A 288,358-nucleotide genomic window follows, 5' to 3' on the forward strand; every position below is an offset into this window, starting at 1 on the left:
AGCTGGTGTTCCATACAGATTTCTGCTGGAGACTGGATGTAATGAGTTAATCAGAACTCAGGTGGTGGGGGGGAGTGGCTTCTGCAGAGTCTGGGGCAGGAAAAGGGGAGCTGGAGGGACCCTGTGCCTTGCGACCTCCCCATTTTAACCTTAAGTTTTAAGAAGTGTGGTGGAGCCGGATTCAGTCTGCTGGGTGACAGGGTCAGTGGGGTGCAGAGAGACCCAAAAGCAGCCTTTGGGAAGGTGGGGGTGGGGGGAGCTTGACACTTGACTCCGGCCTCCTGGCCTGGGTTGGACCCAGGACCCTGAGACAGAGCATACACATTCTGGGGAGTCACCCCTCCAGTCATCAGTTCCCTGAGGAACCAGAAATTACTCTTCTTGGTTTGAAGTCACTTGGAAAGGAGGGGGCATGTGAGTGGGGAGGAGGAGACTGACCCTCTTCCCACCTCCAGTCTGCGAGGTTCCAGGCTCCCCCTGCTCCACGGAGACCTGCCCGCCAGTCCTTTGAAGGCTCAGAGCCCCGACTCGGGTGGTGCCCCTGTCTGGGAGCCATGGAGCCGGTCTGCCGGGTCAGCAGAGGCATGTGGCCAGTGCCCCGAGAGCTGCCATGTGGACACGGCGGTTGGCCACAGAAGGCCTCGGCTGTCCTGAGCTCAGATCTCGGCTGCCGGCCACTGAGGTGGTGGCTTCTGCAGCTGGGTCAGCGTGTCTGGCTTCTCAATGGATTCCAGCTGCTGCTTCTTCGCCCGCTTGAGCTTGGCAGGGTTTCGAATCACTTGGACGATCTTTGCCTCCCGCTCCTCCTCCAGGCGGCGTTTCAAGTTCTCCCTGCAGCGACGCTCCTTCTCCTCCTCCAGGTGCTGGGAAGGTCCTTGGCCAGCTTCCTCTCCTGCCTGTCTTTCATCTTTTGCTGCCGGGATGTGCGCAGGGGCTTGTCCTGAACCATCTGGGAGAACCTCTTCTTTGAGCGGTCCTTCCACACCCGCCCCAGACTTGCACTTCCCCTTTGGGATTATAGGAACCTCCTCCTCCTTCGGCTTCTTGGACGCAGGGGTCTGGGCAGAAGAACTTTTTCACTTCTGTGGCGTGAGGCCTTCTCTTGCCGGCTGCCCGGCTGGAGCTAGCTTGCTCTGCTCCTACTGATCCCGTTGGTAGACGGGCAACTGGGGTGTCAGCTCCTGTAGTGGCTTCGACGGCTCAGGACCCAGAGATGCTGACCAACGTAAGGCTCTAGTGATCCTGAGCCTGGCTGCAACTGATATCGGGGGACCCCAGGATAGGCTCCTCCTTATTCTTGTGCAATTCCAAGTCTGCTTCATCTTGGTCCTGGGAGAACTTGGGTGACTCCTCACTTGGCTTTGACTGAAGTTGGTGGAATTCAGGACTTGACTTCTGCTGGCTTTGGGGCAACTCCAGGCCTGGATCTCCCTGACCCTGGGGGGAACCTGAGTCTGGTTCCAGCTGCTTTCAAGGGGACCCCAAGCCTGGCCCCTCCTGTAGACTGGGTGATCCCAGGCTTGTCTCTGACTGATTGATTGGGCTCACTCATTTCTTCTGCATTCGACCAGAACGCCACAAGGGCCTGTCTGGCCCACAGAACTGAGGTGGGGTTCTCGGGAGATTCAGTCTTTACATCTTCCAGCCTTAGGCTGCGCCTAAGCAGCATAGCCATTATTTTCAAATCCAAGCCCACCTGCATGTGAAGGTTCTTATGGCCAGATCACCTCCCAAAGGTTCCACCTCCAAATACCATCATCACCTTGGAGATTAGGATTTCAACATATGAACTTTGTGGGGACATATCTATTTGGAACCATAGCAACTGGCTTCCAGTGAATCAAAGAGCTGATGTCCCCAGAACAGCCCAGTTTAGGAGGAGAGCCTTCGTGTATAACTTTAACATTAAATGAGGTGGAAAACCTGGGCGACAATCCTGAAGGACACAGGCATTCTGAGACCTTGGCCAGGAGACTTGAAGTTCCCTCATTCTTGTGCCAGGGCGTGGCCCCAGCCTCCCTGAGGTCTGTTTCTCAGGCCAAGAAGCAGCAGCTGCTGAGGGTGGACTGGACACGAATTCCTATGTATGCCTATGTGTTCCCTGCATTCCAGAAGGACTAGGACCAGGATCCTCCTCAGTGCTTTCAGGCATCCCTGCTAAGCCTTTCTGCAAGTTTTTGGCCTCCCGCACTCAAGCCAGTCCAGCTCCAAGCTGCCTATCTCCCTCTGGGTACATCTTCCACTTCAGCTCTGCCATGGCCCACATCCACCGCATCCTTGATCTTTCTTAAACACTGAGGGTCAGACAGCTCCCCCTGGTATGTGTTGGCACCTTGACAGGTTTCAGGCAACTCACTCAAGTCTTTTGCCTTTGATCAGAGACTACACACCTTTCATCTTAGATTCACAGAAAGCAACAGTAGACTCAGATGAATTTGACTGTTTTTCTGCATCTGTACAGATCGATGGGACCATGTGTATTTTACCTTGGACAAGCCTGAAAACAGTAATAACAGAAATACATTTTTCACTGTCCCTTTGCCTCTCTTTGAAAGTGGAGGACAGATCAACAACAAGGTCCTCCTGTGTAGCACAGGGAACTATATGCAATATCCTGTGATAAACCATCATGGAAAAGAATATTAAAAAAAGAATATGTATGTATTCATATAACTGAATCACTTTACTGCACAGCAGAAATTAACACAACATTGTAAATCAACTATATCTTCCCAGGTGGCTCTAGTGGTAAAGAGCCCACCTGCCAATGCAAGAGACATAAGAGATGCAGGTTTGATCCCTGGTTTGGGAAGATATCCCTGGAGAAGGGAATGGCAATCCACTCCAGTATTCTTGCATGGAGAATCCCATGGACAGAAGAGCCAGGCAGGCTACAGTCCATAGGGTCACAAAGAATCAGACATGATGGAAGTGACTTAGCAAGTACGAAAATAAACTATACTTCAATTAAAAATATCAGTTAAAATGAAATAAAGAATAAAATTGAGGACATCAAACAAAATAGACTAAAAATATCACACATATAAATAATGTTGGAAATAGGAACAAGTGATTTATAAAATGAAAGTGATAAGACATCTATGACCACCTTTTTTGCCAATAAATTAAAAAATAGAAGAAATTGAAAAAAAGTGGAGGGGAGCCCAGTTTTCACTGAGTTGTCATTCCCAACAGAGACTCTATCCTCTGTGCTATGTCAGCAATTGAGAGATTTTCTACCTGTGAGAAGAGTCTTGAGAGTCCCTTGGACTGCAAGAAGATCAAACCAGCCAATCCTAAAGGAAATCAACCCTGAATAGTCATTGAAAGGACTGATGCTGAAGATGAAGCTCCAATACTTTGGCCACCTGATGCAAAGAGCTGACTTGTTAGAGAAGACCTTGATGCTGGGAAAGATTGAAGGCAGGAGGAGAAGGGGACGACAGAAGATGAGATGGTTGGATGGCATCACTGACTTAATGCACATGAGTTTGAGCAAGCTCCAGGAGATGGTGAAGGACAGGGAAGCCTGGCATGCTGCAGTCCATGGGGTGGCAAAGAGCTGAACACAAGTGAGCAACTGAACAACAGCAACAAGTGCCTGTGACAATAGTGTCACCTCTCATCCCTCCAGTGGCTGGCCTTTCCTAGGGCTCTTATTACTGAGCTGGATCCCGCCAAGGCCCAACCACTTTCACATGGGCCTCCCTAGTCCCGGTCATGGTCACTATCACCCAGAGGGCAAGTGTTGGGTCAAAAATTCCTCAAGGGATGGTTTCCCCCTTGTGTTATGGCTGCCTCCCAAAGCACTCTGACTCGGGCTCTTCTCAACCCTCGTGAATGACTGTGTGTCCGTGGCCAAAACCTCTGCCAATATGGGGCTGACTTTCCTTTCCCCTTCTGCTCTCAAGAACCAGGAATAAGGACTTCCCTGGTGGTACAGTGGATAAGAATCTGCCTGCCAGTGTAGCGGACATGGGTTGATGCCTTGTCTGGGAAGATCCCACATGCCTCAGAGCAACTCAGCCAGTGCGTCACAACTACTGAGTCCACCCTCTAGAGCCCAGAAACCTCAACTACTGAGCCCGTGTGCCATGTGACAGCCCACGTGACAACCACTGAAGTCCAGGCACCCTAGAGCCCGTGTGCTGCAACAAGAGAAGCCACCGCAGTGAGAAGCCTGAGCACGGAAACTAGAGAGTAGCCCCTGCTTGCTGCAACTAAAGAAAGCCTGCGTACAGCAACAAAGACCCAGTGCAACCAAAAATAAATAAAAAGAAGTTAAGTAAAGACTCTGTAATCTTTGAAAAAGAAAAAAAAAAACAACAAATCTGGAATAAACTTGGGTCTACTCTTAACCAAAGAGCCATTTTTCAGAGACATTCAGAGAGTGGAAGGGCTCATTGTTCTACAACCAACTGTGGTCTTCTGTCTGTGGGGTCAGTCCACCCTGACCCCACAACACCCCCCAGTTCCCCAGGCTAAACAACTCTTGGTTTCCTACATATACTTAGAGTCTGAGCACTTTAGATAGGTGGCTCTCTGGGCTCTTGGGTCTCTGTGAGCCTGGATGCTTGCTACATAAAGGAAAAAAGCAGATCGAAAACTTCGTGCCAGGTGAGTGAAATGCTCAGTGTGTAGCTTCACTGGAAGACACCCATTGGCCCCTCCTTTAGAATCTGTTGGGACATTTTAATTTTGTATGGTGCCTTCCTGGACTTTTGACGACCACAAGAGAATCCCTGGCTGTCCACGCAGTGGTGTGGCTAGGATATCCATGACAAATGGGTGCCTAAATCTTATCATGGCCACCCTCGAAAATATCCAAGAACATGGGATATGTGGGACCTGGTCTGTGAGGTGCTCTCTTCTTCATTCCAAGAAGAGGTAACTGGCTGATGTGGGGGCACCCTGCCTAACGTGTTCACCATTCAATTCTCTCTCCTCCCTCACAGCCTTCAGAGTCCTAAGCCCAACCTCCACAATGGGCTCAGCTCTCCCATATGCACAAAGACACCCTGCCATCTCACTTCCCTGGTGGCTCAGTGGTAAAGAATCTGCCTGCAATGCAGGAGACTCAGGTTTGATCCCTGGGTTGGGAAGATTCCCTTAGAGGAGGAAATGGCAACCCACTCCAGTATTCTTGCCTGGAGAATTTCATGGAGAGAGGAGCCTGGTGGGCTACAGTCCACTGGGTCTCACAGAGCCAGAAATGACTGAGTGATTAATGCTTTAACTTTCAGCTTGTTTAAAACTCTGACTCCTTGGGAGTTCCCTGGTGGTCCAGTGGTTAAGACTTTGCCTTCCAATGCAGTGGGTGAGGGTTTGATCCCTGGTCAGGGAGCTAAGATCCCACATACCTCTTGGGCAGAAAACTAAAACATGCAACAGAAGCAATATAGAAGAAACAAATTCAATAAAGACTTTACAAATGGTCCACATCAAAAAATCTTTAAAAATAAAAAGCAAAAAAACTCTAACTCCTTAACCAATGACCACACAAGTGTTTCCCTAGGATGCAAAGTTGGGAATGCCTCTCGGATGGATGATTGGATGTCCATTCACCTTCCAAAGACCCCCCACCCTTTCCGTGGACCCCCTCTCAGATCTCTCTCACTCAGATATGCTCCTGGAAAAGAACCAGATCTGCCCACTTCTATGAAGTCACATAGAGGGAGGGTCAAGTAGGAAATCTATTGAAGGGGAGAAAAAGCAGCCACCAGATGTGACAATGGGCAGTGCTATGGATGCCAGCCATGTCCCAGGTGCCCCCAACACAATATTCCTTGTGTGGTCTCTCAGGACGGAGCTCCATTCATGACATTTCTTCTCAGATGATAGTAATGGGCATTCTTTGAGTCACTGGCCTCAATGGTCTCAGAATCTCCTTCAGCCTCCAGGCTCAGGACTCAAAGTGGTTGGATTCCTACTATAGAATTTAAAGACTCTTTCATTCAATACTAAATAAATATCTGTGAAGCCCTGTGAAACTTCCATACGTGACCTGACCAGACCACAGTGGCCATCTCTGCCCCTTGCCATCTGTACACTGAAGGGCCATGTGTCTAATTCCCTAGACTTCCTGATAAAGAATCTGCTTGCCAGTGTAGGAGATACCAGAGATATGGGTTTAATCCCTGGGTTGGGAAGATCTGCTGGAGGAGGAAACGGCAACCCACCCCAATATTCTTGCCTTGAAAATCCTATGGGCAGGAGCCTGGCGGGCTGCAGTCCATGGGATCACAAGAGTCAGACACAATTGAGCACACACATACTGCACCAGGGACTTTGCCTTCCCAGGCACTGCCAGCTCCTGCCCCACACAACCGTCAGTATCATCACTCAAGTTTCCCCAGTTCATTACGATATTTCTCAGCCCAGTGCTAAGTGGAAATGAATGTGAGCTTAGACACCAGGAACCTTAGACAGCAGAGGGACAGAGAGCAGTCAGAAAATATGATCCTATGACAGAACCCTAAGAGTCTCACAGAAGTAGCTCACTGGACCCTGCTCTCGAGCCTGTTCCTGTGTTCCCCTATGGTGGAGACTGGGGTTTCCTCTTTGGGAGCCATCCACAGCCTCCTGTTGGAAACCCTGACCCACAGGGTCTGGGCCCTGTTTCAATCATTTGTAAGCACTACCAACCCTTGTGCATAACTTTGGGTTCGAAGTTGTTCTCTCACACATCAGAGCTCGTGACTCAGTTTCCTCCTGTATTTGGACAAGAGGAAATTATTATCCACTTGACAAGAGAGTTTCACACTGAATAGACAGAGGTTCTGACTCTGGCACTGGGCTTTAGGAACTCCCCCAGGACTGAGCAGTAGGAGTGAAATTCATGAGCTTTTCTTGCACCTGCTACCCTGATCTTGCAGTCTGAGATTGTAGCAGATGGTTGTAGCATTGATACCTGAAAAAGCAATCTATTCTCATCCCCTCCCTGACTTCACAATCTCAAGCCCCATGAGATCTTTATGACTGACAGACCCTGCATAAGATCCTGCCAGTTCTCTGGCAACAAGCTGCCTCTTAAATCAAGGAGATGGGACTCTTGTGCTGTGGCAGCATCTGCTAGTGCTTCACCACAGTTGTCTCTTTCTTCTGAGTCCAACCTTAGATTTTGTTTCCTAACCTCTTTGAAAGTCGTATGGAAAGTTCTATACCACAATCAGATCTGGCCCCCAAACCCTCTCATTTGGTCCTCAGTTGTTCCCTCCCCCGATTCACCCTCACTGAGCTGGAGATGATCGTGGCTATTTGCCGAATCATAGATGGGAGAGCAGCTCCCGAGTGATCGCATAGAGCAGAGCCGCCCTTGGGCCAGACGCGACTTGCCTGGTAAATGGGTACAAAGTAAGCATCCTGACTCTGAGCCATTCTCATCTGGCGGTCTGCTTGTTACGGCAGTTTAGCTTACCTTAAGAAAAATTTTTAAAAATCTCTTTTTCTTAGTTTTGTACCTAGAGATGGCCCAGGCCCACTTCTCAGGCTTCTGGCCTCACTCCTGAGAGCTCTGAAAAAAATGGCAGCCTTCTGAACCTCTGATGAAAAATCCTATTGTTGGAGATATATTCACTGATGACGATCACTAGCCCTCTTGGGTCATTAGTCTATGGCAACTGCTTCCTTTGCTAGAGGTCTAGAATACTCAGGGACTGGGTTAGCTGGTTGGCCCCCTTCCTTCCTGTCTCACTGGCATGTGTTCTAGCATTGTTCTCTTCTCTCCAGGCTTCCACAAAGGAGTAAGAGAGAGCTGGGGAACAAGGAAACATTTAAATATTTAGTGGATATTTCCATGGATACTGGAGTAAGAAATTATGAATTTTGTTAGCCAGGATAATAGGATTGGTGTTAAGAAGGAAAAAAATCTCTTAGGTTTAAATATATGTAATGAAGTATTTGGGGCTTCCCAGGTGGCTCAGTGGTAAAGAATCCACCTGCCAATGCAGGAGATGGACCTGGGTTGGGAAGACTCCCCTGGAAAAGGGAATGGCACCCCATTCCAGTAGAATACTGGACAATCCCATGGACAGAGGAGCCTGGCGGGCTACAGTTCCTGGGGTCACTGAGTCAGACACAACTGAGCACTCAGCACCACACCGAGGTACTTAGGGAATAAACATTCTAATGTCCAGAATTTCCTTTAAAATACTTTAACAGAAAATCAGATGAGACAAATGTGACAGAATGTAACTGTTACACGTAAGGAATGGATGTGCAGGTGTTCATCATACAATTTTCCCTACATGTCAGTATGTTTGAAAATTCTACTAATAAAAATGAAATGTAAAATCAAAAGTTTTCATTTCTGGGAAACAGTCCTCAAATTGAAGACTTCCTGGCACAATTAAGGACACAGCAAACTACTGTGTCCCTCTCCCTCCTCCCCCTGATGATGCTGACTTTGCCCTTCCCAAGCTCATTCAAGCACAGGGAACTATAGTCAATATCTTCTAATAACTTATAATGAAAAATAATTTCAAAAATAATGTATGTTTATATGTATAACTGAATCACCTTGCTGTGCACCTGAAACATTGCGAGTCAACTATACTTTAATAAAAAATATATATATTAAGAAAAAAAAAGTTCACACTAGGTAAAAGGCAGCACGTGGGTCCCCCTCAAAGCCTGTGCACCTGACTCAGCTCTTCCTGCCAACTCCCTGACTTCAGATACATGACTTTGGAAGCACACATTCCTGGCGGTGATCACCCCTGCCCTCGGCACTGGATCAGTTGGACTGGCCACCCACCCCCATACCACCTGACATTGCCATGACTTTGGAAACCTCTCACTCCTAAATCAGCTGTCCCACACATTTTATTCTGGATCCTGAACTGGTGGAGAGATGCAGAGTGCAGAGTGTTAGTGGCTCAGTCGTGTCCGACTCTTTGTGACCCCATGGACTGGGGCCCACTAGGCTCCTCTGTCCATTCAGTTTTCCAGGTAAGAATACTGGAGTGGGTAGCCATTCCCTTCTCCAGGGGATATTCCTGACCCAGGGATTGAACTCAGATCTCTTGCAATGCAAGCAGATATCTTTACCATCTGAGCCACCAGGGAAGCCTGAACTGGTAGAGTTGTATGGCCTAAGCACACACTTCCTAGAAGCCTCCCAAATGCATGCACACCATCCCTGTAAGCTTCACAATTCCTCTAGCAGGATAGAGTCTTATCATCTCTTTTACCAAAAGTATCAAAGACCGAATGGGAAAAATGTGGGAGAGCTTCGAGCACAAGGACAGAAAGGGGACACCAGATATGAGGTCAAGGATATCCAAACCTTTGCCAGCTCTTGCGGCCACTATGGAGCCTATTCTTGTCCCAAGTGTGCTGACCACCAGTCACTCTAATTGGTCCCAAGGACACAACTCTAGGCCTCTTGACTTTTGCATGCTGTTTCTCAGCTTCTTCTTTCTTGCCTGAGAGCAGGACCTGTCCCTGGCTCAGACGTGCTGACCACTTTTGGGTGCCCTGCTGCTACGTTCCCAGTCTTAGTTCCAAAAATCTGCTACAGCAACTTCATCACACATTGTTGGTGTTTAACAACAGCTTGGAAGCTGCTTTAAAAAAAAAAAAAAAAAAGAGCCCAAAACACTCACTCAGAGATCCTTGCTCAGATCCTGCCAGGTTTTGTCATTGTGCATTTGTGTCTCTACCTGCACCAAGATGCTGTACAGTGAAGGTGATGGGCAATGAGAGGCAGCAGCCTGAGTTCTGCCTCCCTTACCACCTCCCGTGAGGTCCTTCTGAAGCAGGCAGGGCTGCTGGAGCCTCAGTGAGGTGGAAGATCGCAGATGGAGAGGTACTTCCTGAGCCCTCAGGAAGGCTCAGTCCTTCTGACAAACTCTGTTAGCTTTTGAGAAATATTTGAACTCTTGACTGGCAAACACACACACTCATTTTTCTTTGGACCTGAATGGGGTTACTTTGTGTAGCTTGAACTTTATTGTTATTTTTTAAATATTTATTTATTTACCTGCACTGGGTCTTAGTTGCAGCATGTGAGATCTAGTTCCCTGATCAAGGATCGAACCTGCATCCCCTGCACTGGGAGCACAGAATCTTAGTTACTGAACTAGGGAAGTCTCTGAACTTGTTTTTGTTGACATCAATTTGGGGGACGTCTCATCTCAGATTAATTTCCCCATTCACTGGGAATGTTCCCCTTTCTAGGGATCAAGTCCCTGCCCCTCACATTGGTGCCCTGAGGCTCTCGTGTATTCATCCAAAGGTAAGTGATCTAAACCCGTCTTATCTCTGTGCTTCCTAAGGAGTTTTCAACTGATGATGGCAAGAGGGGAGTATTTTCTCCATTGTGAGGGAAAGGCAGGCATTCTCAGGCCACTGCCATGTCAGAGAGGCTACTCCATGGGAGGAAGCAATGAATCCAGCCCTCAGAGAAAAGCAGAGTCAGAGTGCTGACAGTCTTTGAGTCCTTCTGGTTTTCTCCATGTTCCAGGGGCAGCTAGGGTCTTCCTATGGTTGTAGAGGATGCCCCAATAACTGGTCTAATATTTTTATTTGAGCATGAGCTGGTTGGAGTTTGGTTTCTATGGCTTGCAGTCAGAACCTTTTTGCTTTCCCTATTTATTAATGTTTATTATAGAGAGGGCTTCAGGAAAATATTTATATGATGAATCAAAATCATGGGCTGCTGCCATGATTGTGTACCACTTAAGATATAGGGTTGGCCACAAACTTCCTTCCAGTTTTCATATGGAAAAACCCAGAAGAACTTTTTGGCCAACCCAATCCATTCAGAGTATGTGTTCTATTCTAATGTAATTTTGCTGTGAATTCCGAAGAAAGTGAAAGAGGAGAGTGAAAACGTTGGCTTAAAGCTCAACATTCAGAAAACTAAGATCATGGCATCCAGTCCCATCACTTCATGGCAAATAGATGGGGAAACAGTGGCTGACTTTATTTTTCTGGGCTCCAAAGTCACTGCAGATGGTGACTGCAGCCATGAAATTAAAAGACGCTTACTCCTTGGAAGGAAAGTTATGACCAACCTAGATAGCATATTAAAAATCAGAGACATTACTTTGTCAACAAAGGTCCATCTAGTCAAGGCTATTGTTTTTCCAGGGGTCACATATGGATGTGAGAGTTGGACTATAAAGAAAGCTGAGCAGCAAAGAATTGATGCTTTTGAACTGTGGTGTTGGAGAAGACTCTTAAGAGTCCCTTGGACTGCAAGGAGATCCAATCAGTCCATCCTAAAGGAGATCAGTCCTGGGTGTTCATTGATAGGACTGATTTTGAAGCTGAAACTCCAATACTTTGGCCACCTGATGCGAAGAGCTGACTCATTTGAAAAGACCCTGATGCTGGGAAAGATTGAGGGCAGGAGGAGAAGGGGATGACAGAGGATGAGATGGTTGGATGGCATCACCAACTCAATGGACGTGGGTTTGGGTGAACTCCTGGAGTTGGTGATGGACAGAGAGGCCTGGCGTGCTGTGGTTCATGGGGTCGCAAAGAGTTGGACACAACTGAGCGACTGAACTGAACCTACAAGGCTAGGAGATAACTTATACTTCGTTGTGGCTGCCTGGGTTTAATCACTGAGGGAGTAGGTAGGTTTTCAGATAAGACATGAGAACTGAGAAATCAGACCTTAAAGTGATGTATCTTTTGGAACTTCGCTTTTTGCTGTCAGGACTTCAAATAACCCAGGAGTCCACATTAGAACATTTTGTTTATATTGTAAACACACACACACACACACACACACACATATAAGTATTGTTTGGTGAAATTTTTCTTTTGATTAAATACATGCATATGTGTATATTTAATATATGTAAATTCATGCATATACATAGTCAAAAGAAAATTTCACAAAACAATACTTAAATGTGTGATCTAGGGCATACTCTATTTTTTATTCCATTTCTGTACAAAATGTTTCTAAAATTGATCTTAGAACTCAGCAGTTCTCAAACTTTTGGGTCTCGGGGCTTCTTTATATTCTTACATTTTGAGGACACCAGAGACTGTGTTTATGTGCATTACAGCTATTGATGTTTATTGTATTAGAAACGAAGGATGAGAGGTTTTTAAATACAAGAATATCCAAGCTCATATCCAATTACCTGACAGAGCAATGGCATAACTGTTTGGCCTTCAATCTCTGGAAAATGCCACCATACACTTGCAAATGAGATCATAGTATGATGAGAATGGTTTTGACTTCTAGAATTCCCTGAAGGATTCTCAGGAACACCAGGTTGCCTGGACCACACTTTGAAAATTTCTGTACTCAGACTTGAAAAACATGAATCTAGAAAAAGCCCAGGCTGATTATGGACAAATGGAACCAAAAAAAATCAAATTAGCTACATTTCCTTCTCCATGTTTCCCTCTTGTTCTTCTCAAGTGAGGAAAGTATTACGGTTAATTCCTCAACAATGATTTTGCATCAGATAGTTAATCTAAGCCGATCCATGCACAGAACTCCCCTAGCAACAGGTCCACGGACAAATCGTATGTCCTAAGTTGGCTCCAACAGACTAAAGAGAATTTAAATTCCACGATTGAGAGAGAGGTTTTCTCTCTCTTTGGATGTGAACAAGGAATGCTACTGGCAAAATACAGTGCTTACAAATGTTATTGCAAATAGAGTGGGGATATGAGAAAAAAAAAATAAAAACCAACCAGGGAGTTTGACAACACTGAGCTAATTACATTGTGCCTGGGGCCTCCTTTACCTCCAGTGGGCTTTGCAGCTCTGAGAAAACACATTTCCTTATTGTTAGAGTTGGGGATTTCAGTTACTTGCAGCAGAAAAGATATTGACACACTGAGATTTTCAGGACGTCTTCTTAAATATCCCATCCTGCACTTTGCTGGTTACAGAGTATTTTAAAGGGCATGTTGTGTGTGACTCTACCTAGCACAGAACCAGCAAGTTGGTAGTTTGGATAATTAGATGCAGTTGATCAGGGGACAGGAGCTAGGGTTTCAAGGACTGACTGCCCCCTTCTTATACATATTCTTTTATTTATAGCTTTGTGGCAAGAAAAGTTGCATTAATGCAGACACTCTTCTCTTTGTTGATTTCATCATTCATTTTATAAATATCTATTTATGTGATTTGCTCAGATGTGGCTTTTTCACACACCCATCCTAGCCTCCGGCACACCACATTGTAAGCATCGATCTATCCAACTAGACTGAGCTCCTTGAGGGCAGGGATTCAGTTTTACTCATTTTATAGACCCTAGGACTCTTCATTGACTGATATGAAAGAGGTTCACAATTTATGTCTGTTGAAAGAATAAATCAATGATAATGAAACGTGCTCTTTTAAAACAGAGGTCAGCAAACTCCTGACCATGGACCAAGTCTGCAATGTGGCCTACTATTCTATGGTCCAATAGCTAAGGATATTCTTTATTTTTTAAATGGCTAAAAATTCAGGCCTACTATTCTATGGTCCAATAGCTAAGGATATTCTTTATTTTTTAAATGGCTAAAAATTCAAAACGAGAGCAATATTTGTAATTTATTACACGATATTCAATTTTTCACTGGCCTAAAGTTTTATTGGAACATATTGATGGTCATTCATTTACACATTCTTTACAACAGCAGAGATGAGTCATCATGACAAAGACCAATGGTCCAACAGAGATTAAAATATTTATAGAAAAAGTTTGCCAACCTGTTGAGGTGGCAAGAATACACAGAAGAACTGTACAAAAAAGATCTTCATGACCCAGATAATCACGATGGTGTGACCACTCCCCTAGAGCCAGACATCCTGGAATGTCAAGTCAAGTGGGCCTTAGAAAGCATCACTACGAACAAAGCTAGTGGAGGTGATGGAATCCCAGTTGAGCTATTTCAAATCCTGAACGATGATGCTGTCAAAGTGCTGCACTCAATATGCCAGAAAATTTGGAAAACTCAGCAGTGGCCACAGGACTGGAAAAGCTCAGTTTTCATTTCAACGCCTAAGAAAGGCAATGCCAAAGAATGCTCAAACTACCGCACAATTGCACTCATCTCACACGCTAGTAAAGTAATGCTCAAAATTCTCCAAGCCAGGCTTCAGCAGTACATGAACCATGAACTTCCAGAAGTTCAAGCTGGTTTTAGAAAAGGCAGAGGAATCAGAGGTCAAATTTCCAACATCTGTTGGATCATTGAAAAAGCAAGAGAGTTCCAGAAAAACATCTATTTCTGCTTTATTGACTATGCCAAAGCCTTTGACTGTGTGGATCACAATCAACTGTGGAAAATTCTGAAAGAGATGGGAATACCAGACCACCTGACCTGCCTCTTGAGAAACCTATATGCAGGTCAGGGAGCAACAGTTTGAACTGGACATGGAACAACAGACTGGTTCCAAATAGGAAAAGGAGTACATCAAGGCTGTATATTGTCACCCTTCTTTCTGGGCATGTGGCTGTCTGATATTTTCCAGTCCCCTTTGGGCTTCTGTGTGGACACAGGACTGATTTCTGACCAGCAGAATTTGGGTAAACGTGATGTAAGCCTCTTTCAACCCAACACCCCTCTTGCCTTCAATGCTCCATTTTTCTTCTGCTGACTGAATGGAGAAGATTCCGAGGACCCTTAGAGGAGAGTTGCCTGACCAGGAATACTCACACTGGACTCTGGTGGGACCTCAGTCTGTCTTGTACACGCTCCCACATTTGGGCAGTTGTTAACTCTGTGCAAATGGTTGAATCCATTCTGCCTATAAACAGAGAACTGAAAATATGTGACCAGTTACTGTGACTTAAGAAATAGAGACATAGAGGTAGAGAACAAATGTATGGATACAACGGGGGAAAGGGGTAGGGTTGGAGGAATTTGGAGATTGAGATTAACACATACACTATTGATACTATGTATAAAATAGATAACTGACGAGACCTATTGTATAGCACAGGGAATTCTACTTAATGCACTGTGGTGGCCTGAATGCAAAGGCAGTCCAAGAAACAGGAGATATATGTATACATATAGCTGATTCACTTTGCTATACAGTAAAAACTAACACATTATGAAGCAACTATACCCTAATGAAAACTAATTAGAAAAAAGAATAATCCTGCCAAAGAGGGTCTTTCAAATTCAAACTAGGCCTCTCCTAACATTCAAAAGTACCACTGATGGGAAAATGGTTTTCTTTGTTATGATTAACTCAAGACAAAGGTAGTGACAGGGTACTGCCAATTACCCACTGGTTAAGAACTTTGGTGATACTCGTTGGTCTGAAATAGCTCAAAATTTTAACCTGGTCATTTAACCTGGTCATTTGCAGATGAAGCAGGAAAAATCATACACACGGCCCTAACATAATGATCAGACAATAACCTACAAAATCTTTTTCTTTATAATCCTTGGTTGAGAACAAATCTCTTAGGTTATTTTACATGATCTCTTCTTGTTAGACAAGATGGATCTTCTCGAAGAGCAGGGAAACTGACTTCAGAAATTCCATTGCTCTTGTGGTTTAGACATATTACCCTGTGGGGATGGAGAGAGGCCAATGAGCATCTTCTACAAACTATTTTAAGTGAAAGTTGCTCAGTCATGTCTGACTCTTTGCGACCCCATGGACTACACAGTCCATGGAATTCTCCAGGCCAGAATACTGGAGTGAATAGCTTTGCCCTTCTCCAGGGGATCTTCTCAACCCAGGAATCGAACCCAGGTCTCCCGCATTGCAGACTATTTTGCGTTGGCCAAAGACTTCTGTAAGATGGATATGAAAAAACTGAATGAACTTTTTGGTTAACCCAATGACTCCTCAAAAACAACCAACAAGAGTTTTCACCAATGAAGCTGGACCTGGTCAAATTCTTTCTTCCTTGAATGAAAGATAATAGTATTCAGTAATCCAAGCTGTTCAGTACTCTTAAGTTCTGATCATTTAGATCTTGGCACACTAAAAAAAAAAAAAAGATATTTAATAAAAGGAAGTCAAATCAGACAATAATAGAATATCTCACACCAAAATGACATCAAATGTTTTTTATTGAACAAAAAAGATAGAACATGGAAATTGAATTCACTGAGCAAAAGCAGCTCACCAGATGAAGCTGCTATATTGTGTGCTAAATAATCTTACGAACTGAGTATACAGAATACATATAATATGTAAGTTATCGCAACAGCAAAGGAGAAGGTGTAGAATACAGTTTTGGAGGGAAAAATCTGGTCAAATGACAAATTTAGTTGCTCAAAATTTCTAGCCCTCGTCCACCTAAATTCAGTATGATTCTACATATGTGCATTCAGTATGTGCATACTGAATTCCCATTTTAACTGAAGCTGCTTTTTGGAAGAAATTTAAAAGTATTTATTTTTTTGCATTAATTTGACATTCTAGTCAATTTTTTAAAATTTCCTTTTTGACATATATGTGTGCATGTATTTTTACACACTTAAAAACCCCCAAACCCTTGTTTACAAGTTGAGGGGTCATGCTGTTCTTTTAAAATTAAGATTGGTGAATTTCAATGATTATTTCTCCTGTGCATCTAAGAAATTGGATGTGTTTTCAATGCACCCCCACAGACAGGAGGGCTGACAGATATGTCAAAAATACTTTATGGAAAGAGGCAGGTAGCTCATGCGAGTTGGCAACCTTTTGTCTGGTGTCTCCTGTTGGAACTAGCTGTCTCCCTTTAACATCTCACAGTCAAAGATGAAAGGAAAACTTTTTACTTTGAAGCCTAGTTAGCACAGTTGCACACTTACTATAATCCACCTTTTAACTTGGTTTTTTGGGCTTTTCTAATGTAAGATGACAAACACCTTACACCCAGTACACAGCATCAAAAAGTACTGAAGAAACATCTTATAGACAATACTTTTTTTTTCTTGTATGTTAAATATCAGCTTCTATGGGATATATTTCCAGAATGGTTTGTTACCACTTTATAAACACTCGAAGCCAAACAAACAGCACAAAGAACATCAATGTCTTTTTTTCCAATATTTGTATCAATTACTGGAGGATAATCCTAACATACACTACTTAAGGGGAGGGGGCAAAAGAAGAGGATTCATGACACACTGCAAAGATAGGACTACAGCATCTTAGTTGCAGGGACGATCTTATGGTGCAGAAAGAGGGGACTCTCTAGAAGGTGATGGTGTGGTTTCTTCAGGTGGAAAAACCGTGAGTGTGCAAGCTCGGATGCCACCCAGGGATTCTGGGAGATCAAATACCTTATGCCATTCATCTTTATCTGGATCATATTTCTGCACGATCTCTACCATACAACGATTATTCCACGAATACCCACCAACCACGTAGATTTTATTTTCAAAGACAGCGACCCCAACATCACTCTGCCCTCTTAACATAGCAGCAATTGGGGTCCACTGGTCAAGGATCGGTGAGTAGTATTCACAGCTTAGGACGTCGTCATAATCACTGGTTCCTCTGAAGTGATTGCCGCCGATGACGTAGAGCCTTTCTCCCACAGTGCACATGCAATGCAGACCTCTGACAGTGGTCATTGGCGCCTTCTGGATCCATTTGTCAGTATCAGGGTCAAAGCACATGAGCTCCTTTTGGAAAGTGTCATGAGTAATTCCTCCTAAAGAATGAAAATTATTGGTGGGAGGTAAACAGATTAATATGAAAATGCAAAAGTTAATAGAAGGCTCTCTGTCACAGATAATTAACTTCTAGCCACATATTATGACATTTTAGAGTTTATCAAGTGTGTTCTTATACATGTCTGCCCGCTATAACAACTTTCTTTGGATTAAAAATAAAGAAAATAATATTTTCCTCTCCTTAAAGAACAAAAGTGTAGCTTATATTATTGTAATGACTTTCTCAGAGACCCAAGGGATTTAAGAGGCTTTACAGAACGAAAATATATTTTGGCTACTTTTCAAGTTGAGTTTACAGTAAATCCCATCTACAAAGCATCATTCACTCCTGCTGCTCTTTAAATGCTAGGTGTTCCCTTCCTCATTTGTCAGTTAAGAATGGCCACTCTAGTTCTCGAGTTAGGATTTTGACTATGAATTGAAATAAATAACAATGCTTTGGAAAAGTCAAAAGTGTTATGCAACTATACAGGCTTACATGAATATTCAGAACTGTTTTTGTAGACCTGTCCTCTCTTAAAAATTTAAAGAATTAGAATGCTGAATATACCTGGAATTTTGTATGTACAGTGATTTGTTGCTGATCTATTGAGTCCATAACATCTATAAAACATATTTTTAGATCATATTTCAATCAGTCTGTACAATGAAAATATCAAACTATGTGTTTGCAGATTAGGGAGAAAACTAAACTAAGCTTCAGCCACATCATTCAAAGCTCTACTATCTGGGGGCCAGATGGCCATCACTAGGTTGTTGGTTTTTTTCTTCTTTTCTATATTTTCTTCTGTACTTCACTGAGTTCCCAGCAAACAAAACAGTGCTGTTTGGTTTGAAAATCAGCTGTGGCTTCCAGCCTACTCTTGACTGGGAAGGTCATTTGTGTAATATATGCTAGTTATGCCAAATCACCACTAGAACAATTCGAATGTCATTTTTTCCCACCAGAGAAATTGCAGCTCTCATTATAATAGCATAGCAGCCACACACATAAAATAGGTAGATGGTGTAAATCATTGATTAGTGGAACATATCATTTCCTGGAAAGCTCTTTCAATATAAGACGTCCCATAGTTTGCTCATAAATTTCACACCAGAAACCTGCCAATCACACACTAAAGGCCTTTCACTGATCCTTCTTGATTACAGATTTCATTAAGGCAGCGTTCAGAGACTCAGACCACAAACATCACCTTAATGCCTTTGTTCTCTAATAATGTAGCTGCTGGCTTGGCACTGGCCGACCTTCAAAAGAGGGAAAATTGTCAGAGGTAGACTCTGTCAGGGCCAAATGGCAAGAACCTATCAGAGTCAAATCCAAATACTGGAAGTGAACATAACATTAAAATAGGACTCATTTCTACATTCTACATAAGGATGATTTGAACACTAACAGTTTGTGTTACTGTAACACTGAGCCAACTGTAGTCTTTTCAGAATTTTTTATTAGAAAAATATATGTGAATGTGGCCGAAATACAGGTAATCAACACAGAATTATTTATGCAATGACACCACAGTAGAACCCAATATAATACTCAGGACAAGAGAAACATGTTATGGGTTGCACTGAATTAGGTCTTCCCTCGTGGCTAGGTCAGTAAAGAGTTTGCCTGCAATGCGGGAGACCTGGGTTCAATTCCTGGGTCGGGAAGATCCCCTGGAGAAGGAAATGGCAACCCACTCCAGTATTTTTGCCTGGAGAATTCCATGGACAGAGGAGCCTGGTGGGCTACAGTCCACGGGGTCACAAAGAATCAGACGACTGAGTGACTAGCACAAATGAGAAAATGAATATTATTATGCATTATATGTATATTGGAAGCAAGTTTTGTGCACAGTAGAGCTCACATGTTATATAATGATATATTTCCTCATGGAGTTTAGCCGAATTCTAAACAGAAATGAATTAATGCTTGTTATAGAGACTATGAATGGTGGTTATTAGAGTATTAGACTGTGGACTAAGGGGGCTGAAAGGCACGTTGGAGAAGCTGAAAACTTACCAATTTCTTCTAAGTATTACAGTAGGATTGGCTGGCTGCTAGTCTTATAAAATTTTATAATACCAAAGGCTGCTGCTGCTAAGTCACTTCAGTCGTGTCCAACTCTGTGCGACCCCATAGACGGCAGCCCACCAGGCTCCCCCATCCCTGGGACTCTTCAGGCAAGAACACTGGAGTGGGTTGCCACTTCCTTCTCCAATGTGTGAAAGTGAAGTTGCTCAGTCGTGTCCAACTCTTAGCAATGCCATGGACTGCAGCCTACCAGGCTCCTCCGCCCATGGGATTTTTCATTACATACAAATGTACACAAAAATACATTCTAAAACCTACAACTATATTTTGATTATCCATTTCCTGGATTATTAACACTATATGGAAAGATGGCAACATAGTAAAAATCTATGTATTATATGAATTGCATTTGCAATTATTTACCTGATATATACATTACGCCTCCATACACAGTTCCAGCATGGCCATAGTGGGGCTCACTCATTTTGGCAACATAGGTCCATTCGTTTGTTCTCGGATTGTAACATTCTACTGTAGCTGTTGTTTAAAAAATAAAAAAGAAGAATGAATGGATTTTAAAATATGATTTATAATTTCAAATTTAGCAATAAATTATTTTTCCCTTAGGTGGAACAATAATAATATCCTCATAACTGAAATATTTCTATTTAGGTATGAGATATTCTTGGGGGTCAGATATTAATTATTGAGATTTTGCAATTAATATGAATTGTTAATATATTGAGACATGTTATATCAGACTATTTAATGTAATAATATAACACACTTCTGTCACTGCAGAAATCACTAGACTTTCTTTTCTTCTAGGATCTTGTTCCATCTTTAAAATTTGATACTTCTCCCATTTCTTTGCTCTAAATATGTGGGAAGAAAAGATGAAAAAAATTACAAGGAAGAAAAACACTTTGATTCTATATGATACACCATATAGGAAACAAAGGTTAACAGATACGAAGCAAAAGTTTAAGCTGATAATGAAATTACGCACACTGCCTGGTGTATGTTTTGATGCCTATTGTTTATTTCATACCAAGACTACAAAATTGACACAGACAATAATTTTTCAGTATTTATACATTAAAGCCAATAGTTTACCACTGCAGCCAGTACTGCTCTAACTTGAAGATGACTGGCAGCATAATAAAATTTTTATTAGGGGTACTTCCTCTCAGCAATAAATTTTCATCCTTAACACAGAGTATTTGAGAAGTGACCTCAACTTATTTAACTATCAATCTGTTATAACATCAAGACTAGAACCAATGACAGTCTAGACAGATAAAAAATGTAATCTTTTTTAAAAGGCAGAATAGGGATGTTAGGAGGTCTCTGATCAACAGCACAAAATTAGGATTGACTTGAAAAGTTTATACTTTTTATTGCAGATGCTGCCACTTGTTAATCCAACTGCTTGTCTCCACTAACCCTGCTTGTTTCTTACTAAGAGAATCACAACACTGCTCAGGAAAGCACTGTGCCAAACTCAAAATAAAATTCAAATCTGCAGGTTCCTGCAGGTCCTGTGAAGCTGGAATTGATGGCATGACATATTTGTAGGCAATGGAATGCAAGTAGGAGGATACAGAGTGGGGCTATTTGATCAAGTCACTGGAATAAAACTTGGCTGCTGCTGCTGCTGCTGCTGCTGCTGCTGCTGCTGCTGCTAAGTCACTTCAGTTGTGTCCGACTCTGTGCGACCCCACAGACAGCAGTCCACCAGGCTCCCCCATCCCTGGGATTCTCCAGGCAAGAACACTGGAGTGGGTTGCCATTTCCTTCTCCAATGTATGAAAGTGAAAAGTGAAAATGAAGTCGCTCAGTCGTGTCCGACTCTTAGCGACCCCATGGACTGCAGCCTACCAGGCTTCTCCATCCATGGATTTTCCAGGAAGGAGTACTGGAGTGGGATGCCATGCAGCAAAATGCAACCCTAATTGATAAGTCATCTTTTGAACAAGTTTTCCTATTTAAAAAATAATACTACTGTGAGAACAGGCAAAACTAGAGACAGATTGAAGAGATTAATTTTCTCTTTTCAATAATTTCATCAAATTCACTAAACAAACTATTTACTTCTCCTCTAACAAAACCTATATTATACCACTTCTTATATCCCATTACTGATTTCCTTTTCTACTTTAGTTTTGAATTTTCAGTCTTATTTCAAAGGTTTTTACTATTTTTTTTTTTTTTAATCTCTTGTTAGTTTTGTTCATTGCTTTGGGCTTGGAACCTTACCAACTCTATTTTTTCTAAATCTTTTCATCAGGTAGCAACATTCTACAAAATCTTTCCCCAAAATAAGGACTACTGCCACAATGAATGACAAGCTAAAACTGCTCTAATACTGTTTGTGATTATTTTCAATCACTGGATGTCTTCTTGAGTGTTCAGTTCCATTTGCCGTCAGCATGGCTTTCACCTAACTGACAAACAAAATCCTACTGAATGTATATCAGTAGCACCCTCTTTACACTTATAGTGGATCTACTACATTGACTGGCATCAGCAAAGTAGTTAATAGTAGGGTTTTATTTGATAAAGGAATATAGTCCAATCACACATCCTTTCAGTAAAAGGGTTTTAATGACTTCTGGACATCATCTTTTCCATCTATTTGATGTCAAAGGATAGGTTTTATTATAGTTTCATGCTTTTCTTAATGAATTCTCTCTTGAACTTTGAAATTTCTAGACTGTTACAGTCTTTTCTAATGTCTAATTCAATCTATTTTGAAGTAGTTTCCATTAGTTTGCTCTTATTTTTTAAAGGAGAGCTAGAAGTTGAATAGCTATTCACTCTTCATGATTATTAAAATCTTCCTACGTAGAAAGATAATGCTATTCTTCTATCAGTGAGTTAACTGCATTTTTTTTTGGGTAATGGGGGTTATAAGAATCCATCTATACTTTCTCATATAGGAGCCCTTTAAGGGTAAGATGGTTATTAAGCACCAATAACACAACAAGTATATAATAGTTCATCATCCCTAAATTGCCTTAGTCTCTGTGGGGTCTCTGGGCCCTGATGCGTACAAGGTATGTTTGAGCCCTCTGAGCACCTCTGGCAGGTATGGGGTTTGATTCTAAATGCAATTTTGCCCCTCCTACTGTCTTGCTGGGGCTTCTCCTTTGTTCAGACTTAAATTGAAGACAGTAGGGAAAACCACTAGAGCATTCAGGTATGACCTAAATCAAATCCGTTACGATTATACAGTGGAAGTGACAAACAGATTCAAGGGATTAGATCTGATAAACAGAATGCCTGAAGAACTATGGATGGAGGTTCGTGACATTGTACAGGAGGCGGTGATCAAGACCATCCCCAAGAAAAATAAATGCAAAGGCAAAATGGTTGTCTGAGGAGGCCTTATAAGTAGCTATGAAAAGAAGAGAAGCAAAACTTAAAGGAGAAAAGGAAAGATATACCCATCTGAATGCAGAGTTTCAAACAATAGAGAGATAAGAAAGCCTTCCTCAGTGATCAGTGCAAAGAAATAGAGCGAAACAACAGAATGGGAAAGACAAGAGATCTCCTCAAGAAAATTAGAGTTACCAAGGGAACTTTTCATGCAAAGATAGGCACAATAAAGGACAGAAATAGTATAGACCTAACAGAAGCAGTGGAGAAGGCAATGGCACCCCACTCCAGTACTTTTGCCTAGAAAATCCCATGGATGGAGGAGCCTGGTAGGCTGCAATCCATGGGGTCATTAGAGTCAGACATGACTGAACGACTTCACTTTCACTTTTCACTTTCATGCATTGGAGAAGGAAATGGCAACCCACTCCAGTGTTCTTGCCTGGAGAATCCCAGGGATGGGGAAGCCTGGTGGGCTGCCATCTCTGGGGTCGCACAGAGTCACACACAACTGAAGCAACTTAGTAGCAGCAGCAACAGAAGCAGAAGATATTAGGAAGAGGTGGCAAGAATACACAGAAGAACTGTACAGAAAAGGTCTTCATGACTCAGATAATCACAATGGTGTGATCACTCACCTAGAGCCAGACATCCTGGAATGTGAAGTCAAGTGGGCCTTAGGAAGCATCACTAAGAACAAAGCTAATGGAGGTGATGAAATTCCAGTTGAGCTATTTCAAGTCCTAAAAGATGATGCTGTGAAAGTCCAGCAATCTGGACTTTATGCCAGCAAATCTGGAAAACTCAGCAGTGGCCACAGGACTGGAAAAGGTCAGTTTTCATTGGAACCCCTAAGAAAGGCAATGCCAAAGAATGCTCAAACTACTGCACAACTGCACTCATCTCACACACTAGCAAAGTAATGCTCAAAATTCTCCAAGCCAGGCTTCAACAGTACGTTAAGCGAGAACTTTCAGATGTTCAAGCTGGATTTAGAAAAGGCAGAGGAAACAGAGATCAAATTGCCAACATCTGTTGGATCAAAAAAGCAAGAGAGTTCCAGAAAAACATCTACTTCTGCTTTATTAACTATTCCAAAGCCTTTGATTGTGTGGACCAGAACAAACTGTGGAAAATTCTGAAAGAGATGGGAATACCAGACCACCTGACCTGCCTCTTGAGAAATCTGTATGCAGGTCAAGAAGCACCAGTTAGAACTGGACATGGAACAACAGACTGGTTCCAAATTGGGAAAGGAGTACGTCAAGGCTGTATATTGTCACCCTGCTTATTTAACTTATATGCAGAGTACATCATGAGAAATGCTGGGCTGGATGAAGCACAAACTGGAATCAAGATTGCTGGGAGAAATATCAATAACCTCGGATATGCAGATGACACCACCTTTATTGCAGAAGTGAATAACTAAAGAGCCTCTTGATGAAAGCGAAAGAGGAGAGTGAAAAAGTTGGCTTAAAGCTCAACATTCAGAAAACTAAGATCACAGCATCCAATCCCATCACTTCATGGGAAATAGATGGGGAGACAGTGGAAACAGTGGCTGGCTTTATTTTTATGGGCTCCAAAATCACTGCAGATGGCGACTGCAGCTATGAAATTAAAAGACGCTTACTCCTTGGACGGAAAGTTATGACCAACCTAGACAGCATATTAAAAAGCAGAGACATTACTTTGCCAACAAAGGTCTGTCTACTCAAGGTTATGGTTTTTCCAGTCGTCATGTATGGATGTGAGAGTTGGACTATAAAGAAAGCTGAGCCCTGAAGAACTGATGCTTTTGAACTGAGGTTTTGGAGAAGACTCTTGAGCGTCCCTTGGACAACAAGGAAATCCAACCAGTCCATTCTAAAGGAAATCAGTCCTGAATATTCATTGGAAGGACTGATGCTGAAGCTGAAACTCCAATACTTTGGCCACCTCATGTGAAGAGTTGACTCACTGGAAAAGACCCTGATGCTGGGAAAGATTGGGCGGGAGGAGAAGGGGATGACAGAGGATGAAATGGTTGGATGGCATCACTGGCTTGAGTTTAAGTAAACATGAGTTTGAGTAAACATGAGCTTGAGTAAACTCCAGGAGTTGGTGATGGACAGGGAGGCCTGGCGTGCTACAGTCCATGGGATCACAAAGAGTCGGACACGACTGAGTGACTAAACTGAACTGATCCCTAAATTTGTCTTCTTCCAGCTAGATAACCCATCTCCTTTAGCTTTTCCCATCTTTTAATCCTTATTGTCAACCTTTGGCTTTCTCCAGGTAGGATTGTTATTGTCATTAGTAAAATCAATATATTGTTTTAAAATAGAATACATGTAATTAACAAGTATATATTTATATCCTTATTTCTATTTTCCATATTTACAAAGCAACAAGATGTTAGTATCAACCACATTGACGGGGGAGGCAACAAGAGATGAGCAAGCAAGGAGCTGGAGCCACAGAGCAGTGAGTCCATCACAGTCTATGACAGGTGGGAATGGTAATGAGGTAATTGGGAAAATCTAGAACAGGGAAGGTCAGGCAAACTACAACCTTAAGCCAAATCCAGTATGTCATCTGCTTTTGTATGTCCCACAAGATAGAAACACAAATTGCTTTCACATTTTTAAATAGCTGGAAAAAAAATCAAAGAAAAATATTTTGTGTAATATGAAAATTATATGGGATTCAAATTTCTGTGTTCATATATAAAGCTTTATTGGAACACAACCTCACTCATTTGTTTATAAACAAACTGTCTAAAGTTGCTTTCACAACACAATGGCAGAGCCGATTAGTTGTGACAGAGATCCTATAGCCTGGAAAATCAAGAAGATTTCCTTCCTGGCACTGTACTGTGTATTCTAGAGAATCATCTTCAGTAGTCTGGTGGCCTGGTATGTAAATTAGAGATCCTCTCTAATTTAAGAAATTCAGTTAGGTTGGCTGTTTCACGTATCTCAGGGACTCTGATATTCTCAGGTGATTACACTGGAGTTCAGAATTTACCTGTTCTTTGAGATTAGGAAAGAGATTAGTCCTGAAGAAAATTATTTGCATAATGAGGGCTCTCAGAAAGTGGGGATGGTCTCTAGAATCCTAGAGTGCCAGTTAGTAATATGTCACTTAATAAAGAAACTGCAAATCTATTAAGGGATATGGAGGTATCTGATAAATTTCAGTACTTTTATTGTATATTTATTTGGAAAAATTTAACAAAGGGTTACTTCATTATTTGGAACTTTGACTTATTAATATTAAACTGCAGTGAAAGATACCTGAGCTGTCACATTTCTCCTCAATACAGAAAACTTCAATGAAAGATTGATTTCTTATATGATGCAATTTTGAAAGATACCAGAAATAACTGACTCCTTTTTCTCTTAAGTGACAGCTACTCTAAGCTTTCCCCAGTTTCCCATTGTTTCCAATGTCAAAAGAAAGTAGCATTTCTAAGGAATTATATTTTAGCAATAAATCAGGCTCTAACACACAAACACTATTATTATTGTTTGATGGACTATGGGCTTGGGTCCATACACTCCATGGAAAGATTTTAAAAGGGCAAATCCACTTAAATGATCTAAAATGTCTTGTAGATGCTGCCACTGTCTTCTTTTCATCATTATACAGAGGCAGTGATTATTGTGTATATAAAGAATAAATGATGTACTGATACTAATGAACCGGTTAAACTGTGAAATGATTTACCTGTCAATCCATTTTTCCTGACACCCATTCCTATCCCCTTCTCTATTTATACTGACATATGAATATGTCAACATAATCAGTTAAGGTGGGAATATTAAGTTATTACAACAGATGTTAGAGTGGAGTGGAGGGAGGGGGTTTCCATTAAAAACCATTTACAGAGCAGGATTGAAGGCAAAAGGAGAAGGGGGCAGCAGAGGATGAGATGGTTGGATGGCATCACTGACTCAATGGACATGAGCAAGCTCTGGGAGATGATGAAAGACAGGGAAGCCTGACATGCTGCAGTCCATGGGGTTGCAAAGAGTCGAACACGACTGAACAACAACTGAACAACAACAACGGAGCAGGAGAGCACACTGATAATGTTTCTCTGGACGGGTTACACTGGGTTTGCTCACCTCAACAATACAGAATGTGACGAGTTGTGTCTGTCTACTTCTTACTTCTACGTGGGTATAAAATAGGGGGAACTCAAAGGTGTGGGGTGAGTCAGAAAAAAAAATATGAAGCTTCTTGCTCCTTAGTTTTATGTAATGGCTCTTTTGGGCCTGAAGATTCTCCTGGAATCAAGACTCTCAACTGAAGTGTACTTAATAAGTCAATCACATGATTTTTTAAAAAAAACTTCCCATATATTTTAACTTAAAATATGTACCATAGGGACTTCCCTGGTCATCCAGAGGATAAGCCTCTGCATTCCCAATGCAGGAGTCATGGATTTAATCCCTGGTCAGGGAACCAAGATTTTATATACTGTGTGGCACAGCCAAAAACAATTAAAACAATATGTAACACAGAATGGATTTGCTGGGTATGCTAATTTTAAGGGAAGCAATCCTTTTCTACAAAAGTTTAGTCACTTCTAGATTCTAGGAGATAATTTCTTCAAAGGAAAAGAAATACTAAGTAGTTGGCCTCAATGGAATTATAGTTCTCTTTTGATAATGAGGGTTTGTATCCACAGTATAATCATACATCCCTTTATGAAAATGCAGTTGCCTCTTCTGCTTATTTTAAGATACCATAAATTTAAAAGAGTATAATAACATGTAAATAATGTGTGTGGGTTAACTGAGGAAAGGACAGCTCTACATGAAGGGTATTCATGTGTCAAGTGCTTTTAGAAGTCTGATTATTAAAATACACTGGAAAACCTGTCTGCTTCATGATTCTGAAAGCTAGTCCAACAATCTGGGAAGTCTGGCCTTAGAAGAAATATCATTGTGACGACAAGGGAAAAAAAAAAAAAAAACATGGGTAGAAAACATCAGTAACATTAAGACCATGTCACTAACAAGAAAGAGCTTGATAAGCTGAAAAGGATAAGAGCTGAGAGCAGATCTTTTTATCTCCAACAAATAGCTTATTTTCAAATCCACTAGACCACAGAGGATGAGATGTTTGGATGGCATCACCAACTCAATGGACATGAGTTTGGGTAAACTCTGGGAGTTGGTGATGGACAGGGAGGCCTGGAGTGCTGTGCTTCATGGGGTCACAAAGAGTCGGACACAACTGAGTGACTGAACTGAACTGAGATCACCTTCTACTTTTTAGAATACTGAAGAAAAAGATTATGATAATTACTCTGAATTTATCCAGAGCCAATGCCAATATCTCAAACTTCCCCAGGTTTATGGAGCCTAGAATACTGGTCAACTCCAAGGACTCTATTTAGAATAGAGAATAAAGGAAGATGGGTGAAGAAAAGACCAAACGATGGTAATGACAGATATGTAAAACCTGATATAAAATGAGATCTTCCTGACTTCTTTTTGGACAGCTACCTTATTCCAATTTTATCTAAAATAACAAAATTAGTGTTAATTTACATAGCCAAAGTATTGGTCTCTGTTATTGATCTAAGATCAGTGACTGATTTTAGATTAGGAAGACCAAGAAGGGACCGTCAAATAATCAAGTTTACCAGCTCAGTTTACATGAGAATGAGTTTTGAGACTAATAGTTATATATAATACTCATGGTAAATAAAATCTGGATAATATTGAACTTTAAACATTTAGTAGATAAAGAAAATCATCTTACTGTGTGGCCTAGGATAGGTAACAGATTACATAAAAGGACCAACTATAGAAGTCAGTGCCCTGTAAGGAAGGGTTTTAACCTGTTCACTGAAATATTCTGTGGGCTTTTAAAAATGTAAAATGAGGAAACATGTCAAAGTTCTGTCCAAGATTCCATTAGAATTTAAATTAGCAGAATATGCTTTTCAGTTAAACCTTTACGATGAAAACCATGGATATTGCACCAGTAAAATATTCTGCCACATATTGATATATTTGTAGTGTGGCCAACAATATAGGCTCAGATAGTCTCTGACATTTTCTAAGAAAAACAGTTTAAAATAAATTTCTGGCAACATTTGTTGGTGTTTGATGTTATAAAACTGCTTATTTTATGATCTGACTAGAATCTGGGGGTAAAGAAATTAGTCTTTGTGCTTAATAGACATACACACACTTACGCAGTTCACCAGCTGCATTTCGTCCACCAACTGCATACAGGTATCCTTTGAGGGCACTGAGGTGGAAGAAGGTGCGCTTTTCATTTAGAGATGCAACTTGCATCCACTTATTGTATCGTGGATCAAATCTGAAGACTGTATCAACTGCCGTTTTTCCTTTTGTGTCATAATTGCTCTGTCCTCCAACGACGTAGAGGAAATTTCCAATGACGGCAATGCCATGCTGGTACCTTGGGGCATCCATGGGGGCTAAGGACTTCCACTCATGGGCCTTTTCATCATACATGCGCAATTCCTTGCTGACAACCAGCTGCTGCCTCAGCACTCCTCCTAGTGTAACCAAATGAGTGGTGTCAGACCGAATGGCAGTCCTGTCTGACTGCATCACTGGCTGCATATATGGCATCATTTGATAATTGCTGGCTTCCAAAAGGAGATTCACACACGTATTGTCAGTTCTCATGAAATCCACTGTTTGCACGTAATTAATGAGCTCCTGCGGTGTCATCAGTGGAAATCGTATGTTCTTCATTAACTTTGCAGCAAAGTCCATCCGAGGCTCTTCCAGGCGTAGCCAGCGACAGGTAGCCTTAAAGAGCTCAAGTTCAGTGCAATGCTTAAGGCTATTACTGGAAAGCACGAAGGCAAGACGTTCAAAAGGGAGTTTCAAGAACTCCCCAGTGCTCAGCAACGCAGGAAAATTCTTCAAGACGAAACTGTTAACATATTTATCCACTTCTGTCAGATTGTAGGTATTGGCAATCCGCCCAACTTCAACACAATTGTCTAAAGTGACCTATTAAGCCAATCCAAAAAAGAATAATAATTAAAACCCAACTACTTTCATGGCACTCATACCTGGATATATAAATACCTGCTCTAGAATAAGAGTAAATGTGCTTTTTACTGTCCATATAGATGAAAATTAAGATTCTTTTCTCCATATATTAACTATTTAAAGAGAATTCACAAACCACACTTACCTAATCCAATAGAAAGGAGACTAAAAGAAAATGCTTGTTCAGAGTCAGTAGATGGAAAGTTACTCTAAGAAACAATGGTATAACTTGACTATGCCAACATAATTATTTTCTTTCCTCAAAAATGTGTCCTCACCACTACCCTGCAAATACTAAGAAAGTTCTGGCCAGATGGAAGTTCTGCAAAAATAGAAAGCAATTCTATAATGAATCATCTCAATTCACTTTTCAGTCATGATTCTTAAAAGCAACTCAGCTAGCAGATCCACAAACAGAAAAGCTCTAGTACCTGATCCCTATATTTCTTTCATGTCAACAGGCATCATCATTCATCACTATCATTCATTTTGATTCCTTCAAAAGTTATTGCTTATAGTGAAGATAATTTAATAGGGCCATTATTCCTAGGGTGAATTTATTTTCCATATTATTTATGTAGAAATAGAATCAAGGAAATCACTTTCTTGAGGAATGGAATGGGTGTTTTTGTATCAAATTATTCATGTAGTTTAGTTTCCAGTAAGTATGCTGATGGCTGGCACCACAGTTTTCCTTAGCTACCCTCTTACTCTCATCATACTCCAGCTCTGCCTGGAGTCCCCGTTAGCCCCTCAAATCTCCCCAGCACAGAGTAAAATAAAGCAAAACCAGAAGTCATGAAAAGGAGAGAAGCTATGGAGAGGCCCATCTTTGGCAGGAAGTCTTTTCAATGTTCTAAGGGCTAATTAGTCAAAAGTGAAAATTAGGAAAATCAAATCAGCAAATATGTAAAGCATAAATCACAAAAACAAGCCTGCCATACAAATCTCTTTGTAATTGTATGTGTGTGTGTGTGTGTATGTACAAACACAGAGACAAGTCACAGGCAAAGGACTCACTGGATTTTTTTGCTTAATTTTGTCAGGGTGTGTGTTCACAAATGTCACATAAAGCTCACTGATGCCCCTGTATTGTTAACCGACTGGCAGATGGATAAGAGAAAATTGGCTAATCCTTCTATCATCTTGTTATTGAAAAGCTGAAATGAGATGAAAATCATGACTCCTCTGCATAAAGTCACAGCCGAGTTATGACATAATACCACTGAAAGTTTGAAGGCCAACACATACACACACATGTTGCTATTTTCATAGATAATTACTCAAGAAGAATTTGAACTCTTTTAGGCACTGATTTGCTGCACAAAAATCAACAATTTAAAATTGTTATTATACTTAGTACCTATGTATTTTAAAATACCGAAAATAAATTGTAACACAGGAGGACTAGGAAAAATAAATGAACAACTTATGGGCCTTTTCAAACACACAGTTTAATACTATTCGATAACTTGGTTAATAAAAAGTACACTTTAATCCACTTTTAGGGGTGGCAGGTTGGTGTCTGACACAATTTTAAAGTTGTGTAAATAAAATTACAATTAATACCTCATTGCCCAAATCACCCCAGGTGGAAGGAATTCCTGTTTGGGGTAATAGACCTACTTTATGGGGTAAGACATAGTCCTTCCCCAAAAGCAAAAGTAATTTTCATTTTTGAAGATGTTTGCTAATATGGATAAGCAAACATTGATGAAAGCACAAATATATTTCCTGAGTACGCAGATTCTTATCATCACTGATATGATTGATTACAAATAAAAAAATTAAAACAACCAAGACTATATTTTAAATGGGCAAAATAATAGCATTGGCTGTTAGTCACCAAAATTAATTCTAAATTTATAGCATATATAATGGAAGGACTGATGCTAAAGCTGAAACTCCAATACTTTGGCCACCTCATGCGAAGAGCTGACTCATTGGAAAATACTCTGATGCTGGGAGGGATTGGGGGCAGGAGGAGAAGGGGACAGACGACAGAGGATGAGATGCCTGGATGGCGTCACTGACTCGATGGACATGAGTTTGAGTGAACTCTGGGAGTTGGTGATGGACAGGGAGGCCTGGCGTGCTGTGATTCATGGGGTCGCAAAGAGTCAGACACGACTGAGTGACTGAACTGGAACTGGAATATAAACCGAGATTAAAGATTAGAAACCAATCTGTGTAATTCAGAACTGGGATCAAGATATTCAGTTCCTTCCTCTTTTCCTTCTTCAGTATCATTCAATAAGGAAACAGTTTTTAAAACAAGAGGATAAAAAAAAACTACCTTGTATTTAAGGGCATTTTGAAAATCCCTTCTATATATCAGATATACAGATTCTCAGGAATGGGAAAACCTTGACAGATTGCCTAGCTAATATAGCTAGCTGCCTACTCTTTCCTTTAAAAAATGACCACCAGAGAATGGTATTTCATAACCTTCTGAACAGTCATCTTCTTGATACAAGGACTAAGTATTTTTTATAGCTCATGTACCACAGCTACCACACTGTGGGTATATAACAAAGGTTAAATGCCATGATTATCAGCAATTTAAACATTAAAGATGTGATGATAGATACAACTAAAAACAGAATATCTGCTGAATTAACACAGCAGATTACTAGAGTCTTATTAATTTTAAAATGAGACTCAGATAAGAAAACATGTAACAGGAAATTAATTTTTATGAAGTACATGCAATCAAAGCTAAAAAATTTGGGGAACACGTGTATACCTGTAGCAGATTCATGTTGATGTATGGAAAAACCAATACAATATTGTAAAGTTAAAAAATAAAATAAAATTAAAAAAAATTAATTGTAGACCATAGGGACTGTAGAAGCACAGTGTAGAATAACAGTTAATATAAGCAGATCAAAAATGATGGAATAACAGTAAACAAGTTTTGGAAAAATACAAGATTATTCAATTATAGCTCATTGTAATCCATTCTCAGTCATGATTTTTAAAAGTGTTTCAGCTAGCATAGTCCCAAACATTTAACCTTAGACATTACAAAATAATGAATATGTACAGTAACATAATATATACTGCAATTCAGGTACATAATACATTTCAAAACTGTAAAATATGAATTTAAAGCTTATTAAAAAATACATCATAAGCAGAAAGAACTCTAATTTCATCTGAATACATACCCTGGCCAAAATTCCAAAGAAGAGTCATTAAAGAAGTTAAGCCAGGTAATTATATTAGAGTTTTAAAGGATAGAGAAGCAAAAAAGGACAAAATTTCCCAACTTCTTATGAGAACCAACAGCGTTATTTTAAAAAACAATCAAGTACACATTTAAGTTTCCTTGATATAATTTATAAATTATTCTACTGATTACAGTAGAACCTTCATGGTCATCCTAAAGGCAGTTCTAAGCATCATGATTTTCAATTTTCATTAGCATACTGGTACTCATTGCTGCAATATTAAGTTGTCCAAATCACACCTGATGTACCTAATGCTGTGATTAACATAATTTGATATTTTAATGACAGGTTTCATCAGTAATCTGTGATGTTACGTTGTTGAAGTTCAGTGTCTTATACAAATAAATTTCCATTTAGAAAAAAAAAAGCAAATGACTATCTGCTTTTCGTCCTCTCAAGGGAAGAGCAAACACTAAGAAATTCACTGGTAAATCTGGGCAGTGGGGTGGTGCTCTTCAGACATTCAGTGTACCAAATTCTCCTTGGTGCTATCTGGTTTATTAAAATAACACCCTGACCTCAAGTACAACCAATGCAAAGAGAGAAAGCACGTTCACAGAAAACGACTGGGAAGCAGTCAAACAAGCTACTTTGAGGGATACAGTACATAACAGGTATCTTCTCCCAAGCTTCCTTCCACAGATGAGAATATCACAGGACACAAGAAAGGGGCCTTTGGGTAAGAAGAACAAAGGGATGATAAGAAAACTAAAACCTTTCTCTCCCGGTCTTATTTCTCTTCAGATGATTGACACCATTTGAGGTGAATTTTGAGGGTGTGTCCAGCTTGGCGAATCCTATTTTCTTATTCCTTTGCACTTTGAATGCACTTGCCCTGGTGGATGCAATAGTTATCATAATGGTTTTTGGGGGGATGAGTTGGTTTAGGCCCAGGCTGAGTGAGACTCTTCTTTCCCTACAGAATCCCGGATAGGCAAGAATGGGCTGATTAAAGTTATATGCAGGGATGATATTTAGAATATTCGAGTACCAACTAATCAGAACAGATACTCAACCATAAACAACTGGTATCTGGGTACTACTTGCTGAGTATCAGCCTTGACAAGAAGAAAAACAAGACTGGTTTAATGGGGAGAGAAACAGTTTTGATTCATTTTAAAATTACCCATGAATTTTTTTCTCTAATTTGCACTGAGCTTCCCCCAAAGCAAAAACATTACCTGGAAAGACATGTTAATTAAGCTTAATGGGTAAATCCAGTCTTTATGAAAGAAAGAATGTCAAATGCATGTACTATACAGGAAATCCTTACATCAAAAAGAACATTCTTTCCCAAAAAGAACATTCCTCAAAAAGACATCCTTGCTACTGCTATGGTCACATAATAGCAAAAGAAGCTATCTTTTCCAATAACTTTCTCTGATTCCCTTCATTGTTCCCTTAGAGAATTCCTTTGTTCTCCAACAAATGTGCCTCTCTTGTTTTCTACTGTCTCCCACTTTTCATGACCCCAGTCACCTCAATAATTTCTGTACATTGCACTGTGAGCTCCCCAACCCGATCAGTGACAATAAATGTACAGGTGGAACCAATGATAGACCTGTATCAAGAAAAAAAATAAACACTTAAAAAAATGAGTTTAAAGAAAGTACACTGAGTCTAAAGCACAGAGAAGTTTCATTCTCTGATTAGATATGCTTTTATGTAAAAAGAAAATGATTTCTTGCTCACCTTCATCCTGCTGTTTACTCTGTATAACTGTAAACTTAAATTTCAATTTTTTCCAGTTCAATTGCAAATTGTTCTATTTCAGTAACCTGACATTAAATTGGGTTTTACAGGCTAGCCTGTAATCCTCCATAATAGTAATACCGTGGGGAAAATGCTAGATGGTACAATTTCCAAACAGCAAACAAATGATAAAAAATTTGACTACAACTTGTTTTTAAATCAGGGGACTGCCACATGGAATTTAGCATGCTGTAGTTATGCAATGTCATAAGGACAAAAGCTAATGTAATTTTTGTAGGTATGTAACAAAACAAAGGTAATTTTTTATTATGTCCATGATAAATGATAATATTTTTAGTTTTACAGAAAATTTTACCAACTCTGCATTATATCCTTCACTGTCATCCTTTTGTTTTCTTTTCATAGTCCTCTTTTTCTATAACTACCAAGAAAATAGCATAGCAAGAACAAAATTAGGGTCTATAGGTCTTATAGCCCCTAATACTAGTTACAACCCTAAAAGAAAAGTATTGCTGCAAAGAAGGCAAAGGTCAGAGCGCAAGGTTCTTGTTCTGCTGAGCGTGATGCTCCCTTACAGAGAATGGATGGCTAACCGACCAAAGGCAAATGTGGCTTTATCACTGTATTTGGGGTTTGGCGGTATTTTTAGCAATACAGAGTTGTTCGTTTTATTGGAGTCTAGTTGATTTACAATGTTGTGTTACTTTCTGTTGTACAGCAAAGTGAATCAGTTATACATGTACATATATCCACTGTTTTAGATTCTATTCCCATATCGGTTATTACAAAGTATTGAGTAGAGTTCCCTGTGCTAGACAGTAGGTTCTTATTATTTATTTATGTGTAGTAGTATGTATATGCCAATTACTATCGTATTTAAAATTATCATTCAAAATTAACATATAAAGGTTTTGTGGATGACATGCTGATTCATCTTCTATATACCACTGCTCCTCTTCATCCACACAAGTGGTTAAGAACAGATAGAAAAGAATTGTGTTCAAAGCTAACTTTTCTTTCCAGAAATTCAAACCCAGGAAGTGTTTTGGTTATACGAACTATAATCACACTATATCATTAAGAACACAAATCTATTTCCTCAATACAGTTGGGTTAAGTACATGGTTGCAAAATTGTTATATTTTTAAATTATCTATAATAACTGAGCCTGTGGGAAAATGGAAAACATATTTACCTTTGAAAAATATTTATATTATCTTGACACTTTCAGTTCTTATAAATAGGAAAGGCACCCAGGGCTACTGTTTTTCCTGATTTACTTGATTGCTGAGAAAGGGATAATAGAGTAAAGCCTAAATATTTAACTAAGATATGGAATGCATGAAAGAAGGATAAAGGAAAAGTTAGATTTTATATAATCCGTAAACTAATAACCCACCAACTTTTCTCAAAAATTACCATGGATTCTGAGAAGGAAGATTTCCAATGTAAAATCACATAGACATATCCTAAGCAAACAAGATGAAAGATAAGAAAATAGTATGGTACTAAGAAAAAGCTCATAGGCAAGAATGTTTTAAAATGGGAGTAAGCTACACTAAAAGTAAGCTTTGTCAGGGACATGTCTCTTCTCCTTTAGAAATGGGCTTTAGTATCTCTGCAGAGATACTCGAAATGAAGATTATAATCTTTAAGACAATATTAAGTGTTTATAAAAATAAAGACATTTTCCAAAGGGTAAAAACATACAGTTATAATAAATGCTTCAAGGAAGTTAAGGAACCAACATTCTAATTACAGGAAATTTGCTATGATGTCATCTTGAAATAAATGTGCTTTAAATAGACTTATCCAGAACAAACTTATTTTCTAATATTGTTATTTTGAGAAATGCATATTTTTATAACTTAAGAAATCAGCTTTACCCAGTTTGGTTCTTTTCATTCAGACTAAGGAACTGATCACAACCAGCATCTCAAGTGATAGGTACTGAACTTGAATAACAGACAATGGGTACTAGGTCAACAGTGTCTGTAGCTACTCATTAGTTTCAAGGAAATCATGACACTGTACCTAGTTTGCCTCAGGACAGCCACATGTTGCTAAGATCAGTGTAAATAAAGGTTAAGAGTTTATAAATGGAAGTATTAAGTACTATTAATTAAGGGTCTCAACCAAAATGAGGCACTATCCAAAGCAAGTGGGTGACTATAAGGAAGTTCAGTGTCTGGTGGTTGTATGTGTCCTCTATTATCTATTAAAATATGCTGTAAACGACTTAGTAGGTGATGTGTTGCCATGGAATCAAAAAGATTTACACATAGGTGTTAGTTCTTCTCAAGATCTAGGTCCCATATTTAAAGGAAGAAAAAAATGACTTGAGTATATCTTAAAAGACTTCTAGAACCTCAGATGACTTTCCCATAGAACTCCATTTAAAAAACCTGCTTGTATAAAATCATTAAGCAGAATAAAACTGGATTACAATATATAACATTATCAAACATGCTAAGGATTTTATTGCTATCAAACCCTTATTACTGTCTAATGTCACTGGATGACACAGAAGGCTTTTTTAAATGGTTCTATTTTGTAAAAATGCACCTGCACTGTTTTCTCCTGAACCTGCTTCCAAACCATACAGTAGATGACATCTCTCTCTAAAGGCCAGTTAGTTTCAGGCCACAATACTATTCATCACAGGAAAAGATTTGATTTGAAAATGTCTTACCCCAGATATGAGAAAAACTTTGCAGAAGTCCAAAACCGGCAGAATCTGTAGAAAACTGGCAGCTTCCAGTGTGTCTTGAAGGTTGTCCATATTAAGAGAAAGCTTTGCAGTGTAAATGAAGTCAATAATTTTCCTTAAACCGACTTTGCTCACGCCATGAAGCTTAATGCACATTAAATCTTGTTCTTTCATCCCACCTTAAATAAAGACACTCAATTAAATGAAGGTGGATAATTTAATTAAGGTCAAACTCACTTCTGTTGCTAATTAGATGCAATAAAATCAGGGAAAATTTTATTCTGTGTAAGCATTAGTATCTGAGTCAAGCTTCTGCATATTTTACAGTTAAAAGAGAGTACTTAAAAAGGAATATCTCTATACTAATGGAGGTGGTATATGATGCAAGTGCCTCCAAAATGTTCTCCTGGCACTTCAGATCTTTTGACGGATTAGAGATTGTACTAGTGACATTGTATTAGTCTCTGATGGCCCATTCAGATATGTGTCTGGAAAAGCAAAGCTATGAAAGAAAGGTAGACAGAGGTATAAAAAGGGTGTATCCATTTTCCAAGTTAGAAAAGCACCACCCACCCACACACATACTGGGTATCTATTCTTTTTAAACTCTTCTTGTAAAGACACGGAACAAAAGCACTGAATCTTCCTCTAGCAATGAAAAGATTTAAACACTTATTTTTCTTATTGTTTTAATATGAAAGTAGAGTTTAGAAGGCAAGCTACCTGTGAACATAGCCTTGAAGTAATCACTAGCAGAGGCCATCATGACTCTGTGCACAGGGAAGGCATCATCTGTGTCCCCTGGCATCAGGGTCACGTCACAGAGCAATCCTTCAAGTCGGAGCTGGTCAAATCCCTACAAGAAGAACATGAGATAAGCCACTCATCAAGGTAAAATGGGAACACAAATTTCTGTGTGCTAAAATTCTCTTGACATATTAATGTCTGTGGAACATAAAGCCAGTAGAATAATGACTCAGAAGACAAAAAACTGAACAGCTTACTTGATATGTGACAATAAAGAACAAATAAGGAAAAGAGCATATATGTTCACTTATTTATACAACCATTGGCTTTTATTATTCTGAAAAAAACTACCATGTACACTTTCATTTTCCCATGTGCAGAATTAGGGTGTTACACTACCATTCCTTTCCATAATAATATATTTTATAATATATAGTTCTTTTATTCTTGGTTTTCACTTGCTTATTTTTGTTGTTTGAAAAAAGAAAGGTCCAGAACATCTGTGCTAACTGCAAAATAGGAGTTACTTTCTGCCAACCAGATTATTCCACCTCTTACAAAACAAGGAACTGTGTTAGACATCCTTATATTCAGTATTTGATACTAGTATTTGATATACTTGCTCCTGCTTGATCAATTATCTTTCAAGTTTTAAATTTAATTATCTCTGGAAAAAAGTGCCCAGGGAGCTCCAACGTGAGACATAATTGTCCCCAAATGCTTAAAGTTTAGTGGAGAATTAATAGGCTGACACCCACAGTTCAGAGGAGAGACAGGGCTCTGCTGATAAGAATGCCTGTTGATTAGCTCCACCACCCACTCCTTGAAGAGCCCAACCAATGATAAGCAGGCAGCTGTTCCCTTGGTCTACTCTGGGAAGAATGAAACACTGTAAGATTATAATAGGCTGGTGAAATGCATAAAAAGATGATAATATACAATTTAACAATGAAGCTCAAAATGAAAATTTTTCAAGATGGAGTCTGTAGTTTCAAAAATGGAAATGTACTCTTATAAAAAATCATGAAGATACTCATACAAATTACTTTCAAATAATATAACAAAAACTACCAGCAGAATTATTCTATCCCCTTCATATTTTAATGACCCCACATAAAACTTTTATTTAAAGTTGTGATTCACAGATTTAAGAAGCAGAAGGCACAACATACTGAAGAATGCAGTTTCAGAAATATCGATCCTGCACATATGTGTAAGATAAATCTTAGTCTAAACATCTTCTCATCACAATTTTTAAATGGCTTTCTAAAGAAAATGCTTGAATCTACAGAACTAGAACTTCAAAGAGATAATATGATCCAGCCACTTTCTCTCTGGAGAGAGATATAAATATTTTAATTCTAAAAATATTTATACATTATACATACACTTTGGAACAGGATTATGTATCATATTTTTTGCTCTCCAACAGTGATTGACATATGTTTTTGCTCACAAATATCAACTCTTTCACAAATATCCCCTTTCCATTGTAAATGCAAACATTCTCCCCCAATGCCCCCTCAATATTTTCCATTGCTAAATCATCTCCCATCCCTGTTATTTAGAAAAGTAGAGGTTAAAAAGAGATGTCCATTTTAGGGAAATATTTACATGCAGAAGGTAAAAAGTGGTGAAAATTCACATATAGTGTGTGAACTATTGCAACTTAATTGCAATTAAGTTTAAGTGGATCGCCTTTTAAACATAAATGAGCATATGAGCACTGGAAAGTCCTAAATGCAACCACTGGGGCTAAAACAGAAGAGGAGGGAACCATCAGGTAGAAGACTAGGATGTCTGAATTCCCCAGTGCTTGGCACACCATGGGGACTTCACAAATGTTCAGCAAATGCTTGAACAAACAAGCCAGACTTTACCCAGATGCCATAACTTGGTATTAAAAAAAAAAAAATCAACATGTAGAACCTGAATTTTGTAACAAGCTAACTAGAAACAAAGAACTTTATTTGTGAACCTACTCTCAATGATAAAATGAATTGGACCTATAGTTCTCACTTGTGGTAAACTATAAAGGTTAAGATGAGAGAAGAGGAACTGAATCAGGGTTTAGGCTGAAAAGTTTGGCTTCCAAGGGCTTGGCTTTTTTCTCCTTCAGATAAATTTCAGATTTCAAAAATTTAAATATATCCTTGTGATAAAAATACAGAAGGACATAAACTGAAAACCAAAAGTCCACCTCTTCTACTTACTGAGACTAACTACTGGTAACAGTTTAGTATATGTACTTCCAGGTCTCTTTCTATACATATACATAATCTACCTTTTGCTTGTATGCATACAGGATTTTTAAGAGTAGGATACTATATGTACTGTTATGCATTTTAAAAATTTACCTGAGCACATAACACAGACACCTCTGTGTCTCAATACACACAAATCTATTCTTTTTAGTGGATGCACAGAATTTCAAGAGTGTGGTTCAGTTCAGTTCAGTCACTCAGTCGTGTCCGAATCTTTACTACCCCATGAACTGCAGCACGCCAGGCCTCCCTGTCCATCACCAACTCCCGGAGTTCACTCAAACTCATGTCTATCGAGTCAGTGATGCCATCCAGCCATCTCATCCTCTGTTGTCCCCTTCTCCTCGTGCCCTCAATCCCTCCCAGCATCAGAGTCTTTTCCAATGAGTCAACTCTTTGGATGAGGTGGCCAAAGTATTGGAGTTTCAGCTTTAGCATCAGTCCTTCCAATGAACACCCAGGACTGATCTCCTTTAGAATGGACTGGTTGGATCTCCTTGCAGTCGAAGGGACTCTCAAGAGTCTTCTCCAACACTACAGTTCAAAAACATCAATTCTTCAGCGCTCAGGTTTCTTTATAGTCCAGCTCTCACATCCATACATGACCACTGGAAAAATCATAGCCTTCACTAGACGGACCTTTGTTGGCAAAGTAATGTCTCTGCTTTTTAATATGCTATCTAGGTTGGTCATAACTTTCCTTCCAAGGAGTAAGCATCTTTTCATTTCATGGCTGCAATCACTATCTGCAGTGATGTTGGAGCCCATGAAAATAAAGCCTGCCACTGTTTCCACTGTTTCCCAGTCTATTTGCCATGAAGTGATGGGACCAGATGCCATGATCTCAGTTTTCTGAATGTTGAGCTTTAAGCCAACTTTTTCACTCTCCTCTTTCACTTTCATCAAGAGGCTTTTTAGTTCTTCTTCACTTTCTGCCATAAGGGTGGTGTCATCTGCATATCTGAGGTTATTGATATTTCTCCTGGCAATCTTGATTCCAGCTTGTGCTTCTTCCAGCCCAGCATTTCTCATGGTGTACTCTGCATAGAAGTTAAATAAGCAGGGTGACAATATACAGCCTTAACGAACTCCTTTTCCTATTTGGAACCAGTCTGTTGTTCCATGTCCAGTTCTAACTGTTGCTCCCTGACCTGCATATAGGTTTCTCAAGAGGCAGGTCAGGTGGTCTGGTATTCCCACCTCTTCAGAATTTTCCACAGTTTATTGTGATCCACACAGTCAAAGGCTTTGGCATAGTCAATAAAGCAGAAATAGATGTTTTTTTGGAACTCTCTTGCTTTTTCCATGATCTAACAGATGTTGGCAATTTGATCTCTGGTTCCTCTGCCTTTTCTAAAACCAACTTGAACATCTGAAAATTCACGGTTCACGTATTGCTGAAGCCTGGCTTGGAGAATTTTGAGCATTACTTTACTAGCGTTTGAGATGAGTGCAATTGTGCCATAGTTTAAGCATTCTTTGGCATTGCCTTTCTTTGGGATTGGAATGAAAACTGACCTTTTCCAGTCCTGTGGCCACTGCTGAGTTTTCCAAATTTTCTGGCATGTTGAGTGCAACACTTTCACAGCATCATCTTTCAGGTTTGAAATAGCTCAACTGGAATTCCATCACTTCCACTAGCTTTGTTCGTAGTGATGCTTTCTAAGACCCACATTCCAGGATGTCTGGCTCTAAGTGAGTGCTCACACCATCATGATTATCTGGGTCGTGAAGCTCTTTTTTGTACAGTTCTCCTGTGTATTCTTGCCACCTCTTCTTAATATCTTCTGCTTCTGTTAGGTCCATACCATTTCTGTCCTTCATCGAGCCCATCTTTGCATGAAATGTTCCCTTGGTATCCAATTTTCTTGAAGAGATCTCTAGTCTTTCCCATTCTGTTGTTTTCCTCTATTTCTTTGCATTGATCGCTGAGGAAGGCTTTTTTATCTCTCCGTGCTATTCTTTGGAACTCTGCATTCAGATGCTTCTATCTTTCCTTTTCTCCTTTGCTTTTTGCTTCTCTTCTTTTCACAGCTATTTGTAAGGCCTCCTCAGATAGCCGTTTTGTTTTTTTGCATTTCTTTTCTATGGGGATGGTCTTGATCCGTGTCTCCTGTACAATGTCACGAACCTCTGTCCATAGTTCATCAGGCATAGACAGAGTGTCTATCAGATCTAGTCCCTTAAATCTGTTTCTCACTTCCACTGTATAATCATAAGGGATTTGATTTAGGTCATACCTGAATGGTCTAGTGCTTTCCCCTACTTTCTTCAATTTAAGTCTGAATTTGGCAATAAAGAGTTCATGATCTGAGCCACAGTCACCTCCCGGTCTTCTTTTTGCTGACTGTATAGAGCTTCTCCATCTTTGGCTGCAAAGATATAATCAATCTGATTTCGGTGTTGACCATCTGGTGATGTCCATGTGTAGAGTCTTCTCTTGTGTTGTTGGAAGAGGGTGTTTGCTCTGACCAGAGTGTTCTCTTGGCAGAACTCTATTAGCCATTGCCCTGCTTCATTCTGTATTCCAAGGCCAAATTTGCCTGTTACCCCAGGTGTTTCTTGGGGTGTGGGGCCAACCACAATTACTCATCCATTCCTCACTTGAGAGACTCAAATATCTCTCAACTTTTGCTATTACAAGCAATATTGCAATAAACTGCCTTGTACCTATACTTACTTATAAGTAGATCTGTGGGAGATATTTTTAGAAATGGAATTGCTGGTTTGAAGAATATATACTTTGAAAGTTTTAATAACTACAGGCAAGTTAAAGCATATGGTTTTATCTTGGAAGATTTACCATACCTTGGGTAATGTCAAAAAAAAGAGATGTCAAGATGTCCATTAGATGAGACTATGTACAGTATGTCACCTTTATTTTTATTCAGGAAATAACTTTTGAATTTTCTTCTCTAAGATGTATGTAGATAATATCTTTGAAAGGTAATCATGGCTTATTCAGTCAAAAGCAATGACTGTATCTAATCAGTTATTTTCTTCCCCACCTCAAAATCCAAAATCCTTCTTGGCTCATTTGCTGGCCCTCCTGCCTTTAAAATATTTCTACAAATATTTTATACTGGGAATTGAGTTACGTCAGTAGGTTTTGTTCCTACTACTGTAAAAAACAAATTTATTTATTTGACTGTGCCAAGTCTTCATTGCAGCATACAGGATCTTCAGTCTGTTGAGGCATGGGGACTCTTCGTTGTGCCATGTAGGATCTTAGTTCCCCAATCTAGGACTGAACCCAGGTCCCCTGCATTGGGAGCTCAGAGTCTTTGCCACTGGAACACCAGGAAAGTCCCTTTCCTGCTATTTATTGTTCTTTTTTTTCCCCTTTGAAAAAAGGCATGGCTAATGTTTCCTTTACCATTACCTGCATCATTTCTCATTTGGTCCATATTCCATCAAAACTGCTTGCTGAGATTTGCAGTCAATCCTCAAAATCTGGACAGTTCAGCTAAGACCCCAGGAGCTGTTTACCCTCTTCACAAATGTGATCATTTTGCTTCCTTTTGCACTCTTAAAAATGATCCTCTAAATATTCTTAGTATAATCTGGCAGCACCAAAGAAAGGAAGCTGAGGCTCCTAGACCACTTTTATCACATTCTGAGTATTTTCTATTCTAAGTTTAACTTATCTACCTTTGGCAAATTGCTTTTGAGAGGTTTTTGCATTTGTTTTCACTGCATGTAGTTTCCTAGTGTAATATATCTCATAACCTTTATTTTCAGATGCACAAATAGTCCCCCTATCCAATTCCATATTTGCTAACTTTATTCCTGATTATTGCTATCCTCATCCAAATAAGATCTATCAATTCGGATTGTTTTCATACAGATCTAAATGTCTTGTTTGCATGTTGTTATCTGTATTATCCCAGCTTCGTCTAAAGGGAAAAAGGCTAAAGTTCCTCTACAACATACTTTGTCGTACAGAAGTAGACAGTCATTTCTCTAAACAACTTTTATACTCTAATCTTGTGAAGAATGTACACTTAAAAGAAGCTGGGATCATTTTCTTTCACAATTCTCATCTGCCTTCTATATATCTACTTTTACTTTCACTCATACCAATTCAGTTCAGTCGCTCAGTCATGTCCGACTCTTTGCAACCCCATGAACCACAGCACGCCAGGCCTCCCTGTCCATCACCAACTCCCAGAGTGCACTCAGACTCACGTCCATCGAGTCAGTGATGCCATCCAGCCATCTCATCCTCTGTCGTCCCCTTCTCCTGCCCCCAATCCCTCCCAGCATCAGAGTCTTTTCCAATGAGTCAACTCTTCGCATGAGGTGGCCAAAGTACTGGAGTTTCAGCTTTAGCATCATTCCTTCCAAAGAAATCCCAGGGCTGATCTTCAGAATGGACTGGTTGGATCTCCTTGCAGTCCAAGGGACTCTCAAGAGTCTTCTCCAACACCACAGTTCAAAAGCATCAATTCTTTGGCACTCAGCTTTCTTCACAGTCCAAATCTCACATCAACACATGACCACAGGAAAAACCATAGCCTTGACTAGGCGGACCTTTGTTGGCAAAGTAATGTCTCTGCTTTTCAATACGCTATCTAGTTTCGACATAACTTTCCTTGTTTCCCCATCTATTTCCCATGAAGTGATGGGACCAGATGCCATGATCTTCGTTTTCTGAATGTTGAGCTTTAAGCCAACTTTTTCACTCTCTACTTTCACTTTTATCAAGAGGCTTTTTAGTTCCTCTTTACTTTCTGCCATAAGGGTGGTGTCATCTGCATATCTGAGGTTATATAGATTCATGAAAATACCTTGCATACTTAAAATCTGTCCTTTTATTATAAAATCATTTTCTCCCACCAAATCTGAACTTATTCCTCTAGCCAGAATTCTATAAACATTTTTGCCTATTTCCACATGCTAGTAGTCCATGATATACAGATACAGGTCTGTTTTATACAAAATTGCTCAAAATTTCCAATTAGTCTTTCAGAGTGTCTTTAAACTATTTCTAGTGCTTTAAACTCAACTTCTTTCTAGCTTAATCCTTTAGTTCTCTCTTTTCCTATTTCTTCTGGGCCTTGGGTTCTATTTATGAGGGCATTGTGGCCTGTTCTCTATTCCCCTTTCCCTCTTTTATAAACATCCTCATATCTTCTTTTTTAAAATCTCTTCTTCACATTCTTTTGGGGAAAAAATAAGCATTAAAAAAATGTTCTTTTAAAAAAAAGGATTTTCCTGGACTTGTGGACATGCTGTGGGTGGAGAGGAAAGGGTGGGATGAACTGAAATAGTTGCACTGACATATATGCACTACCATGTGTAAAATAGATAGCTAGTGGGAAGCTACTATATAGCACGGGAAGCTCAACTCCAGTCTCTGTGATGACTCAGAGGGGTGGGATGATCGGAGGGAGGCTCAAGGTGGGAGGATATCTGTATACATATAACTGATTCACTTCGTTGTACAGTAGAAACTAACACAACATTGTAAAGCAACTATAGTCCAAGTAAAAAAGAAATTAAAAAAATCAGAATATAAATATATAAATACAATGAATATATATGTATATATATTTTTTCTTCTCTGTAGTAAATTTACCTAACATATCAAAACTTCAAATACTATTAAACAGAGGGAGGTACATACCCTAAAGGACTGACATTTTTAAATGAGTTTGATAAACTTTTAAATGGTCACATTAAAACAGAGGAGGGTATGTGCTGATATTATACATCTATACTATAGAAACCTGATAAGTTACAAATAATGTATACTAAAAGTTGCTTGAATGTCAACAGCTTTCAAATTAAATATAATACTACTATGGGAAAATAGCTAGATTGATACTCTCAGGTATTAAAAAAAATAATCTGATAACCAAATCTCTACACTAAATTCTGCATTGGAAATAACTTACTAGCATAGTCTATCTAGCTTTGATCAGTATAATTTGGAAAAGGAAGGGGAATAAAAAGGAAATGCATCCTGAGAAGAGCAATAAAAATTAACATTAAATATGTTTTATGAACAAAGATTAAGGAACTAAAAGAAGAGAAGGTTGAGGAATACGTTTACTCCACTCTTTAAGTAAATGCAATATATTTGATCAAAGCAACACCACAGTCATGTTGCTCTGAGACATTATTCATTTCATTCAGAGGACAGAAAAGGAACAGATTAATTAAACTTTGTTCTCATAATATAACACTGCTTGGAGTTTAAAAACTGCTAATGGCTTTCTATCACTGCTTTATATCATTATATAAGACTTTAAAGATTAATCTGGCCCTAACTCAACTGTTTAGCCTTATTTTTCATTATTTCTCTAAGTACTCAGATAAACTAAATAGCTATATATATATATATATATATATATATGTATATGTGTTATATATACACACACCATAAAACTGAATTTTCACTGGTAAATAATACTCTACATTTAAGGAAGAAATAACACCAATTTTACAAAACCAGATCCAGAAAATTAAGAAGGAACATGTCCTAATTCATTCTACAAGGCCAGCATTATCCTACCAAAACCAAAGATAATCAAAGAAAACCACAATCAAAATTTCTCATGACCATAGATGAAAAAATTCCTAAAATTCTGGCAAGTCAAATTTAAAAATATATAAAAAGGTTAATACATTATGACCAAGTGGGGTTTATTCCTATAAGGCATGGCTGCTTTAGCATGCAAAAGTCAATTAATTTAATTCATATTATTAGTAGACTAAAAAAGAAAAATGATAAGATCATCTCAGTAGGTACAAAAAAAGCATTTGACAAAATCCAATATAGATTTATGATTTGAAATAAAAAAACAAAACTCTCAGCAGACTAGGAACAGAAAGAAATTTCCTCAAACCTATACACAGTCCATGGGGTTGCTAGGAGTCGGACACGACTGAGCGACTTCACTTTCACTTTTCACTTTCATGCACTGGAGAAGGAAATGGCAACCCACTCCAGTGCTTTGCCTGGAGAATCCCAGGGATGGCAGAGCCTGGTGGGCTGCCGTCTCTGGGGTCGCACAGAGTCGGACACAACTGAAGCGACTTAGCAGCAGCAGCAGCATACCTAACGTAACACTTAATGGTGAAAGAATGACTGCATGCCTCCCTACTATTAGGACAAAGCAAGAACATACACTCTAACCACTTCTATTCAACATTTTTCTGGAGTTTCTACCCAGTACAATAAGGCAAGTAAAAGAAATAAGAGGCATTAGACTGGAAAGGAAGAAAAAAACTATATTTACAGGCAAAATGGTTATCTATGTAGAAAATCCCACAAAATCCACAAAAAAACTTCTAGAACTATTAAGTCAGTTTTTCAAGGTCTCAAAACAGAAGATGAATAATCAGTAACAGTATTTTTATATCCTAGCAGCAAACAATCAGAAATTGAAATAATGTACTTGAGCATATTTAACTCTCAGTTGGTATGTGCTAGTCCTCTCTATCACTTGAAACATGCTAAATAACAAACAACAAAGAAACTCATTTGAAAACTCAAGGTAATAATACACTAAAGTGGTCTGAAAAGAAAGGTGGTAGACTCTCATCCAACTTATGTACTATAGATATACACTTAATTGGAAGTATCAAGATAACCTATTGTACCCTAACCTGAGTACCTGAAAAACTATCCCTAAGAAAAACTACATACTCAGTTTTCTATATTCTAGTTGACATTCAGGAAACTTAAATAAAGAAATAAAAGCATCATTTTAATAAAAACTTCAACAATCTGAATTATTTAAGTGCTTCTTTTATAAAATATAACATTCTAAAATCACTATCTTATGTTAATAATATATTTTATAGATTATCTTACGATCATAAAACTTTTAAATAAGGTATAGTTCATTAACATGACAACCAGCAACCCAAACTTTTACTTTAGGGTATGTATTTCATCAAGATTGCAGGGAGAAATATCAATAACCTCAGATATGCAGATGACACCACCCTTATGGCAGAAAGTGAAGAGGAACCAAAAAGCCTCTTGATGAGAGTGAAAGAGGAGAGTGAAAAAGTTGGCTTAAAGCTCAACATTCAGAAAACGAAGATCATGGCATCTGGTCCCATCACTTCATGGCAAATAGATGGGGAAACAGTGGAAACAGTGGCAGACTTTATTTTCTTGGGCTCCAAAATCACTGCAGATGGTGATTGCAGCCATGAAATTAAAAGACGCTTACTCCTTGGAAGGAAAGTTATGACCAGCCTAGATAGCACATTCAAAAGCAGAGACATTACTTTGCCAACAAGGGTCCATCTAGTCAGGGCTATGGTTTTTCCAGTAGTCATGTATGGATGTGAGAGTTGGACTGTGAAGAAAGCTGAGTGCTGAAGAATTGATGCTTTTGAACTGTGCTGCTGGAGAAGACTCTTGAGAGTCCCTTCGACTGCAAGGAGATCCAACCAGTCCATTCTGAAGATCAGTCCTGGGTGTTCTTTGGAAGGAATGATGCTAAAGCTGAAACTCCAGTACTTTGGCCACCTCATGCAAAGAGTTGACTCACTGGAAAAGACTCTGATGCTGGGAGGGATTGGGGGCAGGAGGAGAAGGGGACGACAGAGGATGAGATGGCTGGATGGCATCACCGACTCGATGGATGTGGGTTTGGGTGAACTCTGGGAGTTGGTGATGGACAGGGAGGCCTATCGTGCTGCGATTCATGGGGTCACAAAGAGTCGGACACGACTGAGTGACTGAACTGAACTGAAGTGAACTGAAGTATTTCATGAAGTTAGCCCACTGGAAAACAGCGCAAGTTAATTTAAGTTCTTGAGAAAACCCATTTCTTCAGCATTCTATTACATAGATAATAACTTGAGCTGATACAATCAAATCTTTCAGTGACTTTGCAACTAAAGTTGGATGAGAAAATAAATAGATAAAATGGAGGAGAGCAATCCGATAGGCACCGATCTTATTATGAAAAAATATTAATTAGCAGCCTAGACATCTGGAGGATAGAGGCATTTTCAAGCTTAATAGGCTTGAGTAAGCATATTCAACAATCAAGAAATGATATGTTTCCACCTAGATAACTATTCTACAATTAGTATACACTGACACTCCACTAGATGAAACATGATACTTTAGTTATGGCCTCCTTGTCCTAACAGGAGTGTTTCCAAAATGATATTGACTTTTCTCTCTCTGGTCCCACCCCCCATCCCTAGTTTGACAGAGAGGAAGAAGGGCGGGCAGGCATGAAGATACTCTGTGTAAATTCTGTGATTCTACTAAGAGCAAAATCTTTACAGTATCATTCATGCCAAATTATCTTTAAACCTTTAATACATGTTTTTATACTTATATTGAGTGAAAACAATATTTAAAGACATTATATTTAAAAACAGAACAGAGCTTAGAGTAAGATTAGAAAAAAATCCAAGTTTAAATTTAGAAAGCCTGTGTTCAAGTCTTAGTTTTTGTCTCAGTGGGTAAGTGAATTTGGGCAAGCTTTCTAACCTCCCTGAGCTTCAGTTTCCCAATCTATAAAATAGGGATAATAATTCTTGCCTTTTCTACCTGACAAAATTGCTTCAAGTATTAATGAGGCAAGTATATATGAAAGTGATTTATAAGTGTTATCCAAATTCATTTATTCCATAGCAATATCAATAAGAGCAATAAAAAGCATTGAATACTTCCTCTGTGTCAGGTACTGGGCTAGGGCCTTTATATGTATTTTCTTCCAATGATGATAATAATATTAATAATACATAACAATACTTATAATTTATTTACATTTATTAAGCATTTACCCTGTGCCCTATACTAGATCATAGGCAGACAGAGAAAACAAACTAGATTCTAGATCTTGCGGATCTCACTGGTAGGTGATACTGATGGGCTCAGAGAGTAAAAGAAGGAGCTATGAACTCTGCCTAGGTTACACAAATTCCAGCTTTAAACAGCATTGAAATTAGCTTTCAAAAGAACAGATCCATGGGGAGAAACTGTTTTCAGATGGTTCACTCTGCAGGATTACCCACTGTATAACTGTAGTGGGCAGAATGTGAGTTCAGCCCAAAACTGGAATTCCAGTTTTACAATTTACCATTTAAGATGGATTATTATGAATAAATAAGGGTTTACCAGACCAAAAAATGTTAAGTACTTAAGGTATTCCAGGGAGAAGGGATGAGTGCAAAGATACTTAAGTGTGAAAGAATAACGTATGTTTAGAGAATAATAAAAAATCAGAAGTCTTCCAGAAATTTGCCTTGTCTATCTGTCCCATTAACTCTACTAAGGTAAAGCAGTAGCAAAGATTACACAGTCGAATGGATAAAGAACTGAAGATTGGCAGAGTAGTTATGGAAGACCAACAAGGAACCACAAAACCGAAGATGCTGGGAGAAAATACTTGGAAATCATATATCTGCTGCTAGGAGATTTGTATCTAGAATATATAAAGAACTCCTACCACTGAATAATGAAAAGATTAATAACTCAACTAACAAATGGAGAACTGACCTGAAGAGACAGTTCTCCACAGGTGATATACAAATGGCCAGTGCAAAAGTGAAAAGATGCTCAATATCATCAGCACTCAGGAAAATACAAATCAAAACCATAAGATATCACTTCACACCTTCTAGTATGGCTATAATAAAAAAGACAGCTAACACATGTTGGGAAAAACATGAGGAAATTGGGATCCTTATACTATGCCAAAAGGAATTTAAAACACAGCCACTTGAGAAAACACTCTGGCAGTTGTTCAACAGATTAATCATACAATGATATATCACCCAGCAATTCCACTCTTGCTGCTGCTGCTGCTAAGTCGCTTCAGTCGTGTCTGACTGTGCGAGCCCATAGACAGCAGCCAACCGGGCTCTTAGGTATACACAAAAGATAAATGAAAACATGTTCATGCAGACACTTGTACATGAATGTTCATAGCATAATTATTCACAATAGCCCCAAAGTGGAAACAAACCAAATGTCCATAAATGGATGAGTGAATTTTTATAAAAGTGGTATATTCATAGAATGGAATATTATTTAGTTGTAAAAAAAAGAAGTACTGATGCATGCTACAGTGTGGGGGAACCTTGAAAACACCATTCTAAGTAAAAGAAACCAGTCACAAAAGACTACATGGTATATAATTCCATTTACGTGAAATATTCTGAATAGGCAAAACTATAGAGATATGTAGTAGACTAATGATTGTTACAGGTTAAGAAAGAGATTATGAGTAAATGGGGAATGACAGCTAATGGATAGAGGTGATAATACAGATAATAATGTTCTACAATGGACTGTGGTGATATTTGCCAAACCTTGCAAATATGCTAAACCCAACTGAATCGTACACTTTTTGAAAGGGATGAATTTTATGATAGGTGAATGACATCTCCCTAAAGCTGTTATTTTTAAAAGTGAAGGTGTTAGGAAGGGTATGATTTGATGAATCACCATCAGTTCAGTCCAGTTCAGTCGCTCAGTCGTGTCCGACTCTTTGCAACCCCATGAATCGCAGCACACCAGGCCTCCCTGTCCATCACCAACTCCCGGAGTTCACTGATGCCATCCAGCCATCTCATCCTCTGTCGTTCCCTCACCATAGGATGGGGTTTAAAAGATGTTAACAACCTGAGATAATAGCATGAAGCCAAAGGACGCAAATTTTCCATGAAAAATCACCAGAGTTGTAGCAGTAGTAAAGGAGTGAGGGAAGTGAAAAATCCTTGATTTCATCAATTATTACTTAAGCAAACCCTGGTTCTTACTTCAGTATAAGTATTTTGCACTGCTAACACAAATGAGAATCATGAATTCTCCTGGGATTTATTCAAGATTCTAGGAATCCAAGTGTATTAGGTATCAAAATTATTTCCAGGCACTTTCTTCAACAGCCTTGTTTCTTAGAGCCTATTTACTGGAAACAAATAATCTGCTAGAGCAGATCAAGCCAACCAGATGGGCACCTTATTTGGCACACCCATCACTTCTGATCAATGACATTTCCTCTGACACCTTCACTGTTTGGTTCAAACGGAAGGGAAATAAATGGATATTTATTATGCACCTTACTGTTCCAGGACTTGCTGCATTTAATCTTCACATCTACTACCCAGATTACAGATAAGGAAACTGGCCCAGAGAGTACAAAGACTTTCCCAAAGTCACATAACTAGCTGTAAGTGGTAAAACTCAGATTCTACTTTTTGCCTAAACTCATGTCCTTGCCACTACAGTTGTGCACTGGGGTATCCTTCAGAGTGAGACTTCTTTAAATAGTTTCTCCCCATGGATCTATTCCCCTGACAGCTACTTTCAATGCCTTTTGAAGCTGGAGCTTGTGCGATTACTAATTTTAAAACAATGATAACATTTACCCATTAAACACTTCTCTAGCTTGTTCCCTTGACAACCACACACCTAAGATTAGATACAAAAAAAAAAAAAAAAACCAGTCTGCTAGTACTTGGACTTAAAAATCTCAGTTAGTGAGAACACAATTTTTAATAGACTTTTAAAGACACCGTACAATGTTTTTCAATAGCAATATGGAATAGTACCACTACATTACCACATGAAAAAATCAGTTGAAGAAAGAACAAACTCTCGGGTTACTCTCACGTTTCCATTCCCATCACTAGCCTAGACCAACAAAGGCCGAGCTGGCTCCCACCTCGAGTGTTTTTGATTCAAAAACTCTGGGGTGGGCCACAATACTCAGTTTAACAAGCCCTCCTCCTTGTGATTCTGATATGGAATAAGATCTGAGGACTACTGTTCTAAATCTTTTTGACTATACTAGAGTGGCTTTCACTATTTGATATAAAGTAAATTTTTAAAATTAGCAGGACCACAAAAAATGGGCTTTAATCCATGACTATGGTCATGGATAGGGCAGAAGTATAGTGGAGTGGGTGAGTCTCTTTTTCTTTAGAGAAAGTACTTTAATGTAACCAAAAAACCTCTTCCTTTCATGTTTTTCCTGTTTGACCTCTCATTCTCCTCCTCCCATACTCTTGTAAAACCAACAGTTAAACCACTTACGTAGAACCTAAGATTCTGGGAGATGGGAAGCTTTTTTCCTTTCTGGCCCTCTCATTTCTATTGATGAATGAGGAACCATAAAATCCAGCTCCCGTCAGAAACTGAAACATGGGGAAAATGAGATTTCAATGAATCACAGATGGGAACTTGAAGAAAATTTAGAAATCTGCTTCCCGAGTCATATTTTTTTTTTTTTTATTCTTCCAATTTTATTTTATTTTTAAACTTTACATAATTGTATTAGTTTTGCCAAATATCAAAATGAATCCGCCACAGGTATACATGTGTTCCCCATCCCGAACCCTCCTCCCTCCTCCCTCCCCATACCATCCCTCTGGGCCATCCCAGTGCACCAGCCCCAAGCATCCAGCATCATGCATCGAACCTGGACTGGCAACTCGTTTCCTACATGATATTTTACGAGTCATATTTTAGAGATAAGAAAAATGAATCCCAGAGACATTAATTAGCCACATAGCAAGTACAAGCCTCCTTCTCTCATTAAGCTATATACTATACTATATACTGCTTGACCATGATGGTTCTTGGCCAATGATATGCATGAAATTCATCTGGGGAGATTTCTTTTACAAATATATTTAGAAGGATTTATTTTCCTTACCTTAGTAATCTGAGAAGATTGATATAATTTAACTATATCTAAAAGAAATTTATGGACATCGAGCATTATACTATATTCTCTAAGTCAGCAACACCCACAGAGGTCAAGGAGTGTCCACAGTACTCAGAAGTACTTGGACTGCCTATCCCTATGTTAAACAGCTCCATATCACACTTGTTGGTGTTCTTTTGGCTTTCTATTGTTTTTCTGTTCTTGCCTTTGATGTCAGTTATTACTTCTTGCATGTATCGGTGTGTTTGCCTCCAGAAGCCCTCAACCCTTCTCCTATATCCACAACTGTCAATGTGAGCTGAGACACCAAATAAATACAATCTCGAGAACTATGATAAAAGGTGACAGGAAAATAGGTTGTGAGTGAGGAACTAGAAAATTTAATGTGGGGGCTTTGTGATATTTACCCTCCTAAGACAACATGAAATTAAAAGATGCTTACTCCTTGGAAGAAAAGTTATGACCAACCTAGATAGCATATTCAAAAGCAGAGACGTTACTTTGCCAACAAAGGTCCGTCTAGTCAAGGCTATGGTTTTTCCTGTGGTCATGTATGGATGTGAGAGTTGGACTGTGAAGAAGGCTGAGCGCTGAAGAATTGATGCTTTTGAACTATAGTGTTGGAGAAGACTCTTGAGAGTCCCTTGGACTGCAAGGAGATCCAACCAGTCCATTCTGAAGGAGATCAGCCCTGGGATCTCTTTGGAAGGAATGATGCTAAAGCTGAAACTCCAGTACTTTGGCCACCTCATGCAAAGAGTTGACTCACTGGAAAAGACTCTGATGCTGGGAGGGATTGGGGGCAGGAGGAGAAGGGGACGACAGAGGATGAGATGGCTGGATGGCATCACTGACTCGATGGACGTGAGTCTGGGTGAACTCCGGGAGTTGGTGATGGACAGGGAGGCCTGGCGTGCTGCAATTCATGGGGTCGCAGAGAGTCAGACACGACTGAGCGACTGAACTGAACTGAAGACAAAATGAAAAGCCAACGTTGCCAGATACAACATTCTGTAAGAAAGTAGCATGAGAGCAAAATCTCCCTTACACAAATGAAATAAACAATGGATTCAGAATATCTTTTAACATCAGGAAGGCATATAATTTCCCCCTCAAGGTTTCTCCTCTGTTTACATTTTTTTTTTAATTAGTAAACTTTATTTTTTAAGAGCAGTTTTAGACTTCCCTGGTGGTCCAGCAGTCAAAATTCTGTGCTTCCAATGTGAGAGTGGTGCGGGTTTGATCCCTGGTCAAGGAACTAAGATCCCACATGCCATATCCCAGCACAGCCAATAAATAAAATAAAATAACTTTTACAAATTAAAAAATATAAGAGCAGTTTTAAGATCACAGCAAAAGTATACAGGGTTCCTGTCTACACACAGGCACAACATCTCCCACTAGTGACATCCCACACTATAAAAACCCTGGGTGGTTTTTGAAGCTATGTAAATAATGTAAAAGGGACAGTGAACTTACCTGTAACACCACAGAACTATGGGTATTGCTGGTAAAGATGCGTGTGGTTCCGGCCTTGGAAGACTGCAAATGGGAAGAGAGGCCCATTTCGCTGCTTCCAAGGGACAATTTCATGTGCTGGTCTTCCTCTTCCACTAGAGATCTGAAAAGGTTTTTAAATCAGAAGGAAAACCAAATGAAAACATGTCATATAATTCACAATAATGAGATGATTTAAAGAAACACTCATCGGATTATGTGCCAATCATCTGACTATGGAACACACATGAATGCTGTTGCATTGTATTTTAGGCTCATATCATTCTATATCACAAAAGAAATAGATATATATTTGTAAAAAGCCTTCTGAGATCAGAAGAGATAGATGAGAACTAAGAAATCAACCTAACAGCTGACTCAAAACTATAATTACAAAGGGTTTGTTTTTTTCAGTGCCAGAGTTTTTGCTCTGGGATTGTTTAGGTAGCAATACCATCAAATTGTATTATTTGCAGTTAAAATTTTTGGAATATCTACTTTTAGAAATAAAAATAATACTTGTCATTTATTGGACAATCACTGTGTATACTTGTCAAGAAATTTACACACATGATCTCATATAATTCTCAAAGCAATCCACTGCAATAATATTACTATCATCTCCTTTTTATTAAGGGGAGGGAAAATGAGCCACAGAAGGGTTAAAAATTATTTACCTAAGGTCACAAAATTAGTAAAGTGACTGGGCCAGGATCTGAATCTAAATATAGTCTGTTTCCAAATTTCAAAGATCCCATAAATAAAAAAAACAAAGATTAACTGTGATATACTATACATTACTTCCTCTCGTGTTACTGTAGTTCTAATTAACCCCAACTGAACAAACAGTTTTACACATGAGGGAATTCCCTGGTGGCCCAGTGGTTAAGACTCTGTGCTTTCACTGCTGAGAGCCCATGTTCGATCCCTGATTGGGAACTAAGATCCCACAAGCTGCAGAGCACAGCCAAATTTTTACACATGAAATAATTTCTTTTTCTTGAGAGTATCTCTCACCAAATAATCACTTGGGATTATTTAGCTAAATATCTTCAGCGTGGGCTTCCCTGATAGCTCAGTTGGTAAAGAATACATCTGCAATGCAAGAGACCTGAGTTTGATCCCTGGGTTTGGAAGATCCCCTGGAGAAGGGACAGGCTACCCGCTCCAATATTCTGGCCTGGAGAATTCCATGGACTGTATAGTCCATGGGGTTGCAAAGAGTGGGACCTGACTGAGCAACTTTCACTTTCACTTTCCTTCAGCTTTGTGGTTTTCCATCTTTCCAAACAAACAAATAATAAAAATAATAAGTGTATATATCACATTGGCAATTTTTCAGGGGCCATAAAAAGCATTAGAGAACCTGTAGTCAACAGATCAGTTAGTTTCACAGAGAAAATGGCAAAACAATAGTTATAAGGCTTCAGGTTACACTAAAAATTGACCACCATGTACAACCTTTCATTATTCCTCAGACTCGGGCAACTTCTGTTTCCTTAAGTATGTATTGCTTTGTTTCTGAATCACCTGCCTAAGAGTGGGAAGCCTGTGGCTCTGAACGGGTTTGTGCATTCATGATATAGACTGCTAAAATGGATATTAGGAAGGGAAGAAGGAAGAATGGATTTTCAAGTGCCAGAACTCTGTCTTTTTCCTATTTCTTTCTAACTTTCTGAAGGTTGAAGTATTGGTTTCTCTAACTCAGGTCTATCCAATACCATAAAGATTTCACCTTTCTCCCTATGATACCTATAGTCTACGTTGATCAGTTTTAACAGGAAAAAAAAGTTTTAAGACTATACTTTTAATAAAGTTTGTGCTTTCTGAATTCCAACACCAACCAAATGGCTTTAAATCCTGCAATAATTAGCAAAAATCTTGGCCTTCAGGGTGATGTCATTTCTTCTTAACAATATTAGAGCCATAGTATAACCAAAAAATGAATTAATAATATATAACTATGTTTTATTCAACTCTCATGGATATTTAATAAAGAAGAGGAAAATTTGAACAATATTTTAATAAGCATAAAAAATGAATATAGCTTTCCACTAGTTTCGGAAATAGCTTTTTAAAAGAATTAAATTATATACATGATATATAGCCTACACATACTCACAGATATTTTAACCAGTTTCTGCACACAGACATTTATAATTACAGAATCAAATGGAAAAGTGGCAAATAGAATGATGGTAACTGATATCCCTAACCAGAAAAATTCCATTCATCCAGGATTATTTTAATGGGACATTCAAGCAGAATGTTTCATTAGTTTCTGTATTCCCGACATAGAACCTGGCACATGAGAGGTTTAATATATCATCATTTCTATGGGTCAATCCAGAGACACTTATGTATCATGCAAAGCTTTAAAGGACCATCAATTTTCATTTTATAGAACCACAGATGTAAACAGGACAGGAGTAAAGCTGAAACTGCACTGCCCCTATGACACATCCTGGAAATTGCTTTTTTGGAATAAACTGCAAACAACCACTTGCTTCATGTCAGTGGTCTCTTGCTCCTAAAACTGAAAGGCAGAGTATGAAAACACAGTCCTTTCTTGGCAAGATAATATGTCTGGCTTTCTAACTAATTACTTCAAAAGCTAAAGAAGCCTTTACTAAAATCATCTTCTTCATGACTTTTTATCAACATCTTTTGACTTTTTAACATTCACAACACTCCCTATTATTTCTGCATCAGTAACGCCACATGTCATGTCAACCTCAGCAGATTCAATACTCCATCTCCTTTTCATTAAGTTTATTGACTGGATGTGAAGCGCATTGTTCTTCAGCATTGCAAGGAGGTGAAACCTCTCTGCAAACCCCAAGCCACAATTACATCAAACTATCCTTAAAGGAATGATTATCTGAGTAATTCTAAGAACAAATAACATTTTTTAATCTTATTTTTTTCAAGTTATATTGGTTAGAAGCAATACAGGGACTAGTGGCCCTCAGTGGAGGGAGGGGAATCAAGGGGATTTTTGCCTCCCATCACCCCACGCCCATGCTTGGCCGTGTCTGGGCACATTTTACATGGTCGCTAGGTGGAGGCGGGGGTTGCTCCTCTCATCTAGTTGGACACTATGAAACATCCTACATCACACAAGAAAGGTCTCCACATCAAAGTTGTACTCAGGCAAAAATTTCAAGAATGCCAAGGTTGAGAAACCCTGATAGACATAACCTCCTCAGGACAATTTTTCTGAAGAAATTTCATGTTCTAAATAACTTCTCAGTCTGAGAGTTAACTCCATGAGGTAATGCTACCAGTCAGAAACACAGTAGAATTATTAATTACCACTATCTCTTCTAAGGCTACCTAATAATAGAATATCTCTGCTCTCCTCCAGTCTATCAATCTGAAAAATCAACTGTTTATGGGAGATAAGTAGATAACAGCTTTGAAGTTAATAAGACAATTATGCTTCCTCGGTGGCGCTAGTGGTAAAGAACCTTCCTGCCAATGCAGGAGACATAAGAGACATAAGGAGACATGAGACGCTGGTTTGATCCCTGGGTCCAGAAGATCCCCTGGAGGAGGGTGTAGCAACCCATTCCAGTATTCTTGCCTCTTCCCATGGATAGAGGAGCCTAGAGGGCTATAGTCCATAGGGTCGCAAAGAGTCGGACACAACTGAAGCGACTTAGCATGCACACAGGCTTTTGTTCTTTGCAAACTCATAAGAATCATTCCTAACTCTGCTTAAAACAACTGTTATTTCGAGAGAAAGAAAACAATTGGTATTTGGATTCACTTTTACATGCCAATTTAGAATTAAGCTAACTCAGTCCAAATAGTCCCACTTCATCAAAACTGTTCAATTATTCATGGGTAAGATTGTGTTCATCAATTTTCTTTTGAAAAATTCAATCTTTTTCTTATAACGTCTATACATTACTACCACATCTTTCCCATCCACCCCACCACCACTGGACACATCTTATTTCCTAAACAATGACCAACCACAGAGCACAAAAGCAATCTTCCACAAAGTGTGCTTGAATCAGTCAACTGTACTTGCTCAAAGGGAACAATTACTTTTTTGAAGAGCATTAGGTAAAGAAGTACTGTTTGATCATCTTATTAAAAGCATTACAAAGGTGGTCAAACCAAACATACACAGACTACGGCATTTTTTGCACTCTTATTTGAAGACAAAGGAAATAGACAATCTAAGCAATTGTCACATGTTGGCAGGGTGACACTAACACTGCAATGCTGTCTCAAAGCCGTCCATATTTTAAAAAATTACCCCAAGGGAAACAGGTGTAAATGATATAAGGACACAATTCATAAATATATAGGTACAAATAATTAACAGATAGAAAATGCTCAACTCCAACCTCATTAGTATTCCAGAATATGCAAATTAAAGCAAACCTGTACACTTAAAGAGTAGAGAAGATATATTCTCAAAATTGCTAGTGCAAACACGTATTAAGCCCTTGTCATCTGCTTGGCACTGTTTATTCAATGGATTTTTTAATGAAAATTTAAAACTCATCAAATGTACAAATTCTTTTTTTTTTTCACACTGAACACCATGTCAGTGAAGGACTGTATATTACTGGTAGGTGGGCTAGAGCAAGAGTGGTCTGTCAATCTGGTTCAAATATGTTTTCAACAATGAATAACTCTAACAGTAGAGTTAACTGTTAGTAGAGCTAACAGTCTGGTAGATGTTCTGTGAAGAACCACGTACTTAGAATTCACAATAGCAGTCAGGTTTGTTGGTATGTCATATGGGAACAGGAAGAGTATCTCATATTTGCATCATTTGGCTCCAAAGCCTCAAATAGTCCTAGAACACTCATCAGTTTCAATAAAACATGCTGATAGGATATATGTAAGACCATCAGAACAGGTGTCAGGTTGTTCCTTGTTTTTATTTCTGAGGGAAAAAAATAAGTCAATCAGAGAAAAACTAGAAAGGTAGAAGTATATCAATGCTTTTCTTTCTTTAGTTCCCAGTTTCACAGCACTTCTTATTGCTTCTGACTATTACATTACAAAGTGATTAAGCCTAACAATGTATGTAATTCTAATAATGTAATAGCACTATAACAAAAGAACAGGGGTTTCTGAATTGGTGTCAAAAGTATTATTCAAATACTGCAATTTCCCAGAGTAATAATATCATTATAATTGAAAGTCAGTGCCATTGGGTTGGTGTGCAAGTACAGCAACAATAAGAAAACAAAAATAAAAGTCATGAATGGTATAACAACACAACAAGTCAGGTTGGTTCATCAAGGCACTGACTCATGCTTTCCACCACCCGTCCCCCAGAAAAATAAAATACATATTTCTCACACTCACAATTTAAAAAGAAAATCAAGAAAAAGGCTTTCTTCAAAGAAGAACTCCCCCGCCATTTGTTTTTCTGCTCTGAAACAGAGAACTGTCTGCTAGCAGCAGCATTTGCTAAATGAAACATTTCTTGTGATAAAGTTGCATTGGCAGGTGGGGGAAAAATTCAGCCACCTGTTCTCACACTCATTTGAATTTGAGTGCTAAATCCGTCAAGGTATTTCCTTCCCCCATAAGAAATAAATTAAAAACTTAAGACGGTATTAGTCATTTCCCATTGATTTTTCTATAGATTCAAAATATGCATTCTGCATTGAATTCTAAAGATATTAATAAGCTTCCTACCACAAAAATTTAGAACTCTCCTTCAGCACCCCATCAAAACCTGAATCACATGCATGCACACACACACTCAATGACATTAAGAAGAAAAAGAAAGTATTTTTAAAAATCAGAAATTTTCCAATTCATGAAGTAAGCTAATGTATATATAATAAACCTGGTATTCCCTTTAAAAGAAAAACCTTTAAAACCTAAAATATTTAAAGATATGTCCCAACTAAAATTATTATTTATGGTACCACTGCACAAGGAAGTTATAAACATCATAGCAATTCCTCTTAAGAAAGTATAAACTAATCACTATTTCAGAAACTATGGAGAATGTATCTTCTTAAGAAGACGCCTGCCTCAAAGAAGCCAAGAAAGATAAAGCTTTCGTTATTTGTATTTTTTAATGACATAAATACATTATTGTCAGGTTTCAATAAATCTGCTAATGGAAATCTTTAGCATAGATGATATAAAATAGCTGCTAAACTTTCCAAGGCTTTCTTTTCTGCTGTAGCAATACCAGAGCCCACAAAAGAGGAGAAAAAGTTCAAGGTGATAGCGTCAGACTCTAAAGTGATTTTCCAAAGTAAAGAAGTTTCTTTATATGCAAATGTATGTCACATTTAAAATAAAATCACACTAATAAATAACTGATGTCAGTTTTAACATACGAATAAGATCGTCTACCCAGCACCTGCTGTGTACTAGGCAGTGTGCCAAACATGTTCTCTGTGCTGCTTAATCCTCGTAACAATCCCATTTTAAAGACAGGAAACTGAAGCTCAGTGAGTTTAAGGCCTCATGATGAATCTGGTAACTGATTTGAACTTGAATCTGATTCCACAGCCCACATTATTCTCACCACACCAAGCCTAAAAAACAAAGAGCAGAGAGTATAGGCCATGAAGCCTCAAGATGGACATTCCAATGTTTAATTTATAGACATGAGGATCGTTCTGTTACAGGGAACCAATTTGTTGGCTGAATTAGTTCAGGCTAAAATTACTCACTTTTACCACTACCTCCATAACAACCATACCAATGTTAAAAACCTCTCCATGCCATTCTCCCAACACATCTGGGGTTGGGAGGGAGCATATCCTAGGATATAACTCAGATCAAATTTAGGAAGAACTCAACATTACTGATACGAATATCTAAAAGAACAGATTCTGAATTCCAAAGCCATCCAATAGCCATCACAGAAATAGCACTATGACACAGATGAGGGAATTGGGCTAAACAAATGGGATGACAAATGATATTCTACTCTAACTTGATGAAAGTAAATTATCCAAACCATAAAGCATTGGCATTGAATATCTCAGTCCTGTTCTTGAAGTGAAGTTGTGCAGTCGTGTCCTACTTTTTGCGACCCCATGGGCTGTAGCCCACCAGGCTCCTCAGTCCATGGGATTTTCCAGGCATGAATATTGGAGTAGGTTGCCATTTCCTTCCCCAGGGGATCTTCCCGACCCAGGGATCGAAACTGGGTCTCCGCATTGGAGGCAGATGCTTTACCATCTGAGCCACCAGGGCACTGTCAATTTAATGTTTGCTCCCTCTATATTTCAAAACTTAAGTCTTCCTTCATCTTTTAAAATCCATATATCAATTAAACTACATCAAGTCTCATGCACCTAGACTAGAAAATTCTACTGTTTGGAAGCTTGGTTTATATAAATTTCTCATCATATTTGGATGAAAGATATAGATAGAAAGTGAAAGTCGCTAAGCCGTGTCCGACTCTTTGCAACCCCATGGACTATACAGTCCATGGAACTCCCCTGGCCAGAATAGTGGAGTGGGTAGCCATTCCCTCCTCCAGGGGGTCCTCCCAACCCAGGGATCGAACCCAGGTCTCCCACACTGCAGGCGGATTCTTTACCAGTTGAGCCATCAGGGAAGCCCCAATGGGTAGTTAAATAAATAGATGGTAGATAGATGGATGGAGAAGGCAATGGCACCCAACTCTAGTCCTCTTGCCTGGAAAATCCCCTGGGTGGAGGAGCCTGGTAGGCTGCAGTCCATGGGGTCGCTAAGAGTCGGACATGACTGAGCAACTTGACTTTCACTTTTCACTTTCGTGCATTGGAGAAGGAAATGGCAACCCACTCCAGTGTTCTTGCCTGGAGAATCCCAGGGACGGGGGAGCCTGGTGGGCTGCTGTCTATGCGGTCGCACAGAGTCGGACACGACTGAAGTGACTTAGCAGCAGCAGCATCAGCAGACAGATGGATAGACAGACAGAAGTAGAAACAAAAAGAATAAGCAAAAGAATGAGTTCTACTTGAAACTAATGTAACATTGTAAATCAACCACACTACTTTTTAATAAATGAATTCTAAATGCCGATTCTGTATCTACTACCTAAAAAAGTGAAGTCTCAGTCAAAACTGCCCTGCCTTAAGAAGCCATATAAGGTGAGAGAGTACACAAGTGGTGCTGGTGGGAGGCAGACAGCAACATGGACATGCAGTTCAGGTGAACAGCACAGACTCCCACCACAGTCAACAGTTTCCTTCCCAGCACTCAGAAGAGAGAGTTACAACCCTCTAAAAGGATGCTCCCTACCCCACTACAGCCAGCACCAGCCCAGCTAGGAAGAAGTTGAGCTATACCTGAGGCCAGGAGCATGCCTTCTCCTTCTTCAATCCCCCAAAAAAGAAACTGGAACGAGAACTCTGACACCCCGGCCACCTTTCTATAAAGGAGCGTTTTGCTCCCAGAGGATTTATTAACCAAGGTGTCATTTTACTCCTATTATCTGTAACTCACTAACTTTGAAATTTGACTATGGTGCTACGGTGCGTTTCAAGGGAAAACCGTATTATTAAAGACTTGGGCTTTTACCTGCCTAAAATTTCAGTTTATGAAATATTCAAATATCCAAGTTATCCAATTTTAGAGTTTATTATAAAGGCAGATTCCACAAGCTCAAAACCAATTAGAAATCACTGAGACAAATCTCTCTGGGAACAGGAGGAATCATTAATCAAGTGGTAAAAATCCAATCCATTTCTGTCTTTTCTGAATTTCCTAGTTATATTCAACTTCATGAAGTCAATAATTCATGACCATGTCTTAAGGGAATGTTTATTTCTCTTTTAAAAGGAAACATGATAATAATAACAAAGAGTAAGACTTTCCAACCTAAAAGTAATAGCCAATTGCACTTCATGTTTTAAGAATTACAATTGGCAGCTCTATGAGTCCCACTGATTCTATCTTCAAAGACTATAATAAACGTAACAAATCTCATTCTTGATTTTGCAATGACCTAGAGGCACCCCTAATTATTTCAATGAATATATCAAATCAATCATTTAAATGTTTAATATGATTTCATCAAATCGATGTTTTATTATGACAGCCAATATTTTTAAGAGAAAAGAAGGTAATACAAAAAGAGAAATCAGAAGATAAAGTCTTAACCCCAAGAGTCTGGGAATCACACTAAGAATAGTTCTCCCAAGCCTGTCTCAGATATGAAGCTTAGAGAAGCAAAAAGTAATATTAGTACAACTTTTCATATTGGAATTATTTTCCATTTTGTACATATTTGCTTCACCATTAAAGTTTTTCTTTCGTTTTGTTGTTTATTTTTAGAATATTTATTTGGCTGCCCCAGGTCTTAGTTGTGGCACGTGGGAGGGACCTAGTTCCCTGACCAGGCATCGGACCCGGGTACTCTGCATTGGGAGTGCAGTCCTAGCCACTGGACCACCAGGGGAGTCCCCGTTTTTGTTTGTTTGTTTTTTGGTCGAGCCCTGCAGCATGTGGAATCATAGTTCCTCAAACAGGGATGGAATCCATCCCCTTTGTATTGGAAGCAAAGTCTTAACTACTGGACTACCAGGGAAGTCTCATCATTAAGGCTTTTTAAATTAAACTTTGCTATAAGACTTTGTTATCCATCTTGTACAATGCTTACCATAAAGAAACATAACCAGTTATTCCTGACCTTAAGTTCTTAGGTTGTTAGAAGATGAAAAAAACCTTATTGTCACAGCCCACTCACCTATCTACACATTCAAGCATATTCTAAGAGAAGAAATGCGGAAATGGCTTGATATTTCTCCTGAAATGCCATCCAGAACCTCCACTTGACTACAGTCCTAGAAAACTATTTTAACTAAGATCACTGTATTGGTCATCTGCATTCAACATCACAATGCAATTTCATGATCTAACTACAGACAGCTCTATTAATGTGAGTAACAAAAATTGCTCTATAAAAATACTTTCATAAGATTTTGTCCACTGTGCAGGAAGGAGTCTTTTGAATAAAGTATTTATGTACCATGACTATATTTGTTGACCCCAAATATTAAGTATTCTTAATAAAACTGGTAACGACTTCCTGGAAGGCAGACTGGTTATTTTTTTAAGAGAGTAGAAGCAAATTATAATTCATTGAGGAGTTTGCCACTTCGGGGGTAAGGTGTTTCTTTTTAGGAACATAATGGTCTCTGGCTTAAAGAGTTTGTGTTCTTGGGTGGAACTCAAAAAGGGTCAAGGCAGACCATATCCTTTAAGCAGTATGACCGTAGGCATCCAACACTCACATTTCCCAGTCAACTAAGTGGGAATTCTGAAATAGAAGCCAACTGGAGCATTTTCAGACCATGTGTGTATGTGTCTTGCTGAAGCAATCTATGAATTGTGAAGCTGTAATGAAGTACTGCCTCAAACTGTTTGTGACATATATAACTGAAGGATATTAAGCAAGAAAGAAGCATTCCCTTCCTTTCCTTCCTTCCATACTGTCCTTTAAACTAATGTTTCATACCCCAATTTATAATTTCTGACTCTCAAATTACAGGTGAGAAGGAGGTGAAGAATCACCAAGCAGATGAAGAGAACAGGGTCAAGGTGTCAAGTTTGCTCAGCTAGTTGGAAAATGCTAGCCTAAATGCTATTCCCCCTCAAATCACCCCGTCTATAACAAGCTATTTCTTGAAGCAATAATTCATTTTTAAATGTTCAAAAGCTAGTATTTTTATAGATCATGCTTTAAGGAGAAAATTGGCTTATTTAAAGATACTCTCAATGGAAAAATTTGACTACATAGTTCTTAATGATCATTCCTGGAAGCTTAGTCAGTCGGAAGAAAGTTTAGGAATCTCAAATGTATCTAGATGTCATGCATTCAAGAGAGACATAGATAGGATATTCTGGATTCTAAAAGTGTTATCATCAAAATATTTCAGTCATCTTTGACTCCTGGTTCTCTCCCATCTCCTATATCCAGGCAACCGACAAAGTACTACTAAGTGTCTCTCTAGTATGCATCTATCTTTCACCACCTCTCCACCCTCACTGTCCCTGCTACACTTTGGGTATCTATTACTTCTTCCTTGGATTTGGTTATTAACGTATTTGTTACAGTACAACTTCTTCACATACTGCGGCTGTATTTATAGCTCTGAAAGTCACTTCCTTGCTCAAAAGTATTCAATGACTCCGCTCTGCTTGCTGAACAAAAGTCAAATCTTACACTCTTGGATTCCAGGCTTTTTGGACTAGCCCTCTTTAACTAGTTGTACATTCTGGCAAATAATTCAAAGCAAATATATATTTAATGATTGAAAATAAAAATTAAATTTATTCACAAACTATCAATTGTTTTGCTTTAGAATATGTTGTTTTCATATGTTAGTAACTGCTATGCTGTTTTTTTCTATTGTTAACCAAGTAATGTATAAAAGCATTTATTTAAAATATTTCTGATAGAAGGGAAAGTTAGTTAATTTAAATTTAATATCTGCTGGGAGTTCCCAGATTTCCCAGTGGTTAGGACTCAGTGCCATGGCCCCAGGTTGAATCTCCAGTGGAGGAACTACAACCCCACGAGCCACGGAACACAGCCAAAAAAAATATATATATATCATCTGTTAAACCTTTACATTTGGTCTAGCCTCTTTAAGTATAAAACAATTCAGAACATAAGTAAATGTGCATGATTTTCTGAGTATTGATCTTAAGTTTATTTCTCCTAAAACCTAGTCAGATTTCTTTTTATCTTAGTCAGCCCTTTCTGTTTTCAAACTATACACAGAAAACACATTATCATTTAGGTGCAACCATACTAGTTTTAAAACATGAATTTGTCTAAAATACTTTTCCCCACCATGGTAAAGGACGTGTGAAAATAAGCCAAATAAATCTCAACTTTGCTGCCTTGGAAGATATCATAATCTTACTTTCTTTATCAGATTACAATTTGATGAACCATGACTAAAATATTCTAGCCACTGGTAAATTGCTTCTGCTAAAATTACTTTCAGTCTGTGCCAGCATCATGGTATTCATCAGTAAGCAAGGAGCAGAATCAGGATTTTGGATTAGCTCTTTTCATAGGAAAGATAGCTGTAACTTACTCTCTAATAAGACTGTAATATATTAGATTCCTCTATATATGAAATGAAGATATGCAACACACTTTTAAGTGAAATAATTTGCACAAGGCTACAGACCTAAAAATTACTCTCTCTGAATTCGTTCACCAACTCAACATTTGAACACAGGCCAGGCCCTGCACTAGGAGACAGGTATAAAAGAGCAGGTGGGATACTTGCTTGCAGAGATTACAGTAAAAGAGAGAATTACTTTGCAAAGGACTAAATGTTATAAAAATAATAATAAATTATCAACATTATCTACTAACAAATTCTACATTTCATAATTTATATAAGCTACAGTAACAAAACTAATTACATACTTGCTCCCTGGTACAGAAGTGTATCAGTTCATATTTAGCATATAAGCACCAAATTTAAAAAAAGTAAATAACATCAAATTTCCTTAGTTATTTTATTTGAAAGGATTATCCATCCCAGATCAGGCTGTCTGCAAGGCTGGATCAGCAGTCAAATAATATCCACTATGCAAAAATATAATCTGTAATTATAATTACAGGAAAGAAAGCCAAACGTATGATGATTGATGGTACATCACATGATTTGAAAAAAAGTCTCTAATTATATCTATATACTTCAGCAATATGCCTACAAAAGATATGCTAATGAGCCAGGTCACTGGTCTACTTAAGATGAAAATTTTGGTTCCAGTTCCATGAACCTTTGTTTAGCTGTGAATCATTCAGAAATGACTGCACACACACATCCTTTCAGGGAAAATACTCATAATGAATAAAATGACTTCAATTTGGTGATGCTAAGGCATTGTCTATTGGATAATCTACTTACAACCTAAAATATCCATATACTCTTCAAAACTGTATTTCAGATTTTTTAAAGAATGTTATTATTTTTTTAATATTTATTTACATGCCTGTGTGAGGACTTAGTTGCAGCATACAGGATCTCTGATCTTTGTTGTAGCATGTGGGATCTTTAATTGCAGCATGTGGGATCTAGTTCCCTGAACAAGGATCAAACCTGGCCCCCCGGCATTGGAGGCATCGAGTTTTAGCCACTGGACCACCAGGGGAGTCCCTCAAATATTCTGCAGGTCCACCGAAACTAAAGCTAGGTCAAACTGTGAGTTAATTAGGAAAACGGCTCAATGCAATACAAGAGAAAAATCTCTAGTATAATCACATCTATAAAGAGAAATCTAGTTGAGGTTTTTGTAGTAAACTGCTTTTTAACATTAATTTGTAATACAATTGATGAAACAGGATGAAGTAATAAAAAGGAAATATAAACTAAGACTGGGTTAAATCATCAAATACAAATGTATACAGATGGTGGAAAACTGACCAGACTTAAATATCACATTCTCTTTCTAGGTACAATGGTATGACAAAGAATGATTTCTAAGGTTCCTCCCAGCTCTTGGATTCAAAGAATCCTGAATAAGATACTTAGGCTCTTTTTAAGATGCCATGTTCTGATCTCATGGGTCAGTGAAAAGCACTATATTTTTAAAACCAACCAAACAAACAAAACCAAAGAGTGAAAATAGAAGATGTTACAGGGCAAGTTGTAAATGAGCAAAGGTCATTTAGAATTTGTAGAAATATCCTTAGTGAGAGACTTTCAAGTGGGGAAGAAGGAGGGGGAGGGAGCAAAGAAGGACACAGTGATGGCCAAGGCACTAGTTTAGCCCAGTTGCCAACAACAGATGAGCTCGCCACTCTAATACGTCATTCTTGTAATGTTTCATTTTCAAAATTTTATTGTTCTAAAATACCGTATTCATGGGACTTGGCAGTCTGGTGGTTAAGATTCCATTCTTCTAGGGCAGGGGGGCGTGGGTTTGATTCCCTGGTTGGGAAACTAAGAGCTCACATACCGAGAGAGCTGCCTGGCCAAAACAAACAAACAAAAAAATCCCCTGTGGTATTTAAAGCTTTTAAACCAAAATCTCAATCGAGTCCCTGCATCTTCCAATCTAATCACATGTGTCCTTAAAAGTGGAAGAGAAAGGCAGAAGAGGTAGGGTCAGAGAGAGATAGATGTGAAAAAGACTCTTGCCATTGCTGGCAATGAAGATGGAGGAAGGGAGCCAGAAGCCAAGGAATGCTGGCGGCCCCTAGAAACTGAGATCAACTATTGGATTACAGCCAGCAAGAAGATGGGGACCTTGGTGGTCGTACAGCTGCAAAGAACTGAACTCTGTCAGTGATCCAAATGAGCAGGAAATGCATGCTCCCCTAGAGAATCAGAAGCAAACACGGCCCTGCCATCACCTTGATTTTAGCCCAGTGTGCAACAGCTACAGCACTGTCAATGGCAGCTAATTACCAGGCGGGAAAAGGTGGGTGGCCAATGAAAGTAGAACAATACTTCAAAAGAAATAGGAAATAAGAGGCTAATGCTGGTATCATATCAGTTAAGTAAAGATTATTGCCCCACTACTTTCCTGTAATTTCACCCCTTGACTGTACCACAAAGTAGAGCTATCTTGTTCCTATACCACCATCCAATTCAAGAAAGTTTATCTCATCTGTCACACTTCTTTGTTCTTCGAATCCTAGTGAGATATTTCCTAATTAGGAGATGGCATGAAAGTAGCAAAACTCTATGAAAACAAAAAGGCATTAGAGAAGCCAAGATCATTGAAATCAAGACCTGCATTTGAATTCTCACTTCACCTCTTACTTGAAGTGTGACATTGAGCAAGTTAATTAACTTCTTGGAACCACCATGCCCATAGTGTAAAACAGGGAGAAGACTTACCTTTCTGGAGTATTTGGGAGGCAGCTGACAAAGTGCTTGGCTTTTTTTGTTGGTTTTTTTTTTTTTTTTTTTTACTGGAAAAGGAAGGACTTACTTCTTGCAACAAGTAGGGAGAACACCTGGAACCTTTCCCAAAGGAGTGTCTTCCCGGACAGCAAACTTTGGGAAGTTTTAACAAAATGCTTGTACTCTAATATTAGAACTCAATAAACTGTATTACATTTAACTATATTAAACCAGCACATTTTAAATACTGGAAATAAATACATTTCATATGAAATTTATAACATCTGTTATATAGGTAGATCAAGAGTTCTGAAAGTTGTTTTTATTCACATTGTTCTTATGGAAAGATATTTCATTTCTCCACTGAACCATATAAAAAGTATTGTACAACAAGTTGGCTATCTCCTGTCTTACCATACCATAAATGTGATAAAATTGGGTAAAAACAACATATACCCTAATCATAGTAAGTCATGCCAGTGAAAATATTTTACTATAGTAGGAAACATAATATAATTTTATTTTTCACTAAGATTACATCACATAGTCTGGGATCAAATTGCTGATGCTTTGTAAAGGTAAAAATAGATACACTTGTATGCTATAAAGCACCTAAGCCCTGTCCAACTTAAAGGATGGTACTTTGTTCTTCTTCTTTAAAAAGGTGACTCTCAAGTTTAAACGTAAATTACATCATTTTCCACCTTATGGAATATGCATTTCCTTTTTTGTTTACAAACTGGGGTATAACTGACATACATTATATTAGTTCCAGGTATACCACATAATGATTCAATATTTGTATATATTGTGAAATGATCACAATAGGAATATGCACTTTAAAATGTTATCTATATCCAATTCATATCTCCTCTGTTAGCCCAGACACATTTCTCCTCTGTAGTATTTTTACCATCATTAAATTATTATCATTACTGAAAGTATAGTAAACAAAAATGTTATTTAAACTTGTTTTGGTTTAGAATTTTCACAGCAGTAAAATAAATTAAGCAATTTAACTGTTTATAAATATAGGATGGAAGATAAAGAACAGTCATTTTGAATAACTGCAAGGACTATATCCATAATACCCAGCAGAGTTATTCCTAACACATACCAGGCAGTGAATAACTTCTGAATATCATAAACTCAATATACAGGTGATTGAAAAAGAACTGAGCTCTTTCAAAAGTAGATTGCTCAGTAACTTCTTTATGTACTGATTGCCCAAGAATCTCACATTTATACCACCTCATTCTCAGCCTTGAGGAAATAAAAGCAGTACACTGTGGTTGCTATTTCAATTTAAAATATCAGCATGTACAGTGCTTGTAATTCCTGACTTTTCACCAGAAGTAATAAAGCCATTAATACAAATAAAATACTTGCCTATCTCTTAGTTCTTTTTTTTTTCCTTCCCCCTAACTTGGCCCTATTTAGGTCTCATCTAAATATTCTAAATTTCAAGCAGAATGTCTAGAATTCTTATTAACTTCAGACTTCCCATGATGATAAAAGATCTGCATTTCCACCTCTCTTCCCTCTGGGGAAATGTTTTGAGCAGTACTTGGAGGTAACGTTCATTTATTTAGACATAAAATACAAGGAATCTAGATAAATTATTGACAAGTAACATTCTTGGAATTTTCTGAAAGCATCAGAAATACTAGCTTTCTGTCTTGCAAATTTCTTGTGTCTAATAATCTTCAGTTACATTAAATAATTTTTAAGAGATCTTTTTAAAGACACATACATGCTCAGTGCTCAGTCATGTCAGACCCTTTAGGACCCCATGGAGTGTAGCCCACTAGGCTCTTCTGTCCATGGGAGTTTACAGGCAAGATTACTGGAGTGGGCTGCCATTCTCTGCTCCAAGGGATCTTCCCAACCCAAGGATCAAACCTGAGTCTCTCACATCTCCTGCATTTGAGGCAGATTTTTTTTTACCACTGAGCAACTGGGGAAGCCCCCAAAAGACACATACAATGGGCCTAAAAACAAAATTTAAAAAAATATTTTAAGATACAAACAGTGGGCTTTAAAACTAAATTTTAATTTCATTTGCGCATGCCAGACTTTCTCAAAGTAGCCAAGAGAATAATTGCTGACCCACTGTAAACTCTGAAAAGAAGTTTGCAAACTCTGATTAACTATGGTTCAGGGTGAATGCTATGATTAAAAAATAATATAATCCCAGGCTCTTTGAGATAAGCATCATGCCTGTATGAAAGGAGAGAGGTGTCTTCCTTTAGTCAGACCACATGGGGAGCATCTCATTCAGATGAAGTAATCAATATCTTGTATAAAGACTAACATAAAAAACTGTTGGGTGAGGGACAACCAGCAGAGTGAAAAGTCTGGAAAACCTGTCACATGAGTAATGGTTAAAGAAAGAACATTTCCAGGCTTAAATGTTATGGAAAAAATAATATTTTTCTCCATAGCTCTAGAAGGCCACACTAGGAAGAGGAGATAAAAGATAGGAGGAATTGATTTTGCTCAGTGCAAGGAAGAGCTGTTCATGAATGAAAGGTGCTACCTTGGTGAGGTAGTGGGCTCTCTGTCACTGACAGCAATCAAGGAGAATGTGTATCAGCATCTTTCAGAGGTGTCACAGGAAGGATTCTTGCTTTAAAGGGGGTTTAGATTCTCTAAATGACATCTGAGGTCACTTTTATCTCAATGATTTGCCATTAGTAAGTCTTAAGCTAATCCTCCTGCAAGCTCAGACAATGGAAATTCTCAAGAAACATGCTACTAATACAAAAGTTACACATGAACATTACATTGCTCTGAGGTGTTATTTGTTATTTCTCCACATAATTTTATTAGATGGAGCATATGCAGTAAAAAAACAAACAGACACAAACAAAAGTTTCTGTATATGGTAATTGTGAAAATACTTAATTATTTTCTTTTCTAATTTGAGAATATCAATTTGGGAAGTATGTGGCTAGATAAAAAAGATTTCTATGGTTGTTTTATTTTAGAGGTTGTATTTTATTAAAAAAGACAATCTTAGGGGATAGAAAACATGTCAAATTTAGAAAATGCATATTTTAATTTTCTCTGTCCTGTGAGTCATCCACAAACAAAGAATATTTATATAGTATGAAAGAATCTAGAAAAATTATTGTCAAGTAAAGTACCATCTTTTCTAGGGAAATCTGGATACTGAATTTTAATGATAAAATGATAGAAAATGATTGCTATGAAAGTCAGTGTTACTGGTTATTTTACTCTAAAATATATTTATATAGTAAACAAAATAATTGTAAACAAGACACTAACTGAACACAAGTGCATTGGCTAAGAGAGGAAAAGTCTTATTCGCTAACACTCATTCTACACCCATTGTTTGGCTGGCTAGGATTCACTGTTACACTGTGCTGGTTAATTCTTACCCATTGTCTTCCTCCTTACTGCCACACCATTATTAGCAAGACTTAGTGCTTCTAAAGAAAAGATAAAAAGATCGCTAATGCTAATTCTGTTCTATTTCCGTGTGTCCTTGGAATCTAATAATACATTAACCCTATAACATCAGCCTGAAGGAACCATTGTTGTTTGAAAACAATGAATACCAAATACCAGAAAACCACTTAGAAGTGACTGCCCTTTCAGCTTTATTAATTTAGGCAAAATGACAGGTTAATTTATATGGTTCACACCTGTCAGGAGCAGAGTCTACTAATTCAGTTTACACCGACCAGGAGATCCTCCTTCAGGCTAAGGTTGAACTTCAACCTTCTGTTGAACAGAGTGGAACACAAACACATCACTCAGATTTCGAGCAAGACAGTCCCTTCAGAATTCCACCTGGATGGCACACCGCCCTTGCAAGTGTTCAAAACTGAAGCTGAAAGAAGACTATCTATCCAATAAAGACTAAGTAATATTTGGAAATCAAGCTATCTGGAAGCCAAAGGATTATTTTCCAGATAATTTCCCCAAATCTTTCATCTTTAAGGTACTCCACTTTACCGGAGTCATATTGTAACACAATTTGAAAAGCACTTTATACTATATAAAAAACTATTTCCTTCATATTATCAGAAACATAGTATTTATCGTCAATAAGTCTTGAAAATATGGAAAGGTTTTAATTCTCATTCAGGTTCTAAACAAGCAGAAAGCAAGCCAGCTTGGACTTTAAATCCACAAGGGGAAGAAGGGAGCTTTTCTGTTCAACGTTTGCAGTAAGTAAAACATTCTCTACGGTAGCTTTTACTAGTGGCTAACAGCATTGGCCTCTCAATAATGCCAATGCAAGAGTTCAAGTCAGCAGCACCTAAGCTGAGTTGAGAAAGAGACCAGGAGGAGCCTTTATATTTTCTCCATATTTGCTCCATTACTACAACACACTTTTACTACAAGCAAAACTATTTTATATTGAAATTTCAGTCTTTGAAAAAGTACCCAAGTCATCAATGAAAATCATGTAGTATGTATTTGACAAATCACAGTAAATAGTGATAAAGGTTTAAAAACCAATACTGATGCTACACAAGCAAATATACCAAAAGATGGTTATACTAACTGTGAAGAATTCTATATTCAAGATAGTAGTTTTAATGTTTATACATAATTTTACAGGTAAATTCTAAACATCACAGTCTATTAAAGAGTCAGAATTTAGCTACTTCAAATCAATGCAAAGACTTTAGACCTAAAAGACACAACTAACCATCTAATCTATAATCTGTGTTTGCCAGCCCAACCAATTCTGGAAGCAAACACAATGTTACTTGACCTAGTATTCTAAAGTAGTCTTTATAATTTCTGAGTGAAAACTCTGTGCAATTTAAATATCATTTATGTGTAGAAGTGTTATGGAATATAAGGAAACCCTGATGAGAACAACATGTTAAACATGGCATCTTTATTTCTGGTCCAGCAAGCAAATGAACAAGTTATTTAAAACACTGATTTAAACTCTCCAAGCTAGTCTTCTTTTCCTATATTTAATGTATTTTCTCTGTGTATATTTATATAATATTGTAACCTATTAATTTATTTATAAAAATAAGTTAAGGCCAATTTAATAATACAGACTGTCACAATACCAAAACAGTCCAGGCTAGCACTAGCTCCTCAAATACACTTTTCCATTCTACATATGTGTACTATCAATAATCAGAGCCAACATGCAAGATCTATATTTTCTGGCTTCTATCATCTAAATCAACTCACTCATATCATCAGGTCAAAGAGGTGAGGACGTGAAAGAAAGTGATTCATTAAAGATGCTGTATTAAGCTGTATCTGAGCTTGTGGCTAGTATGGATTGATAAAATATAAGTATATTTTAACCATCTCTAAAAACTCACAAGTCAGCTGCAATAGGGGCTGCATATTGGATCTTTTGGACAGTAAAACGCAGTAAGAATACTAGAATCCATTAGTAACTAGTAACCATTAGTAACCATAACCTACTGACTTTACTTTCCTCAGGTGTGTATGTTTTGTTGTGTTTTATTTTGATGATAAAGTTGCTTTTGGTAAATCTTTGGTCATTTCTTACCAGCTAAGATACATAAAGTCAATAGGCACATCTCATTTTCTCAAATTATTTGAAGGAGCGCCATTAACCTGTCACCTTCATTAATTTGCACTTTTAACAAATACAGCTTTAGAGAGACAAATAGAGCTGATTTTTTCCTTTTTTCTTTTAGAAACATAACTTAAATTTTTAACTTTATAGGAAACAGAATTTAACACCCAGACAGAATAACCTGAAGCATCTCTAAGAAGGAATATACAAAATAATCTGAAAATGAAATGAGAATGGGATTTAACTGAAATGTCATTTTCCCTCGTGTTCCTGGGAATTGCTTCTTTTGGACTGAGAGCACAAGCACACCTCTTCAGCACTTGAAAGCCTTTCAAAGAACCAGACAGATACCCCTGTGCATCCGTTCCTCATATAAAGCAAAAACTAAGTAATAAAATGGCAACTCACCAGATTTCTAAACACACAATAAACCTAAAAGCGGGAAGAATTTTCCACATCTGTCCTACTGAAAAATATTTTAAAGGGAACACTTACAGTAAGACAGACTTTCATTCGAAAGCTTTTCTCACACAATTAATTTTTTTTTAAGAAGTCCAGCTTTCCCTCACTCCTTCTCTATAAAAAAAAGATCACAGGCAATATTTTAATTTACTGTATCTCCTAGATTTTTTTTTAAAGCAACCCTGTGCGAATTTAGAAAGATTTTCAAAAATTCTAGAAAGACTTCACCTAAATATTTCAGTATATATTTACTTAAATTTCTAAAACAGACATTTGTATACTTTTCAACTCCATGTATATAAATAGCTACTCACAGAACTATAAATTTGCACAAATTCAAAACTTATACTTTAGAACTCAAATTATAAAACTGAGAAAGATAAAATATCAAACTTATTAATATTCATACACAACTCAAGTATAAAAGTCCTGATTAAAAGTCTCATTTTTCTGATCAATGTGTTAATTCTGAAAGTTTCAAATTCATCAAAAAATTATAGAAAGCATTTCCATATTTAATACAATACCATCAATCATCAGCAGTTTTTGTGCCATTACACAAAAGAAGTCATCTTAAGTATTACAGATAAACCAAAATTCAAAAAATCCAACCAATGTAAAAGTTTATCCTTATGCATTTTCTTAGCTATACCTTTAGACTCTCATCTTAGTAATTATATTACCATGAAGCACTTTAAATGAAAATAAACATAAACTCCCAGAAAAACAAAACAATGGTAAAATGTGGACATGCCAATATAGTTAAATGTCAGCAAGGTCGAGACTTTTCATCTTGTGGGGTTTTGGATGTTGCTGTTTGGGATGTTTAGCCCCTTTTGCCACAAGGTTGATTCATGAATGAAATCCCGCTTTAATATCCTATTTTCTCTCACTTACATGTATGCTGGAGAAAGTGGAGTTGACCTGGATGTTTTAAGCACAGGAACTGGGAATTTCCAGATAGCAGGAGAGCTCGTTTTCCATTTCAATGGCATGTTGTCACCACGGTACTACAATAACAGTAAACAGCGTTTCCATAACAGACTACCAACTAGGACTTCCATTCCACACTGTACTGACACAGCAGTGGCTGCCGCGGAGAACAAGCCAACGATCCTGCCAGTGCCCTGAAACCGATGCTTCCAATCTGTAAAATAGGGCTGCAAGGCACCTCCTTTAAATCCTCCTGTCCCCTAAAGCCATATGATGATTCTACTGTTCAAACTCCACAATAGTGCCACCTCGTTAGGAAAGCGTTGACTGCAGTATATATATATATATATATATATTTTTTTTTTTTTTTGAAAAGACTGCACTGTGCATACCACACAATGCAGCTTTATTTAATAAAAGCAGCTAGGGTTTGGCTTTTTTTTTTTTTTTTTTGGTATTATTTTCAGCTTGCATGACCATTGTTCCACCTTAACAGGGATACTGCAGCACGGCACTATATTCTGCACCTATTAACCTGATTTCTGACCAATAGTAGCAGGAAAAAGAAAATAGACGGGTTTCATACGAAAATGAAACAACATACCTACTCAGAATACACTTGTCATCCTCTGAACATTCTTCTTTTGAGCTGCAACAATACAAATGGGATATAAACCTCAGCATAGCCTTAGGCCACAGCTAACAGAGATCAGTGACTAAATTCGGCAGCCTGCTTTCCTCCTCTGCAAGCTCTGGCCACACAATACAAGAATGCCATTATGGGAAGAGCCCGTTTAAAAAATGCCAGTCTCTCAGTTTTCCAGTTTGAAGAAGGAAAAAATGTAAGAACAAATATCAACTGCTGCAAAACTCTGCACGCTCTTCCAGTAGCTTCTCATGCAAGTTGCTCTCTTTTCCCTATTCTGAATTCCAAGCCGGGATGAACAAAAATCTCATACATTTACAACATGCTGTGTGCTAACACGAATACCACTCTGTCTTCTGCAGCAGAGAAGTACAGAATAGCACGCTCTTAATAGCAGTCCTCGGAGGGACGCTATCAACAATCTAATTCAGTGCTGCCCTCCCCTTCTTCTCTCCCCCTTTCCCTCCCCTTCACCCCCGTTCACGACTCCCCCGCCCCCAAACAGCTCACAAATTGCCTAGAGGAGAGACACCAAGCAGGTGTCCAGCAGGGACTATTCCAAAGCTCAGCGGTGGGGTCCGGTAACCTCGAGGGGTTAGTGATTGACAAGGAGGTTAAAAAATTAAAGCTGCTGTCAAAGGCAGCTTGACGTATTTCAGGAAAGTAACAGCAGAGGCTTCATCTATATTGTTTTAAAATACTGCCAGAAAATAGCATTCTAAATGCCCAGAGAGCGACTGGGTGTTTTAAGTTTCTGTTTAAAGCACCAAACTCACACATTCTCTATAGAGTTCAAAGAAGTGAAAATAGGATAAAGAGGTATTATGCTGAACTCTTTATTTTCAGAATGAAGATTTTTACTTCTGATGTAGGCAAGTCACCATCACTAAATATCTACTCTCAGAGCACCCTCCCATTTCTACCTAAAAACCAAATTATCCGTCTTCATCAATGCAACCTTAATAAAGGCAGACTGCCATTGACATGAAAGCCACCTTTTAAAAAAACTCACTGCAGTGACAAGAAGCTCATATTTACTTTCAAGTTAACATTCAAACAATAAGCTTGTACTTCCAATTTAAGTAGCTGGCTTTTATACGGTCTTTCCAAATTATTCCATCCCTCTGGGTCGTCCCAGTGCACCAGTCCCAAGCATCCAGCATCGTGCATTGAGCCTGGACTGGCATCTCGTTTCATACATGACATTTCACATGTTTCAATGCCATTCTCCCAAATCTTGGTATGGGGAGGGAGGAGGGAGGAGGGAGGAGGGTTCAGGATGGATTTTCTTTTAAAAATTTAGAATAAAATGTAAATAAAAAAAAAATCCTATGTAAACAGCACCAAAAACATAAAATACTGGGAATAAACCTAGTAAAAGTCATCTAAGCCACCTCCTTGAAAATTACAAAATACTGTGAAATACAGTAAATAAGACCTAAATAAATGGAGATGACCCATATATATAAAAAAAAAAATTATTCCTAGTTTTGGAAAGATTGGGATTCAGTCCCCTAAGACTCTTTCTCATTTGTATTCAAAAAGCACAGATTTATACAAGAAAGACACTACTTTCAAAAATTTCAAAAAATGTAATTTAATATACCAGAAATAGAGCATGAAATCACCTAAGGTAATCACAAGTACCCTTAAGATACACATTAATATTCAAAAGTGTATTTTCCGATGAAATCCAACATATATGCATATGCAGTATATACATTCACAGATACACAGCTATGACGAGAAAGCTTATTTTGAAGAATTGACCCGTACTGCATACACTTTATTAAATACGAAATAGGTTTCAGCTATCACTAGCTCACAAATAATTTTTATGCAATCTACCAAACACAAACATTGAGCAAAAACTCAGTCAAGCAACTTAAAGGGTTAAATGATATTTCCAGTTCTCTAGTACCCCCACACAAAACTGTCTCACAGAAATCTTCAAGAAAATCAGAGGAAGGAGTATTTATCAATATCTTAGTGACCAAAATATAGTTTTTTAAAAGTGTCACTATTACCAAAAACTACAGTCAATATATTGTATTAGGATTTGTGTAATAATTCTTAACAGTTAAGAAGCAAAAAGATTCTAGGTACAACTGGCAGTGGTAATTTGTTGGAAACACCCAGAAGAAAATCACACAACACATGTGCGCACATGCACGCGCGTGTGCGCGCGCACACACACACACACATATACACGTACTAATCAAGCAAGTTTGGAATGTCTCATTCCAAAATCCTGGAGCATTTTCAAACATTAAAAAATATAAAACATAAAACAATTACAAAATAGCTGTATGGAGGCGATTTAGATTTTAGAGAGGAAATACAATCACTTTCTAGCTTATGAAAATATTACAAAGTTGTAATTGCAAATGTAACTTCTCCTTCTGAGAACACAGACCCCCAAATGTCTGTAAAACCAAGATAGGTTTTGAGTCTTTATCTGTAAAGACTACTTAAATATTTATAAGGGGAAAACAGGGTGAATATAGAGTTTTCGAAATTTCCAAGAGGGTAACCTCCCCACACAGGTGAAGATCACTTTATTGCAAAGGTTCTCAAGTTATTATTGTACTATGAACAATCAGCTGATTAAAAAAGCAACATATTGGTCTAATGTCATTCAGCTCCAAAGAAATCAACCAATACCACCGAATCATCTATGTCACATTTGAGTCTAGATTTCTCTTATACTTAATGTTTAAAACCTGTTTTTACGGCACTCCAACACTTGTGATATTTGTTCAAAGTGAAAAGTAAGGAAGACTGCTTTCCTCCACCTACCCTCAGCATTCTTAAAGATCCCAAACCCTAAAAGCATTGTATCTGATTATGAGAATTTATTTATACTCAGTTTTTTTTGCTTTAATAAATCGCTAGAAGTCATTTATAATTATCTCTCATGAACAAACAACTAATAAGCCAAAGGCTTAAAAATTATTCCTTTAAGTAGAAATATAGTCCCTGAAATATACTTAACCCTATGAAAATGCTTAACAACACCATTTCTCATATGTCATTTAGAAATAAACTTTAGCCAGGTAAAATCACCTCAACTACAAATTAGCAGAGTCCAAATTAATCAGATTTTACTACCCTGACAACGAGTCTAGTAGCAGCTATGGAGTGTAATTACCATTACATTCTGGAACTAAAAATGCTTTTTCCTACAGAATGAAAGAAAGAAAATGATTAAACATATATTTGAAATATAATTTTATGCAGTACTAGTACAACTACTTTAATATTTAGACTGGGAAATGTCAAAAGCCCTCGTTCACATCACAGGAAACACTGCTTTCATTTATAGAACACTTGGTTTCTATTATGGACAACTGCATAAACGGAATAGAAAGACAGCATGCACAAAGGCTCTTCAAAGCATTGTATGAACATTAATCATTTAAAAATACCTGTGAAATGCACATTTCAGAGATGTAATAAACAAAGGACAATGCTGGGACTTGGCCAAGGCCACAAAACGAGTCATTCTTGGCCAAATCTCACAACACGGAATTCCCTGGTTCCCAAAGTAGAAAGAGATTTGTAGAACTTTTACAAATCATCTTGCTCAGGACACTCATTGTATAGATGAAAAAACTGAAACTCAGAGAAGTTAACTTGTCACACTATTGGCTAATGGCAGAACTGGAACCAGAAACCAAATCCCAACTCCTAGTCTAGGACTCCTGCTCTAGAATCCCTACTGTCTTTACTTCTCAATGAGACTGTTCCAGAAGATGTTTGCTTCCATATGAAGTGAATCACATTCTACAAATGTCTCAATGTATTCAAAAGAAATAAGAACTACAAAATAATCATTCATTCCTCCAATTACATGTATACTAAAATGACAGACATGGGAAAGAAACACCAAAAATACAAAAGTGTGCAGAAAGACCACTTTCAAAATCTTAATTCCAGACATGATTTAAGAATGATGAGAGAGGCATTTCCCTGGTGGTCCAGTGAAGACTCTGCACTTTCAAAGCAGGGGGATGCAGGTTTGATTTCTGGTCAGGGAAGTAAGATCCCACATGCCATGTGGTCCAAAAAAAAAAAGAATGATCAGGGAGAAAAAGGTAAGTAAAAATTAAGCCAGTCATAGTGTGAGAGAAAAGTGAAATATACAGCCAAGAGTCTAATTTTTTCTCACTGTAAATGCTTCTAAATAACTTTATATGAAAGTTTAATTTGCTTATTGACTGCAACAGTTTGTCTCCAGTACCACCACTTTGTGAAATGAATTGACTAATATGTCACGTATCTGACCTCTTTCTCCATATTCTCCCAATATTCCCTAAGAATTAACCTACCTTTTTCTTGCAAGTTTTGGTTAATCCTGTGGTAGTTACAATGAAAGAATAATAGCACTAACCATCGTTTGTGTGAGCAGGCACTGTGTAATCTTGACAATGTCCCTTCAGACTAATCTGGGAGATCCATGTTATCCCTGTTGCACAGACAAGACTGTAGAAAACGCCCAATTGTGTGCTCTGCTTATGTTCTACCAATCAGTAAAGGTACTTGGATGGCAACCAAGTAGGACTGTTAAACCCTTTAAATACACAAAAAGTTTTGTGTTGTTCTGGACAACAACAAAATTCTTGATACATTCAGGGCTTCTCATTACAGGAAATAGAGCTGTTCACATGAATGGCTATACATACTTATGTGTATGTTTCCTCTTTATTTGTTTCAGGAAATTGAATATCAAATATGTTAAACATTTCTTATGAGATACTCACATATGTAACCTTGCTAAGATCAATATGGAAAACCCCAGACATTTCTCAAAGATACTTTTGAAAATCATTGTTTCATCTTTTATAAGCACCTTCTCACAAATCAATTTCCTTAATAGAACTGTGTGGACCTTAATTCCCACAAAGAATTTACATGGATTATTGTAACTATGACTATGCCTTGGATACCTCTCTCCTTCACAATACGAACAAGTAGAAAAACAAACACACTTGGCGTGCAGGTACACACTCACACACAGGTGTGAATATACGCACAGAGAATTCCTCAGGCCATGATGGCATAAATAATGTGAAGATGGTACTCTTACAATCTTGAACATTTTCAAAGTAAAACAAGGGTACTAAATGCTTGTTTGTTCCTTTGTTTGTTTTGGGTGAGTCAGCAATAAGACGATATGGTAAGCTGATAAGACAGGAAACAATAGATAAGGAAACAAAGGAGAAAAAAGTAGAGCAAGGAAGGTAGTGGACTCACTGGAAGGAGAATGGAAAGCCAGAATGGTAGTGGTTCCTCATGTTTATGCAGCACCTTTTATAACTGGGGAGTCAGATGAAAGGGGTTATGAGGCTAACATGGGAGCTGGAGTAGAAGGGACTGAGCAGACAAGAAAGATCCAGTTGTTGGGGACCCATTAACCCACAGATTCTGACTACCCTTAATCTCACTATAGCTGAGAAAAGGATTAACACTGAAAGGGAAATTCGTAAGTTCTTGCCCTTCTTTTTTCCTTTTGTTTTCTGCAGTATCTCTATTTTTATGGCTTTTTTGGGGGGGCTACCCCTGAATTCTTCATTCATATGATTCCCAAATCCATATGCTTAAGTAAGTCTTTATCTATCTTTGACATGCATGTGTGTATGTTAGTCACTCTGTCCGGTCTGACTCTTTGAGACCCCACGGAATGTAGCCCGCCAGATTTCTCTGTCCATGGAATTCTCCAGGCAAGAATACTGGAGTGGATTGACACGCATACACCAAAGTACTTCTTAAGTATTCCCATCTATGTAAAAAATGCCTTAAAACCCAAATCAAAGTGTTTGGGGTATTATGAAGGGTAATGGTGGGAATCAACGATTTTTACATACATACTATTTATATACCTGATTTTGCATTACCATTTTTAAATTGTTTGAAAAATGTCATTTAGAAAGATGGTTTATAATCATCAAATAGGGATAATCTATCCAGTGCTCCAATAAGAGGCCACGCTGTTACCATACCCTGTACTCCAGCCTTGCCACTTTGCCTGCCTGCGATGCCCTCCCCAAATTCCTGCTCCTCCTTCAAGAAGGAATCCCAATTGGTCACTATTCCTGGCACGTGGGAAAGCACTCAATAAGTGTTTGTTGACTAAATTGAAAGAGCAGTTTTCATAAGCAGATGAGTGATTAAATAAGATTTGTGTACCAAAGCCAGGATATATCCTGAAAGGTTTTTAAAATGGTGTTATTGATTCTACTATTACTAAAAGCAGAGTTCAAGTAACAGGAATATTCATCTGTTAATTTGATAATTTTAGGCTATGAAGTCCTTAAAATGAAAAAAATTAAATATACACATTAACTTGTTTAAAATAAGCATACACTGAAGAAAATCACCCAGAACACATACTTTCTTAGATAAAATAAAGGTGTCACTTATAGTGATGATAGACTGCTCTAAGGAAAAATCTCTGCTCCCACCTCAAGTAATAATTAAGTGTTTAGTTGTCTCTTAACAACTTCCTAAGTATCTACTTAAATTACATTTGGTAAATAAAATAGCCAAACTATAGTTAGAATTTCTGATGTGTTTGTACATTAAGCATACAAACTTATCAAAATAAAAAGCCATTTAAAATGTAGTGTTACTGAAAGAAAAGTTAAGAATATGGTTTTACTGACTGAAAATTCTATGCACAGAAAGCTTTTCAAATAGTTTCACTCCTTTGTGATATTGACAATAGAAGCAAAACTACAAGGTTTCCATGAAAACAACATAATAAGCAATATTAAAATCTTAAAGTTTATAAATCCTGAACTATGTTGATAAGAGTAAATAATTTCTAATAATGTTTATTTACAATGGTTGAAAAACTTTTTAAAATAAGCACATTACATACCCAGTCTCAAAAGGCATGCCAGTTAAAGAAAGTCAATATTTGCTATGTTATGCATGCTTTCAGTAAAACCTATATTTTTACAAAAATCTAAGTTGCTGAAAGACCATTAGAATAAAACAGTAAAACATTTTCTTCAATATCCCAATTAGAATTAATGAAATAATATTTTATCTTGAAAAAATTATATTTCTATATTTTTATCCAAAAAGTTATAATATTCACATGTGCAGAGATCTAGATGATTACTTACTTGTTCCATCTCTTCTTCTGAGTATTTGTAAATCTTGGTTACAAATACTTGAGTAATCACAATAATATTTTGCTAGCCAGAAGCAAACACTTTCATGAAAAGCTAATCCTAATGACTCATTAAGATTATACAACACTACTTAAATTTTCCATGATAAAGGGCCCTTTAAATGCAAATGACTTAATTTTGTTTTTACCACTTCCCAGGCCTAATCATTAAAACTTTCAATTTCCTATACATATATCTATATAAACTATTATTATTTAAAAATAAAAGGTATTAGCTATATAATGAATGAGAATATCTTAAACTCCAAAAAAGGCTCAACTTTCAACTTGAACCTTGTGACCCACTGCCATAACATGGGGCCCAACAGTTTTCTTAAAGGTATAATGTAGAGTTATAGTCGGAGAAGTTATGACTGTACTTGGCCTAGAATTGTAAATATCACAGTCTAGGCATTATATCGGGGAAGGCAATGGCACCCCACTCCGGTACTCTTGCCTGGAAAATCCCATGGACGGAGGAGCCTGGTAGGCTGCAGTTCATGGGGTCACTAAGAGTCGGACACGACTGAGCGACTTCACTTTCATGCATTGGAGAAGGAAATGGCAACCCACTCCAGTGTTCTTGCCTGGAGAATCCCAGGGACAGGGGAGCCTGGTGGGCTTCCGTCTATGGGGTCGCACAGAGTCGGACACGACTGAAGTGACTTAGCAGCAGTAGCAGCAGCAGAGTTATGGTATCTGCCTACTATGGTGGTATCAAAGAGACTTAACAATATGTTCAATATCTCTATTTTCATGACAATTTTGAGATCCTTCTCATTTTCTAACTTAGAATTCTTCTCATAGATAATCTTGAATTCTAAAGATAGTTTGGCCATGTCACGTGGCGTGTGGGATCTCAGTTTCCTGTTCAGGGACTGAATCGGGGCCCAGCGGTGAAAGCACAGAGTCCTAACCACTAGTCATCAGGAAACTCCCTATAGATATTTTCCTTAAAAAAAAAAAAAAAGGAAGGGAGGGGAGGCAGAGAAACATTTATACTGCAAGATTTCAAATACATGGTAGTAAGTCTAAATTACAGAAGCTAGTCTGCAACTAAAATTTGCTATGCCTCAAAAACATATTTAGCAATTCAATGAAAATCCTATGATAGAATACATCATTAACTCATGTTATATAAAGTGTTCATGTGTTATGAACTAATGACAGCATTATTTTAGAATTATGTCTAGCTTCATTACTTGGATACAATGGTTGTCCACTGGGGGAAAATTTTTTCTTTCATCTCACATTCTATGACTAACTAAAGTAAATGCAATTCTGCTATGAGGAAATGAAAAAGAATTCCTCTTCTAGGCTGACCCTAGGTTTTGACTAGAGGCAATTTAAACTGGGGGTTCGTGACTGCCTTTCTAAGTCTGTCTACTTCATCTAGTAGTTGAGAACAACTTCATGTCTTCAAAATCAAATATATGTTTTAAATAATCAGTTACTTTTCATGGAATTCTGAAGCTACATAACACTTGAATAAACGACATCTTCCCTTTAGCTAGCATATATTTATTCATTCTTTCCTTATTCAGCTTGATCTAAGTCGGAGACACTGTGGAGCATTTTTATGAATCTTTCACTACAGGATCTGGTCATTTTGTTTAAATTCGTATGATACTGTCTAGCCAGTAAACAAAAATATTTATGTTTAGAGATTTCCAGAATCGCCAGTTTTTTGAGATTCAGACTTTTAAAGCATAGAACATAACTGTATTCCAAAAAGGGTGAAGAGGCAGCAAGATCGGGCTTAAACTGATCCTCTAAACAGGGAACAAGAATTAAACCAATCGATTAATTAGGATCACGTTTTTGCATTTTTCAACTAAAATGCATTTGTTTGGATGGAGGCCCCTATAGTATATTAGCCATTCTTGCCAGTGTCAGATAGACCCTTTGAACTTAACAAACACGAAAATCAATCAACTCACTATGCCAAGCCCAAAATCTGTACAGAAGAGGTACACGCTGAATTCACTCAATCATCAGTGAGTACTGAAAAGTTATGACTTTGCTAGGTGTTACAAGTATGCAAAAGAACACACGTTCCCCAGCCATAAACCCCACAAAATCTAATTGCACTGACTGCATATTCACATATGAAACATGAGTTAGCATAAATATATTGCATCCATTAAGCCTTAACTATCCAGAATCCTAGACAGCCTAGTGTTCTAGCCAGTTTTTAATAATTAACTTTACAACAACTGGGATAGGTTAACTCTTAAAAATATCAAAAGTCACTAATTTTTCACCTTTTGAGGGCAATGTTTCTACCTTACCTTCTATTTTTCTGCTTTACCGTCTTTGAGTCTAAAATGAACTATTTAAAATGCCTCAGTCAACATGATGCACAATAACTACTGTTATATGCTTCTAATAACGATACAGCAAGGTGTGCAAGAAACCGCTGCCATTCTTCACCCCTGCCTGACTCCCACCTCCATAGGCCTTGACACAGAATTTGGATGCTTCCAAGAAAAAGGGGGCTCTTTTCTTTACCTTCAAATACACATACCAAGAGAAAAGCCCTATACCTTTGCAGACTGAATATTGAAAATGTACAAGTCTAGGGACTTTCCTGGTGGTCCAGTGGTTAAGACTTCGCCTCCCAATGCAAGGTGTGCAGGTTCGATCCCTGGTTGGGGAACTAAGATCCCACATGCCTTATGGCCAAAACAATCAAGACATGGAAGCAATATTGTAACAAATTCAATAAAGACTTTAAAAAAAAAAGAAAATGTACAAGTCTAGAAGTGAGAAGCAGTATTCTTGCATTTTAAACAAGTACTCTAGCTGATCTTCAGAGTCTAGAGGGCTAACCATTACACCACAGAACCCCACTCCAGCTGATTTTCAGGCCTCGTCTATTAAACTTGGAAAAATCCTGCTTTTAAGGTCAACGTAGCCCACCCCCAGGCAAGATGATCCCAGAGTGAGATTCTCTTTTTTGCCTCAGTGCCGGGCCATCCTCAGCATATCAGCCTTGGTTGCTCACCACTAACTTGTCCATCCCTACTGTCCATGGCCATTATCTTGCCCTCCCACACTCCAGATACTTCCAGGTCTGGGAGAGTCTGAAAAGCAAGGTCTCCAGCTGGCTGACAGATATGGAGGCAGACAAACAGACACATGCAAAGTGGGAAACTGTACAGCAATTAGGAAACAGGAGTGGTATAATTGATACTGATTGCGCAATACAGAGTAGGAGTTAAGAGCTTGTGTTAAACTTTTTCGATGAGGAAGGGTGCAGAAGAGGACAGAGCTGGGCACCTGTGATCTGGTTGTTGCCACAAACTTGGAACCTCTCGTGTTATCTTCCTCATCTGTAAAATAGGGAAGATGCCAATTTTCCTTGCCAGACTCACAGCAATGTTAGGAAAACCAACTGTACTTGTGTTTATGAAAGCACACTGGACAATATAAAGCACAATACAATGATGCGTGGTATTTCTTTAACAAAATAATTTATTTTTTGTCTTAATAAACACAGTACCCTAGATGTTACTGAAAGTTTCCTGGATGACTGAATGGCTTCTAGTACCTCAGGGTCTTTTTTTATGAAGATAAATTCTCATCGACAAAAAACATAGAAGAAAATGCAGACCCTTACACATACCCTGAAGTTGACTTTTTGAATATATCCTTGAAATCGGCTTGTTTTAAAGATAATTGCCTCCGTCTCCTAAAAGTGGAGTGCAAAAAAAAAAATTTTTGGTTAATTGTGGCTTTATTGCATGTATTTTAAATTTTTCAAAGCATACTCTGCAAATATTTTAGCTGTAAATTAATAAATCATATATAAATTCTGAACAATTTTAAAATATGTAAATTATCTTCAAAAAAAAAAAAAACCCCTTAACTAGGAAACCATAGGATTCTATTTGTTTTTAGAAGCTCTCTTAATGTTTCAGAAAGTCTGGAATAGAGACTGACATTAAATACAACATTTATTGGCAGCTGATCTAAAAGACTAAACTAGACAAATTTGGACACAAGGAAACACTTTTCCAGTAAATATATACTCAGCCTTGGAATGCTTTGTCATTTTCTAGCTTTTTAAGCCTAAAGTTCAATTCTTTGCTGATATACTGTTTTGCCATTAAAACCCAAAAGCAAATGACAAACATTACAAGCTTTCAGAGAACAGATGGCTAATGTTCTTCTAGGTTCATTTACTACATTTTCTTATTTTCATACTGCTTGTAATTAATAAAATCATATAAATAGATGTATTGCCTCCTAACTGGGCGATTCTGTTTTGTGAAGTTCTGTCGTATACCTAAATCCTTTGGGTTAATACAAAGGCAACGATGAACAGACATACTTCTGGTACTGCCTCAGGAATGCAGTTTTAAAAACAGAGACTACTACAGAAGCACTGCAGTATATGCTGTCAACAGTCAATTCGCTTAAAAAATTAAAGTACGCTGGCAGGTGTTTAAGGAGCTCTAACACAAAATTCCATTTATTTACCTTTATCTCATTTATATTGCTATTACCTTATAGAAAGTAAACATACTAAGCATCACCTTTGTTTTAACTTTTTATTCAAAATGAACAGATTTGGTATTTTTCTGGGTCATCTCACAAGCACTATTGCATTATTAAAGTCACAACTAAACCAAAGTCATAGTCTCATAGTATCTTTAAAAAGAGCTTGGCAGAAATCTTATCCAGAATGTTATTCTACATCTAATCACTTGTTATGCAAAAGATAGGTAAAAAGTATTTTATTTTTTTAAATGATAAATTCAAAACAGTATTTCCTAATGGCAATACTATTTCAAAGTCTACTTTTACTATACACATAAAAATTATTTTGGATCATAAAAAGCTACAATGGGTTAAATTCATATTTGTCATATTTCAGCAACAAACCTCACTAAGCAAATAACAATTATATAATTTTTTGCTTAAAAAATACATTAAAGGATCTTTAAATACAGCTTATTTTATATTCCTATTAATATTATTCCTTTCCTTTGTGTATTTAAGAAGAATCTGGTGTGCCACCTTCTGGTAACTGAGTGAAATTATGTATCTTCACATAAGTCACTATTCTTTATTTTAACTTTTAAAAAATATAGATATTTCTTAACCTGTATTACATGTAAGCTATACAAATAAATCTATACCACAGTCTGTAATAAAGTAAAATTTCCCTAGTGATTTTTTCCCCAAAATCAAGGTTTATACATGCTTCCTATGATTTTTCCATGGTTACCAATATGTCTCCTGAATTCTACAATACATATAAAATTGATTTCTGTACACCGTTTCCCAGCCACATATGAAAACAACAGGCTTGCTATTTTAATGAATAAGGAACAGCAGTAAATAAAGAAAAAAGGTCTCTTACCAATAAGCCCATTTTTCTCTTAAGGTTTGAACTCTCATCATTTGTCATGTTCTTGTGGATCCCTCTCTCATCAAATTCTCTGGAGTTTTAAAGTTGAGAGCTGTGATGCACAGCTAGGCTCGGCTACATCGGAGCGCACCCCAGTGCATCTGCCTGGTATAACACTTCACAGTTGTAGCTCCCAAAAGCAGAAACAAGCTTTCTACATTCAAAACCTATGCACCACACACCTTCCCTTGATAGGAAACTGTAGTCAGGGTGGTTGAACTGTTTCTATTTCTTATCTTAACTCCTGATCAGATATGAAGATCAGAACCACATGGATCTTGAGCTTAGTTATAGAAAACTGAACAGGAACGGTGTGTTCTTCTTCAGAGCAGAGGTGGGCTGAGGCAAATACTAACACCAGGAGATCTGATTGAGGGGAAAAAAAATGTTTATCTCATTTTTCCAAGGGTTACTGTCCTGATATTTGTTGTATTACCTCAAATATTTATTATCTTTAACTATTCCCTCTCCCAGTCCCTAGTAGCCACTCATTAACTCCTATATTTATTTTTTATAAATTTTCTAGGAATCTACCCCCCACTGTTTTTTTTTTTAACAAATGAGCTATTTCAAAAAATGCATATAACTGGTCTCTCTGCGATTCCCATATTTAATCTAGCAATCACACTGCTTCTGGACGATTCTCTTAAAAAACTGCATATGGTGTAAATTAAATGTTCAGTAAATATTTTACTCAACAAATGTTTGTCAAGAATTTGCTGCATGTTAGGTAGGGATTCAGATAGGTGATATGGGTGACATGGGGAGTAAGACACAAATCCATGCTTTCAGGAAGCTTCTAGTTGAGTAAAGAAAGCAAACATGTACTCTGATAGCATAAAATAATGGTGTTTCTATACCTGCTTTAAGCAGGATTCGCCCAGGATTCTATAGCAGCAGAGGAACCATGAAATTAATGCTGCAAATAAGGCTGAAGAATGAGGCATTCACCAGGTGGACTCGAGAAGAAATAGCCTGTGCAGACAAACAGAGTTTCAAGGATTACAACATTCTGGGAGAATCGGGAAAGTCTTCAGTACAAATGGAAGGAGCTTCAAGTACATAGTGTTGAGGGAGTGGATTTTAAGATATACACAACCACATCACAGAAGACCTTATATGCCAGGAAATAAGTCTGGATTTTATCCCATGAGCTATGACAAGCCATTTCTTGAATGAATGGATCACTCAAGGAATTAATCAAACCACTATGCCCAGCACAGAGAACTCAAGCTGGTCACTACTCTTCCAGTTCACTGTCTAGTATCTCCTGACACCAACTTCTCATTCTGTACCTCACAAGCTTGCTTTGTTCTTTTTCTCCTTTACTCCAGAGGTCCTCCTGCAAGAAATTCTTTCCCCACTCTGCTTTTCTAAACTCAATTCATCCTTCTAGACTGAACTCAAACTGCATTCTTTTCTGTGACACTTTCCATGGTAATCTGAGTCTACAGTTTATAAATGTTCCTCCATCACACGGACCATGCCATGCATTCTTCCTAAAACACACAATGCATACAATGTTCAAGAAATTTTTTTGACCCTTTACCTCTAAAGTGAAGCAAGATGGCAAGGAGATGACAGTAAGGCAAAAGTCAAAGCATGAAGGTAAGTGGCCTAAGAAAGTAAACCTCCCCAGACTTCACAGTACACACTAATCTCAGTAACTTTCTTCACCACTCTCAAGCCTAAAAGAAAAGAACATGGATTTAAGAGAGCTAGATCTGGACTGGGCAGCAATTCTGCAGTACTGTGCAACATTTTTGGCTGTATGCATCATAGCTCTGGTTTAATAAGAAATAGATACCAACAGAAGAGCTGAATCTCTGGAAAAGAGAGCTGTGATCTCTGGAAAAAAGAATGGGTGGGGGCGGGGCACCGTGACTGTGTTTTACTATTGATACTGGCAGTAAAAAAAGAAAATTCACCTGAGGGTCCATACCATAACAAAAAGAATTCATGAAGACCACAGAAATAGATGGGAGAGTGAGGACAAGGGAACTGGATCCAGAAGATTTAGAATCTCATGAAGTATTGAGGGAGAAAATCCAAGTATAAGAAGGGAGTGTGTTTAAAAAGGGCTATTGGTGTGTAGCTGGGAGAGTCATCTAGGACAAGAAACTTCGCCAGAGAAACGTGTCCTGGGGTGTAAATATTTAGTGTTTTCTCCATGTGGAACCAAACTCCATTATGCTGTCAGCTACACAACCTCTCAGTGAAGTTGGCATTTAGCATTCAGCTTTGTCTTGTCCTTTTTACATATGCATAATCTCTTAGATTTATGCAATAATGCAAAAACCATGGTGCTTTCTTTTATGTAGCCAATAAAAAATCTTTTCATCTCAACCACTTTATGTTAAAGTGGGTTAAGAGAATTCTGCCAATAATTTCAAAAAGCAGCTAATACTTGAAAATATTCTCTCAATGACTTAAAAATGCCCTAGATAAAAGCTGTCTACACTTTCTTTCTTATTTATTGAGTGTGAAAACGGACCACTTTTCCTTTCCACTAACTTGTAAGGAAAAAATTTAAATACGGGAAAAAAGAATGTGATTTTGGATATATGCCACACTTTTCTCAAGAAATCTTCAAAAAAGGACAATATTTAGGGGATATAAAAATGATTTAATCTACTAGGTCTTTGGAAGAATGTTTTTAAACCATGTATCAATGGTACCATGGATTTTAAAACAGAGAGAAAATAAGCCAGACCACTTAGTCATTTAATTTTGTGGAAAACAATATTGCTAAAGTATTTTCCTCAGGCCTGGCAGAAAAAAGCAATAATCATTTTAAAAGCAATAATCATACTTTGAACTAGAATATGTGTTTTATCCAAATTCACATGAACTAGTTCATCTAGAAGTTGTAAAGGAAAAAAAAAAGAGGGTAATAACTACCTTCTGGTAGTATACAGTAGGTCTCATATTATTTTTTATGATAGAGTCTATATTAATCAAATATAAATAATTCACTTAACTTTCCAGTTAAAATAGCATCATCATGTCATCTCTTGCATTAGCAGTACTCTTCTCCTTTCTTCTGGCTTATGTAAAGTGGCTCAGAGCAGGACAAGTTGGGTGGTTTATAAAGTTTTCTGTCATGTGGAAATATTCTTAGATGCTATATTTTGAGAAACACTCAAGGGATGGTCAGGGATATTTATTGGGTAGGCCAAAAAGTTCGTTTGGGTTTTTGATACAGTGGTACATTAAACCCAAATGAACTTTTTGGCCAACCCAATGTATTGAGTGCAATTGCTTGTATTTGTAGAGCCCAGAAGTGCTTATTTCAGGTGATTTATCAGATTACAGTAGTATCACCACTCAATCTAATGGGAAAGGCAGAGTCTCAAAAGGAAAAAAATGAATGGAAGTGTCTTTTCCTGTTACTAATAACTCTGTACTGTCACTGGCTTAGGAAAAACAGCAAAGGAAGTAGAAGGTCACAGTTTCATAACCTCCCATTCCTAGCTGAATGAGTCATAACTCTCTTACATATCCCTAAAATGTAACAACTCTCAGGTCATACCACTATACAGTAGCATTAATGATTGAGGCTAAGTCATGAGTAATTCAAACTACCTAAGAGATGTCAGTTATTCAAGGCTATTAAATAGAACAAATCATATCTCACCAACCTAAGTCTTAAATCCATTACTATGTAATAACTATAGTGAAAATTGTCAAGAAGCTAAGTTACATATGATAGACCATTGAGAAGAAAGACCATGTTAAGTTCAGAAACACAGACATAAGGTAAATGACATTCCACAGTCAGAAGGGCAGACATATGGAGTTAATAAGGAAGTAAGAATATTTCTACCTGTCAATTACTTTTCAAGCTAACTTTGCCATCTAGATGCCCCACGAAGTATTTCACTTGTTTTAAATTTGCCAACAAAAGTCCGTCTAGTCAAGGCTATGGTTTTTCCAGTGGTCATGTATGGATGTGAGAGTTGGACTGTGAAGAAAGCTGAGCGCTGAAGAATTGATGCTTTTGAACTGTGGTGTTGGAGAAGACTCTTGAGAGTCCCTTGGACTGCAAGGAGGTCCAATCAGTCCATCCTAAAGGAGATCAGCCCTGGGATTTCTTTGGAAGGACTGATGCTGAGGCTGAAACTCCAACAGTTTGGCCACCTCATGTGAAGAGTTGACTCATTGGAAAAGACCCTGATGCTGGGAGGGACTGGGGGCAGGAGGGGAAGGGGACAACAGAGGATGAGATGGTTGGATGGCATCACCGATTCGATGGATGTGAGTTTGAGTGAACTCCGGGAGTTGGTGATGGACAGGGAGGCCTGGCATGCTGCGATTCATGGATTCGCAAAGAGTTGGACACGATTGAGCGACTGAACTGAACTGAACTGAACTAAACGTTAAGTTATAGCTTCATCCAACAGCATTCCAAGTAAAAAAGTTTATTATACCTCTTAAATTTAAACTTTATATTTATTTTTATTTTTTTGGAGATGCCACACAGCATGTAGGAATCCATTTCATCTGGTGTGAAAGTCCTAACCACTGGACCACCAGAGAATTCCCAATACCTCTTAATTTTTAAGAGTCTCATTTTCATTTTCACCCCAACCTTGAAGTAGGCAATGTAAACATATTAACATCTCCATTTTGCTAGTGAGAGGCAGTTATTAAATGACTTGGCTCAAGTCACATAGCTGCTGAGAGAACTGGAAAACACGAATTGAAAACACGAATGTCCCCTGACATCTAATTCAGTGTTCATTAGTCACCTCTGTATGATATTAATGCTTACCGTAGCGGGAAAAGAGACAAACATGACTCCTAAACATCACCAAAAAGGGGAAAGAGCAGTCTTTTCACCCTGATCATGTGGAAATAAGTGGCTAGAAGACAGAATATGTCATGAAGACAGAGGATGCTATAATGATTAAGGTGGCAGGATGGTCCACGTACACCTGTGCCAGAAATCCCTTCCCAAGGCTAATTTGCAGAGCACCCTTATATACCTCAATTAGCAGTTTCTCGGCACAGACCTCAAGTGCGTCATACTCTCTCATGCTCCAGTGGTGTTGTGTATGGTATTCTCTTCACTTGGAACTCCCTGCCCTCCTCATCGACCAAAGCCAATCTCTATTCATACGTAAGTGTCCAAACACACCTCTTTCCATGAAACCTTCCCTCACATCCCTTAGCAGACTCTGATGTTAGGTTTTCTAAACTCCCATGGCACTTCGAATATGATAGCTCCTTGTCACCTTGGATTATAACTTTCTACTAACTATGCACTGGACTACAAATCCCTGACAGTGGTAGTTGGGTCTTTCTTATGTTTTTATTACACCTAACTCAATGCCTGTTACATAGTAACCCAATTAGAGGAGGCCGTTTTAATGAAATCAAGTCAGCAGAGATAAGTTCTTCTCTTCTCTAAAACTATGCATTGTTTTCAGATGATTAAGCAAGACATTATGAAAGAGGCTTTATCCTTATAAAGGGGTTCAGAACAAGCCTCCCCAAAATGTACCACTTTTGTATAAGGATTATTTTGAGCAAAAGGCAATCAAGATTCTGCAGGCTCAAAAGAAACTTCTACCACTCCCTTATGTATCTAGAGGAATTAAAATTGGGGGTCTTTTCCAGAATAAGTGATTACCAGAGATAAATGTTATCTGAGTGGCCCACTGTATGTCAGGGTAAACACCTAATTACTCAAAATCTGGACTTCCCAGGTGGTGTTAGTAGGAAACAACCCACCTGCCAACGCAGGAGACATAAGAGATGCAGGTTCGATCCCTGGGTTGGGAAGATCCCTGGAGGAGGGCATGGCAACCCACTCCAGTATTCTTGCCTGGAGAAACCCACAGACAGAGGAGCCTGGTGGACTATAGGTCACACACATACCTAAATGAGGTCTTTTGGTATCTGTGTGACAGCACTGTATGTGCCTACCAAGGTGCCTAGAATGGTAGGTACTCTCTGTGATGGAAGTGAGGACAAAAAATGTTGCTTTCCATTTCAGTAAGCACAGAATGCTGCCCTCCATCAGGCCATCAGCTGCTGCGCTGCCCTGACAGTACACCCTGAGGGGAATTCAGGATGAAGAAAAACAGGATACTTATCTAAGGAATAAGTCAATGAGCCCAGACTCCTACATCGTCTTTTGCACAGAAAAGCACTAAAATCGTTAACTTGAGATGTCTGGTTGTTTTTAGTAGTAGTAATCTTTTGACCTTCGGTTACAAGCTCATTTTTTTCAGCAAAAATTCCTGTATATCGTGACTCCTCCCTTACCTCAATGGAACAGTTCCTCAGAGCTCTCTGAGAGGCTGTCCCCTGGGCTACAGTCCTCAGTAAGATCCCCCAATAAAACATAAATCACAATTTTTAGGTTGTGTTTTTCTTCAGTCAACAGATGCTTGGAGGAATGAGTGACTGAGTAACTGAACTGAGCAAAGGAAATAGCTACTACAAGGAAGGGAAACACCAATGATCATCTAAGTCAGGACAGTATGGGTAAAGCTACAAACTGAGGAAACGCATTTCACTGGTTATTCGCCAGTGAACACTGGTGACAGTTTAGACCAGTGAACACTAAAAATGAAAGACTGTCTCTAAAACCAGTCATTTGTACAGACTGCTAACTGCAAAGGATAAAAGTATAGTCTTTGGATAGTTACATCCTAGTAAATTATTGTAACCAGTGATGATGAAATAGTAAATCACAAAATCCTATGTTGACAATAACTGCTCCACTAGATTGAACAACAGTAAAAAACAAAACAGTGTATTCAACCAAGCAAGCCATGGCACATCACCAATACCTAGTAACACAAAAGTTATGCTGAGAAGTCATGAGTAAAATACACAAGTGAAGCACAGGAGGGCCCAACGCTAACAAGCCCCTCCAACTTTAGAAATAGAGAAAAATATACATATTTGATTAAAGACCCATGAAGCTTCTGTTTCAATATGAAAATGATAATTTCGGCTTAAGAAAATGTCTCAAATCCCTCTCTCACCCCATTGCCTGGCCCCTTATGCAATGGGCAGGGTAGAAATGGCAAAGATATTAACATAATGAACAACATAAAGAATAAAAGACAAAGCAGTTCCCCATAGGAAAGAGCTGATTCACAATAGTTTAACACATGCATAGGGTTAGGGAGAGGGGGTGATGGCTTCTGCAGCTGTGAGGGCTCCCTGACAGAGGATCATTAACCACTATCTTCCGTGTGTTCTGGGCCATTGTTAGAAAGGCTGGAGGTTTCTTTTTAAACAAAAGTAATATGGTCTTAAAAAAGGGAGTTAGTGTTTTGCTAACACTGGAGTTGAATTTTGCCACTGGGACACAGAAATACAATGTATAACTCCCTATGGACTAGTTGGAAATACAAGAGTCATAAAAACTTCTAGGATCCTGAATCCTAAAGGAAAGACTGGCTCAGAAGCCACAGAGAACAGTCAGCAGCCAGGGAAACAGACACTAACAATTAAAGGAATAAGTCCCAGAACAATGAAAAATTGGTAGCAAAAAACAGAACTGTGTATTAACTAATCACACAACAGCCAAGAATAAATCTAACCTGCCATCTTTTCTAATCTGAAATTTATACTTAATTTTGCCTTCTCTATTGCTTTTATCATCTCAACCTTCCATGACTCCTTGTGTCGATGTAGACTCCACTTTCAAGGTCTCTTCAACCCCAGCCCTTTTATCGGTAAATTTAAGGTTTTTGCTCTGTTGCAAAAGAATTTGGAGATGAAGTGATAGGTAAGAACTGGATTTATTCAGAGAGAAACACACTCCACAGGCAGAGTGTAGGCCATCTCAGAAGGTGAGAGAGAGCCTCAAAATATGGCATGGCTAGTTTTTATGGGCTGGCTAATTTCACAGGTTAATGAGTGGGAGGAGTATTTCAATTATTTGGGGGAAAGGGCAGGGATTTCCAGGAATTGGGCCATGACCCACTTTTTGACCTTTTATGGTTGGCCTCAGAAGTGTCATGGCACTGGTGGGTGTATCATTTAGCATGCTGATATATTACAATGAGCACATAATGAGGCTCAAGGTCTACTGGAAATTGAATCTTCCACCATCTTGGACCCAGCTGGTTCTAACCAGTCTCTGTCATGTCCTATGGCCATATCATTCTTTTAAATGCTGTGCCCTGCTCCCTTCCCTCCTGTTTCAGCCCCACCTTATTTATTCAACCCTATTGCCCATTATAAACCATCCCAGAGTTTCACACAAGTGGGAAACACAGAACCCTTTACCCAGAACTGCCATGGGAGTTACAAATTTTTTTTAAAAAATTACAACTTATAATTTCTGTGGATTCAAGAGAAGTCACACAGACATGTTACACAGAAACAATTCAGGGAACGGAGGTCCAAGGCAAAGGGAAATTAGCAGAGGTTTTCCTTGTCCCCAGATATTTTCTCCTACAGGGCCAACTCTCCCTCCAATAAACTTTCTTCCAACTCTTCTGCCTACCTCACCTCTCCTCATTGTTTGCTCTGTACCACTGCCAGAAATTCCAGCAATTACAAGTTCATTTTAGCTAAATAGAAGTTTGTTGAAATTGTACCAAGTACAACTGCTGGGATGAGGTAGCTATCAGTTTTTCACACCTTGGTGTGAATGTGTTCAGCCAAATTTCTTCAAATAGCATAGAGCTGCTGACCTCAGGGAATGGGGAAGGCTGGTAAGTGAGAGGGAGCCTTCTGGAATCAAGGCAACCTTGGACAGGGTGCTATTTGAGGGAAGTTGGCAAGGGGCCTTGCTGGATAGAGAAACTTGACTAGAGATAGAGAAAGAGAAACTGAGATAGAGAAAGCTGCAAAAGGGGTCACAGGAGAACAACACAGCTCAACTTCCAGCACCACGATGTCTTCAAGTCCAGAATCTACCACACCCTTCCAGACCCCCTGCTGCCAGACCCTGGAGCCCGAACTAGTACTGCCCATGAACTAGTACTCAAGCAAGTTAAACACAGTGTCTGCGGCAGGGCCAGAAACCTCACCATCATGTATATGATGTATCCTGTGCAGACAAATGATCTGTAAATAAACCTTTAGAATTCACGTCATTGGTAGGTTGGGAAATACACACTTTTTTTTGGCTGCACTGCAAGCATGTGGGACCTAAGTTCCCTGGCCAGGGATCAAACCCGTGGCCCCTGCAGTGGAAGTCCAGTCTTAACTACTGAACCACCAGGGAAGTACCCATACTTTTTAACATATATCTCCTCTCCTCCAATACACACACTCTTGGCAGGTGGTCTCTTCTATTTTAAAGATGCTGTTTTTTCCTGTCACCATCCATTCAAGAAACTTGACTGAACTCAAGTGAACACTGCCCTTGCCTGGACTGTGGCTCTTCCTCTGCTCTTAAGTTCCAAATCAAGTTCTACCTAATTTTGATTCTCCAACACTCACCAGATGCCCTCTTTTTTAAACTCTTGCAGCACTCACCTCAGCCTCTGAAATAAAGACTGAAAGCTAACTTTCTACATTCATCCTCCCAAACAATTAATAAGCATCTACTTCTGTCGTGTTTAGACTGGAAGTTCAAACCAGAGTAAGTCCAGCTTCCTACAACCCTAAAGGTGGCCAGAGCGCAGGGAACATCAAGTACAGTCACAATACAGCATGAGATACACTACAGTGGAGGTAACATGGACACGCATGGAAAGCCCTAACTGAGCAGGGAATCAGGCAAGTTTCCTGGAGGTGACACCTGAACTGAGTTTTTAAGAATAAGCAGGGATAGGTCAGGCAGTCAAGAGACACAGAGGGACTGGTGAGGAGAGAGGCAAATCCGTTAAGACTCAACTGCAATTATGACAGCATAAAGTCTTAAACTAAACTAGTAGTGGGGGACATTCAAAAAAATGTTAGGAGATAAATAGACAGGACTTACTGATTGGAGATGATGACAGTGGCTAACTGTGGCTCAATTACCATGTACTAAACAGTGTTATAAATGCCTTACTAAACAATTTCACTTATCTTTACTATGATGTTATAATGTAGGTACTGTTAATATCCCCATTTTACAGAAAAGTAAGGAATAGGAAAATCAAGTGACATGAGGTAGACAATGAGTGAGCACCTGACCTGAAATTCGACTTCAGGCAGTAGAGCTCCAAAGACCACCACTTAAACCATACACTATCTTTGAATGTGAGCTTGTGAAGGAGAGGGGAGCCCAGAACAGAGAGAGAGAATGGTCAAGCCAGAAAGGGCGACAATCTATGGAACTTGAATACATTATCCGTTGCATTTATTATTTCTGCTCCTTGTTCCTAATGTCAAAAGCAAATTTCTCTGTTCTTTTTTCTTTCTATATGTTCTCGTATTTTCTTAGATAGACTGGTAATCCAAAGGTACCTAGTCTTGACCTCTGCCTGTTCTCATTTTTTTTTTTTTTTTTTTTTTTGCACTTGGCATATTTAGCCTCTTCCTAAAATGATTTACCTTTCTGGCATATCTCCCTTATTAGGCTGACAGCATCCAAAAACACATCTTACTCATCTTTGATGAACAGCATCCAGTACCTAATATGTATTCAGTAAATATTAATTGGCTTGAACATAGAATAGCAATGATTCTTGAAGTTCCCTATTCCTCAGTCATCTGTATGGACTTTGTCATCTCATTCCTACCTTTATTAGTTTTTTCTTCTTTAAATCAACTCTTTAAAAATTTACATTTATCTTAAAGGGAAAATGCTATACTTATTACTGCAAATGGAAAACTGCTATAATGTACCACAATGAAAAGGCAACTGTAAAAATAGACACAACTCCTAAAACAAGAAATGCTTGCTTGTACACAAATCAACACCATCCTATTCCCCACGTAGTGCCTCACACATGCTATGGAGTAGAGTGAGGTTTTTTCCTATTGAAGTGAAATTCACATACCATAATTAACAATTTTATATTGAACAACTCAATGTCAAATAGCACATTCTGAATGGGGGGCAACTATGACTTCTATCTTGTCCTCAAATATTTTCATCACCCCCAAATAAAAACCCATATGCATTAAGCAGCTGCTCCTTATCCTCCCATGCCTGCAGCCACTGGCAACTACCAATATGCATTCTGTCTCAATGGATTTATCTATTTTGATATTTCACATAAATGGAGTCATAAATTATGTGATCCTTTGTGCCAAGCTTCTTTCACTGAGCATAATGTTTTGGAGGCTCATCCACAATGTACAGAGTATCAGTACTTCATTTCTGTTTCTGGTGAAATATTACATTGTACGTATATACCACAACTCATTTAGCCATTCATCCGTCAATGGACATTTGAGCTGTTTTCGTCTTTGGCTCTTGTGACTAGCTGTGAACATGCATGTACATGCATTTGTTTGCCTACCTGTTTTCCTTTCTCCTGGGTATATACCTAGGAGTGGGATTTCTGGGTCATATGTTTAATGTTTTGAGGAAACTTTGGGGTAGATTTTGTATAGCATACTCTTCTTGTGTTTCAAAATAACATGTGGAATTAGAAGATTTCACACCAGGATGTGTGTGTCCAAACAAATGACATGTAAGCAAAGAGGCACATTCTTATCAAGCTTATGAAAATACAAATGTTAGATACTTTTCATCATATTTATACGCTAGTTGTTTTCTTAGCAGTTAGTCCCTTTTCATCAGTAGCAGATGGTTCAGGCAACTCCTAAATTAGGTCTTCATATCTGAAAATACATGACTGATTTCATCAAAATCATGCTCTAGTACGAGCATTTCCTTCAGTCTAGCACCTTTACATTTTAGAAATTCCATTTTATCCCCTGATCAGTGCTAGTTCAACAACAAAATAGCGGGGGGAAAAAAGCAACCAAATCTAGAGCACAGGCTTAATTCCAATTCACAATTACATTTCTGACAAATACTCTGTAGATTTAAAAATCACCATTTCCTGGATATAAAGTTTTGCTCTCTCCTTGAAGTAATTGCAGCCACGCATTGTCAGGCATGCCTGAGCATAGCACTAAAGATGCAGGTTGTGTGGAAGAGATGTTGTTACCTGCTCTGATCTTGACTTCAGCAATAATATCCATGAAATCACAAGTGTAACACACCAGGCTTTTTTTTACCCTAATAAACATTAAAATGAACAACAAAACTATTGAAATTGAAAGTGTAAGCCTATGTACTGCCTGGAGTCTTTATACGGCCAGTAGCACACACACCATACTTCAGAAAATACTGCTCTGACAGGAGCTATTGTTTAAAACTGCATGTGCTCTACTCACATTTTTTGTTTGCGAAGCAAACAGGAAGTTACTCTCTTGCCTGCAAACTGATGAAGAACAAATGTCCAACTCAACACAAACAGTTCTCAACAAACACAACTCAACAAAGGAGTTCTTAAGAAATCTGAAGACTTAGACCTCTTGAGTTCCTAAGAGAAAGGTGAAGGACGTTAGGCGAGCATTTCCTAGAATCCAAGCTGTGAGGACACATGCTTCCAGGACTCACAGTCACTTGCACTTCGCAACATCTTCCACTGGGAGATGCACTCATTCTGTGATTTGAAAGAATCCTTTGTATTCAAAGAGCACCCACCTCTCATTTAAATAGCATGCTACCTTTCTTCCTGTAGTCAACTGCGTCACCCAAGTCCCATAGTGCTCAGTCATGCCCTACTCTTTGTGACTTTATGGACTGTATTCCTCTGTCCATGGGATTTCTCAGGCAAGAGTACTGGAGTGGGTTGCCACGCCCTCCTCAGGGGATCTTCCTGACCCAGGGATCGAACCCACATTTACTGCATCTTCTGCATTGCAGATAGATTCTTTACCACTGAGCCACTGTGGAAGCCCCACTGACACACTATCTACTGTCCAAAAACAGAGAATTTTTAAACAAATCATTTCCTTTTTTTAATATAAAGATTATCATAAAAAATCTTTATTCTTATTCTAAAGTGAAAGCATTTAACCAACTTTTCAAAAGAAGGTATCCATGGCTATATACAAAAACAGAATATACCTTAAAAGCTGCATAAAAAGTAGAATTTTCCAGTTTGAAGACTTTCACTGCCGAAAGTCTATTCACATATAACTGTGGGTGAAGGGTTGATGAAAAACAAAACCAACAAACAAAAATCTATCTTTAGGTCAAATATTTTGAAAATTGGTCTAAGACATAATAAAATAACTTAAGAATATAAGAATAAATATAAAGATCAAATAGGATAATATATGTAAAGTGCCTAGTACATGGCTCCTTTGTGTCACAGCAATTTAACAATTGGCAGCTTAGATCATCCAAGATCAAGTGGCTCTCCCTGCTCCTTGGAACTAAACCACAAATCCTCTGGCCACAATTAAATTACAACTGTCAGGGCTCCCATAATTTTATTTGTTCCCCTATTTTAGCACCCACCATATTCTACCTCATCTAATAATTATATGTATTTGTATATCTATTTTATTAGGTTGCAAGCACCTCTGAAGGCTCCTTAAATCTTAAAAGAAAATGCAACTAAAACCACTTAATAAATGTGAATAATACTACCTTATTTTTGTATGATACCCTACTAATTACAAAGCACTTTCATGTCCTTGATTTCATTAATTAATCATCTTTTATTATCTCTGCCTCACCAAGAAGGAAACTGAAACCCAGGGAGGTCAAGTGATAGCTTATTAAAAGCAACGCTTGGCTTAGAAATAGAGTTTACAAAAGCAAATAGGGAGAGAAAGGGAGAAGAGTGACTAAGACATTTCCCAAAAGGATATGTGGAATGTGTGGTCTTGATTTTTTCAACTACAGACACAATAGATCATCTCTTAAGAATCACCTTGCAATTGATACATGGTGGTTCAGAGGGACCTTGAACTGGTTGCATCTGCCTAGGCCTAATCAGGAGAGAAACCAAACAATAATTTGAACTGAGAGTTTCACAAAAAGAATTATTAGCTGTGACAGGGGATTTAAATAACAGGGAACTGGAGTGATGAGCAATTGACTAGTGCTAAGTAAAGCCAATTCTAAAAAATACAGGAATGTTGTATGTCAGGAACAACTATTACCCCTAAGGCTGAGATAAAGCATGCAAGTAAGAGATCTCTCCCTCAAGGCTAAGTGTCCAAGGAAGTACCCAACCCAGAGCCAAGATCCAGACCTTATGAGGACAGGACACAGCTTGCGGAAGGGCAGAGAAGTTGCTATGGTGCTCATCTTTGGAATTTCTGGAAAAATGAGGCAGCTTTGGACATTTTCAGAAATTTCAAACATGAGCCTATTACTTGGAACATACCCAAGATGCACCCTCTAGAAACTGTCTGACCAGAAGCACTCTGACACAACACTGTCTAAGGGGACACTGGGAAAAAGTAGTGCCAATTGAGCGAAGAAATTGAGCACTAAAGATACCCAAGTTGCCTGAACAGTACTGAGCAAGCCCACAGGAACCAGGAAGCAAAACCCTCTCCTCCTGCTATGTCTTTCCAGAACCCTATACTAACAAAACTTCAGTGTCAAGCAGGAAAGAAAGCAAACAGTTAAAAGCCTCAGTTCTATGTCCACAGAGCAGGCAAAAAGGGTGAATTTGAACCTGAGGGTCAATTAATCAATAACTAGCACACTGGTTAACTGAGAAATACTGTTTGTAAGTAAGTAAGAGTCAAATTACAGCACAGCTAGCTACAATAATTGCTTTACGAAGTCTGCATTCTGAACAAATTTGCTAGAATGAGAATTATGTAGCTGTATTACTTCATGCTATATAAAAGACAAGCTGATGTATACCAACTCATATCCACTTATGAGATTATAATTAGGTGAAAACGCCTTCACAGTATTAGACTTTTACCTATGTAATCTAACTGGCCAGGATGCGGAAGAAGAGAACCTTAAAAGACTATGTAGAATAAAAAGGTAAAATCACCTCTCCATCCAGAAACCAGAATGGACAATGATACACAATGAATGTGTGGTATGAAAGACAATATACTGTAACTATGGAATTGTTTCTAAAATGATGATTTTACCTGTTTAGAGTGGTCTTTACTGTCAAAGTGCTTTCATAGCTGCTAACTCATTTTAAACTTGTAAGATGGAAAACTGTGAGCACATTTGATGGACAGGAACATAAACCACAAATACTAAAAATTAATCAGTTAACCTAAGCTCACATAATAATGTGTCATTGCCCTTCCTCAAGAGATCTCCTTACAGGGTCTAAATCCACTTAGCTTTTTGACCAAACAAATGCATCCAAGAGGCTCTTTAAGGCTAAAACCAATCCCTATCAGAGAATCTCAGCCTATCACTGGTAATTACAGGGTGTTTTCTACTGCAACTTTCTCTCTTCTTCTAATCTCCTAAAAATGCTATAGAATAAACTTAATTTCAATTTACTTTGATCAAAAGTATATTTGAGGGGGACTTCCCTGGTAGTCTAGTAGTTAAGACTTCACCTTCCAACGCAGGGGGTGCGGGTTTGAGCCCTGGTCAAAGAACTAAGATCCCACATGCCTTACAGCCGGCCAAAAGACCAAAACATAAAACAGAAGCAATACTGTAACAAAGTCAATAGACTTTATAAAAAAAAAAGTATATTTGAGGAATCTTGCAACCTGCAGAAATTACATTATCGTTGACTAGAGATGAGTATAAAAGTAAAGCTATGTTCACTTACTCAGTAGTGTTCAGGGGAGTGTTTTCCCATGCTTTTTGAGTTTTGTGAACCAGCAAAATGTCAAAAACATCTTGGGGTCCTACAAACGGTAGCCAACTTTATTTTGCAAAGCAGGGATACTTTCAAAGGCAACTATTAATCCATGACCACTTATCCACAGTTTCAAAATCCAAACAATTGGAAATCAAATGGTTCTTTTTTTGTTCTTGCCTTTAACTCAACTCATTTGGCAGCAAAATCTGAACTGACCTGAACTCATCTGGCAGTAAAACCTGACATGAACAAACCGGAGGCTATCCACAGGTTTTTCCATCTCACTTAGTATAAATATTCTTGCATTTCACTGCAGAAATATTACTCTGATTATGGGTGTCAACTCAGCTCTTACCAGGGCTGTTATGTAATACAGGAGACATGTACTCTATTACCTGTCTGAAAAAAGAACCTAAATTCTGAAACACACCTTGCCTTAAGGTTTTCAGATAATAAGGGTACACAAGCTCTCATCACCATCATTTCATTAAAGAAAAGGCAAACAGATATTTTAACAACTCAAAAGAAAAAAGATAATCTCAGAATAAAGGATGGTTCTTTACAAACAATAAATTCAGCTTTCTGGGAGAAAAAAAAAAATCATGAAATGGTTGTCTTTTTATTTCACTTCAGACCTGTGACAATACCCATAACAAACCAGCTTTCATGTGCTAACAAGCATCTGGGACCTACCACCAGTGAAGACTCTGCTCGGGTGGCTCCATGCTGGCTGCAAGTAGAGAAAAAAACCCGCACAGCTGTGAAGACCCAGCACCGCCAAAAATAAACCAAACTATTAAAAAGAGATGGTCTTTGGAATCTTTTTGTAGTCTGGGACAGGACAGTCATTCCAGGATGGGACCACGTTAAGCCATTCTATGATAGCTGTTGGCCACAGCAAAATAACCAGTGGTCATGTGGAATTTTAAATATTTTTAAAATTTAAATTTAATGGAATTTTAAAATGTTTTCCCCCCTTAAACTGCCTTTAGGGAACAGATTAGAAGGTTCTGGCATCTCTGGACTAAATCGAACTGAAAAGGTTCTTTGATTTTTAAAGAATTAATGTAACTGAAAGAACATGTATATACAAAAATAAATCTAAAAAAATCTAAACATACATCCTGATTGTGAGAACACTGGACAAGCTGGGAAGAAAACCCACTAGCAAATCATCTTGTTACTTATGAATCTTACAGCTTTTGTAGATTGCTTCTTTCTGAGTACCACCTCTTCCTGGAACAGTTTGATGTATTAAAAAAAAAAAAAAAAAAAAAAAACTAGAGTACTCAGACATGTCAAATTCAATCCCTGTAGATGCTACTGAATCAAGTGTCCTACAGTTTAAGAGAGATCATTTACTCTCTCCTACAAGGGCAACCATCTGCATCTATAAACAAGGCAATAAACTGTTCACTTCAACAACATTTAATGAGCCTCTACTTTGCATAAGTCACTGGTTTAAATGCAGGCAATGGAAGGCTAGAGAGGAGCATGTCATTTTCTTCATGGACTCCACAGTCTAGTCCAGACAGACTATTAAGAAAGTAATTATTATGCCACGTGCTAAGTGATCTGATTGATGCACAATCAAACACAGTGCGATCGAATATCATGCAGTTCAGCTGGAGGCAGGGAGTAGAGTTCATAGATCCATCAAAAACAAAGGCACAGAGGATCTGAATAAACGGAGGGAGGCCTTAATCACAAAAGACTATGGCCTTTCCTCTTGAGTACCGTATTGCCTCTTTACATTCATCCTTATATGTATTTCAAAATATAAATAACCCCATACTGTAAATCAGAGGAAAGGAAATCAAAGATAAAGATGAGAATAGACTCTTGATGAGAATAAATCTGATGCTCATGAAATATCAGATACTCCTTTTGCCCCCCATCATTTGGTACCTGTGCCTACCTGGTGCTCTGAGCACATGCTTTATTACCTATTAGGTACTCAACATCATCATAGCAATATGAAAGAATGTGGCACGTTTGGCAAAGGAAAAGTAGACGGTACAGCAATAGTATAGGTTATAAGAATGAGAAGTGGCAGAAAACAGGGCTAGAAAGACAGCTTGGGAGCCCAATATGAAGGGCTTTCTATGCCATGCTAAGGAAATCCGAATTTTTGAACTCATGTCTTTAACCTTCAATAACCAAGAAGAGGTTACTATGTAATATGTTTTAAAATTACCCCCATTCTGGAGATTGCTTAAAAAACTGGAAATATAACTGCCTTATGATCCAGCAATCCCACTGCTGGGCATACACACTGAGGAAACCAGAATTGAAAGAGACACGTGTACCCCAATGTTCATCACAGCACTGTTTCTAATAGCCAGGACATGGAAGCAACCTAGATGACCATCAGCAGATGAATGGGTAAGAAAGCTGTGGTACAAATACACAATGGAGTATTACTCAGCCATTAAAAAGAATTCATTTGAATCAGTTCTAATGAGGTAGATGAAACTGGAGCCCATTATACAGAGTGAAGTAAGCCAGAAAGAAAAACACCAATACAGTATACTAACGCATATATATGGAATTTAGAAAGATGGTAATGATAAACCTGCATGCGAGACAGCAAAAGAGACACAGATGTATAGAACAGTCTTTTGGACTCTGTGGGAGACGGAGAGGCTGGGATGATTTCGGAGAATGGCATTGAAACACGTATAATGTCATATATAAAATGAATTGCCAGTCCAGGTTTGATGCATGATACAGGATGCTTGGGGTTGGTGCATTGGGATGACCCAGAGGGATGGTATGGGGAGGGAGGAGGGAGGGGGGGTTCAGGATGGGGAACATGTGTATACCTGTGGTGGATTCATGTTGATGTATGGCAAAACCAATACAATATTGTAATTAACCTCCAATTAAAATAAATAAATTTATATTAAAAAAAGAATAAATAAATAAAATTACCCCCATTCAAAATGGTTATTATGATGAAGAAGTCATGATTCTATGTTATCTGAAAAATCATCTTATTTCCAACTGCATCATTTTCTGACATTGTATTTCTACAGTATCGTCAAATAATAACCCAATCAGAAATAATCACTAACTAGTAAGCTAATGAATATTAATCTCAAGAAAAAAACTCAGAAAAAAAGAAAAAAACTCAAGTTGACAAGCAAAAATACCATAAAATATAATGAAGAAAATGTGGATGTTGATTGCATAAAAACACTATTTATAATAAAAACAACAGGGGCTTCCCTGGCGGCTCAGCGGTAAAGAATCCACCTGCCCATTGCAGGAGACATGGGTTCAATCCCCGACCCAGGAAGATCCCACATGCTGTGGAGCAACTAAACCCGTGTGCCACAACTACTGAAGCCCGAGCACCCTAGAGCCCATTCTCCACAAAGAGAGAAGCCACTACAATGAGAAGCCCACACACTGCAACCACAGAGTAGCCCCTGCTCACCACAACTAGAGAACAGCCCATGCAGCAACGAAGACTCAACACAACCAAAAATAAATAGTTTTTAAAAAGCATTTAAAATTTGTGCAAAACAACAAAAACAACAACAAAAGGTGTGTGAGATAACTAAACATCCAATAGAAAGGGAGTAATAATTAACAATGTAGTTTGTGAGAAAAAAAAGTGACAACTGAACAGTCAAAATAAAGGTCACGTCCTTCCACCTCCTAAACAGTCTGGTCAGAAAGCTCTAAGTAGGGCCAAGCAAAGTAGGTGTCCTCTGGTGAGGGCAGGGGGGCAGGGTATGAAGAAGGCCCTTTATGGGGCTTCAGAGGATAAACAAGGTGTTACTGCAGGGTGGCCTGACATGGCAAGTTGAATTCCAAACAAAGTGAGGACAGTATTCATGCAGGGGAAGAGCAGCCTCAATCAGACTGTATAGCAGGAGGGCAACTTCAGGGGAGGGAGAGGGCAGGGTGCATCAATAGGACACGGGCTGCATATGGCACTGGCCAAATAACAGAAGGCACATTTCTTTTTGGCCTTGCCACACAGCTTGTGGGATCTCAGTTCCCCAACAAAGGACCAAACTGAGGTCCACAGCAGTGAAAGAACCAAGTCTTAACAGCTGGACTGAATTCCCCAAGGAGACACGTTTCCTACTATTAGAGATTCAGGGGTGAAAACGTGGAAAGGGAGGAAGCTAGAATGAACTCTATAGTGTTGTATCAGAATTTGAGGTACTGAAAGGAACTCATGGTTTTCAACATAATGAAATAAAGATGTAAAGTTTTACATGTGTGTTCTACACACACACATATTTTCTAGCTCTGCTCACTGACAGGGCCCAGGAACAGCAATACTCTGATAGCAATGAACACACACAGTACACAGATTTTGCTTCTAGAAACAATTCTCCACTAAAAGGAATCAGGATGACTGGCAGAGAAAGTATAATATTTTGGTTCTAGAAACAATTCTAGATGATTTCAAAATGTAAGGAAGAATGATGGAGACATGTCAAAACACTTAGAAACCAACATGGATGGGCTCCTACTGACCAAATCTGGGAACATTTGGCATCAAAATATATAACCTATTATAACTCTTTGGACAACACTGGAACCTGTGACTCCATACCAACACAAATAAATACATTATTACAAAATGTGATGAGTCCTAATTATAAGAAATGCAAATGAAAATCACAAAAAAGCATCATTTCACACTGGTCAGAATGGCTAGCCTAAAAAAAATAAAAATCTACAAATAATAAATGCTGGAGACGATGTGCAGAGAAGGGAACACTCCTACACTGTTGGTGGGAATATAAATTGGTACAGCGACTTTGGAGAACAATATGCTACTGCCGCTAAATTGCTTCCTTAAAAAACTAAAAATAGAGCAACGATATGAATAGTCACTGGAAGGACTGATGCTGAAGCTGAAGTTCCAATACTTAAACCACCTGATGCAAAGAGCCGACTCATTAGAAAAGACCCTGATGCTTGGAAAGATTCAATGCAGGAGGAGAAGGGGATGACAGAGGATGAGATGGTTGGATGGCATCACTGACTCGATGGACATGAGTTCGAGCAAACTCTGGGAGACAGTGAAGGACAGGGAAGCCTGGCATGCTGTAGTCCACAAGGCTGCAAAGAGTCGGACATGACTTAGCGACTGAACAAAAATGATCCAGCAATCCCACTACAGGGCATATAACCAGAAAAGATGAAAACTGTAATTTGAAAAGATACACGCAACCCACTGTCCATAGCATCTCTATCTACAATAGCCAAGACATAGGAACAATCCAAATGCCCATTAACAGATGATTAGCTTAAAGAAGATGTGGCATATACATACAATGGAATCTTACTTTGCCATAAAAAAGAATACAATATTGACATTTGCAGCAACATGGATGGACCTAGAGATGATCACACTAAGCAAAGGGAGTCAAACAGAGAAAGACACAGATTATATCACTTATACGTGGAATTTAAAAATAATACAGAATTAGATTAACAGACACAGAAAGCAAATTTATGATTACCAAAGAGGAAATGAAGGGGAGGAGGGATAAATTAGGAATATGGGATTAACAGATACAAACCACCTAAGATAGATAAGCAACAAGGATTTACTTCACAGTACTGGAAACTACCTTCAATATCTTAAAATAACCTATAATGGCAAATAATTTGAAAAAATATATTTATAACTAAATAACATTACTGCACACCTGAAACTAACACAATACTGCAAATTAAAATTGTACTATACTTCAAGTTGGAAAAAAAAAAGGTTAATGAGGAACAAGATATTTTTAGACCCTTAAAGTATTCCTACTATCTGCCCAGAAATACTATTAATTAGAAAGAAGAGAAAAAGCAATTTTACCATGTAAAGTTTAACTCTTTACAATTTAAGCCTAACAGACAGCAGCTTAATCAAGTTAACATCACCAGTACGGGACAAAAAAAATCACGTTTTACCTAACAGGATACAATGAGAATACAGTATCATTTCTGTGCAATTTCTGCTGATGAAGGAAGATCTGAATATAAGCATGACAAACCATTAGGACTAACTCAAACTGAAGGACATTCTACAAAATAACTGGTCTTCAGTCTTCAAAAGTGCCAAAGACATGAAAGTCAAGGAAAGACTGAGGAAGTGTTGCATATGAAGAAAACTGACAGACCGCACAGAAGCGCACCGGCTGCGAAGGATGGCACAGAAGCGTGGCCCAGAGAAGTTACCCCTCACACAAGGTCAGGGCGGTGACTGAGAGTGCAACGCTGCGTCGGCACAGGAGCGGCCGAGATGAGCTACCCCACATCTGAGGTCAGGGGCTGAGGCTGTGACGAGCTACCCCACGTCCAAGGACAGGGGCGGCAGCCGAGATGAGCTACCCCATGTCCAAGCTCAGGAGGGGCGGCTGTGAGGAGATACCCCTCGTCCAAGGTAAGGAGCAGCGGCTGTGCTTTGCTGGAGCAGGTGTGAAGAGATACCCCACACCCAAGGTAAGAGAAACCCAAGTAAGACGGTAGGTATTGCAAGAGGGCATCAGAGGGTAGACACACTGAAACCATACTCACAGAAAACTAGTCAATCTAATCACACTAGGACCACAGGCTAGTCTAACTCAATGAAACTAAGCCATGCCTGTGGGGCAACTCAAGATGGGCGGGTCATGGTGAAGAGATCTGACAGAATGTGGTCCACTGGAGAAGGGAATGGCAAACCACTTCAGTATTCTTGCCTTGAGAACCCCATGAACAGTATGAAAAGGCAAAATGATAGGGTACTGAAAGGGGAACTCCCCGGGTTGGTAGGTGCCCAATATGCTACTGGAGATCAGTGGAGAAATAACTCCAGAAAGAATGAAGGGATGGAGCCAAAGCAAAAACAATACCCAGTTGTGGATGTGACTGGTGATAGAGGCAAGGTCCGATGCTGTAAAAGCAATATTCCATAGGAACCTGGAATGTTAGGTCCATGAATCAAGGCAAATTGGAAGTGGTCAAACGGGACATGGCAAGAGTGAATGTCGACATTCTAGGAATCAGTGAACTGAAATGGACTGGAGTGGATGAATTTAACTCAGATGACCGTTATATACACTACTGTGTGCATGAATCCCTTAGAAGAAATGGAGTAGCCATCATGGTCAACAAGAGAGTCCAAAATGCAGTACTTGGATGCAATCTCAAAAACGACAGAATGATCTCTGTTCATTTCCAAGGCAAGCCATTCAATATCACAGTAACCCAAGCCTATGCTCCAACCAGTAACGCTGAAGAAGCTGAAGTTGAACGGTTCTATAAAGACCTACAATACCTTTTAGAACTAACATCCCAAAAGATGTCCTTTTCATTATAGGGGACTGGAATGCAAAAGTAAGAAGTCAAGAAACATCTGGAGTAACAGGCAAATTTGGCCTTGGAATATGGAATGAAGCAGGGCAAAGGCTAATAATAGAGTTCTGCCAAGAGAATGCACTGGTCATAACAAACACTCTCTTCCAACAACACAAGAGAAGACTCTATACATGGACATCACCAGGTGGTCAACACCAAAATCAGATTGATTATATTCTTTGCAGCCAAAGATAGAGAAGCTCTATGCAGTCAGCAAAAACAAGACTGGGAGCTGACTGTGGCTCAGATTATAAACTCCTTGTTGCCAAATTCAGACTTAAATTGAAGAAAGTAGGGAAAACCACTAGACCACTCAGGTACAACCTAAATCAAATCCCTAATGATTATACAGTGGAAGTGAGAAATAGATTTAAGGGACTAGATCTGATAGACAGAGTGCCTGATGAACTATGGATGGAGGTTCATGACATTGTACAGCAGACAGGGATCAAGACCATCCCCATGGAAAAGAAATGCAAAAAGCAAAATGGCTGTCTGAGGAGGCCTTACAAATAGCTGTGAAAAGAAGAGAAGCAAAAACCAAAGGAGAAAAGGAAAGATTTAAGCATCTGAATGCAGAGTTTCAAAGAATAGCAAGGAGAGATAAGAAAGCCTTCCTCAGCAATCAATGAAAAGAAATAGAGGAAAACAATACAATGGGAAAGACTAGAGATCTCGTCAAGAAAATTAGAGATACCAAAGGAACATTTCATGCAAAGATGGGCTCGATAAAGGACAGAAATGGTATGGACCTAACAGAAGCAGAAGATATTAAGAAGAGATGGCAAGAATACAAAGAAGAACTGTACAAAAAGATCTTCACGACCCAGATAATCATGATGGTGTGATCACTGACCTAGCACCAGACATCCTGGAATGTGAAGTCAAGTAGGCCTTAGGAAGCATCACTATGAACAAAGCTAGTGGAGGTGATGGAATTCCAGTTGAGCTATTTCGAATCCTGTGAGGTGATGCTGTGAAAGTGCTACACTCAATATGCCAGCAAATTTGAAAAACTCAGCAGTGGCCACAGGATTGGAAAAGGTCAGATTTCATTCCAATACCAAAGAAAGGCAATGCCAAAAAACGGTCAAACTACCGCACAATTGCACTCATCTCACAGGCTAATAAAGTAATGCTCAAAATTCTCCAAACCAGGCTTCAGCAATACATGAATCGTGAACTTGATTCACGATTTGAGTTTGAGTAGATTCCGGGAGTTGGTAATAGACAGGGAGGTGATTCATGGGGTCGCAGAGTTGGACACAACTGAGCGACTGAACTGAACTGAATACTTATAAGGAGGCTGATGTGAACAATTTTAAGAGGGAATATTTGAGTGTTTATTATGTTCCAGATAGCATTTTATAAGCATTGAGAAATCCTGAAGAGGAATATGGACATAGAAAGATATACTGATATTTTACATGAAAAATGCAAATACAAAATAATATCTATTATATCTTATAAAAACAATGATATACACATTTTATATAAATATAGACCAAAATATTAACCAAGTAGTGAAACAACTTAATGATATAAATTTTCTTTTCATGAAAGTACTAAGTTCCAAAAATAATGAGATATATTAATTTTTCATTGTGACGTATTTCGAAATGAACCATTTAAAATATTTAATAGTAATATGAAAGTGAAAGTGTTAGTTGCTCAGTCGTGTCTGACTCTTTGTGATCCCATGAACTGTAGCCCGCCAGGCTCCTCTGTCCACGAAATTCTCCTGGCAAGAACACTGGAGTGGGTTGCCATTTCCTTCTCCAGGGGATCTTTCCAAACCCAGGATCAAACCTGGGTCTCCTACATTGCAGGCAGATTCTTTACCACAGGGCACAGGGAAGCCCATATGGGGAAACATTAACACTGCATTATCAGAGAAATACATGACATAAAAATATGTGTAAGGTAGGAGTCTAATTTCTTTTATTTTAAGAAAGAAAGGGAAAAAAATGAGTGAAATATATCTAAATGTTAAAAGAGTAGTTGAATTTAAATAATGAAATTATTTTCTATTTATTCTTTTCTGCGTTTTCTCAATTTTATACTATACATAGATCAATTTTATTTTAAAATGCTATTTTTTTTCATTAGGTGATTATTAAGTAGATGGTTAATGATATGAAAAGTGTTAATGGTATCACTTTGTATAACTGAAAACTGTACATACATGAAGATCATGTAAAATATATGCACAGAAAAACAGTTGAAAGGATATATGCCAACACAATAACTGGTTTACCTTAGATAAGGTGGGATAATGTAAGATTTATTTTCTTTTCTGCATTTTTCAAAATTTCTGTAATTTTCATATACATATATATACATGTATTTCACCTATTATGTGTAAAAATCATCTTAATAAGGAAAGGAAAGTACATGAAGGGTACTAGAATAAGAATTAGTGATAAATGTTTTAGAAAATAATTATTAAAACTGAAAAAGATCCATTATCTTAACACTCTCAAAACACAGCATGGTATTGACAGTAGACATGGATACTGAGTGTGGTGAACAAGACAATGGCCTAATCCTTAGAACACAGCCTAATCCCCAGTTTGTGAATATGTTACTTGACATGGTAAAATGGACTGCAGATGTGATTAAATTAAGGGCTAGGAAACGCGGAGGGAGGTGTTACACTGGATTATTCAAGTAGGCTCAATGTAATCATAAGCATTCTTATAACAGAAGAAAGAAGCAGAAGAGGTCCAAGTGATGAGATATGAGACAAACTCAACCCACTGTTGCCGGCTTTGAAGATGGAGGAAGAGAGTAAAGTCGTGTAGGCAGCCTCTGGAAGATTAGAAAGGCAAGGAAACAGAATTTCCCTTAAAGGCTCCAAAAGGAACGCAGTCCTGCCTATACCTTGACTTTAGTCCCATGACCTCCAGAATTGCAAGATAATAAATCTGTGTTGTTTTAAGCACTGAGATTGTGGTTATTCAATACAGCAAGAGGAAACTAATATTTAGGGCTATATAGTTGTTTAGTGACTAAGTCATGTCTGACTTTTTGTGACTCCACCAGGCTCCTCTGTCCATGGGATTTCCCAGGCAAGAATACTGGAGGGGGGTTGCCATTTTCTTCCCCAGGGGATCTTCCTGACCCAGGGGTCGAACCCATGTCTCCTGCAGATTCTTTACCACTGAGCCACCAGGAAAGCCCATGTGGGGCTATGGACAACTGTAAAGAAATTGATGATTTTAGCAATCTGTTTTAGAGAAAACAAAATCACTGAGGGGGGAGAATGAGCTGAATTTGAACTAACAATGTTTTTAACAGCAAGAGTTGTGCCTGGATGTGGATATGTCATTAAGTATATGCTTATGTCCAACTAATACGCTAGAATAGCACTCAGTGATGTTCAGGACACAGACAGGGTTAAGATTCCATCTAGTAATATTTTTATCTACCTCCCTGCTTGCCACTGATTATTAGATGAAGGCTTATTCCCTTATTATAATTGATGTATTAATTCCCTTATTAATAGTTATCCATCCCACAGAAAAGAAACTACTTGAACTATTTAGCCAAAAGTATTTTATACATATAGACTACATACCAAATTAACTATAAATATAAAATTTATATACCAAACAATACTGAAAATCTTACAGAAAACATTTTATTATAGAAACTACTTTTTTTTTTGCTTTAAATATGCAAAATGTAGGTATCTGAGGTAAAAATGATACTTTACATCAGAAAACCTGGGTATTGATATCCTGGATCTTTCCCTTGCTGTGTGAACTTGGAAAAGGTCTCTCATCTTTGCACATCATATTCCTTGCCTTTTTACATTTAAGAGGGTTGAACAACATCTCTACAATCTTTTTCTGTCTTTAAAGAAATGCAGTCTCTTTTTTGTGGAGCCACAACTATTCTTAGAAAAACAAGTAGTCTTAACTCTGTTCTCAACTCCTTTCAAAAATCAACTTGAATTGCTGTAGGGTCAGCCTTCCAGGGAGAAGAAAGTAATTCAAGCATATCATCTCATTAATTTTCAAGACAGGAGAAAGAAAGTATTTCTGTTTGGGAAAAAAAAAAGAGAGAGAGAGAGAGAGAAAGACAAAGAAAGAAATGGGTAGCATGCTAAATAAATTGCCACTGTTGGTAGAGGCAGGACTAGAAGACAGGGTTTTCCAAACTCAAGATTGCATTCTGCCTTTTCAGCAGAAGGGTCTCTCAGGTAAATGAACTGTCCTTAAACGGAAAGGATAGGAGTATGGGATTAAGAGCTAATATTTATGTACTTTGCCCTACATGTCACATGGTCAAAGGATAAATATAACAGAAAGAGGCAGACTCTAGGGTCCAGAGATCAAACAGCTCTTCTCTCCCTAGAGGCCTTATTGGTTTTAGCCCTGCCTCAGGGAACCTAGAGAGAAAAGTATGTTCTAAGTAGCCTCCCACTGACTCAGACAGCCACCCAAACTTGAGAAGACAAAATTGGGAGCTAAGCCAAACCCGAGGGACCTGCCAACTCTGGACAATGGCTGATCTCAGACAAGTTCAGACGAAGTTACATAATACTATTTTCAATAATGTGCCAGGAAAAATAAATGACACTGTCTATATCTAGGCACAGCTCCTGTCAAAAACAACAAGTTTAATTCAAATTAACTCTGCTGTCTCTGTTATTTTGTTTCCCGGAAAACAGACTGCTAAAATCAGAGAATGTTTTTTTCTAGCTTTCGGGAGCTCGTATCTGTGTCATCTATGCCATGCTGTGCTGATAAAGGAAAATGTCTCCACATTCAGGAGAATTTACTTCATAATATATCTAGGAAGGGAGAAGGACACATTTCCTTTTCCCTCAATGGCAGATTAAGGCCTTGGACTCTAAGAGGAGACCCAAAATAGGGCTGCCTGAGGGTCACAAAGCTTGAAACTGCTATAGCTAAAACCCAAAAGCAGGCACAGAAACTATAATCCACAGTCCAAGAGTAGAGCTTCCTTCCAGGAAAAAGAAAAGGTATGACTCTTTTTCTGTTCATTTTAATTTAAAATAAAGCAATGGATGGGCGGGGGGGATCTTCCCTGGTGGCTCAGTGGTAAAGACTCCGTCTGCCAATGCAGGAGACATGGTTTGACCCTTTATCTGGAAGATCCCACATGCCAAGGAGCAACTAAGCCCATGCTCCACAAGCACCGAGCCTGTGCTCTAGAGCCTGGGAGCCACAACTACTGGGCCCATGCATGCTGCTGCTGCTGCTGCTGCTGCTGCTACTGCTTCTAAGCCGCTTCAGTCGTGTCCGACTCTGTGCGGCCCCATAGACGGCAGCCCACCAGGCTCCACCGTCCCTGGGATTCTCCAGGCAAGAACACTGGAGTGGGTTGCCATTTCCTCCTCCAATGCATGAAAGTGAAAGTGAAGTCGCTCAGTCATGTCAGACTCTTAATGACCCCATGGACTGCAGCCCACCAGGCTCCTCCGTCCATGGGATTTTCCAGGCAAGAGTACTGGAGTGGGGTGCCATTGCTTTCTCTGATGCATGCTAGAGCTCCTGCAACTTCTCTGCAACTAGAGAAGCCACTGCAATGAGAAGCCTGTACACTGACTGCAACTAGAGAGTAGTCCCCACTCACCACAGCTAGAGAAAAGCCAGTGCAGCGATGAAGACCCAGCACAGCCAAAATAAAGAAATAAATAAAATTATTTTAAAAATTAAAGCAATGATAGAAAAGCATTAGGAGATAGGAAGTCAACATGTCACACAACGATGACCAGAAGATAAAGGAAAACTTTGTTGTCTGACTGTATATTTTTAAAAAGCATCCACATCATGTAAGGCTCTGAACTGTTTCATGGGTCCCGCATAACCCATGACCCAATTGTGATTCAGGAGGCTTTGGAAATTTTATATAATCTTTCAACATTCTCCACACAACTGCATTTGTTGGGAAGATGAAAAGGGGGGAAAACTGAAAGACGGGAAATGGAGAGAAGTGAATACTTTTTAAAGAAAAGCTTACTTTTGTCAACTTCCAGGTTTCCAATTCATTTATAGCACTTAACCTATTAGTTAATACATATGCACTTTCAAAATACAGCAGAAATGCCTTGACCTGGGGACTTCCCTGGTGGTCCAGGGGCTAAGACTCCACACTCCCAATGCAGGGGGCCCAGGTTCGACTCTCAATCAGGGAACTAGATCTCACATGCTGCAGCTAAAGATCCCACCCTACCACCACCATTGGAATGAGTTGTTACTACTATGGGAGTCATAATAGAAGAAGACCTCATTCTTTTTGGAAGAGGAATGGAGTTCATGTTAGTGAAGGTATTACAGAGGAGTTAAGACCTTTGCTGGGTCTTGAAGGATAAACAGGAGTTGGTTAGGCCAACAACCAGGGAGAAGGCATACCAGAAAGAAGGATGAAAACACGAGGGAACGTGTTACCTCCCAATGTTGAGGGAGGCTGCAATATGTGCTATAGGCAGGAGATGAGGCTGGGGAGGCAGGGGAGCTGCATGACAGGCCTTGCCACACTGTGAACCAGTAAAGAAATCTAAACAAGGAGATGATATGAACACACATATTCACATTACAGAAGGATCATTACAGCTGCCCCTGATACCTCTCTTGTGCCCATGCCAAGTCAGAAATTACAACTGTTGGAATATACTGGGAAGCCTTTGTGCCAGACTCTGGATACATTCATTTCTTATTACTGCTGTGACAAATGACTACAATCTTAACAGCTTTCAGTTCAGTTCAGTCACTCAGTCGTGTCCGATTCTTTGCGACCCCATGAATTGCAGCATGCCAGGCCTCCCTGCCCATCACCAAGTCCCGGAGTTCACTCAAACTCACATCCATCGAGTCGGTGATGCCATCCAGGCATGTCATTCTCTGTTGTCCCCTTCTCCTCCTGCCCCCAATCCCTCCAAGCATCAGAGTCTTTTCCAATGAGTCAACTCTTCACATGAGGTGGCCAAAGTACTGGAGTTTCAGCTTTAGCATCAGTCCTTCCAACGAACACCCAGGACTGATCTCCTTTAGAATGGACCGGTTGGATCCTTGCAGTCCAAGGGACCCTCAAGAGTCTTCTCCAACACCACAGTTCAAAAGCATCAACTCTTCAGTGCTCAGCTTTCTTCACAGTCCAACTCTCACATCCATATATGACCACTGGAAAAACCATAGCCTTGACTAGACGGACCTTTGTTGGCAAAGTAATATCTCTGCTTTTGAATATGCTATCTAGGTTGGTCATAACTTTCCTTCCAAGGAGTAAGCATCTTTTAATTTCATGGCTTCACTAACCATCTGCAGTGATTTTGGAGCCCCAAAAAATAAAGTCAGCCACTGTTTCTACTGTTTCCCCATACATTTGCCATGAAGTGATGGGACAAGATGCCATGATCTTATTTTTCTGAATGTTGAGCTTTAAGCCAACGTTTTCACTCTCCTCTTTCACTTCCATCAAGAGTCTTTTTAGTTCCTCTTCACTTTCTGCCATCAGGGTGGTATTATCTGCATATCTGAGGTTATTGATATTTCTCCTGGCAATCTTGATTCCAGCTTGTGCTTCTTCCAGCCTAGTGTTTCTCATGATGTACTCTGCATATAAGTTAAATAAGCAGGGTGACAATATACAGCCTTAACGAACTCCTTTTCCTATTTGGAACCAGTCTGTTGTTCCATGTCCAGTTCTAACTGTTGCTTCCTGACCTGCATATAGGTTTCTCAAGAGGCAGGTCAGGTGGTCTGGTATTCCCATCTCTTTCAGAATTTTCCACCATTTATTGTGATCCACACAGTCAAAGGCTTTGGCATAGTTAATAAAGCAGAAATAGATGTTTTTCTGGAACTCTCTACATTTTTTCATGATCCAGCGGATGTTGGCAATTTGATCTCTGGTTCCTCTTCCTTTTCTAAAACCAGCTTGAACATCAGGAAGTTCATGGTTCACGTATTGCTGAAGCCTGGCTTGGAGAATGTTGAGCATTACTTTACTAGCGTGTGAGATGAGTGCAATTGTGCGGTAGTTTGAGAATTCTTTGGCATTGCCTTTCTTTGGGATTGGAATGAAAACTGAACTTTTCCAGTCCTGTGGCCACTGCTGAGTTTTCCAAATTTGCTGGCATATTGAGTGCAGCACTTTCACAGCATCAACTTTAAACAACACAAATTGACTCTCTTATAGTTTCAGAGGTCAGAAGTCTAAAATCAAGGTATTGGTGAGGCTAGGGAGGAGAATTCGTCTGTCTTTTCTAGCTTCTAGAGGGCACCTGCATTCTATGGCTCATGATACCTTCCTCCATCTTCAAAAGACATGGCTCCAAACTCTCCTTCCTTGATCACATCTCCTTTTTCTGACTCTGAATCCACTTGCATCCCTTTTATGAGGACCCTTGTGATCACAGTGGGCTCCCCTAGATAATCCAGGATAACTTCCCCATCTCAAGATCCTTAGCTAAACCATATATGCAAAGTCCATTTTTGCCACATACAATCAGTCCCAGGTTCTGTGGATTAACATGTAGACATCTTTGGAGGGCCACTATTAAGTCTACCACAGGGAGTATTTGCCAGATTTCTTCACCATAAAGGTACTATGTTTTCCTTTCCACTCTCTTTGGAAAGTAAATCATTAAGTCTACACTCAAGAAGGGAGACAGATGAAATTCTATCTGCTGGAGGGGGAAATATATATTGAGTTGGCCAAAAAGTCTGTTTGGGTTTTTCTGTAACATCTTATGGACACCAAACGAACTTTCTGACCAACTCCATATATACAAACACACATACTCATAACATATATATAATTTGGAATTGTCCTTCAAGGAAGAACTGTCTTTCCTCCCGCATCTATTTATTTCATTTATTTCTATCATGGGTAAAACTCTGAGGAAGGGGTTCAAGAGCACATAGTGGGGCGATGGTTAATTCATTCATTAGGCAAATATTAATACCTACTGTACAACTAAAATGTACAAGACACAGTGGTAGGTGATAAAATTAATCAACAAGACAGACAATATCCCTGCCCTCCTACAGCTACTATTTTAGCAAAAGGGAACAGATAATAAACAAAGAAGGAAAATATCTAATAGTGATAGTGATGAGTCATGCAGAGAATGGAACTAGGTGAGTGTGACACTAAACAAGTGGCCTCTTCAGCGTGGGTGGTCAAAGAAAATCTTTAAGTGGATATTTCCGTGGAGATCTGAAAAGAAGAAGAAACAGCCACACAAAGACCATGAGGAAGAACGTTCCAGACAAAGGGAACAGCCATTACAAAGGCCATTCAAGGAATCTTTCTTCCTCTGAGAATAAACAAATAGAAAAACAATTAGCATGGGGGTAGTGAAAATGTATTGAAAAACAAGGAAAAGGAGATATGTCATCATAAATGCTCAGAGAAAGAGCAGAACTCTGGAAATGTTTTCATACAGGAGTCAGAAAACAATGCTGAAAGCTTCTGGCACTTTTAGGAGAACAAGAAAACATTCAGGAGAACAAGAATCAATAAAGCAGGAAGAGGAAGCCAAATAAGATAACATGATCAGATGAGGAAAGCAATAAATTATACTAGCCAACTACCAGGAAACTAAACCAGAATAACAACTAAAATGTGTATCAGAGAAAGTAGAGAGAGAGTCTGATACAGTTTAAAATAAATTCATTAAGTAACAGAAAAAAGATAACAAATATTTAAGTTAGGAGAGAAAATATGATATGGTACACACTAAAACAAGTAATATCCACAAAGTAAATCCAACCTAAATATTTAATGTTAAGAAATCATTTGTACCATGAAAGAGTTTACACTTTGCAGCTATTATAGCTACTACAAGTTTTTATTGACATGTAAAAATGCTCATGATACAACTAAGGAAAACAGTAGGATACAGACATGATATAAAGTATAATAAAACAGTAAGTTTTTCCATTTATTGAGAAGTTACCATGTACCGGAAATGTGACTATCTTACTAAATTTTATTTTATTCTTAGAACAATCCAAAACAATGACACTCTTTTATTTTATAGATGAGGAAACACATTCAGACACATTCAGAGAGGTTAAGAAACTTTCCAAAGTTCACACAGCTAGTAAATAGTAGAGTTTGATATGAACTTGTATTTGGAAGATTTCAAAGTTTCTGCTCTTAAGCACATATACCATATCATGTTCAATAATTACAACTTCAGTTACATTTTAAAATACACCAAAAAACCACAGTGAAAATGCATTAAGGGGGTTTAAGAGAGTTACTTCTAGTGATTATTTTCTCTGCATACACGTATATAATTTGTTATTTTAAGTGTTCCATAATAAATATGAATTATTTGTAAAGTCAAAACAAATGAACAACTAGTAGAGAGAGGAATAAAGAACTTTTTAGTTGGGGGACTCATGAAAAAGATTTAAATGTTAAATAGAAATATTAAGGTCTTCACACACTGTTTGGAATTGAAATAATGGCTGTAGATGAGATGTCCCAGGAAGAATGTGTAGACTACGCATAGAATCATGAACAGGAATATTCAAGACATAGAGGAATCAGGGTAGTAATTCCTCTCCCCAGAAAGAGAGACACTTCCTATGGCCTAGAAAATTCTCTAGAAAGATCAAACAGGCAAACATTACTAACAATTCCATGCCCTTTGTATAAAGATATGTAACTCTTCGGTGAAAGGAACAAATATGTTGATAAACACACATATACTGCAATATATTACAACAATAATAATAGGTAACCCAAGATCTACAGAATTTCTGAGCCAAAATAAAAGTCCATAGGATAAAATGTAACTGGTCTCAGAAATCTGTGCATTATCCTCATATTATAATGCTTATAGGCATCTTCCAACCAAAGATTTAACCTTATTATAATCATTGACTCAATTTAGCAAAGGTAAAACTAGATTCTCATAAATTTTTAATCTTTAGAAAGCACAGAAAATCCTATCTTCATAGAAGTTTAAAAAGTTGAATTGTGAAAAGAGTAATAAAAGGATATCTTCAATGACTGACCATTTTCAAGGTTAATCCAAGACGCGTTATTTATCACCTACTATGTGCTTAGGTTTAAAGATATAATTCCAGACTTTTAAAACTTAAAGGAAGGTCAGGAGTTTCCAATCCTTAAATGTTACAGATGAGACCAGTGCTTGATAAAAGGTAAAGGCTCAATATTTTAAACTATCAAATGACCAGATTTAAAGCCCTGTATTCCCTTGACATCATATAGTAAGAAATGATTATAGCTGTTTCCATAGTTTTAAAAACAATTAAGGTTCTATAGAACGCACATACTTTTATATGCTAGCTTTGAGAAGAAAACATAAAATTAACTTTTCTTAATTATGAGCCATATTTTGTTGTAGTAAATTTTCAACATAAAAAAAGAAATGATTATACATTAAGCCAGTTTAAAAAGTCTGAGCTTATTCTTAGAAATCTGTAATAAATTTCATTAGTCTATTTTACAATTTAATGATTACTGTTTAATATCCAATTACTTAACTCTTAGTAAGAGTTGACTGTGGAAAACAAAACTACCCTAAACAATTTAAGCAAATAAAATCACAAGCAACAAATAATTGTTGATACATGTTATAATGTTTGTAAATATTTGATGAATGCCTATTATGTACAAAACCCTGCATTATATACAATGTGATGTAAATATGCATTAGATGCAGGCAGTCACGCTCTGAAAGAGCTCTCTTAATGATGCTGTAAGCAAAGACATGCTCAAATTACTTCAATGCAGAACCAAATATGAGAAAATTCATCATGAGAATGAATATGAGAAAATGGTTCACAGACAAAAGAGACTCTCCTGATCATCTGAAAATCCCGTGGACAGAGGAGACTGGCGGGCTACAATCCGTAGGATCACAAAGAGTTGGACACAACTATGGACTACACTTTCTTTCTTTCTTTTGATTATCTGCTTGGATTGATCAGGGAGGGCTGACAGACAGGGCAGACAATTTGATGAGGGTCTTGGAGAACAGGTAGATTTCAATAGCTGGAGACAGGAAAGGGGAGTCTGGACCACATTCTCAGATAAGCCATTTTAAAAGATCATATGGATTGGAGTGTGAAGAATCTAGTTAAATATCAAGCACTGTTAAAGTTACCCCAAATATTTCACAACTTCCTCCCCACTCTTCATCATTTCCTCTGCCACCACCTCTGTTCAGACTCTCCTCATTTCTTATTTTCCCTACTACAGTAGTCACCTAACTGACAGGGAACCATGTATTATCATTCACTGTCATATCCCTAACACCTTGCACAGTAAATGGTGCATAATATTTGTTAAAGGGATGAAAATCCAATTATACAGTGTCTGGCACTCTTTCTCCTGTGTTGCAAATACCAGACACTATTATACGCTCTGTTTTATTTACCAAAGAATACTTTTTAGAAAATTGGAACACTGTCAGAGCTTTCTACATCATTGCAGAAATCCTTCCTACAGCTAGGAACCCCAAAAGGACACACCACCACACACCACCAGCTGGGTAACTCTTACCAAAGTGGGCCCTCCCTGACAGTGCGTAACGTGTACTGTCAGTGTGAGAAAGATGCTCACACTGAGATGATGTTTGCAGCACAGCAAGTCATACATGGCTGACCTCTCTCTATACCAGATGAATCACTGGAATAAAACTTTTAACATGGTAAAACAGATGATGAATGGTAGACTGCAAGACTAAAAACATCTAAGACTAATAAAAGATTAACGCTATTCGGTACTGCAAACCTCCACCCTTAATTCTTTATCTACTTTGTTTCATTTTCTGCATTAACTTTCTCATATATAAATATATATTTGGTTTTTGTCTGACCCCACCCCAATCTCCATCAAAATATAAGTTCAATAAGAACAAAGATTCATCATTTTTAATACAGTCATCATCGAGGCTCCCCTGGTAGCCCAGTGGTTGAGAGTCTGCCTTGCAGTGCAGAGTACATGGGTTCAATCCCTGGTCCAGGAAGATCCCACATGCTGTGGAGCAACTAAGCCTGTGTGTTGCAACTACTGAGCCTACATGCCCTAGAGCCTTTGCTCTACAACAAGACAAATTACTGCAATGGGAAGCCCAAGCATCATGACTAGAGAGTAGCCACTTCTCATTTTAACTAGAGAAAGTCCGCGTGCAGCAACGAAGACCCAGCACAGCCAAAAATAACTAATGAAAATGTTTAGCACTTAGCGATTACACAATAAATGTTTGCTGAATTATAAGCAGAACAAATCATTAGAATTTTTTGACCAGTAATTACTGCTACACATGCCAGACATTATATTAAACAATGGGAATACATTTCTTCCATACATTTATTATCTTAATGAAAAGTCACTTTGACAACATTTTATATTTCCTATTAAGTTTGTATTAAATCTATAAAACAATGTGGGAAGAGCTTGTCTCTTCCCAAAATTTAGTCTTTTAGTCAAGGACCATACAATGTGTCTCCATTAAAAAAAAAAAAAAAAACTTCCTTCTTATCTCTCAGTTGAATTTTTAAAGTTTCTTCATATAGGTCTTAGAAGTTTTTATTGGTTTATTACTAAAGGGCTTTCCTAGTGTCTCAGCTGGTAAAGAGTCTGCCTGCAATGTGGGAAAGCTGGGTTTGATCCATGGGTCGGGAATACTCCCCGGAGAAGGAAATGGCAACCGATTCCAGTAGTCTTACCTGGAGAATTCCATAGACAGAGGAGCCTGGTGGGCTATAGTCCATGGGGTCACAAAGAGTCAGACATGACTAAATGACTAACACTGAACAATTAAATTTTATGGCTTTTGTAAATGGAATATTTTCCCTTATATATTCTATTTATTTATCTATCTATGTTTGGCTGTGCTGAGTCTTCATTGCTTTGCCCAGGCTTTCTCTAGTCGTAGTGAGTGGAGGCCACTCTTCCTTGCAGTGTGCCGGCTTCTCATTGCGGTGGCAGCTCATATTGCGGAGCATGTACTCTAGGGCACACAGGCTTCAGAAGTTGCAGCACATAAGCTCAGTACTTGCACCTTCGTGGGCTTTAGAGTGCAGGCTCAGGAGTTGTGGTGCACAGGCTCAACTGCTCCATGGCATGTGGGATCTTCCCAGATAAGGGACTGAATCTGTGTCCCCTGCACTGTCAGGCAGATTCCTATCCACTGCGCTACCAGTCAAGTCCCCAGTATATATTCTAAATGGCTATGTCTGATACAGATAAAAGGTATTGTTTTGTAATTTTAACTTATATCTAACTACATTTTAGAACTTAGCCTATTATACAGAGTCAAGTAAGCTAGAAAGAAAAACACCAATACAGTATACTAACACATATATATGGAATTTAGAAAGATGGTAACAATAACCCTGTATACGAGACAGCAAAAGAGACACTCATGTATAGAACAGTCTTTTGGACTCTGTGGGAGAGGGAGAGGGTGGGATGATTTGGGAGAATGGCATTGAAGTACGTATAATATCATATATAGAACGAGTCGCCAGTCCAGGTTCAATGCACGATACTGGATGCTTGGGGCTGGTGCACTGGGACGACCCAGAGGGATGGTACGGGGAGGGAGGAGGGAGGAGGGTTCAGGATGGGGAACACGTGTATACCTGTGGAGGATTCATTTCGATGTTCGGCAAAACCAATACAATATTGTAAAGTTTAAAAATAAAATAAAATTTTAAAAAAAATAAAAAAATAAAAAAAATAAAATTCTGTGAACAAAGAAGTTGTTTTTAAGTCTTAGCTTTTGTAGGTACATGACCCTATCTTCTAAAACTTGATCATTTTTGTTTCCTCCTTCCTGTGAACTATGCCTCTTTATCGACACTGACCACAGTTTACAGATACACGTTAAAATGGTGATAGAGGGCATCTTTGTTTTGTTGCTGCTTAAGGAACAACTCTTATATTTATCATTAAGTGCGATGCTTGTTTGTTGGTTTCAGACAGATAATTATTATTCTTGTTAAGAGTACAACTTTCTATCACTCACTAACTCTAAATCTTAAAATGGGCAATGAATTTTTTCAAACACCTTCAGCATTTACTGTATCTTTTATTTCTTAGGAAATCTACTGACAGACTGCATCATATGAGTAGCTTTCATGGTATTAAAGAATTCACAGTCTGGAATAAAACGTTCCTAGTCACAAAGGGTTAATACTTCTCATACATTCCTAAATGTGTCTGGTTTCTTTTTTATTTAGAATATGAAACTGTTCTACAATTTGTGTATACAAACATGTCATAAGTTCATTTATTTAAGTTTCTGGTCAAGAATGCACTTACAATGCAGGGGTTAAAACATTAGGAAAAAAGCCTGAAATTTGGGACAGTAAAGATTTCTTAGAAATATGCAAAAATTACTGAGCATAAAGAAAAAGTGACAATTGAACTTCATAAAAATAAAACAAAAATAAAACTGCTCACCAAAAGACACAATAAGAAAGGGGATGGAAGCTACAGAATGGAAGAAAATAGTCATAATACATCTATCTAAATATCAAGAAAAAAAATTAAAAACTCAAAGAGAAAAAAATCAATTTTTAAATGGGCAAAATATTTGGATACTTCTAAAAGACAGAGAAATACCTAACAAACATACAAAAACAAACTCACATCATTTCACATGAGGAAAATGCAAAGTGAAAACCATAGTGGCAAACAACTATACACCCAAGAGAATAACTAAAAGTAAACACCAAGAGTTTGTAAAGATTCTCACTTTTTATTGGTCTGAGAAGAAACTGGTATAACTTCTTTAAAAGTGTTTGGCAGTTTCTAATAATGTCAAATAAATTAAATAAACATATATACACATATGACCCACCAATTCTAGTTCTAGGTATATAGCCAAAGGAAATGAGTATATATGTATGTCCACAAAAAAATTTGCTAAAAAGATCAACAACAGCTTAATTCATAATAGCCAGATAATGAGTATAACTTAAATGACTCTCAACAAGAAATGGATAAATTGTGGTATATTTAAACAAGGGACTACTACAAGCAATAAAAACAAGGAATTACTGATACCTGCAATAATAATGGATTTCAAAAGCGTTATTTTGAACAACAGAAGCCATACACAAAAGAATACACAGTGTTAGACTACATTTACATGAAGTTCAAGAACAAGCAACACGAACCCAAGATACACAAGTCAGTAGGACGGGAGGAGACACGAACTGGAGAGGGGACGAGGGAGTTCTCTGGAACTGTTTCATATCTTGACCTCGGTTGTGGTTACCTGGATGTTTGCATGTATTAAAATAAATCCAGAGGTATATTTAAATGTTTCTGTATTTTACTATATGTAATTATATCTTGATAATAATAATGGAAACAAATTCCATTGTGCTATAACTACCTCAGTTATCAACTTAAGCTTAGGAAATACTGCCCTCCTACCAGTTCCTCTTCCAAATGTGTGATACAGACCCCTGACTTCAGCAGCACATGAACTCTGCAGTCTCAATTCCCCACTAGAAATCTACCCCTGCAATCTACTCTTCTCTTCTATATAGCCACACAGTATTCCTGCAATGACTTCCTTGTGTGCAGTATCTCTGAATAAGTCTACCTTACAGACCTTTGCCCACATTCCAACAAGCGTATACTCTTCATATGATTTTCCTTTGATGGGAATACTATGCAAAATTCCTAGCACGGTATCTCTCAAATAACAATGACTTTATATATGTCCCCTTCATACTTCAACCTTTCCCCTCCTTCCATAGTCTTTTAATGAATGAGCGAGTGAGTCAAGTCGCTTAGTCGTGTCCGACTCTTTGCAACCCCATGGACTGTAGACTACCAGGCTTCTCCGTCCATGGGATTCTCCAGACAAGAACACTGGAGTGGGTTGCCATTTCCTTCTCCAGGGGATCTTCCCAACCCAGGGATCAAACTAGGTCTCCCGCGTTGCAGGCAGACGCTTTACCCTCTGAGCCACCAGGGAAGCTATTTTTAAAGTACCTTAGAACTGAGTAACAAAAATATTATATTTTTGAAATAGTTAAAATCCTACATTTGTATTTCAATACAAGACTTTGAATTATTTGATAAGCTCCAGCTCTCCACACACCAACAAAGGCCATATTTCTTTAAATGACTTAAAATCCTAAATTGACAGAAGAAGCTCTGAATTTCTCATAAGTCCCTGAAAAAGTTTTAACTGGAATTTCAGATAACAGCAATGTACACTCAAACACAGACAATACTATTTAAAAAAAATACTTTGTTGAGACATCTATTTGTAAGCAATGGATACCAGTATTTATTCACTTATATACTTTAAAACCAAAAATTCACATCAACAGCTCCACTGACTGAATTCTATTCTCCAGGCCATAATACTGGAGTGGGTTGCCATGCCCTCCTCCAGGGGATCTTCCCAACCCAGGAATAGAACTGGGGTCTCCTGCATTGCAGGCAAACTCTTTACCAGCTGAGCTACCAGGGAAGCCCTATTTATTCATTGATATGCTTTAAAACCAAAAACTCACATCGATAGCTCCACTGACTGAATTCCAGGTGTTCACAATGTCCACCAATTTTGATTTCTAGTTATATTTTCTATTTTTTCATTAGATCAGAATATAGTCATTAACATTCTCTTCATTCCATTTGTCACTCAGGCATTCTTCTATTTACTCATATAGCAAATATTTTAACTTTATAACAGGTATTCAACAAATATTTACTGAGTACCGACTTATATTAGGTAAATAAATAAATGGAAGAGACATTATATAACTTATAAGGTAAACTGCTTCCATAAATATACCGGTTACGGAGTATTGCAGCAATTGATTCCCCTCTATGCAGATGATCCATCACCTCTAAAAGTTGGATAATGACCTGTGCAGGAGGAAAAGAAGTCAATATTTACTATGAAAATCAATACTCGAATTTTCACATTATGCTACCTTTGTAATATTCTACATAGTTTGTGATAAACAAAATGCACATCCATGTATCTAGTATCCATATTACAGCTTATGAAAATTAAGAAACTGAATCTGCAATAGTCAAAATACCTACAAAATTCAGTACTGAATCATTAAAAGAGTACTAGCTAATTTCATGTGAAATCATTAGCCAACAATTAACCATGGAAAAACCACCATGTAAACAGGAAGCTGGATTAAACGACAGTCAGAAGACCTGGGGGAGTCTGTGTGAAGCTGGGTGAGACACAGAAGCTAGAAGCAAAGAGCTGAGGCAAACATTTGACAAGCAGATTCAGAGACGGCGTTGAATCCCAAGTTACCAGGGGGCCTTGAGGCCTGTGGGGACCACATGGAGGGTCCATAATTTTCCAAGTGATTGCTCAAAAGTAAGGATAGAGATATGCTTTTAAATACTTTTAAAACTTAAAGATATAAAATAGGTAATGGAGGTAGGAATGTTGCTTTTATGGGAAAGAGCAGGTGGGGTGGTAGTAACTATATGTTTTTAGTAGTGTGGATGCTTTGCATTGGCAATAAAGAATGTATTTAATGCATTCTATTAATTTCAACTATATTGGGAAGCAAAAGTGTATACCTTACATAAATGTTTATTAATAAAATCTATTTATTGCATTGGAAGGTAAAAATGTACAGTATCCAATTTAGTTTGTTCATATAATTATGCTTGTTACAAAACTATGTGAAAACCTAAAATAATGAAGCTAGAGGGGAAAATTGTTCCCTGCCTTCTTCCTGTCCCTTAATTTAGGGACAAAAGCAAAAAAGCAGAAGAGAAAAAAGTACAGTTGATCCTTGAACAACACAGGTTTGAAATATGCAGGTCCACTTACATGTGGACTTTTTTCAATAAATATAGTATGCACATTTTTATTGTATACATCTTTAAATTAACTAAGTGTGGGGAAATGTTTGTGTTTGATTACAGATCATAATATAGAATCAAAAGAACTAGGGTTTGAGTCCTGATTCTACCCAAACTGTTTCAACTTCACATCCATGGGTGTACAATTTATCAATTCTTTTGTTTTTGTTTTTTTTTTTTGAGACAGAGATAGCAATAAGAGAATTTTCAACTGCTTGGGGGCTGGTGCTCCTAACTGCTGTGTTGTATAAGGGTCAACTATACTCTATTTCTTGGGTCTTCAAAACTCTAAACAAGAAACAAATCAAATGAAAACACAGCATTTACATTTATTTGCACAATCACATTTTTCTGCTTATAATCCTGTAAAGAATCAAGTAAATTTATAATCAAGTAAAGAAACTGAGTAGCCTAAACAAAATAAAATATTTTAAGCATCTCAAAATCAACTGACTTTTGACTTACATTTTCTGAAAATGTTTAACCAGTTAGGGTTTTGAGATGCTGAGAAATTTTTCATTTTGCTTATTAGGTTACTTGATTTCTTAGAGGATGTGCCAAGAGAAAACCTATTATATCTAGATCACCGTTAGGAATCTGGGAATGTGAAAATAACTCATGAAACATCTTACCAATTATATCTAGGGTAGAACATAGACGTCCCCAAATGAGGTATGCAAATTTTCATGTAATCCCATTGTTTTAAGCAATCCACTTGCTGCAGGTGGATCTCTGAGTCTAGGGCTCTCCCATCAAATTCTCCAGATAATAACCCTCTGGTCTCCAGAGGAGCAGAGATGGGGTACAGGGGACATTAGCCACTTATTTTAAAGACTTTCAAGGAACAGCCCATGTTTTCAATCTCATGACTCATTCCTGCCTTCTGCAGACCAGGCACCTCCAAGTCTTGAAATACTAGGAATTCTATGGGAAGAATGAGTTGGTTTCTCTCAAAACATGTAGGGGAAGATACTGGAGTTATAACTTCCTTTGCTAAAAGTAAAAAAAAACATAAAATAAAATAGTTCCAACCTCACATCTGTCAGTGTTTCCACTCCTGTTCTCTTTGTCCTTTTGAATTTTTCCATTTCTTTACTCTCATTTTAATGGAGTTAAGAAGAAAGAGGAAGTAAGTGCATGTGATCAACTTATACAGGATATAAATGAAACCAACTGTTTTTAAACATGGGGTTTGTCTGATCAAATACATGTAGTAGAAAATTAACACTTCCTGTAATGTGGGGCTGGACCAGAGACAGAGCGACCAGAAATATGGAGACTGATAAGAAACTACTTCCAAAATGAAAGCATGAAATGAAAGCACAGACAAAAACTATGAGAATAGGAAGGAAGAACTAGGACCTGTGACAGATTACTGACAGATTTTAAAGGGAAAAGGAGACATATCAAAGATAAAATCTAAGTAACAGGAAGAAATGGTGATGATAGCAAGTGAGGTAGGGTATAGAAAGAAAGAAAAACATTGAAAACAAGGACAACAATGGTTTGTATACACATATTGAAATAACCCAGAGCACATCATATAGTATCTAATAGAAAATTGGAAATATAGTTCTAGATTTAGGTTCGAAGTAGAAATGAAAACACAGGAATATTTAGCCAGTTAAGTAACAGCTCAAGGGATGAGATGGGGAAGTATTTACTCATGCCAGAATAAAGTGCAAATCCAATGAACACTTTTGTGCAAGAAACAGAGGAAGACAAGCTAGCAAAGAAATGAGACAATTGGTAGGAGGGAAACTAAGAGAAATGTGAAAAGAAGGATAGTTTAGAAGAAGAGTGGTCGGAGAGTATTCAACTGTTTCACTTTCTGCCCAAAGAAATACACAGCTAAATGATTTGACAGCTATAAAGTCCATGATGATCTCTTTTCAAGGGTAGTTCCATATCAGTGTCACACTGAAGTGGTTTAAAAAATAAAACAGAAATAAATACATTTTTAATAACTTGGGAGTAATTCAAATACACCAGGGAATTACTCTATAGTGAAGGTGGTCCTCAAACAAGAGAAATAGAGATGATTAAATGATTGGGGGACAATCAAGTAGTCACTTAGAAAAATAAACAGGATGCACACCTCTTCATTTCATACACTGAATAAATTCCAGAAGGATCAAAGATTTAAAGGTAAAAAAGGAAGCTTTGAAGCAGGACCAAAGAAAACTAAAGTGAAATTATTTATGATTTAGTGGAGAAGGTAAGCAGCACCTAGAGGCCAGGAACCATAAAGGAAAAAAACTGTTAAAGCTGATTATAGCAAAAAATTAGAACTCTGTACTTCAAAAATGCCACAAAGTCAAATGGAATCTGATAAAGTAGGAAAAAAATTCACAATACCCGACAAACAGGTAATGATTTTAACTTACACACTTAATCAGTAAAACACTATAGAAAAAATGAGCAAATAATATAAACAGAAGGTGCACAGAAAATAAGAATCATTAATAAGCAAATAATTGTAATTTAAAATGAGGCACTGTTCCCATCATAGGATTTACACAAACATACACACATAAATGAAATCTGTTTATATTTTTTATTAGTGAAAGGGGATATGGGTTTTGAGGGTGGCAGAGAGAGATGGTCACTTTTCATCCTAAACTTTTTCATTCAATTTATTTCTAAACAAAGCTAGCAAGAATGCAGCAAAAGGCATGAGAAGGACTGGCCATGAGGGAGGAGGAAAACCAAAGAGGTGTAGTAATTTAGAAGGTAAATGAAAGTGTTATAGGAAGTAATTTAGAAGGTAACCAAATGTGTCCAATGTTGCTGAGAGGTTAAGTGATAAATGGAGAACAACAACTTGGTGTGGTAACTGGGAGGTCACTGGTCACCTGGATAAGAACTGTTTACATGGAATGGTGGCAAAAAGGCTCATTATTGTGAGTTTAAGAGAGAATGAAGACAGGAAATAAGCACATACAACACTTACTTAGCAAAAGATATAAATAGGTAGTAGCCTGGAAAATCCCATGGACAGAGGAGAATGGCAGGCTACAGTCCACAGGATCGCAAAGATTCGGACTCAACTGAGCAACCAAGCACAACAGATGGAATGAGATATAGGATGGAAGTAGACAATGTTTTGTTTTACTTTGTTTTAGTAACAGGAGATACTAGAGCAGGTATACCTAAAAAGCATTACATTAAAAAAAAAAACTCCCACAAGAAAACATAAGCAGAACACTTTTGACATAAATGGATCTTTTTGGATCTGTCTCTTAGAGTAATGGAAATAAAAACAAAAATAAACAAATGGTACCTAATTAAACTCAAAAGCATTTGTACAGTAAAGAAACCATAAACAAAACAGAAAGACAATCTACAGAATGGAAGAAAATATTTGCAAATGATGTGACTAACAAGGGATTAATCTCCAAAATATACAAATAGCTTGTACAACTTGATATTAAAAAAAATGAACAATTCAATAAAAAAATGGGCAAAAGATGAAAAGCCAATTTCACACCATGTAAGGAAAGCCCTGTGTACGAACTAAGCCAATGTTATATAAAAGAAATTTTAAGAGTTTCTATAATCATAGGTCTTCAACTAAAATTTTGATTAAGTACAGTAAGAAAGCTGACAGAAGATGTAAATAGACATTTCTCTAAAGAAGATATACGGATGGCCAAAGGCACACTAAAAGATGCTCAAAACTGCTGCTGCTACTGCTGCTGCTAAGTCACGTCAGTCGTGTCCAACTCTGTGTGACCCCATAGACGGCAGCCCACCAGGCTCCCCTGTCCCTGGGATCCTCCAGGCAAGAACACTGGAGTGGGTTGCCATTTCCTTTTCCAATGCATGAAAGTGAAAAGTGAAAGTGAAGTCGCTCAGTCGTGTCTGACTCTTCCCGACTCCATGGACTGCAGCCTACCAGGCTCCTCCGTCCATGGGGTTTTCCAGGCAAGAGTACTGGAGTGGGGTGCCATTGCCTTCTCCGCAACACTGCTACTTAGAGGAATGCAAATCAAAACTAAAATGAAGTATCACCTCACACTGGTCAGAATGGCCATCATCAAAGTCTACAAATAATAAATGCTGGAGAGGGTATGGAGAAAAGGGAACCCTAGTAAACTGTTGATGGGACTATAAACTGGTGTGGCCTCTATGGAGAGCAATATGGAGGTTCCTTTAAAAACTAAAAATAGAGCCACTGTATGATCCTGAAATCCCACTCCATATATCTGCAAAGAGCTGTACTTTGAAAAGATACACATTGCACCCCAATGTTTACTGCAGTGCTGTTTACAACAGCCAAGACATGGAAATAATTTAAATGTTCACTGACAGATGAATAGATAAAGAAGATGTGGTACATATACATAATGGAATACTACTCAGTCATAAAAAGGAATGAAATAATGCCATTTGCAGCAACATGAATGGACCTAGAGATATCATACTAAGTGAAGTAAGCCAGGGAGAGAAAAACAAACATTATGACATTGCTTATGTGTAGAACCTAAAAAAAAATTATACAAATGAACATATTTACAAAACAGAAATAGGCCCACTGATACAGAAAACAAACTATGCTTATCAAAGGGGAAAGGGGGGAGGAGGGATACATTAGGAATTCTAGATTAACATATAGACACTACTATAAATAAAATATAAGGTCCTACTGTATAACACAGGAAACTCTACTTGATATTTTATAATAATAATAAGGGGTAAGAATCTGAAAAAGAATATATGTCTTTGTTTGTGTGTATAACTGAATCATTGTACTGTACACTTGGAACTAACACAATATTGTGAATCAATTGTACTTCAATTAAAAATTAAGTAAAAATGCAAACTAAAAGAAGTACAATACTATGAAATAAATTTCAAAAGCACATAAGGTAATACCAGATGACATATAGACACACACATATACATACATAGAAAAAGCATAAAAATATTCATAGGAATGATAAGAAAATTTGGCACAGTTGTTACCTCAAGAGAAGAAGGGTGAGGAATGCAATTGGGGAGGGATACACTAGGAGTTCTGCCTGAATCTAACATTTTGCTAAGCATCTGAAACAAAAATGGTAAAACATTAAGATATTGCACAGTTGCTTCCCTGTGGCTCACCTGGTAAAGAATCCGCCTGCAATGCGGGAGACCTGGGTTCGATCTCTGGGATGGGAAGATCCCCTGAAGACGGGAAAGGCTACCCACTCCAGTATTCTGGCCTGGAGAATTCCATGGACTGTATAGTCCATGGGGTTGCAAAGAGTCAGACATGACTAAGCAACTTTCACTATGTGATCGTTTGTTATACTGGCCTCTGTACTTTTCCCTGCAGGGCTTCCTTGGTGGCTAGTTGTAAAGAATCCACCTGCTAATGCAGGAGATGTGGGTACAATCCCTGGGTTAGGAAGATCCTTTGGAGAAGAAAATGGCAACTCATTCCAGTATTCTTGTCTGGGAAATCCCACGGACAAGAGGAGCCTGGTGGACTACAGCCGGGTTGCAAAGAGTCGGAAAGGACTTAGCAACTAAAGAACAACTTTTCCCTATGCTTGAAATGTTTTAATAAAAGAAACAAAGAAAGTATCATGTATTATCTCTGCCCTAAAGTAGGGACTGTGTAGACAAGCAGACAAGACATGACATATAAAGGCCAACATTTAAGGAAAAAAAAAGGACAGGACAAATATATACCTAGTCACATACTGTAATTAAAAAGATAAAATTCTCCATGGCCATAAATACTCTGACAAATAAAAGGGAGAGTAGTTGTTACTCAGAGCACACACATGACAAAAATCTAATTGTGGTTTTGCCTTTAAAATATTCTACTTGGATCACAAGAAATAAAACTGACAAGACTTTCTGATAGCTGAGATATCTTGCATAAGCTCAACTAATTTTACTCTCAAGCATTTATTTTAAGTAATTCACAAATCTAATAATTCTCAATCACCTGTCATATACTTAGATAATATTTCAAATAGAGATTCTAGTTTATGACTTAGTATTTAATTAAACCCCACAGTCTCACTTTCCTACCCTATCTAAGAACCAACAGCTTTAAAAATAATGAGATTTGAGATATGCCTAGCCAATTTCACACCATGTAAGGAAAGCCCTGCTTATGAACTAAGCTGATGTTATATAAAAGAAATTCTGAGAGTTTCTATAATCATATGTCTTCAACTAAAATTTTGAGTACAGTGAGAAAAGAAGGCTGATAGAAAAGATCAGTGAAAAGTGCTAAACATTACAAAATCGAAACATGGCAACCTGTAGAAAAGTTGTACATAATTGCTCTTCTCTCTAAATCAAGTTATATGTAGCAGTGTCATGAAAAATTCAAAATCATTTTGAAATCCCAAACTTTGGAATTTAAGGGACAGAAATAGTTTGTTACTTAAAGGTTAACTTTTAACATGTCACAGACTATTGAATCCTCCAGCTTTCACACATGACAGACACCACACTCCCCTCCCACCCATGGCACTGAGGTCCTACCCTAAAACAATAGAGCACGAGATTTGAGCTGGGTGATGATTTTTCCCTAGAGAAATTCTGAAACCAACTAGAACCATGTAGAATGTTCCCACATAAGCACCCCTAACAAAATGTGCAAGGCTACAAAGAATAACAGTTGCACTGTACAAATGGCTGCAGTGACAGCTGATTTCAGAATATACCCTTTATGTAAGAGATCAGCCTGCCTGGCTTCCTCCAACCAAATACACTGGAGCCCCACGTTCCATAACCCATAGGTTTCTTCCTTCCCCTGGCTGTATGCCAAGACTGACACACTCTTAATAATTTCACCTTTATTGCTGCAGTCACGGGGGTAACCTGCCCCACATGGTCACTACCATCTTGCTCTTTATTGATGTACCTACACCATGCAGTTCCACTGCTCTTTGCAATAATACCACTCCTTCCTTCTTCAGTGTGATCCAATGGAAGTCCCTTTTCATACTGACACTTATAAAAAGCTTTATGGATGCCTTTGGGATATATTGTTGGTTAATGGAATCATTTGTCTTTTACCAATGTTGAAGGAAGTTATTGTCCTTGTATTAATGTAATTCTATCTGATTTTCTAATAGTTACTGTTTTTATATAATAAGGGCTAAAATTAATCTTAATATACTTAATTTCTCTGACCCAGTCAACCTCAGTCTGAGGTTAAGTACACCCCACTACCCATTCACCTGGTTAAAAAAGTATTCATTTCCCATCATTCCCCTCTCCAGTGTTTCTCTGGAAAGTTACTAATTTGTCTCAGGCTCTTCAAAGTCCATTCTATACAATCCATTCTATATAACAGACTGTGAACTGTTACATACACATCTTGCAAGAAAATAGAGGTGAGAAGTGAAAATATGGGTAAGAAAAAATAAAAACTATCATTTACATCAGTGGTCCTCAAACTTCACTACGTATTAGAGTTTTCTGGAGAGCAAGATGAACACAGACAGCTGGGCTCTACCTCTGAGTTTCTCAGTCAGTTGATGAGGGATGGATCCAGAGAATTTGCTTTTCTAAGAGGTTGAAAAAGAATGCTGCTGCTGCTGCTAGACCATGAATGACACTTTAAGGTCTAAGATTTACAGATAACATGAAAGTTTTTATAAAAAGTCCAGAAGAATTTTTTAGTTCATTGATTCCTATGATTCCTAAAATGTTGACATTCACTCTTGCCATCTCCTGTTTGACCACTTCCAATTTGCCTTCATTCATGATCATTCCAGGTTCCTATGCAATATTGCTCTTTATAGCATCAGACCTTGCTTCCATCACCAGTCACATTCACAAATGGGTGTTGTTTCCCTTTGGCTCTGTCTCTTCATTCTTTCTGGAGTTATCTCTCCACTGATCTCCAGTAGCATATTGGGCACCTACCGACGTGGTGAGTTCATCTTTCAGTGTCCTATCTTTTTGCCTTTTCATACTGTTCATGGGGTTCTCAAGGCAAGAATACTGAAGTGGTTTGTCATTCCCTTCTCCAGTGGACCACATTTTGACAATGCCAAAGAATGCTAAAACTACCGCACAATTGCACTCATCTCACACACTGGTAAATGCTCAAAATTCTCCAAGCCAGGCTTCAACAATATGTGAACTGCGAACTTCCAGATGTTCAAGCTGGTTTTAGAAAAGGCAGAGGAACCAGAGATCAAATTGCCAACATCCATCCACTGGATCATGGAAAAAGCAAGAGAGTTGCAGAAAAACATCTATTTCTGCTTTACTGACTATGCCAAAGCCTTTGACTGTGTGGATCACAATAAACTGTGGAAAACTCTGAAAGAGATGGGAATACCAGACCACCTGACCTGCCTCCTGAGAAACCTGTATGCAGGTCAGGAAACAACAGTTAGAACTGTAAATAGAGCAACAGATTGGTTCCAAATCAGGAAAGGAGTACATCAAGGCCGTATACTGTCACCCTGCTTATTTAACTTATATGCAGAGTACATCATGAGAAATGCTGGGCTGGATGAAGCACAAGCTGGAATCAAGATTGTCAGGAGAAATATCAATAACCTCAGATATGCAGATGACACCACTCTTATGGCAGAAAGCGAAGAAGAACTAAAGAGCCTCTTGATGAATGAATGAGGAGAGTGAAAAAGTTGGCTTAAAGCTCAACATTCAGAAAACTAAGATGATGGCATCTGGTCCCATTATTTCATGGCAAAAAGATGGGGAACAGTGGAAACAGCGGCTGACTTTATTTTGTGGGGCTCCAAAATCACTGCAGATGGTGATTGCAGCCATGAAATTAAAAGACACTTACTCCTCAGAAGAAAAGTTATGACCAACCTAGACAGCATATTAAAAAGCAGACATTTCTTTGCCAACAAAAGTCCGTCTAGTCAAGGCTATGGTTTTTCCAGTAGTCATGTATGGATGTGAAAGTTGGACTATAAAGAAAGCTGAGTGCGGAAGAATTGATGCTTTTGAACGGTGGTGTTGGAGAAGACTCTTGAGAGTCCCTTGGACTGCAAGAAGATCCAATCAGTCCATCCTAAAGGAGATCAGTTCTGAGCGTTCATTGGAAGGACTGATGTTGAAGCTGAAACTCCGATACTGTGGCCACCTGATGCAAAGAGCTGACTCATTTGAAAAGACCCTGATGCTGGGAACGATTGCAGGTGGGAGAAGAAGGAGACAACAGAGGATGAGATGGCTGGACGGCATCACCGACTCAAGGGATATGAGTTTGAATAAACTCCAGGAGCTGGTGATGGACAGTGAGGCCTGGAGTGCTGCAGTCCATGGGGCAGCAAAGAGTCAGACATGACTGAGCAACTGAACTGAACTGAACAGAAGAATTAACTGGAAAACTAACACAGTAAATCGACTACTACAAGAATATCAGTTCCACAAAGATATAGATTTGTAAGATAACTAGGAATAAGCTTAAAAAGAATGTGAAAGACTTATAAAAATAAAATTTCACAAAATAATTTTTTAAAATGTGAGTCACTTAGTCATGTCTGACTCTTTGTGACCCTATGGACTGTAGCCTGCCAAGCTCCTCTGTCCATGGGATTCTCCAGGCAAGAATACTGAAGTGGCTGCCATGCCCTCCTCCAGGGGATCTTCCCAACCTAGGGATCAAACCAGATATTCCGCATTGCAGGCAAATTCTTTACCGTCTGAGCCCCCAGGAAAGGACCCGAATAAATGAATACATGGACACAGATACCCCCCACACACAGAATATTGAAGAACAGACATTTTACCCAAAATTCATATAGAAATGCAATGCAATCTGAATCAAATTAGCAAAGGGTCAGATTTTTATTGTGGAGGAGGATGGATATTTTACATGTTGAAACTATAGTTCAATGGGAGATGTAATACATAAAAATTGCCCAAATCTTTTTTTTAAGTAAGGGGGGAAGCAACTTCCACTTGATGCAACTATTAAGGCACAGTAACTATTAAAACAGTGTGGTACTAGTGTGGGAACAGACAAAAGGATCAACAGAACAGAATCTAAAAATAAATCAAAATAAATATGGTTATTAACTATAGTGAATGTGGTAGTCACAATTAGCAAAAAAAGATGAAATTCTCAATAAATATTTGTGAGGAAACTGGATACATTAGTGGGAAAAAATAGAAGTTCTCTCTATACCATATATATACACCTCAGAGGAATTAAATCTCTACATATGAAAAAATATATAAAAGTAGTAGAATAATATAAAGGAGATTTTTTTCCTATTTAATGTTCACATTTTCAAATTATAAAAAATGCAGTTTATTTTCTTGTTTTTAATTGCAGTTAACATACAATATTATATTAGTTTCAGGTATACAAAATAGTAACTTAATATTTTTATAGAACACACTCCATACAAAAAGGACATTCCCTGTACTGTAAATTACATCCTTGTAACTATTTTATACTTAGTAGTCTGTACCTCTTAATCCCCTTCACCTAGTTTGCTCCTCCTGCCACTTCCTATCCTTGGGTAACAACTAGTTTGTTCTCCATATCTGTGAGTCTGTTTCTATTTTGTTATAATTGTTCATCTGTTTCATTTTTTAGATTCCACAGGTTAGTGAAGACACTGTATTGGACTTTCTCTGTCTGGCTTATTTCACTAGGTACAAAACCGTCCAGGTCTATCCATGTTGACACAACTGCAAAATTTCATTTTTTATGACTAATATGCCATTGTATATATATACCAAGTCTTCTTCATTAGCCCATCTGTTGATGGATAACTGAGTTGTATTCCATTGTTTATATATACCAAATCTTTATTAATTCATCTATTGATGTATATCTAGGGTGTTTCCATATCTTGGCTATTATGAATAATGCTATGAACACTGGGGTGCATATATCTTTTCTAATTAGTATTTTTGTTTTCTTTTGATAAATATCCAGGAATCAAGTTGCTGGATCACATGGTCGTTTTATTTTCATTTTTTTGAAGAACATCCATAATATTTTCCACTGTGGCTGCACCAATTTAATTCCCACTGATAGTACACGAAGGTTCCCTCACCCCCACATTCTTGTCAACACTTATCATTTCTTGTTGTTTTTTTTTTTAATTAATTTTATTCTATTCTCAAACTTTACATAATTGTATTAGTTCTGCCAAACATCAAAATGAATCCATAGCCATCCTGACAGGTGTAAGGTGCTATCTCACTGTGGCTTTGATTTGCATTTTCCTGATGGTTGGTGATGTTGAGCATCTTTTCATGTGTCTGTTGGCCGTCTGTGTGTCTTCTCTGGAAAAATGCCTATTAGGGTCTTCTGCCCTTTTTTTAATCATTATATGTTTTTTAGATATTGAGGTGTATAAGTTCTTTACACATTTTGGATATTAAACCATAAAACTCCTAGAAGAAAGCAAAGGCAATAGACTCTTTGACCTTGGTCTTAGCAATATGTTTTTGGATCTGTCTCCACAGAAACGGGAAACAAAAGCAAAAATAAACAAATGGGACCTAATTAAACTTAAAAGCTTTTGCACACAAAGGAAACTTATCAAGAAAAGAAAATGGCAACCTACTGAACAGGAGAGAGTATCTTTTTAATAGGACATAAAAACAATCTAAGGGCCAACAAAAAACACAGAAGCCATAAAGAAAATAAAAGTGGTCTGTATGGTTGTTACTTTAAAAAAAGTTACAAGTTTACATGGTGCAACACACTTAAAAGGCAAGGGGAAGTGGACAGGGACTGTAATAACTACTACAGGCAAAAGGTTTTCTTTTTAACTTTTATGTATGTACTTATTTTTGGCTGTGCTGGGTCTTCATTGCTGCTAGGGCTTTTCTCTAGCTGCAGAGAGTGGGGGCTACTCCCTAGTTGCTGTGTGCAGGCTTCTCATTGCAATGGCCTCTCTTGTTGTGGAGCTCAGGCTCTAGAGCGTGCAGGCTCAGTGGTTGTGGCTTCAGGACTCCAGAGCACAGGCTCAGAAGTTGTGGCACACGGGCTTAGTTGCTCCACAGCATGTGGGATCTTCCCGGAACAGGGATCAAACCTGTGTCTCCTGCATTGGCAGGCAGATTCTTCACCACTGAGTCACCAAGGAAGTTTCAGTTTAATGCTCATCATACATAAAGTAGTCCCCCCAAAATCATTTATAAAGATGAGGAACCCAATGGGCAAGTATTTGAATAGGCCTTTCCTAGAAGAACAACAACAAAGAAGCAGAAGAAGAGAGGTTCAACCTCAATTTGTGTGTGTGCGTGTGTCAGAAACCAAGAGAAACTCACAGCATGTTAAAGACACATTATTATCCTTCACCACATTTAAAAAAATTTTACTGAGTTATAGTCAATATTAGATAAGTTTCAGGTATACAAAAAAAGTGATTCACAATTTTTAAAGGTTATACTTCATCTACAGTTATTATAAAATATTGGTTATATTCCTTGTTCTGTATAATATAGCCTTGTATTTTATTTTATACATAGTAGTTTGTATCTCTCAATCTTTTACTCGTATCTTTCCCCTACTTCGGAGAAGGCAATGGCACCCACTCCAGTACTTTGCCTGGAAAACCCCATGGACGGAGGAGCCTGGTGGGCTGCAGTCCATGGGGTCGCTAAGAGTCGGACACAACTGAGAGACTTCACTTTCACTTTTTACTTTCACGTATTGGAGAAGGAAATGGCAACCCACTCCAGTGTTCTTGCCTGGAGAATCCCAGGGACGGGGGAGCCTGGTGGCTGCCGTCTATGGGGTCACACAGAGTCGGACACGACTGAAGCGACTTAGCAGTTCCCCTACTTAGTTCCCTCTCCTCACTGATAACCACTATTTTGCTCTTTATATCTACAAGTATGTCTCATTTTTGTTATATTCACTAGCTTGTTTTATTTTTTAGATTCTATATATAAGTGATAACATACAGTAATTGTCTTTCTGTCTGACTTATTTCACTAAGCATAATATACTCCAAGTCCATTTATGCTGCTGCAAATGGCAAAACTTTCATTTTTAATGCCTAAGTAGTATTCCAGTGTGTGTGTGTGTCACATCTTTTTATCAGTTCATCTGTTGATGGACACTTAGGTTGTTTCCATATCTTGGCTGTTATAAATAATGCTGTTATGAACACTGGGGTGCATGTATCTTTTCAACTTAATGTTTTCTTCTTTTTTTCAGATATATACCTAGGAGTGGAACTGCTGGATCATATGGCAGCTCTATTTTTATTTTTTGAGAAACCTCCATAATATTTTTCCACATTTTTACATTCAAAAGATAGTAAGACAGTGTTCAGATCCTACTAAAACCATGAAGAATCCTGTATCTTCACTTATACAAACAAGAAAATTACAAAGTAACAGAAACCATAAACAAAATGAAAAGACAACATACAGAATGGGAGAAAGTACTTGCAAATGATGTGACTGACGAGATTAATTTCCAAAATACATAAACAGCTCATTTATAGCTCAATATAAAAAACCAAACAACCCAATCAAAAAATGGGAAGATCTAAATAGATATTTCTCTAAAGAAGACATACAGATGGCCAAAGGGTACATGAAAAAATGTTCAACATTGCTCTTTACTAGAGAAATGCAAGTCAAAACTATAATGAGGTTTCACCACACACCAGTCAGAATGGCCATCATCAAAAAGTCTACAAATAACAAATGCTGGAGAGGGTGTGGCAAAAAGGGGACCCTCATATACTGTTGGTGAGAATGTAAACTGGTACAACCACCATGGAGAACAGTATGGAAGTTTCTTAAGAATCTAAAAATAGAATTACCATAGGACCCAGCTACCCTACTCATGGGCATATATCCAGACAAAACTATAATTTGAAAAGGTACATACACCCCAATGTTCACTGCAGCACTACTTACAACAGCCAAGACACAGAAGCAGCTAAAATGTCCATCAACAGAGGAATGGATAAAGAAGATGTGGTACATATATACAATGGAACATCACTTAGTCATTAAAAAGAATGAAATAATGCAGCAACATGGATGGACTTAGAGATTATCATATTAAGTATGACAGAGAAAGCCAAGCAGAATTATGATATTGCTTATACATCTTAAAAAATGGTACTAATGAACTTATATACAAAACAGAAAGAGACTCACAGACACAGAAAACAAACATGGCTATCAAAGGGGAAAAGTTGGGAGAGGGATAATTTAGGAGTTTGGGATTAAAATATACATATTACTATATATAAAATAGATAATCAATAAGGATCTACTGTATAGCATAGGGAATTCTACTCAGTATCTTGTAGTAATGTATAACAAAAAGAATTTTCAAAAGAATATATGTTATATGTGAATCACTTTGCTGTACATCTGAAACTAACACATTATAAATCAACTATATTTCAATAAAATTTATAAAAATCCTTGGTACAATAAAAATATATTTTTTGGTTTGCAAGAGACATATTTTTAATTTAAAGAAAGTGACAAAGTAATGTACAACATGGTGACTATACTTAATGATACTGTACTGCATTTTAAATTTGTTAAGAGTAAATCTTAAAAGTTCCCATCACAAGAATAAAGAGCTGTAATGATGTACAGTGATAGATGCTAACTGCTGCTGCTAAGTCGCTTCAGTCGTGTCCGACTCTGTGCGACCCCATAGATGGCAGGCTCCCCCGTCCCTGGGATTCTCCAGGCAAGAACACTGGAGTGGGTTGCCATTTCCTTCTCCAATGCATGAAAGTGAAAAGTGAAAGTGAAGTCTCTCAGTCGTGTCCGACTCCTAGCGACCCCATGGACTGCAGCCTACCAGGCTCCTCCGTCCATGGGATTTTCCAGGCAAGAGTACTGGAGTGGGCTGCCATTGCCTTCTCCGAGATGCTAACTAGACTTCCTCAAGTGATCATTTCAAACTATACACAAATATCGATTCATTATGCTGTGTAACTGAAATTAATGATGTTATATGTCAATTATAACTCAATTTTAAAGAAAAGAGAGGGAGCAAGACAATGAAGAAGAAAAAAACTTACAAAAACATTTTAAATGAAATCTTTACAGAAAAAAATCAAAGATAAACAAAAATTTAGTATACATTTTACTGGAGAAGGCAATTAAGTGGGTTCATTATTAAAGCTTCCAGTTTAGGGTTAGTTTAAGAAAGGAGGTGAAGGTTGTTTTTTCCCATCCCCATGCTAACTGGCCAAAATTGAATTTGTCTTTCATGTTCCAAAGGGTAAAATTCTTAAGTGCTTTTATATTACAGTAATTACCTTACCAGAAAGCTGTTTATCCAAGCAAAATGAGATTCATAAGCTATCTTAAAACAAAAATGCTTTTGTCTCCAATATAATGGAATAATCAAGCTCCAAGTGACTTGAAAAATCCAGATGCAATGCAGTGTTTTTATTACATTTTTCTAGTATTATAAAAATAAAGAATAAATCATTTTATTGTCTTTGCACTGGAGGCCTTTAAGCTTAAAGATACTAGTTTTCAAATCAATTTATAGCTGAAATCTGAAGTCCATGCTGTAAATACTAAGCAAAACCTAAACAATAGCAAAAGAAATTAAAGTATTTCTTTCCTAGTGGTAAAATCAGCATTTTACCACTGATTTCTTTAAAAAGTGTCAATTATTCCCCCAATGATTTAGGTCAATATGAATAGAAGATGCTTATCCTTTGACTATATTTTGGACAAAATATTTACATGAAAATTTTGAAAAATGTAAACAGATTTTTAAAAGTCCACTCATATATTACATAATATTTATGTTGTATAATATTTGTTATTCTGACCAAGAAGAATGTATTGAATTCTACCCACATGATCAGCTAATGAATTATATTAAGAACTCTTTAACTAAAATCCACTGTAAGTTATAATCTAATAATCTAATAACCATAATCTAATCAATCTTAGCAAAAAATATATTTAATTGTAATCTGTCTTCTAAAAGTTTATTATATTCTTCAACATTAAATTAAAAATACAAAGAATTTCCTTTTAAAAAGATAGAATACTGTTAACACACCATTCAGTCATAATCAGCATGAGTCAATTCAATGAAAACAACAAACATCTGGCCTGATCACAATTAGTACAGTCCATTTACTAGAGTTTTATCTTTTAGTGAGTGACTTTCAAATATGTTAAAAACCTTTAAATGACAATTCACTAATCAGAGCTCCATAGAAAGCCAACATTCCAGACAAAAACCTTTCCAAAATAAATCTCCACTTTATTAATTAGGTCATTCAACTTACACTGTGCAAGGGATTCAATGGAGTACACAGAACATGCAGGTCTGGATAAAGATAATAAGTTTTCCTGAGACCCTAACGAGTTTAGCAAACTTAACATAATTAAAGAAGACAGTAAGGGAAGTGTAGGTAACTCTATACTTTACACAATCTTTCATATAGATAGTATAAGTCATATTATGGGATATATACAGGCCTGAGGTTTGTTGATTAATCAAAAAAGTTAAAATAGGAATAATTTGTGACTTCCCTTATCATTTGATCTAGAGACTAGGCTTTTTCTTTGTATATAAGCCTGTTAACTGGATCTTTTTCCACAAGTTAACCTCACTCAAAACAATGAATGCATGAACTGTGATTTATAGATGTCTTCTTCAAAACAGGAAGAGAAGAAAAAGCCACTTGTACAGTAGAATCCTTAGGAGTTTTTATAATTTTCTTCAAATCTTTTTAAAGTGCAGGTCCAGGACTGAAGTGAATTGAGTGACATCTCAGGCTGAAATTTTTTAGGGGTTCCCCAAAACTCAGTAATCAAGATAAATGCTAATTTAATACAATACTTAAAGATGAAAGATTGGATGCCTGTCCTGCACAATCAAGAACAAAACAAGGGTAACTGCTCTCAATATCTTTATTCAATAATGTGCTCAAAATAGTAGCCAGGGCAAACAGTCAAGAAAAAAATAATAAAAGGCATCAGATTGGAAAGGAGGCAATGCAACTTTCTCTATTAGCAGATGACATGAACTTACACATAGGAAAGCCTAAGGAACTGGGTAAAAACACTGTTAGAATTAATAAATGAGTTCACTAAGGTTACAGGATACAATTTCAATATGTAGAGATCAGTTCTACTTCTATAGTTGCAATAAAAAATATAAAATGGAATTTTAAAAATTCATTAATAATAGCACACAAAAGGAAAGAACACTTGGGAATAAATTTAACAAAAGAAGCACAAAAGTTGTACTGTGAAAAGTACAAAACATTGCTGAAAAATAAGATCTAAATAAATGGGTAAATATCCTATGTTCATGGATTCAATTAATAATGTTAAGATGGCAATGCTCCCCAAACTGATCTGAAGATTTAACATAGAGCCTATCAGAATCTCAACTGACTTCCTTGTAGAAACTGTCTAGCTGATTCTAAAAGTCATATATAATTACAAGGGACTTAGCATAGTCAAAACAATATTGAAAAACAAGAACAAAGTGGAAAGACTCAAATTTCCTAATTTCAAAACTTTCTAACAAGCAATGGTAATCAACACAGTTTGGTACTGGCATAAGAACTGACATAGGGATCAATAGAACAGAACTGATAGTCCAGAAATAAAGCCATGTATCTTTGGTCAACTGCTTTTCAATTAGAGTGCTAAGATCATTCAACAGGGAGAGGACAGTCTCTTTAACAAATGGTACTATGCACAATTGGAGAGCCACATGCAAAAGAATGAAATTGGACCCTTACTTCATACCATATACAAATATAACTAAAATGGATCAAAAAGCTAAATGTTAGGGCTGAATGATGAAATAGAAGAAAACATAGAGGTAACTCCCTATGTCCTCAGTTTTGGCAAACAATTCCTAACTACGATACCAAAACCATAAACAACAAAACAAAATATAATTTGAACTTCATCAAAATTAAAACCTTTTATGTACCAAAGTACATTATCAAGAAAAGTGAAAAGACAACCTATAGGATGGGGGGAATACTTGCAAATATATGTCTGACAAGGGAGTAATACACAGAATTCCAACTCATAAACAATAAAAAATTCAATCAGGAATTGAACAAAGATCATGAATAGATTTCTGCAGAGAAGATATACAAATGACCAACAAGTACATGAAAAGATGCTCAACATCACTAATCACAGGCAAAATGCAAATCAAATTCATATTGAGATACTACTTCCCACCCATTAGGATGGCTATTATGGAAAACAAAACAAAACCAGATAATAATGAATGTTGGCTAGGGGATGGAGAAATTAGAACCCTTGTATAGTATTAGCGGGAATTTTTGCAAAATGGTGCAATTTCTGTGGAATAGTTTTGTAGTTCCAAAATAAGTTGAACATAGAATTACTATATGACTCGCACATCCACTCCTAGGAATCCACCCAAAAGATTTGAAAACAGCTTATCAAACAAAAACATTTACATATATGTTCATAGCAGCATTATTCAAAATAGCTGAAAGTAGGAAACAACACCCATGGCTATCAATTTGTGAATGAATAAACAAAATGTGTTATATTTATATAATGGAATATCATTTAGCCATAAAAAGGAAGGAAGCTCTGATTCATGCTACAACATGGATGACCAGTGAATATATTACACTAACTTAAAGAAGCCAGTCAAATAAGGTAACACATTGTATGACTCCACTCATATAAAATGTCCAGAATAAGGTTAACCATAGAGATAGGAAGTAGATTTGTCACTGCTTAGGGCTGAAGGAGATAGTGGGTGGTAGGACTGTCATCTAAAGAGCAGGTGTTCATTTTTCTGGTGATAAAAATATATCCAAATTGGTAATATTTGCACATATCTGTGAATTTACTAAAAATTCTGGAATCGTACATGTTTTTTTTTTTTTTTTTTTTTTTACTGAAGTACAGCTGAATCACAATGTCGTGTTAGAGACCACTTCCTCCCTCCATCCCCGCCACACGAGGCTGTGGCACATGGTGTAGAGCTGCCTTTGAGCTCCGACTCTTTGCTTCCCAAGTGGGAGGAAATCTTGTAATGGAGTGGTTCCTTATCTCACACTAACAAGTGCCTGATTGCCTCAGGATCAAGGGATTGAAAAATGTCCCAAGTTTCCATGGGGCAAGTTCTCTTAAGGAATGTTATCTGGCACACAGATGCTCACAATAAGTTACAGGAGGAATTAGAGAACTGGAGAAACAGATGGAAGATGCTTACTGGGGGACCGAAAGGAAAATATGGCCCAGTAGTTCAAGCCAGATACCTAATGATGGTTTTGATGAAGAAAGTCAAGAGACTATTGGAAGTCAAAGAATGAAACTTATGGAGCAGTGGATGATGATTTTCTTAAGGCTAAATCCTGGAACAAGTAGTTATATGATTATGAAGCTAACACACCAGACAGATGGGGTCACAGTGGCTATAAAGAGTTATACCCTCAGGAATCTGAAACAGACAGTGATCAACAAGATAGTACATGCTATCTAATGGGGAAAAAACATCTCCCCAGGTAAAATCATCTACCAACAAACATAAAAAGTCAAAGAAATCCCACAAAGAAATAAGAAAAAAAAATCACACAAAAACCAGAAGAAAAGCAAAAAGGAAACCACAGATAGAACAGCTGATTCCTCAAGTGAGATCTCAGAAGAAACTGGGGCTTCTAGTGCTAGGAAAAGGAGACAACCACAGAAGCTGAAGAAAAAATCCAGGAAAAATCTCTCAAGAAATCTGCTTTATTCCTAGAGGCAGAAAGTGACACAACCCAGTCAGATGATTCTGCATCCAGCAGTTCAGTGGCAAGTGAGGAAAGAGACACTAATAAAACCAAAAGGAAAAAAGAGAAAAAAGCCCACATCCCTACAATTCACACTATTCACTGTACAATGAAATACAAGAGAGGACAAAGGCACAAATTGGAAAGTGCCTACAAACGAAAGGTCTGCTGAGGGTTCAGAGGATGACTAAATGAGAAAGAAACATTCTTGTTTCCTGCATGACTGGATATTTATAGTTCTTACATCTTGGAGTTTGCCAGTGATGTTATTGCTCAGCACAGGGGGCCTGAGGTCAGAGACCTCCTGTGCCATCTACATGAGTTCTGTCAGACTTCCCATCTTCTATTTTGGCCTATTAAACTTGATCCTCTTACTGGTAATAGGAAATCTGTTATTTTGCTATGAAGGTTTCTTGAAGAGATTATTTTTGTGATTAATCACATTTAGAATAGAGTGCATATGCAGCAAGTTAAAGGACCCAGATATGCAGATGATAGCACTCTCATGGCAGAAAGTGAAGAGGAACTAAAAAGCCTCTTGATGAGGGTGAAAGAGGAGAGTGAAAAAGTTGGCTTAAAACTCAACATTCAAAAAACGAAGATCATGGCATCCAGTCCCATCACTTCATGGCAAACAAATGGGGAAACAATGGAAATAGTGACAGATTTTATTTTCTTGGGCTCCAAAATCACTGCAGATGGTGACTGCAGCCATGAAATTAAAAGATGCTTGTTCCTTGGAAGTAAAGCTATGACAAACCTAGACAGTGTATTAAAAAGCAGAGACACCAATTTGCTGACAAAGGTCTGTATGGTTTTCAAAGCTATGGTTTTTCCAGTAGTCATGTATGGATGTGAGAGTTGGACCATAAAGAAGGCTGAGTGCCAAAGAATTGATGCTTTCAAATTCTGATGCTGGAGAAGACTCTCGAGAGTCCCTTGGACTGCAAGGAAATCAAATTAGTCAATCCTAAAGGAAATCAACCTTAAATATTTACTGGAAGGACTGATACAGAAGTTGAAGCTCCAATACTTTGGCCACCTGATGTGAAGAGCCAATTCATTAGAAAATATCCTGATGCTGGAGAAGATTGAAGGCAAAAGAAGGGCGGGCATCAGAGGATGAGATGGTTTGACAGCATCACCAATTCAATGGATAGGAATTTGAACAAACTCAGGAAGATAGTGGAGGGAAAGGGAGCCTGGCATGCCACAGTCCATGGGGTAACAAAGAATTGGACACAATTTAGCAACTGAACAACAACAAAGGACCCAGAAAGCCGAATCCAGTAATGACCTGGGTATACCAACTGCAATGTCAAATTTGGGGAAGGCAAGGGCTGGTGTCAAGAGATAGATTGGTGTTCGTGCTATATAGAATGGTATGATAAAGGAATACTGTGTTGCTCTGTTTATACAGTAGGTGCCACAACTTGACTTTTTTTGTCTTTAGCCTTGGTGCTTTGATCTTTCTGGATATGGGCCCCACACGCGTCGTCCAGTTTACTTAACGAGGAATTGAACATAAGAACAAACACCTTCCACTCAGGATACATCCACAGACAGCTGTTACAGGTAGAAACAGGGTTTTTTGTCAAATTTCCCTGCTGGACGGGGTCTGTGGTTACACTCTGTATATACCTAAACATGGTCATTGGATAGCAAAAGGTTTTCTAGTTCCATTGCTTACTGCCTAAATGTACTTGTATTCAAAATTATTTATTTAGTTGTCATAGGTTAAGTCCTAAACCAGATGAGGAAGAATTAAGACAGTCATGCTGTCTAGTGGAGAAGGCAATGGCACCCCGCTCCAGTACTCTTGCCTAGAAAATCCCATGGACGGAGGAGCCTGGTAGGCTGCAGTCCATGGGGTCGCTAAGAGTCGGACACGACTGAGCGACTTCACTTTCACTTTCATGCATTGGAGAAGGAAATGGCAACCCACTCCAGTGTTCTTGCCTGGAGAATCCCAGGGACGGGGGACCCTGGCGGGCTGCCATCTATGGGGTCGCACAGAGTCGGACACGACTGAAGCGACTTAGCAGCAGCAGCAGCATGCTGTGCTCATTTCTTAATCTGAAACTTGCTCATTTCCCTGAAACTAGGTTGAATCAGTTTGAAAATGAAATGGGTTTTTCAGGGACATATCCAATTCTTCCTAGTCTGCCTTTGGATTAAAGGACCAAGCAGAGATCTTGTTATTTCCTTTAACTATCTACTGTGATCCTACTATGTTAATTCTTAAGAAACCAAAATATCACTGGAAGGCTGACAGAACACAAATGAATTTTTTTCATTATGGCAGATCAAGTGACTTTGTTTTTTCCTGGCTGTCACTTTATGCACTGAGTAAAAAGCTTGAAAACCCTGGAAAAAAGAAAAATTCCCAATGTGCTAGTTTCAGGTATAAAGCAAAGTGATTCAATTATACATATATATATATTCCTTTTCAGATTATTTTCCATTATAGTTTATTATGAGGTATTGAATATAGTTCCCTGTGTTAAACAGTAGGACCTCATTGGTTATCTATTTCCTATATAATAGTTTGTATCTGCTAATCCAAAACTACTAATTCATACCTCTCCCACCTTTCCCTTTTGGTAGCCATAAGTTTGCTTTATACATTTGTGAGCCTGTTTCATAAATAAGCTCATTTGTATCATTTTTTCAGGTTCCACGTATGATATTTGTCTTTATCTGCCTTACTTCACTTACTATGATAAGCTCTAGGTCCATTCAGTTCAGTTCAGTTGCTCAGTCATGTCTGACTCTTTGAGACCCCATGGACTGCAGCACACCAGGCCTCCCTGTCCATCACCAACTCCCGGAGTTCACTCAAACTCATGTCCATCGAGTCGGTGATGCCATCCAGCCATCTCATCCTCTGTCGTCCCCTTTTCCTCCTGCCCCCAATCCCTCCCAGCATCAGAGTCTTTTCCAATGAGTCAACTCTTCGCATGAGGTGGCCAAAGTACTGGAGTTTCAGCTTTAGCATCATTCCTTCCAAAGAACACCCAGGACTGATCTTTAGAATGGACTGGTTGGATCTCCTCACAGTCCAAGGGACTCTCAAGAGTCTTCTCCAACACCACAGTTCAAAAGCATCAATTCCTCAGTGCTCAGCTTTCTTCACAGTCCAACTCTCACATCCATATATGACCACTGGAATGTAAATGGCATTATTTTCTTCTTCTTCATGGCTGAGTAATATTCCACTGTATAAATGTACCACATCTTCTTTATCCATTCATCTATCAATGGAAAATTACATTGTCTCCATGCTTTGGCTATTATAAATTGGAACTGTACATTTTAAGTGAATTGATTCTATGGTATGTGAATTAAAGCTAAATAAATCTGCTTTTTAAAAAAATCTAAATTAATACAGAAAACCCATGATGAACATTACACCAGTACTTTAAATAAAGACAGCCTCGGTATTACTGATAGTATTACTGATTTTTTTAATTTCCTCAACCTCCAGTATGGCTCAGCAAGGCACTGCATACCCAATGACAGCTTTTTAAATCTTTGTTTGTTTGTTTGTTTGTTTGTTTTTATTTTTAAACTTTACAATATTGTATTAGTTTTGCCAAATATCAAAATGAATCTGCCACAGGTGTACACATGTTCCCAATCCTGAACACCCCTCCCACCTCCCTCCCCATACCATCCCTCTGGGTCGTCCCAGTGCACCAGCCCCAAGCATCCAGTATCGTGCATCGAACCTGGACTGGCAACTCGTTTCATACATGATATTATACATGTTTCAATGTCATTCTCCCAAATCTTCCCACCCTCTCCCTCTCCAACAGAGTCCATAAGACTGTTCTGTACATCAGTGTCTCTTTTGCTATCTCATACACAGGGTTGACAGCTTTTTAAATCTTAAGCATTTCAATGGACCCCTGAAATTTCAGGAATCACCCAATACATGCAACTCTCTTTTCTTAGAAATAGCTTCCTTTTCATAGTTACATTTGAATAGTAATTGTGATATTTAAAAAATGTAACCATAGTAATTAGCACAAATGGCATAGAGGTTTGTTTCATATCAAGCCACTGACTCGTGACGACATGGGCAGTGCAAGCAAAACTGAAAGGACAATTAGTGAAGAGAGCCCTAGTCAAGAGAAGTCAATGCACAGTGGCATCAATTAATATCACTGAAAGGCTTCTGACTTGTTCAATCAGGTTCCTAATATACTTGATTTGGTAGAGGGTTGCTGGGTAAAATATAGGACCATCCAGTTGAGCTCAAATTTTAGACAAACAGTGGATACATTTTTAGTATATGAATGTCAACAATACTGCATGGAACTTCCTTTTATACCAAAAAAAAAAAAGTTGTTGTTTAACTGAAATTCAAATTATCTGAGCATCCTGTACTTTTATTTGCTAAATTTGGCAGCCCTAATTTGAGGAAATAATTGCTAGTAGAGCAAACCATGAAACTGAAAATAGCCAGTGAGGGTGGCTGTGGATTTTGAATCTGACCTATGAACTACAGTTTTGTGAATTTCTTAATAAGAGTGAATAAAAATCACTGGAAAAAACAAGAATTCACTCTGTGAAATATTTTGATTACTTAATATTTCCATCCACTACTCCATCTACCCCAATAGACTAGAAAACAAAACTTTTACAATTGTTTACATATTTGCTTACAGAAACCCACAATACTTTCTAATATTTTCAACTAAAATATTTCTCCCTTCTTTCCTGAATTTTGTATTATTAATGATAAAAGACAGGTGTAAGCTTTTGGTTTGGGTTAGTATTAAAAAGAGAAAAGAATAAAGTTCAATTGCGAGTATCCAGGATGCCAAGGCTTATATTTAGACCTTCCATCTCCCTTCAAAGTTCAGGACCCAGGCATGAAAGCCTCCTTTCCTCTGGACTTAGTACAGAAAGATGGCCAGCAGTCCAGCTGAGAGACCACAGGTACCCCCAGCACAGAGGCCCAACCTCCCCTCCCTCACCTGGGCAAGAGCTCAGAGGCACTTGTATTTCAACCTTTATTTGCTTTCTCAAGGACATAAAACAGTTCACTTAAAAGAGCTTTAACCAAAGTGCTTAGAAATTATGAGAGGGGAAAAAAAATGGGACAAAGAAAAAGGGGAAAAATGTATTTTAAAAAATGTTTCTTCTCACAATGTGTATGAGAAGGAGGAAATACAGCAAGGGACGATATAAGTATGTTGTTTTTAGTAAGTTCATGTCCATCTCAGACTGCTGCTCACTCTGTTAAGCCTGTGTCATATTTACAACATCTCACTGAAGCACAGAGGTGTAAGTTATAGCCAATTACAAGTGAGGAGATTGAATAAAACCTTGAGCAAATCATCTGCTATTACAATAACCTGTATCATCACGAAAAGGCCAATCATATAGACATTAACTAACTACCAGGTATTTCACATTTTCATTACTGTGCTGGTTGTCTTTAAGTTTCATTAAGGTAGACACTGTCTTAGAGATCCAACTTAATATCTTATTATTATATACATGCATATATATATATATGTCATTATGCTATGCTATGCTATGCTAAGTCACTTCAGTCGTGTCCGACTCTGTGTGACCCCAAAGACGGCAGCCCACCAGGCTCCCCGTCCCTGGGATTCTCCAGGCAAGAACACTGGAGTGGGTTGCCATTTCCTTCTCCAATGCAGGAAAGTGAAAAGTGAAAGTGAAGTCACTCAGTCGTGTCCGACTTTTAGCGACCCCATGGACTGCAGCCTACCAGGCTCCTCCATCCACGGGATTTTCCAGGCAAGAGTACAGGAGTGGGGTGCCATTGCCTTCTCCGTATGTCATTTATATATATATATATATATATATATATATATATATATATATATATATATACACACACACACACACACACACACACATATATATACACACATATATATATATATATGTCATTGTTCAGTCACTAAGTTGTATCTGACTCTGTTACCCCATGGACTGTAGCCTGCCAGGCTCCTCTGTCCATGGGATTCTCCAGGCAAGAGTACTGGAGTGGGTTGCCATGCCCTCTTCCGGGGGATCTTCCTGACCCAAGGATCGAACCTGTGTCTCCTTAGTCTCCTGCACTGGCAGGTGGATTCTTTACTACTGAGCCACGTGGGAAGCCCAAAATACTATAGGTATACATAATAGAGTACTAAGTAGCTATAAAACAAAATGAGGAATATCTCCATATACTACTGCAAAGTTATCTTCAGAATACATTTCTAAGCAAAGCAAAACAAAAACAAAAAATCCTCAGTGTATACAGTATGCTATTGTTTACCTAAGAAAGGAATTGGGATGGCTACGTATATGAGAAGGAGAGAAAGGTAATAGTTGGACTTCTTTGAATATGTCTTCTTTTGTAGACTAGATTTTGAACTGTGTAAATATCATATACCTAATTCAAAATTGCATTTAAAAACCAGTATTAAAATCACAAGTAAAATTAAATAAATGGCCCAAACTGTGTATCCTTGTTGGTTGTATAATTGTATAAATAGCAATTATAATTCAAGTGACTTTAAAACACAACTTAAATGTAGATTTCTAGTGGGATATACTTTAAAGACAAAAAAAAAACCCTGCTCCAAAGCACAACTGTGCAGACATGCGTGCACACACACACACACACACACACACACACACATATTGTAAATGGCTTCCAATAATCACATTGTTGATGGGCGTGTTGGTATTGTTATTCTGAGGCTATTGCATATATATGGTAGGATAAACAAAATGATAATTATGTAGATATCACTGAACCTCTGTATTTGTCAAAAGGGGATACATATGTAGTTATCATTGAGGTTAATTAAATTTGAATGGTCATTATCAATAAGAATTCATGATATAGTTTATCCTAAAGAAAAATTATAATTGTATTAATATATTCAAGAAAGGCTTTAAAACAATGATCCATCTAGTAGCAATAATACTCCTAATAATTATATTGTGATATCTAAATAACATTCCCCTCCAAAGAAAGAAACAAGGGCTCCATTTTCTAAATGGCTGATAATGGGGTCTAGAGCAGAAATGTACAAGAGGACCCTGGAGCATCTTACACTGAAAAGTAAGGAAGCCATCAAAGACTCCTAGGGCCATGTCAAAAGGACTCTGAAGCCAATATAAATAAGCCTCCATTGCCCAAATATGGGATCATTTGAGGATCAATAAGGGTAATAATGAGGACTGAAGCACATCGTATATGTCTAAATGCAACAGTTCATAGTCATGCTAAAAATGATCACTGAGCATTTCTGGAAGGTGGTAAAGAACCAGCAAATTATTTTGGAAGCTGGAAAATAACGGGGAAGTATCAATCACTCATCTTGTCTTTTCCATGTGCCTTCTACATCAGGGTAAGTGTACCATAAAAGAGGTAAGTGCAAACACTTGGGAAATAGTGAGGATGGTGTCAGCATCAGGCGAGATGAATTGTGGAGCACCAACCACAATGTGGAAAACCAGTGGGGAAGTGGAGAGAGTAACAGCAAGACCAGCTTGCAGACTGTCATGACGGTGTAAAGAGAATGACAAGGAGGTCTGGAAATGAAATAGTGGTAATAAGGAAGAAGACTGGACAGATCTAATCAACTAATTGGATGAATGAGAGGAGTGCAAATTATCAGTAAAGTTTTTATATCTTGGGTGATTGATGGATGGTAGTGCCATTAACCAAATTGATGACTCTAAAAGGCAGTGCAAAAATATAATTGACAATTCTAAGGAAAAGCAACACTCTTATCAAATTCCAACAAAATTCAAAATTATCCTTAGAAGAAAATGCACACTGGCCAATTAGGGAATAAGGAAAAAGAGGGAAAGAAGTAAGTTCTGGTATTCCCCTTCTTCCTATAAGCTTTACTTTTCCCATAAGATCCATTTTTACTCCCAATATATACATATACATTTTTGAATGCTGACTATGTTCATTTTTGGCTTTCGTTTTTCAGAAGACACTTCCAATAAGTGATCTATACTCGTTGCTTCCAGGACAAGTCCAAAGTCCTCACTCAACCAATTTCTAGCTCTGTGAGTAGATAAAAACCAAGTAATTGTCAAGTATTCTCCTCTAGTACGTACATTTCCAGCAATTCTCAATACCTGGGAAGGCAGACATAATTATCTGAAATTCATCAATGAGGACCCTGAGACCCAGAGATCTTAAATAACTTGTCCAATGTCAAAACTGGAATTTAAAACCCAGGAATCTCTTCTGGATCAAGAACTGCAAGGTGCCTAAATGAATGCTGGTCACAGAACAACCACTGAAAATATTTGGGGACTTCTCCCACTTTTTCACAGGATAAATTATAGCACCATTTCTTTCAGTAAAGCAGAAAGAATCTTATTTTCCAATAATATCTGATCATAAAATGTCATGTTTTTATAGCAAATGTCACAATCTATAGCAAAATTACCTGAATATAAAGCCAAACAATCCTTTTTAACACATAAAATGAAAATTACAGTATCTTACAATATAATGCCTAGAATGAACCAGTTCGGAAGGAACTTCATCTGTTCAAAGTACAGCAAAGAAATCAGTAAATAAGAGGTCTCAGAGACAAAACACATGTCACGAAGTTCAAGAACAAACGCACGTTTATATTAGTAACTAACATGCCCCTTAGTCCTTCTAGTACAATTCCTAAGAAGCTTGGCAGACTGATTTTAAGCCTGCAACAAATCATTAGGGGGCAAGAAGGGAGCCACATGAAGGCACACTGACAACTGCAATGTATATTTGACAGCAACAGAAAGGGGAAAATCATAGAAACCAGCTCAAGGAGGGTAAGGAGAGCACAACACTTGAGAACCATATATTATAGAAACAAACAGTGCTACAAGTCTCAACAGATCCTAAGGGTGTGTCTAAGAGACTGTTAGTAATAGGTGTAAAGATGGCCGCAAGTCAGCAAGAACAATATTCAAATAAAGTACTTAAAGTGAAAAATATATTGGTGTACAAGGGGTTATTTAAAAAGAAAAAATTCTAGAATGTTTCATTTGCCAAGGAATCAAGAAATCTGCGGTTTTAACTGTCATGAGCAGCATCACTTTTTATCACCTTATTTTTAATAAACATATAGCAAATTTCCCTAAAGTTGCATCAACCATTTTAACCCTGCTATTAAAATAAATCTTAGAATGTATAATGAAGTAGTGGGTAATGATAACATGCATATTAAGAGACTTGGGAGATTATAGCAAGAAAAATTCACTCCTCATCACTATACATTTATTAATGAAGAAAATGCATATGAGAGATGTAGTTTACTATCTGTACCTTCATTACTAGTAGAAACAATACAGAAAAGTGTCCATTAGGACATAATTTCATTTCCAAGCCTCAGGACACATACACACCCCAGTTTGCCTCCGTATTAGGTGTTCTTCAGGCTCTTGACCCTCACAATGCAATGCTCTACAGTATCTGAGCAACACTACCATACTATCAGTTCAGTTGCTCAGTCGTGTCCCACTCTTTGCGACCCCATGGACTGCAGCATGCCTGGCTTCCCTGTCCATCACCAACTCCCAGAGTTTTCTGAAACTCATGTCCATCAAGTCAGTGATGCCATCCAACCATCTCTTCCTCTGTCATCCCCTTCTCCTCCTGCCTTCAATCTTTCCCAGCATCAGGGTCTTTTCCAATGAGTCAGCTCCTCGCATCAGGTAGCCAACGTACTGGAGCTTCAGCTGCACCATCAGTCCTTCCAATGAATGTTTGGGAGGATTGACTGGTTTGATCTCCTTGCAGTCCAGGGGGACTCTCAAGAGTCTTCTCCAGCACCACAGTTCAAAAGCATCAATATTCCAAATACAATAGCCTTTCCATCCTTTTGGTTACGAATATGAACTCTGGGTTCAAATTCTAGCTCTGCCCACTGAATTGTGTGATCTGGGAACTTCATTCTCATCTGTCACATGGACAGTGACTCCCTGGTGATCCAGTGATTAAGAACCTGCCTTCCAATGCAGGGGATGTGTGTTGGATCCCTGATCAGGGAACTAAGATTGCCACATGCCCTGGGACAACTAAGCACTGCAACCAGAGAGAAGTCTGTGCACAGTAAGATCCCACATGCCACAGCAAAGGTCCCATGTGCCACAACTAAGATCTGATGCAGCCAAAAATAAATATTTTTAAAAAGGAATGATCATAACTTATAAAAAGTGGACAAAAAAAGTACTTGGCACTTAACATCCCTGAAAAAAGGTTAGTGATATGTAATTTAGAATACACCTACAAAGCACCAGGCACTGCACAGGGCATTAGGGATACTGAGATGAAAAAGGAACAGTCAACACCTTCAAAGAACTCAATCTCTTGGGGAAAACAGACCATTAAAATAGAGCACATATGTGCTGTGAATAAAGGTATGTGGGCTATGGGGCTATGGAACATCAAAAAGGAAGACAACCCAACAGATTCCCAGAGCACAGGTCTCCTGTGTCTTAAAGGAAGTTAGACAAGCAAAACAAAGGCTACCACAATGTCTCCTGAGGCACAGTCAGGCTTAATAACTGCACATCGTGTATAAATGAATGTGAGGTACTTTCTGTTTGTGAACTGCAAAATATTATATGCACGTTCTTGACTAAAGCTACTGAAAATACCTAACTGCCCCCAAACCTCTCTGCCATCCACCAATCAGACAGCCTGAAATTTCACAATAGAGGCTCATCTGCCAAGCATGCCTTACATTCTTTTAGAAAATGCAAAACACACCTAAAAGTGGAGGCAGATGAAAAGAGAACTAATCGTTAGGAAGTCCTCTAGGTATCATGTACTTTACATTATTTATTTCACCTAATCCTCACAACAACCTGGTGAGGAAGGTATCCTGATCCTCATTTTAGATTAAAAAAAAAAAAAAAACATGGTTAATTAATGTGCCCAAGGTCACACAACTAAGTGGATGAGCTGGGACTGTAATACTGAAAACTTGAACTGCAATCACTAAATTACACTGCTCTTCTAGTATACCGACCTGGAGGTTAACACACATTAAGGGGTCACGGTGTTAGTTTGCTGGAGCTGCCATAACGAAGTACCATAGACAGGGTGGCTCCAATAACGGAAATGTGCATCTCACAATTCTGGAGGCTAGAAGTCTGACATCAACGTGTTGTCAAGGTTGATTTCTTCTGAGGCCTCTCTCCTTGAGAGAGACTGCAGATGACCTGTGTCTTCATACAGCCCTCTCTCTGTGTCTTAGTCTCGTCTTCTTATGAGGACATCAGTCATGCTGGATTAGGGCCCACCCTAAAATCTCCTATCTCCAAACGTAGGCAAGTTCTGAAATCCTAGAGGAATTAGGACTTCCACGTCTGGATTTAGCAGGAATCACAAACAATTCATCTCCTGGCAGTCACACAGTGAAAAAGATCCTTCTTTGAAAAGTACATGGGGAAGGACCTTAAATGTTCTTAAATCACAAATGAAATCTGTGAAGGTTTTTTTGAGAAATGCAGGTATGTACTTACAGCAAGAAAGAGCCAAATGGTCAGTGATTACCGCTCCCTAGGGAGTAGTTTGCAAATGTGTTGGGGTGCTTTTACAACCCTTAATTACTGAGGGGAACCACTCTGGCAGAGGCCAGAGGCATGGAATGTGGAGCAGTTCCACATAACAAAGAATCATCCCATATCCCAGAGGAGAAAAATGCTCTGTCAGACTAAACCCAACACAGGTATCAAGAGCACTTGTGCGTATACTAATATGAAGTAGAGCTTATTAAAAGTTAAGAGAGAATGCCAAAAATTTAGGACAAAGACTTTATGGAGCTAGAAGTTTGAATCAAATAAAGACATTATCTCAAAATTAAATGATGTACTCACTCCATGCTCTATATATTAGAGCATTTTCAACCTTCCACTTCTTGAAAAGGATTTCAATGCAATAACGGCATTACAGCAAAAGCAATGACACTACGCTACGCTAAGTCACTTCAGTCGTGTCTGACTCTGTGTGACCCCATAGACGGTAGCCTACCAGGCTCCCCCATCCCTGGGATTCTCCAGGCAAGAACACTGGAGTGGGTTGCCATTTCCTTCTCCAATGCATGAAACTGAAAAGTGAAAGTGAAGTCGCTCAGTTGTGTCCGACTCCTAGCCACCCCATGGACTGTAGCCTACCAGGCTCCTCCATCCATGGGATTTTCCAGGCAAGAGTACTGGAGTGGGGTGCCATTACCTTCTCCGAAAAGCAATGAAACCTCTGCAAAAAATGTCATGGAGGATATGAGAATCCTTTTAGTAAATTTCGAGCAAAATGTCATTAAATTTGTAGCCCCATAAACCATGTCGATCTCGATAAAAGCTACTTTTAATATTTCAGATGACTGTCAAACTATGTATTTTTGAGATTTTTTTTATAACTCTAAAAGAGCTCTGCTGTGAAAGATGATATTTGAAAGTTGCTTGGGGGCTGCCTGTTTTTTTCAATCTTCTCTGAGTTAGAGATATCTACTGCACAACTTCTGCATAGCTTCTTGTTTTACTGTTTCTCTTTTTAAACCATCCTCTATTTCTCATAACCTAGAGAAGGATATGGTCTTGCAGGACTTCTGAAGTACTAGGAACCTAGAATACGCCTCAACAGGTGATAATATATTTCAAAATGCAGGATATGCTTTCTGTGATAGCTCAACAGTATCCTGTCCCACATCACAACATAAGAAATTGTTTCATCACTAAACTCATAAATATGGCCCAGGTCATTTATGAGAATACCATACTTCCTCATTTTCTCCATGCTGACAGTCTGTAATTTGTCCTGACATGTTTTCTCTACTCCAAGTGTTTCATTCTTTCTCTTATCATACACAACAAACAAGTCTGGTTGGTTATCACTTATTCTAACATTTTTACGGTCCACGTGCATCACTGATTTTCTACTTTCCCAAACTTCTTAGAATTATCTTTCTTCTCACAAACACACACTTCCTCCACAGAAGTAGGCACAAGCATCAATGACTTCATTCTATCCTCCAGGACAATGTGCCCTCATAATTACATCCCCAAACACAGACTGTGTTATGAGTTACACTCATTTAACCTTTATATTATTATCCCAGTGTCATGTTTTTTTATAACATGTATAGGCAGGTTATATTACCTATGAACTTTATTTCTTACACAACCAAAAATTTATTTAAAGGGGGGAGTTTGACGAAGATAGGGTTAAGAGCCACAGAGTGAGGAGAACTCAGAAACTGGCCCTGAATCTGGTCAAGGCAAAAAGGAAAATGTTCTTTATTACTAGTACTCTCATAGTTCATCAAACAGAACAAAGAAACAGTAGCCCAGAAACTGGAAGCAACAAAGTTGAATAAAAAGTGAAGTGCTTTATAAAAACCCAACAATTAAGTGTGAATATGCAAAATTGACTGCTGGTAAAGGTCTTAGACCAAATCCAGCAGCAAACCGAGTCATCAGGGTTGAAGAAGAAAGCTAAGATAGAAGATGTGAAGAGAAACTAGAATTTCAATCCTGAAAGAGCATCAAGGAGCTGAATTTCTCCAAATAGATATATTCTTTAAATAAAGTCTATGGCCCACATAACATGTTCACCATGAGAGTAAAAGTTGAGCTGTACCACAACTGGCCTGTTGTGTGGTCTTATGGTCTGGACATCAGAAGAATAAGAAAATGGGGTCAAGAAGTAAGAAAGAATAAAAGGTCAAAGTGGCCACAATACCAAGGGTTTAGCTTCCTAAGAAGAAAATTCTGTCACTAATAAGTTCCCATCCCTGCTTCTAGGCATGGCAATGAGAAAAAACATTAGTGGTATTTAAAAGAACTGTGGAGGACAATAGGTTCAATCAATTAACACTAAGTGGGCTTCATTTTCCCTAAAGCTGGGCCAACATCAGAGTAAGTAACTCAGGGTTACTTTCAATTAGGTACTTTTAGAAGAGAAATGCTGAAATCAGTTGGTCAAGATCCTGATGGCTAAAGCACGTCATGCTTGATTAGTTTGTCCCTTAACTAGAAAAGATAACTTCTAAAGGAACAAACAAGAAATAAAACAATGATTTGAATTCCTCTTTTCATGTCCTGAAAGATAGCAACAATATAAATTGTAAAACATCAAACTCATCTGCATCTCTTGTCCCTCTATTTTAAAAAGGTCACTGTGAATTCTTAACAAATAAAGTATTAGGCTAGATTTAATTTATATCAACCTAATCTTAAGCAGTAAGCCTGGGAGACCACATTTCATCTCCTGTAGAGAGCTCACATTTTTATCTTTTGCTAGAACTTTAATGAATATTCTTCACCATCCAAACACAAAGCCTACTTATTTTAGGAATCATACCCTAGTCATTGTTTTAAATTTTTTTCAGACTAAGTCTGAAATTGCAATAAACCAAATGATTATTCCTTTTCATTTTATTGCCAAAGCCACTTTAGGCTGATAAATCAGAAGGTAAACTATCATTAACTCACTGGTAAAAATCATGACTATTTGCCTCTTCAGTCAACATCACCAAGAACAAACAATTTAAATTTGTTTCATCTAACTAAAATGTAAAGAAGCATTTATGTTGTAAATATGTCTTCAACAAAAATTTCTAAAATAAGTATTTCTTCTGATTTTTCACATTAAAAGGGGAAAGCTTAATGCTGTCTTATGCTGCTTAGCCAGTCTTTGCTTTCCTCTTCCTGTTTATTCAGACTAAGAAAGGTCAGCTTTCCCTTTTTCACCCTCAATTCTCAATTTATCATGCATTAATCTTTAGGATATAAGGTTAAAAAATATATATTTATTTTTTGCAAACTGAAGATGCCACTGCTATTTTTAAACACTGATTTATCAGTTGAATGACCTCTGAAAAATCCAGGTGCTTAAATGACTAAACATTACATAACTAATGTCTTCAGTCCAGATATTGGAGAAATGGCTGCCACATGTTTGATGCTGAGACTGAGACTTAAGTATACAGACAAGAGGATGAACTCGGTGGCTCCTATACAGTCCTACTTATAGCTTTCTCTAGAAAGGTTATGTAAATAAATTTTTCATTTTCCCAAAGGCTAGGGTGTGGGAGAGAAAAGACTTGCAAGTTATGCAGACCAGAGCTTAAATCCCAGGCCAGCCACATATCAGCAAGCTAAATTTCCCCTGGGTTTTCATTTTGTCACTGGCCATGGGATAAGGATACCTACTTCTCAAAGGGCAGTTATAAGGGCTGAACGTAATAACATAACGTTAAGTGCCTAACTGCTGCTGCTGCTAAGTTGCTTCAGTCATGTCTGACTCTGTGCAACCCCACAGACGGTAGCCCATCAGGCTCCCCTGTCCCTGGGATTCTCCAGGCAAGAACACTGGAGTGGGTTGCCATTTCCTTCTCCAATGCATGAAAGTGAAAAGTGAAAGTGAAAGTGAAGTCGTATCTGACTCTTAGCGACCCCATGGACTGTAGCCCACCAGGCTCCTCCATCCATGGGATTTTCCAGGCGAGAGTACTGGAGTGGGTTGCCATTGCCTTCTCCAAGTGCCTAACTAAGCAGAGTCATAATAAATGTTACCTTCTGATATTCCCTTCGCCATTTGAGGATAACTGTGAATTTTAATATATCTAAACAAAAACTCTTCAAATAAAGTGCTTTCATTCAAACCATGAGAAAAATTTACCACAATTTAAATCTATATTACACGTTTGACACTTTAAGTATCTATTTTCTTTAACCTGAGACTCTCTCATTTGCTGGATCCACAGATATTCTGTATATAAACAACTGCCTCCTTTTAAAATAAGGAGCACTTTGGGGCTGATACATTTGACTAAATATCTATGTGTTATGTAACTGTAATTATATAAAACATGAAGAAAATAAAAAGAAAAGTCACTCTTGTATGACAGTGTGACTTTTTCTGGTTCTGCAATCCCTAACTTAAGTTTTATTCCAATCTGCTATAAACATTTTATGAACCTCTATATTCTGAAAACTAAATTATTTTAAATATATTTGAAGAGATAAATGTATGTCACCCAGCACTTACTGAACCTGCAAGAGACACAACACCCTTCTCAGTTTGTCAGAACCATGAATCTCTGATGCACAACAACAGACAAGGGTTCTATTTTCTGGTCCCATCCGCTTTGGGCAAAGCTGACTGCAGCCAGGGTGGAACGCCTCCTAAGTCAAACTAATTATACCGTCTCTCCTGGGAATTGGAGCAGTGCAATCCTGCTGCTGCTGCTGCTAAGTTGCTTCAGTCGTGTCTGACTGTGTGTGACCCCATAGATGGCAGCCCACCAGGCTCCCCCGTCCCTGGGATTCTCCAGGCAAGAACACTGAGGTGGGTTGCCATTTTCTTCTCCGATGCATGAAAGTAAAAAGTGAAAGTGAAGTTGCTCAGTCATGTCCGACTCTTAACGACCCCATGGACTTTAATCCACCAGGCTCCTCTCCCAATGGGATTTTCCAGACAAGAGTACTGAAGTCGGGTGCCATTGCCTTCTCCCAGAGCAATCCTAGTCTGGCTAAAATTAAACTCAAGGTCTTGGGGCAGTCAAGTGCAAAGAGAATCAGAGAAAGTCAGTCTTCAGAGAGAGAGAGAAAAGGAGAGAAATGAACAACTCACACAAAAAGAAACAACAATGAAGCCAGTTCAGTTCAGTTGCTCAGTCCTGTCCAACTCTTTGAGACCCCATGGACTGCAGCACGCCAGGCCTCCCTGTCCATCACCAACTCCCGGACTTCACTCAAACCCATGTCCATTGAGTCGGTGATGCCATCCAACCATCTCATCCTCTGTCGTCCCCTTCTCCTCCTGCCCTCAATCTTTCCCAGCATCAGGGTCTTTTCAAATGAGTCAGCTCTTCGCATCAGGTGGCCAAACTATCGGAGTTTCAGCTTCAGCATCAGTCCTTCCAATGAATATTCAGGACTAATTTCCTTTAGGATGGACTGATTGGATCTCCTTGCAGTCCAAGGGACTCTCAAGAGTTTTCTCCAACATCACAGTTCAAAAGCATCAATTCTTCGGTGCTCAGCTTTATTCACAGTCCAACTCTCACATCCATACATGACCACTGGAAAAACCATAGCCTTGACTAGACGGACCTTTGTGGACAAAGTAATGTCTCTGCTTTTCAATATGCTATCTAGGCTGATCATAACTTTCCTTCCAAGGAGTAAGCATCTTTTAATTTCATGGCTGCAGTCACCATCTGCAGTGATTTTGGAGCCCAGAAAAATAAAGTCAGCCACTGTTTCCACTGTTTCCCCATCTATTTCCCATGAACTGATGGGACCAGATGCCATGATCGTCCTTTTCTGAATGTTGAGCTTTAAGCCATCTTTTTCACTCTCCACTTTCACTTTCATCAAAAGGCTTTTTAGTTTCTCTTCACTTTCTGCCATAAGGGTGGTGTCATCTGCATATCTGAGGTTATTGATATTTCTCCCGGCAATCTTGATTCCAGCTTGTGTTTCTTCCAGTCCAGCGTTTCTCATGATGTACTCTGCATATAAGTTAAATAAACAAGGTGACAATATACAGCCTTGACGAACTCCTTTTCCTATTTGGAACCAGTCTGTTGTTCCATGTCCAGTTCTAACTGTTGATTCCTGACCTGCATACAAATTTCTCAACCTCTTTCAGAATTTTCCACAGTTTACTGTGATCCACACAGTCAAAGGCTTTGGCATAGTCAATAAAGCAGAAATAGATGCTCTTCTGGAACTCTCTTGCTTTTTCCATGATCCAGCGGATGTTGGCAACCAGCTTGAACATCTGCAAGTTCACGGTTCACATATTGCTAAAGCCTGGCTTGGAGAATTTTGAGCATTACTTTGCTAGCGTGTGAGATGAGTGCAATTGTGCAGTAGTTTGAGCATTCTTTGGCATGGCCTTTCTTTGGGATTGGAATGAAAACTGACCTTTTCCAGTCCTGTGGCCACTCCTGAGTTTTCTAAATTTGCTGGCATATTGAGTGCAGCACTTTCACAGCATCATCTTTCAGGATTTGCAATAGCTCAACTGGAATTCCATCACCTCCACTAGCTTTGTTCGTAGTGATGTTTTCTAAGGCCCACTTGACTTCACATTCCAGGATGTCTGGCTCTAGGTCATTGATCACTTCATCGTGATTATCTGGGTCGTGAAGATCTTTTTTGTACAGTTCTTCTGTGTATTCTTGCCACCTCTTCTTAATATCTTCTGCTTCTGTTAGGTTCGTACCATTTCCATCCTTTATCAAGCCCATCTTTGCATGAAATGTTCCCTTGGTATCTCTAATTTTCTTGAAGAGATCTCTAGTCTTTCCCATTCTGTTGTTTTCCTCTACTTCTTTGCATTGATTGCTGAGGAAGGCTTTCTTATCTCTCCTTGCTATTCTTTGGAACTCTGCATTCAGATGCTTATATCTTTCCTTTTCTCCTTTTACTTTTCGCTTCTCTTCTTTTCACAGCGATTTGTAAGGCCTCCTCAGACAGCCATTTTGCTTTTTTGCATTTCTTTTCCATGGGGATGGTCTTGATCCCTGTCTGCTGTACAATGTCATGAACCTCCATCCATAGTTCATCAAGCACTCTATCAGATCTAGTCCCTTAAATCTATTTCTCACTTCCACTGTATAATCATAAGGGATTTGATTTACGTCATACCTGAATGGTCTATTGGTTTTCCCTACTTTCTTCTGTTAAGTCTGAATTTGGCAATAAGGAGTTCATGATCTGAGCCACAGTCAGCCCCTGGTCTTGTTTTTGCTGACTGTATATACAGAGCTTTCCCATCTTTGGCTGCAAAGAATATAATAGAGTTTCTCCATCTTTGACTACTAAGAATATAATCAATCTGATTTCAGTGCTGACCACCTGGTGATGTCCATGTGTAGTCTTCTTTGTATTGTTGGAAGAGGGTGTTTGCTATAACCAGTGCGTTCTCTTGGCAAAATTCTGTTAGCCTTTGCCCTGCTTAATTCACAATAAAGCCAATGCAGCCCAAAACGCAAATGCTAACAGAACCTAAGAATAGCTGCCGAGGTTCCTGGGCCCTTGCCCCTTCCCCTCATACTCATCTCTCTCCAGTCCTGTGTTTCTGTTACTTACAATTAAAAGAAACTTTGGGGGTCACGGAAATGGGGAGATGTTGGTCAAAGGTTTAAAAGATAAATAAAGTCTGGGAATCTAATATACAGCACTGTGATTATAATTAACGATACTCACTGTATATTTACCAGGCTGGATGAAACACAAGCTGGAATCAAGATTGCTGGGAGAAATATCAATAACCTCAGATATGTAGATGACACCACCCTTATGGCAGAAAGCGAAGAGGAACTAAAGAGCCTCTGGATGAAGTTGAAAGAAGAGAGTGAAAAAGCTGGCTTAAAACACAACATTCAAAAAACAAAGATCATGGCATCAGGTCTCATCATTTCATGGCAAATAAATGGGGAAACAATGGAAACAGTGACAGACTTTTATTTTCTTGGGCTTCAATATCACTGCAGATAGTGACTGCAGCCATGAAATTAAAAGACGCTTGCTCCTTGGAAGAAAAGCTATGACAAACCTAGACAGCATATTAAAAAGCAGAGACATTACTTTGCCAACAAAGGTCTGTCTAGTCAAAGCTACAGTTTTTCCAGTAGTCATGTATGGATGTGAGAGTTGAACCTTAAAGAAGGCTGAGTGCTGAAGAATTGATGGTTTTGAACTGTGGTGTTGGAGAAGAGTCTTGAGAGTCCCTTAGACTGCAAGATCAGATCAATCAATCCTAAAGTAAATCAATCCTGAATATTCATTGGAAGGACTGATGCTGAAGCTCCAGTACTTTGGCCACCTGATGCGAAGAGCCAACTTATTGGTAAAGACCCTGATGTTGGGAAAGAATGAGGGCAGGAGGAGAAGGGGACGACAAAGGAAGAGATGGTTAGACGGCATCACTGACTCAATGGACATGATTTTAAGCAAGCTCTGGGAGATGATTAAGGACAGGGAAGCCTGGCATTCTGCAGTCCATGGGGTCACAAAGAGTCAGACATGACTGAGTGACTGAACAACAACAGCACTGTATACTTGAAAGCTGCTAAGAGAGTAGATCTTAAATGTTCTTACCACAAAAAGAAATGGTAATTATGTAATATGGTGGAGGTGTTAACTAACTCTATGGTAATATTCATTGTGCAATATGTAAGTGTATCAAGATAACATATTAAACTTACACAATATTATGTATGACTCATGTCTCAATAAAGCTGGAAAAATTGCTCTACTTACTGCTATTGTGTGACAACATGGCTGGCAGTACCAGGTAAAAAATGTTTAAGTTATACCAACAATTAAATTGTGATTAGAGAAACAATGAAAAGGATTATTACTTAACAGAAGGAAAAGGGCAATAAGTTATGTAAGTGGAGGTGGTGATGGTTTTGAGTTCCCATTAAGGTAGTTAAGTCAATGTTTTTCAACTGACCTGGACCCATTAGAGAGACATGAAATATGTTTAATGGGTCAGGATGAGCACTTGTTTTTAATGAAACAGAATTGCTGGGGGAAAAGTAGTAAGGGTAAACACTGATATTTAGGGTAAATATTTTTTCATGAAACTTTTGTTTTAGGTATACTCACTTTTGAGTAACTCACAAAGTCCCCTATATTTCTTGGCAAGGTCAAAGAGCTTAAAAGTCATTGACAAATCCATGCTTCCAAAATACCAACCACAGACAATAGCTCCTACAATTGTACTCCTATAGCATATTTATTCTCTGAGTTAAAACAAATGAAATTATTTCTAGGAAATAAAATTACAAGCTAACCCAAAATAGATCACATAACTAAATACAAAATGCAAATCTATAAAACTTCTGGAAGAACAGATAGGAGAAAATCTTCAGGATCTTGGGTTAGGCAAAGATTTTATACCTATGCCATGAAAAGCAAAATCCAAGAGAGAAAAAATTGATAAACTGGCCTTTATACCATCAAAAGAATGAAAACAAGCCATAAACTAAGGAAAAAATATTTGCAAACCACAAATCTAATAAAGGATTTGCATCCAGAATCTATAAAGAACAATTACAATTCAACAATAAAGATAATACAATCTTATTTTAATGAGCAAACAATCTGAACATATACTTAACCAAAAGATGTAATAATAACCAAGAAGCACATGAAAAGATGCTCAAAATTATTAGTCACCAGGTAGATGCAAGTGAATGCAATAAAATAATCCTCTACCCATTTTCTCACTGGGACAAACTTAGGAAGTTTCCAATAGTTACAGAGGAACCAAAGATCAAATTGCCAACATCTGCTGGATCATCGAAAAAGCAAGAGAGTTCCAGAAAAACATCTATTTCTGCTTTATTGATTATGCCAAAGCCTTTGACTGTGTGAATCACAATGAACTGTGGAAAATTCTTAAAGAGATGGGAATACCAGACCACCTGATCTGTCTCTTGAGAAATCTGTATGCAGGTCAGGAAGCAACAGTTAGAACTGGACACGGAACAACAGACTGGTTCCAAATAGGAAAAGGAGTACATCAAGGCTGTATATTGTCACCCTGTTTATTTAAGTTATATGCAGAGTACATCATGAGAAACGCTGGACTGGAAGAAACACAAGCTGGAATCAAGATTGCAGGGAGAAATATCAATAACCTCAGATATGCAGATGACACCACCCTTATGGCAGAAAGTGAAGAGGAACTAAAAAGCCTCTTGATGAAAGTGAAAGAGGAGAGTGAAAAAGTTGGCTTAAAGTTCAACATTCAGAAAATGAAGATCATGTCATCTGGTCCCATCACTTCATGGGAAATAGATGGGGAAACAGTGGAAACAGTGGCTGACTTTATTTTTGGGGGCTCCAAAATCACTGCAGATGGTGACTGCAGCCATGAAATTAAAAGACGCTTACTCCTTGGAAGGAAAGTTATGACCAACATAGACAGCATATTCAAAAGCAGAGACATTACTTTGCCAACAAAGGTCTGTCTAGTCAAGGCTATGGTTTTTCCTGTGGTCATGTATGGATGTGAGAGTTGGACTGTGAAGAACGCTGAGCGCCGAAGAATTGATGCTTTTGAACTGTGGTGTTGGAGAAGACTCTTGAGAGTCCCTTGGACTGCAAGGAGATCCAACCAGTCCATTCTAAAGGAGATCAGCCCTGGGATTTCTTTGGAAGGAATGATGCTAAAGCTGAAACTCCAGTACTTTGGCCACCTGATGCGAAGAGTTGACTCATTGGAAAAGACTCTGATGATGGGAGGGATTGGGGGCAGGAGGAGAAGGGGACAGAGGATGAGATGGCTGGATGGCATCACTGACTCGATGGACATGAGTCTGAGTGAAGTCCGGGAGTTGGTGATGGACAGGGAGGCCTGGCGTGCTGCAATTCATGGGGTCACAAAGAGTCGGACACGACTGAGCGACTCAATTGAACTAAACTGACTTGTATTATACTGTACTTTATATAAAATTCTGATTCACCATGTGAGAAGGGAATGTTGCGTGCCATTCCAATAAACAAAGAATGTTGCCTACCTCAAACCATCAGCCATTGCAGCTGGTCCCCTGAAGGTATGCCCTGAGAGGAATCCAGAAGAAGAAAAAAAAAAAGGAAAACATTCTATGCTTTGGATATTGGCCCTAGATAGTTAAGATTCATATCTATGCAATAATTTCAGTGAACCCAGACTCTTGCATCTTCCCACAGAAAAGCACTAAAATCATTAACTTGAGATGTCTGTTTCTCTTGTGATAGCAGTGGTCTTTTTACCAAGATTAACTATATGTATTTCCCAACCCCTAAAATTCACATATATCCTGGCTCCTCCCCTACCTCTTCAGAGCAGTTCGTCAGAGCTATCTGAGAGGCTGTCCCAAACTATAGTCCTCAGTAAGATCCCCCAATAAAACTTAACTTTAGAGACTTCCTGGTGGTCCAGTGGTTAAGACTTTGCCTTCCAATGCAGGGGTACAGGTTTGATCCCTGGCCAGGGAGCTAAGATCCACATGCCTTGTGGCAAAAAGCCAAAACATAAAACAGAAACAATACTGTATCAAATTCAATAAAGACTTTACAAATGGTCCACATTAAAAAAAAAAAAACCTTAACTTTAGGTTGTACATTTTTCTTCAGTTGACACATACATGTGTACACACAGGTGAAAGACTCTATTGGATCCACTCTTCAAAGCAGAGTCACTGGAATGAAGGTTGTTTGTATTGTTTTTGCAAATACTAGAAATTGTTCCTAAGGCCATACTAATTGATATCCTCAGGAAGAGTAAGTGATTTTAATTATCTGCCCATCCCCTGGACCTACCTGATGACACTTTTTTTAAAGCCTCACTGAATTTTTCCTGATATTTCACTAGTGAGGCTGAGTTTTATACTTATTGGCTATTCCTCCCTCTTTTTCTGTGGATTTACCATTTCAATCACTTGCGCTGTTTGTGTTTTGCTTTCTTTTTTAAAAACTGTATTTTACTGAAGTTTAATTGATTTGTGCTTTTCTTTTCAATTTTGTGAATTATTTTTCTACTTTAGATATGCATCCTTAGTCACTTTTATGAGTATCATTTTCTCCTACTTTGTTGCTGGAACTTTTTAAAAATAATCAATTATTGGTTATGATTTACATATTAAAAATTCACTCATTAAAAAAATACAATGAGATAATACCAGGTTGGCCAAAAAGTTTGCTTGGGTTTTCCCATAAGATGCTATGAAAAAGCCCAGATGAACTTTTTGGCCAACCTAATACTACTACCTAATAGAAAGGCTAAAAGTTTAAACAAAACAACAAAACTAGTACCAAGGTGCTAGCAGAGAATAATTTACATAAAATAGGACTCATTTGCTTAAAAGTAATAAGCACAGTGAGATACCAACACCTACCTACTAGAATGGCTAAAATTAAAAAACAAAAACAAACACAATACCACAGTGCTGGCAAAGATGCTGAGAAACTGAAATTCTCATAAATTGCTGCTAGAAGTAGAAAAATGGTACCCACCCAGAGAATAACTTTGCATTTTCTTATAAAGTTAAACACACATATACCATATGATGAATCCTACCCCAATATATTTACCCTAAGAAATGAAAGCTTGTGTTCAAATAAAAATCTGTAAACAAATGTTTATGGCAGCTCTTTTTATAGTCACCTCAAACTGAAAACAGCTTGAGTGTTCTTCAGCAAACAAATTGAGGTACGCTCACACCAAAAAATATTACTCAGTAATATAAAGGAACAAATTATTGATACATGCAACAATTTTGATGAATCTCAAAGGTATTATGCTAAGTAAAAGAGCCAGAATCATAAGACTGAATAGTGTATGATTCCATTTATATGAGGTTCTGGAAAAGGCAAACAAAAACTGTTGTAAAACCAGTTATACCAATATTCCACTGCAGAAAGTTACAGTAAGGTCCTTGCTCAAAAACTTATATGATACTAAGAGCATTCACTGTTTCTAGAAAAAACATCATCACCCTTTTGATAATGCCTGCGTCTATTTGTTCAGTCCTTCAGTTTATAAAGCACTTTGACAAATACGATCCCACTTGAGTCATTACACAATACCTTTCAAGCAAAGAAAAACTACTCTCAGAGAATTCCAGTAGCCACGTTCACAGGAAGCTGCAGACCCTCATGACCACAAAGAGATAAGCCCTGAGCACAATTATGAAGTAGACTTTTGAATCCCAAGCTGCATTTTTTTTCCATCCCGAGTGACACTGAACCTTAAGGTAAAATGAAGTCAGTCCCAGACAGTGTGACAGATCAGACTCAATAATAAGGCTGTGATGTCACCAGAGAGAAGCACCTCTAATGGAAGAAAACCGAAGAGGTGTGTACCAGCATTGGCTCACATTCAATCCAAACCGCAGCCGCTGAGAGGAAACAGCAGCTTGTCTCTTTTCTAAGGTCCATTTGATTCTGAAGATGTCTCTGTACAGAATGTTCTCTTATTCCCAATGCACCCCTACTTTTTTAGTCCTGTGTCCCCTGTTTCTGGGATAAGCTCTTAAACAACTTGATTTCCTCTACAAGGCAGAAATTTAAACTCCACCCATTCTTATGGACCAGCCCAAAAGTCATCATTGCCAGCGAATTTCCTCTGCACAGTTGATTAGCTCTCTCTTCCAGAATTGATCATGATCTGCTTTATATCACAGATGTCTGAGCATTTCGTCTTCAACTCCTCAAGAGCAAAGAGCCTCGTTCATCTGGGAGCCACCACAATAGCTAGCAGCGTATCTTGCTGTTCAGTTAGCCCTTGGTATTCTCTGATGTGAACCCCATGGATCAGAGGTGAGACTGTATTCTCTGTGCTAGGCCATTTTCTATAAGGGGCTTGAAAAAAGCATTGAGGATTTTGGTATCTGTAAGGGTCCCTGGAACCAATCTCCAGCAAATACTGAGGGACGACTGTATACACAATAAGGTCTCTGCATCTGTATACAAGTGTGTCCCATGATTCCAGAAAGCACCAGATTAAAAGGAAACAGAGGTAGACATGAAAAACAAAATACTCAAAATAATAAAGCACAAGTATTTTTGCCCTGTAATAGTCAAGGGTCTCCAGAGAACAGAAGCAATGAGTATGCATGTGTGTATATATATAGGTATATAGACATATATATCTGTATAAGATATAGTATTTGTATAATACATAGTATAATATAGAAAGATGTAAAATAGTATATATCTATAAAGATATGCTACATATTGTAAAATATACATTTATACATTTTATATAATATATAAACATATAGTTTATATTTTTATTATATATTTTATTATTTTTAAATACACACACACAGATTTTAAGGAACTGAGTCACAATTGTGAAGGCTGGAAGGCTGGAGACCCAGGGAAGAGATGATACTGAAGCCTGGCCTGGAAGGTAGCCTCTGGGGGACAGAATTCTCCTTTCTAAGGGGTTCAGTTCAATTCAGTCACTCAGTCATGTCCGACTCTTTGTGACCCCATGAAATGCAGCATGCCAGGCCTTCCTGTCCATCACCAACTCCCGGAGTTCACCCAGACTCACGTCCATCGAGTCAGTGATGCCATCCAGCCATCTCATCCTCTGACGTCCCCTTCTCCTCCTGCCCCCAATCCCTCCCAGCATCAGAGTCTTTTCCAGTGAGTCAACTCTTCGCATGAGGTGGCCAAAGTATTGGAGTTTCAGTTTTAGCATCATTCCTTCCAAAGAACACCCAGGACTGATCTCCTTTAGAATGGACTGGTTGGATCTCCTTGCAGTCCAAGGGACTCTCAAGAGTCTTCTCCAACACCACAGTTCAAAAGCATCAATTCTTCGGCGCTCAGCTTTCTTCACAGTCCAACTCTCACATCCATACATGGCTACTGGAAAAACCATAGCCTTGACTAGACAGACCTTTGTTGGCAAAGTAATGTCTCTGCTTTTCAATATGCTATATAGACAGGTTGGTCATAACTTTCCTTCCAAGGAGTAAGCGTCTTTTAATTTCATGGCTGCACTAACCATCTGCAGTGATTCTGGAGCCCAGAAAAATAAAGTCTGACACTGTTTCTACTGTTTCCCCATCTATTTCCAATGAAGTGATGGGACCAGATGCCATGATCTTCGTTTTCTGAATGTTGAGCTTTAAGCCAACTTTTTCACTCTCCTCTTTCACTTTCATCAAGAGGCTTTTAGTTCCTCTTCACTTTCTGCCACAAGAGTGGTGTCATCTGCATATCTGAGGTTATTGATATTTCTCCTGGCAATCTTGATTCCAGCTTGTGTTTCTTCCAACTCAACGTTTCTCATGATGTACTCTGCATATAAGTTAAATAAGCAGGGTGACAATATACAGCCTTGACGTACTCCTTTTCCTATTTGGAACTAGTCTGTTGTCCATATCCAGATCTAACTGTTGCTTCCTGACCTGCATATAGGTTTCTCAAGAGGCAGGTCAGGTGGTCTGGTATTCCCCTCTCTTTCAGAATTTTCCACAGTTTATTGTGATCCACACAGTCAAAGGCTTTGGCATAGTCGATAAAGCAGAAATAGATGTTTTTCTGGAACTCTCTTGCTTTTTCCATGATTCAGCGGATGTTGGCAATTTGATCTCTGGTTCCTCTGCCTTTTCTAAAACCAGCTTGAACATCTGCAAGTTCACGGTTCACATATTGCTAAAGCCTGGCTTGGAGAATTTTGAGCATTACTTTGCTAGCGTGTGAGATGTGTGCAATTGTGCAGTAGTTTGAGCCTTCTTTGGCAATGCCTTTCTTTGGGACTGGAATGAAAACTGACCTTTTCCAGTCCTGTGGCCACTGCTGAGTTTTCCAAATTTGCTGGCATATTGAGGGCAGAACTTTCTCAGCATCATCTTTCAGGATTTGAAATAGCTCAACTGGAATTCTGTCACCTCCACTAGCTTTGTTCATAGTGATGCTTTCTAAGGCCCACTTAACATTCCAGGATGTCTGCCTCTAGGTGAGTGATCACACTATCGTGATTATCTTGTTCATAAAGCTCTTTTTTTGTACAGTTCTTGTGTGTATTCTTGCCACATCTTCTTAATACCTTCTGCTTCTGTTGGGTCCATACCATTTCTGTCCTTTATTGAGCCCATCTTTGCATGAAAGTTTCCCTTGGTATCTATAATTCTAAGGGGTAGATCAATCTTTTTCTATTCAAATGATTGGATAAGACCCACCTACATTATGCAGTATAATCTACTTTACTCAAGAGTCTACTGATTTATAAGTTAATCTCATGTAAAAAAATAACTCCAAAGGAAACATCTAAAATAATGTTTGATCAAACAATCAAACTGACACATAACATTAACCATACCATGCCCTTTTCTCTAGACAATACTCCACACCTCTCTCCTGCCAGTCCTTCTCCTCAGTGCTACTACAGTGTGAGCTACGTTCTTTGAAAGGAAACTTTATCTAAGATAAGCTATACAAGCTCAGGCTAAGTTCTAACTAAATGATAACATTCCAGAAGCCCAAGGTATGGCAATCAGATAAACCAAATTATCCAATGATGAAAATGCCCAAAAGCTCTTTTATAGTTGAAGATAAACCCAAATCATACATAACAATTTATATTGCAATTTTGCTACATTGCAGCACATTAAAAAAAAAAAAATCACAGAAGGGCTCCTTTCAAAATAACCTTACTCCTAGAACACATATTGTCTTCCTATGCTGCTCTTTCCAAATATGGTAGAAGTGACCTCAACTGAAACTGAGATTTCAATATATCAAGAAGAAACAGAAGAGAAAAAAACAGTTTCAAAATCAAAATGTAAGTATTAATAATCTCAAATGCTAAAATACTCTAGTGCTCAAATAAAACATAAAATTAGAAACTGTCAACTATTTCAACTAAGAATTTTATGACTTCTTCCACAAATATCTTATGACATAGAGGGAGAATCTAGCAATCACTCTGTCCACCAAATAGTGAATTGTTAGCAAAGAATACCCAGACTTCAGTTAGCATTTCTCCTAACAGCGAGTAAGATCACATTCAAATTTATTAAGTCAACAAATATTCATTGAGTGCTTACTATGTATAAAGTACTGTGGACAATACAAAGATGTCTCCAGTAGAGAAGGCTGGAAAAACACAATTTATTTTCAAAATAGGGTAGGACATGAAACTGCTCTCATCAACCAAGGTCACTAAGAAGTTCTAGTAGCTAAAATTCATTCAGGTCAACGAGCACGTTCACTCCTTTTTGACCTGTCATCTCTGCAGCATGACATCGACGACCACTCTAAACAATTCTTTTGCCGCTTTCTAAACCCACTCACTCTTGGTCTTCTGGTTGTCCTCATGCCACTGTTTTAGATCTCCATGTCCTCTGCCCAGTTCTATCTACAATGTTGGTGGTTCCAATAATCTGGTCTTATATTTCTGTCCTTCTCACTTTACATACCCTAGGCAAGCAATCTCATGCATCCCCTTGGCTTCAAGGAGTACCTGCTTGCTGACAACTTCTAAAGTAAGTTTTATACCTGTGGCAGATTCATTTTGATATTTGAAAAACTAATACAATTATGTAAAGTTTAAAAATAAAATTTTTTAAAAATTAATAAATTAATAAAATTTATTAATAAAAAAATAAAGCACTGATTTTAAACTATTTTTCTTGTGGTAAAAAGCACATAACATAAAATTATTGTATTTTTTTTTCATCCAAGACCTCTTCTGAGATCCAGAGCCACAGATCTAGCTATCTACTAGGTAACTTGGGTGGCAGAAAAGTGCTCTGATTTTACCATGTTTCGAATTTAACTCTTCATACTATTGACATGATTTGATTTTCTCGTCCCTTCTCCTCTTGTATTCTCTGGCACTAGGGATGGCAGATGTTCAAAGCAAGTGCAAGCCAGAAATCTGGGCTTCAATCTTTACTCTTCCCCACTTTCTCACTCCTTCATGCATTCAAGTTGTGAAGCCTTCAACTGGCTTTTAAATCCATCCTTGGGCTTCCCTGGTGACTCAGTGGTGAAGAAACCACTTACCAATGCAAGAGACCTGGGTTTGATCCCTGATCTGGCTAGATCCCACATGCCACAGAGCAACTAAGCTGATGCACCAGAACTATTGAGCCTGTGCTCTAGAACTCAGGACCCACAATGGAAGCCCATGTGCCCTAGAGCCCATGATCCGCAATAAGAGAAGCCACCACAAAGAGAAGTCTACGCACTGCAACTAGACAGCAGACCCCACTCGCTGCAACTAGAGAAAGCCCACGACACAACAAAGACCCAATGAAGTCTAAAATAAATAAAATTATTTTGAAAATCCACCCTCTTCCTCCATCTATACTCTCTTAGATCTTAGATTTGACACATATATAGCTTAGATTACTATGTCAGCTTTCTAACTAATTTATCTCTGGACTTTCCTTCCTTCAGTTCTTTTCACAAATGGTAGCCTGAGTAGTATTGCTAAAAGGCCATTCTGAAAGGCACTTCTCCCCTTAATGACATTACAGTGGCTCTCTGGTATCTTCAGTATAAAATCTAAACTCTTTAGAGTTATATATAAAGCTTTCAGTGACAACCTGGTCCCTTGCTAATTCTCACCACTCTTCACCGCCAGCACACACTGAGTTTCTGGCCCTAGTTCATGCTTTATCTCCCTTATAAGGCTACCTCAGCCCACAATGACCCCCACCTTCCCCCATTTTGCCTAGTTAATGCCTACACATTGTCTACTGAAGACTAAGATCAGTTTGTATCACATCTGAGAAGGTTTAAGGACACAAGAACTAAATAGAGTATACTGCACTTTGGAGAAGAGCAAGGATCTGAGACACTGAAACAAACTGCTTCAACCATCTGAACACTTCTCTAATCCAAGGGGCGGGACCAGTAGTTCTCCAAGCATTATCTTCTTTCATACTGTCTGCATGTGTAGTGCATTCCATCACCAACTCTCAGTATGCAGAGAGGCTCTCCAGAGGAGAAAGGGAAATTTAGAGAGAATTAAAAGTATACATGGTAGGGTAGGGGAGCAGAAAAGAAAGGAAGAGAACCATCCACACAAGCCAAAGTACATCCTATCAGACTTTTATGCTGAGAGTTGGCAGGGGAAGGGGGTGAATAAAAATGAATTTACTAGAACTCAGTTTTCATACATATATAATAATTATGGGCACAGAGCATTCACATGGAATTTACAAACTGATGATAAGTTCTTACAAAATCACCAGTGGAAAATGTCTGTCATGGTCATAAATTCAATGGCCTGCCTGAAGGATACACAGGACTTACTCTAATGGTAAGGCCATCAGCCCCAGTGAGTTCATATATCAAGCACTACCATAATCCAAAGGAGTGGAACATCCACAGAAAATATCCTGGCAGTTTGCATGATAAGTGAAGAAAAAGCAATTTATTAAGAGCAATACAGTGAAATTGCTATAGCAGAATGAAGCCCAACAGATTTATTTCACATGAAATTCATGTGGATGCCTGCTGCCAGGTGAGACTTAATAAATATGCATTTGAAGAAGTTCTGGATTCTTTGAGAACCAGCTTTGTCTCAAGCTACAAGAGTGGCTAAACTGAAAAAGCTGACAGATTTATGGTTGAGGTTTCACTTCACAAACAAACCCTTAGCTAGAACCAACATTTCAGCTGAGGTCATAGTGTCCTTTTGTGTCAAGGACAGTCCAAACACAAAATAACTCATAGCAGTTTATATAGGTAGAAGATTTCAGTAATTCAGCAGACTGCCAACTCTGTGACTTTAATGAGAACCTCAAATGGGAAAAAAAATCAGGAAATATGGGATGGGGAGGACAGAGAGGGAGCTTTGTTTCTAATCTCCACTCTGCTAAAAGTTGTAACTCTGAAAAAGTTAATTCACCTATCAAGAACTCCATTTCCTTATCTATAAAGTATACTGGGGGTAGGAAGGGACAACTTAAAACATCTTCAAAAGTCCCTTGAAGCTTTGAAACTATATGAATTGATCTACAGTGACCTCCTTGACAAATACACAAGGGAGTGGCACAGAAACAGACAAACATAAAAACTATCAGCAAGGATGAAACAGGTAGTGATGGCTGCTAGAAGTGAGGTAGAGATATACACAGGAGGTAGAGATACAATTGGAGAAGCCAACTTAATACTGTTAGTTAGGAAGCCTTAATCACTGTTTACCAAATGTCCCTCCCCTTAACTTTCAGAATTACTTCCCTCAATCTTTTAAGACACTCTTCTGGTGAAAGTCCACATTTGGGGAATTACAAATACTGTGGTTACTACATCCAATAGATGGGGTTGAACTTTCACTCAGTCAACTGTCATTTCCACAGCCAGGTGTGTGAAGTGAGGATGCTACTGGAGAAGAAAAGAGAAAGGAGAAGCAGAATAGATGGAGGTTTCTTCTCCTTTAGACCACATCACGATGAAAGTTTCAATTCACCAGGAAGGTAAAACAATCCTCAGCTTTTATGCCCTTAATACACAGCCTGAAAACTGAAAGCAAAACTAACTGAAGGAGAGTAGGAAACTGAAAAATTCACCTCTAAGAATGGAATATTTTAAACCATCTTTCTCAATAACTGACAAAACAAGTAGACAAAAATAACCTAGTAACATTATAGATACTTTGAATACAATTATCAAGAGAACTTCCAGGTGTACAAAGTGGGTTTAGAAAAGGCAAAGGAACCAAAGATCAAATTGCCATCATTTGTTGGATCATAGAGAAAGGAAGGGAATTCCAGAAAAAATCTACTTCTGCTTCATTGACTATTTGAAAGCCTTTGTGTGGATCACAACAAACTGTGGAAAATTCTTAAAGAGATGGGAATACCAGACCACCTTACCTGTATCCTGAGAAACCTGTATGCAGGTCAAGAAGCAACAGTTAGAACCTTACATGGAACAACTGACTGGTTCCAAATTGAAAAAGGAGGAAGACAAAGCTCAGACAGCAAGGAGATCAAACTAGCCAATCTTAAATGAAACCAATCCTGAATATTCATTGGAAGACTGATGCTGAAACTGAAGCTCCAGTTCTTTGGCCACCTGATGCGAAGAGCAGTGGAAAAGACCCTGATGCTGTGAAAGATTGAAGGCAAAAGGAGAAGGGGGCAGTAGAGGATGAGGTGGTTAGATAGCATCACTGACTCAATGGACATAAATTTGAGCAAACTATGAGAGATAGTGAAGAAAAGGGAAGCCTGGCGTGCTGCAGTCCACAGGGTTGCAAAGAGTCAGGCAGGACTTAGCAACTGAACAATAAATCAAGTTTAATCTACTGGGTATTCACAGAACATTATTTCAGCAAATGGCAAGAACAAGTACAGACACAACATTTGCAAAAATGGACCATGTACTGGGCTCTAAAGTCTCAACAAATATCAAAAGGACTGAAATCAGAGTATATTCTCTAATCAATATGCAATTGTGCTAAAAACATATAACTAAAAATATATGTTTGAATATTAAGAAAAACTTCTAAACACATAAAGTAGAAATCATAATGGAAATCAGAAAATGCTTAAAATTGAACAATAAAAAGCACTACATGGCAAAACCTGTGAGGTGCAGCTAAGCTGAAGCTTAAAATGAAATTTATAGCCTTAAACATTTACATTACTTTTTTAAAAGGCTAAAAATATATGTACTGGGCACAGTTTAATAAGCTAGAAAAATCCAACATAATAAAATCAAAGAAAGTATCAGTGTAGAAATCGTAAAGAACAAAAATAAATGAAATGGAAAACAATACAAGATCAAGAAAATCAAAAGCTGATTGGTTGGGTTTTGGGGTTTGGGTGCTAAATAACAGCGACAAACATCTGGCACAAAGAGTAGGATAACATGAACATTTTAGGAATAAAAGTGAACGTTACAAATGTCACAGAGATTAAAAAGATAAGAAAGGTTATGAAGAGACAGATACTCAGACCCATAAACTGATGAAATCTCTTTGGAGAGCAATGAAGCAACATATAAATCAAAATGAAAAATTACACATACTTTTTGATGTAGCAATTCCACCTCTTAGAATATTATCCCACAAATGTGCACAAAAATGTATATGCAAGGCAGCTTGCAATTTCAGAGTCTCGGCCTAACCTAAATGTCCCTAGGTAGAAGACTATTTAACTATAGAACATGCACATGGTGGAATATTATGAAGTTATTAAAAATAATAAGGTAAAATGCCACATAAAAACTTATATACATATGTTCATGGCAGCATTCCTCATAATACTTAAAAAATGGAAATAACCCAAATGCCTATCAATGAATGACTATATAAACAAAATGTGATATATCCATCAGTTCAGTTCAGTTCAGTCCAGTCATGTCCAACTCTTTGCGACCCCACGGACTGCAGCACACCAGGCCTCCCTGTTCATCACCAACTCCTGGAGTTCACTCAAACCGATGTCCATTGAGTCAGTGATGCCATCCAACCATCTCATCCTCTGTCGTCCCCTTCTCCTCCTGCCCTCAATCTTTCCCAGCATCAGGGTCTTTTCTAGTGAGTCAGTTCTTCGCATCAGGTGGTTAAAGGATTGGAGTTTCAGCTTCAGCATTAGTCCTTCCAATGAACACTCAGGACTGATCTCCTTTAGGATGGACTGATTGGATCCTGCAGTCCAAGGGACTCTCAAGAGTATTCTCCAACACCATAGTTGAAAAGCATCAATTCTTCGGTGCTCAGCTTTCTTTATAGTCCAACTCTCACATCCATACATGACTACTGGAAAAACCAAAGCTTTAACTAGACAGACCTTTGTTGGCAAAGTAACATCTCTGCTTTTTAATATGCTGTCTAGGTTGGTCATAACCTTTCTCCCAAGGACTAAGTGTCTTTTAATTTCATGGCTGCAGTCACCATCTGCAGTGATTTTGGAGCCAAAAAAATAAAGTCTGCCACTGTTTCCACTGTTTCTCCATCTACTTGCCATGAAGTGATGGGACCGGATGCCATGATCATTGTTTTCTGAATATATATATCCATACAATGGACTATATTAATCAGAAAAGAAGTTAAGTCCATTATATACCAGAAAGGAACCTTGAAAAACTTGTGCTAAGTGAGAGACACAACAGGCCACCTATGTTATGATACCATTTAAAGGAAATGTCCAAAATAAGCAAACCCACAGAGCCAGAAAGCAGATTAGTGACTGTCAGGAAGAGAGGGAGATGAAAATGTTATGGAGTTAGTGGTAATAGTTGCATAACTTTGGGAGTATACAACAAAAATCACTGTATTGTACACTTGAAAAGGCTGAATTTCATGGTATATGAATTTTACCTCAATTTTTTAAGTTAAATGAGATAGCTATTTATGTCCTGATACAGAAAAATCTATAAATATGCATTAAGTTTAAAGAAAAAGCAGGGTAAAGTAGTTTGTATCATTTGCTCCCTTTTGTATTTAAAAGATGATATACACATTTTTATTTGCATAGAAAACATTTATAAACATACAGCCCAAAAGAAAAAAAAAAAACTAACAGTGACTTCATTAAGGAAAGAAGATTCATTTCCCAAAGATATCTTTTGGTTTTGGATTTTTTTCTAATTGAAGTACAGCTGATTGACAGTGTTAATTTCTGCTGTCTAGCCAAGTAATTCAGTTATACATATATATACATTCTTTTTCTTATTCTTTTCCATTATAGCCTATCACAGGATATTGAATATAGTTTCCTGTGCTATACAGTGTGTGTGTGTTATTCGCTCAATCGTGTCAGACTCTTTGAGACCCAATGGTCTATCCATGGAATTCTCTAGGCAAGAATACTGGAGTGGGTTGCCATTTCTTTCTCCAAGGGATCTTCCCAATCCAGGGATTGAACCTGGGTCTCCTGCATTGCAGGCAGATTCTTTACTGTCTGCGCTACTAGGGAAGCCTTTGCTTTACAGTAGGCCTTTGTTGTTTATCAAGGATATCTTTTGTTTTTTAAGTGTTTTGCCATATATATGCATTACTCTAATAATAAAGAGCTGAAAGCACCCAAAACATTTACATTGAGAAGGAACATGGAATAATACTCTATTGACCACTACTAGAAAGTAAATGAAAACACATTCATGTGATAGTGATAAATCTTCAGCCCTAATCTGGGCTAAATCTGGCCTTCTGTTTCAATTCCTCCACTCTATGAGGCATGTACTAAAATGTGCTAGTCCTATATGTACCTGTGATGATATACAGATTAGGTGAAATCCCAGTGTAATACAGTATAATCCCAACATAATGAGAATGTTACTCCACAATGATAGACTTCATTTTTTTTTTTTCCACTGTAAGACATGACACTTAATGGGATTTCCCAGGTGGCTCAGTGGTAAAGAATCTGCCTGCCAAGCAGAATACAGGGTTTGACTCCTGGTTTGGTAAGATCCCCTGGAGAAGGAAATGGCAACCCACTCCAGTATTCTTGCCTGGGAAATACCATGGACAAAGGAGCCTGGCAGGCTGCAGTCTTTAGGGTCTCAAAAGAGTCAAACACAACTTAGCGACTAAACAACAACAATAGCTCTGAATATTTTACTATCCAAATTAAATTTTATCTATGTGGCCACCAATGGATCTTTCTATACCCTTATCAGTGGACTTCAACTGAGGAGGAAGGGAAGCTTTGCTCCTGCTATTATTTTGAAGGCATGCTCTCTAGTTGCCTTCAGAGGAATACCACAGAAAAGATAAAGTACAATCACTGTACGACACTAAAGAACTGAAAAAATTTATTGTTGAAGAAAGCCTTTGAATCAATCCAATCTATATTTATTGTTTCAAGGCGTGTAAAACAATAATGTGTGCCAATATTATATGTCTCCAAAGGATTTTAACGAGAGTTATGTGCTTGCAAGTTAACTGATGCTGTAATAACACGCAAGTTTAATCATTACTTAAGCATTATAATCACATTACTTAATTCAGTGTAATACTGAGTCCCACATCCTGACTCAAGATTTTATTCTCTGTGAAATCTGTGTCATTTATACATCCTTCCACTTTTATTGTCCTTCTCTCAAACAAGTTGTTTGTTTTAATATAAATTCTTAAAGGTAAAACAGACTCTTCTCTGTGTGATACACATTTATTAGACTTAACAGTTTCCCTTGTAAACTAAAGAGATGTTGCCTATATAAAGATACCTTTATATAACATTACTGCCAAAGTAGCTAGGTGGCATTAAAAAACCCTCCAAATTCTATGTTGTATTAAGTCTCCAGTTTCAAGTTTTGAGATGTAATTAAACCTTAATAACTAACAAGAATTTAGAAAGGCCAAAATAAGTCAAACATCTGCTGCTGTTATGATAAAGTACATGTGCTCTTCCCTATTATTTCTACAAAGTACAGCTAAAAACCATGGAAATCATATTAATATACAAAGCAAGTATAAGAAAACTCTGAAAAGTTGAAAAAAGAGGCAAACTGGCTAGGGATCTCAGGACCAAAGTAACAACACAGTGGTAAGTTCCCTGGATTTTCTTTGAGCCTCATTTATTCGAGATGTGAAGCTGAAGAGGCTAGCAACCTAGATATGACAGTAAGCTCAGAGAATAAAAAAAAAATATCCTAAAGAAGGCCTGCTCTTTCTAGGCAAGGGATGAGGAAAGGGGCAGATCCGTAGGACAGAACACTTTTAGATAATAACCACATTATTTCACCTAAACACCACAGAAAACATATCCATGTCACCAAAGGCTTAAGGGAGGCTAAACTTGTACCCTCATGAGGATGTAAGGAGGCACACCCCTCCCTCCTGGCTGGGGTGGTGTCAGAGATGGACTTTCACCACTGCCTGGTGGTGATGTGGCCATCCCCCTTCATGGTATCAGTGGAGGCTATGTAGGAAGCAGTACCAAGGCACTCCTACTCCTCTCAGTCAGCAAGGTATCACTGGAGGCCTAATGGGGAACCAGTACTCCCACCCTCACCTACCAGTAATGAGGAAACACCCGCTCAAGTGTCCACAGAGATCAACCGGGCAACGTGGCTAACTAGACCCACCAGGAAGTAATGAGGCAGAGAGTGGAGTCAGAAGACAGCTAAAATTGTAAGTTTCAGTAAGATGGAGAATCTCATTACATAATGCCCAAAATGTCCAGGTCTCCATCAAAAAAATCACTTGTCATACCAACAATCAGAAAAGGCTCAAGGTATATGACAAAGGAATCAATAGAAGTCAACATCAAGATGACAGAGATGTTAAACTTATCTGACAAAGATTTTAAAATAGGCATGATAAAAATCCTGAAAGAAGCAATTATGAACATGCTTGAAACAAATGAAAAAATATAGACAGCCCAGTAAAGAAATATACAGACTCAGTAAAGAAATAGAAGATATAAAGAAACAAGTGGAACTTTTAAAACTGAAAAATAAAATAACTGAAAAAAAAAATATTCAACAGATTGGCTCAGCAGCAGAATAGAAAGGACAGAGGAAACAATCAGAGAAGTCAAAGACAGAACAATACCCAACCTGAACAATAGGGAGAGAAAAACAAACTAAAAAATGCACCAGGGACCTGAGGGATGATAACAAAAGATCTAACATTCATGCCCTCAGGGTCCCAGAAGGAGAGAGAAAAAGGGTGTGACTAAAAACATACTCAAAGAAATAATGGCCAAGAACTTCCCAAATTTGGCAAAAGAAATAAACCTATAGCTTCAAGAAACTGTGTGAATACGAAAGAGGGTAAATCTGAAGAAATTTAATCTAACATACATGATAGTCAAACTTTTGACAAAAGAAGAAATCAGAGAGAAAGAGAGAGAAATGACACCTTACTGATAGGGAAAAACAATTCACAGGACAGCAGATTTTTCATCAGAAACAATGGCGGCCATAAGGAAGAGACACACAAGATTTTTCAAGTACTGAAAGAAAGAACTGTCAACCTAGACTCCTATGTCCAGTGAAAATATCCTTCAGGAATGAAGGGGAAATCAAGACATTCTCAGATGAGGAAAACTAAGAATTGGTTGCCAGCAGACCTACTTTAAAAGAATGGCAAAAGAAAGGCCTCTAAACTGAAAGGAAATGATAAAAGAAGGAATTTTGCAACATGCTGCTGCGGCTAAGTCGCTTCAGTCGTGTCTGACTCACCAGGCTCCCCCGTCCCTGGGATTCTCCAGGCAAGAACACTGGAGTGGGCTGCCATTTCCTTCTCCAATGCATAAAAGTGAAAAGTGAAAGTGAAGTCACTCAGTCACGTCTGACTCGTAGCGAACCCATGGACTGCAGCCTACCAGGCTCCTCCATCCACAGGATTTTCCAGGCAAGAGTACTGGAGTGGGGTGCCATTGCCTTCTCCATTGCAACATGAGAAAGGAAAAATAACATGGTAAGAAAAATATGGATTACACACAATAGATTTTCTTTCCTTCCTTCACTTGAGTTGTCCGATTTATGTTTGTGGTAATGGAATAGCTCTACATCTTGATATGGAGGTGGTTACATGACTCTATGTGATAAATGGTGTAGAACTATCAATGCCGATAAATGGTGTAGTCATATCAATGTCACTTTCTGGGCTTTGATAATGTTCTATAGTTGCACTGGGGAAAACTGAGTGAAGGGTATATGATGTCTTTCTGTACTATATTTACAAGTTCCTTCAAATATGCAGTTATTTCAAAGTTTTTTAAAAGTCTTATCAAAACCAAGCTATTTCCTAAAACTGAGGTAACTGAAAACAAATTCTATCAATGAGAGTCCAAGGCAAAGTCATTCATAGTCTGATGGGTTTTTTGTTTTTTTGTTTTTTTTTTTTTTTTTTTTGTCATTTTGTTTAATTATTTGTCCAAATAATTGACAACAATAACAAGTAATTTACCGGCTAAAAACACCCCCTATTACTTGAAGATAATTGAAAGTGTTAGCTGCTCTGTTGCGTCCGACTCTTCGTGACCCCATGAACTATAGACCACCAGGCTCCTCTGTCCATGGGATTTTCTGGGCAAAAATCATGGAGTGGGTTGCCATTCCCTTCTCCAGGGTATATTCCTATCCCAGGGATTGAACCTGAGTCTCCTGCTTTGCAGGCAGATTCTTTACCATCTGATCCACCAGAGAAGCCCTTTTAAATTATTGATATTGTCATTTACCTCACTCTTTTGATTTCTTTTTCTAGAGAGGTTTGCTTTAAATAAAATAGCTGGGAAAATTTGTTGAAACTAACAGCCAAAGTTTTTCTGAAATCATATGAAACTATATAAAATAACAACACTCAGCATTCATTGAATCTTACGATATACTAGGTATAGTGCTAAATACTCACATATGTTATTTTATTTAATTGCTATAAAATCCCTTGTTTCTCCATTTGAGATGAGGCAACCATGACTCAATGAAATTAAGTAACTTGCTCAATTACACACAAACAGCAAGTGGCAGAGTCTGACTTTAAGCCAGGCTTAGAGCCTTAACAGTCTTAACCAGTACCATACCATAACTCTCTAAGTCCACAATGTTCAAGTACTATGTTATGTAATAGATTTTACACAGGCATAAGAAGTTTATGATAGGCTAAAAATTACCAGTGTTTCTAAGACAGTAAAAAAAAAATCACAGAAAAACTATACTTTTGTTGAAATGTCTTTAATTTTCAAAAGCCAACATAACATTAACTTTTAATTATGCTGAAGTACAAAAACATTACAGAAAAGATATTGATACCTTTAATTGTACAACATCTGAAACAATGTTTTTGGGGTAAGCATCCTAAAATGTTTCACAAATATACCAATCTCCAATCAATACAATTTAAGTGAACCTTCATTTAACTGGAAATGTCCCTGCGATTCTTAAGAGAAAGGCAAATGATAATAATATAAGCTATTTTCACATAGGTCCTTAAAAAACAAGTATTCAATATATGTTTCTGAAGCTATAAACTTAGAGACTTCAAAACCCTAAATTAAAGGCTTCCATATCCCTCCATATTCTTTATTGCCGTTAAAGAAATATTGGCTCAGCCAAAATGTTCGTTTGTTTTTTTCCATAAGATGGTATGAAAAACCCAAACAAACTTTTGGCCAACCCAATATATTCATCCTGATGATATAAATGCTTCTTATGTTTAGATAATGTTTAATTTACACTCCATTTTAGCTTCATAAAAAACTATTTTTGAACAAAATGGCTCCCAAATGCATTGAGAGGGCTCATGTCACCTCATGTTTTTGTTTTGTTTTTGCCCGACTGGCAAAATAGAAGGTCCAATGCAGCAGCTGCCACCACGTTCTCAGTTACTTCAGGAATTTTTACAGTGTATTGGTGTAACGTGAGAGTTTATACAATTATCTACAGTATGTCATGACTAATACATGCACATTACTAGTATTACAGTCTTGTTGCTTGGGCTTACTTTTTCCATTAAGAAAAATGCTGACATTGTTATGTTAATTATCACTGAAATCTACGGTGTATCATGTTTTCACCTTTGAGCTAGAACTTTAGAATCCATCAAGTTTGTATTTTTTAGTTGGCATATTAGACAACATGCCAGTTTCATGACCTATTTTGGCCTTCAATCCAGTCCATCTATCAGTGAAATAAAACACACAAAAATCTTTTTCATAATACCATTCACCTACTCAAAAACTGCTAGTGGTTTCCCTCTGCAGCCTGGTATTCAAGTCTACTTTTCTAGCTCTATTTTTCTGCCTTCTCTTACTACTAAACATCATTCAACTGAACAGATCCCAACAGTCACGTGTACATCCTTATTTTTTAAACTGTTACTTATATATTCCCTTCACCTGGAATGTCTTCTTATAGCAAAACCATTCAGGCTTATGTCAAAGCTTAAGTCCTTGATTGAATCTACATTTTCTTTTTTTCTAGTTGGGGGTCTGTGCTGGGACTTCTCTCTAGTTACAGGGAGTGGGGGCTACTCTTAATTGCAGTGTGTGGGCTTCTCATGTCATGGAGCATGGGCTCTAGAGTGTGGGCTTCAGTAATTGGTTCCCGGACTCTAGAGGACAGGCTCAATTGTTGTGGCACATGGGCTTAGCTGCTCTAAGGTATGTGGGATCTTCCTGGACTAGGGATTGAACCCGTGTCTCCTATATTGGCAGGTGGATTCTTGGCAGGCAGATTCTTTACCATTGGGCTACCAGAGAAGCCCTGAACCTATCTTTATTAGCCCCACCATGTCTACTTATTTGTCAACACTTTTCTCAATTCTTTTACATGTCTATAATATCACCTATTCAATGACACTGCAAGCTCCTTGAAGACAGAGGCTCTTGATCAAGTAATTTAACATCAACTTCTCCATTAGATTATATATCTTTTTAAAATTAGAAGGGTTGGATTAAATGATCTCCAGGGGTCATTCTGCGTTTAAAATTTTATACATCTTTTTCTTTTTTTTATTATTTTATTTTATTTTTTAACTTCACAATATTGTATTGGTTTTGCCATACATCAACATGAATCTACCACAGGTATACACATGTTACCCATCCTGAACCCTCCTCCCTCCTCCCTCCCTGTACCATCCCTCTGGGTCGTCCCAGTGCACCAGGCCCAAGCATCCAGTATCGTGCATCGAACCTGGACTGGCGACTCGTTTCATATATGATATTATACATGTTTCAATGCCATTCTCCCAAATCATCCCATCCTCTCCCTCTCCCACAGAGTCCAAAAGACTGTTCTATACATCAGTGTCTCTTTTGCTGTCTCGTATACAGGGTTATTGTTACCATCTTTCTAAATTCCATATATATGCGTTAGTATACTGTATTGGTGTTTTTCTTTCTGGCTTACTTCACTCTGTATAATAGGCTCCAGTTTCATCCACCTCATTAGAACTGATTCAAATGTATTCTTTTTAATGGCTGAGTAATACATCTTTTTCTTGCTCCTCCTATACTGTGTATGTCGTAGTCATGTGCTAAATATTTTGAGGTGCTTGACTTTATCAATACTTATTATAAAATTACCCAGTTACAGTTACTGGAAAATATTCTAAGTATTGTAATTTCCAGATGGTAATTAGGAAGAGCTTCCAGCTTAATCAAGTAGCCATAATTAGTAAGCTAAATATTTGAGTCATTTTCTCATTCAACCAACATTAATTAAACATCAGGGCCAGGTATCATGCCCTGACATGGAGAGGACAGACCTGGCCCCTGCCCTCAAGGAACTCCCAATCTAATGAGAGACACAGAGACACATCACTATTTATAATAAAGATTGCTAAAGGGAGACACAACTAATACTACAGAAATAAATACAAAAACAGCTAGCAGTGGCTATTAGGTAGAGGAGGCTCAAGGAAATGTTCTCAGGACAGGCAACAACTAAAATGAACCCTGACAGAAACAAGCAGTCAGCATTTCAGGAAGAACAGAAAGTATAGAAGTGTGGGGATAAGAGAACATGGCAAGTTGGAGGGTGCGCAATTTAAAATGCAACTTAGGTTTGGAAGGGTGAAAGAGTAGCTAGAGGGACTAGCAAAAGTCAAAATCAAGATGGGCTTGTATGTCACACTGACAAGTTTGGATTTTTATCCTTAAGAAAATGAATATCCAATGTTACAGAAATAATATCCCCAGATAAGTCATGAAATTGACCAAATATTCAAGTTTGAAACAGTGTACAGCAGACTGTTGGTTGTCCCCCAATATCTATGCTTCTCTTCTTATATAGTAATAATAATTTTAGCTGGGCACATGGCCACATAGCTAAGGACCACATTTTCCAGACCCTTTTGCAGCTAGGTGACACCACATGACTAAGGGCTAGCCAATGGGATATTTGTGGAAGTGCTATAGGAAACTGCTAAGTTATATCATTACATGTAAGGAGTCTCCTTTCTCCTGCCCCTTTTCCCAGCTCCCACCAGTTAGAATGAGAATGTAATAGTGAGTTACAGTAGCCATCTAGGATCACAAGATGGAAGCTGCTTACTAAGGTGGCAGAGCAAGAAAACAGAAGGAGCCTGAGTACATGGTAATTGAGCAACCACCATCTGACCCTGAACTGCCTACCTGGACTGATATGTGAGAAAGAAATATTTTGTTAAAGGCACTGGATTGGGGTGGGGGGGTCTCTGTTACAGCAGCTTAACTTGTATCCACATGAATACACAGTGGAATTCAAAATTGGGTCTAATGACATATATATATGTATATATATATAATATATATATATATATATATATATATATATATATATATAGTGGTGGTGGTTTAGTCACTAAGTCATATTCGACTGTTGCGACCCCATGGACTGAAGCCCACCAGACTCCTCTGTCCATGGGATTTTCCAGGCAAGAATACTGGAGCAAGTTGCCATTTCCTTATTCAGGGGATCTTTCCAACCCAGGGATTGAATCCCAGTGTCCTGCATTGCAAGCAGATTCTTTCCTGACTAGCTACCAGGGAAGTCCATATATATCTATATCTATATATCTGAATCACTTAGCTCTATACCAGAAACTAACAAAATATTGTTTTGTCAACTATATTGTCAACTATACTTCAAAAAATAAATTTAAAAATTGGATCTAATAGACTTAAGAACTGTACATACATACCAGTAACACCAGACTGAATTTAAAAAGGAGTTCTATAATTCACATCTTTCAAGTTTAAGTGAGAGTGTATAGGTTATCAGAATGTAACTGTGCTAAAACAACTTAAAGTAGTACATGTGAATAGAAGGCAAAATGAGTTATCAACATGCTGCTGCTAAGACACTTCAGTCGTGTCCGACTCTGTGCAACCCCATAGACGGCAGCCCACCAGGCTCCCCCGTCCCTGGGATTCTCTAGGCAAGAACACTAGAGTGGGCTGCCATTTCCTTCTCCAATGCTTGAAAGTGAAAAGTGAAAGTGAAGTCGCTCAGTCATGTCCGACTCTTAGCAACCCCATGGACTGCAGCCTACCAGGCTTCTCCGTCCATGGGATTTTCCAGGCAAGAGTAGACGGCAAAATGAGTTATCAATATAAATCACCTAAATAATGTGGTTACAATAGTGGAGCCATAGACTCATGGTAACCCAGGGATCGAACCCGCATCTCTTAATTCTCCTGCATTGGCAGGCAGGATCTTTAGCACTAGCACCACCTGGGAAGCCCTTAGAAGCCATAGATCTAACCAAATGGTGGAAATCTCAGTTACTTTTGCAAAGAATCACTGCAGATGGTGACTGCAGCCATGAAATTAAAAGACGTTTACTCCTTGGAAGGAAAGTTATGACCAACCTAGATAGCATATTCAAAAGCAGAGACGTTACTTTGCCAACAAAGGTTCATCTAGTCAAGGCTATGGTTTTTCCTGTGGTCATGTATGGATGTGAGAGTTGGACTGTGAAGAAAGCTGAGCGCTGAAGAATTGATGCTTTTGAACTGTGGTGTTGGAGAAGACTCTTGAGAGTCCCTTGGACTGCAAGGAGATCCAACCAGTCCATTCTGAAGGAGATCAGCCCTGGGATTTCTTTGGAAGGAATGATGCTAAAACTGAAACTCCAGTACTTTGGCCACCTCATACAAAGAGTTGACTCACTGGAAAAGATTCTGATGCTGGGAGGGATTGGGGGCAGGAGGAGAAGGGGACGTCAGAGGATGAGATGGCTGGATGGCATCACTGACTCGATGGACGTGAGTCTGGGTGAACTCCGGGAGTTGGTGATGGACAGGGAGGCCTGGCGTGCTGCGATTCATGGGGTCGCAAAGAGTCAGACACGACTGAGCGACTGAACTGAACTGACTGAACATTTTAAAAACAACCACTAGGTGCCCTTCAAATCATGTCATGGAAGCTATTCTTACACAAGTCCTTTGGCAGCTCGTATTTCCACTACATATATTTCTCCAATTGAATGCTAAAGGATCATGGTCACAACTGTAATTTTATAATTTTCATTTAAGTCACTGGAAAGGGATACAGGTAACAACCTAGGAGGCACTTTGGGCACACAAAGAAAGAACAAGGGTTTATAACTAAAGGCAACACTTCAGCCTGATGGAGCTGGAGGCCAGTTTTCCTCTTCCTCGTTGTAGTTATGACTGAGTCCCATCAAAGTATCAAGAGGGATTCCCAGGTGGCTCAGTGGTAAAGAATCTGCCTGCCAATGTTGGAGGCACAAGGGATGCAAGTTCAACCCCTGAGTCAGGAAGATTCCCTGGAGAAGGAAATGGCAACCCACTCCAGTATTCTTGCTTGGAGAATCCCATGGACAGAGGAGCCTGGCAGGCTAAAGTCCATGGGGTTGCAAAGAGTCAGACATGACTAAGTGCGTGCACACACCCACCCCAGGCGTTTCCACAGCTCTTGAGGAGAACAAAGACAACAAATAGGATACTGTGATTGCCTCTGAGAATGAAGACAGAACTTGGCCTTGGTCACCACTACATCCCCAAAATGTGGGTCAGAAGGTACTTCACTAATTTTTCTTGAATGAATTGACATGAAATGCCTCATTTCCTCTCATCAGACATGGTGCTGCCCTACATACTAAGGCTAATTACAGTCATTGAGTCTCCCCTACTTGCAAATAAAGCAGATTCATCTTCAAAACAGGTAGATGGAAATAACCTGCACTTAGAGCCATTCCAAATTGTTTAAGAGTCTGAATCATTTTTGGCATTAAGTTAAGCAGAAAATCACACTATTGTCAAGTAATAGTTTTTGCATATACTGTAATGGGTTCGTTTCTTAAAATCAATAAATGATATCTCCAGTTAAAGAAAACTCAATTTGCACATTACTCTAGATCCTCTTTTCTAAATGGTGTGATACTTTCTCATTCAAAATGACCCTCAAAGCAGACCAATCTGGCTTGCCTTAAATAATCAGGTTTCTAACCCCTTTCCACATAGCTCAGTATCCTAATAGCATAATAATAAAATTAGTAATGAAAAAGACACCAAGTTTCCTAAATCAAAATTCCTAAACTGAACATTTTAATTTCACAGTACCTGATTCCTTGATCCCTATTAATCTCTGTGATGAAGATATGCTTCTACCTAGTTATCATAAAGGTGCACTTAGGTGTTCTTCCAGAACAGCAGTGTCATCCTGTCTGATTCTCTCCTACACACTAGCGATAAGATCACCCCACTGCTGCCATGCATAAAGAGCAGAGATCCATGTACAACAATGAGCAGAGATCCATGTATTTCAGGTTCACAGTAAGCCATTTTGAGTGAACCAAGGCACTTTGGCCTCAAGTGAAGCTACTTAGAGCCCTGAATAGAAATTCAACTCGGGACTTCCCTCGTGGTCCAGTGGCTGGGAATCCATGCTTCCAATTCAGGGGGCCTGGGTTCAATCCCTGGTCAGGGATCTAGATCCCACATGCAGCAACTAAGAGTTCACATGCTACAACCAAGACCCAGTGCAGCTGAATAAAAAATAAACATTAAAAAAAATCAACTCAGATATATAATAAGCATAGAAAAATATGAAGGACATTTTAAATGACATTTCAAAACTGTTCTGAAAGAAAAAGCAGCAAATATGGATCCAAGATTAACTCATTTTAAAAGACACCTATGCTCTTCAAGACATCTTACTATGTCCACAGATTATTTTTAATAATAAAAAGTATACAGCTATTCTTTACCCTGAAAGGTAACACTGACTCTAAACTATTACTATAATGAAGAACCGAGAACAACCCCTCGCTCCCATGCTATGCCCACAGGTATTTGGTTTAATAACTCCCACTAGAGAGGAGCTTCCCCAATGGCTCAGCTGGTAAAGAATCCACCTGCAATACAGGAGACACAGGAGACTTGGGTTCGATCCCTGGGTCAGGCAGATCCCCTGGAGCAGGAAATGGCAACCCACTCCAATATTCTTGCCTGGAGAATCCTATGGATTAAGGAGCCCGGTGGGCTACATGTAGTCCACACGGTCACAAAGAGTTGGACAAGACTGAAGTGGCTGAGCACACACTAGACAGAAACATAGTCAGTCCTTGACTATAACAACTGACTATATTTTGGTGAAGTCTGAGTGGCTGAAAAATCATTTCAGATTTTTTTCAAAATATTCTAACTATTTCACAATATCTATATATAATATGCAATGCATTTTATTGTTTTTTATTTTTTTGGCCATTTTCCACAGCTTGCAGGACCTTAGTTCCCTGACCAGGGATCAAACCCTGGCCCAAGGCAGTGGAAGTACAGAATCCTACCCACTGGATCACCAGGCAATTCCCATGCAATACATTTTATAAGAACTTTTCTGTAACACGTCACCCTAGTACTATACCCCAGCAAAAACAAACAAACAAACCCTGTTGCTTTTATCTCAACTATCTATCGACTAACATTCTATGTCAGGCGTAACTTTTGGAAATATTTTTTTAAATGCCAGTGTATACACATAAAATTTCTTAGGCATCCCTGGCTCCAGCCCATTATAAAAGCACACACAGATAGGGAGGGATGTGGGAGGGAGGTTCAGGATGGGGGACACATGCACACCCATGGTTGATTCGTGTCAATGTATGGCAAAAACCATTACAATATTGTAAAGCAATTAGCGTCCAATTAAAATAAATAAATAATTTTTTTTAAAAGCACACACAGACAAGGAAGGAGTTATTCACATGAGCAAGTTTAGCAGTTTTGTTTGTAAATAAAAATCTGGCTTAGTTATGTAGTACTAATACCAAGTACATTTGTGATAAATACATAATGAACAGATTTATATCATCAATTTGGGCTTAGAATGCCAAATCAGATAAATACAGAATCCTTTGCAAGTTCAGTCACTGATCAAAATGAAATTAAAATAAGGCATCCTCTAGCAATTTGGAGCTAGCCACCACAAAACAGCATCAGATCTGTGTTACGCTGAGCACAGCTCCAGAACATTTTGATGGGAAGCAGTAGTGCCAACAGGCACACTACCTCCAGCCCCTTCATGGCCACATTGGTTTCAAAGCACGTATTTCTCTTTTTTGGGTGATGAAAGTATTCTAAAATTGACTGTGGTGACGGTTGCACAACCCTGTGCCTATACTAAAAACCACTGAATTGTACATTTTTAATGGGTGAACTGTATGGTAGTTGAATTATAGCTCAATAAAGTTGTTCCTTATTTTTAAAAACATGTTTGTGGTACAAAATGTTGCACATAAAAACATAAAAAGGGCTGCAGATATAAAGGATTCTGAATTAGATTTACCCTCAAATTTCTTCCCAGTTCAAAATAAACATGTATATAAACTCACATACACCTGCACACACATACACACACACACATGCGATATACAGGTACAAAGCTTTGGGTATTAAAATGTCAGAACACTTTCCTTATTTTTCAGTAAGATCCTCTTCAAAAGTATCTTGCTTAAAAATGCCTTGGCAACTTTAATACCCAACTCTGATCATACCTCTAGATTTCTGCAGAATGTCTTCTAATATGCCTTATTTAGCTATCATACTCTTATATAATGTCCCTGTCAGAGAGAGAGAATAAAAGAAAAGGCTGTGGTTCAAAAGCATAGACTCTAAAACTAGACTGCATGGATTTTAATGCTACTGGTTTTACTGATTAGGTATGTAACCTTGGGATTGCCATCTAACTTCTCTCTGCCTCAGTTTTCTCGACTGTAACATGGGGACAATAATAGCGCCTTCTTCATAGCATCGTTCTGTGGTTTCAATGTGTCAGTGCATATACAGCGCTTACAATGGTGCCATACTCACAGTGTTATGCTGCTGCTACTGCTGCTGCTAGGTCGCTTCAGTCGTGTCCGACTCTGTGCGACCGCATAGACGGCAGCCCACCAGGCTCCCCCGTCCCTGGGATTCTCCAGGCAAGAACACTGGAGTGGGTTGCCATTTCCTTCTCCAATGCATGAAAAGTGAAAAGTGAAAGTGAAGTCGCTCAGTCGTGTCCGACTCTTAGCGACCCCGTGGACTGTAGCCCACCAGGCTCCTTCGTCCATGGGATTCTCCAGGCAAGAGTACTGGAGTGGGGTGCCACAGTGTTATAATACTACTGGTGTCAGGTTGCTGCATGTTGTCTGTTGCCTTTGCTAGGGTAGTGGATACATTTTCTCCCTCCTAACAGAATGCTTTACATATAATTACTCCACAATTGCTTCCTCAGAATGTTTAAACATCATGCCTATATGACACCAAATGCACGTAGAAAATTTCATAATAAATCCAAAACTCATTTTGATAAAAGTCAGATTGTGCCAGTACATGTGCAGACCTAGAATAATGGTTGGCATTTCCACTGCTGAAGTTTTGGTTCACCCTGTCAACTGAAAAACTATAGATATGAAAGGATCCTTTAGTTTTCTATATCATTACTGGAAAAGCACTAGGTTACAACCAAGGGCCCTACATTCTGCTCCTAGATCCCTCTTAGACAACGTGACCTTCTGCCAAGTCACTTAGCAGAGTAAATATGTCCACTGGAGTAAATAAAATAAGGAAAATTAACCATGCTTCAAAAGAAAGATGCTCTAAATAAAAGGCATTATCTTTAATACTGAGCTCACTTCCTGAGGGTAGAGTAAGTCTAATTTTTGAAATGAACTTTTGAACATTTTCATGTTCAAATCTGATGCTGCTGCTGCTGATTATAAATGCAGGTAAAGCTGGTAATAAATAATATATCTCATTAGTGTGGTGAGCTACACTTTTCAGTATTTGAATGTACATTATTGTAATTATCAACACAAAACCCTGTGAATAGACAGCAATGCGTTTCCTGCTTCTTTCCCATCTGTGCACTTACGGCATTCCATAAGCAAGCCCACTACCCAAGGGACATTTGTCTCCTCAAGTGTCTGACATGGCAACCAAAGGAGAATGCTGGAAGGTGAAAGAGCAGGCACCTTGCCTTCAGGTACTTCCAACTCAAAAGGTGAGACCCACTCTGCAACACCTGAAGCTGCTCTCAATAATTTAAACTGAGATATTCACTTACCAAAACTGCTATTGAACTTTTATCATTTTAAGGTAAAAGTTATTACTTAAAAAGTTTAAGTAATACTTATTTACTTAAAAACTTAAAAAGTTTAAGGTAGTAAGTTATTAGTTGATTTGTTGCTAGAGTAACTATTATAAAAGCTTAGGATAACCATAGCAACTCCAAATCAATAGAACACATTATTCAAAAATACCCTCTTCCCAGTAGTTGAACTACTATGAGTCTTTCAATATTTTCTACTTTGAGGGCTTGAAATCTGGAACAGAGATAAATCAGGGAAATATATTACCTCTCAGATTATCAAAACAAAATTTACCTGTGTAAAAGACAACATCGCTTGCTGTGCACATTTTCCTGTATCTCTGTTTCCCTTCAAAATGGAGATTAAAATTTAAATCCTATTAAGTTAAACAGTATTGTATTTATGTATGTGCTGTGCTTAGTCACTCAGTCATGTCTGACTCTTTGTGACCCCATGGACTGTAGCCTGCCAGGCTCCTCCATCCACGGGGATTCTCCAGGCAAGAATACTGGAGTGGGTTGCCATGTCCTCCTACAGGCAATCTTCCCAACCCAGGAATCGAACCCAGGTCTCCCACACTGCAGGCAGATTCTTTACTGTCTGAGCCATGAGGAAAGCCCGTATTTATGCATATATGGGGTCAATCATATTTTAAAACTGACATTTTCCTCGCATTCAAAGTGTTGCCATCTTTGAATAAGTAATAAGCCAAGCATTTACCACAAACTCTCTTGTCGGCCAGAAGACTAGTGCTACCTCTAAATGGTCTCAGTTCAGTTCAGTTCAGTTCTTCAGTCGTGTCTGACTCTTCACGACCCCATGGACTGCAGTACGCCAGGCTTCCCTGTCCATCACCAACTCCGGGAACCTACTCAAACTTATGTCCGTTGAGTCGGTGAGCCATCCAACCACCTCATCCTCTTTTGTCCCCTTCTCCTTCTGTGTTCAATCTTTCCCAGCATCAGGGTCTTTTCCAAAGAGTTAGTTCTTCACATCAGGTGGCCAAAGTATTGGAGCTTCAGCATCAGTCCTTCCATTGAATATTCAGGACTGATTTCCTTTAGGATGGACTGGTTAGATCTCCTTGCAATCCAAGGAACTCTCAAGAGTCTTCTCCAACACCACAGTTCAAAAGCATCATGTTCAGAAAATAGCATTCTCACTGGGATGAAGGCAATATCAAAGAAAGATGCAACTTTTCCCTCAGATTTCTGGTTCATATAGAAATGGCAAAACTCCAAGAGTTTTAACCAGTTAGGCCATCAATCTACTAAAAGAGACAATCATAACTATATCTACTATGTGGCTCGAACTGGGCTCAGCACTTTATATGCATTCTTTCATTTAATCCTTACAACCAACAGACGAAGTTGCTTACAGAGGAGACAAACAAGGCTCAGAGAGGTAAAGAGAGCTGCCCCAGATTACACTGTCAACAAAAGGCAGAGTTGGGATTTGAATCCCAGCCTGAGATTCCCAGACCAAAGATCTTAACCACTGAATTCTACAGCCTTCCCACTGAGAGACAGACAACAGCGTAACAGAAAACTTGGTTGAAATAAAGCATTCTTTAGAAATAAGTGAGACTACGAAGCAAAACACTACAACTCTCTTACCATCTTCTCCTGAAAAGACTATAAGTGCATGTCATGCAGAGAATATAAAGACCATTCCTTAATCACCCCTCTATACCCAGGTCCTTATGATCTTCCAGCAGTAACACATTACAACAAGTTCAGGCCACGGGAATTGTTATGCAATAGCACTAAGAAGTGGAGAAGGCAATGGCAATCCACTCCAGTACTCTTGCCTGGAGAATCCCATGGACAGTGGAGCCTAGTAGGCTACAGTCCATGGGGTCACACAGAGTCAGACACAGCTGACGCGACTTAGCAGCAGCAGCAGCACTAAGAAGGGTGGGACAGCAATAATAAAAACGAGCTGAAAGATAATATTCTTAGACTTACTCCATTCATGTTCACCCCCTTTCTTCACTTGCTTTTCTCTACATCTTTCTCATCAGGAGGAAAGCAAATCACTGCTTTGTAACAGGCACACCTCTGATGCACAGCCCACCCCTTTTCAAAACCACCTCAAACTCCAGAAACCTTTTATCAACCTCAAAAGCACATAAGCTGTGATAATTTCCCTCTACTATTAAATATTTCAGTAGTCAGCAACCAGCAAAATCGTTTGTATAGTGAATGAATTACAAACGAAAGAAGTTTAAAAAAAAAAAAAATATTTAGTTGCACTGGGTACCTGCAGCATGTGGGTTCAGTAGCTGCAGAGTGCAAGCTCTAGAGCGCAGGCTCAGTAGTTGTGCTTAGTTGCTCTGTGGCATGTGGAAACTTCCCAGACCTGGGATTGGACCCGTGTTTCCTGCACTAGCAGGCAGATTCTTATCCACTGCACCACCAGGGAAGGACTGAAAGCAGCTTTAAAGTTAGCAAAACTGAACTTCTGTCAGTGACACAGGAAAGCGTGCATAGAATGGGGCAAAGCTTTGATCCCATCAATTCTAACACCTTTCTTCTGAAGACAGTAGTCCCTTGGCAGGCCCTTCCTTCACTATCAATCATAGCTACTACCCCTCAACATTAGGACCTCAGTTAGCACTTGACACGTTTTAAGATTTAGGTCATTTTCAAACCACCAGAGTGTTTCCTTGAACTAGAAGAAATTATACAATCTGGGGGGGATGGGGAGGGGGAGAAATGAATGTTTATTGCCTTTTCTGATGTACCCTCATTGGTACATTGGTGGCTCATTGGTAAAGAATCCACCTGCCAATGCAGGAGATGTGGGTTCGATTCCTGGCTTGGGAAGATCCCCTGGAGAAGGCAATGGCAACTCACTCCAATATTCTTGCCTGGGAAATCACATTGACAGAGGAGCCTGGTGGGTTACAATCCATGGGGTCACAAAAGAGTCAGACACGACTGATCAACTAAACAACAATTACCTTTTCTGTAGGTTATTACAGGATTTTAAGGCTATGAAAATGTATGGGTATTTGACTGAAGGTACGACTCAAAGGGCACAGTGTGGCCTCTGTTTTCCAAAGGGTCAACCCAGGGTTACCACAGCTACCCTTACAGGCAGCCTTTCTCTGAAGTATTGGGTTTTACCTCAAATTTTTATCATGAATACTGCATTCTAAAGCACAATGTATTTTAATTTCTTCTAAATCTTTGTGTATAATAAATACTCCAAGAAAACATAAGCTGCTTTATTTTGTAGCTCCTACTACACACTATCATGTCACCACTCTGCTCATCCAGTGTACTCCAGATAGACAGAAAGAGCACTGCACAGAGATTCTATGTGTGTGAACAAGTGTAATGCCAAGAATAGAAGAAGTTAATTCATAAGTATTGATATTTGTTGAATGAATAGGCAGAATAGCTTTGAGGACTAGTTTTCAACTTTAAGAATATTCCAGAAAAAACCTTTTGAGACACTTTATACCCTGAAATCCACAAAAGAAAAAGGACAAAGAAAATATACAAATTATGATTTACAAATATTGATAAAGGAGAACCATAAAAAACATATTTTGCTCAGTTTAAGTGGAAGGAAAAGGCTGCCAGGATGTCATATAGAGATCATATTGTAGGGGGTAGGGAGTAGTTAGGGCGACTAAAAACCAGTTCCATTTAGTGAATACTAAAATGAGTTTTCCACTGACTCTTGTGTCTCCCTTTGTACATTTTAAATATTAATGATTTCTAACTTACAGAGGAAAATAAGGGATTGTAATGGACATCTGTGTTCCTGTGTAACCATGCATGATGCTGAAACTACTGAAGACCAGGAACCATGCCTCATTTGTTTCATACCTTTCTCTGGCTTTTAATACAGATTTCTATATACATGAAGAGTTCGAGAAGTGTTTAACAACTGCACAGAGTAAGTGTCTAGTCATATTAGATTCTTAACTGCATCTTCTCCACTAACCCCCCCTCAAAAGACTCGCCCTAAAGAAGCATGCATTGTTTTAAATAACAAAAGAATAACAAAAAATAAATACTTTTACTGGTACTAGATGAAAGACTATTGAAAGACTGGGGTCTTGGCTCCTTTCAATCATGTGACCCAGCCATATCTGTTTTCCTATGATAAAATGAGGCTCATACAGCAGGCCCTCTATCCAGAGTTGTTGCATGAATAAATCAGCATCTATTTACATGGTAACCATTGTGAGAGAGGTATTGGGAAGGACAAAACAGCATATTTACCTCCCTAATCCCAACCAACAGCAATGACTTACTTCGTGCAAGCCTTAATTTAAGCACTTTTGTGTAAGGTATACAATCCCTTATCTGAAAACCTTGGTGCCAGATGTGTTTCCAAATTAAAAAATGTCCAGACTTTTAGGTAGGCAGTAACCTGCATATCCCTGGAGAAGGAAAAGCCTACCCACTCCAGTATTCTGGCCTGCAGAATGCCACGGACTGTATAGTCCATGGGGTCGCAAAGAGTCGGACACAACTGAGCGACTTTCACTTTCACTTCACTTCAAGCTGCATATATGCTATATTATGTGATACCTCAGCAAGGTCTGAGGCACTGCCCCATAAACACATTACTAGTGCTACAACAAAACCAAATAAATATTAACATTAAATAGAGTAAAAGTTATCAAATACCCTCGTATCAGTTTAAGTCAAATTTTGTCACCACCTGAGTTTTGGCACCTAACTTACCAAATTAAATTTTCATCACACCTTTTTAATTAAAAATTGCAAATAACAAATTTTAGATGTAACTAACTCATTTAATCCTTCTAAGTACTCTAAGAAGAAAGTTATCTTATTCCTATTTTACAGATGAAAACTATTAGGTATAGAGAGGTTAACTCACACAGTATCCCCCAGCAAGTAAGACTCCCAGCCTGCACTGGAACCCAGACAGCCAAGTTCCACAATTGCGCTCTTAACAACTATGCTCTATGGCCTCTCTCAGAAACTGCTTGATGGCACCAAACATGTGATAAGTTCAACAGTAATAAACAATTAAAGTATCCAAAACAATAATAGGAAAAATGGCACAAGGCAGCATTTATCCCTTATTCAACAACTATTTATAGAGGATATACCACATGCCAGGTGCTCAGGAGATGACGACACATGAACCAGACAAGGTTCATGCAGGTTGCCTTCATGTAGCCAGAGCCCAGTGGGGAAACAGCCCGGCAACAAATAAAGATGATTATGACATGCATGATGGTAAGTGTGTAGGACTGCTGTTCATATCCAGAGGAGGAAAGCAGGTCAGGGTCAGGGGTGATAGGATATAAAATTTGAACTGTTCCTTGACTACCATTGGGATTTGCAAGGACAGAAAGGAAAAGAGAGGGCTTTTGAAATGGATGATGGCATGGCATCCATTCAAAAGGCCGCTACTGTGCACCTACTCCATGCCAAGAATAATGCTAAGCACAAAATTCCAAACTAGGTAAAATCCATTTAAACCAATAGAGGATTTCTTGTTAAGAGAATAATAAGGACAATTGGGATAGTAGGCCTATGTCCTATCATGGCGAATCCTTGAGTGTTAGGTTGAGGGGTTGGAATTTGACCCTGCAGGAGTCACTGAGGGTTATTTGGCAGGTTTCTGCTTCACAATATTCAGATTTATTCCTATGGAATGTCAATGACTATCTGCATTCTTATTTGGGGCCAATTAGACCTCCAAGTTGGATTGCGTTCAAGCAAGAGCTCAGGGCAACAAAATAAATGCCAAGTATAAATTCATTTAATCCTCAAGGAATAGAGAAAACTCTGATCTCTCAAAGAATAAAGGTATGGCAATTTGAAAACACTGGAGAAGGCAATAGCTAAAGGGAAGTGGCAAGCTCCTCTTAAATTCCAAAGGCCATTTCTAAAACCTAAGTTATTTCTTCACATGCAAATAAACTTTCCAACCTTCCAAAGTATATTTCCATGAGAAAAAATTTTTTACATTTCTTTTTTTATTATATTTCTTTATTTGGCTGTGTCCCAAGTGGCACAGTGGTAAAGAATCCGCCTGCCAATGTAGGAGATGCAAGGGTTCAATTCCTGGGTTGGGAAGATCCCTTGGAGTAGGAAATGGCAACCCACTCCAGTATCCTTGCCCAGAAAATTCTATGGACAGAGGAGCCTGGCAGGCTACAGTCCATGGGGTCACAAAGAGTAGGACATGACTAAGTGTGGGTGCGACGTGCATGCGCGCACACACACACACACACACATGCTGGGTCTTAGTTGCAGCATATGGGGTCTAGTTCCCTAACCAGAGATCAAACCCAGGCCTCCAGCACTGGGAACACAGGGTCTTAGCCACTGAATCATCAGGGAAGTCCCAAATTCTTAAGTTGAACGATGATCTGATCTTTAACAAGGCTGGTGACAACTCACCTCAGGGCTCTGGTGGACAATGTGACAGTGCAAACTCAACTGCTTCGTAACTTATTCACCTTGGAGTTCCCATTCCCTTACTCCCTTATCTAAGCAGAGTGAAAGAAGTCAATTACATATTTTATACATATCAAAGATTTCCATTCTCTTAAACAATTGAGTAGCTAGATATTCTACTTACCCTCTGCAAAACAAATTTTATTTACATCCACTAGTTTTTTTTTCAGTCATTGACCTTCCACAGAAAAGTACATAACAAAGACTCTCCAATGGTTTCCCACTATTTTTGAGAATCAAATTATTTATCAGACTCTGTAGGCCCTGCATTACCTATTACTGACTCCTTCCAGGCTCCCTAACTCCTTTAAAGCTCACTAGGTTCCATCCATCCTGGCTGGCTTTCTGTTCTTCAAATATCTCAAGTTTGTTTTTCTGTCTCAACGTCTTGGCTCTTACTCTTCTCTCAGCTCTTGATGAGGTAAGCTGACAAGGTAAGAGTGATCTCTCTTCTTTCACATCTCTGTTCAAAGGTCACCTTCGCTGAGAGGCCTTTTCAAACCACCCTTGCTAAAAAGGCCCTTTCCAGTTCTCCATCTCATAGTATTTCCACCATTGTTCTCACTACCATCTATAAGGATCTTCTTCATTTGTTTCCTTACCTACTGTCCATATTCTCTGGTGGAATATAGCCTCTGTGAGACTCCAGAAGATCAAGGATTACACCTCTTATAATTTACCATTGTGGCTAGCACATGGCCTGGCAAATAGAAGATGCCCAACAGATTTTGTAAGATAAATTATTAAATGATTGAAGAATATATTTAAAAGCTGACTGCTATGAATGTCAGTAACTTGAGAAAATCTTTTCATCTAATTTTGAGATGTTTTCTCTAGAGTTGTTCATTTTTCAAAATTTTTTCTACATTTTTTTTCTGAGATCTGAGGATACCTGACAAGTTGTTGTGCTAGTTCATGGCAAGAAAAATATACCAGTTTCAACCAATGGATTAAAGAGAAAATACTTCAAGGAGATTGTAGCAGTTTCTTAAACATCAATAAAATCAAACAATTAAAATAATTGGTTAGTCTCATTTCACTAATGTAAGTCAAATTACATGAAGAAAAGTAATTTAAAATGTAAATAAATGAAAAAGAGAATTCAGCAGCAAAGTGCAATTATGTTCAATCATGTTTACTAACATCGGAAATACCCAATTTGATAACTCCTGGATGTACCAGGTGGATTATCAAACACATTTTGAGTAAGAGTCTAAAGATTCAGAGCAAAATGCCTAAGACAAACTCATATCCACCTTTATTTTTTTTCTGGCAAACATAAATAGTTCATATTAGGGCAATCTTAGCTTAGTATCAGTAATAATTACAAAAGGAAAAAAAAATGACATAACAACATAAACTCTTTTCTTTGAAACAGTTGACAAGTTTATATATCTTTCCAGAAAGGGTTGCCAAGAAAATTACAGATTTAGAAGAGTAGGCCTATTTGTATAAATCCCCTTTCCCAAGTACACCCATTTTCCAAAAGAACTAAAGAGAAGTCAGAAATTTACCAAATGAATGAGGGAAATTACAGATCAACTGAAAGCCATATAACTAAACTGATGATCAGTTAATATTTATATTAACTGTAATATAAATATTCTTTAATATTCTTGTGAAAACCACTTTCCTCAGAGCAACAGCATAAACCCAATACTGTCACACCACCCTTTCTTAAAAGGAGCTTATAAAAATGGCAGATTAAAAGCATTGGGAATTTGAGGCCCTTATTTATCCGTTTTAAAAATACATCATTTGATGTTGCAGCAGAAACTACATGCATCGTCTCACGGCCAAAAAAAATGCTCCCAGGACAGTGATATTTAGCTGTCACCTTCATTCACAACTTGGTTTCTTCTGAGATGATTGCCAATTAGTGCACACTGTGTCAATGACAACACCTGGTCACACACCAAGTAAACAATTCTATCACTGTTAAATGTAAGGAGATTAATAAAAAAAAATACATGCAGACAAGGAAGCTAATATTTTTAAATGTAAAATGATGTCATAACTATAACTACTTAATGGATTATTTCACTTTTCTCAGTTTTCAAACTTCAACACTGGATATAGCCCATTTCCAGGAACACAGCCGCCAAGGTCGGCCTATGCTAGTTCACTGTATCTCCCTCCACATCCAGCTTCTTCATTCAATTTTCTTCACGAGCTAATTAGAGCATGGAAGTGAGTAAACGAACCTCAGTATAGGAGCACGGGGAGAAGGCAGTAGGCTGGTACTGTGTGAAACTGACTTCAGCAAACAGAAAAGTCATCCCTTTGACATGGTTTTTAAATTCTGCTTCTTGAGGGTACATACAAATATGTGATCAGCAGTAAGAAATTGTGGCTTCTTAAAAAAAAAAAGGCAGGGACCCTCCCAACAGAGTCAGTTTTAAACCCCAGAGTCTGTCAGTTCCAATTGAGTGGGTTTGGTAACCAGCTTAGGCTAACTTGAGTGACTTTATCCCAAACTACTAGTCCTCTGACAACACTGCAACGCTGAACACTCCAGTTTGCAGGAGAAATGGAGCCAAGCATCAGGGTCCCTCCCACTGTCTCTCTCTACGGCCTGCTTGGCAGCGTGGGAAGAATCAGACGGAGGACCATGTGCTAGGATTAAATACAAACAACATACATATATCCATTCTCAGTGCTTGTGGTTCTTGGACTAAGTTACTGAACACTAGGAAAAAAACAAAGTTGGAAGTTCTTTAGATGCTGTTTACTAAAGGCTCGTTCCCATCACTCTCAGTACACCGTACAGTAGACTGGAAGCTTCCAAGAAAATCATTAGTGAGCTGCGATGAATCCAAAGCAGCCTAGACTTTTTAGAGATGAAGACACTCAAAGCAGAGTTAAAAGCTTCGAGGAAGAGAGGAGGGTGCTGCTGACTCGGGAGCCAGCAGCGAAGCCTCCCAAGTTAGAAGATTCGGAGGGAGGGATGGATTAGGAGGCACAAAGCAGAAACTGTGGGAAGACAAGAGACAGCGGGGCCCGAGGCGGGCAGAGAGACCCCCGACCGTCAAGGGCAGCGGCAGCCCCGGAGAAGAAGATCTTCGAGGGGTAACAAAGAAGGAAAGGAAAACTCGGCACAGTGGTCCTCCAAGAACCCAGGCGACGGGCGGAGCCAGCGAGTCGGGGAGGGAGAGCTGAGAGGTGCGGGCAGGAGGGCGTACACCCGCAAGTGAGAGAAAATGGGCTGTGGGGACGGAGCGAGGGCGTGTGAAGAGCGGAGGTAACCCCCTGTACGCCCGCAGGTCACAACTCCGGACCGGCGCGCCGCCTGGCCTCGCCGGGTGCCCGGGGCGCGAAGGCGGCCGACAGAGCCGCTGCCACTTCAGGACCCTGCCTCACCTTGTGTGCGCGTCCCGGCGTCCCGCCGCCCGTCCGCTCGCTGCTGCGCTCCGAGGGCCGAAGAGCGAGTCGCGCGCAGCCGGGGCTCCGTCCTGAGGCGAGGCAGCGGCCCCAGTCCTCCGCAGCCCCTTGCTCGCCCCGGTCACTTCGCCTCGCTCTCCCGTAGGCGGAGAGCACGGACCCTACCCCGAACGCCGCTCCGCTGATTTGAAACGCTCCGTCCCAGGGTTCCCCGGAATAGGAGCGGCGCTCCTGCGGCCGCAGCGGCGGAGCCTCCGCCTGACCTCATGGGGGGGCGGGGGGCAGGGGGAAAGGGGGGCGGGAGCCCAGCTGAGGAGGGGTGGGGGAGGGCGCGCGCGGGCGGGGGCAACATGGCGGCGGGGGCGGCCCCGGCGGCGCCTGCGCGGGAGGCGGGGGAGCTGGGGTAGGACCCAGGGTAGGGTCCGAGCGCAACTCCGCGGCCGCCCGCTGCGTGGCGAGGAGGGGCGGGAGGCGGGCGGGCCGCGCGGTGGCCCCCACGCCTCCGAAACCCGGACATTCGGCTTAGAGCACACACGGCCCCTGGTGCCCAAGACAGAAGGGGTGAAAACGGTCAAATATCCGGGGACACGGCGCGCCCGCCAGGAGGAGCGCCCCCGCCCCGAGCCTCCTGCCCGCGCGTGTCGCGGCCCCTCGTGGTCGCAGAGGGCCCGGGCGCAAGGTGTCTCCTCAAGCCGCTTCACTTCGGTGGGGCGCGCACCTCAAAAGAAGCCTGACCCGGGATGTCACACAACTGCTGTCCATCACTCTTGAGATGCGCTTCATCTTTCCCCCTGCGGGAGGTACAGACGACTAAGAAAAAAGAACAAATACGACGCTTTACCCAGGGTCTGCTAAGCACCCAGCGCTGAATTATGAACGCACTGAACTCTTCGAGCTACTCCACAAGGTCCACAGGCAGTGTTGTCTCCATTTCACAACCGCCAAGACTGAGGTGTCAAAGTCAAATGATTACTTGCCCAAGGTTACGTAATTGGTAAGGGGCAGAACAGGGCCCAGGATCCCAAGCGGCGTGATTCCAGCGCCCAAGTTCTTAACCGCTGTGCCATGCTCTTTCCAAACTGGTGGAACTGCTATTCTGAGTCACAATCTTGACTCTCTCCCCCAAGTTCTGCCAGCCAAGCCCCCAACAAAAACCCCAGTCAAGCCTGTTTTTCCCCCTTGCAGGTCTTCTATTCATTCTTTGCCTTCTTGACGGTTATAGCCCGGGGCCACCTTCTTACACTTCTTCCTTTGCCTTTTCTTCTTATAATTCCAGACTCCTCCTCAGAAAAATAATGGAGCGTGCTGTTAGCAACCAGTTCACTCAGTTTGTTTTTTAAGGAAAGTGATGGGGTGGGTGTGGGACGGTAGTTCTTTATGCTTTGTAACATTTCTCTTTGCCTACCAGTCAACTCCTCTGGTGTCTGAGAGCTCAACATTGCTGACTTGGTATTTCAAATTCCCTCCACTGAAATTCTAGTAGTGCATTTTAAGTAACTTTGAAATAATCAGTTACTCAAAAACTGGCAAGAACTGAAGCTATCACCACATTGTTAGACTTTACCAAACTGGTAAAAAGAAAGAGAGAACTCCAAATGCACGTGGAATTTATATTATCTTTTACCTGCCTGTCAGTGGATTCAACACAATGCATCTTTGTTAACAGGCACGCATGCATTCATTGGCTTCTCCACCATGCCTATTTAATAATTATCACCGTATACCTATGTTACACACAAAATGCCTGTTAGGTAGAAAGCACCTGTTACAAGAGTTTACAGTCTCACTGATGAGATGTGTTTAAAGCAATTGATTTCAGTGTGTATGAAAAATCTGGCACGTTAAGTTAAAAATAAACAAGTGAATACAACTGAGTGAAATACATCCAAGATACTGCTTCATCCCGGACATAAAAAGGTTTAAGGGGGGTAGTTTTACAATACGTTTTCAAACAGAAATAATGGGAAAATAGGGTAATCACGTGTGGCCATAGCCTCCCCAATTCACCCTATGAGAAAACCCTCCAGATACATAGCAAGGAGGGGAGCAGTTATAGAATCTGCATTTGAACAATTGGATAGGAATAAGATAGATTACAAATAGACTTATCTGATAGGAATTAGTTGTTGTTTGGGTTAGAATGCTTTGAATAGTTAATCTAGTGGACAGAGCACCATGGCTTGGAGTCAGAAGACATGAGATATGTTACATTAACACGACCATTTCTCTTGAGTGTGTCTTCCTGAATTTAGAGTGGGATAATGAAGATATTCCCTGGAGAAGGAAATGGCAACCCACTCCAGTATTCTTGCCTGGAGAATCCCATGGAGGGAAGAGCCTGGCAGGCTACAGTCCATGGGGTTGCAAAGAGTCGGACACGACTGAGCTACTTCACTACTAATGAAGATATTGGACTGATCTGCCTCACAGCATTGTTCCAGGTTAAAAAAAAAAAAAAAAGTCATGAAAGTACCTTGTAAACTTGTAAAAATTATATATAAAATGTAAAACAATGTTTTTCTTAAATCAGACTGATTGGCCACTAGAAGCTAGGGATGTAATTATGAAAGATATTGCAAGTTACCCTGTAGCCTAAAATGTCAAGAATTAGAGTTTGTAATGAAATAGGACAAACTCTGAAGAATGGGGAGGTGTAACAGAAGTTCAAGAAATAAGAAAACAAGTCAAAACAAAATAATAATGGTGAAAAGAATGCTGAAAATGGTGATGGCTATTGTGTGCTGAGGGCTTCCCCTGTGGCTCAGCGGTAAAGAATCTGCCTGCAATGCAGGGGACGAGTGCTTGATCCCAGGGTTGGGACGATCCCCTAGAGGAGAACATGGCAACCCTCTCCAGTATTCTTACCTGGAGAATCTCTAGACAGAGGAGACTGGCAGGCTACAGTCCTTGGGGTCCCAAAGAGTCAGAGCATGCACACACACATTATGGGCTGAATTGTACCCCTGCCCCCAAATTCATATGTTGAATCTTAAGTATCTCAAAGTGTAATGTTACTTGGAGATAAACTATTTAAATAGGTAATCAAATTAAGATGAGATCTTTAGGGTGGGCCCTAATCACTCATGACTGTTGTCCTTATGAGAGGAAATTAGGACACACACAGGCACACACACTGACCATGTAAGGACATAGTGGGAAGCCAGCCATCTGCAAGGCAAGGAAAGAAGCCTCAGAGGAAACCAAACCTGTTGACACCTCATTCTCAGACACACAGGCTCTATGAGAACTGTGAGAAAATAAATTTCTGCTTATTGCTGTTTAAGCCATCCAGTCTGTGATACTCTGTTGTGTCTACTATAACATAAAAGCCCAATATAACAGTACAAAATTGAAATGGCAACTGGATATCCTCTGTATTAGTTAACTGTTAATTGCTGCATAACAAATTGCCACAAACCTGGTACTGGTCTCAAACTACACACATGTATTATCTCAGTTCCTGGGGGTCAGAAGTCCAAGCAGAGCAGAGCTGGATGTGATGCTCAGTCTCACAAAGTTGAAATCAAGGTGTCAGCCAGGCTGCATTAACTTGTGGAGCTCAGAGTCTTCTTTACAGCTCATTCAGGTGATTGGATTCAGTTCCTCAGGCTGGTAGGGCTGACACCCTGGGCATCTCCAGGCTCTAGAGACTGCCCCTCTCCATAATCAGCTTACAATAGGGCTGTTCATTTCATCATGCTCAGCAGGAGAACTTCTCTCTCCTCCAGAAGAGACTTTAATTACATCTTCAAAATCTCTTCACTGTTTTCATATAAAGTAACCTAATCATCACAGTGGGACTTCCCTGGTGGCCCTGCCAGTGCAGGAGGCGCAGGAGACACGGATTCAATCCCTGGGTTGGGAAGATCCCCTGGAGAAGGGCACAGCAACCCACTCCAGTATTCTTGCCTGGAGAATCCCATGGACAGAGGAGCCTGGCGGAGTACAATCCATGGGGTCACTGAGTTGGACACAACTTATCAACTAAACAGCAACAGTTATCAGAGTGGTCACCAAGCACTCATATACAGGGAAGGGAATATACAGGGTGTATAAACCTGGGGGGAAGAATCTTGGAAGTTATCTTAGAATTCTGCCACCAGGTCCCCTAGCAGTTTGACAAGATCAATTTAATTATATATTTATAGAAATTCGACTAGACAGAGACCATGCAGGCAGACATGGACACACACATACACAGACGCACACACGCCACAAAGCACCCAGCCACGGCTGAGGCCTAGTCCCTCAGGAAGCATTTGCCAGCTTGCTGTGTGCCTAATAGATGTGAAACTAAGGTCTTTCGAGTGCATTAACTCTGATTAGAGAACAAACTGAAAAGTATCAGGACACCTTTTTTAGCCTCTCCGCTCAATTTGCGTTTCTTTAAAACACTCTTCTGGTCCATTATTGAATGGAACTGTTATTTAAGGCGAGCCCACAGGGGGCCTGCTTAAGCCCCTGACTTACTCCAAAGAGTGAAATAAGAAGCAGAATAAGGAAGAAGGTTTCTATTCCCCTGTGGCTCACAAAATAATGTAGACAAGTAGCCTAGTGGGGTGGGGTGTGTGTTTAAATATAGAAATAAATATGGACTTTCTAAGTGAAACAAATATGTTTCATCCCCTTAAAGGAGTGAGCTCTTAACTGGGCTTCAAGGAGAGATCGAGATGGAGCTTAAAGCCAGGAAAGGATCTAAAGAAGCTGTACAGATTTTCTAACATCAAAGGATGACATTAGCCATAAACAACATGAACTCTATCTTGCATGCAGGACTCTGGGAAGACTCTAACCCTGCCCTCTTCTGTCAAAACTTCTCAGAGCTGACTTCTCAACACAGCTTCTGTGCATTTCATTCTTACAAGAGCTCAAGTTGGGAGGGTCAGAAATAAAAACTGTTCTGGGCACTTTAGAATCAAAGGGTTCTAAAAATAGAACTATAGGATGAGTGCAAAGGATACCACTGAGCATTCTGAAGCGTGAGAGTAATAAGAAGCAATGTCTGTTTGAGAATCAGCATGACTTCTCTGAGTCAGACAGGGGCAAAGGCAAATGCAGGGAGACTGGTAGGAAGAGCTGCAGTAGGCAGACAAGTGACGATGCAGCTTAGAATAGGGTGGTAGCAGAAGAGACTTAAAAAAAAAAAGGCAGAGACAGCAGAGATATATTTAAGAGGATGACCCAGCAACTAGGAAGACCCATTCAACTAGATGAAAGATGATGTCATTCACTATGCTGAGAAGGACTGAAGCAACCAGATTTTGGAGGGGGGGGAGTGGGGGGGGGAGTAGGGGACTGCATTGCATAGGAGGTCCATTTGAGACATGTTACCTTTGTTACTGAGATACTCAAGAGGAGAGATCAAGCAGGCAGGGATGTATGCACCAAAGGCTCAGAATAAATTCTGTGTGATGGAGAGGCTTCATTGGCATGCTTCTACAGAAAGTGGTGCTCAAGTGTTGTCTGTCTCCCCAGCGTGCTACAACATGATATACATAACAACCTGGATGGATCCCAAAATTATTATTCTAAGTGAAAGATGCCACACAAAAAGGGGCGCATACCATACGACTCAATTCATATAAAATTCTAGAAAATGAAAACAAACCTGGAGTGGTAGAAAGCAGGTAAATGATTGCCTGGGGATGTGCAGCTCATTTGTCCATTCATTCGATAACTATTTATTGAACGTTTCCCATATGAAAGGCAAATGCTAAATTCTATGAGAGACACAAAGAAATATAAGATCTGGTCTCAAAATTTATAAAATCATTTTGAGGAGATATGTAAAAGTTCAAGTAACCATTATACCAAGCACGTGTGATGTGTCATATGTGTGACACAAGCAATGGAAATTCATACAATCACACTTTGTCATATCAGTAAATTGGAAATAAAATCCTAACATCAGATATTTGGTTACATATATTATATGAATATATAACTGAATACTCCACACTCTTTCAAAAACAATACATGATTTTATCTATTGAAATGGAAAGATTCATGATAGATTACAAAATGGTACTACGATACCCCTCCCACAATAAATACACACACACACACACACACGTATACACATACAGAGAAATAGTTAAGAAAACTATACAATAAGATACTAACTGTGATTATTCTTTCAGGTATGAGATTATGTGGGTTATATTCTTTTTTTCAATTTTATTTTAATTTTATTTATTTATTTATTTTGGCCACACCATGCAGCTTGTGGGAATCTTAGTTCCCCCACAAGGGATCTAACCTGGGCCCTCAGCACTGGAAGCCCAGAGTCCTAACCACTAGACTGCCAGGGAATTTCTGGGGGTTCTTATATTCTTTTACTTTTATGTACTTTCTGATTTTTGTATATTGAGACTAAAAGAAGGAAATAATGGGACTTTTTTTTTCTAATAAATAGGAAAGGCTTTAGAGAAATTTTGATGCAGAGTCATGTTTTAGCCAAGTTATTTTTGAATTTTTTTACTGAGGTTTGACATATAATATTACATTAGTTTCGAGTGTGCAACAAATGATTTGATATTTGCATACACTGTGAAATAATGACCACAATAAATCTAGTTAACATCCATCACCATACATAGTTACAAAAAATTTTTTCTTGTGATGAGGACTTTTAAGATCTACTCTCTTAGCAACTTTCAAATGTCCAATACAGTATTATTAACTATAGTCACCATGCTGTACGTATATCTCTGTGGCTTATTTATTTTATAACTGAAATTTTGTACCTTTTGACCCACTTTGTCCCCCTAAACCCCTCTAGGCACGTCATGTCTAGATGAGACTATATCTACTAGAGATACACAACTAGGGCACTTAATTAGAATATGTTTCTTGAGAGATGGTAGTTAAAACAATGGAAACAGTTAAGAAAACTCAGAGGAACCTAGACTCACGAAAGACTTAGTTATCACTTAAGACTTAGTTACAACTGGTGTGTGCTCAGGTGTGTCTGACTCTTTGCAATCCCATAGACTGTAGCCCACCAGGCTCCTCTGTCCATGGGATTCTCCAGGCAAGAATACTGGAGTAGGTAGCCATTCCCTTCTTCAGGAGATCTTCCTGACCCAGGGATTGAACCGTCTCTGCATCTCCTGCATTGCAACAGATTTTTAACCCACTGAGCCACCTGGGAAGCCCTTAGTTAACTAGAGGAGACACCAAAAGAACAATGGGGGGAAAAAGAGGTCACTTCCAAGTGAGAAACAAGAAAACATCAGAATGAACAGAAATGTAGGTGTGCTAAGCATAAGAGAGTGAGAGGCACTTACTCTTACAGGAGTAAGTGCCTGTAGGACTTACAGTGACACTCTTTAAGTACAAGTGTCCAAAGCAAGTGTAGAATTTTAAACAGAAGATGCCTTTTTAAAAAAATGTACCATGATATTACCGTATAAAATGTGTCATCTTTCTCAAATGCAAATCTAAATATGTCATTTAGTGTCAAATTGCTTCTTCTTTGCACATTAGAACTCATAGAAATCAGGAGACCAGAGCTAGAAAGGAATGCAAAGACCATTTCATCTTGGCCCTTAATTTCACAGATGAGAAAATTGAGGCCCAGAGAATTAAACTGATTTGCCCAGGGTTATACAACCAGTGACTTAAATATAGTCACAATTTTTCAGCTGTCTGTGCTAAAGGGGAATGCAGGAGCCTTGGTAAATGAATCCTTAGATATTGCACTAATCTCACTTTGTCAACAGTTTTAAGGTTCCTCCTTTCACGATCTTCCTTTTCCTGTAACTCGGCTTGGGCCTAACCTATGCCCCTTCTTTCCACCTTCCCCTCTCCTTTTCCCTAAACCTGTCTCTTTTGTGGGGACTGCTTCATTTTGCCAGGACTCTGCTCCTACGATCATCATCATAAGGATGCCCCACTCTCTACATCCTAGCAAACAGTTTCTCCTTTTATCAGACTCAGAGCTAATGTCACTTTCCCTAGGAAATATTTTCTGTCCACCCAGGAGACAATGCACACACCTCGGTGCAGTGGTGAAGAGCTAAGTTTGTCTGGGTTTGAATCCAAGTTCTGCCACTCACTGTGACCTTGGGCAAATGCCTGAATCTCTTTTTGCCCACCTGTATTTTGTAACACAGGGATCCTAATAATTCCTTATCTATTGGATTCTCCTGAAGGTTAAATAAGTTACTATACATGAAAGCACTTAGAACTATACCTGGTACACAGGAAGCGCTACAGAATTCCTAGAAACTATAGGGACCTCCCTGGTGGTCCAGTGGTTAAGACTTCACCTTCCAACATGGGGAGTGCAGGTTTGATCCCTGGTTGAGGAGCTAGGATCCCACATGCCTCATGGCCAAAAAAAAAAACAACAAACAAACAAACAAACAAAAAAACATAAGACAGAAACAATATTATAACATACTCAATAAAGACTTTTTTAAAATGGTCCACAGGAAAAAATCTTAAAAAAAAATATAAAAGAAGTCTTAAATACTGTCATTATCTCAAACCCATTCATCTCACCAGAGCACCTGAAATACTCTCGGGTATTCTGTACATACCTGCCTCCCCCTACTAGACTATAAGCAGTTACTTAGCACACACACACAGCCATAAGCAGTTAAGGGGTACATAAAATAATTAGCTGTGAAATATGATGTCAAAACTACTTTTGAAAAGACTTGCATATCACTTCTTCCATGTAAGCAAATGAGCTCCCTTAAATACTATGTCATTTGGGCAAGTCTTTTACATTTTCTAACTCTTCTCCAGCATGTAAATGGGATAGTAACACACTATTCAACATTTCACAAACTGTAATGAATAGCAATGGCAACCCACTCCAGTACTCTTGCCTGGAAAATCCCATGGACGGAGGAGCCTGGTAGGCTGCAGTCCATCGGGTCGCTAGGAGTCGGAGACAACTGAGCGACTTCACTTTCACTTTTCACTTTTATGCACTGGAGAAGGAAATGGCAACCCACTCCAGTGTTCTTGCCTGGAGAATCCCAGGGACGGGGGAGCCTGGTGGGCTGCCGTCTATGGGGTCGCACAGAGTCAGACACGACTGAAGCGACTTAGCAGCAGCAGCAGCAGCAAGGTACTTCAAGATGAAAAGCACTACAGAACTGCACAGTATTTTTTAACAGGGTTTGCCTTCTTCATTGGAGAAGGAAATGGCAACCCACTCCAGTGTTCTTGCCTGGAGAATCCCAGGGATGGGTGAGCCTGGTGGGCTGCCGTCTATGGGGTCACACAGAGTCGGACATGACTGAAGTCACTTAGCAGCAGCAGCAGCCTTCTTCATTCTTGAAGATAGTAAATGTGACTATAGGAACTTGTTTATAGCCTATAAACAAGTTTTTTCAGGTTCAGCTCAGTTCAGTTCAGTCACTCAGTCACGTCCAACTCTTTGTGACCCCATGAATCACAGCACGCCAGGCATCCCTGTCCATCACCTAGCTTTCTTCTAATGTAACATTACATTAGAAGATTTCAACGGCAAAGTAGCAGGAGCTTCTTGGGAACAATGGTCCCAGTTTCATAAACATGCTATTGTTGGGGGTCTCTGCCTCTTATCATTAGGTGAGACCTGCACAGCATCTGATCAAGTTTCTTTCTCTAGTCTTTCAGCCCAACGAAGTCTCCATTGCATCAGCAGTTGTTGATCAGTTTCGGTAACTGATTCCATGCAAAAGTCAAACCTTCCCTAACCAGCAGTCATGACGCCTCATGCCTACTAATAGCCACAGAACAACTTCAGACTAGCTTCAGCCTCCGCTAACACCCACAAAATAAAAAAGTCTAAAGTAGCACCAGCCAACAGAAATATAATGTGAGCCAAAAACATTAGCCACACATGCAATTTTAAATTTTCAAATAGCTATATTTTAATAAGTAAAAGGAAACAGGTGAAATTAATTTAATAACATTTTATCTAAGTCAATGAAACCAAAATATTTTCAACAAGTGATCATTACAAAAAAGAATTAATGAGACGTTTTATATTACTCTTTTTTTTGTCCTAAGCCTTTGAAATCCAGTGTGTATTTTATACTTACAACACATCTTAACTTGGACTGGCTATATACTAACTACTCAATAGTCACATGTGGCTAGTGGCTACCATATTGGACATGGTAAGTTTAGAGATCTGGTTTACTGACCTGAAATAACCTAAAATTATATACTTATATATACCAGAGAATTGTCTCCAGCAGCACTCCCCTTGCACAATACCCTACAAGTGTAAGAAATGACATAGAAGATGTAACTTTTATTATCTACACATTAAAAGTTTTCCTAAGTACTACTAATAAACTACAAAGGCATTATGTAGTAATATGATAGAATGGCAAACATGATAGTACAGAAAAATATGAAAATTCTAAAGGATTAATTGCATATGGAAGACCAACTGTTACATTTCTGACCAGTCAGAAGAGAAATAGGGAGCAGGAATTACCCACTGAGTGTATCAAGTTTAGAACAGAAGACATTTAAAAAATAAAAGCAATGCTTTGTCTGAATTTTTGAGGATTTGGAATCACATGAATATTTTTAAAGAAAAACAATTGTATTACTTTCAACTATATAGAGAAGTGCAAATTAGACTGGCAAAGAGTTGGTAGAAACCCTTGATAGATAGACCCGCTCTATTAATCAGGAAGACAGTCAGCCAACTAAGGGCATCTAATACTTCCCATGTGCTATTTCCTCTGTCTAAGCACGCCATGCCCCAAGTCCTTTTCTCCCAAGCAACTTCTGCTAATCTCCAGATCTCAGATTAATGTTTTTCTCCAGATGACCTTTTCTCATATCTTAGACTAGAATGGATAGTTCTGTAATATTCCCAAAGCACCTTGTACTCAAATAGTATCACCCCATTACTGTAAACCATTATTTGCCTTCATGCTAGAATGTAAGCCTCATGGAGGAATGAACTAGGTGTGTCTTGTTTGTTGGTGAACCCCAGTGTCTCAAATGAAGCCTGGCACATTGGGAGCACACAAATATTGTTAAGTCATTAACTCAAGCCCCTAATAATTATGTTTTGTTATGGACAACTGTTGGGTTAGCGAAAAAGTTCATTCGGGATTTTCCTGGACAACTTTTTGGACAACCCAATGTATTAGCATACCAATTGCACGTAGAAGAAGGCATCAACAGTGTTTATTCCTTTAAGTACTTTATACTCTTCTAATATAGTCATATTTATAATACTGATGTTCTTGGCAATGTTTTTATTTTTCCATGAAAAGTGAAAGTCGCTCAGTCATGTCTGACTCTTTGTGACTCCATAGACTATAGCCTGCCAGGCTCCTCTGTCCATGGAATTCTCCTGGTAAGAATATTGGAGTGGATAGTCATTGCCTTCTCCAGGGGATCTTCCCAACCCAGCGATCAAACTGGGGTCTCCTGCATTGCCATGAAGAGGGCAAAATCTCAGTTTTGGTCTGCATATTCTCAATCAGTGAAGTGCATATTAATGAAGCTATCCTGTATTATGATTAAATGATCCTTGGAACTTCACACCAGCCACTTCATCTCAGGGATTAAAGTTTTAGAATGTGATTTATCTACCTGACATAAATGATTTTAAGGTTGTCTCTCTTTAATTCAAGCCAGGTCAAAGTGAGTGAAACTCGCTTAGTCGTGTCCCACTCTTTGTGACCCCATGGACTATACAGTCCATGGAATTCTCTAGACCAGAATACTGGAGTGGGTAGCCTTTTCTGTCTCCAACCTAATACAGAGTTTGGATATAAACCCCACCTTATATCCATATATATGTAGTGTTTATATCCAAACTCTACTTTAACATTCATGATACGGGAAACTGTATTTCACCTGAATTTTAACTTTCCTGACATTCTTGGAAAAACTAATTTTTTTAACAACTATTTCCCCACAGCATGAAATATGTACAGCCAGGAGCTACCCCATTAAATAGCCACACCCATCTTGCCCAACTCTAACACTTTGCTAGTAATTAGCTGTGCAGCCTTAGGAATGTTACAAACGTTCTAAACTCTTCTAAGTTTCCCATCTCACTCTAGGACATTTTTGCTTGTCATTCTTCAATATGACACTCACTACTGTTTCCCTTATTACTCTCAAAGACTAGAGTTAATATTTGTTGAGTGCTATGGTGGACCAGGTACTGTGCTAAGCCCTTTAGAAATATTATTTCATTTAATCCTCACAGCAATCCTATGAGGTAGGTGTCATGAGTGTCTTCATTTCACAGAGGTGCAATGTGAAGCACCGAAGGTTAAATAACTTCCATAAGGATTCACAGGTATTAAGAGGCAGAGCTGAACACTGATCCTGAGCAGAGCAGCTCCAGAATTTAGGCTACATCATTTTGATGAAAATGTTTGTATTCTAGTGCCTCTGCCTTGCTCTGGCCTTCTCAGTGGAAAATGAAAAAGCTATTATATATAATTTTTACTCAAGATACTTGAGTGTATATCAGATCATCACATTTATACACCTTAAACTTACATAATGTCATATGTCAATTAAATCTCAATAAAACTAAAAAAATGTTTTAAGATACTTTTGGCAATGATATAGTAAAAAGAATGTCTATTAGTTTTTTTAAACTTAAGTTACACTATCATTCCTCTTCCTAAATTCTACCTACCTTTTTTTATATTTTTGAAAATCACTACAACAGATTTTTTTCCAACAGGAAACAGTTAATAAATAGTATTATATTTAATAAATACATATTTATTACCATGATCCTTGTTACAGACAGCTTTTCCCCCTCTGCTCAAAATTCATCTAAAACTTGAGTTATATGAATGGGAAGTTAAAATTTCTGAGTTGGAAAGGATCTTAGAGAAGACCCAACCTCCTCATCTTAAAGGCAAGGATTCCTGCATCAAGACTGAATATGTTAGTCCTTTAGTTCATTTATTCATTAATTTTGCAAACATTTATTGAGTATTGAGTATCTGCTATGTGTTCTACCAGCTTCCCAGGTGGCGCTAGTGTTAAAGAACCGCCTGCCAATGCAGAAGACACAGGAGGCACGAGTTTGATCCCCAGGTCGTGAAGACCCCCTGAAGGAGGGCATGGCAACGCACTCTAGTATTCTTGCCTGAGAAATCTCATGGACAGAGGAGCTGGGTGGGATACAATCCATGGGGTCGCGGGTGTCGCTCAGACTTAGCAACTAAACAACAACAAATACAATTGAATAAGCAAGATAATTTCAGGCAATAAGAAGTGCATGAAGAAAAAATGAAGAAATGAGGACTTCCCTGGTGGCGCATTGGATAAGAATCTGCTTGCCAATGCAGGGGACACTAGTTTGATCCTTGGAAGATTCCACCTGCCACAGAGCAACTAAGTCCGTGAGCCACAATAGCGGAGCCTACCATGCTGCAACTACTGAAGCCCATGTGCCTAGAGCTTGTGCTCCACAACGAAGAGTAGCCCCCACTCACTGCAACTAGAGAAAGCCTGAGCAAAGCAATGAAAAGCCAGGGCAGCCAAAAATAAATAAATAAATACATGAAATTTTAAAATTCTTTAAAAACAAAACAAAAAACCTGAAAACAAGAGAAATGCGACAGCCAGTGATTTGAGATGGGAGGAGCTATTTCTAAAGAAATGGTCAGGAAATAATGCTCTTAAGAAGCAAAATTTGCACTGAGCTCTGAATGAAGAGAAGAAGCCACCCAAGCAAAGATCTGAGAGAAAGCCATTCCAGGGAGGAAATGACAAGTGAAAAGCCCTGAGGTGGGGATGAATTGGATGGATTAAAGTAATAGAAGAATAGCCATTATAGCTGAAGAACGGTAAGTTAAGGGCTGAGTGGTATAGAGCATGATACTGTGAAAATGAGGATAAAAATAAAACTGCTAACAGCCTGTGGTCTGTGCAAGGAATTTTAATATTATTCTAACTGTAATAAGAAGCGGTGATAAGATGTCTTAGTTTTTTACATAATAATATTAAGTGGTGTTAAAGCCTTAAATCAGAGTACAATGTGTGTGTGTTAGCCGATCAGTCATGTCTGACTCTTTGGTGACCCCATGGACTATAGCCCACCAGGCTCCTCTGTCCATGGAATTCTCCAGGCAAGAATACTGGAGTATGTTGCCATTTCCTTCTGCAGGGGATATTCCTGACCCAGAGACTGAACCTGGGTCTCTTGCATTGCAGATAGATGCTTTACCATCTGAGCTACTAGGGAAGCCCAAATCAGAGTACAACAGCTGTAACTTATCATTAGTTCTCAGTTGTATACAGAATTGCTAGACCATGAGTTGAGTTTGTTTAATATCAATGCTTTGATAAAATAATGGAAATTTTTTAGAAATGGTAGCAATTACTGTTATAGTAATGTCCCCCATTGAATCACACCTCCCTGGACACATGGTCTTCCTGTAGTCCTTTAACACAGTAACCCTGAGCTTGGCCTCTCACATTGTCTCTGTGACTTGCTTTGGCTAGTGGGACATAAGCAAGCATGTCACCAGCAGAGGCTTGCAAAGCACGTACGTATTGGAGCCTGCTCTCCTTTGCTACTGGTAGAACCCATCAACCATATGAAGAAGTTCAGGGTAGCCTGCTGGAGTGTGAGTGACACTTGGCCTAGATTCTTCCACCACTCCAGCTGACAGCCAACCACCACCAGACAAATGAATAAACCCAACCACAGACATAAACCCTGCTAACACTCCACCCAGATAAACCCAACCCAGACCAAGCCCAGATCACAATGCGTGCATGCTCATTTGTGTCCAACTCTTTGTGGTCCCATGAACTGTAGCCCACCAGGCTCCTCTGTCCATGGGATTCTTCAGGCAAGAATACTGGAGTGGGTTGCCATGTCCTCCTCCCAGGGATCTTCACAACCCAGGGATCTAACCCTCAACTTCTGTGTCTCCTGCACTGGAGGCAAATTTTTTACCACAGACCACTGGGGAAGACTGCCAGATCACAGGCTAGTGAGCAAATCAAACATTTTAAGCCTCTAAATTTGGGGGTAATCTGTTGTGCAGAAATGAGTAATTGAGGCAGCTATATAAATAGAATCCCATTTCATAAGCTTCAAGGCAACCAAAAATTTCTGCATTACTGTATTTAAACTACTTTGTTTTACTGCTTCTTTTTGTCCCAGCCACACTGCACTCCATGTGGAATCTTAGTTCCCCAACCAGGGATCAAACCTGGGCCTCCTGCAGTGGAAGTGTGGAGTCTTAACCACTGGAGCATCAGGGAAGTCCCCAATCTAAACTACTCTTAAGTGACACTTTGTAAAATGATTCAATTGGTTTCAAGGTACTTAAAACAGTTTAAAATGATACATTCACAAAATATCAATGATACATATTTTAAAAACCACCCAAACCTATTAATATTACAGTTACTCCTGTACAGATATTCAAATACAGTTATTATATATAAATATCATTCCAAAAGGATACATTTTTATTTTGGGGGAAGGGACTTATCCACTTTATCCATGCAATTTATCTTTTTTTCTTTTTTATAATTATATTTATTTATTTTTAAATAATTGATGATTGCTTTACAATATTGGTTTGATTTCTGTCATACATCAACATGAATTAGCCATAGGTATACATATGTCCCCTCCCTCTTAGTTTCTTTCTTTAAGTTTTGAATAACAATTTCACAAGGTTCAAAACCAAAAATGTCATAAACTGATATCCAGTTAAAAGTTCTTCCCATTTCGGTCATATCCATCTACTACCCCCGTGCCACACAACCATTATTATTCATTTCTTATATATTCTCCAGGGTTTATGATTTTTTTATTCAAGAACTAAAATAGCAAAACTATATTTGTGTGTATTTTAAAGTAGCAAATGGGAGAAAAGGGGAGGATATAATGGTATTTGTTAAAAGAGAACTCTTTCTGCACAGGATGGTTGCCATTCTCTTTATCATCAATTTTTGCTCAGCTTTTATCAACTAAATTAATTGAGGAAGTATTTGTTGAGTCCCCTCTCAAACACAATTCTAGGTTCTGGCTCTGTATGTAGCCTAGATAAGAAATCATCAATACACTCTAGTGAAACCAAAAGTAGCTTTTAATGGATGACTCTAATTTCACAATAAAACAATAGTTTTTATAAATGTAGTAGTCTCTAACCAAGAAATCCAGTTTTTTTTTTTTTTATTGAATGTGTTAAAGGAAATTGAATATTTAGAAAACAACTGATCAAAACATAAACAGCTGGAAACAGCAAACATGAAGCCAAAGAAAAGAAAAATACAAGAAACTTGAGAAAACAGCTTTAGGAATGTCCATAGTTAGTAGCTTTCAACCACCAGGAAGATGTCCAACCAAAACTAAAATTTAAATGCCTTCAGGGAAAAAGGAGTTTCAACACTTAGCAACTTCATTACTAAGAAAGTATCTGACCTAAATTCACAGGGGAACCACTCATATTTTAAGTTACCTCATACTAATCTTTCTCAAGCTTATAAATATATTGGTGATGTGATGGACTCAAAAGCATCTTAAAGACCACACACGAACTTTAATATTAACTTGTACTGAGATAACAAACTAACTAAAAACTGAATAATGTATATCCCGTGAGAAGTCACAGCTCTAAGCAACAACACAGCATTCTGCTGCATAGAAAGCCGGAAGGCAGGCTTGGTCAACCATGAGATCACCACTTGCATTTTTATGTATCCCCCTCCCAGTATTTGAAAGAACTTGCGCAACTGAAATCAGTTCAAACGAGTCTGTCCACAACATCCTTGAATAGCCTTCAGTGTTTAACATTTTATTCTCAAGTGACTACTTTTCCACACATCGTTATGATGATGGTCAGTTTTGATGTTGAAAACAAACAGGTCTTGAAAGCAGATTGTTTCAAAATGTGTTAATATATAAAGTTTCTCAGCTCTGCAATTTTTTTTCTATTACCCTTATCATAGAACCAGGTGAGGGAAAAGTCTAGAGATGCTATTAATAGAATAGTTCGGAAGAAAACATGACATAAGCAAATGATGCTCTTCAATGGAGTGAAATTTATGTAATTTCATAATGGAAATTATGAAAACTATGTTAGTCAGTGTTGTCCAGAAAGACAACTAGTAAGACAGAACTAGTAAGGTATAAACATTATATATATATATATATATATACACACACACACACACACACACATACAAGATGTAAGTTTATAGATACATATTATATGGGCTTCCCAGGTGGCACTAGTGGTAAAGAACCTGCCTGCCAAAGCAACTTGGGTTCAATCCCTGGGTCAGGAAGATCCCCTGAAGGCGGGCATGGCGACCCACTCCTGTATTCTTGCCTGGAGAATCCCATGGACAGAGGAGTCTGCTGGGCTGCAGACTCCACAGGGTTGCAAAGAGTCAGATATGGCTGAAGTGACTTAGCATGCACCCATATGTATCATATATACAAGGTTATATATTAATATATATTGGGTTGGCTAAAAAGTTTGTTCAGCTTTTTCCATCAGCCAGTATGGAAAAACCTGAAGGAACTTTTTTGCCAGCCTAATATATAAGAGATATCTAGAGACTGTTGATTAATTTAAGGAATTGTTTCTCACAATTGTGGAGACCCACAGGCTGGAGAGCCAAGGAAGAGTTGATGTTGAAGTTCAGGCCAGTCTCCTGGCAGAAGTCCTTCTTCCTAGAAGGAGGTCAAAATTTGTCTTATTAAGGCCTTCAACTGATTGGATGAGGCCGACCGACTGGGCCTGTTACTGAGAGTAACATGCTTTATTCAAAGTCTACTGATTTAAATGTTAATCTCACCTCAAAATACCTTGTGAGCAATATCTAGAATAACACTTGAATAAATATCTGGATACCTAGGCCTAGCCAAGATGGGACATAAAACTGACTATCACACCAATGAACCCTCAACAAATACTTCTTGAGCAATACAGATGATCCTGGGAAATGGTACATAAAATGGATTTTTGTATATAGCAGCCCCATGACTTCTCAAACTAATGCTACTTTTAGCTTGGAGTTTGGCCCTGCTAGTCCCTGTGGCATTGCAAAGAGAGGCAAATAATAACCCAATAGATAGTCAGGTTCAGCCTATGAAGGCTTGAGACCTAGAGGATTCATATTTGAAAGAACTCTTGTGGTGGATTCATTTTGATATTTGGCAAAACTAATACAATTATGTAAAGTTTGAAAATAAAATAAAATTTAAAAAATAAAAATAAAAAAAGAAAGAACTCTTGATCTTCTTAAACTGGCAGACCTGAAGGGAAGCCTGAACATGCTCACATGAGTACATGAGTTCTTCTGCTAATCCGCCGTGGGGTTGCTCAGTCTAGAAAAGTGACCTCCTGGCTTGGAGTCTTGCTTTGTCCTCCAGTTCCTCAATGAGCCTCAATGCCTGCCCTGACTTCAACTTACTTGACCAGAGCCCAAACACTCTCTGTGCACCATGAACTGGGGCTGCTTCCACATACCAAGAGCAATTATTTGTCTGATTCCAAACATCAGCACATGGATGGTCTTCAGTGCTGGAGCTTGCTGTGTCCCTTTGAACACTTAATCTGGGTACTGAACCCAATTCCAATGTGTGTTTCAGTGTGTGTGTGTGGTGGAGGGGGCAGGTCTTATCCCTCAAAGCAGCAAATAACTCTCCACACACCAGCTGGCTGCCTTACAATTCAGCTCAATGTTGACCCTATCCACCCAGAGATAGCATCGGATTCTACAAGGTCAGGGCTCAGTCCCACAAAACTGTCCCATCCCCCAACTTCAGGTTATCACCTGTGCTTCTCAGCAACCAGTTATAGAGTGTAGGTTCCAACAAGCTTCTCCTTGGGGTCAGTTAATTTAATAGAGTGGCTCACAGAATTTGAGGGAAACTGTTACTAGATTTTACTAGATTAGCAGCTTATGATAAAAGAATAGAACTCAGAAACAGCCAGAGGGAAGAGATGCACATGGAAAGGTATGGGGAAAGGATGAGGAGCTTCCTATGCTCTCTCCAGGCTGCCACTGTCCCCAAATTTCCCAAATTTACCAACCCAGCAGCTTTCTAAATTCTGGCCTTTTAGGTTTCTCTGGAAGCTTCATTACATGGGCTGCTGCTGCTGCTGCTGCTGCTAAGTCGCTTCAGTCGTCTCTGACTCTGTGCAACCCCATAGACGGCAGCCCACCAGGCTCCCCCGTCCTCTGGGATTCTCCAGGCAAGAATACTGGACTGGGTTGCCATTTCCTCCTCCAATGCATGAAAGTGAAAAGTGAAAGTGAAGTCACTCAGTCGTCCGACTCTAGAGACCCCATGGACTGCAGCCTACCAGGCTCCTCCGTCCATGGGATTTTCCAGGCAAGAGTACTGGAGTGGGGTGCCATTGCCTTCTCTGATCATATTTTCATAGAACTGTATGTATCAGATTTGAGTGTGGCTTCAGCTGCATCTTGTAGAACAAAAGTATGAAAAGTATACACTATAACAACAATACAATTACGATATTTCTGCTATAAGTCTCAGTTATTTTGGCCCTACTGCAAACAGAGTTTCTTTTTATGAGAATCACATATTCTAAAATTATGATCTTAATAGCAAAATGAGCAATGAAATATATTTTAAGTGGTTAAAATAAGAAAAACTGATCTTGAAATTATTTTAAAATATCTGTAAAGCATATTAAACTGAAAACACAGCTCAGACTGGGACTTGAATCTGTGAACTGGAACTTGAACCCACTATCTTTTTTTTTTTTTTGGCTGTGCTATGCAGCATATGGGATCTTAGTTCCCTGACCAAGGATCAAACCTGTGCCCTTTGCATTGGGAGCATGGAGACTTAACCGCTGGACCACCAGGGAAGTCCAAACCCATTATCTTTTCATTGAGATCATACATCTGGTCTCAGGACTTAAGGAAGCTCGGGTTTTTTATATCTCATTACAGAAAGAATTCAGTGAAAGACAAAGTCACAAGTAAGAAGTGGATTTATTTAGAGAGATACACATTCCATAGACAGAATGACCTTGGGAGGAACACTCCACAGACAGTATGTGGGCCATCTCAGAAGGTAAGAGGCCCCCAAATATGGGGTGGTTAGTTTGTATGGGCTGGTTAATTTCATAGGCTAATGAGTGGGAGGATTATTCTAAATAGTTGGGGGAAGGGGCAGAAATTTCTAAGAACTGGGCCACTGTCCACTTTTGACCTTCTATAGTTAGCCTCAGGACTACGATGGCACCTGTAGGTATATCATTTAGATGCTAATATATTACAGTGAGCTCTAATGAGGCTCAGGGACAACTGGAAGTAGAATCTTCTGCCATTTTGGTCCTAGTTGGTTCTAAACAGTTTATGTCTATGTTGTATCCTCAAGGGCTATATCACTCTTTTAGAGGTTGTGCCTGCTCCCTTTCCTCCTGTTTCAAAACCAGGTCTTCTAAGAGTGTCTTCCTTGCCTGTAAATCAGGCACCTCTGAAAGATATACTGATGTATATTTTTAAAAACACCAGAAGACAATTTTACCGCCCCAGGCCAACTTGGCCTCGATGGGCCAGACTGCCAGATCCACCATTCTCTGGTGTTGGGATTTTCGTTTTCAGATGCATCGAGTTTGTTGGTTGGTATTATGTGTATAATGAGTACACGCTAGATACCTACCAGTCATTGCTTGCTCAGTGTGTGTGTTCCCTGTGGGCAGCAAGACAAGTCATGTAATTTGTATTGGTTAGCACTCCCCTGCTCTCACCCTATCCTCACCCTGGGCCACCATGATTGACTTATCTAAACATAATTCAGATTTGAACAAGCATTAGGAACCCATTGGACAGGAAAACTGGATCAAGAAAGAAGTTCTGTCACCAGAGGCAACAGGAAACCCCAGACCCAAAATGAGGAGCTAAGCCAGAAAGGATGCCAGTCTGCCAAAGTCCAAATGCCAAAGAGAAAGTCAGGGAAAAGATCAAGTCCTGGAAGGAACAAAGATGGGAATGATCAAAATCAGAGCACACAGTCAAGGAGAGAAACAGGAAAACAAGATAAAGTAAAATCAAATCAAGACTAATTAGGGGCACGAGAAGGCACATCAATTCATTACAATGCCTGCTAACTACTGGGGGTGGCTTCAGAGAGGCCCACAGGGATGTGCTGAAAAGAAGGGCAGGTAAGTCAGCCCAATGTAAAGAGTCAGGAAGGAGGTGGATTAATATTTCCTATGGTACCTTTCACAAAGTAAATTCTCAGTTAATATTAACTGAGCTAGTCAAGCAGTAATTAGGTACACACAGCCCTGGTGGTCGGAATGTGTCATATTAGCTTGCACAAGAATAAAGCAGACCAAAGTTTAGGGCATGCTATTGAGAAGGTTATGGGGCATTTTTATTAATAACAGTTAAACAAGGGCTGCTTCAGAGTCCGACAGCCCAAGACCAAATTGGACCAGTTTTGCAGAGGTACATGGAATAAGGAAGGAAAGAAAGAAAGAGAAGCTCATGCTTACTGAATACCAATGCCCTTATGTACTTTGCTTAATTCGATTGCCAAGGGGTATGAAGTATTTATGATTTCACAGATGATGAAATTGGAGAATGGTTAAGCATCTTTCCTAAGGTCATGCAGTCAGAATTCAAATGCAGAACTGATTCCAGAATCCAGGCTCTTTTTGAATATTCTACCCTCCACTTTATGAACCAGGTTGGGAAGACGCACAGACTAGTCAGTGGAAAATCAGAGAGAGCAATACCCTGTCAAGAGCAGGACAAGAAGGCTCTCTAGAGGAGAGGGTTTGTCACTTCTTGAAAAGATACTGCAGTTGAACTCTGTTCCTTGTGACTTTGCTTGGTTGACTTGCAATAACCAAGCCATGATCCAGGTAGCAGTAGCTACTATTTACTGAAAATCTACTGTGTACTCACACCCTATGCTAGGTACATATATTAAGCACTATCATTTCCAAAACATTTTCATAGCCATTGTTTCACTTGGCCAAGACAAGGACTCAGATACATGGCAGAAAGCCAAAAAGCCCAGATTTCAGAAATAGGAAGCAAGTTAAGGCAACATTGATATTTTAATACTGAAAACCTGATGGCTAGGCTGGAACTGCCTGGCTTGTTGTTCAATCGCTCAGTTGTGTCTGACTCTTTGCAATCCCACGAACTGCAGCCCACCAGGCTCCCCTGTCCATGGGATTCTCCAGGCACGAATACTGGAGTGGCCTGGGTTATTCTTGTCTAAAATCAGGATTGGTCCAGGGACTCAGGTGGGACTGAATCTGCAGGTAGAAGGCCAAGTAACCCCTGACGTGGAGGAAGAAAAACAACAAGCTTATGAAATAGGAAACTTCTGATGGCAGTTTCATTCAAAACTATCAGGCGGCTCTACCTGAAGAAAACAAAACAAAAAAACACTAATTAGAAAAGATACATGCACCCCTATGTTCATAGCTGCATTATTTCAATTGCCAAGATATGGAAGTGCCCATCAGTAGATGGATGGATAAAGAATATGTGGTATATATGCAATGGAATAGTCAGTTCAGTTCAGTCGCTCAGTCGTGTCCGACTCTTTTCGACCCCATGAATCGCAGCACGCCAGGTCTCCCTGTCCATTACCAACTCCCGGAGTTCACTGAAACTCGTGTCTATCGAGTCGGTGATGCCATCCAGCCATCTCATCCTCTGTCGTCCCCTTCTCCACCTGCCCCCAATCCCTCTCAGCATCAGAGTCTTTTCCAATGAGTCAACTCTTCACGTGAGGTGGCCAAAGTACTGGAGTTTCAGCTTTAGCATCATTCCTTCCAAAGAAATCCCAGGGCTGATCTCCTTCAGAATGGACTGGTTGGATCTCCTTGCAGTCCCAGGGACTCTCAAGAGTCTTCTCCAACACCACAGTTCAAAAGCAGCAATTCTTCAGTGCTCAGGTGTCTTCACAGTCCAACTCTCATCCATACATGACCACTGGAAAAGCCATACTCAGCCATAGAAATGAAATCTTGCTATTTGCAACAACATGGAAGGACCTAAAGGGTATTGTGTTAAGTGAAATGTCAGACAAAGACAAATACCATATGATTTCACTTAAATGTGGAATCCAAAAAACAAGTGAACAAACATAACAAAACAGAAACAGAGTCACAGATACAGAGAACAAGTGGTGGCTGCCAGAAGGGAGGGGCTGGGAGGAGGAAAGAAACAGGTGAGTGAGCTTAATAGCCCTATGGGATAGAATCCCAGCTCTGCCACATCCCAGCTATGCCATCTTGGGCAAGTCTCTTCACTTCTCTGAGCTTCAGTTTTTTTCACAGGTTAAGTGGGGATAATAACTGTAGCTACTCCATTCACATAGGGTTGTGAAGATTCAATGACAAAGTGTAGAAAAACCCTTTACAACAGTGCTTAACACACAGAAAGTGATAGCTTTTAAATTTTATCTATAGTCACACTTAGCCAGACACCAATTCGTTCTCCATGCTGTAGCCAAAGTGGCATTTTCAGAAATAAATATGCTCACATCCTCCCCACCACCACCACACACAAGGACCCAAAGAACAGTCTAATGGATTGCCATCGCCCTTAGGATAACGTCAAAACTCCCTAACAGCCCCGGCCGGCCGGGGTGCTCTAGGTGCTGCGCGGAGGCCCTCTGCACCCGTGCGAACATGGCGCTGTGCGCGGCGCGGTTGGCAGCCTGCGCGCCATCTCGGCACCTAGCGCGCCCTGCTCGCTGCCGCCCTGGGGACTGTGGGTGGGTGCCGTCCGGGCGCTGCGCACCGGCCCTACTCTGCTGTCGGTGCGGAAATTCACAAAAAAACACAAAAAATGGGTAACAACAGAAAACGGTGTTGCAACAGTGGGAATCAGCAGTTTTGCACAGGAAGCTTTGAGAGATGTTGTTTACTGTAGTCTGCCTGAAGTTGGGACAAAGTTGAACAAACAAGAGGAGTTCGGTGCTTTGGAAAGTGTGAAAGCTGCTAGTGAACTCTATTCTCCTCTATCAGGAGAAGTAACTAAAATTAATAAAGCTCTAGCAGAAAATCCAGGACTTGTCAACAAGTCTTGTTATGAAGATGGTTGGCTGATCAAGATGACATTCAGTAACCCTTCAGAACTAGATGAACTAATGAGTAAAGAAGCATATGAGAAATACATAAAGTCTATTGAGGAGTGAAAATGGAACCCCAAAATAAACTACTTTGAAACAATTAAATCTATCATAGTTGTCTTAAATTAGTGGTGGATAGATATTTAAAAAGCAACTTTTAGCAAAAGAAGCTACTTCTAACAATGTTTCCTGAAGAAAATACCCCTTAACTTTCTACTGACTCCAGATAAACAGTGTGCATCTTTTCCACAGCATCCTGTGATTTTTAGGCTAGGCTCCAGTTACAATATTCAGAATTCCTGAAATTATCTCTGGTAAAACTGATTACAAAAATTATGTAATTCAAGGATAACATGGTTATCTTAAACCTTATATGACATTGTAACTTGCTTACAGCTATCCTTGGATTTGGGTCAAAATTATCTTCCCACTAGAAATAACTGCCAGTGGAGGAAAGTTTGTTAGTTGTATAGTGTCCAGTGAAGAATATTACTATCTTAATTTTGCTGTGTTTGCTTAATTTTGCTGTGTTTGCTGGTGCTATTTTTATATAGTGAAGCAACAGACTTGCAGAAGAATAAACAATTTAATAATAAAATATTCAACTTCTTAAAAAAAAAAAACTCCCTAACACAGACTAGAGAAAGTAGTGCATGAATTTCCACAGCATGAAACCAGAACCGTTTCCCACTATGCTTTTCTAGAAACTTCCTGCTACCCCACTGGCCTTCTCTTAGTCCCCTTCACTCAACTTGCTCCCTCTCACCCCAAGACCATATTCTACCTGCCTGGATGCTCCCGATCCTTTTTCCTAACTGCTCCCCATTCTGCAGTTCTCAGCTCAAACCTTACTTTCCCAAAGAACTTTTCCTTGACTGGTTATTTCTGAACACTCTCAAATTGTCATGTACCTATCCTGTAGTGAATATATCACAGTGGCTGTTTTTATTTCTTTGTGTGATTATAGGATTAGTGTCTACATCCCCTACCTGACTATGACATCTGTAACAGTAAGGAGCTTGTTTTTCATCACGGCTACCTGAGCAGGAGGTAGTATGTGTCTGGCACGTAATAAATGTTCAACAAATTGCTAGACTCAATGAATGAAAGAATGACTAAATCTCACTTGCTGTGCAGAGGATCAAATGGAAGAAAAAATAAATTGAAACCATAAGACTGCAGATAACATTGTAAAATGGTCTGGGCCTTGAAACAGTTATGAGGCTGTGGAAGCAAAAGTTCTTAGACCAAAATCATGTTTAAAGGAAAATAAGACAGAAAAAAAAAAATATGGAGTTTAAGCTAATGGAAAAAGCAGGAAGGAAGGGGGAGAATTATTGAACCCACTGAGTCAAGACAAGGCAATTAAACATTATTTTTTAAAGTTAGGGGGTGTATGTGTGTACACTTCATAGTCTTTAAACTTAAAAACACAGCCAAGTTATTTTTGATAGGAAAAGAATAATCTGGAAAAAAGGAGAGTTCCTGGAATAGGAGAGATACCAACGCCCACCTGGCCTTCTGTACTGCCAGCCTCATTTCCAGGCAGTTGATCCCTGTTTCTATTTTTCCCCTTTCTTTGTTTTTCATTAAGACTGCTAGAATGACCCAGCTCTGAACTTGATGCTATTACCTTCAGAACTCAGCATTTCTGAATCAAGGCCCTCTCCTCCCCATCCCTTGTGCTCTTGATCTGCCTCATCTCTGCTATTTAGTGTCCTAAAAGTAGCTGCCATTTGGTCCTTGCCCAGCCTTTCTGTTCACTCCTCACTAACCACACCACCACCCTTGGGGGGAAGGTTCAAGGCTGCTTCGTGGTCTAGCCCAGGGATTTTCAAGTCATAGGACAGACCCAGCAGTGAATTTAGTAGGTCAAGATGAGACTAGTTTTTAGTGGGATGAAATAGAACGGAAAAATAAATATCAGAGTGCATTGTACATAGTAAGGTGTGTCTTGTTAAACTTTCTAGATTCAATCATGTCTGTATGTATTAAAAATGTTTGATAGCTACTGTGATTTAGTGCTGCTTCAGCATGCTAGACTCTATAGTGTTTGGTGTATGAATCAGACAAGCAGTTTTCCCCCAGGAAGTTTTGTTCAGTAGTTTAGCCTTAATGTAAATAACTCTGATATAAGACAGATAGTAATAAATATCATAAGGCAGCCATAAATAAAGCTTACAGGTACCGATAATAACTTAGTGTCTATAATAATAAAATGCTATTTATAATGTTTATTGAGCACATTTGTGCCAGGCAATGTGCTAAGCACTTTATGGGCCTTAGCTCATTTGGTCCTCTTAACAACACTATGAAATAGGCCTTACTCTCACCCTCACGTTATAGAAGTAAAAATGGAGGCTCAGAGACACGATGTAACTTGTCCTGGTGCCCACAGTTGGTTACATGGCTGAACAGCAGTGTCACTCGAGTTCAGCACCCATGCTTTTCTGCCACTAAATGTTAGCATCTTTGTAATCCAACAAATTGCCTTTCCCCCATTGTTCTAATAATACCTATTAATATTTCTATTTCTACCACCTCTAATAATACCAATAAAATATTCATGGTAGCCCCTTCCTATTATTGAATGGTTATAGCTAAATTTTTGGACCACAGCGAAGTCCCCTTTCTACTTATCAGTTGCAAAATAATTGATCTCCCACTAAAAGAGAGCTTCTCTTATCATAACCCCCTAATTACAAAACAAAAACAAAGGAAGGAGGGAATCATAATGTGGTATGTCCTTGGTTGCCTCACAGAATTGACTTTTACTGTCTCTGGCTCCATAAACATGAGCAGGTATACATTAATACTTTTCCTAAAGGCAATCAACTAATTCCTGCATAAATATTCTCTTACCTCCAGGGAGTTCACAGTAAATGTAAATGGTGCTTAAGCTATTAAATGGTAACACGCTTAGCTCATTAAATCTTCTCAGGAATAATTTGTACCGAGGGAGGGTCTGTTAACATCCACATGCCTACTTGAATGTCTGACAGGGGTTTATATGGTACCCAAAGAAACACTGGGGAAGCCTTTGCCGGAGCATAGCCTGAGTGTGAATGCTGCTACGTGGGGCACCTGCTGCCAGGGCTAGACATCCAGTCATGGGGCACTCAAGTGCTGAATTCGAGAGGTCATAGTGGATGGGGCTCTTGAAAAACAAACTGGCTGAGACACATGAAGAAGAAAAGGGAGAAGGAGGCAAGGATTACAACTTGAATTATCCTTATATGATACTCTTTTTTTCAAAATGCTTTCAGATCCATTATAATTTTTAATTATTAAATATTGGATCAGTTCAGTTCAGTTCAGTCACTCAGTCGTGTCCGACTCTTTGCAACCCCATGAACTGCAGCACGCCAGGCCTCCCTGTCCATCACCAACTCCCAGAGTTCACTCAGACTCACGTCCATCGAGTCAGTGATGCCATCCAGCCCTCTCATCCTCTGTCAACCCCTTCTCCTCCTGCCCCCAATCCCTCCCAGCATCAGAGTTTTTTCCAATGAGTCAACTCTTCGCATGAGGTGGCCAAAGTACTGGAGTTTCAGATTTAGCATCATTCCTTCCAAAGAAATCCCAGGGCTGATCTCCTTCAGAATGGACTGGTTGGATCTCCTTGCAGTCCAAGGGACTCTCAAGAGTCTTTCCAACACCACAGTTCAAAAGCATCAATTCTTCAGCCCTCAGCTTTCTTCACAGTCCAACTCTCACATCCATACATGACCACTGGAAAAATCATAGCCTTGACTAGACGGACCTTTGTTGGCAAAGTAATGTCTTTGCTTTTCAATATGCTATCTAGGTTGGTCATAACTTTCCTTCCAAGGAGTAAGCGTCTTTTAATTTCATGGCTGCAGTCACCATCTGCAGTGATTTTGGAGCCCGAAAAATAAAGTCTGACACTGTTTCCACTGTTTCCCCATCTATTTCCCATGAAGTGATGGGACTGGATACCATGATCTTCGTTTTCTGAATGTTGAGCTTTAAGCCCACTTTTTCACTCTCCTCTTTCACTTTCATCAAGAGGCTTTTTAGTTCCTCTTCACTTTCTGCCATAAGGGTGGTGTCATCTGCATATCTGAGGTTATTGATATTTCTCCCGGCAATCTTGATTCCAGCTTGTGCTTCTTCCAGCCCAGCATTTCTCATGATGTACTCTGCATAGAAGTTAAATAAGCAGGGTGACAATATACAGCCTTGACGTACTCCTTTTCCTATTTGGAACCAGTCTGTTGTTCCATGTCCAGTTCTAACTGCTGCTTCCATACCTTTAAAGTATTCTCTTTAATGTTGATGTAAATTAGAAAGCATCCTCACAACACTGGGGAACCTACTCTCTAGCAGAGATGCTGGAAGTCTGGTTTTGGAGTCTGTATTTGGGGAAAATCTGTTATTAGGTTTTGGTTTTGATCTAGATCCTTGGAAGGCTGAATAGATAATGCTCACATCAACACCATTTTTGTTTTTCTGTACTTGCACATGACCAAGGCTCAGTATTTGGAAGTATTATGAGTATCAAAACATTGTTTCAAATATAGGTAGGCATTCTAAATGTTACATGCACTGAAAATTCCCTTACTATTGTAAGAACAAAATGCTGCACTATAAATGATAGTTATACAAATGAGCTGCTAAGTTTATGTACAATGATTATGAACATCAAATAATTAAACAGGGGGATAGATAAAGAATATGAATATTAAAAAAGTATGTTGACTAAATTAGTCTATGAAGTAAATTATATACTTTTTGAACTAATGAATGTTATAAAAATAAAATAATTCAAGGTCAAGTAGTATAGGTTAGATCATATAATTCTAATATTTTTGAATTGTTTGGTGTAATTGTATTTCTAACATGAAACAAAATAATCTTCAAGGACTAAATTTTATTTTCAGGTCTCTAACTCCATTCAGGCCATAAGCCTTTCAAGAAAAAGTTCTGTTTGAGAATGCTTTACATTTTCTGAGTTTGAATTAACAATGGCATATCAACATTATCACCTCAAAATTTCATAAGAAAAAATTCCCAAATCATCTGTGACAAAGCATCTTCAATCCTCTAGGTAAAAATGAATATGAAGAGTATATGCTCAGTCACTCAGTCATGTCTGACTCTTTGTGACCCCTTGGACTATATAGCCCACCAGGTTCCTCTGTCTATGGAATTTTCCAGGCAAGAATACTGGAGTGGGTTGCCATGCCCTTCTCCAGGTGATCTTCCTGACCCAGGGATTGAACTCGCATCTCTTGCATCTCCTCCATTGGCAGGTGGGTTCTTTACCACTAGTGCCACCTGGGAAGCCAGAAAAGAGTACAGTAAAGAAGAAAATACCAAACAAAGTTGAGTCACCTTAAAAATATCTTGCCTTTGCACTGACCTCGGTGGACAGTGATATCTATTTAGTTTCACAAATGTGCAGCTCAGTGTTCACAGAAGATGACAGTGTTTAAAAAAAATTGTTCTGGTTCTGGATGTAAAAATATATTTTTAATTCTAAAATGATAACTAATGGACATATAGCAAGAATTAATTTTTAAAATGAAATTGCAGGTTTGTTCTTATATCTCACAAGTTCATTCTAAAATGGTGATATTTGGTTTGGGCTGAATATTGGTATTACACTAAGCCCTTAAGCATTTTGTAATTGTCAATCTCATTTTTATTCATTGTTTCACTACATATTGGCTCAATGGTAAAGAAACCTCCTGTAATACAATATAATGTAGGAGATGCAGGTCGATCCCTGGGTTGGGAAGATCCTTTGGAGAAGGAAAAGGTGACCCACTCCATATTCTTGCCTGGAGAATCCCATGGACAGAGGAGCCTGGTGAGCTATAGTCCATGGGGTCGCAAAGAGTTGGACATGACATAGCGACTAAACAACAAAACCATATATTGCTTAGCTTTGCTTAGAAACAAACTTTCAGTAGATGATATTAATTAGTCCTTTTGCTTTTTTGCTCAACATTATCTTAATGGGATTTGTTTTCTTTGCTGTAGCATACTCTAATTTATACAAATGTTTCAATTTATTGATCCATATTTTTTTGATCCATCTTTTCAATGGATATTGAGGTTGTTTCTCTCTCTCTCTCTCTCTCTTTTTTTTTTTTACTATATTGGCAAAGCTTCTCTGAATAGTCCAGTGCATGCCTCTTTATGTACATGTGCAAGAATTGTAGAGTATATGACTAAGAGTTGAACTGCTAGGTCATAAGTAATGTGGTGGGTTTTTTTTGACCACACCTCCTGGCTTGCAGGATCTTAGTTCCCTGACTGGGGGTCTAGCATGGTCCCTGCAGTGGAAGCAGAGTCCTGACCACTGGCCACAGGGAACCCCTGTGACCTCACAGCAATTTCATGATACTACTAAGGCTCACAGAAAGAAAGAACAAGGAGATTGTGAAAAGAGAATTATTACAAACGTCAGCAAATCTTCTACTAATTTCCTTTTAGATGATTTGCTTAACCTTTGGAGGGCTTCCCAGGTGGCACAATAGTAAAGAATCTGCCTGCCAATGCAGGAGACTTAGGAGGCCCAGGTTTGATCCTTGGGTTGGAAAGACCCCCTGGAGGAGGACATGGCAACTCACTCCAGTATTCGTACCTGGAAAACCCCATGAACAGAGGAGCCTGGCGGGCTAGTCTACAGGGTCGCAAAGAGTCACACAGCTGAGCATGCATGTAGGCAACCTTCCTGGGTGTCATTTTATTCACTTCTTAAATGAAGTTTTGGACAAGGAGAAATTTCTTTCAGTTCTAAAAGTCTTTTATCTACATTTTGCAGTTGGAAATACTGAGACACAGAACAATAACCTGCTTTGCCTAAATTCATATAGCACATCATTGGGGCTCAAGTTCCTCACGTGGAAAAAGGGGATAGACTATCCCAGTCTTACATATCACAGCATATTTTATGTGTCTGGACTGAGAGTCCATGGTTTCAGGGCCAACAGTAACCACCATTTATTAATAGATCCATTAGTGAAAGTCACTCAGTCGTGTCCGACTCTTTGAGACTCCATGAACTATACAGTTCATGGAATTCTCCAGGCCAGAATACTGGAGTGGGTACTCCAGGGGATCTTCCCAACCCAGGGAATAAACCCAGGTCTCCCACATTGCAGGCAAAGTCTTTACCAGCTGAGCCACCAGGGAAGCTCAATAGATATATAATAGACTATAAACATTAATGAAATAACGTACTATGTGCAAGGCAGGCATCATAGATACCAATGATGTCCTCTGTCCAGAGGAAATGTCCTCTGTTTTTGAGGAGCTCATAAGATAACAGAAGAGATACATGGGTAAACCAGGATGTATCAGTCTACAGTGAGACAAGTGAGATGATAGAGACGTGCACACATCACAGCAGGAGGGGTGGAAGGGGGAGCCAGGGAACACTTATGGAAATAAATGAAAGCCCCATGAGGGCCTGGACCAGCACTTGTGCCTGCCTAATATCTTAGCACTTGGTGGCTCAGATGGTAAATAGTCTGCCTGCAGTGTGGGAAACCCGAGTTTGATCCCTGGGTTGGAAAGATCCCTGCAGAAGGAAATGGCAACCCACTCCAGTATCCTTACTGTGATATTGAACGGTTTGCCTTAGAAACGAACAGAGATCATTCTGTCATTTTTGAGATTGCATCCAAAAGTACTGCATTTCGGACTCTCTTGTTGACCATGATGGCTACTCCATTGCTTCTAAGGGATTCTTGCCCACAGTAGTAGATATAATGGTCACCTGAGTTAAATTCACCCATTTGAGTCCATTTTAGTTCACTGATTCCTAAAACGTCTATGTTCACTCTTGCCATCTCCTGTTTGATCACTTCCAATTTGCCTTGAATCGTGGAAGTAACATTCCAGATTCCTATGCAATATTGCTCTTTACAGCAACAGAATTTGCTTCCATCACCAGTCACATCCACAACTGGATGTTGTTTTTGCTTTGGCTTCATCTCTTCATTCTTTCTGGAGTTATTTCTCCACTGATCTCCAGTAGCATATTGGGCACCTACTGACCTGGAGAATTCATCTTTTAGTGTCCTATCTTTTTGCCTTTTCATATTGTTCATGGGGTTCTCAAGGCAAGAATACTGAAGTCTATGCCCTGACCAGTAATGCCGAAGAAGCTGAAGTTGAACGGTTCTATGAAGATCTACAAGATCTTCTAGAACTAACACTCAAAAAAGATGTCCTTTTCATTATAGGGGACTGGAATGCAAAAGTAGGAAATCAAGAAACACCTGGAGTAACAGGCAAGTTTAGCCTTGGAGTACAAAATGAAGCAAGGCAAAGGCTAACAGAGTTTTGCCAAAAGAATGCACTGGTCATGGCAAACACCCTCTTCCAACAACACAAGAGAAGACTCTACACATGGACATCACCAGATGGTCAATAGCAAAATCAGATTATATTATTTACAGTCAAAGATGGAGAAGCTCTATACAATCAGCAAAAACAAGACCAGGAGTGGACTGTGGCTCAGATTATGAACTCTTTATTGCTAAATTCAGACTTAAATTGAAGAAAGTAGTAAAACCACTAGACCATTCAGGTATGACCTAAATCAAATCCCCTACAATTATAAGTGGAAGTGACAAATAGATTCAAGGGATTAGATCTGACAGAGAAAGTGCCTGATGAACTATGGATGGACGTTCGTGACATTGTGCAGGAGGCAGTGATCAAGATCATCCCCATGGAAAAGAAATGCAAAAAGGCAAAATGGTTGTCTGAGGAAGCCTTACAAATAGCTGAGAAAAGAAGAGAAGCTAAAGGCAAAGGAGAAAAGGAAAGAAATACCCATTTGAATACAGAGTTCCAAAGAATAGAAAGGAGAGATAAGAAAGCCTTTCTCAGTGATCAAGGCAAAGAAATAGAGGAAAACAATAGAATTGGAAAGACTAGCAATCTCTCCAAGAAAATCAGAGATACTAAGGGAACATTTCATGCAAAGATGGGTACAATAAAGTACAAAAATGGTATGGACCTAACAGAAGCAGCAGATATTAAGAAGAGGTGGCAAAAATACACAGAAGAATTCTACAAAAAAGATCTTCATGACCCAGATAATCACAATGGTGTGATCACTCACCTAGAGCCAGACATCCTGGAATGTGAAGTTAAGTGGGCCTTAGGAAACATCACTATGAACAAAGTCAGTGGAGGTGATGAAATTTCAGTTGAGCTATTTAAATCCTGAAAGATGATGCTGAGAAAGTGCTGCACTCAATATGCCAACAAATTTGGAAACTCAGCAGTGGCCACAGGACTGGAAAAGGTCAATTTTCATTCCAATCCCTAAGAAAGGCAATGACAAAGAATGCTCAAACTACTGCACAATTGCACTCATCTCACATGCTAGCAAAGTAATGCTCAAAATTCTCCAAGCCAGGCTTCAACACTATGTGAACTGTGAACTTCTAGATGCTAAAGCTGGTTTTAGAAAAGGCAGAGGAACCAGAGATCAAATTGCCAACATCTGCTGGATCATGGTAAAAGCAAGAGAGTTCCAGAAAAAGATCTATTTCTGCTTTATTGACTATGCCAAAGCCTTTGACTGTGTGGATCACAATCAACTGTGGAAAATTCTGAAAGAGATGGGAATACCAGACTACCTGACCTGCCTCCTGAGAAATCTGTATGCAGGTCAAGAAGCACCAGTTAGAACTGGACATGGAACAACAGACTGGTTCCAAATCAGGAAAGGAGTATGTCAAGGCTGTATATTGTCACTGTGCTTATTTAACTTCTATGCAGAGTACATCATGAGAAACGCTGGGCTGGAGGAAGCACAAGCTGGAATCAAGATTGCCGGGAGAAATATCAATAACCTCAATATGCAGGTGACACCACCCTTATGACATAAAGTGATGAAGGACTAAAGAGCCTCTTGATGAAAGTAAAAGAATAAAAAAGTTGGTTTAAAACTCAACATTCAGAAAACTAAGATCATGGCATCTGGTCCCATCACTTTATGGCAAATAGATGGGGAAACAGTGGAAACAGTGGCAGACTTTTATTTTTGGGGGCTCCAAAATCACTGCAGATGGTGATTAGAGTCATGAAATTAAAAGACGCTTCCTCCTTGGAAGGAAAACTATGATCAACCTAAACAGCATATTAAAAAGCAGAGACATTACTTTGCCAACAAAAGTCCGTCTAGTCAAGGCTATCCAGGTTTTCCAGTGGTCAGGTATGGATGTGAGAGTTGGACTATAAAGAAAGCTGAGTGCTGAAGAATTGATGCTTTTGACTGTGGTGTTGGAGAAGACTCTTGAGAGTCCCTTGGACTGCAAGGAGATCCAATCAGTCTCTCCTAAGAGAGAAGGAAATCAGTCCTGAATATTCATTGGAAGGACTGATGCTGAAGCTGATGCGAAGAACTGGCCACCTGATGCAAAGAACTGACTCACTAGAAAAGACCCTAATGCTGGGAAAGATTGAAAGCGGGAGGAGAAGGGGACGACAGAGGATGAGATGGTTGGATGGCATCACTGACTCGATGGACATGAATCTGAATAAGCTCCCGGAGCTGGTGATGGACAGGAAGCCTGCAGTCCATGGGGTCTCAAAGAGTTGGACACGACTGAGTGACTGAACTGACTGACTCATCCAGTATCCTTCCCTGGAAAATTCCATGGATGGAGGAGCCTGGTGGGCTACTGTCCATGGAGTCACAAAGAGTCAGACATTACTGAGCGACTTCACTTTCACTTTCAGTATAATCTGTCACAGGATAGTCCCTCGATAAATATTTATGAACTGAATGAAGACTAACAATACCTTATCATCCTGAAACACGTTTACAGTTCACAAAATGCTGCTGTATACATTATCTTCATTGATCTTATCAGGTCCTTTTAGTACAATCAAAACAGATGGGGTTGAGAAACAGTCCCTCCATTGGCAAGTATCAGAAGATATTAAGGAAAACCTGATAAAGTCATTGTTATTTTAATGATATAAATTGGATCCTCTTAGCAGGCAGTTCCTACACAAGAACTACCTGTTAAATAGGGAAGGTTAAATTTGCAATAGAAAAAAAAAATCCCTCTCAAATACAGTGTCCTTCATCACACCTTCCTGTGAAAAAAACTGCCTCGCGTCAAATGCATGAGGCGTTCTCTTCCATATTACTGTCCTGCCTGTTTGGCGTGTATATGCTCAAGAAATCAGAAAGCAGACGTAGGGTGAATTACTGTGAAAAATCAATGCCTGTCATTTTCTATTTTTATCATGACAATGAATGCTGGATTGTTGCATCTGAGCACAAGAATGGGAATTGTTCATGTAGAAGAAATCAAACATGAAACAAAGGGCCACTCTGTGAGAAGGATGGGCTTGAGCATTTCTAAACTAGAACCACTGCCTGAGACAGCCCCTCAGTTTTCCATTCCTACCTTCTTTTTCAGCAAAGTTGAACTGCTGCCTGGGAGCTATATTTCTTTTTATAATTGTTCTTGATCTTCATATTGACCCAAACAGGGTCTCTGGGAAAGGGTGGAAGCTGTGAGTGTCTGTTGCTTTCCCAATCTAAATAGTTCTTGGGTTATCTCTTAGCACCTTGTGGGCCTCCCTCCTGATCCTTAGCACAGATCAGCTCACCCAGGGGTGAAGGTCTAAAATCAGCATATGAAGTGAAAAGAGTAGAATCAAAATTTCTATTATCAACCACTTAAATCTCCCAGAAAGTGCCATACGGGTTGTTTGCATATACTACCCTGTCCCTGGGTTGGGAAGATCCCCTGAAGGAGGAAATGGCAACCCACTCCAGTATTCTTTCTTGCCTGGGGAATCCCATGGACAGAGGAGCCTGGTGGGCTACAGTCCATAGGGTCACAAAGAGTCAGACACAACTTAGCAACTAAACAACAATATATATGAATAAATGTATTATGTGCATAGGAATATCCTGTATATGACATTATGTAGGCAAAATATATCTCTCAGTATTTTAATTACATAAAAAGGAGAACGCTCAGAACAGAAACCACGGAAGTGCACCAATGCCACAGCTCTGTTTCTTGGCACAATTATGTAATGCTTATCACTCCCAGTAGTCTCTAATCTCCATTAAGCCATGGAACCTGCCCTATTTTGATGGCTTCTCTTATCCTCTCTATGAATGCCTAGCTCAGTTCAGCCTAATAAATAGATGTCAACTGACTAACTTAAAGGTGAGCTGGGAGGACAGAGGCAGGATGAGATCTGGTCCAGAACCAGCCTGCTCTGCTACCATGATGACCTCAACAATGACAATGTGTCCTACCAGCTGGCAGGCCCTCCAGGTCACCCTGCTGATAAGCAACTCCTGCGGAGCACTGAGCCACACTGCTCCCTTCCTATCTGTCTGGGAGAGATGACACTTGAACTCCTAAAAGCCAAGTGATATCAATCTGTCCCACAGTTTTACTTCGTGAACTTCAATGTTTAATGTTTTTTAAACTAATGATATGTGCATTTCACTAAAAACAGGCACCAGAAAAGGGGCTGGGATAGGGAATGAGTTTTGTTTTCTTTCTCACACTTTCCTGCATTTCTTTTCCCTTGGTCGAGCATGTAGGATCTGGGTTCCCAGACCGGGGATGGAACCCGCACCCACCCTGCATTGGAAGTGCAGAGTCTTAACCATTGGACTGCCAGAGAAGTCCCTTTCCTATACTTTTTTAAATGTTCTACAATGATTACATATTGTTTTCTAAAATCTGAAAAAAAGTTTGAAATATTAAGTATTACATAATCTAGTACCTGTTTTAAGTTACTTTAACCTCTTCTGGATTACGAAGACTCAGTATTACACAGTTGAGGCTCGTGATAAAAATTGAGACACACTATTCGAAAAAGTAACTGTGATCTTTCAAAATATTTTAATTGTGAAAGTATATTATTTGATGGCTTCTAACTTAGTGCCACTCTTATTAAAAGCCAATCTCTTTCAGTTGGACAAAATTGCATTCTCATTGCTTTAATAAAAAGATCGATCATCTCTTGACTTAAGTTTGTCTTAAGTTGCCTTCACCCCTCTAAGGTAAGTACCATTTCTAGGATGTTATAAATGGGGTTTAGTTAATGTCACAGAGAAGACGATGGCACCCCACTCCAGTACTCTTGCCTGGAAAATCCCATGGACAGAGGAGCCTGGTAGGCTGCAGTCCATGGGGTCGCTAAGAGTCAGACACGACTGAGCGACTTCACTTTCACTTTTCACTTTTCACTTTCAAGCATTGGAGAAGGAAATGGCAACCCACTCCAGTGTTCTTGCCTGGAGAATCCCAGGGACAGGGGAGCCTGGTGGGCTGCCGTCTATGGGGTCGCACAGAGTCAGATACGACTGAAGCAACTTAGCAGCAGCAGCAGCAGCAGTAAATGTCAGGGGGAAAAAAGAGGGAGATGAGCTACTCTGCTTAGCTCCCACACATTTCGTGTGGCCACCACCGTTCCATCATAGACCCCTTAATTTTTAGTACTTTGACATTTTAACAGAGATAATTTCCTTGTAGATTTACCTATCACTTGTATAATCTACACTCTCCAACTGTACTATATACAAATGCATACAAGAAGAAATAATAAAGAAGCTGATCCACAAAGGTAAAAGGCTATAGAACGATTGCATCTCCCATCAGGTCAAGCACTGCTTGATATGTATACACCCTTTTACAGATAAGGTTAATTGCCCCTAGTGCCGGCTATCTGGATCACTGACTTAGAGGACTACTGTCCGTGCATGTGTGCGTGGGTGCTCACTCAGTCGCATCCGACTCTTTGGTGACCCCATGGACTGCAGCCCGCCAGGCTACTCTGTCCGTGGAATTTTTCAGGCAAGAATATTGGAGTGGGATGACATTTCATTACAAAATAAAGGAATGGAATTAGGTCAAACACGATGTCTTGAGAAGCACAGTGGACTGACCTGAATACTGAGCTCTGCTACCAAGTATAACTTTGGGCTAATTGTTAAATTAGAAACTTGAGCTGGAATAACATGCCATTTGAGTTCCAAAGTTCCATTATTTATCAGATTTGAACTTGTGAGCATATCACAGTAACAACTCTGTTCAGAAAATAATTAGTTTTCTTTAGCAGCGCTGGGATTTTTGTCTGATGCTTGTAATTCACATCATTCTGGCACTAGATAAATATTCCTACTACTGAAACATAAGCCTCTTGTAGTCAGTGGCAGATTTGGGATATAGTTGTATTATCTTCAGCTATGATCCTCTTAGGGCTTCCCAGCTCTCCAAGGTCAAGGCTCTGACATGGGTCTTGCAAGGTCTTACCTAGGTTCTGCCATAATCACTCTATAATTTAAGCTGGAAAACCACTACTTCAAGTAATAAATCACTATTTGGAATAGACCGCAAGAAACTTTCATTTAAAATGAAACAAAAAAAATTAGCCCTGAGATTTCTTTGGAAGGAACGATGCTAAAGCTGAAACTCCAGTACTTTGGCCACCTCATGCGAAGAGTTGACTCATTGGAAAAGACTCTGATGCTGGGAGGGATTGGGGGCAAGAGGAGAAGGGGACGACAGAGGATGAGATGGCTGGATGGCATCACTGACTTGATGGACGTGAGTCTGAGTGAACTCCGGGAGTTGGTGACGGACAGGGAGGCCTGGCGTGCTGCGATTCATGGAGTCGCAAAGAGTCGGACATGACTGAGTGACTGATCTGATCTGATCTGATGCCTTTTGACTTGTATTGACCAAAATAGTGACACATAATTTAATTATGGGGCTTCGCAGGTGGCTCTAGCGGTAAAGAATCTGCCTGCCGATGCAGGAGACATGAGATGCTGGTTCAGTCCCTGGGTAGGGAAGATCCCCTGGAGAAGGAAATGGCAACCCACTCCAGTATTATTGCCTGGAAAATTACATGGACAGAGAAAGCTGGCGGGCTATAGTCTGTGGAGTCACAGAATCAGACACGATTGAGCAACTGAGCAGAGAGCAGAGAATCTAATTATACTACTATTTACAGTTTGCAGTAGGAATTTTGGAGCTTTGTGGATTCTCAGTGGATCAATCCCAAATCTCTAGCTCCATGTCCAGCCCAGAACAATCTCCTGAGCTCTAGACCCATATAATCCAGCTGTTGATTGGATGTCTCTCCCACTTTTTGTACACACACACACTTGAAATCAGTGTATCCCAAACTGAACTCATCACCTCCCGAACCTGCCACTCTCTCTTTGTCTAAGATCTAGAGGACAGGACTGCCATTGTCTTGGGGGCTTCTGTTTGAAACCTCAGCATTCATCTTTAACTCTCCTCTCTCAGGCCTAATCAGCCGTCAAGTGAATCCCACATTCAGCGTTTCTCCCATCCATCTTCTCCACCCCGTGTCTACTGTCTTATCCCCTAGTTTAGACCCTATTCACTCTCAGCTATACTTCTGAAGTGACCTTTTTAAAAAAATTTTTATTGATTGATTGTATTTTAGGCCGTGCTGGGTCTTTGTTGCGCACGTGCTTTCTCTAGTTGTTGCGAGTAGGGGCTACTCCCTAGTTACAGTGCGCAGGCGTCTCACTGCGCTGGGTTCTCTTGTTGCAAAGCACAGGCTCTAGAGTGCTTGGGCTTCCGTGTTTAATTGGTGCACATGGACTCAGTAGTTGTGGCAGACAGGCTTAGGTGCTCTGAGGCATGTGGTATCTTCCCAAACCACAGATGGAACCCATGTCCCCTGCGTTGGCAGGCAGACTCCTAACCACTGGACCGCCAGGAAAGTCCCCCTGAAGTCATCTTCTAACTGGTCTCCCTGATTTCGGCCTGCACCCTTTCCCTTTCAATCCATCGCTCACAGAGCTGCCAGATAGACTGCAAAGATTTACGATTTATACTCTTCTACCCTAAAGCTTTCAGAGGCTCCCTTATTCCTATTGAATATGTGCTTTCAGGCTTTAAAAAAAAACACTGATTATCGATTTATTTAAAAGGTTGATTTAAGTATCTGCAATGGTGACTTCAACCTTGACTCCTGGCCCAATACTGATGGAAGCTTAAAAATCTCAGAATGGCTATGCAAGACAACAAGTCACTTGTGGATCCTCATCTGAAAATGATCCCAAGTCTTAGAAGCTCTCACCACAAAGACTTTTCCTCGTAGTTGTTCTTAGAGTCTCAGTAGGCATCCCACCTGGTCCTTTTACTTTGAGGTTCTTTTTCTTCATGCCTCTGATCAAGTCAGCATACAGCTTCTACAAAGATTTTGTGTTGGGGCTGGTTAAGATCATTCTAATTCGATGAGTGTCCACTTTTGGTTCCAGCGGAGTCTTTAAAAGCCAAGGCTACAGCATGGTTTCCTGGTCTAGTGAACCAGGGCTTGGAGGCAGCAATGACTGCATCTTTCTCTAAGAACCAGCCTTTACAATTTTTCAAGTCAGATGAATGGTTTCATAGACAAAAATCTGATACAGATTCCAATGCATAAAACAAATAAAAAGGATATTTTATTAATATGAATTTATTTCCCAAGTTAAAAAGTATTACATTTATGTATCACAAAATCAACCAATGAGGAAAAATGAATCACAAAATCAACCAATGAGGAAAAATGAGGCTCTTCTGATAAACACAAAAGCCTGAAATCAAGGGTAAGGTAACTACATTCTTATACTAACATTGCATTTATTTTATTTTTTATTTTGGTTTTACTGTATTGAGACAATTTATACACAGTCATGCATGCATGCATGCTAAGTCACTTCAGTCGTATCTGACTCTTTGCAACCCTAAGGACTGTAGCCCACCAGGCTCCTCTGTCCATGGTATTTTCTAGGCAAGAATACTGGAGTGGGTTGCCATTTCCTACTCCAGGGGATCTTCCTGACCCAGGGATCAAACCTGGGTCTCCTGAGCCTCCTGCATTGGCAGGCGGATTCTTTACCACTAACACCACCTGGCAAGAATAGTGGAGTGAGTAGCCATTCCCTTCTTCAGGGGATCTTCCCGACCCAGGGATTGAACCTGGGTCTTCTGCATTGCAGGTGGATTCTTTACCATCTGAATCACCAGGGAAGCCATACACAGTCAAGTAGAGGCAAATGCTAACAGCTTTAATAGTTCATCTTCTAACAGATCTTATTTGCACAAGAATGCAAAAGTAGCTTTCCTCTAAGGTCTGCACCAAAATAAGTGGTAACATATAAGTAATTTTAATGCTTCTGATATGTTAATATTTGTGTATTATATATTTAAACATGTAATGTATTATAGTTTCAAATTATATATTTCAACAAATATTTTAATGTAGAAAATTAAATATCTATGGAACTCTTAAAACATGTGTATAGAATCTTTGAGTTCATGAGACAAGTTGAAACTCTTGCCATAAAAAAAATGCTTGGTGATCTAGCTTCATTCTATTCTTCTGAACTTGGCCCCTACTGCTTTTCACACAGTCTTAGGAAGAATGAAAACTTGTTATGCTCTGTACACCAGATTACTAGTATTAGAATACATGTAGAAGAAAACACACTAAATACAGAAAGAACCAAATGGAGAAGAATTACCCCGCATCCCTCCATCCAAGGCTGACTACTACAATGTTTTATTATAATTTCTTTTGCTCTTTTACCTTTCATAGTAAGATGGATAGTTATACAGGCCTGTGCCAAGCACTTAAATAGATGATCTCATTTAATACTCGCAAACACCCTTTTAGGCAATTAATGTTATTCATTACATTGAACACACAGGAAACAGAGGATCAAATAAGTCACACAGTAAAGTGCAGGGCTAACTTTCAATTCACTCTCTGCCTGATTCCAGAGACTACGAACTAAACCACAATAGCATCACTTCTCTTCCCATGGCCTCTTTCTCTTACTCTAGTTCTACCCACTTTGTTTATTTCTCTGTTTAGCTGTGCTGGGTCTTAGTTGCAGCATGTGGGATCTAGTTCCCTGACCAGGGATCGAATCTGCACTGGGAGCTAACCACTGGACCACCAGGAAGTCCCTCTGCCCACCATAATTTACTGTTCCTTGAAGACATCTTCCTCGGGGTGTGTCATTTCCTTTGCTAAGGTTGTTCCTTTCCCCTTTCCACTTGGCCAAATCCTGCTGACCATTCAAATGCCAACTACTCCTCAAAGCTTCTTGGATCCACCCTCAGCTCACTCCCTAGAATTCCTGATACTTTTTCCTGTACTCCATCTACTTTTCCTCCCATCTCAACCTCCTTGCCTTCCCCTGCCTTCCACACTAACACAGGCAGCAGGGCTTTCCTCTGTCAGTACTGAGTGACCAATGGCCTTGTTTCAGTTCCCATGCTTTGGACCCGGGACTGAGCAGTTCCTCCAGGATGTAGCCACACTGGGCTGGAGGCCTGGCCCTTTGTTACTAAATGAAGTGCAAGCTCCTGTGCACACAAGTCACAAAAATCACTCCTTCTGTGATCTAGGCAGAACCAATCTGCCACCCCTCCTCTCAGGGCTGCCTGTTGCACGTTTTACTTCTTTTCCCCTCAACCCTGCCCTTGACGTTACTTTGAAGAGGATTTCCTCTTGATAAAGCCATTCATGATGTGAGATAAAGCCAGCTTTGTGATCTGCCTCAGGTTCTACGAAGGCAGCCTGGGTAGCTAAACAAGTTTTCTTTGCTTTATTCCAAAGTTTTTTGTGGCCCCCTAAGGAGGCCATTGGCATTGAAAAGCAACTCTCTGGATCGCAGATTATGAGCCCTAGTTCCATGGAACTGTGGTTCCGAGCTTCACAAGTCATCCCTAGGGGTCCTTGAGAGAAAGTGTGGACATGTTTATCTAACCCACTTGGTTAAGGGTGAGAGCAAAAGATTGTCTGTACACATGCCAACTGGAATGTCGCCTCAAGTGACTGGGACTGGAAACCATGAAGTCTCTGGATGCGTGCCATTTGTAGAAAGATGATTTGCCAATGTATTTCTGATACACCACATCCTTACTACAGCGGTGTGGGAAAATGTGAAATCTCCAGCCTGAACTAAATTCAAGATTCACACGTCCAACTGCCTACCAGACATTCTTACCTAGGTGCATGACAAAAGTATTCAATTCCACAAGTCAAAATGAGCTCCTAATAGTCCCACTAACCTGCAGAACCGCAATCTTCTAGTTGCTCAGATCATTCTTAGCTCTTTTGTTTTTTCTCACATTCCACCTCTGGCCCAGAGGAAATCCCGTTGGCCCCATGGGCAGAAGTTCACCATCCCGTTGCCACCATTCTTTCCCAGGTCACCCCCTTTTCTCTTCTGGATTATCACATGGCCTGCTATTAGGTTTCTCCACTGTCTCCTCCCCCACGTTCAGTCTAGTCTCCACCCAGCAGCTATGTGACATTGTTGAAACTTAGAATCAACTCAAAACCCTCCCAAACTCCAGTACTCTTGCCTGGAAAATCCCATGGACGAAGGAGCCTGTTAGGCTGCAGTCCATGGGGTCGCAAAGAGTCGGACAGGACTGAGTGACTTCACTTTCACTTTTCACTTTCATGTATTGGAGAAGGAAATGGCAACCCATTCCAGTGTTCTTGCCTGGAGAATCCCAGGGACGGGGAGCCTGGTGGGCTGCCGTCTATGGGGTCGCACAGAGTCGGACACGACTGAAGCGACTTAGCAGCAAAACCCTCCAGGGACTTCTTATTTCACTCACAGTGAAAGCCTCACTGTTTCTTGAAGCTGCCAAGCACACACTCACCTCAGGGCTCTGCACTTGCTCTTTCCTCCACCTGGAAGGTTTTTTCACCAGATCTCTGCAGGACTACCTTCTCCATCTCCTTCAAGTCTTTACTCAAAATTCATTTTCTCATCTCTTTCTCAATACCTTCCCCAGCCACACTTGATAAAATTGCAAGACAAATATCCTGACATCTCCAGTCTCCCTTCCCTGTTTTACGCTCTTCTTAGGATTGTCATTAGCTAGGAAATCATGCATTTTACATTATTTATCATGCTAGTTGTTTGACCACTAGAATGTTAGCTCCATGCGGGCAGGAAATTTGATCTGTTTTATTCAGCACTATATCAGTAGTGTCAGAACACTGCCTGCACATAGTAGTCATTCAACAAATGCTTGTTGAGTGAATGGATATTTAATGAATGAACAATAGCTGATCTGGATGAAGAATGGATTCACCCTAGTTTAATGATTTTCAAGCTACATACAGAGCCCCCAGTGACCCATTACAAGGAGAAGGGAAGGGACCCAAGAGAGTAAAACTCTGGGCCTCAGTCCCACGCTTTAACCAGAGCAAACCCAAATCTTACATATTAGCTTCTGTGACAGCCTTGTTTTTGTTCTGTTTTGCTTTTTTAAAAATTGGAGTATAATTGCTTAACAATGTTGTGTTAGTTCCTGCTGTACAGCAAAGTGAATCAGCTTTACATATTCAATGCGTCCATATATCCCCTCTTTCTGTATTTCCTATTTAGGTCACCACAGAACATTCAGTAGAGTTCCCTAAGCTATACAGTCGGTTCTTGTTAGTTACCTATTCTATACACAGTAGGGTATGTATATCAATCTAAATCTTCCAATTCATCCCACCTCTCCTTTCCCCTCTTAATGACCATAAATTTGTTCTCTATGTCTGTGTGTCTATTTCTGCTTTTTAAATGGGTTCATCTGTACCATTTTTCTAGATTCCATATACATGCATTATTAACAATATATGATATTTGTTTTTCAACAGCCTTGTTTTTGAAGAAAGCATTACTTTAATGGGTTTTTAAGAGTTATCTGAAAATGACTGCCCTAAATCTAAAGAAAGCAGATAACCTCTTCAGGCTAAGAATGATGAGGTGCTTCAGGGGATGGATACATCAGGTTCTTCTCTAGTTCCATCATCTTCTATCTGGGCCCTGACAATGTGGCCCAAGTGTCCCCAAAGAATGCCACATGAGCTAATCATGGCACATTTTCCTGAGAAGAAACTTTACCCCCAAATTTGGGAGCAAATACTGATATTCTATTGAAACAATGGATGGAGCAGAATAAAAACTTTTCATGAATTTAAAAAATTGAGCACAAACTTAAACAAAAATTGGGTATCTGCATGAAGCCACTTTAAACTACTCGTTGACTTGCTAGAGGGTCCACATTTACTTTTCTCCATCATTAAGAAAAACAGAATTGTTTGAGAAGCACTATATCTAGAGATGCGGGTGGGAGGAAGAAGTAGCTGAAAATAAAGGGTGTCATCAAGACGGCCAAAAAGTACAACATAAACTTACCTAGGTAGGCTCCTTACAATAATACTTTACTTTAACATTGGCCTGGAACTTTGTGCTGATGAGGAAGAACATTCTAAGCCCTCTCTATATGATATACAGTTGCCACTAGAAAATACATCATAGAGCCTTTATTTTTCCTGCAGCACTAGGAAACAGCATCAGATTTCCTGCAGCTCAGAGCATATGGATAGAATAGCTTCCCCTGGGAGGCCTGGGCCAATGGATAGGACAGCAAAACCTAGAATTGTGGTGAAGCATTTATTTCATTCTATACATATGTATTAAGCATCTACTCCATACACAATACTGAGATTAAAAAGAAAAAAGTACAACATAGTTTTTTAAACATGAGGTTTTTTTTTAAAACAGTTACCATGAGTATAGGTATCTAAGCAACTAAAACTGTACTAATAGTAATTAGAGATGGTGATAGTTGTAAAATATATGTACATTTTAAGTGTTTCCTCTTATTAGTAAGTCTGAGCCTCCACTGGATATAATGATAATCTTGTAACTTGGAAGCATCATTTTCACTTGCAACATTTTCCACAGTAGCTATCATTCATGCTAGATTGATTGACTGATTGATTTTGGTTGCACTGGGTCATCATTGCAGTGAGTGAGTGAGTGAAAGTTGCTTAGTCATGTCCGACTCTTTGCGACCCCATGGACTATACAGTCCATGGAATTCTCCAGGCTAGAATACTGGAATGAGTAGCCTCTCCCTTCTCCAGGGGATCTTCCCAACCCAGGGATCAAACCCAGGTTTCCCGTGTTGCAGGTAGATTCTTTATGAGCTGAGCCACCAGGGAAGCTCAATCATTGCAATGCACAGGCTTTTTCCTCTAGTTGTGGTGCTCGGGAGCTTTTCTAGTTGCAGCACAAGGGCTTCTCATTGCAGTGCACTGGCTTCTCTTGTTGCACAGCTTGGGTGCTAGAGCATGGGCTCAGTAGCTGGGGCTTGCCGGCTTAGTTGCTCCACAGCATCTTAGTTCCCCAACCAGGGACAGAACCTGTGTCCCCTATACTGGAAGGCTGATTCTTAACCACTGGACCACCAGGGAAGTCCCCATGCTGAATTCATAATATTTATCAGAGTCTTAGAAAGGAAAGTACCAGAGTCATGAATGAGGAGATGGTTGATCTTCACAACTGATCTAGGTGGCTAGCACATGTTAGGAAATAATAAAGATGGAGAGCTTTAGATTGAAAAAATATATAACAGGACCTCTGAGCTCTTCTACTAGCTCTGCTATGAAATCACTGTGCCACTTCACATCTCTAGGCCTCAGTTTCCTTACCTATAAATGAGAGCTTTGGTGGATGAGATTCCCTCCAATGCTCCTTAGTCTTTGACATTCCGTGAGTCTATAAAACCCACATTCACAGCCAAACCACTCAGTGCATGTACATATTCTACAATAGTCAACAAACACCAGCAACATGTAAGGACTAGAAGTGAGTGAATGAGTAGGCAGGGAGAAACCCATTAAACAAATGGACCTTGCTCGTCGGTCTTACTTTCAACAGACAGGAGCCAGAACTCAAAGTCCAAGAAAGAGCTCTGCCTCACCCCTTCTCACACCCCATTCGGAAGTAATATTACTCTTCAGCACTTCAGAAGTCAAATAAGGGACCATCAACAAATCCAAATCTAAGCCCACGAGCCCAAGAGTGGCAGGCAGAGAAGCGGAAAGCACTGAACAGAACATGAACAGTTACACTTACTGATTTGGATATGTTTGGATTTAAGGCTACTGTGGCTAGTATGGATCTAAACAAGAAGTCAAGAAGACCACGGGGTCTCGGCAGCAGGGCAAGAGAACATGCCTGGCAAAGATGTGAATGAAGCCCAGTCTTTGGTTCCGATCCCATCTTCTCTGAGAACAACAGCATTTCGGGATGTGGTCTGGCCACACAGCCACTTGACCTCCTTTCAGTTTGGCTTTTTTTTAAAGGACGGTACTAGCAAATGATACAGGGCCAGAGCTGGAGGGCTCCTAGAGAGGATCTAGGCCCGGGCTCCAACGGGCAGCAGGTAGGCTTAATTCAGTTCATGTCTTGCTGACTCAGAGACCAGAGTGTTTCCTGACGCCAAGGTGGCCTTTCAGTCTCCCTCCCTTTATAGCCACTCCCTCAAGTCTCAGCCTCGGCTGGGTTCTAGTGGCTTTCCAAAAGTAAACCACCCCAATGTCAAATCAGTCCTAACTTTTGCTGAGGAGGGACTTAATGAGAAGGCACTTGACTTGGACCTGACAGCGCTCCCCGTGCGCTTCCACGCCAGCCAATACAGGAAGCAGTTTGAAGTGAGCCTGCACCCTAAGCACAGCAACAGGGGACTACTGCAGGCCGGGGTGGAATCAGCTAGGTTCTTCAGTGCTCTGAACAAGAGCCAGAGCACCAGAGCCTCCGTGTATCTGCAATTTACTAGAAGGTGGGTCCATACCAGGGGTTTTACTTACTGAGGTATTAAGAAAATGAAACCACAGGGGATATCCCTGGTGGTTCAATGGCTAAGACTCCACCCAGGAGGCCTGGGTTCAATCCCTAGTCAAGGAATTAGATTCCACATGCTGCAACTAAGACCCAGAGCAGCTAAATACATAAATATTAAAAACAAAAAAAAACCACAGAAGACCCTGGGGCAGGAGGCTATACCTAGAAAGAAGGCCAGATAGTGAATCCCTAAGAGGCACTTCTATTTGCATTTTTCTCAGGACTCTTGTCATGTTTCCCTAATTGTCCTGGAAATGCCCACATTCAAACATTATGTTCCACTGTCAGATCATCTGTACCAATTCGTTGTTCATAAAATGCAATTACTCTCCTTAGACATATATCTATACATGAGAAAGACAGCTCAGGCAATATTGATGTGGCAAGGAGACAGACAATAGTATCTTTTTTTTCTCTTTTCCTCTCTAATTTCCTTTTCTTCACATTCATTCTTTATCTCTAACAAGGGGCTGGCTTATGTTCTCACTCTCATTTCAGAGTAAGACATTGGCAACTATGCCTGGCATTGATGGAGGCTGGAGTAGAGAAGATAAAGTTGGTAACATTATGTAAATCAAAAGATGAAAACTGGAGGCCTTCAGCTATGTTCTGTGTGGCCCACACAGTGACTTGCATCACTTTTAAAAAGTTAACATTTGAAATGTGGGAGATTTTAGGGCCAACCCTCTAGTGGCTCAGATGGTAAAGAATCTGCCTGCAGTGTAGTAGACCCAGGTTCAATCCCTGGGTCAGGAAGATCCCCTGGTGAAGGGAATAGCTACCCACTACAGTATTCTTGCCTGAGAAATCCCATGGACAGAGGAGCCTGGCAGGCTACTAGTTAGTCCATGGAGTTACAAAGAGTCAGACACAACTGAAATGTGGGAGATTTTACCTAAAAATTCATAGTTCTTTACAATATTGGTTCCTTCAATTAAAAATAAATAAAATTTTTAAAAATCCATATTTCTATTTTTCCTATTGTAGAAAAGATCAATGAAACTAAGAGCTAATGATTTGAAAATATAAACAAAAATGGATAAACCTTTAGCTAGACTATAAAAAAAGAGAGGGCCCAAATCAAAAAATCATAAATGAAAAAGGGTAAGTTACAACCTACACCACAGAAATACAAAAGATCATACGAGAGTACCACAAACAACCATGTGCCAATAAGATGCACAATCTCGAGGACATGGACACATTCCTAGAAATGTGTGATCTCCTAAGACTGAACCAGGAAGAAAAAATATGAAAAGACCCTGATGCTGGGAAAGATTGAAGGCAAAAGGAGAAGAGGGTAACAGAGGATAAGATGGTGAGATAACATCACCAACTCAATGGACATGAATTTGAGCAAACTGCAGGAGATAGTGAACGACAGGGGAACCTGGCAAGCTACAGTCCATGGGGTCACAAAGAGTTGGACACGAGTTAGCGATTCAGCAACAACAATAAGTGAATAGACCAACTACCAGTAATGAAATTGAATCAGTAATTTACAAAAATATTTGACATAAATCAGTATTTTTTAGATCTGTCTCTTAAAGCAAAGGAAATAAAAGCAAAAACAAACAAACGGAACCTAATTAAACTTAAAAGTTTTTGCACAGCAAAGAAAACCATTGACAAAAATGAAAAGGCAATCTATTCAATGAAAATAGTTGCAAATAATATGACCGTTAAGGAATTAATATCCAAAATAGATAAACAGCTCATACAACTCAACATCAAAAAAAAAAAAAAAAAAACAATTTGATTAAAAAATGGGCAGAAGACCTGAATAGACATTTTCCAAAGATGGCTAACAGGCACAGAAAAGATGCTCAGCATCACTGGTTACTCAAGAAATGCAAATTAAAACTACAATGAGATACTACTTCACACTTGTCAGAATGACCATCATCAAAAAGAACACAAAAAACTAATGTTGGTGAGAATATGAAGAAAGGGAAACCCTTGTACACTGTTGGTAGGAATGTCAATTGGAGCAGACACTGTGGAAATCAGTATGGAGGTTTCTCCAAAAATGAAAATAGAACTACCATATGGCCCAGCAGTTCCACCCCTGGGTATAAATCCCCCAAAATAAAAACACTAATTTGAAAAGACAGATCCCCTGGAGAAGGAAATGCCAACCCATTCCAGTATTCTTGCCTGGGAAATCCCATGGACAGAGGAGCCTGGAGGGCTACAGTCCATGGGTCGTAAAGAGTTGGAGCAACAAAACAACAACAACAACACATACTGTAGTGTCCATAGCAGCATTATTTACAAGAGCCAAACTATAGAGGCGACCTAAGTGTTCAACAAGAGATGAATGGATAGAGAAGATATAATACATACATTATAAATATATATACATATGTTATAAACTGTTGGCTATATTCCTTGTGCTGTACAATATATCCTTGTAAGCTATCTATTTTATACATAGCAGTTTGTACCTCTTAATTCCTAACCCCTATTTTGCCCCTCATCCCTTCTCTCTCCCCACTGATAACCACTAGTTTGTTTTCTATATCTGTGAGTCTGTTTTTTTCCCCTATATTCACTAGCTTGTTTTATTTTTTATATTCCGCATATAAGTGATATACAATATTTGTCTTTCTCTGACTTATTTCACTAAGCATAATACCCTCCAAGTCCTTCCATGTTACTGCAAATGACTAATTTTCATTCTTTTTTATAGCTGAGTCGTATTTCATTGTGTCTGTGTGTATACATATGTATGTGTGTGTGTGTATATATATATATATAAGACATCTTCCTTATCCATTCACCACCATAAAACTACTAGAGCTGCTTATCAGTCCCTGGTTGGGGAACTAAGATCACACACACACACACACACACAATTTAAAAAAAGATCCTTAACCTAGTCACATCTGCAAAGTCCCCTTTGCCATATAAGGTAACATTCCCAGCTTGCAACATGGACATGTTGGGGAGGGTAGCATTATTCAGCCTAATGCAACAGATGAGGAGTTTGGGGCCCAGAAAGAGGTAGTGACCTATCCCAGGGCAGAGCCTAGGCCCCCATATCTCTTGACTTCCCAACCACTATTCACTACACAAACAATATTTTCAGGGTTAAGATTTGTCTTTCAAGGTAACAATTAACTAATCTGATAAATCATCTTGAAACAGAGCATGGTGATCAGGTCCGAATATTTTGGCATGGCTTTTCAGAGTTACTTTAATGATGGAAACTTAAGAACAGATCAAGAAGAGAGGGTCAATAGGAGCGACCAAAAGAAGAGGTGGGCGCAAATGGAGTTCTTAAAATACTCCAGAGTAACCAAGGCTGAACTGATCAACAGGATTGTATAATCTTGTTGAAAATTCTGAGGATTGCTTTATACAAGTAGGATACAGGCTGCATTACAATCAATACGTGATCAAACTAATAGTTAGCATCCAATTAGCAACCATTACAGATCTAAGAAAATAGATATGTTTCTGTAGGAAATGTATGCAAAACAAAACACACAGCAGTATTAACTTATACTCGTGGACAGTGAATCTCATATTTATGACAATTTGAATTCTATGCCTCTTACCCTGACTGTGAATGAGTGTGACTGTGACTTGTCTGAGAGCATAGTAGGAATACAGAAAACTCTCATTTTTCATTTATTCTGATTACCACCCAAAAAGCATAAATTCTGTTTACAATAAAGAGCCATGACAAAAAAAGCACTCCATCTTTTGGTTACAGTTAAATTCTTACCAAGTACAAAATTATTGATTGCTTCCCTGATATAGGCTACCAAGCTTTAAAGATCAATGAATTTAAATGGTGCCAACTGAAGTGAACATCAAATCAGCCCATAAATTTAGTACAGTGCCTCCCTAAAGGGGAATTATCATCAGACTCGACACTTTATCTCCGTGGGCAGACGTGTCTGTACAGAAATAGAGCATTCCTCTCTACGGGCAAGCCCTAGACATCCAGTTTATGTATTCTATTACTAACGAAGAATTCACAATGAAAACAAAAAATAATCTTTGAAGAAAATGACGGGGCCTCCAAACAAGACCAAACCAAACAAATGTGATACCTTCGTTCACATATCTGATTCAACAACATCAAATTCTTATTGTTTCTCCTCCAACTTAACCAGCTATCACTTAACCCAGTCACTGGAGACACTCAGTCCCTCCTTTGAGGGTTCTAGATTCTATCCTTTTTTTCAAACCCAAGATACACTTTCTTGACTACTCAAACCCTATCTAACATGGCTCTGGGAGCTGCCAGCACCTTAAGAAGCCTCCTTTCCTCTGCTGTGTGGGAAAAGTCTACATTCTCTCTAAGCTTCAATTTCCTACTCTGAAAAAAAAAAAAAATGGAGACCAGAAAACAATAATATCTCATTGGTTTATTGTGAGAGTGAAAGGTGGAACTTACACAGAGAATTTGGTTCAGTGCCTGCCACACAGCGCGTGATTATAAAATGGTGAAAAATAGATAAACAACAAGGACCTACTGTATAGCACAGGGAACTATATGCAATATCTTGTAATAACCTATAATAGAAAATAATCTGAAAAAGAATCCATATGTATATATATACATACATATATGTATAACAATTACTTTGCTATACACATAGACGAACACAACATTGTAAATCAATTATACTTCAATAAAAAAAAATTTAGAACTTCCCCAGTGGCCCAGCGGTTAAGAATCCACCTTGCAATGCAGGGACACAGGTTCAATCCTTGGTGCAGGAAGACCCCACATGCCACGGGAAAACTGAACCCTCGCACCCTAGAGCCCACGCTCTGTAACAACAAAAGCCACTGCATTGAGAAGCACACGCACAGCCACTAGAGAGTACCCCCGCTCGCTGCAACTAGAGAAAGTCTGCACAGCAATGAAGACCCAGCTCAGTCAAAAAAAAAAAAAATAACTAAAATTTTAAAATAAAACAAAATTTTAAAGATAACAATAGTAATAATCATGATGAGTTTTCTCCATTTATCTTTCTCCTATGGGGCAAATGAGATCCTCACACTTGCTGTGTTTCCATCAACTTCAATACAATCAGCCCTCTCTGTCATTCCAGTTTTCTCTGCAGAGTTTTTTACTTGGCCAGCACTAACTCCCATATCTGACCAGAACATATCTTCTGGCTGACTGCCAATCAATCTTTACAGGATCAAATTAACGTATCCAAAGCCCACATTTACACTGCCACAAAAAAAAAAAACCATGAAATTTTAGAGCTGGAAGGGACCTTAGGGTTTTCCAACTTAAGATTGTCATGTGGGCCAGAAGAGTGTTGAAATTCTTTGTCCAGAGAGCAGGTGGGGGAAGAGCAAAGCAGAAGTCAAGAATCAGTTTAAAGTCCTGCTTTACTTGCATGTTTGGATTGGATGTTTGAAAAGAAAAATCAAGCCTGTTTTTTTTTTTTTTTTTCCAATTACAGAGAAGGACTCTAAGACAGAGAGGTTATGTGATTTGCTCCAAATCATACAAAAAGTTAGTGGTAGAGCTTGAATTAGCATCCCAATCTTCTGGCTCCTGTGCTCCAGTGCTCTTCCCCACACACCTTGGGGGTACTATCATTACACTTGAAGAGACTCTATTGAGCTCGAGTGTTAAAAAAGCTTACTATGGCTGGTCTGACAATTTGAGTTGGCTCTTTTAAGCAGCCATGCCCTCCTTAAAAGGCTACATTTTTAACTGCTTGACTCATTTATAACAGGACCATACCCTATTCAACTCTGAACTATATTGACTTCTTTCTCCCATTCTGTACCCTCCAACACCTTTATGTCTACACAATATTATTTTCTTCTTGATAATAACCTATATTTTCTCTCTGAATGTACCAAGCACAGTATCTGGCCCTCATTCAGTATTCAGTGAATTACTGCAGACTAAGGGGCCAAATGGGCTTCCCAGGTGGCGCTAGATGTAAAGAACCTGCTTGTCAAAACAGAAGATGTAAGAAGTGCGGGTTACAGTCCCTGGCGTCTCAAAGAGTCGGACACAACTTAGTGACTAAACAACCACAACAACAAAGGACCAAAGAAAGAGCTATAAGTTTGTGTCTCCACAGTGGAAATGGAGCCGCATGCCTCCCTGGAAAGCAAGCAATCTGTATGTGTTAGTCACTCAGTCGTGTCTGACTCTTTGTGACCCCATAGACTGGTGTCTGGCAGGCTCCTCTATCTATGGAATTCTCCAGGCAAGAATACTGGAGTGGGTTGTCATTCCCTTCTCGAGGGTATCTTCCCGACCCAAATCAAATCAAATCAAATCCTGTCTTCCTGAATTGCAGGCAGATTCTTTACTGTCTGAGCCACCAGGGAATCCCAACCAATCTGTTAAGTCGCTTCAGTCGTGTCCGACTCTGTGCAGCCCCATAGACGGCAGCCCACCAGGCCCTGCCGTCCCTGGGATTCTCCAGGCAAGAGTACTGGAGTGGGTTGCCATTTCCTCCTCCAATGCATGAAAGTGAAAAGTGAAAGGGAAGTCACTGATTCGTGTCTGACTCTTAGCGACCCCATGGACTGTAGCCCACCAGGCTCCTCCATCCATGGGATTTTCCAGGCAAGAGTACTGGAGTGGGGTGCCATTGCCTTCTCCAATCTAGACTGACTCAATTCTCAGGACCTTCCTATCACTTATACAACTGTAGGAGCTGGGGAGATAAGATTAGACCAGGCAAGGCTGATTCCACAAGCTGAAGACTGGTGGCTGGTGACAGAGCGCCCAAGAGACTTGTTTTGCTCTTAAGGAGTTGACATATTTTGACCTGATGAACTCCGGACTAATGTCTTTTTACATTCTACCTTTGTCTTCTGTGGGCATTGTTAGCAGTGTTAGTTGCTCAGTCGTGTCTGACTCTTTGCCACCCTATGGACAGTAGCCTGCCAGGCTCCTCTGTCCATGGGATTTTGCAGGCAAGTATACTGGAGTGGTTTGCCATTTTCTTCTCGAGGGGATCTTCCTGAGCCAGGGATTGAACCTGGGTCTCCTGCATTGCAGGCAGATTCTTTTACTGACTGAGCTACCAAAGGCGGAAGGGGATTGTTAACAGAGTGTCTGGCAAATAGCAGACATGCACTTCAGAAAGGTGTGATGAATGCAGCTTCCCGTTGCTTCTTGAAACTCCTCCCCCAAACCCAGTTTCCTGTCGACATGTGACTGGGGTCATACGGATTAGAGTTATCCCTAAATTTCAAAAAATAATAGTAAAAATGTTCCTCAGCATTACTACCTTTTTTGTTATGTCGTGGTTTTTTTTGCAAAGCTGAGCTTTAATTTTTGTTTTGTTTGCTTGGGAATTTTATTTTCTCTATTGTCTAATACCTAAGGGCTTGTCTGTCCTCAGCAGTGTATATGGAGGGAGCCATTTGAGCTTCAGCAATCCTTGTCTCTAGCCTCTGCCCTGACTTCCACTATGTGGTTTATAAGCAGGATGCTAGTTAAGTACAGGGTTTCAACAGCAGCTAAGACATGGTTCAATTTCTAGTTCTACCCCTTAATTCCCAGCTCTGTGACTTTAAGCAAGTTACTTCACCTCTTTGCACCTAAGATTTCTTATCTGTAAAATATTTAACTTATATGCAGAGTACATCATGAGAAATGTGGGGCTAGAGGAAGCACAAGCTGGAATCAAGATTGCCAGGAGAAGTATCAATAACCTCAGATACGCAGATGACACTACCCTTATGGCAGAAAGTGAAGAAGAACTAAAGACCCTCTTGATGAAAGTAAAAGAGGAGAGTGAAAAAGTTGGCTTAAAGCTCAACATTCAGAAAACTAAGATCATGGCATCCAGTCCCATTCACTTCATGACAAATAGATGGAGAAACAGTGGAAACTGTGGCGGACTTTATTTTTTGGGACTCCAAAATCACTGCAGATGATGACTGCAGCCATGAAATAAAAAGACACTTACTCCTTGGGAGAAAAGTTATGACCAGCCTAGACAGCATATTAAAAAGCAGAGACATTACTTTGCCAACAAAGGTCCATCTACTCAAGGCTATGGTCTTTCCAGTAGTCATGTATGGATGTGAGAGTTGGACTATAAAGAAAGCTGAGTGCCAAAGAATTGATGCTTTTGAACTGTGGTGTTGGAGAAGACTCTTAAGAGTCCCTGGGACTGCAAGGAGATCCAACCAGTCAATCCTAAAGGAAATCAGTCCTGAATATTCATTGGAAGGACTAATGCTGAAGCTGAAACTCCAATACTTTGGCCACCTGATGCAAAGAACTGACTCACTAGAAAAGACCCTGATGCTGGGAAAGATTGTAGGCGGGAGGAGAAGGGGCAACAGAGGATGAGATGGTTGGATGGCATCACTGACTCGATGAACATGAGTTTGAGTAAGCTCCCGGAGTTGGTGATGGACAGGGAGGCCTGGTGTGCTGCAGTCCATGGAGTCGCAAAGAGTCAGACATGACTGAGCAACTGAATTGAACTGAACTGAAGATAAGAATAAAAATACCTAGCAGTAGTATAATAAAAACAAATTTGGATTTTGTCCCTGATTCTTGTTGTAAAGCTCCTAAAACCCTAGGAATTTTGTGAGAAACAGGAGTGACTTTTGTTATTCCTAATGAGTGCTTTTCAATACCAGAGTTTATGCAAATGACTGACTTCAGGTAGGGGCCCCTGAATAATTGCAGAATGGAGACTGTTCACCAGAAAAACCAAAGTGATTGGAGGGTTGGAACTTCCAGGCCTACTGCCTGGATTCTGGGGAAGGAAGGAGGGACTGAAGGTCCAGTTCTATAAAAAAAACTCTTGGAATAACCAACAAGGACCTGCTGTATAGCACAGGGAACTATACTCATTATCTTACAATAACCTATAATGAAAGAGAATATAAAAAATATATATATGTGTGTATATATATATATATATTAAACTGAATGACTGTTGTACATCTGAAACTAACACTGTAAATCAACTATATTTCAATAAATTTTTTTTTAAAGTGTTGGTTTTTTCCCATAAAAAAAAACATCTCTTGGAAAAGGAAACAGAGCATACACATTGGTGAACACATCGATGGGCTTGGAAATGGCACAGCCAGAGAGGACACAGATGCTCTGTGCTCCTCAGTTCGGTCCCTTGTCCTATGCATCTCTTCCATTTGGCTATTCCCGAGTTCCATCCATTATAATAAATTAGTAGCCATAAGTAAAGTGCTTATGTAAAGTAAAGCGCTCAAGGTAAGGCAAGAGTTCTGTGAGTCATTGTTCAGTTCAGTTCAGTTGCTCAGTCGTGTCCGACTCTTTGCGACCACATGGACTTCAGCACACCAGGCCTCCCTGTCCATCACCAACTGCCAGAGCTTGCTCAAACTCACCTCCATCGAGTCGGTGATGCCATCCAACCATCTCATCCTCTGTTGCCCCTTCTCCTCCTGCCTTCAATCTATCCCAGCATCAGAATCTTTTCCAATGAGCCAGTTCTTCACATCAGGTGGCCAAAGTATTGGAGCTTCAGCTTCAACATTAGTCCTTCCAATGAATATTCAGGACTGATTTCCTTTAGGATTGACAGGTTGGATCTCCTTGCAGTCCAAGGGACTCTCAAGAGTCTTCTCCAACACCACAGTTCAAAAGCATCAATTCTTAGGTGTTCAGTTTTCTTTAGGACCTATCAAAACCTGAAGTAGTGGACTATCGAACCTGAAGGGGGAAGTTGGGGGAATACCTGAATCGGATAGTCAGCTGTGCAGAAGTGCCGATCACCTATGGACCCCATTTGCGACTGGCTTCTGAAGTGAGGGCAATCTTGTGGGACTGAGCCCAGAACCAGGAAAATCCAGGCTGACTCTGGGTAGTGAGTATCAGAACTGAATCCAACTGTGGGATACCCAGTTGCTGTCAAAGGATTAGAGGAATGGTTGGTGTTGGAAAAGATACAACATATTTGATGTCAAAGGAGAAAACCGCATAGAGTTGTTGCAAGGATTAAATAATCTGTGACATACAGTAAGTGATTACTAAAAAGCAGCGCTAAGTATAACTGGCATGACCGTGCTTCTTCAATAGCTCCTGAATCTTCCCTGATGTCTTCTGTTGGACCCGGAATCCAGCCTGGTCACTCCTTTTCCTCTTGTATTAGACCCGTCCCTCTCTCCCTAGCAACTAGCCGAAGTCATCCTGAAGCTGGACAGACACTCCTTCCCACTTCTCTATCACCACGTGCCTAGCTCTTAGCTCTACCTGTGCTACTGGGCACAAACCATGAGATGAGACCCTCTGGACATAACTGCCTAATTCAAGATGAAACTGGCCCCTTGTTCTCGGATGCTGGGACTTGGATAGCTGGCCACCCCCTCGGATGAGAGCCTTTACCCTGGTTCAGCTCAGTGCTGGCCTTCTCCCCATTCCTGCCAAGTCTCAGCAAGCCTCACAGCTGAATACTTACAGGTTTCACTCGAAAGGCAGAACAAGACAGTAAAGTAAGGATCGTCTCTTGACTTTCAGAGCTACTTACACTCCAAAAGGTCTCGACATTGACTCCAAAAAGAATCTAAGGCTATGTACAAATCTTTCTGGGATGCTCAAGATCAGCTTTTGTCTAAAAAATCACAGACCTTTTCCATATGATTCACATACTACCAGAATTTTCTGACTTCTTTTGAAAGTCTACATATCCCAGCTAAAAATTAAAAATACCACACTTTCTAACACCCCCCCCCCAGGGAAGAAGTCCATAGAAAGGACCATTGAGACCATTGACTCCTCTGTAACAAGAATCTGGTTGTCTGAGACCACCACAGGAAACAGGATGAATGGTACTTCTCTGTTGACTTTTTTTTTTTAAAAAACAATCCTAATCCAATTACCTTCAGCTCCCAAAGTCAAAATAAGACTTTCCTGGACAAAGATAGAAGTGAATTCATTTGGACAAGTGAAGTCTGTTCAATTCAAAACCAAACCCCAAACCATCATGCATATGTATCTTTCTTTATATAACAGACTCATTTCTAAATGTGCTGCACGTGAAAAGGCTTTTTTTAAAAAAAATAAATTGACCCATATTGTAAGCACACCAGAGGAACTGGCTATTTAAAGGAATTTCTGAGTCATTTTGTAGAGCAAATAACTACCCATTAAAATATTTGTGAAATCTGCTGTCCACATTTTGCTTTTACTTTAAGAGAAAAAAATGGTAACATATTTTCTACTGATTCCCAGAAGCACAAGATCATGACGGATAGATTATGCCAGAATGTTGCCATAATGTAGCTATAATCAGCTCAAAGATCTGTCTCAGTTTCTAGTCATGGACTCATAGTGCCAGAGAGTTTGGAAGGGCCTTGCAGATCAGAATCCCACTCTATGACGTATCAAAATAGGCTTCCATCCTGTGGTCCAGAGCTGGCCACAAAGATATTTTTAGGCCTAATTCCAATAGACAGATTACAGATCACATACGAGATAAAAGTAGATATTCTAATCCAGGAGATAAGATGCCAGGCACCTGTGCCATAGGTGGCATTCAAAATGGCTTCGGACACTCACATGCCAGCGTAGTCGACGACGTGTAAGCAGGCAAACATACACCAGAGTCCCCAGGAAACTGCAGCCAATGTATCTGGAGGAGGTGTCCTGGAGGCAGTAGAGAGAGCACAGCAGGCTAATTTAGGGTTGCTGAGCTGGAGGGCTCCCCTTTTTCAGGCAGCCAGTACCCTGCCACATTCACAGCTTCTCTGCTGACAACTCCTTTATACTTTTTGACACTTCAGAAGCCACAGGTATCCAAAAGTCCCTTATTTCCCTACAACTCTCTCCCTGCCTGCTCCCAGCCCACCCAGTAAACAAACACTGCCAGGTCTTCACCTTCATTAGCACATACTATGGAATTCAAATTATGGGGATGGTTGTGTCCACTCTAAACAGGATTTATGTATGTGTTTCCTCCTTCCATCATGGATTTGGGAGAACGTTCACTTAAAAACATGATACAACAACAGGAAAATTAAAACACAAATTAACATTTGTGATGAAACACAATTTTATAATGGCAATTTTAAGGGGATGGGGAGGAGACAAAAGCAATATGGCTCCTTATAGAGCCTATCTACAGTTACATGCATGCTAAGTCGTGTCCAACTCTTTGCAACCCTGTGGACTGTAGCCCACCAGGCTCCTCTGTCCATGGGATTCTCCAGGTAAGAATACTTTACTGGCTTGCTATGTCCTCCTCCAGGGGATCTTCCTGACCCAGGGATCAAACGCCACATGGGAGTTATTACTATATATGTCCTTATGCAGTTATTCGGGCTTCCCAGCTGGCACTAATGTTAAAGAATCCACCTGCCAGTGCAGGAGATGCAAGAGACACAGGTTCTATCCCTGGGTTAGGAAGATCCCCTGGAGGAGGAAACGGCAATCCACTGCTGTATTCTTGCCTAGGAAATCCCATGGACAGAGGAGCCTGGTGGGCTATAGTCCATGGGGTTGCAAAGAGTCAGACATGAGTGAAGCAACTTAGCACACATGCACGCATGCCATTATCCAGTTATGTAGCTAATCTGGTGATCTGGGTACAGGGATGTGGCTTAGAGGATCCTGGGGAATAAATGGCTAACTTAATAGCTGGGGCTCTCTCAAATATCAACTGTCTCCTGCTGCTTTTGACTGGAGAACAGGGGCACTCTTGGAGTGGGCCTATAATTGGCAAGGGGAGATTTCCCTTTAGGTGGGATCTACTTAAGTGCCAAACTGAGTGGCAGTCAGTGCTAGCAGGAGATCAGAGGCAGAGAGATCAGTGGGAGCTGGGTTTCCTGACACAGCCACGGAAGAGGCTGGGGTTTTGCAAGTTTCAGGTGCTCTCTGACAATGAAGGCTGAACTTCTCTTACTTATTTTCCACGTCTGTTAGTGATCACACCTACCCTACCAGAGCCTTTTACAAAAGGGAGGCCCACTTCCCCCAGGAAGTGAATGAACATCGGTTGTCATGACAATTTCAGAAAAGTAAATATACATCTTTACGCATGAAGGTTGCAAATATTTGGCCATTTGGGGTCCAGAGGAGCACTGCTCTATCATGTCTATGCAGATTATAATTACATGTTGTTCACGGGGAGGGAATCAATGGCTCCTAAAAGGAGCTACTGTTGTCTGTGGCCCAGGTAAACTGAACCTGTAATTGCTCAGATGCACTTACTCTTGGCAGAACTGATATTCAAGAGTCCTAAGGTGAATATGGAGACATTGGCTGGGTTTCCTGCACAATCTATGCATCTGTCCAAAGGCATCATTTTTCACCCTACCTGAGATGCTCCCTGAGACCACTGGCACAGGTATCCAACACAGTTCTCACCAAAAGATACATCATATTACAATAATGCTCATAATAATAATATTAATAAAAGTGAAGAGGAACTAAAGAGCCTCTTGATGAAAATGAAAGAGGAGAGTGAAAAAGCTGGCTTAAAACTCAATATTCAAAAAACAAAGATCATGGCATCTGGTCCCATCACTTCATGACAAATAGATGGGGAAACAATGGAAACAGTGACAGACTTTTATTTTCTTGGGCTCCAAAATCACTGAAGATGGTGACTGTAGCCATGAAATTAAGATGCTTGCTCCTTGGAAGAAAAGTTATGACCAACCTAGACAGCATATTAAAAAGCAGAGACATTATTTGCCGACAAAGGTCCATCTATCAAAGCTACGATTTTTCCAGTAGTCACATATGGATGTGAGACTGGGACCATAAAGAAAGATAAGCACTGAAGAATTGATGCTTTTGAACTGTGGTGTTGGAGAAAACTCTTGAGAGTCCCTCAGACAGCAAGGAGAACAAACCAGTCCATCCTGAAGGAAATCAGTCCTGAATATTCATTGGAAGGACTGATGCTGAAGCTGAAGCTCCTATACTTTGGCCACCTGATGCCAAGGGCTGACTCACTGGAAAAGACCCTGATGCTGGGAAAGATTGAAGGCAGGGAGAGAAGGGGACGACAGAGGATGGACAGGGAAGCCTGGCAGGCTGCAGTCCATGGGGTCACAAAGAGTCGGACATGACTGAGGGACTGAACTGAATGCTTCTGTAGCACTTCCTATATGCCAAGAACTGTTCTCAGCTCCTTGCATATATTAAATCATTTAATCCTCACAAGAGGATTCAGTTCAGTTCGACTCTTGGCCACCCCATGAATCGCAGCACACCAGGCCTCCCTGTCCATCACCAACTCCCGGAGTTCACTCAAACTCATGTCCAGCGAGTCAGTGATGCCATCCAGCCATCTCAGTCTCTGCCATCCCCTTCTCCTCCTGCCCCCAATCCCTCCCAGCATCAGAGTCTTTTCCAATGAGTCAACTCTTGCATGAGGTGGCCAAAGTATTGGAGTTTCAGCTTCAGTATCAGTCCTTCCAATGAACACCCAGGACTGATCTCCTTTAGGATGGACTGGTTGGATCTCCTTGCAGTCCAAGGGACTCTCAAGAGTCTTCTCCAACACCACAGTTCAAAAGCATCAATTCTTTGGTGCTCAGCTTTGTTCACAGTCCAACTCTCACATCCATACATGACCACTGGAAAACCCATAGCCTTGATTAGACGGACCTTTGTTGGAAAAGTAATATCTCTGCTTTTTAATATGCTACCTAGGTTGGTCATAACTTTCCTTCCAAGGAGTAAGCGTCTTTTAATTTCATGGCTATACTCACTATCTGCAGGGATTTTGGAGCTCCAAAAAATAAAGTCTGACACTGTTTCCACTGTTTCCCCATCTATTTCCCATGAAGTGATGGGACTGGATGCCATGATCTTCGTTTTCTGAATGTTGAGCTTTAAGCCAACTTTTTCACTCTCCTCTTTCACTTTCATCAAGAGGCTTTCTCTTCACTTTTTGCCATAAGGGTGGTATCATCTGCATATCTGAGATTACTGATATTTCTCCTGGCAATCTTGATTCCAGCTTATGCTTCTTCCAGCCCAGCGTTTCTCATGATGTACTCTGCATAGAAGTTAAATAAGCACGGTGACAATATACAGCCTCGACATACTCCTTTTCCTATTTGGAACCAGTCTGTTGTTCCATGTCCAGTTCTAACAGTTGCTTCCTGACCTGCATACAGGTTTCTCAAGAGGCAGGTCAGGTGGTCTGGGATTCCCATCTCTTTCAGAATTTTCCACAGTTGATTGTGATCCACACAGTCAAAGGCTTTGGCATAGTCAGTAAAGCAGAAATAGATGTTTTTCTGGAACTCTCTTGCTTTTTCCATGATCCAGCGGATGTTGGCAATTTGATCTCTGGTTCCCCTGCCTTTTCTAAAAGCAGCTTGAACATCTGGAAGTTCATGGTTCACGTATTGCTGAAGCCTGGCTTGGAGAATTTTGAGCATTACTTTACTAGCATGTGAAATGAGTACAACTGTGTGGTAGTTTTATCATACTTTGGCATTGCCTTTCTTTGCACTGGAATGAAAATTGACCTTTTCCAGTCCTGTGGCCACTGCTGAGTTCTCCAAATTTGCTAACATATTGACTGCAGCATGTTCACAGCATCATCTTTCAGGATTTGAAATAGTTCAACTGGAATTCCATCACTTCCACTAGCTTTGTTCATAGTGATGCTTCCTAAGGCCCACTTGACTTCATGTTCCAGGATGTCTGGCTCTAGGTAAGTGTGAGTGATCACACCATCGTGATGATCTGCATTGTGAAGATCTCTTTTGTACAGTTCTTCTGTGTATTCTTTACACTGGACATGGACAAGAAATAGACGTGTCAATTTGTGTAATTCCTTCTGGAACCTGATCAACACAGTTAGAAGAACCGCTGCCATTTCCATGTTATTTGGATTTGTTGCCATGTCTAGTCTAGGCCATATTTAGCTTACTATATTAAAGACATGGAATATTAGAGCCAGAGGAACCTTAAAGAATCACCAATCTATCCTTTCCCATTTCACAGATGGCAAAGTTGAAGTGTTGAGAAGTTTAAAATACATTTTTTAGAGCCAGGACTAGAATCCACAATCATAATTCTGATTCAGTGCTTGCTCGGCCAATGAAAATCAATCAATAAAACTACCCCACGTCTCTCCCACAACAGCCATACTCATCTCTACCTCGTTTGATTAGTTTTTCCAATAATCAGTTGTGCATTTTTCTCTAAAATAAATAGCAAAGTTTCTATGACCCATGGGCACTTGGCCCAGATTTAAAACATGGAGCTTAACGATAGCAAGCATCTCTCATCAGCGGAAGGGGCGGGCTGGTGGGGGGACACTTGGCAAAGATCATCTAGCTGTGGGCATTTAGCTAAAATGTCTCAAATTCCAGGAAGATATTGGGGATATTTTATCTCTATTGTCTGGCTGCTACGGAGGAGAATGTGTCGTCTTAAAATTTCTATTCAGAATTTTAATTAAATTGTGGCCTGTAGCAAAATAGAAAGACATTAAAATCAAACGCTATATCTCTTTGTTTATTTTATGGGCTCTCATCTCTAACTAGTTCTCACTGAAATAATTAAATGTCTTTTCAGCAAATGGACTGTTCAAGCTGTTTAGTTTAATGTTTCTTATAACCTGGTAAGTAAGTGCTTTGTAATTCAGTTGATTTCTGCTCTTCCCCCACTCCACCCCATCCCCCACTACATACATTGTTTTCTCCTCTCTCCGCACAGGGCTGATTTGAAGGTTTCTGCAGATTAGAGTGGCATTTATGCACCTATGTGCCAAAGCATCCTCAGACAGACGTGGAGATTGTAGGAGGCTGAGCACATTGCATTTGACATTAATGGCTGGGAGGTGTTTCTAGATTGAAATTGGTGGAGGTGGTGAGCACGCACAGTATAGTCAATGAGACTTCTTAGTCTGAGGCTGATGCCTGAAATCTCTTATTTAGTGACCCATTGTATTACATGAAGGGAAAGTTGATGTTTAAAACTGATAGGAGCCATATGAGGGAGAAGATAGCAGAATTTAACTGGGGAGTGTGTGTGTATATGTGTGGTGGGATGCTATTTTTCTCTTCAGTAAAACACGATTATGGACACTTTGGGGATAAAAGATAAAGCCCAGGGCATAGGCTGAAATGGAGAGATTTAGCCAAAGGAGGTCTCACTGCCTATATTATAAAGTAAAAGTAGGTCTTTCTAGAGATAAAGAGATTGTTCCCTTGCACAATTATCTTTTCCCTCCTCTGAACAGAGCCCCACCCCAGAAAAAGGAGATGGAAAGGAGGACAAGAAGAGAGGTCGGAGATGATAGAAAACTAACTTTGTGATTCTGATAGCTGACTTCTAATAAGTGTTCTTCTAGGCACTGGGCTAAGTGCCTTTCTCCATTATCTCATGGAATATTCCCAACAGTCTTATGAAATAGGGACCATTAGTCTCTTGTTTTAAAGATCTGAAAATTGTGGTTTAGCAATATTAAATGACTTACTGAAGGTCTCAGAGCTACTAAGTGGTAGCGTTGGCATTCACATTTGTCATCCCCATCCTCCTCCAGATGAAAAGGGAAAATGGTGTGAATATTTAAAATCTGGGCCTACAAACTATTAGAGTCACTTAACCTGAATAATCCCGTGGAGGAGGGTATAGCAATCCACTCCAGTATTCTTGCCTGGAGAATCTCATGGACAGAGGAGCCTGGCGGGCTATAGTCCAAAGGGCTGCAGAGTTGGACACGACTGAAGTGACTTAACACAACCTGAATAATAATGACGGTGATAATGGTGGTGAAAGGTGATAGATAGTGGGTACTTATTATGGGCCTTGCATTGTGGTAAGCACTTTATACAGGATAGTTCATTTAATTGTCATAACAACTTTTGAGGGAAAATATTTATATTCACTTCATTTTGCAAATGAAAAAACAAAGTCTTCGAGGCTAAGTAACTTGCCCAGTCTTCTATAGCTAGGTAGTGGAAAAGCTGGAGAGGAAAAGCTGACTCGCACAGCATGGAGGGTCACCAGGGCCTCCAGAGAGACTGAATTACTAGTATGATATTCCTTCTCATGTCCATCAAGTTGGTGATGGACATGAGTTTGAGCAAACTCTAGGAGTTGGTGATGGACATGGAAGCCTGGCGTGCTACAGTCTATGGGGTCGCAAAGAGTGGGACACGACTGAGTGACTGAACTGAACTGAACTATTTCCTCTATTGGGATGTGGCCCAGAATCTCTTGGGATCCTGATATATGATTGACAAATTTTACATAGCTCCCAATTCCATGCTATGATCTATCCTGAAAATGTAAGCCTTGGGGACACTTAGCCTCACACAGGGGAGACATAATAGGAGAAATATTAGGTGAATAAATAGGTGAATGAATGAATGGAGTCTAATTAGCAGTTTTCAGGTTTTCATTCTGTAGCCCTGTAAGCTCCTTGTCTTTATGATGGGCCAATTATTTGCCATATGAGTTTCGAATGCATTGAAGATTTGAATAATAAAAGGTAATGCACAAGAAAAAGGACTTATTTGTCCTCAGATAAATGAAATGTGGGAACACCAAAATGGAACTAGCTCTGCCAAGACTTTCACTGGTATGGGAGCTAAAAGGGAGCTAATATTTTCTGTACCTACTATGTACCAGGTTTTTTTCTATACCATAACTCATTTAATCCTCACAACTATCCTGGGAGGTAGGTGGTGTTATCTCCATTTTATAAACAAGAAAATCGAAGCTCATAAAATTAACTTCCACGAAGTCTCACACGTAGGAAGTGGTAGAGTCGACATTCCATCTCTGTTCCCATTCTTTTCAGAACACACACCTGCCTCTTCAAGAAGAGAGCTGTGCGACTTCCTGGGTGGTCCAGTGGCTAAGACACATCGCTCCCAATGCAGGGGGCTGGGTTCAATCCCCATTCAGGGAATTAGATCCCACATGTCACAACAAAAATTGAAGATCCTGTGTGCCATAGCTAAGACTCGGGGCAAACAAAAAAATAAATAAATATTAAGGAAAGAATAGAGCTATACAGCTGATTCACTTTGTTGTACAGCAGAAACTAACACAACATTATAAAGCAACTGTACTTCCCTCCACCAAAAAAAAAAAAAAGAATTCAAAAAAAAGGAAGAGAGCTGAAAACATATGATCATTTTTTTAAGTTTTTTTTTTAAATGTGGACCATTTTTAAAGTCTTTATTTGTTAAAATATTGCTTCTGTTTTATGTTTTTTTGGCTACAAGGCATGTGGGATCTTAGCTCCCTGACCAGGGATCTAACCTATATTCCCTGCAATGGAAGGTGAAGTCTTAACCACTGGATCACCAGGGAAGTCCCCACAAGGGCATTTTAATTGAGTGAAGAAAATAAAACATTTCATGTTTACAAAGACAAAAGACATAGCAAAGAACTTGTGGAAAAGCCCAAACCAAGAAAAATGAGATTTTTGGAAGTTGGAAGACAGACCTTGACCAAATGAGATCATCTTTAGGAAAGAAGTAAAGCCTGGATTCCAAATTATCTACTGTGTTACCCAGTATTTCCTCACTTGATGATGCAGCAACCACTTGGTAATCGTGGGGGAAAAGGGTGACATCTGAAGCCAGGCAGACAAACCAGAGCCAGCCATGTAAGATGGTGCCGAATGAAAATACTAGCGTCCCCAAGACACTCAGAGATCTTTCCCCAGCTTTTGGATGGCAGAAGGCAACAGCAGGGCTTGCAGCCAGTGCCCCAGCATCTTCCTCCTCACCTCTCTTGACTTTATTATTCCTGATAGCCTGGTCATGCATATACAGCTACCAACCACTAAGTTTTCTTGAAGCCTCACAGCTTTGGGTTTTCTTATCAAGTCATGTGACTCAGATCTAGGCCTAGGAAGTAAACACTGTTCCCTGAATCTCAAATACCCACTCTGCTTATGTTATTCTACACCTCCAAGAAGATCTTGTCAAAACAAGATTAAACACGGCAAGATTTTATTAGGAGAAATGATTGTGTGAAAGAAAATAGAGAAGGAGCTGTGAGTGAAGCCTGACCGGTAAGGAGGGAAAGAAGAGAAAAGGTTGGATAGAAGCAGTTGAGACTACCAGGCAGTCTAAGGAAACTTCTGCAAGACCTTGAGCCAAAGTTGTCCAACAAAGGAGTCCACATGTCTGCCTTAGTATGCCTGCTGTACTCAGTCATGGGTGCTTCCCTGGTGGCTCAGATGGTAAAGAACCTGCCCACCAATGCAGGAAACCCGGGTTCAATCCCTGGGTAGGGAAGATCCCCTGGAGAAAAGAATGGGTATCCATTCCAGTATTCTTGCCTGGAGAATCCCATAGACAGAGGAGCCTGGTGGGCTACAGTCCATGGGGCTGGAAAGAGATGTACACGACTGAGCTACTGAGCACATTCATTACTGTGATTATTAATGACTATCTCTCTTGCTAAATTTTAAACTCCACAGAAGCAGAGACCATGTCTGTCTTGTTCACTGCTTTATCCTTAGTATCTATCACAGTGACTAGTAGTAGACACTCAATGATTATATTTTGAATGCACTGGATGTGAGTGAATAAATGTCAAAGAATAGACAAGTCATATAATCAATTATAATCCCAAATCTACTGGAAATTAGATAAGGCCTAGGACTAGGATAAGGAGAAGGCAATGGCACCCCACTCCAGTACTCTTGCCTGGAAAATCCTATGGATGGAGAAGCCTGGTAGGCGCAGTCCGTGGGGTCGCTAAGAGTTGGACACGACTGATAGACTTCACTTTCACTTTTCACTTTCATGCATTGGAGAAGGAAATGGCAACCCACTCTAGTATTCTTGCCTGGAGAATCCCAGGGATGGGGGAGCCTGGTGGGCTGCCGTCTATGGGGTCGTACAGAGTCGGACATGACTGAAGTGACTTAGCAGCAGCAGCAGTAGCAGGACTAGGATAAAGGGAACACAGCTTGAAGAGGTGAGAGTGAATACGTAGATTCAAGGTAAGAATGGTAACAGAAGATTCTTAGGCTGACCAAAGCAAATATCAGCTGTGGCTGGTGACTGCTAGGTGGAACTGATTCAGACTTCAGTCAGGTAAATTAAGGTAAATGTGCTTTGATGGGGGGGGGAGGGTCAGACAGATTAGTAAACCAAATTCCTTAATAAAGCAGGCTGGTGCAGGAAATTTGGAATCAGGGCTGTAGCAGACACAGAGAGGAGACAGGGAAGTGGAAACCATGGCAAGGCAGGAGCCTAGTCACACACAATAGCCTCGAGGAGTTCTCCTCAGAAGTTAGGCTGTGTTAACAAAATCTGTAGATCTTGGCCAGGTTTTTGGCTCAGGTCTTCCCTTGTGGCCTCTCCTAGCCTTAAAGGGCCGGTCTTCTGTGATGACTAGGCTGGGATCACGCCATGTTAGTCACTGTTTAACAACTGCATCTGTTGACAGCCCTACAGTTGTCCAGGACCACTTGGATTTTGTTTCTATGCCTCAGCTTTTTTTCTTTCAAAAAGGGGGATAAAATTTAATCCAGAGGATGAGTAGATTAGGATTAGAAAGAATAATATGAGATTACTAATAATAATATGTAATGGAGTCTAATGTGGTTCCATGCAAACTCTCATTATTTTTATATCAAAATAGAAAATTAAATTTAAACAAAGAAAAAAATTTTCCCTATGACTCCACTGTTGAAAAAATGGCTTTGGACACACACTATATAAAAAATCTTTAGAAAATCTTGCTAAAATGGACAATCCCTGATCTAGTTGACTCAGTATTGGCCTGTATATCAGAAGAGGTAGAAAAATCATAGAATTCTAGGATCTCTCAGCTGAAAATTAGTCCTGTTTGCATTAGTGAACTGTGAGAATGCTGGGGAAAATCATCGATTGTCAAGATCCTATTTGTCTAGGCGTCTTCACAGAATTTTATTAAGTGGGACATTGGACAACCACTACTAAAGTTCATGGTCTTCTCACTAGCTAGAGCAAAAGGTGAATTTATTCCACAGCCAAGTATAACAGGAATAAAGCTAATTTGAGTCTGGGAGTAAGGTATAAACTTATTCATATTTGTTAGAAGAGTCATGCTGTATCATTAGGATAATGAGTCAGCCAAAGCTATTGAAAACCACATAGTTAATCTGTTCTACTTTTTTATTGTGGTAGAGTGGTTATATGGTCCCAAAAGTCCAGAGTCTTGTTCTATTCTTGTCTATTTACTGACTCACTGAGTTGAGGGCGCTAGCTCACTTAACTTTTCTGTGTCTCTTTCATCATCAGTAAAATCTGAGCTACAAATATTTAACCGTGTACAAAGCCATTTTTACTTCATCAGTGTCATTCACAGCATAACACACCACTTCCTCAGTCACAAAAATAATGCTTTTGTTAAAATGTATTAACTCTAAGGGTAGACTTCAGCTGAATCTGATGATTATTTCTTGGAGCCCAGCACAATGGGAACACAAGTCAGAATAAAATACAGAATAAAATTCCCATCCTAAAATGGTGATTCGCAAACACTGGTCCACAGACTTTGATTAGTCTGTGACAATGTTTCCATAAGGCAAGATGTTTTAAAAAAAAAACCCAAAGAAAGTTTTGTGACTTTAAATTTATATGCAGTTTAAAAGAATTTCCTTTACTACAAATTTTTCATGAATATTTCTGTTCTAGCTTTTTTTTTCCCTCGGAACCCAAAAAGCTCCTTATTTTATGGTGGCAGTTGTCTCTCTGTAACACCTTCACTTAGCAAAACAAAAAAATGGCAACTCTAGGCCATTCAGTTGTTTTCTTTTAATTTTGCTGGCCCATTAACTCACAACTTATGAGAACCACCCTTACCACCTACTTAAAGAGATGATTAATCTGGTTTATAGTTTAGTCAAGAAAATTGCTTCAATTGGTTATTCAGAAGTTGCTATTCTGGGAATTGTTTGCATTTATAATTAGAAGCTCCAAATAAAGAAAACAGATTTTGAGCTCAAGCTACTGCTAAAAACAAAACAACAACCAAAATAGCAAAACCAATAATGACCAAGTAGTGCCTGGCACATAGAAGACTTTATATAAATGTTGGTTGAATAAGTAAAAAAAATATCAAATGGCATAAACATAGATTCAAGTAATGCCTAGCCAGCGCTAGTGGGGAGGGGGAGAAGATTGATAAATAAGAGGAGGATTTTCACTCTTTGGTGAAAACAACATGGAAAATTTTCTTTTTAATTTTCCTGTTCAGTTAGTGGTAATTCCTGAGTATTATGCCCTCAGTCTAGGAAAGGCCTGGATCTCATTTTTCTCTCTTGCCAAGAGGAAATAAAAGAGGTGGTCAGAGCAAACTGAAACATTTAGGAAATTATTTAAACTCATCCTAGTTAGAGACAGAAACTTTAGAAATTACCGAACCCATTCCTTTCAATTTGCAAATCAGGAAACTGGCTCAGAGAAACTCACCCAAGTTGCCCAGGCTTTGGGGTTTGGGAGCATGTGAACAAAACCAAGATACTTCTGCCATCTAGCAGTGCATGCTTGCATGCTCAGTCGTGTCCGACACTTTGTGACCCCATGGACTGCAGCCTGCCAGGCTCCTCTGTCCAAGGAATTTCCCAGGCAAGAATACTGGAGTGGGTAGCCATTTCCTCCTCCAGGGGATCTTCCCAACCCAGGAACCGAACCCGCATCTCCTGAGTCTCCTGTATTGGCAGGCGGATGGATTCTTGACCACTGAGCCACCAGGGAAGATCCACATCTAGCAATTAGTACACCTTAATTGCAGGAAGAAGATAAGCATCCTTTCAAAGACCTCTTGAATATTCAAACTAAAAACTTAAAAGTTTTAAAATACTTTCAGAGATGAGAGAAAACAGGCCTAAAGATAGGAAATGTTCAAATTAGAATTCATGAAGGAGAGAAAGTATTCTGGGGCTAGTGGTCTGTGGAAGAGCAAAGGTCCAGAGACTGGAGTGGTATGATGTGTTTGGGGAAAGCTGAGGGGCAATGAATTAGAAATGACTTGTGAATATATCTGCTCTGTTCAGGATTTCTCCTTTCACAGCATACATCAACACTAGATTAAGCAAGGAGCTTTTACTGTTGACCAGTCACCAGCATATGGAACTAGTCTTGTTCAACTGGAACTCACATTAAAAATTATATCCATGTTGTCACTGACAAGACACACTGACAATAGAAAACAGCATATGGATTCAATGCAGCGTTATTTGTACTAGCAAAGGACTGGAAAGAAACCAAATGTGCACAAATTAGGGACTGCTTGAATAAACTATGGTACAACCACACAATGGGCATCATACGGCTGTTTAAGAAAATACAAGAATGAGGGAGACTTCTATATAATGATAGGATTGATCTCTACCATCTCTTATTTTGAGAAAAGCAGGAGTAAACAATGCTTGTATGCTACGTTTTGAGTAGCCAACACTAACGGGAAACACACATATATACAGCCACTTATACTTTCAAAGAGAAACAAAGGTTGGAGTAGAACAATAACTAATAAAGATGTTTATCAATAGCGGGAGGGAGGGCCAGGTTAGAAGAGAAGGGTGGTCTTGAGACTTCCTTAATATACCCTTGTTATATATTTGACTTTGAAATAAAATTAACAAAAAAGGAGAAAACCTTAAAAGTAGAAAGCAAACTGAAACAACCTTAACTTTATACTACATTGGTGACAAACCCATACAGAGAAAAGAATTATTTCAACTTGACTTTGAAATACAGAATTTTGACTGCACACCCCTACTTGGATATATTCTCAGGACATAGAGAAATATAAGCAAATTCTAAACAGCATTTCCTCTGGGGGCAAACAGCATTGGGGGCAGGAGGAGAACGGGACAACAGAGGATGAGATGGCGGGATGGCATCACCAACTCGATGGACGTGAGTTTGAGTGAACTCCGGGAGTTAGTGATGGACAGGAGGCCTGGCGTGCTGTGATTCATGGGGTCGCAAAGAGTCGGACACGAATGAGTGACTGAACTGATCTGAAACAGCATTTAGTAGTTTTATTGTTAAAAGTAATACTAGTATATTATTTTAGAACAATTCACAAGAGTCTTCTCCAACACCACAGTTCAAAAACATCAATTCTTTGGTGCTCAGCTTTCTTCACAGTCCAACTCTCACATCCACACGTGACCACTGGAAAAACCATAGCCTTGACTAGACAGACCTTTGTTGGCAAAGTAATATCTCTGCTTTTTAATATGCTGTCTAGGTTGGTCATAACTTTCCTTCCAAGGAGTAAGCGTCTTTTAATTTCATGGCTACAATCACCATCTGCAGTGATTTTGGAGCCCAAAAAAATAGTCAAAAACGGTTTCCACTGTTTCCCCATCTATTTGCCATGAGTGATGGGACCAGATGCCATGATCTTCGTTTTCTGAATGTTGAGCTTTAAGCCAACTTTTTCACTCTCCTCTTTCACTTTCATCAAGAGGCTTTCTCTTCACTTTTTGCCATAAGGGTGGTATCATCTGCATATCTGAGATTACTGATATTTCTCCTGGCAATCTTGATTCCAGCTTGTGCTTCTTCCAGCCCAGCGTTTCTCATGATGTACTCTGCATAGAAGTTAAATAAGCATGATGACAATACACAGCCTTGACATACTCCTTTTCCTAGTTGGAACCAGTCTGTTGTTCCATGTCCAGTTCTAACTGTTGCTTCCTGACCTGCATATAGGTTTCTCAAGGGGCAGTTCAGGTGGTCTGGTATTCCTATCTCTTGAAGAATTTTCCACAGTTGATTGTGATCCACACAGTCAAAGGCTTTGGCATAGTCAATAAAGCAGAAATAGATGTTTTTCTGGAACTCTCTTGCTTTTTCCATGATCCAGTGGATGTTGGCAATTTGATCTCTGGTTCCTCTGCCTTTTCTAAAACCAGCTTGAACATCTAGAAGTTCATGGTTCATGTATCGCTGAAGCCTGGCTTGGAGAATTTTGAGCATTACTTTACTAGCGTGTGAGATGAGTACAATAGTGTGGTAGTTTGAGCATTCTTTGGCATTGCCTTTCTTTGGGGTTGGAATGAAAACTGACCTCTTCCAGTCCTGTGGCCACTGCTGAGTTTTCCAAATTTGCTGGCATATTGAGTGCAGCACTTTCATAGCATCATCGTTCAGGATTTGAAATAGCTCAACTGGAATTCCATCACCTCTACTAACTTTGTTCGTAGTGATGCTTTCTAAGGCCCACTTGACTTCACATTCCAGGATATCTGGCTCTAGGTGAGTGATCACACCATCGTGATTATCTGGGTCCTGAAGCTCTTTTTTGTACAGTTCTTCTGTGTATTCTTGCCACCTCTTCTTAATATCTTCTGCTTCTGTTAGGTCCATACCATTTCTGTCCTTTATCGAGCCCATCTTTGCATGAAATGTTCCCTTGGTATCTCTAATTTTCTTGAAGAGATCTCTAGTCTTTGCCATTCTATTGTTTTCCTCTATTTCTTTGCATTGATTGCTGAGGAAGGCTTTCTTATCTCTCCTTGCTATTCTTTGGAACTCTGCATTCAGATGCTTATATCTTTCCTTTTCTTCTTTGCTTTTCACTTCTGTTGCTTTCTCAGCTATTTGTAAGGCCTCCTCAGACAGCCATTTTGCTTTTTTGCATTTCTTTTCCATGGGGATGGTCTTGATCCATGTCTCCTGTACAATGTCACGAACCTCTGTCCACAGTTCATCAGGCACTCTATCAGATCTAGTCCCTTAAATCTATTTCTCACTTCCACTATATAGTCATAAGGGATTTGATTTAGGTCATACCTGAATGGTCTAGTGGTTTTCCCTACTTTCTTCAATTTCAGTCTGAATTTGACAATAAGGCATTCATGATCTTAGCCACAGTCAGCTCCCAGTCTTGTTCTTGCTGACTGTATAGAGCTTCTCCATCTTTGGCTGCAAAGAATATAATCAGTCTGATTTTGGTGTTGACCATCTGGTGATGTCCATGTATAGAGTCTTCTCTTGTGTTATTGGAAGAGGCTGTTTGCTATGACCAGTGCGTTCTCTTGGCAAAACTCTATTAGCTTTTGCCCTGCTTCATTCCATAGTCGAGAGTCCCTTGGACTGCAAGGAGGTCCAACCAGTCCATCCTAAAGGAGATCAGTCCTGGGTGTTCATTGGAAGGACTGATGCTGAAGCTGAAACTCCAATCCTTTGGCTACCTCATGCGAAGAGCTGACTCATTGGAAAAAACCCTGATGCTGGGAGGGATTGGGGGCAGAAGGAGAAGGGGACAACAGAGGATGAGATGGCTGGATGGCATCACCGACTCGATGGATGTGAGTCTGAGTGAACTCCAGGAGTTGGTGATGGACAGGGAGGCCTGGCGTGCCGCAATTCATGGGGTTGCAAAGAGTTGGACATGACTAAGCGACTGAATTGAACTGAACTGAACTGAACTGATGTCAATTCTAAGAACCAAAATGCTCAAAATAAGAGAAAGGAGATAGAAGTATAAATTCAAAGAAGTTAAGTAAAAATCCTGTTATCTTAAATTTGAATTGGAAATATCACTATAACTCATTTTTTAAATTTTATTTTTAATTGGAAGATAATTACTTTATAATATTCTCTTTGCTTCTGCCATATAACAGTGTGAATCAATCATAAGTATACATATATCCCCTCCCTCTTGAAATTGCCCCCCACCTCCCACCCTATCCCATCCCTCTAGGTAGTCACAGAGCAGCAGATTTGAGTTCCTGGTGTCATACAGCAAATTCCCACTGGCTATCCATTTTACATATGGTAATGTATATGTTTCAGTGCTACTCTCAATTCATCCCACCCTCTCCTATCTGCTGTGTCCAGAGTCTGCTCTCTATGTCTGTGTCTCTATCCCTGCCC

General features: G+C 39.2%; 2 protein-coding genes and 2 pseudogenes across 7 annotated transcripts; 2 read left to right on the forward strand and 2 right to left on the reverse strand.

Moving 5' to 3' along the window:
• Nucleotides 1–572: 572 nt before the first annotated feature.
• LOC133243036 (coiled-coil domain-containing protein 86-like) lies at nucleotides 573–1,707 on the reverse strand (annotated as a pseudogene).
• A 14,277-nt stretch (nucleotides 1,708–15,984) lies between these two features.
• Nucleotides 15,985–213,074, reverse strand: KLHL13 (kelch like family member 13). 6 transcript variants are annotated; one of them, XM_061407947.1, is made up of 9 exons: nucleotides 212,769–213,052; nucleotides 131,714–131,787; nucleotides 89,078–89,143; nucleotides 55,841–55,982; nucleotides 38,413–38,545; nucleotides 37,672–37,868; nucleotides 29,196–29,991; nucleotides 20,039–20,152; nucleotides 15,985–17,576 (listed from the first exon to the last, which is right to left on the reverse strand). In XM_061407947.1, the coding sequence occupies exons 2-9, from the start codon at nucleotides 131,761–131,763 to the stop codon at nucleotides 17,089–17,091; spliced, it is 1,986 nt and encodes a 661-aa protein (XP_061263931.1). In that variant the 5' UTR covers nucleotides 131,764–131,787; nucleotides 212,769–213,052; the 3' UTR covers nucleotides 15,985–17,088. The 6 variants fall into 6 exon arrangements, with proteins under 6 accessions (XP_061263931.1, XP_061263930.1, XP_061263926.1 ...); XM_061407946.1 differs by lacking the exon at nucleotides 89,078–89,143 and having other exon boundaries at nucleotides 212,769–213,074; XM_061407942.1 differs by lacking the exons at nucleotides 131,714–131,787; nucleotides 212,769–213,052 and adding an exon at nucleotides 90,821–90,978.
• On the forward strand, nucleotides 151,418–152,668 carry LOC133243507 (uncharacterized protein NKAPD1-like; annotated as a pseudogene).
• Nucleotides 213,075–234,055: 20,981 nt separating the features above from the next.
• On the forward strand, nucleotides 234,056–237,829 carry LOC133242993 (glycine cleavage system H protein, mitochondrial-like). The gene is made up of 2 exons (XM_061409297.1): nucleotides 234,056–234,118; nucleotides 236,380–237,829. The coding sequence occupies exons 1-2, from the start codon at nucleotides 234,056–234,058 to the stop codon at nucleotides 236,920–236,922; spliced, it is 606 nt and encodes a 201-aa protein (XP_061265281.1). The 3' UTR covers nucleotides 236,923–237,829.
• The last annotated feature ends 50,529 nt before the right edge of the window (nucleotides 237,830–288,358 follow it).

This window comes from Bos javanicus, chromosome X, assembly GCF_032452875.1.
Source record: "Bos javanicus breed banteng chromosome X, ARS-OSU_banteng_1.0, whole genome shotgun sequence".
Taxonomy (NCBI): domain Eukaryota; kingdom Metazoa; phylum Chordata; class Mammalia; order Artiodactyla; family Bovidae; genus Bos; species Bos javanicus.

Excerpts from the sequence above, each read along its gene's own strand:
- LOC133242993 (XM_061409297.1), top strand. The coding sequence starts at position 234,056 with ATGTGTCATATTAGCTTGCACAAGAATAAAGCAGACCAAAGTTTAGGG. Across the intron at positions 234,119-236,379 it reads TAGGGCATGCTATTGAGAAG|GTGCTGCGCGGAGGCCCTCT; the intron begins GTTATGGGGCAT and ends GGGGTGCTCTAG.
- KLHL13 (XM_061407947.1), bottom strand. The coding sequence starts at position 131,763 with ATGGATCATCTGCATAGAGGGGAATCAATTGCTGCAATACTCCGTAAC. Across the intron at positions 38,546-55,840 it reads ATAGTTCTGTGGTGTTACAG|GGATTTGACCAGCTCCGACT; the intron begins GTAAGTTCACTG and ends TTCTTCTTGTAG. Across the intron at positions 29,992-37,671 it reads AAGTTTTTCTCATATCTGGG|GTCACTTTAGACAATTGTGT; the intron begins GTAAGACATTTT and ends TTGGCTTAATAG.